This window comes from Equus asinus, chromosome 24 (assembly GCF_041296235.1).
Source record: "Equus asinus isolate D_3611 breed Donkey chromosome 24, EquAss-T2T_v2, whole genome shotgun sequence".
Classification (NCBI taxonomy): Eukaryota; Metazoa; Chordata; class Mammalia; order Perissodactyla; family Equidae; genus Equus; species Equus asinus.
The window spans coordinates 45,576,876-45,814,451 of NC_091813.1; the positions used below are offsets into that span (position 1 = coordinate 45,576,876).

At 39.0% G+C, this 237,576-nt stretch overlaps 3 protein-coding genes and 1 long non-coding RNA gene across 16 annotated transcripts; 2 read left to right on the forward strand and 2 right to left on the reverse strand.

Annotated features, from left to right (window-relative positions):
* Window positions 1–12,690: 12,690 nt before the first annotated feature.
* On the reverse strand, window positions 12,691–74,388 carry WASF1 (WASP family member 1). 5 transcript variants are annotated; one of them, XM_044757546.2, is made up of 9 exons: window positions 73,752–74,208; window positions 31,808–31,968; window positions 24,774–24,908; window positions 20,434–20,587; window positions 19,247–19,364; window positions 17,527–17,699; window positions 16,225–16,404; window positions 14,483–15,111; window positions 12,691–13,550 (listed from the first exon to the last, which is right to left on the reverse strand). In XM_044757546.2, the coding sequence occupies exons 2-9, from the start codon at window positions 31,938–31,940 to the stop codon at window positions 13,393–13,395; spliced, it is 1,680 nt and encodes a 559-aa protein (XP_044613481.1). In that variant the 5' UTR covers window positions 31,941–31,968; window positions 73,752–74,208; the 3' UTR covers window positions 12,691–13,392. The 5 variants fall into 5 exon arrangements, with proteins under 5 accessions (XP_044613481.1, XP_044613483.1, XP_070352492.1 ...); XM_044757548.2 differs by lacking the exon at window positions 73,752–74,208 and adding an exon at window positions 74,215–74,388 and having other exon boundaries at window positions 12,692–13,550; XM_070496391.1 differs by having other exon boundaries at window positions 12,692–13,550; window positions 17,527–17,696; window positions 73,752–74,114.
* Window positions 74,389–74,450: 62 nt separating this feature from the next.
* On the forward strand, window positions 74,451–122,692 carry CDC40 (cell division cycle 40). Its single transcript, XM_014862557.3, has 15 exons — window positions 74,451–74,945; window positions 87,100–87,186; window positions 94,324–94,453; window positions 100,152–100,235; window positions 101,692–101,831; window positions 102,975–103,071; window positions 104,822–104,961; window positions 105,796–105,870; window positions 108,111–108,156; window positions 110,217–110,318; window positions 111,189–111,304; window positions 111,561–111,694; window positions 117,975–118,051; window positions 119,556–119,700; window positions 120,715–122,692. The coding sequence occupies exons 1-15, from the start codon at window positions 74,616–74,618 to the stop codon at window positions 120,890–120,892; spliced, it is 1,881 nt and encodes a 626-aa protein (XP_014718043.2). The 5' UTR covers window positions 74,451–74,615; the 3' UTR covers window positions 120,893–122,692.
* Window positions 87,235–221,956, reverse strand: METTL24 (methyltransferase like 24). Of its 9 annotated transcripts, none has more exons than XR_011497875.1 (8): window positions 221,484–221,956; window positions 191,772–191,870; window positions 185,395–185,534; window positions 175,678–175,906; window positions 146,864–146,965; window positions 133,036–133,164; window positions 97,374–97,640; window positions 87,235–91,743 (listed from the first exon to the last, which is right to left on the reverse strand). XR_011497875.1 is itself a non-coding variant. In XM_070496680.1 (7 exons), exons 1-7 carry the CDS (start codon window positions 221,799–221,801, stop codon window positions 97,623–97,625), a joined length of 1,035 nt encoding a protein of 344 aa, XP_070352781.1. In that variant the 5' UTR covers window positions 221,802–221,956; the 3' UTR covers window positions 94,466–97,622. The 9 variants fall into 9 exon arrangements, 7 of the variants coding, with proteins under 7 accessions (XP_070352781.1, XP_070352780.1, XP_070352782.1 ...); XR_011497876.1 differs by lacking the exon at window positions 87,235–91,743 and adding an exon at window positions 94,478–95,150; XM_070496680.1 differs by lacking the exon at window positions 87,235–91,743 and having other exon boundaries at window positions 94,466–97,640.
* A 140-nt stretch (window positions 221,957–222,096) lies between these two features.
* Window positions 222,097–224,345, forward strand: LOC123280503 (uncharacterized). The gene is made up of 2 exons (XR_006519443.2): window positions 222,097–222,223; window positions 223,177–224,345. It is a non-coding gene; the product is annotated as an uncharacterized lncRNA (long non-coding RNA).
* Window positions 224,346–237,576: the final 13,231 nt, after the last annotated feature.

Consider the following 237,576-nt stretch of genomic DNA (forward strand, 5'->3'; position numbering starts at 1 on the left):
GCAAGAATGCTTCAAAGTAAAGTGCCACTGGGGAGTTCTGATTTATGATGATGTTTTTACAAGTTGTATAACTTCAAATAGCATCCTGTAAGTCCCCAAGCAGTAAATTGGGAACCATTTGACAGGTCTGTCACTTGCTTTTTCTCATTCTTCAGAAAACTCCCGGGATGCACTGACTCCACTTACATAAGCCTCTGTATCTATGCTTTTGAACACTTGCCTTTGTTAGTTAAAAATAACCTGGATTGTTCACAGTTCTTTTTTGTTCTGATGTGTCTTTAAATGCAGCTGCATGCAGTTTCACAGCAAACAGTTTAATTGTGAGCTTAAAGAACTGAGTTAAAATTTGGAAATTGTGCATTTTATGTAATGCAGTCTCAAGATGGAAAAATGTTTGGTTATCAATTTTTACTTCTCATAAGTACCAAAAATGGTCTTCACATTAATTTCCTTTTTATTGATAAAGGAACAAAAAAAGAGATTGGACTGGCCAATCTCTTCTGATAATGGGGTATTAGGTAATACGGATTTATCTTCTTGCTGAGGACAATTCAAAAGCTGGACAAAGTTAAAACATATATGCTTGCAACTACCTGAGAGAGAACATGATAATAAAGAATTGCCAGGCCAAGATCTGGGGGAATTTGATGGCCCAGTCACTTTCTCTTGGATGAGTTTAATGATTCCCGAGGCTATTGAGAAAATAAGCAGTACTTCTGACACCCTCCTGGTGCTAGGAGGATAGGAACCGGAGTCTGGAACTGGCCTTATGGGGAGGCCAGGTGAACCTCCTCACCTTAGGTTGGGACCCAAAGGGCTGCACCCTAGGAGTAAGGTCGAATCAGAAGTAGATGGGCTCTGCAGGGACTGCAATTCAACTGTGAGATATCTCCATTCCTGAAACCAAATTGAGGTAATTCTATATTGATTGTTGGGTCAGGAAGCAGCAAAAGTAAATCCTCTCTGGAAGAAGACATCATGAAAAAAAAAGCCTTCAAATTATTTCTATAATCACAAATAACTAGGTACATGAAGAGAGACGACAACATAAATAAGACCAACAGAAATAACAGACATTAGAAATAGGGTATATTTGATTTATCCAGATTTACTCCAGATAATAGAATTATCAGACACAGACTATAAAAAAACTAACCTTACTATTTTCAAGGAAATAAAAGACAAGATTAAAAATTCTGACAGAGATATGGAAATGTAAAAAAATTGGAAATTCCAGGAACGATAAACACCAGAACAGAAATTAGGAACCCATTCAACGGGTGTAACAGCAGATTAGACACAGATTAAGTGAATGACAAAAAATACCAGAAGAAAATATCCAAATTAAACACAGACAGACAAAGAATGGAAAATAGAGAACAAAGGTAAAGAGACAAAGAGGAGACAGTAAGAAGTCCTAATACGTAGGCAACTGGAGCTCCAGGAGGAAAAGAAAGAACACAGGCCAGAGGACTTTTTAAAGAAATAATGATGGAGAACGTTTCAAAACTGATGATAGATATCAAGCCATAGATCCAAGAAGCCCTTTGGATTCCAAGGAAGATAAATAAAAAGAAATTCATAGTATCACCACAGATTTTAAAGACATTAAAGGCACAATAAAGACACATTAGGAACAATTTTATGCCAATAAATTCAATAATTTAGATGAAATGGATACAAGTGAAAATCTGAATAACCCAATATTTATTAAAGAAGTTAAATCTCTTATAATAAACCACTCTACAAAGAAAACTCTAAGTCCAGATGGTTTCATTGGTGAATTTTATCAAACACTTAAGAGATAAATAATACCAACCTTACAGAAACTTTTTCAGAAAATAGAGAAGGGAACACTTTTATAAGTCCAGCATAATTCCTATATGACAATCTGATAAAGACATTCCCAAAAAGTAAAACCATTGGGGCTGGCCCCGTGGCCGAGTGGTTAAGTTCGCGCGCTCCGCTGCAGGCAGCCCAGTGTTTCGTCGGTTCGAATCCTGGGCGCGGACATGGCACTGCTCGTCAGACCACGCTGAGGCAGCGTCCCACATGCCACAACTAGAGGAACCCACAACGAAGAATACACAACTATGTACCGGGGGGCTTTGGGGAGAAAAAGGAAAAAATAAAATCTTTAAAAAAAAAAAAAAAAAAAGTAAAACCATTAACCCTCCTGAATAGTGATACAAAAATCTTTAATAAAACATTAGCAAATCAAATCTAACAATACATAAAAAGGACCATGATCAAGCAAAGGCTTATGCTGGCAAGGTTGATTTAATGTTTGAAAATCAATTAACGTAATCTACCACATTAATAGAACAAAGGAGAAAAATCGTATCATCAGTTCAACAGATATCGAAAAAGCATCTGACAAAATGCAACTCCAAATCAAGACAAAAACTCTCAACAAATTTGGTCTGCAAGAGAACTTCCTCAACCTAATACAACGCACCTATAAAAACCCTGCAGCTAACATCATACTTAATGGTAACACCATACTTTAGTGATGGGATCAAAGCAAGGATGCCTCTCTTCCTACTCCTACTCAGTAGTACACTGGAAGTCCTAGGCAGGGGAACAAAACAAGAAAAATTAATAAAAGGCATACAGACAGAAAAGAAATACATTGTTTCTATTCAGAGTTGATATGATGTTTACACGAAAATTTCTATGCATTCCACAAAACAACTATTAGAACTAATGAGTTTACTAAATTTGAAGGACACAAAGTCAACACATAAAAACTAATTGTACTTCTTCCTGTATACTAACAGCAAACAACTGGAAAGTGAAATTACAAAACTAAATACTGTCAAAAACCTTAAATCCTTTAAGATCAAATTTAACAGAAAACATTCAAAACCTCTATACTGAAAACTACAAAATGCTGCTGAGAAGAATCCATGAGGACTTAAATAAATAGAAAAACAGACCATGTTCATCGATGGGAAGATTCAACGCTGTTGTCAGTTCTCCTCCAAATTGAGTTATAGATTCAATGTGATTCTAGTCAAAATTCCCAGAAAAAAATTTCTGTATAAATTGACAAGCTTATTCTAAAATTCACAAAAGAATATAAAGAACCTAGAAAATCTAAAGCAATCTCGAAAAAGAACAAATTAGAGGGTTTACATTACCTGACTCCAAGATAGACAAAAGATACTAGTAATCAAAACTGTGGGGCACTGGCAGAGTACAGACAAACCAACCGATGGAATAGTAAAGCGCCTAGAAATAGACCCACACTCATACATTCATTTGATTTTGACAAAGGCACCAAAGCAATCTGTGGTGGCCATAAAAATGCACCATTCCGCTCTCCTGCTAGGGGAAGCACAGTTGATGGAGGCCCCAGCTGCTGCCCTTCTGGATCTACTATTATGTTTACACCATGACCAAGCTTATCTCATGCTGCTCCTAGCCAACGATTAAGCACAGCAGTGTTAGTAATACTGGCCCATTCTTCTAACAGGCAACTCTGGTGTGAGGACTCTCCACAGACCTGGTCAAAATTTTCTTACAATAGCACTGCAGCCTAAGACACTTTTCAACCAATCTTCCTTTTTCCCTCCTCTCCCTTCACCACCCACATGCTCTCCACATACCTTCTCTGGTCCCCTCCCCTTTGTCCTTCATAGGCATTCCCCTCAATAAATATTTTGCACATCTAATCCTGTCTTGGCATATTTATCTCAGAGGACCCAAGCTAACATAGGTGGTGGTAAGCGTGGTTTAAGAAGACAAGCGGTAGGATGGAGTTTTAGACTGACTTTTTCATTACCTGGTAGGAAGAGAAGAATGTCATCATGATTGGTATATAGGGGCATGGATAGCCCCTGGCACAGGGTAACAGCCAAATCGCTAAAGATTTCACCAATGGTGACCTGGGAAAACATCCTGGGGAGGTAACTGCCCCTGTATGTGTAATAACTCAGGCAATTAAATGAAATGGGGAGAATAATGCCTAAAAGGACAGTGGGGTTGGCTAATTATTGCCAAGTTGCCATAATACTCTGCAGAGGGATAACGACAATGTGAGGGCTATTAACCAGCAGTTAGTCTATGGGTGAGAGCTTAGTTTAGTAGCTTATAAAAAGGCCCGTATTTCTGGCTATGGAAGAGCAGATACAACCGAGTAGCTGAGTGAAGATCTGTTCTCTAGACTCACAAAGCTCTACAGATATTTAAATGCTCAGTTGATGGAGGTCTGCTATGCTAAGGCAAGGAAACCTTGCCATCAGGGCACATGAACAGAGTGGCCATGTGGCAGAAATGAAGACAATGTAATGGGCTCCCACCTACCAGGCCAGTGTAGCTACGGCTGCCTCTAAATGTCCAATCTGATAGCAGCCAATCTGAGTCGAAAATTTATACAGAAATGCCAAGGGCCAAGAATAGTAATGATAATCTTAAAGAAAAACAACAAGATGGACAGGCTTGCTTTCTTGGATATCAACACTTCCCATAAGGCTATAACCATTAAAAACTGTGATATTGGTATAAGGACACACTAGTGGAACAGAATACAGTCTATGAATAGACTCATGTATTTGTGTGTAACTGTACTGTCATCATTAGACAGTCATATCATACAATCATCTATCAACATAAATACATAAGTATATTTATTTTTTGTCTGTATTTATGTACTTTTGATAAATTGGCCCTGCAGAGCAGCGGGGAAAGGACAGTCTTTTCAATAAATGGCGCTAACCTGACTGGATACCCACATGAAAACAAAATGAAAGTTAACCCTGACCTCACATGGCACACAAAAATCAATTCCAGATGGATTATAGATCTCACTGTGAAAGGGAAAACAACAGAGTCTCCAGAAGACAATATAGGAGGACCATTTATAACCTTGGCATAGGGAAATAGTTCTTAAACAAGGCACAAAAATCACTAACCATAAAAAGACTGATAAAACGGACTCCATTAAAATTAGTAACATTTAAAAAAAAGAAAATTGTGAAGCAATATGGATAGATGTGTAAAGTATGGTATTTTTTAAATAGAGGGAATAAAACCATCATATGTGGGTGCCCAACTCTGTGAATATACTAAACCCCACTGAACTGTGCACGTTAAGAGGGTGAACTGCATGGCACGTGAAGAATATATCAATAAAGCTGTTTCTAATTAAAAAGATTACTAACTTATTTTCAAAGAGCACCATTAAAGTGAGAAAGATAAGCCACAGAGGAGAAGATACGGCTAATAAACACGTGAAAAGATGCCCTTCTTCATTAGAAATCAGGGAAAAGAAAACTTAAACCACAATGAGACACTGCCACAAACCCACTAGAATAGCTAAAATTAAACAGAATAATACCAGATGCTGACGCAGATGTGGAGCCACAGGAATTCTCAGACTGCTGGTAGAAGTATAAATTTGTACAATTTCTTTGGAAAACTGTTTGGCAGTATCTACTTGTACAGAGTTCATTGACCTCCCCACCTTCTAGAGACACTGGGATCTGGGGCCTACGTGAAAGAATGTGTCTGGGCTCAGAGCCAGAGATGGCCACGTTGACCCTGACCCCAAGGCACAAGTTAATAAGAAAACGTCCTGTGTCATGTTCCTTGTCTGGGGTGGCCACTCTGATGGGCACCTGATTGGACTATAGAAACATCCCATCCATGGGAGCAAAAAGATAAAAACATTCCATCCATGGGAACAAGAAGAAATAACTCAAAGTATCTAAATGTCTGAAACTCTGAGTCAGAACCCAGAAAACATTGGAGTAAAAGGGAGTCACAAGCACAGAACAATTGAGAGTCTCACTGAGGAGAGGACCCTTTGCCTCAGATCCAGACAATCGGCACTCCCGCCCACCATCCAAACTACTGGGAGTTCCCAGCTGATTGTGGTGTGGATGTTGTAAGTACCGATTTTTTGTTCTTTGTTTCCCTGCTCCTTGTTCTGTTCCTCTTTATCAATAAATTCTGATTACTTAAACAATCAAGTAGCCTTGGCGGTACCTGTCATTCCTTGCCCTTTGCGGCTGCGGACAACACTACTAAGTGTGAAGATAGGCATATCCTATGATTTAGCAATTCCACTTCTAGGTATACACTTAACAGAAATATCGGCACACGAACAAGAAACATGAAAAAATGTTCACACCAGTATTATTTGTAAAAGCTCCAAACTGCAAACTAAAATACCCATCAACAGCAGAATGGATAAATTGTGGTATATTTATACCATGGACTACTAAAAAGCAATGAAAATGAATAAAGCAAAGTTTACACATAACATGGTTGAATCTCACACACAAAATTTTACAGTAAGGGAAGTCAGATACAAAAAAGCACATACTAAAAAATCCCATTCATATAAAGTTCAAAGTACAGGTCTAATTAAACTACTATATTCAGAAACACATGCTTAGGTGGTAAAAGTCTAGACAGAAGTAAGGAAATGATTATCGTAAATTAGGATAGTGGTTACCCTTTGGGATTGGAGTAGAGGGAAAGAGTGGTAATTGGGAGGGGGCATGAGAGAGGCTTTCTGGAGTGACAACAATACTCTCTTTCTTAATCTGGATGGTAGTTACACTGGTATTCACACTGTGATAGATTACTGAGCTGAAAATTTTATGCACTTTTCTATATCATGTTTTACAATCAGAAAGATTAAACAATCAAACAAAAGGAATGGGTTGGTCTTTGATATCAAGATGAAAGGCTTAGCACTTCGTTAGTAGGCCCTTGAGTTATTTTATTGATAATGGTGAGCAGTTCCCATCGAATTATCTAGCATCTTTTACTGAGACCCTATGCCAGACATTTCTGAGATGGTTGGCTAAGGGTAAAGAAACAGTTTATTGCCAAAGAGTTGTGTAAAATTAACCAATCCAAGAACCAAATCTAAAAACTTGGCCTCATTTGAACATGCTCTAAAAAACAAAATTAATAGAATTAAGCATAGTATTGATTTGTTGAGCTGATCTAAGTGTCTTCAGGAGAAAATGGATTCCTGTTCACAAAGTAAATGAGGCAGATGAGATAACACAGACATGAAAGGGACAGAAAAAGGTCAAATCCCAAGGAGCTTCGCCCTGATGCTTCTTGGTTTTGAATTATATAACTTTTATGGCAGAATTGCATTTGACAGAATTCTTAGAAGAAAACTTCCAGATCTAAAAGATAACAGAATAAAGTATAGCTGAGCACACTAAAATGGGAACAGGGCAGAAATTCTGCAGGTTAACAGGATAAAAAGGAGGAACTGCATAATAAACTGAAGTAGAAAGAAAATCAGGATGATGCTGGGCCTAAGGGAGGCGGACTGTAAAGACTTTAAAAAGACAGATGATTCATCTTCACGATTTGACAGTTGAGGAGAGCCTACTAGAGTGCACTTAATGAGAAAAGGAGATCAAACTAGCATTATGGGAAACTAGATGAGACGAACTTCAACATGGGAGTTTAATTAAGGGATTAAGATATTAAGGAGACCCGGTCAACCTTCCTAGAGATAGTCCTTCCATCCCACAATAGAGTCAAAACCCAACTCTGGATGAATCCAACTGTCTCTCTCTGGCAACTGTGTTCAGACTGCTTGAAAAAAATAAAAATCACAGACTACAGACTGGTGCCATCATAAATTCACGGTCACCAATCTCAACAATGTCTTTAATTAATTGTCTGAAAATTTCTATGACCCTGGAAAGCGCTCCCATTTTTCACAATGACTACTTCAAACCTTCTCTACTTTTCCTAAAACTGTTGACACTCCTCCTGACTCCCCAGTCACCCTGAGCAGTGCTGTCATCTACTTCAAAGAGAAAACAGATGCCTTTAGAAGAAAACTTTCTCAACTTTTTGGCTCCAGACCTTTAAATCTAACTGTTTATATATCCATCCTTCCCTCCTTCCTGCAGAAGAGGTTCCCTTTCATAAATATAAGACTGACTCCTCCCTCCAACCATGCCAGTGCTACTTTCCCCGCCTTATGTCCCAAACCACATCACCCATCCTCCCAAACCCTCTCCTCCTCTAATGGTCCATCAGTAAGCTGGAACTCTGGAATTTATCCTTGACCCTTTCCTCTCTAATTACCAAGTCCAGCATATTCCACATCCTAAATCTCTCTTGAATCTATCTTGTTATCTCTCCCCTCTGTCACCACCATCCCTAATGATTATCATGTACTGTAACAGCCTGACTGGTCTCTTGACCTCCAAGCTTACTACTCTCTTAATTCATTTGCCACTTTGCAGCTGCGAATTATCTTTCCAAAATGCTATTCTGATATGTCACTTACTCAATTTTATTTTGCCCATGAAACGAAAGGCAAACTGCTTAATACGATTCCTAAAACTCTCTCATGATTTGCTCCTGTTTACCCTTCTAACTTATTTCTACTCTACTCCTTGCATGCTTTGCATCAAACATTTCCAGACATTCACACACCTATTTCCTTTGCCTGGTAGACTGTCCACCCTCACTTCAACACTTATCTGCTTGGATCCACCTCAAACTTTACATGTCATTTTATTTCGGAGGCCTTTCCTGACTTCCTAGGCTAGGTTTGGTCTCTGTGCTATGGTGCTTCCCTAACACAACATTCATTGTTCTTTGTTAATTGATCTGTACACTCAGAAAGTAGGGCTCTGTCTATTCACTGCTGTGGCCCCAATACCCAGCAAGGTAACTCTGCAGGCATCACAAATTTCTGTTGAATAAATGAAAATAAATATAATAAATATAAAATAAAAACAAATACAAAAACAAAAGTAAACCATTAGTAATAGGAGATGTGTTCCTTTATCCAGAATAATTTAGATAAATACTTGCTATAGATTTTCTTTAAAGTTAGAAGTGCAATATTTCATGGCTTTCAGGGGTAAGAATGGAAGAGATACTTTTAAGTAATACTGAAAGCTGTTACAATAGAAAACATATTGTGATTTGACAGTTCTTGTGTCTTTTATATCGTTTCCAGGCCAAAAAGGTGAATGGGAAATTTTATTATTCCTGGAGACATCAATGCCCTATATCAAAAGAGTAGTACTGAAAAAGCTAGCCTAACACACATATACAAGGAACTATTTATATAGATACTAAAAAATAATCAAAATTACCACTAAAACAAATTTATCTAGTTACAGGAAAGAGGAGAAACTATAAATATCCTGAGAAAGATGACTTCAATACATGCTCAGTTACTTAAATTTTTTTTTTCCTAAAGGAAAAAAAAGTTAGAGCAGCTGGCTGTACAATAATAAGAAAAAGGTATTGATAACTAGTCTGTAAAAAGAAGAAAGTGCTTGAAATGTTCATTCAAGGCTGGTATTCATTCTTTATTCAGAGCCTGGCTGTCAGGCTTGAAAAGCAACAGAGATTACTGATGCATTCTACAGCCAAGTCATCGAGAACATAAATAAATTTGTTCTTCATACAGCAATGAATAAAGGGAGGAAAAGACACTCTTTGTATTACAAGGGTCCTATGCATTCTCTTTGGTTTCAGCACGATGATTTCTATTAATTACAGTTCTATGACATAACTTAGAGGTACCATGATTTAATATTTCATTTTCATTAGTTCAATGGAGCAAAGCCATCTTTAAATTCTGAGATTGCATGATTAATATCTTGCATTGGTTTATGTGCATTTTTTATTAAGTAAATAATACAGAGATCATGAATTCCAAAAGGAATTTCTTCAACTATTTAGGAGCTTTAAATAATTTATTTTATGCTTGCTTCAGTTTAGGGAGATAGTTCTAAAAAAAGCTGGGGTCAAGATAAATAGAGTAGAGTGAAAATGAAAAAATTAACAGCAGCAGTACTTTACTAAGGGCAAAGTTAACACTGTATTTTAAAAGTACTTCATGAGAATTCCCATTAAATTAAAAACACGATCAATTTTGCTCTCTGCCTTAAGAAATATTAATAATTTTCACCTTTGGCCAGAAGAGTCAATCCTATGCTTTCCACTTCTTAAGTTACACACACACACAGAGTTTGATGAAATGAGGACTAGTTTTAGGTCAATCTAAATTACTGTTACTGAGATTAGTGGGGGGAAACTTTCTAAGCAGGAGCAGTACCTAGGAAGAAATGATTTTAAGAGCCCTAGTGGACAGGACAAAAAAGGAGTATTTCTGAACCTGTTTATAAGAGAGATAGTGAGTTGCCTATTTAAGACAAGGCCCCTGCTGTCTTGTGAGTAATCTACTTGGCAAGCTCGAAAAGGTAATAACTGTGATGCAAAATGGCATAAATGTGCTTAAAGAAAGCTAACAGTAAAAGAATTAAAGAAATTGAAAAGGAATATAAACTCCAGTTGTGGTGATCTGAGAAGACTTCATGAAAATATGGATGTGAGATGGCTTTTGAAGAAAGGGTAGGGCTTTCTAAAAGTAGAAATAAAGGGAAGTGTTTCATTTTATAATTTACAGAATACAATCCAAATGAATATTTTTCTTATTTATCTTTTAATAAATATTTATAACATGAAAATGCTTCAGAAGTCTTCTCATCTGCCCAAACAGGTAAGTTATGGAAAGCAGTGGTTAGACCTTAGGATGACTTATAAATCTGCAGCTTACAAATATGCCTTACTTAGGAAAAGTTATAAACACAGTCCTGTTCCCTCCACAATGACTGAATTTCATCCCAAACTCCACTGCTGCTAGGTATGTCCCTCCCCTTCTTCTGCCCCACCATTACTAGGAAGGGGAAGGAACAGTGTCATAAAAAAAGAAAGAAAAAAGCCAGAGGGATCGGCAGCTTCAAGGAGTACTAGAGTGAAAATAAAAAAATATAATACAGAAATATATTCTGTATACATTCAATATTTACAGAATAAAGATCAAATAAATTAAGCACTAAAAAGTCTTTTTGAATTTGGTAACGTGGAGGTAAATGGGTGACTTTGATCAAAACAAATGAAGCCAAGTATTTCCCCATGATAAACAATTCATTTTTTTGACTCTTACGGATGACTTAATGGAATAAACATAATTCAGTAAGAAGAAGAGTCATTACCCAGTAACTTTCATTCTTCTTAGGGTATTAAAACTGACCACTGAATGATTTGCTCCAAAATTCTCTCAGCAACTTAAGCTGAATATCTAGACTGAAAGGTTATTTTGATTTTAAAACAGATACTACATATATGGGCTCTTCAGTCTGTGCATACTTTCTTATTTTCCAGGAATGTTTTGAAAAACAAAAAAAATCTATCACAAACTATTTAACATATATACTGCCAGGCTTTACAACAGATCTACTTCTGTTATTAAGAAATCTTCAACCATTTCCTTTTGTATCACCCTTAACTACTCCAACATCAGTACCATTATGTTTTGGTTATCTGGCCACAACTGAGCTTTATAAAAACTATATACTAGGGGCTGGCCCCATGGCCGAGGGGTTAAGTTCGCACGCTCTGCTTCGGTGGCCCAGGGTTTCGCCAGTTCAAATCCTGGGCATGGACATGGCACTGTTCATCAAGCCATGCTGAGGCAGCATCCCACATGCCACAACTAGAAGGACCCACAACTAAAAATACACAACTATGTACTGGGGTACTTTGGGGAGAAAAAGGAAAAAAAAATCTTTAAAAAACAAAAAACAAAAAACCACCTTTGATCATAAGCATACTTAGGAAGACAAACTTTAAATTCTGACATATTTTCTTGAGTTAAATTCAATACTATACATTTTTGTAAGGTTAGGAAAAAACTTCAAATGGCTATCTAATCTCTTGCTCTAGGCAAAGCAAATTTTTTGTTCATTAGAGCTATTAGGAAATATTTTTTATGTCCAGAATTTAGTTCATCATTCCTATCCTACAAGACTACAGGTCATTAGTTACCTGCCCAAATAATCACCACATTAGCAAGTTACCAATGACCTCATGTATCAGCTGTCTATTGCCACAATAACGCTACGTGAAATAATCCACCTCAAAACTTAGGTGTAAGGCAACAAGTATTATTTTTTTGCTCATAAATTTATAGGTCAGCTAAACATTTTTTCTGGGCTGGGCTAATCTTAGCTAGGCTTACTCATCTATCTACAGTCAGCCAGCAGGCGAGCTTGTGCTTGGCTGGTCTAAGATAGTCTCACTTGAGACAGCTCTCTGCATGAAGTTTCTGATCAGCAGCCTAGCCTGAGCTTACTTTTGCCACATGCTATTGGCTAAAACAAGTCTCAGCGACACTCAGATTCAAGGAGGTGGGAATAAAACCCATCTGTTGATGGGAGGAGCTGGAAACCGCACTGCAAAAGGGGTAGACAGAGGCAAGGATGAAGACTGCAGTCACTTTTACAATCAAACTTCACGGTAATACTCTGATATTAATCCTGCTTCCCCTGCACCCCTAAATGTGGACTGTGCAAAGAGTAACAACTCATTTTATCATTGCAAAATATAACTTCAGCAATGTTGTTAAACTGAAGTCAAGGTGTGCTGAAATTAGACAGTAAATTGAGATTTTAATTTAAGAGTATAAGGAGTTAAAAAATACTAATTTTGTGACCTTCAGAAAAAGTGATATAAAAGCTACCTTACACACCAGACAATATGAATGTGTACAATTAAGAGGAAATTATATAGAAGTGGTTTTTTAAATTTTTGTTTAATATCTGTGTATTTAGAGCCTACTTTATATTATTTAATAAACTATCAGAAATAGTTTTATTAAAAGAGCAACACCCATGAACCTTTAAAATGAACCATTTATTAAATCAGACTTATTCTTAACAGTTATGTAAGTTACATGGATGTTTATGTCAGAGTATTTCACAGGGAAATTTTTTAAACTCTTATAGGCAAGCAAAATCGTACCACACAATATATAAGTGAGAAGAGGGTAGTGCTAAACATTCAAATAAGGCAAGTATTTAAAAACAATAAAACAATAATTAAAAAAATTCAAGCATTCCTTTAAGAGAATTCAATACTACAAGCTAAATGTACTTTCTGAGTGTATTCATATAATCAAGGCAGTGTTTCTTCTTTTAAAACATCAGGAAATGGAATAAGGCTCATTAATAGATACAGCTGCCCTCAAGATTTCAATCTCAGTTGCTTTCTTTAAATTAAAATTCACAAAGTGCACAATTAAGATATATCAAAAAACTGAATCTGCTACTCTAACAACAGCTGTCCATGCTTAATACTTAGTGGTTTATTTGCCCAAATTATGTCTTTTCAGGGAAAATAAAAAAGATAAGCCACTGTAAAACATTTAGTTTGAAATGTATGCTAATATTTTTCTTAGAAATCAAAAATCATGGAGGAAAACAGTTATCATAAGGAAAAGAAAGCAAAACACTGGAATGACCAAACATTTTCAAAGAACAAGCACCACAAAGGACATTTGCATTCAGTTTTGTAATATTTATCAATGCATTTTTCTTACTCCAACCAATCTACTTCATCAAATTCTGAATCATCTTCTGAATCACTGTACTCCACAGCAATACGGCGGGACAGGATGGTGGCAACATCATTTTCAATGCGTTCGTGTTTAGCTTCCTGTTCACGCTGCTCTTCTACTTTGCGTAGCTGGATACCTGATACGGCAAACCCAAACCATTCATTGTAAACCAAAACGCTAAATACAAGATATTATTAATCTTTCTGGAATGAGATCAAATACACATGAGAAACACTAATAGGAAACCAAAAAGCACAATGTATTAAAAAGAATTTGAAGGAATCATATTTAGAGAGACACTAAGTCTTCCATTATGTTATGTTCTTTCTGTGATGTTAGTTGGTACTTACCAGATAACCCCAGTGGCTATCTACAGTTTATTTAACTATTATGATCTATTGTGCCTCCTGACTCACCATTCCCTAAAAAGTTAACCAGGTGATACATTTCTTTTGTTATCTCTATGGTCAAAAAAATTAAACATAGTTGAGTATGTTTTCTGCGGCTTTATTCTCTCTCAGTCCATGAGGGAAAGACACTGTTATTCACTCTGTATGGTTAGTGCCTGGCCTATTCTAGGTGCTGAAGAATGTTGGCTGAATAAATGAATGAATATGAGATGTCTTTCCTTTATTACTAAGGGAGGAATCTTAATCCTTTAAAGGCATCTGGTAGAGCAAGTATCAGTGATACACGATACACCAAATGGACAGCCTTAACACTACAGAAAATACTATTTATAAAGGAGTTAACATACAATTAAACATAATATAAAGGGTTCTAACTAAATTTTCTATAACTTTAAGTCTGATACTTTTAATTTCTCATTCTTTAAATAAACATTTTACGAATCCCCATTAAATATGAAAATAAAATGATTAAATCTGATATATTTTCTGGAAAATGATTTAAAATATAAGTTGAACATAGCTTTATTTTCTAAAGACCATTTGTGCAAACACATGATCATCTAAAATTCTATAAACCAGGAAAATATTATTGTCTCAAATATTTACAAAGTTTCTAATGCTACCATAGCTATGTTCTTAATGGCCCTGAGAAAATTACCTTTTCGTATTGCTTCCAGAAGTACACTCCTGGCATCACTGATTACAGGTAGGGTTGACGGATGACGCTTTGGCTCGGAAGCAGGTATAACTTGTGATGGAGGAGATGGAGGCATTAATGGAACATGGGGACCTGGGGCAGTAGATGGAGTTGGATGTAGCCCAGAAGGAGGATGAGCAAGAGCTGCAACTGTGACAGGTGATGATGGTCGAATGCCAGGTGGAGGCAGAGGAGGCGGTGGTGGGGGTGGAGGCAGCCCCTGGACTTCACCTTGTGGGAGTGGATGAACTGGTACAGTCTCACATACTGGGGCAGCTCTAGCTACTGGTGGAGAGGGCTGTACCAGAGGAGGTGCAATTGGAGGAGGAGCTGGGTGAAGAACTCCAGGGGCAATCTGAAGAGGAGCTGGAGGTGGTGGTACTGCTGGAGCTTGCAAAGCAGTGGCTGGAGGTGGAGGTGGGGGAGGTACTGGTGGGGGAGGAGTTGAAGTCATTGAAGCTCTTAATGAAGAAGTTGACAAGGCAGATGGAAGAGGTGGTGGTGGAGGTGGGGGAGTGGGGCTCACAAACACAGGTGTCCTGCCTGTAGCTGGTGACTGAGGGCGATTTTCTATCAAACCTGTAGCAGAACTGAAATGATAAAGAGATCCTAGCAAGTTATTCAAAGAGAAAAAACTAACCACACAAAGTATAAATGACTATCAGTAATTATGTCAAGATAAATGCATCAACACATTCCTATTGAAATTAAAAATTCTACACCAGTATTTAGAGTGAAGTGAGAACTAAAAGTACAACAACAAGAAAATTAATAAGTGGTGCTTTGGTTTATAATATTCTAAATGGTCTCATCCTCCCATGCAACTTTCATATCCACTCAAGCATTTTATGCTTACTTTGATAAATAAAACGCTCAATTTTACACTGTGATATGAGTCTTTGTAAAGATCATACTTATATTTCAATATTTGTAGAAATATGTGTGGCCAATACAAAGCTCTATTTATATTGAAGCTATTAAGACTCATCATGTGTCATTTCAGTTAAATGAATGACAACTAATTACAAACCACGAAAGGAAATTTATGGCCCTCTTCCTTTCTGAGGATGGGACATCAAATGAGTCAGTGATAGAAGGTTGATTTTTTTAACTGAGAATTGTAAAGCTGATCTCTATTTATCTATTAACAAAATTTATAATTTCGATAACAATGGACAAAAACTTCAAAATTGCTTTACTGAAAGATTATTATGAACTTATCCTCTCTCAAATTCTTAGAATATTTCCCTTAATATCAAACTAACACTTATAATCACATCTTTGGTTGCCATTTTAGCCCCTTACCACATTCCAAAAATTCTTAATTTTTATTAATATACCACATATCATGTGCTTGATAACAAAGCTATAATAAAATGAAACACACTTTAATCTTTAAAGTAAATGCTCACTAGCTAAATTTTCCCCCAAAAATGTGTCCGCTCTTACCAGAGGCCGGCAAAATTACGTCCCACAGGCAAAATCTGACCTGCTCCCTGTTTATGTAAGTCAATTTTTGCTGAAACATAAACATTCATTTGTTTATGTATAGTCTATGGCTGCTTTCATGCAACAATGGCAGAGCTGAGTAGTTGTGACAGAAACCATATGCCCACAAAGGCTAAAATATTTACTCTCTGATCCTTTAAAGAAAAAGGTTACCAACCCCTGATATAAAACATCACATGCTTGTCCCAACATACCTGATACAGGTGGGTATGGGTTTTGCATCTCCTGCTCCATGCATTGGTGGAGGTGGAGGTGGTTCATGTGGTCTGACTAAGACTCTTTCCTCAGCTCTAGTCAAAAGCTCACTCATCTGACTAAATGGCAAGGCAGAAAGTGAATAAGATCCATCCATATGATCCACATACGTCTGAGGTCTAAAAAAAATATACAGTATCAGTGTATTTTTCTTGAATTATTGGTGGGATAAAGCATTCTACATGAGATATTTAAGGTTTATCCTTTGAATACCAATATTTTAACCACTTTTAAGAAACTTCTCTCAGAAATTTATTACAGTCACTCTGCTTTCAAAACAAAGAATTGACTGTAGTGCCTGCTGGGGACAAGGTTGGATTTAAAAGATGTGCACAAAGCAAGTTAGAAATTAGTGTTACACTACTGGGTCAGCTAAATACCTTAATTATTTAATAGTAGTAGAAATAAATGTGTTGACAGATTAATTTTTTAAAAAATCTCAATTCTTCAGTCTCTTTCTTTCAGTAACGCACATAAATAGTATCTTACATGTACATTACTCCTAAAATAGGCCAAGATATTTCACACTTATGGCCCAATAATTTGCATGTATTATTCACAAGAAAACCTTAAGCTCTTTTCCATTCAAAAATCAATGACTGTATACAATAACAACAACCATCAATCAACAATACACAAATAACCTTCTTCACAGAGAGATGTTACTATAATGTTAGGGTAGCATGTTACTTAGATAGGGCACCTGGCTACTGAGAAAGGGAAAGAAGCTATTCTATATTTCTACAAAAGGGGATGAGTAATTTTTTTTTGAAAGTGCTGATATATCTGAGGTGGGAGATGTAGCATAGAAAGGAAGTCAGGGGAAAGAAAAAGGAACAAAATATAGCCCTTTCTCAACCCTATTTTATATATAGTGAATCAATAATACTTAAAAAAAGTCCCAGACCCCATTCTTCTACTATGAAATTCTAGCAGACTCTGCCTGAAATGTTGAGAGGCAGTTGGGACTTCATAAGAAAGCTAAAATAACCCTAAATATCATCTACTCCAACCACCTCTTTCTACAGATGACAAAACTAAAGTCCGGGTATGAAAATGACCTGCCCAAGATCAGACTTCAGTAGGCTCACAATGGTCAGGGTTTCGAAATCATCTCTATACTTATAACAGGGTCTGCCAATTCAACAGTTCAGAACCTAAGACTTAGAGGCATAGATATTAGAAATAAAATCAGTGTTTTACCATTAATTTTGTTAAAAAACAAACAAAAGAAAAGAAACCTTGTTTCAAAATGAGAGGCTGGGCCATTAGCAACTTCAATATGCTTATGTAAGAGATTAGCATCATCTTCAGCCAGCTCTGGACCTTGGGCCAGCTTCTGCCATTCTCTCCGCCTGTCATGAGGTGCTCTTGGCACTTTTTCTGGTTCATGAGGACGATCTAGATTTTTCTGCTATAACAGATGTATTGAAACAAAGCCAAATGCTGAAGTGCTAAGTTTTTAAAAAGAGGTTAACAATCAAATTCTAACATCAATATTGAAAAAGACAATGTCATAATATGGTAAAAGTAACATAGAGACAATTCATTTGTACATTTAGAGTTAAATCTTAGCTAGTTTACTTGCGATCCCAGTTTTTTGTCATATGTCTTTAACCTCTAATGGGAATCGATGCACCAGATAAAAATAGTATGCCTAAGTAATAAAATTTGAGGTCAGAACGTCCTTTCAGATGAAAAGAGATTCACCAACTCTGCAACCACATCTATTCGTTTTTGCTATAGTGAGTGAAATTTCTACCATTAATGGCACTGGCTACCTCTAACCAAAACCGGAAAATTTACTAAGGCTATGTTATCTGGGAAGGCACGAATTAGCTAGCCAATACATCAGAAAAAATCCAATTATCCAATTAACCCATAATAACTTTGTCACTCAACAGAAAACAGGGTATTTGAAAAATAAAACAAAAAATGATTCAAACTGTGGGAGAAAGTACAGAAAGGTCTAGAGTAGGTGTGACAAAGTCAAATGCTCAAAGGGGCCAACCAGATAACATAAATGAATGAAGAGTCAGGTATCAAGCAGGTAACACACATGAATGAAGAGTCAGGTATAAGATGAGGACTGCAGTGAACTAACTATACAAGCACGTCCATTTAAGGCATTCCAATTCAAAAATCTTAACACAACTGTGCTTGGCAAACAAACTACTACTTGCAGGTGTAATCTGGGCTGCCAGTCACCAGTTTGCAAACTCTAGCTAGAACACTGGGATACTGTTTAGTGTAGAAGACAATAAAATGAAGGCATTATGGGGAAAAGGGGAGAAATCAGAGACAGCTACAGGAGAAACAGGGATGATGAACACAGACTTTGTCTCCTTCATAATTCTGTCTAAATCTAATTTTGCTTCCTCATTCTATATTTCTAGTTATCATCAACATGGAATAAAGCAAATTCAAGTGAATTTTATTAGAAAATGGAAAATGACAACACAGCAGACAGATAAAAGGAATTTAGTCATAATAGAATAACCTTTCCAAAACATTTAGGATATGCTCTGTGGTAAGAAAATATTAGCTTAATTTACTTTATCAATATCTGCACAATATTCCTTTGTTCCTTCTTACCAGAATGTCCTTCTCTTCCTTAGTCCACTTAATTCCTGTTTGTTCCTCAAGATTCATTATAAGCTTTGTTGGAAATGTTTACCAACCTTGTCCTCTGTCTAAAGCAGGTGCTATTTTGTGCTACCCAAACCTGCCATGAATACCTCTATTACAGCACTTATCACACCCTATTATAATAATCTAATTGCTCATTTGCTCCCCATTAGACTGTGATCTTTCTGTGTGGTTATAAAGGCTTTAGTATTTGACTATATATAGACCCAATAAAATAAAACTGTCAAAGTACAGGATTAATAAAGTTCCACATATGCAGCAAAGCACAAATACACAAAAACTAACTTCAATTTTTTGAATCTCTTGTAATACCTTCTGCTTCCTCTTTTCCTTCCTCTTATCCTCTGTGTCTTGCAACATTTTTTCTTTCCATAGATCAAAGAAATATGAAGGATTGGTATAAAACTTCAAACCTTCTTTACCATCATCTCTGAAATATAAAATATCAATTAAAATATACATTAGTAAGACCTAGGCAACCAGAATAGAAATAATTTTACTGAAATGTTTTTCCTCTTACATTAATAAAATATAGCATATGTAAGAATATTGGCAAAATAAATTAGACTACCGCACTAATAAAGCACTTCTCACAAATCAGACAGGCAACTAAGGAAAATGGAAAACTAGATGTTTTTCAGAGTTAGTGTTAATAATTTAAAGTACAGCTGGACAATTTTCATCCCTAACTTCTGCTAAATTCCAAGTTTTCTAAAAGTCCTTTTGGAAATTTCAGTAATTACAAACGGTTCTGCTAAAGATAAAAGCCTGAAAGGACAATAACAACACTTAGAATAGAGAAATTGTTCAGGGTTTCTGCCAAAACTCTAATTTACTTATTATCTTACTAAATCCAAAAAAAAATCACCTAATAGTCATTCTTGCAGTAAGAGTTATTTATATCCAATGACTTGCATACTGACAGTTTCAAATAACTACACCATTTTATTCAGGATATACGTCGCACACCTTAAATTACCATTTAATAAATCATGTGAAAGGACTGCAAAGAAAAGCTGATTAATTCAAGATTTTATTAAATGGTAAAAAAACATTTTTAAAGCAGATACTACATATTCACTATGTAAAAATTTAATGCCTAGAGATCAAGAGTAGACAAGAACAAGCAAAAATAATTATTTTGTTACTGTGGTGGAATTTTGAGCTCTTTATTTCTTATTTTCCACCTGATTAGAAATTAAAAAATAACTCCTTGTCCCTTCATATTAATAAGTTCGCCACTGGCTTTTCTTAATTATACTTGTCAAAACAACTCCTTTGAATAAGTCTTGTCTTTTGTATGCCAGAACCTTGGGAACTCACCTAGTTAACAAAGCAAAAGTTTTCTCAAAGTGGTAGATAGGGAGGGTTCTCTGCATTGGTCAGAAGCCCAGGGAAATAGACTGTTTGGGGATTTAGTATTTGAAGGTAGACTGCTACCTACTTGCACCTGCAGTCTGAGATAAATAACCAGCGTTCTAATTCATTAGCCTACTGACCTATACGGAGTGAGTATATTGAGAGGCGGGGGCTGTTCGCAGACGTCATATGTCTCCTGTAAGGGAACAGGCAAAGTCCTGCGGTCGAAAAGCTGCTGATCTTGAATTGTAGAACTTCGGAAAGCTTTTCTCATTGTTATATCTTGCAAAGACACTAAAACAAAAATCGAAAACATATTTTGTTTATTTTACTAAGATGATTTAACAAAAGGACAAATTCACATACTCCATTTGTTTACAACTCAGCATGGCTTAGGAGGTTGTAACTGCAGTGGCTTATGACTCAGGAACCATATTTTAAATGCTCTATCATTATATCCCACATAATTTTGCGCCATTTTCCCAGTCAGTTGGGTTTTAATGCAACCTCTGATTTCTGAGGCTCAGAAGGCTTTAATGACACCTGAAGCACGTCTATATTTCCCACCAAATATATCTTTTTCTTTTCTCTACTTGCCATCCTGAGTCCCCACCAAACTACGTTTTCTTCTTCCTTTTTTCTGTAATCTTTTGTTCTCATCGCCCTTTATTACTTTTATTTAGCTTATACCAATAATACTGAAGGAATTAGTTATCAGTGGCATTCTGAGCTAAACACACTGTTGACTTTTATGCTATATAGACTATAAATATTATACGTATACTATAAAGTTAAAATAAACTTCACTGTAAAGAAAACATTTGCAAGTATTGGGCAATCCATATTACCGTCTATTTCACTTATCTTTTATCTTGCCCTATAAGGATCTCTCCTTAACTGTAAGCTCTTGAAAACTAAGACTGTCTTGTACATTAGTATCTCCAGTAACTAACACAGCCCCATTCATACATGATGACAAAATAACTTAATTTACTCATTTTCTTTTGGACTATGTAGGATGTTAAAATAAGAAATGTACCAAAATACCATATTCTTAACTCTTAGAGTGATTTCCTGATATTAAAAAATTAGGTGATTTCTTACATATTTAACATAGCTTTAAGAATACAGAAAAATGCTTTATACCATAGCAAGTCAGTACTAAACAATCATAACAATTCTTAAATTACTCTTCCCCTTAAAATAGTATCGTTACCATCCTCACAAGTAAAACTGACTCGGACACGAACATTTGGATCTAGGGAAGAGGTGGAGGAGTGAGGCTGGCTACGCAGTGGCCACACCATGAATGCATCCTCAGCAGTCTCAACGCTGCGTGACTTGTAATACACTAAAATAATATTCAGAAAAAGAAAAAAGTTTTTTCCCCACTCTTACTAAAGAGTAGTATGAGAGATATTTAATGAGTACATACTGTATGTGCTAGATGCTTTCACTAATTTTTATTTTATTTAATCTTTACAATTCAATGGGAATTATTATTCTATTTTTAAACGTTAAGAAAATCAAGGCTAGGAAATATTATATAACTGGCCAAGGCAAAACAGTTAATAAGCAGTAAAGCCAGAACAGAAGACTCAGATCTGCCTGCCTTTGAGGCTGATCCCTTTGCCACAATAGCACATGCTGTTCCTCTGGCTCCCGTAAGAAATGCTCTCTGTTTTCTACAACCAAAATGGATCAATTTTTACCACTCTCCCATCCCACTTATTAACTGTAAGTATGTAACTAGATGGAATTGAATGTTTAATCTCCAAAAACTTTCTTAGTAAGGGATGTAAAGACCATATAAGGTAATAAGCACTTTTCTATCTTCAACTCCTCTCATTTATCATTTGTCTTATTTGTCAACAGACCACTGTGACAAAGCCCATTCCAGTTGCCAACGACATCTTTTATTATTTGAGAAGTATTATGTAGCACAGTAAAGTAGCACAATATGTTTGTAAACATAATTGAATTAGACATAATTATGCAGGTCTTTGTTTAAAAACTCATTTTTTATACACGTTCTAAATTACATTGGTAGTTCTCATCATCACTTACTATTTAGCGTAACTGAAAAACCAAAAACACTGATATTACACTCTGCAATTTAGTGTTGTACTCATAATGTTACTTTGTTTGAACTTTCACTGAGCTTAAAAATCTAGGTTAAATAACTTTGAAAATTCCATTTATTCAACATCTCCCAAACAATTTCAAATTAAGTAGTTCAGCTTTTAGATTCTGAATTCTTCCCCAATGCTCCATATAATTTTAAAGGAAACTATAAACAATTCTGATAGTTGTTGGTACATTAAGATTTTTTTAAACACTTAACCCCACCTTATTAATTTTAATTTATTTACTAGTATCTGTATTTTCCTTTTCAATTTTAATGGGAGTGCTAAGGTATTTGTTAAAATTTAACAGTGTTTTAAAACTAAATGTTTTTATTTCTGTTAATATATGAACTGCCTATGTATTTCTGTATTATTAGATGGCATATATTTATAACTTAAATATTTAAGTTATTTTAAAAAGACATTTTGGATGTAAATGATATATCTGAAAGTATGGCCATAAAATATTTTTTCACCATTAGCATTGATTTTATTTCAAGAATTTCATGAAGTATAACTAATGTACATGTACATGCTTCAGAAACCACCAAGAAAAACAACTTACAGAATAGAAGAAAATATTTGCAAATCATATATCTGATAAAGGACTTGGATCCAGAATATATCTAGTATTCTTATAATTCAACAATAAAAAGAAAAATAATCCAATTCAAAAATGAGAAAAGGATCTGAATAGACATTTCTCCAAAGAAGATACACAAACGACTGATAAGTCATTTAAACCCTAGTTTTAGATCCTAGCTCTACCACTTGCTGCTGGGTGACTTGTCTCTGAACGGCTTATAAGCCATGAAAAGATGCTTAACATTCTTAGTCATCAGGGAAATGCCAATACATCTACAACATAAACCAGTACTGAAAACACTATGCTAAGTAAAAGAAGCCAGTCACAAAAGATCATATATTGTATGATTCCATTCATACAAAATGTCCAGAATAGGCAAATCCATAGAGACAGAACATAGATTAGTGACTGCTAGAGGCTGAGGGGAAGGAAAATGGGGAGTGACTGCTCAGGGGTATACTGTTTCTTTCTGGAGTGATGAAAATGTTCTAAAGTTGATTATGGTGATAGCTGGATAACTCTGTGAATATACTAAAAACCAATTAATTGTACAATTTAACTGAAAATGGGTTAATTGTAGAGTAAATGAAACATGTCTCAATAAAGCTGATCAAGAGAAAAAAGTACTATTTTGGTTTTTTCACATCCATGCCTATGAGTTTGTATCTTCACAAGCAGTAGAAGTTCAGCATGGTATTTCTTTTTCCTTATTTAGGCTTTAAATAAGGTTATGTCAAAAGAAGTTGGTTCAATCACTAAGACACCTATCATTACACTCTTTTGCTTTTTCCAGTGATACTCTTTAATATTTTTATTGTTCAAGTTTAGATTATATAACTTGCATTTATACTAAAAATGTTATTCAACAAAAAAAATATTCTGAAGAGAGGGTTACAAGAGATTCACATTAAATAATTCTCTAGGGTGGATAAGTGAAAATTATATTCTTAGTAAAATTTTTTTTTTCTTTTTTCTTTTCATTTTTTTCTTTTGCTAAGGAAGATTCGCCCTGAGCTAACATCTGTTGCCAATCTTCCTCTTCTTTGCTTGAGGAAGATTCTCCCTAAGCTAACATCTGTGGCAACCTTCCTCTATTTTGTATGTGGGTTGCCACCACAGAATGGCCACCATTCAGTGAAGTAGGTCCATGCCTGGGAACTGTTTTACCACTAAAATTTCTACCATTATTTCAGCCTGTAATGCTTTTTTTTTTTTTCACTTGATATCCCTGGTTTGATATTTAGTACAGAAGATTTTTGTCCTTCATACTGGCAATTTGGTGTTTTTTGGAAATGTTCATTTAAAGGGAGAAATAACATGCAAATAACTATTTTAGCACTTTAGAAATATGCACACACAAAAGCATATTAAAAGGAATTACATTCTTACAGAATCAAACCTAAGATTTCTGGTAATTTTCAAATAATTTTTATTACTAAAAGTTTACAAATAAATTATAAGGGAGAAAAGAAAAAAGAAAGAGAATGGAAGAAAAGTCTGGCTAAAAATTTTTTCATGTCAAAAAATTAAGAGCTATTTAGTATACAAAAAGGAGAGGGGGAAAAAAAGAGCAGAAAAGAAAAGCCAGGAGAGTCATGCTAATGGCATTTATAGACAATTTATTGATTTATTACAACATGTACACCAAAGGTCATGGGTAAAAAAGACTTGTAATAAATTCAAGTTTAATACTTTTCTTAAATATATCACTCATCTCACCTAACCTAAAATATATATGTGAAAGAAATTATAATATGAATAAACTTACATTCTTCTTCTTTAGGGTCAAGCTGTGTAACACTAACAGATAAACGGTCCACACGTTCTTGTAATGAATTAACTCTGAAGGAAAAACTATGTGCTTCATTGAATAATTCTCCAAATATATCTTCAGCATATTTACCTAAGCAAAAGTGAAACATATACCATAAAATCTAACATGATAAAGGATAAACATCAAACAATTTAACATTTACAAGTGTCGTCCTGATGAATTTGGCATTCATAGTCATGTGTCACTTAATGGGGATACAGTCTGAGAAATGCATCATCAGGAGATTTTGTGTGTGAACATCACAGAATGTACAGAAGAACAAAATTTGCCACCTCGAAATGTGTCTCTTTAACATGAGGATTATTTTAGGCTGATTATTATTAAGAAACAAAAGACTCAGAAAGTTTTTCTTGTTACCTCCCCCTTAACTGCCTAGAAGAATTTAGATTAAAAAACCTGTCTCAGAAAGCAAGCTATCACCTTAGCATAACATGAACTGGGTGGTAGACAGGGAGGAACCTAGAAAAGCCTGTTTGTTGGGCTCTCTTCTGTGTTCTTCTGTTTCTCTGTGGCCAGACACTTGTTTTCCAAACATTTGCTCCTTTCCCTACCTGTGAATTGCCTTCCTGCCCTTTGAAGTCCCTGACTCTGCCCACATCCAGCATCTTTTGTCTGTACCTGAGGATGGTATTTAAGGTGAGGGCTTTGCCACTTTGGCGAGTCACTAGGTTTTCCTGGGTCTCTCCCATGTATACACATTATTAAACTTCTGTTTTTCTCCTGTTATATGTCTCACGTCAATTTAATTCTGAGACCAGCCACAAGAGCCCAGAAGGGTAAAGGAAAATTTCCTCCCCCCTAGAGTACTTACACAAACCTAAGAGGTATAGCCTACTACATACTAGGCTATCTCGTACCATCTTATGTGACCACCACTGTATATGCGGTCCATCATTGACCAAAATATCATTACGCAGCACATGACTGTATTCGGAACTAGTTTAAACTTTAAATCCTAGCCTAAAGCAGTCCAATGGTGACAGAGTGGGAAAACAGCACAAACTCTGAGAAATCTGGTTCAAAATGCCAGTGCTACCATTCTTGCAAGGTGACTTGTCTAAAATGGAGGTACTCTACCTGCTTTATCCATATTTACCCACCTGCTGAAGGTTAGAAAAGATTACGATGTAAAAGTACATACAAATAATATGTCTTTTAATCCTAAATCAGCATTCATAAATAGACTCTACACTAGAACTGAATTTCAGGCCAAGTGGCAGAATCCCACATTCTTCAAAAGTCCTGTCTCAGGTATGCCCAAAAAGATTCTGAAAATTCATGAGAGACTATTTTACATTCTCTTGTTCCAGTTTCTTAAAAAATCATCAGAAATCTAAAATCACTGTATTTCTCTAGTCATACAAATTTCCATTACTGAAAAGCATATGTCAAAATAATCCTATTCTAAAAGGAGAAAAAGAATAGAAATTTCTATTACTAAATAAGCCAGGGAGAAGTTTTAGACAACTTATAATGAAAAAATGTTCAAGTGCATTTAGAACATATTAAGTAATGCAAACTTAAAACATAAAAATGAGTCAATTACTATCTATACCTTTCAACAACAACACAAAGTGATGGTTTTCCTAAATCATGACATTTTTAGACCCAAACACACTGTCTAGGTTAAGTCTAGCTCAAAAGTAAGCTCTACTGAGACAGTGCTTGTGACAGAGAAGTACTAAGTATTTATTAAATGAATTCATTAATCACACCCATTTATATTTGAGTAATGCTGCAGTTTTTTCCAAAGCATTTCAATATATTATCAGTTAAACCAACAAACATTTACTAAGGACTCACTCTGTGCCAAGTAGGTAGGTGTATGGTCTACTGAAGACATCAAAAAGTAAAACATAAAACTCCTGTTCTAGAAGATTTTATAATTAAAAAAAAAAAATCAGAACTTTAATCTCTCTATAATAAATTAAGAGGAAAAGGATAGTTTATATATATACTCATTCACTCAAATACATTCTTGAAAATGAACTGACTGAAGATGTCTAATGTACCAGACACTGTATCAGGCCCTGGAGATACAGAAATCATTAGAAGGTGTCTGCCGCTGATGAGTTTTGAACAGAGGAGAAAACAGATATTTAAACAAATACGAAAAGCCATTTAATAAATAAGTCCAAATCTTTGCTCCATTTACTTTGAGATCTTGGTATCAATTTCCTCACCTGTAAAATAGGGACAAAAATACCTGCTTCAAAAAGAAGTTATAGTCATGGCCGCATAACGACGTTATGTACGATGGAAGTCCCTCAACATCAGTACCATATAGCCAAGGTGTGTAGGAGGCTGTACCATCTAGGTTTGTGTAAGTGCACTCTATGATGTTCACACAATGAAATCACCTGACACGTTTCTCAGAACATTTCCCCACTGCTGTGCAACTCATGACTGTATAGGAAAAGGTGACACAGTGAAGAAAGGGCCTGGGAGAGCAGCGATACAGGGTAGCAGCTCAACAACAGGCAGCTCTCATTGCAATATGAAATAAGAGCCACAGAGCACAGAGAAAGAAGCACAGCACCTAACTTGTGGGTGAGGGATGGTGTTTCAGACACTTCCAGAGACACCGAGTTTCTCTGGCAGATAAGGTAAGCATCCCAAGTGGAAGAAAACACAGGTATAAAGTTATTCATTTACTCAAAGAACGTTAGGGATGCAAATGCTAGGGATACAGAGATGGCAGAGAGAATCTCATCCCTAAAAGAGCTTAGTTTAAACAGGGATCCTAAACTAACAGTCTGTATACCACCTGAAATTATATGCGGATGTTTAAATGCATTTACATTTTTCTGGAGAGAGGGCTCATAGTTTTTTAACAGATTTTTTAAAAAGAGTTTGTGCTCCACCCCTGCCCCCTCGCACCGCCCTCTACCACGAGTTTAAGTGCCAAAGTACTTCAGAGGATAAGATAAACATCCTATCCTTTCTCTTTTCATATCCCCTCTTACTTTCCAAATGTACCTCCTCCTTCCCTCCTAGAGAGAGGTGAAAAGAAGAAAGCTTGCAATGTAGAATTGACTGTGTATGTATCTGAATTTCAATTAATCTTACATTATACTTCTCTCTTCAGGAACCTACAAGGTTTCATTATCTATGATGTAAAAATCTAAATCCTCTCATCTAACATTCTATGTCTTCCATAATCAGTCTCCACCATATTTATCCAGTTCACTGGTCCCTTTAATCCCCCTTATATATTTTTTTTGCCTCTATGTATCTAATTCTTTAGGCAAGTTGAAATGCCTTCCTTCCTCATCCCTCTCCATTTTCCAAATTCTTTTGTTCCTTTAAAGGCCTGATTCAATTCATAATTCATTCAGCAAGCCTCCTCTAATGACTTCACCCTATGTTTATCTCCCTTTTCTCAGTTCCTATAATCTAAAACTCATGATTTTAATTATATGCATGTTCACACTGTTCAGAATGGTTTCAATATTCACCATATTCAACTCTTCAACTAAATGGGGTATGCTCTTTTGGGACAAGAAAATGTAGCTTTATCATACAGCAAAGTATTCAGTGTTATCTGTTCATTGTCTAAGTATCTAATGTCTTATCGAGTCAATCTATTTATCCATCCTCCTACCCATCTACCTTGCTATCTATCCATTATGTTTGAGAACAAGAAGTAGACTCTATAAGCTCATCTTGGCAGCATGAACTGATTATATTCAACAAGAGAAAGGCCTTGGGAAGAGAGAACGGTAAAAGATCCCTCAGGTAATTAGAGTCCCAATGATAGTTAAGACAAAAATAAAATGGGAAAGAATCTTTGTACAGCAGAGGAAACTTATATAAGTGAATTCTAGGTTTTCAGTAGTTATCTACTATAAAACAGAATTGTGTTCTACTATGAAAAAAACTGGGATGTACATTTTTGTGAAGAGGACAGGAGATGTTCAGGCTGAAGCCATGCCATGCTGAGCCCGGCAAGTTTACCTTCACTGCCGTGTTCTCCAGCACACTGTTGGTGCCAACAATAGTACCAAAGTGAAAAGCTCAATTACCTACAACTATTTTGGAAAGCCAAGTTTTCAAAGTAATTCAGAGATTGTTTAATGCATTAATTATTATTTTAACTCTTTTGGATGGAAACTGATGTAAAATCTACTCTAAGTTTCCCTGTTTTCAGTAGAATACAAAATTAAACTTAATTTAACCTTTTCTTGAGGACTTATAGGCGTGAATTGATTATGAAAATCAACTAATGTCCCAGGCTAGAAAACAGCCTTGAAATGCAAAAGAATATCTGTTTTCACACTAAATAGCCTCTTTGCAGTTTTTATGTCACTTCTTCGTTTGTGTCAACTACTTCTTTTGGCTGGCTTCAGTAATGCCTGCTTCTATTATCTTCTCCCAAATCTCCTCTTTTAATGCTCTGAAGCATAAATGTTTGGAAACCACATCATCAAACCTGTATGAACTATCAAAGTAAAAGTAAACAGGCTCTGAGAGAGGGATCAATTGGCTCGTTTATGTGCATAGCCTTTAGTGCATGGGCTTGTTTATTCTGGCTATCTAGAGGCCTTTTAAATTTAATTCCAGGTTCTCAACTATGGCAAGTGGGAAAGCTGCCAGAGAGCTTAATTCCAGGGCCGTAAACTATTGTTACATCTTGCTACAATATTTTATGGTTTTCTCTTTGTTTCTGAATCTCTACAAACTGCTTACAAAACGCCTATGTATAGTGTTTGATTCCAAATATGAAGCAGTCAAAAACCTACTTTAGTTACATTTTTACAATGTATTTCTATTTTCGGAGTTTAGCTACAACATGACCATCTGCTTGCTGATAAACATTGCTTATATGGACTATATCAGACTTGAAAATTCCTTAAATTTTCACCTTTAGGCTATGTAAGAAAAGAGTTAGTACTGCAAATTAACACCCTTAATCATATATTAGTTCTAAATTCTACATTGGGAATATACCTAAAACAAGATGCCAGTACTAAATCCAAAATTCATTTTAAGAAATATTTTAACCAAATTTATTAATCTCATTTCTATGCTCTTAACATGTATTTTAATGTTAACATGCTGATAAACTCATGTACTTGCAGTATATATAAATTTTATATGAATTCGTTATTTTAGATTCAAATTAGTGCTAGACTACAAAAAAAGTCAGCAAATGTCTTTAAACAATAGAGTTAATCATGTTAATACAATATCTAGGACTATTTTGATTTGTCTCTCAAGTACATTCTATACTGACTTTCACAAGGAAGAAACAAGTAAACAATACGTTAGTGATTTACTGTCCGTAACTAAACTGAAAAAAAGAAGCATCAAAAAGGACAAGGAATATAGTCAAATTCAAATTAACAGCCTTTTAATTTATTCTTCAAACTATTTCATAGGCAATGTAAAAACTCTAGTACTCTCACCAAGGGCATTCAAAGCTAAATTTTTATCTTGCTCTAGCTACAAATGTGGACGTCCAAATTCTCTAACTTGAAACAGATTAACAACTTCTATCTTGTGATAAGTACTCAATTATAAAAAGAAAAGACAAAAGTTAAAAGAAAAAGAAGAGCAAATCCTATCTATAAGGACAATCTATGTGGCAGGATATGGATGAGAACATAAATCTAAGACTACTTACAGAATATATCTAAGCCAAGATCATCTTCTTTTATCTCCAGAATGAAATATAAATGTCTTACTTTTTTTACAGTGTACTTTTTGGTGAGGAAGATTGGCCCTGAGCTAACATCTGTTGCCAATCTTTTTTTTTTCCCCTCCCTAAAACCCCAGTACATAGTTGTACATCCTAGTTGTAAGTCCTTCTAGTTCTTCTATGTGGCGTGCCACCACAGCGTGGCTTGACAAGCAATGTGTAAGTCCATGCCTGGGATCCGAAACCGCAAAGCCCAGACCACCAAAGCAGAGCATGCAAACTTAACCACTACGCCACCGGGCAGGCCCCTAAATGTCTTATTAAAAAGCTACTTCTTGGGGCTGGCCCAGTGGTGTAGTGGTTAAGTTTGCGTGCTTCGCTTCGGCGGCCTGGGGTTTGCAGGTTTGGATCCCAGGCACAGACCTAGCACTACTCGTCAAGCCACACTGTGGCGGTAACCCATATAAATCATAAAATAGAGGAAGACTGGCACAGATGTTCGCTCAGGGCCAATCTTCCTCACAAAAAAAAGCTAATTCTTAATTCAAAAGATAGGCTAGATTTACTGTTTAAATTTTCTAACATTAAATTTAGAATAATGGGAAATAATTTAATTCCTTAACCTAGAGCTCTGTTTTGTAATCTTATAATGGGAACACACTGCCTGTCTCCTCCTCTCGTACCTGCGCCTTTCACTGACCTTTATTATCTGGCCAACCTGCTTGCCTTTTGTCTGTCAGAAGCCAGGTTCACTTGCCATTTTTTCACATCATGCTGCATATCAGACTCTTGACTGATACCCTAATGTCCTTCAGACAACTCACTTGACCAACCCAATCCTCCGACTAGTGACTATCCTACACTTTTCACTTTTAGGTATTTGAAAATATAAAAATATTTCCCTACACTAATAAAATATATTTAAAGAGAGAGATACCAGTGTCCCAAAACACAAATAGCTGAAGTCTCTAAAAAAGTAAACAGTGATAACAAGCAAGCAAAAGTACAACTCTAGCCCCACCTTTCATAGATCAAATCATATTTTAAAAGCAATCTCAGTAATTCTTATCCATCATGTGATTCTGTTCCTAAAGATTCTGTCCTTATTTCCCCTTCCCAGAGGAAACATGCAGGGGAAGAAGAAACAACTCTAAAACTCATAAATTTTACTTAAATTTTCAGGATAATTTTGTACTCTCCTCACCAAATATAACCCGCACCCTGCCACCTGCCTCCCCCAATTAATCACAAGAACATCTTCTTAATACTCTAAAGCATAACATTCTGCTTTAGGAGTAACGTTTTTAATTGATACAAAAATACTTACTTAGGCTACTTAGTTGTCTAATTATATTTGCCAAGGAAATATTGGTTACACATTCCAGTTCGTTCTTAATGCCTCGAGGCAGTGCTGTGTGGCACAAGTGCCTAGGATCGATGTTTCTTTTCACTAATGGCATCTTGAGATGGACCTCTGTGCCAGTTCACCTGAAGGAAATCAAACAATAAATTAACATTATTTAATTTCAACCAACACAGAGTCAGACCTTGTCCTCCATATTTAATAATGAAATATTTGCTAGCATAAGATGATGAAATGGAATCACCTGACTGAATGAGTCGAAACTGATCTCGTTAACCTTCTACAACCTCAACCGCATCAAAACTGATCAGATCTTTATTTAACTGACGGAAGAGTTCAACCTTCTTTGAATTACAGGCAGTCCTCCCATGCTAAGCTTCACATATGCACAAATAACACCAGTCCCCCAACAACATGCTTCCAATTTCACTTACCACAGTATATTAATTGTGAGTAACTGCATAAATAGGAACTTTTTTGCTAGCACGTCAGTCCACAAATCACTATGTTAACAAGAGATGCACACCATGATCAGTGACCCAACATGTCATTTCTTTTCAAAGTCAGCTGGTGACTGGTCACTCCTCAGCTGCTATTCAACTCACCTAAAGACCGCAAAGCACGTAGCTAGGTTACCTTCCAGCCTGCCAGTGATAAAGCCATGTGAAACTTTACAATTCCTTTTACAAGTTTTCTTTGAACGAAAAATGAAATGCTAAGAAACAAAAGGAATTAGTGAAGGTGAACTTATTGATATAACTGAGGAAAGTAGTTGTGACAAAAAGGAAGATGTCCCAGAGGAAGTGACACCAATGAAAAACTTCACATTAAAGGAACTCTCAAGAGACATTTCATTACATTGAAAGTGCAAAGGATAAAATGTTGAAAATGGATCCAAATTTAGTAGAGAGGAGTAAGACAACTTGCCAAGACACAGAAAGGATGCTCACTGCTAGCTCTGTTATTCTGTTAGACAAGGAGAAGGGAAAGCACAAACTATTCTTGATAAGCTTTTTACAAAGAAATGAAACACCTTAATACTGTTTCTCATGCTTTTTACTACACTGCACTAAATTAATATTAGTTCTACTATTTTTTCATTTCCCTATAAGTTTATAACGAACATAGTAGTTTTTAGCGTTTTGACAAAATTTTTTAAAGATTGTGGAACTGTAATTTTTCTCATTGATTATTAAGATTTGTTTTGCATAGTTCTGGCTCATTTGGTCACTTTTTGGGTCCCATACTACCATGCAAAGTGAGGACTGCCTATACTTACCTACTGGTAAACAATGGTTACTGAAGGAAGTAATTTATTATTTACTGAGCTTTAATGACTACCAAATAAAAAGTTTTGGATAAATATAATTGCATTGAAGTATTACTTAACAATATTCTTTAAAAACAGGGGCCGGCCCGGTGGTGTAGCGGTTAAGTTCGCACGTTCCGCTTCTCGGCGGCCCGGGGTTCGCTGGTTTGGATCCTGGGTGCGGACATGGCATTGCTTGGCAGCCATGCTGTGGTAGGCGTCCCACGTATACACTAGAGGAAGATGGGCACGGATGTTAGCTCAGAGCCAGGCTTCCTCAGCAAAAAGAGGAGGACTGGCAGTAGTTAGCTGAGGGCTAATCTTCCTCAAAAAAAAAAAAAACCACAATATTCTTTAAAAACAAACTTTCGCGTGAAATTTGTCTCCTCTGACCTATTTGTTCAGCATTCTCTTTATAATATGAAACCTTTTTTAAATTGTACAAAGTGAAACAAACAACTGACCTCAAAATAGGGAGATTATATTTCTTCTTTAATATATTGCTGGAGCTGGATTTGTTACTATGTCTAGTAATTTTTGCAACTCATAATTTTTGCATTTATGTTCATGAGAGAAATTGGTCCATTATGTTCCTTTCATGTAATGTCCTCAAGAGGTTTTTCTGTTTGTTTTGTATTGATTATGCTGACCTAATAAAACAAGTTGGGATATGCTCCCTCTTTCACTATTCTTTGGAAGAATTTGTATAAGATACGCACTATTTTTTTTTTAAATATTTGGTGCAGTTCATCTATGAAACCATTTAGCCTCAAGTTTTCTTTGTGGGAAGTTTAAAATCATGGATGGTTTAATTGTCATAGAATTTTTGAGATTCTCTACTTCTGTTAATTTTGGTAAGCTGTATTTTCTAGGAATTTACCTACTTCAACTAAAATTTTTAATTTATTGACATCAAAAATTCCTTATGGTCTTCCTATGGTTATAAGATTATAAAATATCCTTTTTCATTTATTATATTAGCTTTGCATCCTCAATTTTCTTTCTTTATCACAAAGGGTTTACCAATTTTACTAGTCTTTTCAGGGAACCAATTTTTGGCTTTAGTGAATTTCACTACTGTATGTTTACTTGCTATTTCATTACTGCTGATTTATTATTTATTTTTATCATGAATGATGTTGATTTTATCAAATGTTTGTTTTTTATAAAAGCACCACACTGCTTTGTGGTGTTTAATACGCTACTCTTTTTAAAAATTCCTTGATATACAGACGCTTAGCTCATTGATATTCAGCTTTATTTCAAGCATATGGGTTTAAAGCTATAAATTTCCCTCTAAGCATATATTAACTGTACCTCTCAAACTTTGATATGTAATAATTTTATTATTGTTCACTGCAAAACATTTTCTAATTTGCATTGTGATTTTTATTTGACTCGGTTATCTAGAAGTATATTATTTTGATTAACAAACATATGGAAATTTTCTAGTTACCTTTTTGTTACTAATTTCTAGTTTAATAGTATTGAGGTCAGAGAACACACTCTGTATGATTTCAATCCTTTAAGATGTATTTATTTATACTTACTTCATTGCCTAGCATATAGTCAATTATATTTAAAGAATGTACGTTTTGCTGTTGTTGTTTGCAATGTTCTACATATGTCCATTTGTTAGATTTGCTAATTGTGCCCAAATCTTGAATAGCCTTACTGATTTTTTGTCTTCTAGTTCTATCAGAGAGATGTGTTAAGGTCTCCCACTCTGACTACAGATTTGTCAAATTCTCCATATGACTTATATATTTTGAGACTATGTTATTAAGTACATTTATCACTGTAAAGTTTCCTCTTTACCTCTAGTAATATGTTGGGTTTTTTCGCCTGAAAGACTACTTTGTTTGATATTAATATAGCTACACCCGCTTTCCTTTCATTTCTGTTTACAAGATATAGCTTTTCCTTTCAACCTTCTTGTAGCTTTGTGTTTTAGACATGTCACTTCAGAGCATACAGTTAGGTGTTTCTTTTTCATTTATTATGTTCCTCATAGTTAGCTGAGTATCTGGTACATACCTGGCATATAAAACCATGTTAAATATATACTTGTTGAATAACTCAAAAATTCTTAACTCCAGCTCAAATCTCTCTCCTAAGCTGGAGATGCATATATGCAACTGTCTGTTGGCATCTGCACATGGAAATTCCATTAGATCCCTCAAACTCAGTATGTCCAAAACTAAACTCATAGTATTTTCTCTTCAAATCTACGCATCATCCTCAATTTTGCCCTCTGCCGCAGTTCCTATCCATATCCAATGGGAGATCAAGGCTTACTAATTCTATCTCACTAACATCTCTCACATTGCAACCTTCCTTTTCTAACTTCTACTGCTTTAACTCAAACCCTGGTCATCTCACACTTGGTTAGAGTAGACCTTCTGTCGTTAGTCTTACAGCTTCTCCCTGCCATTCCATCTGTATCACCACTCTCACCAATCCATCCCACACCACAGCTTTAAAAATATTATCAAAATTCTGAATCTGTTAATGTCATTCTCCTGCAAAGAAAACGCTTCAATGGTTCCTTGCTGTCAGGAAAAAGTCTGAACATCATATACCAAGTTCTTCAGGATTAGCCCCTCTCCTAGCCTCATTTCTCACTACACTCCTTCTACCTTATATTCTAATCACTCTAAACACACCTTACTGTTGTACAGTCTTGCCTTTTCTAACGCTGTTCTCATCTAGAATGCCTTTCCCTTTCCTATCGTCACAGAGAACGCTTAATCTTTCAAGACTAGACTAAACTATTACTTCTTTTCTGAAGCCTTACTGAATCTCCCAGGCAGATATAACCATTTACTCTTTGGCACCCATAACTCTGACCCATATATGCATTTACCTAAATACAATGATTACACACTTCTGTATTGTACTTATATGTTTACATATCTATGCTTGAATGAGAGCTCCCAGAGGGCAAAAAGTTTGCCTTACTCAACTTATGTTTCCAAAAATCAGAAAGCAGTAGCTGTTCAATAGTTGACTGATAAATACAGGGGGATAAAACAATCCATGAACTATAAGGAGGTAAAAAAAAAAATTTCCTTAGGTTATTGAGCAGAGAGGACGGACACACACACACACACACACACACACACACATGCACCCCTACCTTTCTAAAGCAACTATTTAACTGTGATCCTGAGGAGCTGCTCTTTTCTACGTGCATAGAAAAGAAATACATTTGAGAAAAATAGTATGTTACTATTTGTATTGTGGAATCATAGACTTGCTAGTTTTGTTCTCCTATGAGAAGGCATGGATCATATCTTACTCATTTCTGCATCTTCAGGGGCTAGTTCAGCGTCTGGGGTACAGCAGTCAGACAAATTTTGATCAGAGGAATGTTGTACAGCATACACAGTAGTTTCAAAATATTATCCTAATCTCAAAAGAAATGGCTTTTGTTGTGATTAAAATGGTGCCTTGAGGTAAAATACAAAGCTTTTTGGAGAGAAAAACTCTCCTCATTCTTTCCTTTTACTTTGGTTTCAATACTAGATTCTTTTTCTTATTTCTCTGTCTTATTCCTTGCTGATTATAATGATCATTTATCTAACTCAACTATCAAAGTCTTAGTGGCAAAAAGTAAAATAAAGCCTAACAACTTCATCTCCTAAATTCTGAGAAAACTGCCTGATTTCTGACTGTTTTAGAGAGGTCTCAACACCTTTAAAACAGGATCCTTTGTCAGACTGGGAAAGGATGGAAAAAAAATCCTAAATGCTAAAAGTTATAATTTATTTAGCAAGCAAAAATGAAGTCAAATTCATTTCAATATTTATAAATATTACACATGATACACTTTCTGTTTAAATGCAATAAAAAAATATTGCATATGGGGCCGGGCTGGTGGCACAGTGGTTAAGTTTGCACATTTTGCTTCAGCAGCCCGGGGTTTGAGGGTTCGGATCCCGGGTGTGGACATGGCACTGCTTGGCACGCCATGCTGTGGTAGGCGTCCCACATATAAAGTAGAGGAAGATGGGCATGGATGTTAGCTCAGGGTCAGTCTTCCTCGACAAAAAGAGGAGGATTGGCAGCAGCTAGCTCAGGGCTAATCTTCCTCAAAAAAAAAAAAAACAAACACACATATATTGCATAGCATGAACCAATTGAATATATTTTAACATCGTTTAATCCACCATTGCCTAACTTGACTATTTGAGGATAAAAATCTTTTATTTAGCAAGAAAGCTAAATTATATGTGCTAAAACATAGAATAACTACTTTATAAAATTGTTAATCTGGTCTCTCAGGTCACAACTAAAGATACTAACATAGCAAACAAAAATTTCCCAACTATTGTATATCCCATGTGGTTATAAAAGTAACTGAGTTTTGCAAAAACAGCAATGCAATAACACTAAAACAATTCCTAGGTTACTTCATATATTTTCCTGGGTTCTTAGCAATTAAACAGTCAATTATTGAAGCAAACATCAACACATTATCAGACTACGAAAACTAAAGACTACATCTCCCAAAGGGGCAGTTTTTTTTTTTTTTTAAAGATTTTATTTTTTTCCTTTTTCTTCCCAAAGCCCCCCAGTACATAGTTGTATATTCTTCGTTGTGGGTCCTTCTAGTTGTGGTATGTGGGACGCTGCCTCAGCGTGGTTTGATGAGCAGTGCCATGTCCACGCCCAGGATTCGAACCAACGAAACACTGGGCCGCCTGCAGCGGAGCGCGCGAACTTAACCACTCGGCCACGGGGCCAGCCCCCAAAAGGGGCAGATTTTTAAACTTATTTTATAAGATAAAGTAATTTAACTAAAATCTCAATAAATCTGTTTTTTAATTTAAATAACCTTTTCATGAGTGTAATTTTAAATCCATGCAGATTTTAAAATTAAAAATAAAATTAGCTACAATACTGCTTAAGACATCATAAAAATTAAATACATTAAATTTAATTTCTACATTAAATAAACCATACATTAAATTAATGTATTGAAAATAATCTTTTAGAAGAGTAACAAAAATGAAACTATTGAACACTAACCACAGGAAAATGTTTGACAGAATTCTAAATTAAAAATATACTTTGGTGACTATTAATATCAGTATGTTCTCTAAGTTATTTTCAGAATGTCTTCTGTTGATCCAAATTGAGACTTTATGTACATGTGTATGTGTATATACACACACATATTTATTTGTATAAACATATAAAGCAATATATAAAGTGTTAAAAATAACCATGGCTCAAGCATTCTAGTGATTTTATGGCTTTAGAAATCAGAAAAATAAATTACCTAAATTCTCACTTTCAGAATGCAAAAATGGTCTAAAAATCTATTTAAAATGTTTAAAGGACTCCTTTAGTTAACAATTCCGAGGAAAACTAAAGAGTTGGTTTTTAAAACCTGTCATAAAATAATTATAGTTAATAATTGCTTTATGGGTTATATAAAGAGCATAAGAATTAAAAGTATTTTATTATTTCACCAATGACAAGTGATTAATTTCTTATACTCACTCATATGTCAATGAAACTAATGTATCATCATTTAAGGGTATTTCTGAATTTTTTAAATGACACATTAAAAAAGAAAAATTTGGGGCCGGCCCAGTGGTGCAGCAGTTAAGTGTGCATGTTCTGCTTTGGCAGCCCGGGATTCACCGGTTTGGATGAATGTGGTAGGCAACCCACATATAAAGTAGAGGAAGATGGGCACAGATGTCGGCTCAGGGCCAGTCTTCCTCAGGAAAAAAAAGAGGAGGATTGGCAGCAGATGTTAGCTCAGGGCTAGTCTTCCTCAAAAAACAGAAAAGAAAAGTTTATGTTAAATTATAGAAATAGAATTTTAAACTTTCATAACAGCACTACTCAAACTAAAGGACTGTATTATGTGACCTAAGGGAACAGGTTAGAATAAAATATTCTAATAAAAACAAATTTCAATATTTTAAATACTTTAATAAGAATTTCACATTAACAAATACATCAAATTTAATTTTAAAAAATACTTATTTCAATTATGCAAAACCATAGGTCTTTAACAAAGGTAATTTAATTTTACAAATACAAATTGTTTAAAAGTATATCAAAAACAGAATTTTTAAAATTTTCCTTCCCCCTAAATCTATAATGTATATATCCCAAGTTGTTTTATTATTGTAAATAAACAACTGAAATAAAAAATAACTGAACTTACCAGTGAAACAATATAAACTTGTGCAGAACAATCTCAGGAACACAAAAAAGTAACAAATTTCCCCTTTGTTATGAGCAGTAACTTTAAAACTACTCACTACTCATGAATCTCTAAAATTCTATACACAAACTAATGACAAAGCCAAATTAGGCATTCACAGGACTAAAGAGCCATTAATCATGTGAACACTTCTAGTTATTTGATTGCTTTGAGGTGCTCTGACCCTTGGTGAAAGAATCTGCCCTAAGAACAGTGCTATCTTTACCAAAAATAAATAAATAGGTTGATAATTGTATCTTTCATCTCAAGTCACAATAGCAAAGTATTAAATTTTGATAGGCTAAGGTTGAAAAGAACACACTGCCATATGAACAAAGTAAAAAAGAAATGAAGAAATAAGCTACATATTCTGCAATTCATTATAGACATTACTATTAGATTCAAGAAGAAAACTGGATGCTAATCAAACAGTAAATATTATTAAACACCTATAGACTGGAAACAGGATTCAGTATGGTCAAGTTAGTAATAAGATCCACTAGATAGCAGTAATTATGTGACTCCATTTTATTCTCAAAGAAAATATGTGTTTCTTTTAAATTAATATAACCACTACTGAAACTTAATTGTCAAATTACACAAGCATAATATTACTCCAACGTTATTTTTAGTGGTTTAAGAATGTTTATTTGAAATTTGAGGTATGTAAACCAGAAACGGAGATTAAACTATATGAAAAACAGGACCAAGTGTTCTTTATACTATTAAAAAGTAATACCTCTAAAAACTACCTATCAAATATGTTGTACTTTATAACAAACATGGCACTTTTGACACACTGCCATCCACCCATTCATCTAGCCATCCATTTACTGAACACCAACGACTCAAGCACTGTGTTAAGTGCTGATGGTAAAGCAGTGAGCAAAAACAGTCTCCCATGGATTAATTAGCTAAACTCTAGTATATAATTATACTTATGATAAGTGCAATGAAGTAAAAGTCCTAGGCACTATAAAAACATCTATTTCCTTCAAGAAATGACATTTAAATTGAGACCAAAAGGATTATTAGGTGTTAGCTAGCTAGGTTGGGGCAGTTGGAACACGTGCGTGTGTGTGTGTTCATTCTAACTCAGAAGGTGCATCATATGCAAAGACCCTGAACTGGGAAGGGGCTTGATGCACTGGCAGATATGAGAGTAGGTCCACAGTGAGCAGAGACTGAGGCAGAAGATCAGGCCAAGTAGGATCTTGAAGGTCATACTGAAGATTTTCAATGCTATCCTAACAGGAAGCCATCAAAAGATTTTAAGCAAAAGAATGCCAAGATCAGAAATGGGTATTCATTCTAATTGCTCTATGAAGCATAACTGAGAGGGTGGGCAATGGCAGAATAAATGCAGGTGGGCTAGTTAAAAGATCCGGTTGGAATATGACTGAAGTAATAAACCAGGTGACAGAGATAGTAGTCATCTGGACTAGCTGATGGTGATATAGAAGCATACCAATTCAAGACATCCTGAAGGTAGAATCCACAGGACTAATGACGTATTAGATGTAGGGGTGAGACCCAAATTCTTGGCATGAGAAACTTTCTATGGTCAGCCAAAAACTGAAAATTATTTCTGAAGCAGATCAACTATATCAATATTTTATTCCCTATCCACAAAATCTATGGGATTAGGAAGAGATTTATGACCAAGACTATTAAGTACAACCAGGTAATTGGAAACACGGAGAGAGTAATTTAATGGTGTTTGGGGGCACAGGGTTGTGGGGTAATGATGGCTTTTAAAGCCAAAACTAATAGAGAAGGTAAGAGAGCATTTAGTGGCTTTTTTTCCCTTTCTTTTTATTTTTTCCTTGTATTTCATTATTCTCCTATATGACATATGCCTCCTTTATTTATTTCACCCCAAAGGAGAAATCTTTAATCCCCTTAACTCCTTTGGTCCCCTACATTGTTCTTATTCTCTGTACTCTGTAACTAGAGTTCACATGACTCATACAACTCAACAGCAAAAAACATTCCAATTAAAAACAGGCAGATGGCTTGAATAGACGTTTTTCTGAAGATGACACACAAATGGCCAACAGGTACATGAAAAAATGCTCAACATCACTAACCATCAGGGAAATATAAATCAAAATCACAATGAGATATCACCTCACACCTGTTAGGATGGCTATTATCAAAAAGACAAGAGTTGGTGAGGATGTGGAGGTGTACACTGTTAGCGGGAATGTAAATTCATGCAGCCACTATGGAAAACAGTGTGGAGGTTCCTCAAAAAAATTAAAAATAGAATTACCATACAATTCAGCAATCCCACTTCAGGGCATATATCTGAAGGAAATGAAATCACTCTCTTGAAGAGCTATCTGCACCCCTATGTTCACTGCAGCATTACTCACAATAGCCAAGCCATGGAAACAACCTAAGTGTCCATCAACAGATGAATGGATAAAGAAAATGTGGTGTATATATACAGTGAAGTATTATTCAGCCATAAAAAGAAGGAAATCCTGCCATTCTCGACAACATGGATGGACCTTGAGGGCATTATGCTAAGTGAAATAAGTCAGACAGAGAAAGAAAAAAACTGTATGCTCTCATTTATATGTGGAATCTAAAAGAGCCAAACTCATAGAAACAGAGAGTAAAATGGTGGTTTCCAAGGGCTGGGGGTTGAAGGAAATGGAGGAGATGTTGGTCAAACAGTACAAACTTCCAGTTATAAGATAGATAAGTCCTGGGGATCTAATGTACAGCACGATGACTATAGTTAACAATACTGTATTATATATTCAAAAGTTTTTAGAGTAGATCCTAAATGTTCTCACAACAAAAGAAGGTAATTATGTGAGGTGACGGATGTTTTAACTAACCTTATTGTGGTAATCGTTTTACAATATATATGTGTATCAAATCACGTGTACACCTTAAATTTACACAAAGTTGTATGTCAACTATCTCAATAAAGCTGGAAACAAAAGTTCCTAGCACACAGTCAGCACATAATAAATATAACTACTATTATGATTTCTCACCAACATTGCTGAGAGATAGAATTGATAGTACCTTCTGACTCATTTTAAAGTGGGGAAAAATGATATGCAAGCAGCATTAGGAAGCAAAGAAGATACTGACCCACATCTTCTCCAAACTCAATATATGTGGGATATATGGATATAGGTAGCACGCCCACAGAAGAGCATACAGATGAAACTAATTTTAGGCACCAGCCACTTATCAGTTAAGGCAAGGAGACGGAGGGTTTAAGTTTGGAGAAGAGGATGAAAATAACTATATATAAGGAAGTTTGCAGGTCACAGAGGCAGAAGCTCTTCGGAACACAGTGGAAGGATTTGGGAAATTTGGAGAAATGTGTCAGATGAGGGGCTGTTCAAAGCAGTATGAAGATGTGCGTTCAGAAGATAACAGAAAACAAAGGCATGCACTTCTGCCAGCTGACCCAGATAAACAGTGATATGAGGCATAATGGAATTATTTCTAGGTCTTTTGAAAGAGTAGGGGTACTCACTTTGGTTTATGGTATGGTCCTGAAGGTGTCAGGAGACGATGCTATGTCACACAGAAGTAAATACCCTTTGAAACTCTACCACATGTGATCATACAGCTAAATATTGGCACTGCAGAGATAACGATCTCAGTTCTGACTTCCAATTCATTGTTTCCTTCATTACAACATGTTGACACTTTCTCCTAAATCTTATTCCTGGATTTGTTAACTAATTACTTGGAATACACAATCATTTAAATATAGCTTTATTCTTCCTTAGTTGGATTCACTGTTGGCTACAAAGAAGCTCGTTTGCTATTTTCCTGTCCACTCACAGTCTCATGAGAATTTCACATAATTTTTCCTTCTTGGCATTTCACTACACAGAGGAGTGTTTTGGCATTTCAAACTGGGCATTTCAACATACTTTCTCGAACATTTTTTAAATATAAAATAAAACCAGTATCAACATTAATCTCCACTGTTAATAGTTTTCAACTCAGAAAAGCCTACCTATTTTAAGAATCTTAAGCTAGAAGAGATACTAAAAACCAACTAATTCTCCTCTCATTTTTGTAGATGAGCAAATTTATCTGAAAAAGTTAAGAAACTTGTCTAAATTCACAAAATGAACAGCAAAGCTAAGACTAGATTTTAGTTTCCAGATTTTTAATCTACTGCTTTACTCTTAATCTGTTACTATTTTTGAACTCCATTTTGTATTCTTGACAAATTAGCCTCCCAAATTTCACAATACCCTAAAAGATTTTCAATGGTATTTTGAAGCTCCCCAATTCCCAGATGATTACCTCCTTCAACAAATATTTTCAGATTATGTATTATGACCAAAACATAGGTGGTGAAAGAGATATGAAAGAAGTAAAATACCTTCACGACCCAGAAGCTTACAAGATAATCAGGAAGCAAAGATACGCCAAACACTTAAAATTAATAAAAATTAACATATGGCTAAGGTCTAAAAGTAGGGTAAGACAAATTATTAGGTATGCAGAAAGAATGAAATCAAAACAAGCTGAAGAGTTTAAGGAAGCTAATACTGATATAGACCTATGCTATCCAATACATTAACTGTTAAGCCTCATGTAGCTAAATTAAAATTAAATGAATAATTTAAAAATCAGTGCTTCAGTCACACTACCCACAGTTCAAGTGCTCAATAGCCATATGTGGCTTGTGGCTGCCATGCTGGACAACATAGTTACAGAACACTATACCATCACTGCAGAAAGTTCAACTGGACAGCACTGATGTCCATAATGGATAAAATGACAAGGAGACAAGATATTTCAAGTCAAGAATGAGAGAGAAAAAATAAGGAAAGTTGCTTGAAAGAACACAAAGGTAGAAATAAAAGACAAAGAATGCAATCAAATTGAAGATTTTGAACTTTGATATTCAATGAAGACAAGTCTTCTTAAGAAGGAGTAAGAGATCACAAACATTTGATTTTAAAGAGATTTTATTGTTTATTATGGAGTACATGTGGGATGACTGGAAACTGTAAACTGTGGGGTCATAGGGAACATATACACATGCATATGTACAGGCTTATTAAATACTGCTAAATAGTTTTCTAAAGTGCTTGAACCAATTTATATACCCACCAGGAATTTATGAGAGTTCCAGTTGTTTGACATCCTCGCTAACACTTGTACACTAATAATTTGATGATCCAAACAAAACTAACCACATTTTATTCTAAAATTTCATCTAGCCTATCCAAAATTTTAATTTTTAAAATCTTTGGCCATTAAATAATACGTAATTATAATAAAACATTAAATGAATTATTCTTGATTTAATCCTTTCTGGAAAGTAAATGATGAGTAGATAAAACCTTTTCCATGCTATAGAAACATATTCCCTGAGTTCTGTAATGTGAGAATTCTATAAACTCAAGTATTTCAAGATTGGTCTAAATAATAACAAGATCAACAAAATACAGAGCTACACTAACTCATCTATTGTACAAGTTTAAATAACAAATAGGGACTTAAAAATATTAAATTTAGATTTGTAGACACATTAAATCACAATATTCATTAATCACAATTTTGAGTCAAGAACTTGTGAAACATACAAAATCACCTCTTTTCTATTATGACTGATTCTTAGTTACATCCTCACCTTTCTACAGTTTCCTCTCATCACAGGTGGAAGAAAATACAAATGAAGAAAAGGTGTTAGATATTTTATTAATATTTTAGTTATAGTCCCTGATTTGGAAATGGAAATGCTATGCTGAATACAATCAGTAAGAAAAATCAATCTACATCTTATTTGAGTCTCACAATCAATGCCTTGCAAGCATTTATTATCACCGTTATTGTTATTATTGTGTCTTTTTGTCCTATTCCTAGAAAATATATAAACAAACTTTATTGAGGTATAATTGAAGCACAATATACTACACATGACAGGCAGAATTCTAAGATGGCCCTCGGATCTCCAGCCCCAAGTGCCACTCCTATGATTATATTACATTACTTGTTAAAAGAGATTTTGAAGATGTAATTATGGTCACTAATCAGCTGACCTTAATATACGGAGATTATATGTGTGGGCTTAACCTAACCACTGAGCCCTTTAAAAGCAGAGTGTTTTCTCCAACTGACAGCAAGAGAGGAAGTCAGAGATTCAAATCATGAGGGAGATTCACCATATTATTGCTGGCTTGAAGACAAACGGGGCCACTTGGAAAGGATCTCAGAGAAGCTTCTAGGAGCTAAGAGCAACCTTTGGCTGACAGCCAGGAATAAAACAGGAACCTCAGTTCTACAACTACAAGAAACTGGATTCTGCCAACCTAAATGAGCTTGGAAGCTGATTTTTCCCCAAAGCCTCCAGAAAGCAATGCAGCCCAGTCAACACCTTGATTTTGGCCTTGTGAGGACCCTAAGTGGACACAGACTTCTGACCTACAAAACCTTGGGATAATTAATAAGAGTTGCTTTAATCTGCTAATGCGTGGTAATTCATTAAGGAGCAACACAAAATTAATACAGTGCACATACTTAAAGCATACAGTTCGGTCAGTTTTAACACTGAAAACACCACAGTCACCCCTTACATTTTCTCTGTACCCCCTTGGCAGTTCCTCCCTCTACTGATGTCCACAAGCAACCACTGACTTGCTGTCACTATAGATTTGTTTGCTTGTTGTAGAACTGTGGACTCATAAAGTATTTACTCGTCTTTGCCTGCCTTCTTTCCATTCAGCCTAATGATTCTGTGATTCCATGTTGTTGCATACATCAATAATTTATTCATTTTTAGGGTCAAAGAGTAATATTTCATTGTATGGATATATCATAATTTATCCATTCATCCATTGATGGACATCTGACTTATTTTCAGTTTTTGCCTATTACAAATAAAGTTACTGTGAACATTCTGTACAGGTCTGTGTATGGACATATGTTTTTGTTCTTGTTGAGTAAATAATATATATGTTTGTTTTAAGGGCCCACGGCAGGGTGGGGGCAGGCAAAGAGTTAAGGGTACCTTTGGAGCAAAAAAAATGAGAGTAATTCTTTTGAGTTCCAAAAGTAAATTTTAGGAGAAGCTACGAAATCTCCTCTTCTCTAACTGGAAAAAGGTTAGTGAAAGTGGGATTCTACAAACTGTTTGACAGCAAGGAAGATGGACTGATAGACAGAGACTTAAGTCTCTTCTTTCTAAATTCTATTTTTTTCCCCAACACATCTTTCAGTGTTTTTATTTTGTTGCATATACGCCTAATAAAAGACAATATAATACAGATTGCATTTAATGCATTTTCAATGTATTATTACAAAGATGTCTGCATTCCAGATTTCTTATTTACTCAGATGAACAACATTACTTTGTCCTCTATGAACAGGCTATGTGACAGCAAGAACCATGGCCCAGCCTTAACCTGACCTCTATGGAAGGACTATATTCCAGCAAGAACCTAGCCCATAAGGGAAATCTTCTGTTAATATGTATTACACACATAAGCAAATAAAGAAAATGGGTCTAAAACAAAACACACGGGGGGACTTTGTTACCACCAACTGAACTTAATAAACGTAAAGTTTATTAAGTTTTGAAAGAGTACAAGTGGTGAAATTCAGAATTCTACCTCTCTCATTGACATAGCCGAAGCTATTATTGGGCACTTCACTAAATATATACATTAAAAATGTTTTTTAAGAGTAAAAGTAATATGAACATCAGAAATGATAACGAAAAAATTTTCTATTTTGGGGGACAGATCCTAGAACATAAGGAGATGAATTCTGCTTCACCTCCCCTATTTTTTTCATGATTACTCTTTTGTGAGAGTCTACTCCAACCTAATCACATTTTAACTTTTTCATTGTACAGTATTCTCAAAATAAGCAAGATAAAAACTAAGATGTATCAGGCAGACCGCACATTTCCTGCTTCAAAGGTCATAAAACAAAAGGTAGAGAAGAAATAGTTCCTAACTCTATAAAGCCAGCATCATACTAATACAAAAACTAGACAAAGACTTGTCAAGAAAACTACAGATCAATCTCTCATGAACATGGATGCAAAAATCCTCAACAAAAATTAGCAAAGTGAATCTAACAATGTATAAAAAAATTATATACCATGACCAAGTGGGATTCGTTCCAGTTATGGGAGGCTGGTTCAACATTCAAAAATCAATTAATGTAATCCATCATGTCAACAGGCTAAAGAATAAAAATCACATGATCATATCTATACATGTGGAAAAAACATCTGACTAAATCCAACACTCTCAGCAAACTAGGAATAGAGGGTGACTTCCTCAACTTGATTAAAAAAATCTACAAAAAACCTACAGCTAACGTCATACTTAACTGTGGGAAACAGAGCTTTCCTATCAAGATTAGAAACAAGACTAGGATGTCCCCTCTTACCACATTGTACTGAAAGTCTTAGCTAATGCAAAAAGACAAGAAAAGGAAATAAAAAGTATACAGATTGAGAAGCAATCTGTTTTTATTCACAGATGACATAATCATCTATGTAGAAAATCCAAAAGAATCAACAAAAAACTCCTAGAACTAATAAGCAATTATAGCAAGATGGCAGGATACAAGGTTAACACACAAAACTCAATTATTTTTCTATACACCAGCAATAAACAATTGGAATTTGAAGTTAAAAACACATTTACATTAGCATCTAAAAAACCAAAATATTTAGATATAAATCTAACAAAATACATACAAGATATATATGAGAAAAACTACAAAACTCTAAAAAAAAAATCAAAGAACTAAGTAAATGGAGAGATAGATCATATCAATCTGTGAGCTCCTCCCACCTTGATCTACAGATTCACTGTAATCCCAATCAAAATGACAGCAAGTTATTTTGTGGCTATCAACAAAGTGATTCTAAAATTTATATGGAAAGGCAAAAGACTCAGAATAGCCAATGCAATATTGAAGAAGAACAAAGTTGGAAGATTGACACTATCTGACCTCAAGACTTACTATAAAGCTACAGTAATCAAGACAGTGTGGTATTCGCAAAAGTACAGAAAAACAGACAAATGGAACAGAACAGAGAGCCCAGAAATACACCCACATAAATACAGTCAACTGATCTTTGACAAAGGAGTAAAGGCAATACAATGGAGCAGATAGTCTTCTCAACAAGTGGTGCTGGAACAAGTGGACATTCACGTGCCAAAAAAAAAAAAACCAAACAATCTAGACATAGATATCTTACACCCTTCACAAAAACTAACTCAAAATGGATCACAGACCTAAATGTTAAATGCAAAAACTATAAAACTCTCAGAAGATAACATAGGAGAAAATCTAGATGACCTTAAGATTGATGATTATTTTTTAGATATAAGGCCAGATCCATGAAAAAATAACTGATAAGCTGGACTTTATTAAAATTAAAACCTGTTCTGCAAAAGACACTGTCAATACAGAAGACAAGGCATAGGTGGGGGAAAATATTTGCAAAAGACTGTTATCCAAAATATATAAAGAACTAACACTCAACAGTAAGAACAACCTGATTTAAGATTAGGCAAAAGATCTAAACAGACACTTCACCAAAAAAGATATATGCAGCAGATGGTAAATAAGCATATGCAACCAAGATGTCCTTCAGCAGGTGAATGGATAAAGTACAGTACACCCAAACAATGGAGTATTAGTCTGTGCTAAAAAGAAATGGAGTACTCTCCAGCACTATCAAGTGATGGAGAACCTTAAATGCATTGTATTCAGAGAAAAAAGCCAATCTGAAAAGGCTACATATTGTATGATTCCAACCATATGACATCCTGGAAAAGGCAAAACTATGGAGACAGCAAAAAATCACTGGTTGCCAAGGGTTGTGGGGGAAAGAAGAGCTGAACAGGCAGAGCACAGAGGATTTTTAGGGGATTCTGTATGATACTGAAATGGTGGATACATGTCATCACACATTTGTCAAAATCTACAGAATATACAACACCAAGAATGAACCTAATGTAAACTATGGACTTTGAATAGTAATGGATATGTCAAGGTAGGTTCATTGATTGTAACAAATGAACCACTTTGGTGCAGGATGTTGATAGTGGGGGAGGCTGTACACGTTTGGAGTAAGGGGGTATGTGGGAACTCTGTACTTTCTGCTCAATTTTGCTGTGAACCTAAAAATGCTATAAAAAAGTCCATTAAAAAAGTTACAAAAGGGGCTGGTCCTGTGCTGTTGTGGTTAAGTTCAGCACGTTCCACTTTGGCAGCCTGAGTTTGCAGGTTCAGATGCCAGGCACGGACCTACACTACTTGTTAGCCACACTGTGGCAGCAACCCACGTTACAAGTAGAGAAAGACTGGCACAGATGTTAGCTCAGGGCTAATCTTCCTCAGCAAAAAAAGATAAAAGATGTGAATGTACTTAATGCCACAGAATTGTAACTTTCAAAATGGTTAAAATGGTAAATTTTATGTTACATATATTTTATCACAATTTTCAAAAAGTCATAAGAGGATTCTAGCAATATTAAGAATTACGAAGGTATTCTATTCAGATGTCTGTCTCCTCTCCATCTCTTCTTACTCAAACTACTGTCTTAGTCTGTTCAGGCTGCTATAATAGAATACCATAACTGGGTGGCTTATACACAACAGATATTGATTGCTCCCAGTTCTAGAGACTGGAAAGTCCAAGATCAAGGCAGATTAAGGCAGTCCAAAATCAAGATGTCTGGTGAAGGCCTGCTTCCTAGTTCATAGATGGTTGTCTTCTCGATGTGTCCTTACATTGCAGAAGCAAGGCAGCATTTATAATCACATCATCATTTAAGAATGAGTCTCCTTTAAAGTGATAATTTTTCTAACTACTTTCTTCTGGCTTAGACCTTCTATAATAGTGCTAATTCAAAGTGTAGTCCTTAAACTAGCATCAGTAGTAGCATTAGCATCACCTGGGAACATGTAAGAACCACAACATTTTGGTCCTACCCCAGAACTTCTCCTAAGAATATGCTTTTTAACAAGATGCCCAGATAATTAGGATGCACAACAAAGTCTGAGCACGGTGTTTTAGAAGACTTGGCTCTTGTGCACTCCTTCTACCTCCTCCTTTAGGTTCCTGGCAAGAGGCATGAATTCTAGGAATAAAGGAAGCAAGGTACAACCAAAGTCAAATGGATAGGCCAAGTTTTTATAAGAAGAGAAGGCGTAGGGATGCAGTAGCACAAAATTAAATTTAAAAGGGCATCAAGGGTATATTTGGAAAAAGAGAAACATTTATGAGAAAAATTGGTGGAATACCAAGCAAAATGGGATACGTTCATTATCAGGGAATAAGGAAAATGGGACAGCAGATGAATGCTTATCAAAAGAAAAAGTTTGATGGAACAGGAAACCAGGGAGAAAGACTAGAAAGAGGATTTACTAATGAGAAAAAATGACGCCCCAGAATAATTCTATTGTGAATTCTCCTCATTTTGACCAAAATATTTCTGAACTCTTTTACCCTGAACAGATTTAAGACTACAATGTTTTTAAAATACTAATGTCCTTCTCAGACTGCAACTACAGACCAAAAGTAGAGTCTTTACAGAGAATATCCAGATTAAAGAGAGAATAGTTAGCTTCCTCATTTCATGGAAAGCAAGGCTCAGAGAATGACCAGAGACACCAGAAACCCAACATAAGATGAAACCTCTTTCAGTTTGTTAAACACATTACTAAAATAATACACTAATATTGGCATTTTACACTCTAGCAATGGATGAAACATTTACCTTTTCCTCTAGCAAAAATATTGCTAGTTGTACTTAATCCGTAAAATTTAAAAGGCAGTTCCCTGTAGTGGTTAGAAGTAGAGTCTGACCACAGAGGAAATGGCTTTGAACCTGGCTCTGCCACTTATACACTGTGCTAAGGACTTTAACCTTTCTGTGCCTCTGGGGTTAATACTACCTACTTCATCTGGTTGTTTATGAGGATTAAATGAGATAAAGTGATTAGCATAAGGACTGGTACATAGCCAATAAGACTATGAAGTGCTATTATGTGTGTGAAAAAAATTTTGAATGTATTTCTTAATGAGGAATCTTCCAAAGATAAGAGGGCTACTCTAAATATAATTGGAATTACTTTCTTTCATTTTGAAAGACAATATTTGAATAAAAGGGAACAGCAGTAGTCTGGATTTCTGCCACCTTCCCTTTTACGAACTACTATTTTGCATGACCACAGAATCCGTTATGTATATTCTTGTAGAAAAGAGCTTTGTTCAATCTTCAGACAGACTGTTCTGGTCTTTAACATAATCAATAACCAAATCTGAATGTTAGTTTTTAAGACCCAGCAGAAAAGAAGTTCTGTGATCTGTTTTTACCCACACTTCACTTCTGACAACAAATGTGTGCATTTTCCACACCAAGCAATTCTCCAATTCTCTGTAGACACCATCTGGGCATCCTACAAATCAATTCAATTCTGATGTTAGCTACCCAGAGTTAGCATGACCTCACAGGTTAATGGCTCCCTCCTAAAACACTGACCCCACTTCAGAAGCCAGCTGAAAGTCCCAGGCCTCCCATATTTCTCACCAGCAGGCAATAAATTGGACATTTCCATGACCCCCTCTCTCAGGTTTGATAATTTGCTAGAATGGTTCATAGAACTCAGGAAAACACTTTACTTACTATTACTGGTTTATTATAAAGGATACAACTCAAGAACAGTCGAATGAAAGAGATACATAGGGCAAGGTATGGAGGTGGGAGGTGTCAGTGCAGAGCTTCCATGCCCTTTCTGGTCACACGTTCCTTGCACCACCTTGATGTGTTCACCAATCCAGAAGCTCTCCAAACCCCACCCCGTACATTAGGGGTTTTTATGAGGTTTCATTACATAGGCATGATTGATCAAATCACTGGCCATTGGTGATAAACTCAATCTCCAACTCCTCTTCCCTTCTTGGAGGTTGAGGGGTAAGGCTGATAGTTCCAAGCTTCCAGTCAAGGCTTGGTCTTTCTGGCCTCTATCCCACATCCTGAAGCTATTTAGGGAGCCCCAGCCAGTAGTCACCTTATTAGCATACAAAAAGACACTCACCACTATGAGATTCAAGGGTTTTAGGAGTTCTGTGCCAGGAACCAGGGACAAAGACCCACCACTATATGTTTCTTATTATACTACAGTATCACAAAAAGCAATTCTGTAAGTAAAATGCAGATCTACCTTAGTCATTTATCCTTTTGTCTATTACTCCTAATAGTCCAAAAATACATTCAATTAAATTGCCTTAGAGACTATGCACTAAGAAGGCAGTGATACACTTTCACCTTCTTTTTATACCCAAAAAATGAACAATAGAAAAAAGAGACCCAGTTTTCAGAGTTCTAAAAGTCCAGTTGCATGTAATATCCTCTAAAAAGATAAAAACTGTAAAATTCTTCCTTTGTGAGACTCCTTTCCTTGCAAATAATATTTCTCTGGGCTTTTCCATGCCATTTAAGGAAAGTAAAAACCTCAGTCAGCATCCTCTTATCACCTCCCACATTCCCCCAAGGCTATGACTCCCTTGCTTGTTCTACCAAATAACCCAAGTCAATGTTTCGTGGTAGTTTTTTAATACTTGCTCCTTGTTACCCATAAGTGTCATCCAGTTTATGCAACCTTAAGCGCCTCAAGACCTATGGTAGATCAAAAATGGCCACAAATTCTTTGCAACTCTTTACTATATTATTTCCATACTCTTTGAATATGGGTTGGTCTTGTGGCTTGTTCTGACAGTATCATTTGGTGGAAGCAAAACTTATGTGAATTTCAAGTCTAGCCCTCAAGAGACCTCACAGCTCCTATAATTGCTCTTTTAGAATTCTTCCACAAGAAGCTTGGCCACAGACAAGCTCGGCTAGCTTTCCAGAGAGACACGGCCCAGTCAATATCCACAATCAATTGCCAAACCTGGGAATGAGGTCCTCTTAAAACTATCCAGCCCCAGCTGGGCTTCCAGGTAACTACAGCCATGTGAGTGACCTTGACAAGATCAGCAGATGAACTGCCCAGCTCATCCCAGCCCAAATTGCTGGCCTACAGAATCATGAAGAAATTAAGTGGTTGTTTTAAGCCATTAAAGTTTGGGGTGATTTATTATCCCGTGAGAGAGAACAGAAACAAGCCACAACTCCCTTTTCTAAAGAAATGAAATTATTTTTGTATAGAGTAAAACTAATGAGTTACACTATTTTGCCTTCAATTAAATCAAACCTGCTAATCTGACCACAACCACTGGTTTGGTATTTCATCTAAAAGCAACCATATGACAAGACACAGGAAAGGCCTATCACCTATAAAGTGACATGGCACAAAACTGTGCCCCAATGGACAACTCCATGGAAGACAGTGACAGACAAACTCAATGCTTTATTAGGTAAAATGAATGCAATAAACACTGAAAAACTGGCCACTAAAGCTGCTATTGCATCCTGAACAACCTGATGTAAATCCTCATCCTGTAACCACTAGGACCCAGGGGCTGTATGTCTGCTCAGCCTCCCTACTTCCCTGCTCTGGAGTAAACCTCCAATACTTAAGAAAGTTTAAGCATTTCTTTTGTTTACAATCTGAAAGGACCTTATATGCCAATTTAATTTAATCTGTAGTAACGGTAATTAATTAATTTAACCACCTCTGCAAAGCCCCTTTTGCCAAGTAAGATAAATATTGACAGGTTCCAGGGATTAGGACATGGACATCTTTTGGGCTCCATTATTCTGCTCACTATAGCCACCAAATAAGTTTAAAAAAAAATTCTAGTTTTCAGAGTCTTTTGGATTTTAGAACTACAGATAAGGAATTTTGGACCTGTATAATAACCCAAAGTAGTGTAAGGCCAGTGACATAAGAAAAACAAAGGATAACTGTAGAAATATAATGAATGGAAAGACCACAACCAGCTAAATATCATGAAATAGATAGTATTTGATGAGAGCCTTCAAAGACACAAAGGATTATGACAGGCAAATATTAGTACAAAAGGTAATTTTGAGACATACTTGCTCTCAAAACATTTCACAGACATACAAAACAGCAAAGACAAATTCAGAGACAGGAAACTACAGTACATATTTGGGGAAGAAAGAGAATGCAGTGTGACTGAACTATATAGAGTAAAAGTAGAAGAACAGTGAAAGAGAAGAATGAAAAGATAAATCGAGGACAGATACAATGGGCAATGTTGCTTGTCAGGACGAAGAGTTTGTCCTTAATCCTGGAGGAAGTGAGTAGTCAGGTGGAAATAGTTTTGAACAGAGAAATGATGTGATATGATTAGTGCTACAATGGAGAAAGATTAACTTGGCAGGAGGACTGATTCAAATTGGGAAAGGCAGAAGCGTAGCAGACCAGTGACTAAAGAAGTAATAAGTACTTTAACTAGGGTGATGGGTGAAGTAGAATGATGGCAAGATATTCAGAATCCATAAGGCATTTTCATCAACATGATTTTTAATAATATAGTGCTTACTGTGTGTCAGGTACCATTCTAAATGCGCTGTATTTCAAGAAAAACTATGAAAGTGTTTAACTCCATTTTATAGATGAGAAGATTAAGGCATAGAAAGTATAAGCAATCCTACACTGAGTAAGTTGCATGGCTAGGATTTGAATCCAGGTGGATACGACTCCAAAGTCCAAATGAGTATGACCCTAAAGTGACATAATGTTAAGTCCTTAATCTGAAAGCTGAACAAATTAATTTGTCAAAAACTCACCATTCCACTTGAATGCAAACTATATAAGTTAAAGACATATATACTATAAACTCTAAAGCAAATCCTAAAATTTCCCAAGGAGTTATAGCTATTAAGCCAACAAAGGAAACAAAATGGAATCATTAAAAAAAACTACTAAATCTAAAAGATAAAAAAGGAGATAAAAGGGACAGATGAACATTAAGACAAAAAGAAAACAAATAACAAAATGGTAGATTTAAACCCTACCATATCAATAATCACATTAACTGTAAATGATCTGAATATGCCAATTAAAAGACAGAGATTGTGAGACTGAATTAAAAAAATCAAGATCCACCCACATGCTGCCTACAAGAAACCTGCTTTAAATATGAAAACAGAAATAGGCTAAAATAAAAGGATGGAAAAAGATATACCATGCTAATAAAAAAAAGCTAGAGTGACTATATTAATATCAAAGTCAATTTTAGAAAAAGAATATTACCAGAGATAAAGAGGATCATTCATAATAAGTCACTTCAGCAAGAAGACATAACAATCTAAGATGTTTGTGCACCTTATAAAAAGCTTCAAAATCAAGTAAAATCTAATAGAACTGCAAGAAAAAACAGAAAAGTACCCAGCAGTAGTCAGAAATTTTAACATCTCTCTTTACTTAACTGACAGAACCAAGAAGGCAGAAAATCAATAAAGATATAGAGCTCTTGAAGAACATCATCAACCAACTTGACCTAACTGAATTTTAAAGAACATCCTACCCTAAAACAACAGAATACACATCTTTTTAAGAGAAGTAACATTTACCAAGAAAGACCATACTCTGTGCCATAAAGCAAGTCAGAATAAACTTAAAAGGATTCAAGTCCTACAAAGTGTTTTCTGACCACAATCTAATCAGAAGTCAGTAACAGAAAGACATCTGGAAAATTCTCAAATATTTAGAAACTGGAAAACATATCTCTAAATAACCCCAAATCAAGGAAGAAATAAAAATTAAAAGTTATTTTGAACTGAGTGAAAATGAAAACAACATATCCAAATTTGAGAGAAGTGACTAAAGCAGTAGACAGAGGGAAATTTATAGCACTAAAATGTCTGTATTAGAAAAGAAGAAAAGTCTCAGATAAATGGCCTCAGCTACTCTCACCTCAAGAAACTAGAAAAGATAAAGTAAATTAAATTCAAAGTAAGCAAAAGAGAGCAAATAGTAAAGATGAGAGCAGAAATCAATGGAACAGAAAACAGAAAAATAATGGAGGAAAAAAAAATCAATGAAACCAAAAGATAGTTCTTTGAGAACATCAATAAAATTGATAAGCCACTAGCCAGACTGATCGGGGGAAAAAAGATACAAACTTCCAATATCTGGAATGACCACAGATTCTACAAATATTAAAAGAATAGTTAGGGAATATTATAAATGACATACACCAATAAAGTAAATACGTTAAATGAAATGGACAAATTCCTTAAAAGACACTACCAAAGTTCACTCAAGAGGAAACACATAGCCCTTTGAAAAAGAAAAACAATAGTAGAGGATTTATACTACCTGACTTTAGTACTTATTATAAAGCTATATTATTCAAGGTAGTGTGGTAGTGGTATGAAGAAAAACAGTCAGTCAATGGAAAAGAATACAGAGTCCAGAAATAATCCCACACATATATGGTCAAGTGATTTTTGACATAGGTGCAAAGCAAACTGAGTAGAGAAAGGATATTCTTTTTCTTTTTAATGGTGCTACAACTGGATATCTACAATTAAAAAAAAACTCCAAAAATCTCTGATCCTTACCTCACACCATGTGCAAATGGGCCATAGACCTAAATGTAGAATGTAAAACTATAAAACTTCTAGAAGAAACCAGAAATCCCTGTGGCTCTGGATTAGGCAAAGATTTCTTAGATATAATACCAAAAGCACAATCCACAAAAGAAAAAACTGTTAAGTTGGAATTTATCAAAATTAAGAACTTCTGCTTTTTGAAAGACACTGTTAAAGGAATGAAAAGAAAATCCACAGGTTGAGAGAAAATATTTGCAAATTACATATATGATAAGGTACATGTTTCTAGAATAAAGAACCCTTAAAATTCAATTAGAAAACAAATAACCTAATACATGGCCAAACATTTGAACAGATACTTCACAAAATAAAATACACAAATGGCATATGAAAAGATGATCATTAGTCTTAGACTAGTCAGACTATTAGATCAACATCATTAGTCAAATACAAATTAAAGCCACAATGATATACTACTACATACCTATTAGAATGGCTAAAACTAGAATGGCAAGGATGTGGAGCAAATGAACTTGTACTTTGATTGTAGAAATATAAAATGGCATAGCCTCTTTGAAAAGTACTTAGGCATTTTCTTATAAAGTTAAATATATGCCTACTATATGACCCAGACATTTCACTTCTAGGTATTTACTCAGAAAAAAAGAAAGCATATGTCCAAACAATGACTTGTACATGAATGCTCACAGCAGCTGTATTTGCAATAGTCAAAACCAGAAAACAACATAGACAGCATCAACAGATGAATAACAAAATTGTTATCTACTGGAATAGTATTCATACAATGGAAGAGTATTCAGCAATAAAATGAACAAATGATGGATGTGACAACATGGGTAAATTAAAATCATTATGATGAATGAAAGATGCCAAACCAAAAAAAGCATATACTATATGATTCCATTCATATAAAGTTCTAGAAAATGTAAACTAATCTATAGTGACAGAAAAGAGATTAGTGGTTGCCTCAGGTGGGAGTTGGAGTTGGAAGGAGTAGGGAGAAGTATGTAGGGATTATAAAGGAAGACTAGGAAATTTTGGGAGGTTCATTATCTTGACTGTCACGATTGTTTCAAGAGTACATCCATAGTCAAAACATCCAACTGTGGGGGCTGGCCCCGTGGCTGAGCGGTTAAGTTCGCGCACTCCGCTGCAGGCGGCCCAGTGTTTCGTTGGTTCGTTCGAATCCTCGGCGCGGACATGACACTGCTCGTCGAACCACGCTGAGGCAGCGTCCCACATGCCACAACTAGAAGAACCCACAACAAAGAATATACAACTATGTACCAGGGGGCTTTGGGGAGAAAAAGGAAAAAATAAAATCTTTAAAAAAAAACAAAAAACATCCAACTGTACAATTTATTGTATGTCAATTATATTTCAATAAAACTCTCAAAAGTCCTCTCAAAAGTCCATTTAACTAAACAGCATTAACCATTTATTCTAACATAATCAATACTCATACTATGCTATAAAATACTTATTTTCTACCACCTGTTACCAAAAAATAAATGATTTAAATTTATGACAGTAATTAGACATCAACTTCAATGTGCAAGAGGGACAGTTTTTCAAAAATCTTTCTGGAAATACACAAGCAAAAAATCTTAAAGACTGATTAAAACATGGTGCAGGGGTCGGCCCGGTGGCACAGCAGTTAAGTTCCCACGTTCCGCTTCAGGGGCCAGGGTTCGCCAGTGTGGATCCTGGGTGCGGACATGGCACCGCTTGGCAAGCCATGCTGTGGTAGGCGTCCCACGTATAAAGTAGAGGAAGATGGGCATGGATGTTAGCTCAGGGCCAGTCTTCCTCAGCAAAAAGAGGAGGATTGGCAGCAGTTAGCTCAGGGCTAATCTTCCTCAACAAAAACATGGTGCAAATTCAGACAAGCTAGAGTAGATCAGTAAGCTTTGCTATCTTCTGTCAACACATTACAATCCTACTCTTGACTTGAAAATAAATGTAGCTATCACAATGGAAAACTGGTGAGTATGGCTTTAACTATTCCCATCCCATGACTAAAAAAAATCTACGATTATAAAATAGTATGTGAGCTGGGTGACTAGGCGTTTGTAATTTGCCTATCAAAGTCAAAAATTTCTCCACAGAAACATTTTACATGGTGGCAAAGTTCCAGGACAGGCCAGTTCCCAAATCCCATTTAAGCAGTAGGGATTAATTATCCTCTCTTTCTTCTGCATCACTGTTTCTCCCTCTATTGGATCACTGTCATCAGCACAGACACACGCTATAATTTCATCCATCTTTAAAAACAAAACAATAACATCAACAAAAACAAACCTCTCTTGGTCCTACTCCTCCCTCCAGCCACTCTAACCCCTCCCCCTGATTTCTCCACTCTCCTTTATGGAGAAATTCCTTGAATGAGTTCTAATTTCTCTCCTCCAATTCTCACTTAAATCAGTCCTATGCAGGCTTTCATTTCCAGCACTGTACCAAACCATCTCACCAAGGTCAGCTCTCTGTTACATTCAGTGGTTATTTCTCAGGCATCTTCTCACTCAACCTCTTAACAGCATCTGACACAGCTGTTATTCCTTGAAACCACTTTCTTAAACTGGCTTTCAGGAGACCTCAAATTTCCCAGCTCTCCTCCTCCCTCCTTCTCCGTATCTTCTGTACCTCTAAATCTTTGAGTACTCCAAGACTTAGGCCTTGGATCTTCCTTCTTATTTTTATCGTCACTCACTCCATTAGTGAATTCATATTAAATTCTTAAAGTGACATATTTCTATAGCTAACTTAAAGAACTTGCATGCTTCACTGTCATCCTCAAATACAGTCAATTACAGATAATTCCACCATAATTTGGGAAGGCAGCTGCAGATGAAAAACAGATTCAAATAAACAAAAAAGTTAAAAAGAAAAATAAGTGACTTAATTTTCAACAAATCATCACCATCTTTATTTAAGTTCAATATTACTGGTATAGCGAATTACTTAAAAACTAAAAATAATAAAGCTGAATTGATGAATACCAAAACGAATACTTATTTTTTATTCTAGTCATTTATTACATTAAAAACATTTAAATACCACACTAAATAGTTCATAAAAAATGTAAATCATGGCCTTATTTATGGTCCTAGTCTCGTGGGCCTATAAGAGTAACATCTTATATTAATATAGACTTGCATCAAAAGCATTTTTATAATTATCTCATTTTACCCTAAAAAAGACTTCATAAGGATATTACAGTAAATACTATTTTAACCAGCAGTGTCTGCTCCTAATATCACCTCTCACATAACAGTCAGACTTCTAAGGAGCAAATTCAACGCATTTAAAATTTGTTGGAGAACTGAAAAATCCACCCCTACTACACGAAATATATATTAAAATTCATGTTCAACTGATGACAGGTCCTTAATGTCATCTTTCTGTACTTACTACAAAATTACAAAAAAGAAATTTACATTTTCCTTTTAATGCTAATCAAGGAAACTAAGTCCTTTATATATACTTCTGTTAAGTACCTGCTTTATTTCATTTACTACTTTAACTAGAGTGACAGTGAAAATGATGATTTTTATGATATTAACACTAATCTATATATGAGGTACACAGTTGTTGGCTGCCTCTATCACAAAGAAAAAGACTTAGTTTTGAAAGCAAGAAGGGGAAGACACTTATAATTGAGCATTCATGAGTAACGCATGACCCCTTTCCTCCCTCCAAGAGTCCTACCCCAAACGCGGTGGCATGTACTGCCTGCCGACCCCAGCGCAAGTGTTAGAAGCATACAGACTAAAGCAAGGCTTTTTAAAGTGCACCCCATCTCTCTTGAGGGTTCCACTGTCAGTACTTCCAATCCTGAAGACTGAAGAGTAGCACCTTCCCTTCTACCACTAAACATATCAAGTGTCTGTACAGAGCCTTCAACAGTTCTACTCCAACAACTTCATCTCTGGAGAAAGGCCCCTTTCTGACCTAAATATTCTATCTTAACCCTCCAATTCCTCGTTATAAAATTTCTTTGTCTTTACCAAGTTCCTGTAATCCTTCCATTCTTCTCTATTTTCAAAACCATCAACACACTTGTGGCTTTGCCTCCCTTCCTACCTCACTAGCATTTCAGATTCCTCTTCAAAGGAGAACTGCCCCAGACCACCAGGCCTTACTCCCTGGTCCCAAAAGAACAGTGCTATCAGAATGCAACACATTATCTTCTCTCTGATCACACCTTCAGGACCCGCTTCTGGCTCTCCTTTTAATTCCCACTCTATGAAGATTAAGTCAGGAGTCAACATTTTTGTTAGACCCTAGTTCTTTCTACACTCTCTTCTCTTCATAAATCCACCTATTTTCAGAATCTTGAACTATCAACTCTAAATTACATATACAAACAACCCTAACATCCCTGTAAATATTTACTCCTGTTCTATCAGTCTGCCAGACAGCAACACAAGAATGTCTCATTAACCCAAAACATCCAAAAATCAAATTCATCATCCATGACTCCACTCTCTCCCCAAAAAGAAAATTTACTCATTCTCTAGACTTCTCTACTTCTAGTAACAATACCAAATCACTTAAGATTTGAGATCATCTTTAAATTAAAGCAAACTAATGGATTTTCTACTAATCAATTAAAAAAACTTTTGAGTATGTGAAAATTGCTGGCAAAATGACTGCCTTCTCATCAAAAGGATATGATACAGCCATTTTCATTCAACTCCTTTGATTGCACACTATTTTTACCCTGCACACGGCTTAAATCTGGAACCAATCCCCAGCACATACCTCCAATTTTGCTACCTAACAAGTAAATCAAAATAATTCCATTTTTTCCCTATATCTAGAAGAAGCTTGCATCAGAACAAGCATAAGAGACTGGACAGTTAAATTTTGGCTGGCATTGTGAAAAATCCTGTAGCAGTCTATGCTTAAAGCTTAGTTCCACCTCATAAAAATGAGAATTATACCTCTTCACAAGGTTGTTGTGAGAGTTGCACCACATATGCCTAGTACAGTGCCTAGCACATAACAGGTCCTCAAAAAGCGGTGCTATTGTGATTACTGGTGCCACTAATAAATTAGGAGCAGTATGGCCACATGGGAAGCCATTCTGCTTCTCAGGGAACCACTTACAGCATACTTTTTTCACAGTGTTATTTTAAAGCAATCTATGTCCCAAATTTTCTACAACAATTCTAATTTTGATTACTGTATTCTATTCCACAGTTCTTTTAACCATTCAAATATTACAAAATTCAACATTCTGTCCTCTAAACCTCATCCTTCACCCTACCTTTTATCTCCAGAAATTGCATAAAAATCCTGAGATGGTATGATAGTAACCATACTTTTGGTTCTGATGTTATGCAACAAATTCAAATGCAAATGTGATGCATTCTGCAGAAATATTTAAGAGTTAGACCTTAAGTAAACACCTGAGGATTCTAGGCAAAGTAGAAGCCATAGTCTATGCGTTAAATTTATGCACTCTTCTTTTAAAAATATTATATCTCACTTACTTCATTCAGGTCTCTGCTCCCCACGCTCTCCCTTACAAACCTACTTAAAGTAGTGGCTCCTCCCATTATTTTCTGTATCTATGCCCTGCTTTATTTTTCTTCATAGCATTTATTGCCACTCATCATTATATTACATGGGTATTTGTTTACTGCCTATCTCCTCCACTAGAATGTAAGTTCCACATGATTTTGTTTTGTTCTCTACTGAATACTCCACTCTTGGCAGAGCCTGGCAGATAATAGGTGCTTAATACACACTTACTAATGAATGAGTGAATGGAGAGGCCAAGACCCTCATGTGATGTATAACTTCACATGGTTTCTTAGAATGCAGTAGATCAGAAGACACAAATTAGAGAGGGAAGTTGCTAGAAGCAGGCATATAAACACTGAAAGCTGCTAACTAAACAAAGATGGAGAAAATTCAGAATAGCAAACACAGGGCCCGGCCCCATGACCTAGTGGTTGAGTTCAGCATGCTCCACTTTGCTGGCCCAGGTTCACAGGTTCGGATACCAGGCAGAGACCTACACCACTCACTGGCCATGCTGTGGCAGCGACCCACATGTAAAAAAGGAAGACAGGTACAGATATTGGCTCAGGGCTAATCTTCCTCAGCAGGAAAAAAAAAAGCAAACACAGTAATGTAGGCCAGTGATGTAGGATCACTTGTTATATGGATAAACAATTCAACATCCTTTAATAATCAACACCTTTATTATTACAACAAATAATACTATTAGTAGGTCTTCACAATGAGTCAATTCATCAGTTTAATTGAGTATCTATATATATGTATAAAGCTTTGGTAGGTCCTAGGGGAATCTTTATCATTAAGAAAAAGTTAAATTATGTTCCACATGCTTTGTTTAAAGAAGCAGAAAACTGCATAATATTTTTAGAACTATTTCCATGTAAAGTAATTAAAATACAAATTTTACTTTTAAAGGGAGAAGTCATAATTTTTTGGAAAAGACATGTAAATGGAATCTCTTAATTCCCAATAAAGTCAGATGAAGGAACCATTACAACATTTTATAAGTTTAAAACTTAATCTAATTTTTCTTTAAAAAATAATTTCAATATCGACCTATAGATCATTAGGCTTATCAACAGCGTATCCTCATCTTTGTTAGGTAGGATTTTAAAATAGATTAGTACATTCCTCTTTTTAGCACAATTTCTATCAATACTGGTAAAGTTACACTTAACCCAATACCCATTTCTCTCTTTCAATCATAAGCCATTCAGAGACACTGTACAATCAGGTGCTGCATAATGATATTCTGGTCAATGACGGACTGCATATACAACAGTGGTCCCATAAGATTAGTACCACAGAGTCTAGGTGTGCAGCAGGCTAAATTATCTAGGTTTGTGTAAGTGCACTCTGTGATGTTCACACAATGACAAAACTGCCCTAGGACGTGTTTCTCAGAACGTGTCCAAGTCATTAAATAACACATGACCGTAGTTGAAAACCTTGAAAAAGGTCCTTCTCGACTGCCAGATTTACATACACTAAGCAAGAGCTTCTCAAACATTAATGTATATACCAGTCACCCAGGAATCTTCTCAAAATGATTCAGTAGATTCTGATCCAGTAGATATGGGGTAGACCTAATATTCTGCATTTCTAACAAGCTCTCAGATGTTGTTGACACCATTGGTCCACAGATCACGCTTTTGAGTAGTGATGAGTACTAAAGACTGTGTTACCTCAAAAATCACTAAACCACTTTAGAGAAGAATATTGAAATAAATGAAAAATCTAAATTCTATCCGATTAACAGTCTTATCAAAATGTTTCAGAACATATACTGACTGCCAAGTTGTAGAGCGACATAAAAATGGCTTTGCTTATTTTTCTTAGTTCTTACCTTCATAAAATCTAACGTATTCTATCATAAGTTTAAATATCAGCTGCTATCAACACATTATTTTCTCAATTAAGTTTTTAAGGTGTACTTATTATTTAGCTATCTCCCTCAGAATCAACTATGGCCCCTTTCTCAGAATTACCAATAATTCAAAATCTTGTACTAGGCAGCCCAGTCTCAAGCTATTTAATTTTCAAGGTGCCTGACTACTAAGCCTCATAGTTTACATCACAATTTAATATACCTAAATCATCTAACCTTTATATAGTGCTTTATAGTTTACAAATGCCTTCTAATATAACATTTAATACTTACAACTCTCCAAGATAGTTATCATTTACATTTTACAGAAAAGAAAACTGATCAAAAATAAAATGGTCCAAGATTACAAAATAAGTGAAAGCCTTAAGAATTAAATCCAGTCTTCTGATTTAAATACAGTCAATTCCTGATTAATTCCTGGGTAAATGGCTGGAAGAGATATAGATAACTGAAAATAGCCATTAAAATTAAAATTGCAGTTCACTGAAAGAGAGTTATTAGAGCACAGCCTGTCACATAAAAAGAAAGAAAGCAGCCCTAAACATCTAAGAGTGGAGAACAAGTGAAACAAATTTTAGGATATCTATACAATAGAATACCACACAGAGTTTTTTCCCCCCTAAATATGGTACTTCCAGGTTCCACTCTAACAGCATGAAAGTCACCACTCCTTCTCTCACAATAAGATAAAAGTTGAACAAATTGAAAACCAATGGACTTTTCTTAGATCCATCAGAGACTGAGGTCACAGGACAAACTGTCACCCAAACTAGAGGAATGGTGAATACATATTAACTAAAGCAGAAGCCACAGGAACCAAAATCTGGTATGAACACTTAAAAAGCAACTTCAACAAGATGCTGGAGGCTGACTGTGGACTAGTTTGAGAGTCAAAATTCCTGGGGGTCTAGTCTAAGGGGAGCTGCTACACTTTCCTAGGTTTTATGCCCCATGGGGCTCTCACAGTGAGGATCAAAGAAAAATCTCCCACTTGGTCAGGAAAGGGAAAAAGTACCCTGTTTTAAGTAAGTCCAGAGAGTTCTCCACAACAAAAGCCTATTCAGCAAAGGAAAAGACTTTACCAAAGTCTTATCCAACTTAGGGAAAGAAAAATTACCCAATTCCTGCCCATTCTAGTCTTAATGACATATCTATATGGGTGACAGGGGGTTTAGAAGCACTTGTAAAGGCCCAGGGAGACAGACCCAGCAAAAGACTGATATCTAACCACAGGATTACAGAGCACTTCCCCACCCCCTACACCTCAGCACCACATGAATAGGGCTCCTATATAATAACAGGACTATAGCTGAAAAAACTGCAAGGCTCAGACTCTGTTTAAGATGTTTCTAGGGAAACTCAAAGACAACAAGGGAAACAAAAACAACCTCAGTTCCTATTATCCTATTTATTATGTCTGGCTTTCAAGAATAAATTATAAGTCTTGCTAAAAGGAAAGAAAAAGCACAGTTAGAAGAGACAAAGTAAGCATCAGATTCAGATATGGCAGAGATTCTGTAATTATCAGACTGGGAATTTAAAATAACTATGATTACATGCTAAGGGATTTAATGAAAAAAATGGACAACATGCAAGAACAGATGGGTAATGTAAGCAGAAAAATGGAAATTCTAAGAACCAATCGAAAAGAAATATTAGAAATCAAAAACACTAACAGAAATGAAGAATGAAAATCCTTTGATAGGATCATCAGTAAATGGGATACAGCTGTGGAAAGAATCAGTGAGCTTGAAGAAGTATCAACAGAATCTTCCCAAACTAAAACATAAAGAGAAAAGAGAATGAAAAAAACAGAACTTCACCAAGAACAGCAGAACATTCTTCTCAAGCTCACACAGACCATCCACCAATACAGACCACATTCTGGGCCATTAAACACACCTCCCCAAATTTAAAGGAATAGACATCATACACTGTATGCTCTGAGACCACAATGGAATTAAACTAGAAAGCAATAGCAGAAAGATAGCTAGAAAATCCCAAAATATTTGGAGACCAAACACCACATTTCTAAGTGACACGAGTCAAAGAAGTCCCAAGAGAAATTTTTAAGTATTTTGAAGTAAATGAAAATACAACTTATCAAAATGTGTAGGATCCATCAAAAGCAGTGCGTAGAAGGAAATTTGTAGCACTAAATGCATATATTAGAAAAGAACAAAGATCTAAAATCAATAATTGCAGCTTCCACCTTAGAAAATCAGAAAAAGAAGAGGAATATAGGCCTAAAAAGCAAGCAGAAGAAAAACAAATTAGAGGAGAAATCAATGAAATTGAAAATAGGAAATCAACAGAGAAAGTCCATGAAACCAAAAGAGGGGTCTTTGAAAATATCAACAAAACTGATAAATTTCTAGCCATGTATCATGATGTATCACACAAAGTTTTTATTTTGGTTTTTAAAATAACTAAGTGCTAGTCTTCATTCTCAAGCAAAATATGAAATGATTCTCCTGTTCCTCCCTTTTTGCTTAACCTTTCCACAATTCTCTGGTATGATCTCTAGTACATGTATGTTACAAAAATTTACCCCAAAAAAGACCAACATAAGACAACAGATGTCTTATTAAAGAGTGATAAACAAAAAAGCTTATTTACTTTTGTAGCATAATGTGAAAACATGAAAGACTTCATATATTTTAGTGGAAGAATTGAATAAGTTAATCCATGGCCTGACACACAAGCCTTTTCTTTTTCTTTTCAAATGAGTTAGTCAATATAGAAGCGTTAACTTATGAGAGTAGAGCTGACTAACTGTTACTCAAGAGGACAGAATGGCAGGAAGCTCTACCATTGTCAAACAAACCCCAAATAAAGCACCGCTGCCATTATCATCCAAGAGGTATTATCACACCCCAAATCCACGTCCTTAGAATTCTTTTACAACTGTTAAAGAAGCTACCTATCTTGGTAGCATGGGGTATTAAGAACAAATGGGATATTGAAATCTGTGTTCAAATTCCACCTCTACCATTTTTATTAGCCACGTGATCTTCTACAAATTACTTAATCTATAAGAAGACTATGTAGGTTGGCTGGTTGTCAAGTACCACAAATACAAGTTCAACTAGTTTATGCAAAAAGGACAACTTATTGCAAAGATTTAGAGTGTCTCTTGGAACCCAATCTCAGGACCATGGACAAAGACATCTGAATACAGTCAGGACTCTTTGTATGTCTGCTTCTCTCCTTGGTCATTCCTCCAGATGCCACTGCTTATCTAGTTCATATGGCAAGAAACAAGGCCATTAACAGTTTCTGAGTCTTGTATCTTACAGCTGCAGCCACCAGAGAGCAAACAAATTATTCAACCCTCTGGGCACTTAGGATCCAAGAAAAGTTGAGTGGCCTGGCTTAGCACAGGTATCTAGAACTGGACCAATAAACTACAGAAATGGGCAGAATTGTGATTGACCTCCCTGGCCCCTCCAAGCCAGAATGATCTTTTTAAAAGACAGATCTGATCCAGTCATCGACCTGGTTAAAATCCTTTATGGCCTTCCCCAATACACTAAAATCCTAAGTTCCACTGAACCAAGACTTATGTGGGCCTTCAATGGTCTGGCTCCTGTTCACCTCCTGCAACCTCGTATCAAGCCACAATCCCTCTTGCTCACCTTAAAGTTGAGCTTTATCTACTCTGGCGTTTTTTTAGTTCCTTGAACCTACCAAGCTCTTTCCCATCCCAAAACTGTTTTACACATATTCTTTGCACTCTCTCCATTTTGCAACTAGTTAACTTGTACTTATCTTTCCTCAAAGAAGCCCTCCTTGACTCCCAAGGTAAATTAGGTTCCCCATTCTTTTCCTTTATAACACTCCCAAAATTTCTAATTATAAATGTGTATATTTGTTTAGAATCTGTTAACTCTAAGAGAATCAAGAGCTGTGTTGCTCTCTATTATATCCTTCTAACATCTAGTTGACCCTCAAGAATTACATGCTGAATGAATTGGCTTAGCATGAGACAGGGAGTAATCACCACTAGATCAACCAATTGCAGAAGAGGAGGAGGGTAGCAGGCAGGCAGAATTACTGTTATCAAGTTATTAAAATGGCTGCTCTAGCAGTAACTTACTGGGAAGAGAAAGTGGTTCCCAGAGAACTCGAGTTTCTGCTAAGCAGAATAAGCAACTTGTTTAATTTAGTTAAGCCCCTTCTCCCAGAAAATCCTCACAGAACTATGATATCAAGTGAATAAGATAATATATGTAACAGTACCTATACACTGACTTGCACATATACAAGCCGTCTTAGGAGACTATGTTATCTGTTATTCTTGAATATTATTAACCTTCAAATAAGAAGTTAACTAAAAACCTACAAAATACTCCACTGTATATGACAAACATAGCTGTTTTCATGACCCCTTTTCTTACAGCATCCTGATCTTTTCACCTTCCTAAGAGAATTAGGTACCTGCTATCCTGTAGTAATTGTATCCACTCAAATATACCTTTAGCTTAAACCAAAGAACAAATACTGGAAACAGAAAAATGAAGCAAAGCAAAACAAATCAACCAACCAAAACAACAACAAAACTCCTGTCCTCAAGGAGTTCATAAACTCACTTTCTCACTCTGCCTCCAACCCCACCACACCAGTACTCCTGCCGTACAAGTTCCACAGCACCCAAGGTAAGGCTGCCAGATTTAGCAAATAAAAATACAAGATATCCCACACATTATCTGCCAATCCTATCCCCAGGCCACACTCCGTCTCTTTACCTTCATACACCCATTGCATAAAATCAGTTCCAATATTTTTCCTTATAAAAACATTTCCCTGGAGATTCACTGGATATGCTTTCTCCAAAGTATAAATAAAATCTACCTTGATTTTACTTATAGGCTGCCGGTAAAAAAACTCAAAAGAGGAAAACAAAAGAAATCATCTTAATTCTGTCTCTTGGTGGTGCTGGAAGTTAAAAAAAAAAAAAGGGATAAAAACAGACAAAACAAAACAACCAGTATAACAAGAAAACTCCTTTAAAAACCTAAAACGTCTTGCTTCCAAGAATAAGCATGTGAGGAAAAGATTAAGACTATTATCTTTTCAGGGGTGGATCCAGAAAGGAGAAATTCCCTGACAGGATGTATGTAAGCAATAATATTAGAAAGGGAAAATGAACTATCAGAAAAAAGGGGGGTTACACTGAGCTTCAAAGCGCCTCTGAATTTTATTTATAACAATCTCAGAGATCATCTACTTCAACCTTCTCACTTTAGAACTGAGAAAACCAAAGACCCTGAGAGGTAAAATGACTTGCCCAGTGTTAACACAGAAGACACTAGCTCCTTTTGCTCTCATCCTCCAACCTCTTGCCCCAGATGACGTAAGGCTACACCACCCACTGAACTGAAGAAGATCCTCCTCCTCACCTCCAGTGGGTGTCAGAGGACAAGTTCCTAATATATTGTCGTGCGTAACACAAGAGAAATGTATTCCTAGCATTTCAAGGTAGATTCTGAACTGATTTTCCCAAAGATTGTTGTGCACAGTATTAGAGGTTTTTCAATATAATATTTATGCTAATTATTATTAATATAATTTCATAATTCTCTAGTATTATTAGCCTAATCCTCTAATTCAGGTATATTATGGTTTAAATTTGGTGGGTTGCCTGCAAATCTAACCACTAAGCATAGTGTTTCTGAGAGAGTAAGTTCCAAGTTCTAAACCATTTTACAAGTTTTAAAGTATAATCAATCTCATTCCAAGTTAGGAACTACCAATACACAAAGACTCAAAATTATAAACTGAATATGATAACTAAAAACACATAAAAAGCTTCATTTTATAAAAAGCTCCACCTTAGGGGTCATTTATTTATTTTTTGCTGAGGAAGATTCGCCCTGAGCTAACATCTGTGCCAATCTTCCTCCACTTTATATGTGCATCGCGGCCACAGCATGGCTGACAAGTGGTGTACGTCTGTGACCCGGATCTGAACCCACAAACCTGAGCAGCCAAAGCAGAGCACTCCAAACTTAACCACTATGCCACAGGGTCAGCCCCCAAGGGTCATTTATTTTTAAAATTAGTTATTCAGGAATGTTTAGCACAGGATATAAAAGATGTAAACATACATCTTTTTATTAATATTTCACTGGAAAACCAAAATAAGTCAAAAAGAATCAAACACATGTCTATACTAATCTAATTTAGGAAAAACATCAACAGAAAAACCTTCAATGTATATTTTCATGAAGTGAGCTATAAAAGGTAAGAAGAAAATTGTCATTTCATAAATGACAGGTTGATGATGTATATATTACAGAGTACTTAGTGCTAGTTCAAAAAATGTGTGGATACAGGAATTATATCTGAACAGGTAAATGAAGTTCAAAGAACCTCCAAATACATTTTTCTCTCTTCTCTTGAGATAAAGCTATATGTTTCACAAGTTAAAATTAATGTTTGAGAATCTATTTTTAAAAATTTCTACTCAGTACGTTAAATCAATAGATATCCTTCACTCACTCATTTAATTGTCCACCAAAAAAAATTGAGCTCCTACCATTTGCTAAACACTATGCTAGTGACTTTGGATTTACGATAGTAAGCATCAGGTCAGTTCCTATCCTCAAGGAGTCTGGAAAAACCTCAAGTTAACTGTATTTACCCAAGTGATAATGACAGCTGAATTTCAGCTGGTCATTTAAGAAAACATTAAAAAATGTAATCAAATTAATTCTCAAAAAAGAAACTATACAATAGTAATCTTCAAGACATTTCAATAGTCTTAAAATTGATAGGAAATTTTCCCACAAAGTAACAAGAAGTACTGTTTTGGTAAAAGTTCCAATAATATAATATTTTACCAGCAGTTTTTGCTATGAAAATTAACTGAGTTAATCCTCCAATGAGGAAATCAAAAACTACTATCTACTGTGATAATGAAAATCAAGCACTGGGAAATAATACCCTAAACTATTCTGAAAATAAAGCAAAATGTATAATTAAATAGAGTAGTATACAATATTAAGACATTGCCTCTGAATATATGGTTATTTACAAACCTGTATAATTTAAAAATAGCTCCATATTATACCTTACAAATGATCGCAACATGTATTTTGGATTGTGTCATGTGAGAATTTTTCAATGAAAAAGGCCTTAATGTTTTCTGAAGATCTTATTTTTCACAAACTTAATTCAATACTCTACCTGTCTATTAACAAATGGTATAACGTTTTTTATCAATATTAACTACACCTATATTTATAACTACCTATAGGTATTAACTATAATAGTATTTAATAAATTTATAATACCAAATTTAATAAAATTTAATAAAATTTAATAAAATTTGCAATTTAATAAATAAATGAATAAAATTTAATAAATAAATTAATAAAATTTAATAAAATTTGCAATTATTAAAAACACAATGTATAAGAAACATTCTTCAATTTAGAGCCCTACGTCTCCAAAGCAAAATTCATTGTAAATCAGCCATTCTAACCTGCCACGGAAAATCCTAATGACATTTTTTCATTGTATTTTACAATGAAATATTTTCAACATCCATCAGCTAAAATATTTATATTTTCCTTAAAAGCATTCTGAAAACATCTTTACTGAACTTATGCATACTAATTAGTGGCATAAATGGGCACTATCTCTATTTACATGTAAGAAAACCAAGGCACAAAGGTGTCCATTTTGTAAATTGCAAGGTCATTTCCCAACCAAGCAATTGATCCTACATCATCAAGTTATATTATATGTGCGCCACTTCCAAGTGCCATAAAACAATTACTCTACCTTAAACCAACTGCCTCTGCAATGCCTATGTGCAATTCCGTTGTATCAAGAGGGTTAGGGCAACAAGCTTAAACAAGAAAAGCTGGGAAGGAAAGACTAGGAAAAGAAAAGGAAAACACTTCCTTTTGGCAGTGAATCATTTACTTTTAAATAATGAGATGTAAACAGTTTTTAACATAATAATCAAGTAACCAACAGTTGTTTTCCATTTTCAAAAAATATTTCCTCTTTCAGATAGATCATACAAAATTGGAGCCTACTCATCCTTGTAAACAAAACTTAGAAAACTGAGAACAAATTCCACAAGTAAATACATGATACTGCAAAGAAACGAACTGAATAAAAAATAAAATTTAGATAAATTAAGGAAGGCTCGTTATGGCAGTTAAAACCCTATCTTAAATATTAAATGCTTCCTTTCATTCAACGAAGGCTATGATTAGCAATCAAACATTCTGTTACTGAAAAATAAAGAAATACAAAACTTTTCTTATTCAAAACTTCAGAAATTTTATATCAAGTTCTTTATTCAAATCTCCGACATAAATAAAAATACTTTTCCTAAAAGAAACTTAGAGCATAAAGGAAAAACTGTTCCCGAGAGTTCAGACTGAGACTGCATTTGTAATTACGGTATAGTGCTATCAACGACAAGAAAAACGAAAGTTACCTAGCATTCAAGTTAAATTTAAGAACATTAGACGGGTTGAATGACCAATAAATCAATCACATCCATTACCGGAGAGAAATAAGACTTAGCCAATACGAGAATCTAACACCAAAGAAAAAATTAAAACATCATCCAAGACACACCTTATAGAGAAGAGGATAGGAGTAGACCGAGTCGTATTAAAGTATCTAGTGCAGCTTGGGATTAATCAATTAATCGGCTATAGGACAGGTTGTGAATGTTCAGACGGGCTTTCTTTTCATCATTATTCCAGTTCATCACCCGCAAGTGCAAGAGAAGGCGTCAGAGTACCGAAGCTAGGGGGCATGCTGTAGCAAGGGGAGAAGAAAAATGGGAAAGGTGCAATGGATGCTGCATAGTTGAATAATTATCTGGGTGGCACAATGGGCGAGTCCGGCCGACATCGGAGCTGAGTGAGCGGCTCCACAACTCTGCCCGAGACACCCCCCCATTAATAGGCATCGGAGGCGACCGCCGCGCTTCGCCTCCTCTCGCAGCGAAGAAAGAGAGCTCCGCACTCGCTGGCCCGTTATGTCCGAGGACGCAAACGCGCGCGCCAGCGCGCCGGGGCTCCGCCGCCGCCCCGTGCTGCAGCCCCCCCGGAGCCACAGGCCCGGGGGCGGGCGCGGGGGCGCTCAGGCGGGGCACCTCAGGTGAGACCCGCAGTCCCCCGCCTAGAGCCGCCTCGGGCGGTCCCTGCGACCGACACCAGGCGCGCCCGCCGGCCGCCGTCGCCCTCGGCTCCCAGCCCGGCTGGCGGGTGGGCGGCCAGACTCGGGCACCTGCGAATGGGGGTGGCGGCCGCGGGGGAAGGCGCCCGTGCCCGGAACCCCTCCGGACGGGAGCTCCACGCGCACCCCTCTCCGTTCCGGCCGGCGAGGAGAGTTCCTCCCCATCACCTCGCCCCCCAGAACACGATTCCTGAGAGACGCGCGCTCACCGTGAGATCTTGGGGGCTCCTGCCTTACCCCTTCTTCATGCTTCGGCGGCGGCCACCGGTCCCCCTCAGCTCCCGGGACTCCACCTAGAGCCTCCAGGCACGTCAGGCTCCGGGATGGGACCCGCTCCGGGCAGCGGCCGAGGCGCGGGCCACGGGCAACGCCGCCTGCGGCGCCCGCCGGTTGCCGGACCCACCGTGTGCTCGACGCGCGAGCGAACAACACCGCGAGCCGCCGCCGCCCCCCACCGCCCCCTCCCCGCGCGCGACGCTCCACAACCGGGCGCGGGAACCAGAGCCTGAAGCAGGGGGGACCGCTGGACTCTCGCCACCTAAGCTCCCATCCTTCCCACCGGGAGCTATTCCCCGCCCATCAAGGTCTTCCAACTTAAGATTGTCACTTTCCTCTTCAGCCCCCAGGGCCCAGGTGCTACCGCGGTGCGAAACTCAGCCTCCGCCCACTCACCCATCCGTGGGGATGAATACCGCTCTTCCCCCCCTTTCCTGAGGCTTTGTGGTATTGCCCAATCCTCAGTTTGGGGGAGGGGGACGGGGAGAACAGTGCTTGGCCCGGGAATGAGGGAAGATGATAGCCAATTGAATGAACCATCCATTCAGGGGCGGGGTCAAAGAGAAGCCTGCCCGCCCCGCCCCGCCCCCTCGCTCCAAACTACACTTCCCATTATGCCTCTCTCACGGCCCGCCGCTCTGCACGCCGGGAGGGTAGAACCTCGCGACCTCGGGGTATTTCGGGACTCGTAGTCTTTAATCTATCTGACTAGGTCCTGAAAGTTATAAGGTATTATAATTCTCTGTATTTCGCTAGATAAGTGTTTCCAAATTCTCAGGTCTGTTTCACTTATTCTAATGCTAATTAATTGGTTGTTTAGAAATGTGATAAATTACTTGCAAGGAGGTGAAAAATGTGTTTCGTGGCAATCTGTCAGGACCTGGGAGCCGCTTCTTCTTCCGCCCGGGCCTGGTCTCCGCAGAGGATCTGTTGCCGTCATGTCGGCTGCGATTGCAGCTCTGGCAGCTTCCTATGGTTCGGGTTCAGGGTCCGAATCGGACTCGGACAGTGAGGGCGGACGGTGTCCGCTGCCAGCCGCCGACTCTCTCATGCACTTGACGAAATCGCCTTCGGCCAAGCCCTCTCTGGCGGTGGCGGTGGACTCGGCTCCGGAGGTGGCAGTTAAGGTAAGCGCTTCGGCCGCTGATGGGGTGCGGGAATTGTCGGCTTCTGCTCCAAAATCCCGCAGTCCCATTTGTTAGACCCCGGGTTACCTCTTCCTCAGTGCTGAGAGATAACTTGCTAACGCTTGGTTCACTTCTCCTTTCTACGTGCCTCTTCCTCAGGAGATGCTGAGAATTGGAAGTTCAGGACAGAGCTCCACTGCTCCCCTCTCTTGCCTCCCGCCATCAGAAAGCAAGTGGGAAGAGGGGGTGAAATTTCGAATTCATGGATAAGTATGTGGCGTGGATAGAGCAGGAGTTATCTCAGAACATAAATAAAGCTAGATCAGGACTTCCCTAACTCGAGTATGTGCCCTCGCTTGAAGTGAGCAGTGATCTGGCTTTGTTTTGTGTTTGAAGTAAGAACTGGATTCTGATCCCGGCTCCACCACTTCTGTGGACTTGGGCAAGTTATACATCTCCTCTGTTTCCTCCCCTGTGCAGTGGAGGTGATTTTAAAAGCACCTATCTATATGAGAGGATATTGTGAAGATTAAGTGAAATGATAGAAAGAAAGCCTATAGCACAGAGCCTAGTGTCTAATAAAAGTGCAATAAATGTTAGCTCTTGTGATTATATATGTCGATACATTTATAATACATGAGTAAGAGACCTTGGAGTCAAGAAACTGTGCATGATCTCAATTGAGGAAGGTGATAGAGGGAGAAAATGGGTTATATAGTTCATTTAACAAATATTTATTGAACACGTTATTTGCGAGGAACTGTTCTAAGGGCTGAAGACACAGGCCATCAAGCCAGACATTTGTGCCATCATGATGCATACATTCTAGTGGAAGAGGCAGCCAGTAAAATATGAGAAAATAAAGTGGTTACAGATTGGACTGTGCACTGTGAAGGAGAAAAATAGAGTCCCATGGTAGAGAATAAGGTAGGAGCATGACTTCCGTGGTTTGGTCAGGGATATGCTCTTTGAAAAGGCGGCTCTAAAGAACAAGCAGCAGCCAGCCATGTGCAAGCTAAGGCAAGAGTTTCCAGGCAAAGGAGGCAACAAGCCTGAGAGGGCAAAGAGCCTAGTGTGATTGAAGAACTAAGGAGAGGTCGGCGTGTCTAAAGGCCAATGAGAGCATCCACCGATTGGTAGTGTCGGCCCAGCAGAGCCTAATAGGGTGATCAGAAACTCAAGATGTGGTGAGGGGAGACAGTGTACAAAATTCCTTTGTATTTAAGATGTTCCCAAGTCTAGTGTTATAACTTAGGTCTTTTACAGGTTTGTAGTGAGCTCCTTATGAATTTTATTATTTATTAACGGGCCTCTGATATGAAAGAATGCTTAGAATACTCCTTTCTTTATAACAAAGCAAACTCCCCAAATTTATACCCCTCCAGCAACCTGCTGAATCTTCCTTCTTTCACAGCTCAGCTTTTTGGAGCTCTGTCATTTTCTCCTCCACCCAGTGCAGCCCAGCCTTACCTCTTGGGAGACTACTTACTCTCCCTGAGTGATGTGCTGGCCTTCTAGTTGTCAAGTTCTGCCATCTGACTTTAGTATTTGCATCAAGTGATGCCATTAGATAGTTCTTTCTGGAAGCTTTCTCTCCTTTTGGCTTCCATGGGGCTATCCTCAGTCTTCTGATCTCCTGTTTCTTCTTCTTCTCTCCCTTTCAATATTGGTGTTTCCTGGGACTCTGCCCTTAGTCCTCTCTACACCCCTCAAATTTTCCATGCCTTCACCCTCAGTCTGTGCTTCTGATGACTTACAGGTGAACACTGTGAAGTGGTTCACACAGGCTCTGGAATCAAGACTGCTAGGATTGAAATCCTGGCTCCAACACTTAACCAAATGGTGACCTTGAATAAGTTACTTGAGTGCTCTGTGCCTAAGGTTTTTCTCATCTGTAAAGTAGGGATTACACTGGTACCTATCTCACGGAGTTAAAGGCTTTTCTTAAAGCATATTAAGCACTTAGAACGGTACCAGGCGCACTATCCTTATTATTTCCAATTCTAAACTCCTTGCTAGCTCCAGAACTATTAAACTTCTCTCCCAGGATGACACTCGGACACTTACAATCCAATGTGCTGAAAAATTAGCACATTTTCTTTCCCTCAAAATCCGCTTCACTTGTTTTTCCCATTTTGATTAATCGTCCTGCAAACCCACCCCCCCCCCGCCCCCGTTAGTCCAGCCAAGAACAAAGGGGTCTTCCTCTTCTCTTCCTTCTTCCTCAGCCCCTGAAGGTAGTGGTTCAACTGGTTCCAACATTTCTGCTTCGTTTCTCTCAAATCAGTTCCTTCCTCTTCATCTTCGCTGACACAGCCTTACTTCCTATCTTCCTTACCACTCTCAGGCGTCATTCTTGACTTTCTTTCTCCCTTAACCTCTACTTTTGGGTAGTGGGACCTGTCCATTGTGACACAATGATATTTATCAAATCTCTCTTTCCTTTTCTGCTGCCACTGTTTAGTTCAGGTTCTTATCATTTATCTTCAAGACAATTATAATATCCTTCTAACTGATCTTTCTACTTCCTCCTTTCTTGTCTCCTGGTTCCATACCGCACTCTTTCCTTCACAGTGCACCCAGAGTGATTTTCTCAATTCCAGCGTTATCCTCTCACTTCCCTGCCCAAAGACACCAGGTTGCCTACTGGGTAATTTCTGAGTTCCTTGTGGAACCCGTGAGACCTGCCATTCTTTCATGCTGAACTCTCGACAAAGCCCCAAAAGCCTTGTTTTCTTTTTTCCTCTCAAGATTGTGCCCATACTAGTCTCTCTGCCTAGAAATCCTTTGCCCCATGCCTCCCTCCTGCCCAAAAAACCTCTGCTCTACTCAGTCTCAGCGCACGCATTTCCTCCTCTGTCTGCCTTCGCCCCCTTTTCCTACCTCAGTTGTAGCACTTGCCACATTGCTGTCATTTGTTGCCTTTTTCTTTCCCCTGGACTGTTGGGAGACCCTGGGGACCAGAGATTCTTGTGTCTTTTCCTTTTCATGTCTCCAATGGCTAGTACACAAGATTGAGGGGAATATATGAGAAAGAATGAATGAAAGATTACATGAAAAAGAAAGTCTTGAAATGGCATGTACATTGAGAATCAGTGTACATTGACTGGGTGAGAGTGAGGGTATGTCTCTAGAACTGACTTAGTTCAATCACTTCAGGTTATAAGTAAGGTACTCCAGAAGGAGAGGTTGCATAAGGTCTCAGGGGTCCATTAGAAGCAGAGCTGGGGCTAGACCCCCCAGTGATCTAGGTTCTGTGATGAGAGAGTCAGGGACATTGATCATCGCTAGTCTGTGAACCAACACCTGCTTATATGCCCAAAAAAACCCACAAAAGCCTTATACATAGTGAACGTAATGATAGAAACATGACCAACAGAGGCGATGTGAAGCATGCAAATAAGTTCATCTGTATATGACTAATTGTATTGTGACTAATAGCAAGCATTTTGGCAGAGAATAAACTTATGCAATGTTTTTAATCCATTTGCCTGAACACTAATGAGACCAAGCATCTTTTCATATATGTTATCGGTGATTTGAATTTCTTTTTTCTTATTGAAGCAACTAATGGGTTGTCTTCTTCCTTTTGATTTGTAGGAGATCTTTGTATTACTGGCTACCATCCTTTGTCAGTTATGTGTATTGCAAATATCTTTTCCAGTTTGTGGCTTGTCTTTTCACTCTCTTCACTGTCTTGATAAACAGAAGTGGTTTATTTAGTGTAGTCTTATCAAATTATTCTTTTATGGATTGTGGTTCCTGTCTCTTGTTTGAAAAATCCTTCCTTATCCCAAAGTCTTAAAAATACTCTCCCATTTTATCTTTTGAAAGAACCATGTCTTTACTTTTTTTGGGGGGGGCACTTGAGCTAACATCTGTTGCCAATCTTTTGTTCTTTTTTTCCTTCTTCTTCTCCCCAGTACGTAGTTGTATATTCTAGTTCTAGGTCCTTCTGTTTGTTCTGTATGGGACGCTGCCTCAGCATGGCTTGTAAGTGGTGCTAGGTCTGTGCCCAGGATCCAAAACGGTGAAACCCCAGGCCACCATAGCAGAGCGTGTGAACTTAACCACCCTGGCTTGGCCACAGGGCCAGCCCCTGACCATGTGTTTGTTTTTTACATTTAAGTCATAAATCCACAGGGAATTAATTTTTGTATATGAGGTGACCATTTTTAATAATTGTGGCTCACTCTTTGGTAGGGCTCTCTGCCTGCCCCTCCCCCCTTTTTGTTGTTGTTATTCCAGAATGTCTTTGCTATTCTTGGCCCCTGTAATTCTATATACAGTTTAGAATTGACTCATAAAGTTCTACTAACACCAGGTGGGATTTTGTTTGGAGTTGCATTGAATCATAGATTCAGTCGTTTGAAAACATGTTATATCTATTCATTCGTTTAGATCTTCTTTAGGTTTTTAATTTCTTCCATAGTTTATAATTTTCTCCAACAATATCTTGTACAGTTTTGTTGCAGGTATTTCTAAGTGCATCTTATTTTTATGCTATTATATTAATAAATAGCGTTATTTTTTCCATTTATGTAATTTTCTAACTTATCTTACTCCTTACATGGTCATATCAGCTGCAAATATGACCGTATCGTCTTTCTTTCAACTTTTATTTTTTTTTCTTGCTTTGCCATGCTTGCTAAGATCTCCAGAAAGAGCAAAAATAAAAAGATGGAAAAAGGATATATCAGGCAAATTCCAGCAAAAGAAGGTGGCGGCACTGGTTGTATTAAGATCAGTAAAATAAAACAGAAAAAGGGTCTCTTCATAATGATACAAGATTCGATTCACAAAGAGGTATTTAAAAATTTTCAATTCATATGCACCTAATAATGTAAGCTCAAAATATTTAAGCAAAAACTGATAGAACTACAAAGAGAAATTAGCAAATCTGTAATCACAGTGGGAGATTTTAATATACCTCTCTTAATAATTGATAGAAGAAACAAGATATATCAGTAACGATACAGAAAATTTAAATAACAAAATTAGCATACTCTATCTAAAGAGTATAAAGAATATAGAACTCAATGCAGAATATTGTTTTCAAGGACTAATAAAACACTCTTTGAAAAAATGACCATATTCTAGGCCAGGGATTGTCAAACTTCAGTACAGGGCCACATAGTAAATATTTGAGACTGTGCTGGCCACATACCATCTTTGTCACAGTGTCTTTCTGTCTGTCTTTCTTTTTAAACAACCCTTTAAAATGTAAATACCATTCTTAGCTTGGTACAGAAACAAACGTGGGCTAGATTTGGCCCACAAACTATAGTTTGCCATCCTCTGTACTAGGCCATAAAATAAATCTCAGTAAATTTTAAATCATATTATCATATTCACCGACTACAGTGCATCTAAGCTAATCAGTCACAAAAAGATAAGTATAAAATTCCCATATTTGAAAATTATGAAGTTGTGCTTCTCAGTAACCCGTGGGCCAAAGTAAAAAAAAATGATAGAAAATATTTTGAACTGAACAATAAGGAAAATAATATTCATCAGAACTTGTGAGGTGCAGCCATAGCAATACTTTTTAAGTATAGCCTTAAATACATGCAATAGGAAAGAAGAAAGGCAGAAGGTTAGTATACTAGGCATCCATTCTTTTGGATTGATTGTTTTTTTATCATTCCATTCTTTTCCTCTGCTCATTTATAAATGATGCCCTCAGTTTCTGTTAAGTGGTTCCCGCTAGAAATTGAAATGTCTGAATTAATCAATACGTATGCCTCTTAGTGAACAGCGCAAGAACCTTAGAGCACTTCCATTTTATTCACATCTCCCCACCCCTACTTTAGCTATAGTTGTCCTGTATTTTTTGTATATATTTAAACCTCAGAAGATGACGATGACTGATGTGGATTCATGCATCTCATACGCTAGATCGCTTTCTTTTGCTGTAATGCATACTTGAGAATGTCCCTTAGTAGGGGTTAACTAGTGGCAACTGCTTTCAGTTTTAGTTTGTCTTCAAAGTTTTTATTTAACCCTCTTTCTTGAATATTTTCACTGAGTTTAGTTTGCTTAGCTGAGAGCTATTTTCTCTCAGCGTATTTAAAGTAAAATATTCTACGATCTTCTGATTTTCGGTGTTACTGATAACAAGCCAGCCGTCAGTGTAGCTATTTTTCTTTTGACTGCTTTTAAGACAGTCACCGCCCCCCCCCTTTTATTGGGATATCATTTCATTCTTTATATTCATTATGGAATACACAGGTGTGGATTTCTTTTTATTTGTCCTGCTCAGAATTTGTCAGGTTTCTTTAATTGTGAATTGATTGGTTTGGAGTGTGGATCTTTCGGCATTTCTGGAAAGTTCTCAGTTCTTATCGCTTCACATATTTTAATCCTGTCCTCTCTCCTCTTATTCTAGAACTCCAATTAAACATATTTGTGTTCTTTAATGTATGACGATGGTTGAGTATTTTCTGGTTAAAAATTTATTTTAATGCAACCTTGTCAGATTTTGCACTTTGAAAATCATGTAATGAGCCCAATTGGGTTGCAAGAGTTGCTTATTAATAGACTCTAAAGTTAAAAAAATAAAAGCAGACCTGGCTTTCTCTCATTCCAGTCAGTGACTATGTTACTTTTCCCCAGTGCATTCCCTGCTTTAGCACAGCCAACTTGAGTAGAATAAAAATTCTGCCTCTAATTTTAGCATATGTTTAAATTCATTCTTCTTGGGTGATCTTTCTCATACTTGTGAGCTTCAAATTGATCGCCTTTTCCCTCTGCGTTTGTTAAGGGCCAAACTCAAAGGATGTGTTCATATGAATTTCTATTCTTTTGTCTCATCCACCTAGACTCTCATTTTAGGAAGTCTTCATTTCTACTTTCTGGGGGGAAAAAAACTACCATAAATTGATAAATAGTTTAGAATAATGATTAATATTTATGTTCTGCTTTATAGTTTACAAAGTGCTTTTACCTCTGTTTTCTTATTTGTACAACAGTAGAAATGTGAAAAGGACTGAAAAGTAAATATTATTTAGTTTTATTCTCAAATTTCTTTGAATCTATAAAAGATAAACTTTTTAAACTTATTTGACCCATAGGATGTTCTTCACTTACTGTACTTTCATTTTTATGGATAATTAAAACTGAATAGAAATCCTTGGTAATTCTGTAATAATTTCAATTGCATGCCTAATTATTATTGAACTCCTTGTGGGTGTTAAAACAAGGTTGAGGTATTGTCTAAGTTTTTCTAATTAAATATAAAATTAATAATCCTTCATTTTCTGAAGCTTCTTCAGTTTGTTCTAGAATTTTAGCAAGAGCCAGAAACTGGGATCTATCTGTATTTTCTATTAGTTGCCACCATTGCTTATATAAAGAGTAATTCGTTTTAAATTATACTTTGCATTTAAAACTTGGCATCTCATAATGCTCTGTTCAAAATAATTCAAATTTAGAATATTTAAAATACCCTTAATCAGGAAGATCTGGCAAGCCATATTATAAAGTGGTTCTAGCAACTGTATTCTATAAAATCCATTGGGGAGATATGAATGTGGCTAAGCTTCTTGTTATTTTAAGCAGTTTATCACTAGGAGTTGAATATTAAGAGAGAAAAACATGTAATTTAGTTTTTATGCAATTTAAGCAATTTGTGTATAACCTTTTAACTTTATGGTACTGGGTTTTGCTTCTGAGCCCTAGGCAAGATAGTATTTCTAATCAATGAAGATTCTAGTGTGCATTCTAGGGTAATATATATATATCATCTTTTAGGCGGCCCAGCATTTGAACCCCTTTCCTTAAGAGTCCTAATGTGAAGAACATCCCTCCCTGCCCCCACCTGTAGAAGCTGAAAGCCCCGATTTTCATTCTCCCAGCTCCCTGTCAGCAGAGGCTCAGGACCGTCACTTGGGCTCAGCCAGCCAAATGTGCCCACCTAAATCTAATCTAAAGCTGGTCCACAAAGAAGCAAGAAAATATTTTTAAGTGGTGGCGGTGGCCAACAGTGTCTAGTTTCTCGGGCCAGTAGTTTCAACAGCAACATGCAGTGGCAGCCAGAGAGATTAGTGATGGTGTTCGGAGATGGTGAACTGTTGTCCTCACTGGGCTGGTTCTGTGATATGATTGATTTTGAATTGTGATTCCGTCTGTATACTCACCCTTTATTTCTGCCTGTTTCCCCAAGCTGATTCTCCACCCTTGTCGGCAATGCTAAGAGAAACTCGAAAGGATTCAGCACAATTTAATCAGCCTGGGAGGGTTTTAGTTGGTTGCAACTAAAAATCCTGGCTAACTTTGCTGGCAATTTTTTCATTTGTTGCTAACGGAGTCTCTTTTAATATCCTTCATTATGGTTACTTTAAATTCTTGCCCTTCATATTTATTCTATTAATATTTTGGAGTAAGTGACTTAATCTTGCTAATACCTCACAGAGTTGTTGTAAGGATAATATGAGATGATATATCTATCCTGGTCTTGGCAACTACTGTTGTTTAATATTTTTGTTCATAGCACTTACGTTTTTCTAGCAAACTACATAATTCACTGTTATATTGGTTATTGTCTGTCTCCCCCACTAGACTGTAAGCTCCAGCAGGGCGGGGAATGTCGTCCATTTCTCTGGGCCTAGAACAGTGCCTGGCACATAGGTAGACCCCCCAGTCATTATTTCTGGAATGAATAAATGAAGCTGAAGTTACCATACTTGCTTTATGAAGATGCTTATGCTCCTGACGACACAAAGAAAATAAAAAGATCAACTGTGGCTCTCAACATCTCCCATCTGCTCCAAACATCTATCACCCGTCACCCATCCTCGTCTTTGTCATCTCTGTTTCAGCTCAGAGAGAGCTCTCTTTCTTTCAGAGGCTAATCTTCAACTGTGTCCTGGGTTCTCTCCCCTCCCACCTCTTCTGGGATAACCATACCTTTGATTGCCCCCTCATTCTTTTCATGTGCTTCTCCTTGCTCGCTCCTTTCCTGTAGCTTATGATTGACTAAATCTTTGACTTAGTCTTTTCTTAAGGAAGGAAAAAACAAACTTAATTTTATCCTGAAAATCCTTCAATCTGGCACCCCGTTTCTTCTTCTTTACAGCCAAATGTCTTGAAAGAGTAAAAATTATTACCGTCTTGATTTTCTAAATCCTCAGTTATATCTCTGCCCCTTGCAAGTAGCTTTCCATACTCCATGCCACAACGGAAATCACTCTGACAAAGGTTCTTTTGTGACGTCATTGCCGAATTCAGTGATCTTTGGTCTGCCTTCATCCTCTTTAGTTGTTCTATGGATTTGACTTTTCTTTCTTCCATTTGATTTAACAAATATTTATTGAACATGCGCTGAATGGCCTGCATTCTACTAGGCAGTAAGGATGTAAAATGTAAGTAAAAGTCGTGTGCAACAAATAGTGTACTATTACAGTTGCCATGAGGAGTTGCGTACAGCATTCCACAGGACTGTGGATGAAAAGCAGTTTTCTTGAACCAGGAGGAGGGAAGGTATCAGGGAAAATAAGAGGATGATAGATTATCAGATGGTAAAGGGATATGCATGAGGAACAAAGACAGTAACATTGCAAATGGTATGGAAAGCATGAAAGAGCTTCATAGTTTTAAAATCAGCAATTAGTCTAATATGGTAAAAGTTAGAGTATATTAAACCAGGTAAGGAGGTATTATAATAGACCAGGCAGGATATGATGAAGGCTACAGTAGGACAGTAGTGGCTAGAACGTGAAGGGAAGGTGGGAGTAGGGTTGCTAGAGAACCACTTCAGAGGTGGAGTCAGTAAGGCTCAGTCCTGGATTTGTGCGTGAGTAAGGATGGAGTTATGGGGATGATATCTTCTGTTTGGACATAGCAAAGTGTTTGATGCTGTGGAACCTCCATATAATGAAGTTCCATTGGCAGTTGGATATGAGGATCCAGAGACCAGAAGTGTGGTCGAGGCTGCAGATAAAAATTTGGGGTGGAAATTAAAGTCATGGGAAGGTTAAGGTAAGTTAAAGATATGGAGACTTTTGAAGGAAGTTCAGGGAGTCGTACCTGAAAGACCGTATCTTTGAGAACTGAAGAACTAAGTTGGCTGCTTTGGTGAAGGGTGTTTTAAAGGTGGTAATTTCATAAGTTTGTGTCTATGGTATTCTTTTTCTTGTCATTTTCAGGTCTTTGGTCATTAGCTGGTCTAACTCTACCAGATTGCCATTTGTCAGTCGCGGTGCTTCTTCAGTATCACTGTCAACATCATGATATCCCACCTTTTTTGCAAAATTTGCAATATTACTGTACATTGTCTTTGCTTTATGTTGACAGATATATCCTGCCATCAGCAAGAGGCCAGCAGGATACAGATGGTGATATGTTAGGGATAGTTCTAGGGGTTTAGAACACATTTGTGTATACAAAATCCAGCGTGTATAGCTTGTATTTTAGTAGAGGGAGGTAGATAATAAATATATACATCAGGTGATGATAAATATAATGGAGATAAATAAAGCGAAGTAAGGGGAAAGTAGAAAAACTGAGCAGAGACCTGAAAGAAGAGAGAACAATCATGTGAATATCCAGGGAAGGAACATTCCAAGAAGAGGGAACAGCAAGTCCAGAGACCCTAAGGCAGGATTGTCCTTTGATAAATTCCAGGAATAGCAAATGAGCCAGTGAGGCTGGAGTAAGTGAACACAGGCACAGGGCTAGATGAAGACAGAAGTTGGTGTGGGCAGAGGGCAGATCACGGAGGGTAAATTCTCAACCAGTTAGATCCAACTTCCTCATTTTGTAACAGCAATTTTGTAATTCTAGCTTTACTGAAATATAATTCATAGAGAATAGGAACTTCCTTAAAAATTTCAAAATATAACTTGAATGCCCTAATTAAATTAAAGGTATTTATAGTATGTTTAATATGTTTAATATGTAAATTAAATATGTACAAATAATGTGTTTTAATATGTAAATACTCGTGCAGGACAATACAGGAAGACAACAGTGCACTGTGAAACGACCCTAGGGAACCATACTTAATTTTTGAGAACAACTGATAATGAGTCTTGTAAGTCTTTGTCTGGCTTTTACTCTGAGTGGGAAGCTACCAGAGGGTTTAGAGCAAAGGAGTAGCATAATCTGACTAATATTTTAAAGAATCACTCTGGCCCCTGTGTGGAGTGAGGCTGTAGGTGGGCAAGGGCAGAAGCAGGGAGACGACTTCGAGGCTATTACAGTAATGCAGGGGCGAGATGGTAAGTTGGACGGCAGTGATAGGAAAAGAGGACTGGGGGAGTGGTTGAAGTCTGGATGTGTGTAGAAGGTAGAGGATTTGCTGATGGATTGGATATATAATGTGAAGAGAAGAGGAGTCAAGGATAACTCCGGCAGTATTCACCTGAGCAAATATAAGGATGGAGTTGCAATTAACTTAGATAGAGAAGGCTGGAAAAGTCATTGGGGAAGGGAGAGCAGAAGTTCCCATTTGGATATAGGGAGTTTGAGATGTCTGTTAGGCACCCTGGGAGAAAAGATGTTGAATTGGAGCTTAGATATGTAAGTCTCCAGGGTTTGGGGGACAGGGTCAGGCTCGAGGTACCAATTTGGGATTGTTCTATTTGTAAGTGATAGAGTTACACAGGAGATAGACTGCCAGTAATTCTGTAGTGGAGAAGAGATTTTTATGTTCCTTAAACTGGGGATGAATTTAGGAAGGTGGAAACGTTGACGTAGATTGTAAGTCTGTGGGTTTAGAGGGTTCGGGCCCTACTGCTTCCTTTTGTTTCCTCCACAGTCCCTAACCGAGTGCCCCCTGGTACATATCTAAGGAGGTTTGCTGAATAACGAAGGAGCGCTTCTCCTGAATTTGGAAGCAGAAGATCAGGTCGTTTGAGTTACTAAGAAAGAAGAGTTGGATTCTCTTAATTTAAGGCTTTGAGTAGTGTTAACTTAGACATTTTTAATTTGTTCAAATGGGATAAAGTCAGTGTTTTGAAAGGAAAAAATTTTTGTTATGCATTCTAACTTCTGTAACCACATACATTACTTTTATTGGTCTTTGATTATTAGAACTATTAATCACATGGCCCTAGTGTGATAATGATTAAATTGGTGTTAAAATGGCTAGCTTAATGTAGTTTCTAAAGTAGTTATTCGTCAGATCTTTAACATTCATCTGGTTTTCTTTTAGGAAGACTTGGAGACTGGAGTTCACCTTGACCCTGCTGTTAAAGAGGTTCAGTATAATCCTACCTATGAGACCATGTTTGCTCCTGAGGTAAGAAAGGACACTATATTTAAGATTCTGCCATTTGCTAAAGTATTTAAAGTATGCCTAAGTAGATAAACAATTGGTGAATTTTTCAAAGTTTTCTCACAAAAGTATACTATTTAAACTTTTAGAAAATATATCTTGTTGTATGTCAATTATATCTCAATTTGAAAAAAGAAAATATATTCCTTTAGCCTACAAAAGTTTAAATAGTATGGTCTTATGGCAGTACTTTTAAAAATCCACCAGCGGGCCAGCCCAGTGGTGTAGTGGTTAAGCAGAGTGGTTAACACTCTGCTTCGGCAGCACAGGGTTTGGAGGTTTGGATCCAGGGCACAGACCAGGCATCACTCATCAAGCCACGCTGTGGTAGCATCCCACATACAAAATACAGGAAGATTGGCACAGATGTTAGCTCAGGACCAGTCTTCCTCACACACACACACACACACACACACACACACACACGCACACAAATCCACTAGCTGTGTATCTGCATCCACACAACTATCTGATAGTATAGAACTATGTCTTTTGAAAAGGGAAATCTTAAAATATCTGATTCTTAGATGTGAACCTAATTAACATCTTCCTCTCAGTGTTGATAAAGGAATATTACAAATTAACCATAAGGGGAAAAAATATTTGGTTTATTAGCATCGTCAGTGCAGAGTATATTATGAAATGTCTAGTTACAAATGCTGCAATGCTAAACACTAAATGAGGTCCCATACTCACATGGTCAGTGCTTGGAAGTAGTTGCAGTGTTCATCGCCTGCTCTGAGTAAGACATCTTATGATGATAAATGGCGGTGGAAACATTAAAAAGATAAGGAAGGAAAAGAAAACATCAGAAACAGTGAAAATTGTCCATTTAGCAAAGTTTTATAGAAAAAATGAAATTTATAAATATTTTGCCCTTATAAAAGGAAAAGAATGCTTGATTGCCAAAATAGAGATGCTAGAAAATGGTCATTGTAAGAAAGAATAATAAGGCTTCAGTAGGAGGATCCTTAAGAGCACTAAAAGATGGAGGTGAGGAGCCGTATTTTACTGCATCTTGGTGGAGAAAGAAATACTTTTTAATATTTTTCATTGTTTAGCATATAGTCATTGGGTTTTTTTTGGTGTATCAGAACCATAAAACTATTTCATGTAATTTTCATGCTTAGGTTTCCGTAGTCACTTAAAATATGGCAATTGAAATGTGTAGCACAGGCGGTGTGTGCTAGTGTTAGACAGGGCTCTGCCTGTTCTCTGGGTAACAGTAAGCAAGGATCTCATTCTCATGCTCTGAGACTGTGACACATTTTTAATTTTATTCCATTATCTCTTAAATCCTTCTATCCTGTCAAACTATAACCCATCTTTTATCCCTTGGCACTATTTTAGCCAACACATTGGAGAGAGATGGTATGTTACATATATGCCTCATGATTTTTTTTTTAATGAAGAGTACTTCAATTAAATAGAGCCACTGAATCCAGAAAATAATAAAATTTGAAGTAAGAAATTTTGGAAGTGTGTGTGGCATTCCTGTGTCAGTGTATTTTCTATGAAGTCTATTTTTCTTAAATTTTTAGATCCTATGCATAACTAATATATTGCTGTGTAACTAGGTTTCAAAACTTTCAAGAAAAATTCAAAAAGTAAAAAATTTTTGTGGTGCTATTGGCAAGGCAGTAGGCCTGTCATCCTCTTTGTGGGGTTAGCAATCCTTTAATGTTCTGTTCTTCTTTTCCCCATGTTAGGGAGCCTTACATTAAATACATAAACTAGTTTATGTTAGGAACACTTCTATGCTTGTTGTCAACAATTTTAGAAGAAAATGATGAGACTAAAAAGTGAAGAAAAATTATGATTTTTCCTGATTGCCAAATGAATCGTCTGTGACATGACAAGTTATTAACTTTGAATTTTATGACTAGGATCTGTCTAAGTTGGAAAAGTCTAGAAAGGTGTTGTCAGGAACTTTGCTAGATGAAATTCAAGTTCCCATAGTTTGAGAATCCACTGTTAGAAACAAGATATAATCCCTCTCCTCAAACTAGATATATATCCCTCTCTTTACCAGAGAGGCTGCACTGAATTTATTTTTTAAAAAGATAGAGATAATGTCTCTAAAGTACTATTCAAGTCTAAGGAGAGATTGCATCTGGTTGTAAAGATGAGAAAAAGCTCTGTGAAAATAGTAGTATTTGAAATGAGCAATACAGTCCAGTTTAAGAACGTGAGATTTGAGGTTAAAAATACCGCTTATTAGCTCCTGTGTAACCTTGCATTATTTTAGTTTTCTCATAGGAAACATGAAGGTAGTTTCTACTTTACCAAGTTACGAGGATAAATGAGATAATGTGCTTAGGAAACTCCCTGGCACAGAGTAAGCGTTTAGTAAATGGTGGCCCTTATTTATATTTATATTAATATTGGCATTGATGGCTAAGTAGGCTTTTATGAGGAAAAATTCCAGGCAGAAGGGAACAGCATGAGCCGAATCATAAAAGGTCTAAAGAACAGGAATGTTTTAGTCATTATCAGTAGGGAGAAGAGGGTGAGACTAGAATGGTGCTTGTATAATATTGCACAGGGCTCTGGGGGCCACGGTGAAGAGTCTGGTCTTGATTTGATAGACAGATTTCTGAGGTTCTTTAGAAACCTAGAATCTCTCAATTCTGTGGGGGATTAGCATAGTCAAAGCTGAATTTTTAAGAAGGGTAATCTGGTAAGGGTTTGCATGATGGAAAAGAACGGGGAGAAAGACTAATGAAGTAAAAATACCACTTATTACTGTATGCCAGGTCCCACACTGAGGGATTTACATATTTGTGTACCTTGTTTCCTTTAGTCTTTACTACAGCCCTATGAAGTAAGTACTCTTAGCCCTATTTTGTAGCAAGGAAACCAAGTCTCAGATTAAACAGCCAGCAAGTGGTGTATTTGGGGATTTGAGTCCAGATCGCTCTTAACAATCGCTGCAACTGGAATATCAGTTTGGAGGCCATTGTGGTATGCAGGGCACACCCCTATCTATGCCTTTGACTTCGTTACTTCAGTAAATTAACTGAATTGGCTATTTTATTTTATAAAAGATTGTTTCTCCCTCCTAACCAAGGACTTTTCCTAAATGGTCTACCCAGCTAGAGATACCCAAATAAGCTTTCTGAAATTACAGATGGAACTTGAAGATGTAATAACCGTTGTTTTAGTCTAGTGATTTTCTTCATTTCACTCAATCCTTTTCAGATCTGCTTAAGGAAAAGTGTATTTGTTAGCTGCTCTAGACTCATATAAAACCCATAAGCCTCAGGGAGAATTTCAGACTCCTTAAAATAGTAGTACTTTTAGAAATTAAAAAAATACAAAAGTTGAGGGGAAAAAAATGCTAGTTACTGTTAAAAAATCTGGCTGTATGGACTGCTATAAATATAAATGTAAGAATGAACTGTAGAAATCATATAGCTCAGCTCTTTTTGTTTTATAGATGAGGAAACTGAGGCCCAAGGTCATAGAACCAACACTAATAAAATATTCTTATAATAGTAATATTTAAACTGTGCTCATATCTTACAAATTTGAGGTATTCCACCAATAAAATTGAATTCTGGTGATCTTTTCCAAATTTGTAGGAAATAATTAAGTTAGTCAATAGACTCTTCTCACTTTAAAATTTGTTGATAAATGTTTTAAACATTGATGACTGCAGTAAATATTAATGAAAAACTTACCAGCAATCTTAGTATAATATGATTATTAGTTCAGTAATGGGGTTTTTTTTTCCTGTATGTGAACTTATGGTTATGATTCCATATAGTCAGTTTTTACTAGTATAAATTTTCTTAATTCCTGTGATGTTATGACATACTGCTAAGAAATTGACCCTCAAGTACTCTACCTATTGAAGGCTTTTGAAAACCACAGCCACAGATCTCTTAGATTTATCAGCCAACGTCTTAAACTGAAAATGCTTTCTCCCAACTCTATAAATAAATGACTCCCTCGCGCAGATTAAAGATGTCAGGATCCTTACCTCTCAGGAGCATCGTACATTCTTCTGGGTGCAGTGATCTGAATTAATACAAAAGTGTGTGTGCTTTATATGGGGAGATTACAATTGTAATTGACTGGTGTACTTCAGTATTCCCTTAGCCAAAAACTGTTAAGTACTCATACCTAATTCACTCAAATATGTATTTTTTAAAATCACTTGAATACAAATTTACTCTTAAACTTATAACCAAAAGTTTAAAAGTATTTGGAAATCAGTTTGTGTGTTTTCTATATGCATTGTTTGGGGAGGTTTTTTTAGTGGTTAACCTAGAATTAAAAGAGGTGCATATTCAGGGAGAGCAGAAACATCAGAGAAATGTGTTTTGAGTATTGGGAAGAGCTGAGTTCTGCTGAATACCATTCTCTGCCTTTCTTTGTTGGCATTTAATGTCTTTGAGGTCAGCTCCAACCGCTGCCGGCAACCAGGCAGTTAAATTGAGCCAAAAGTAGATGAATCCTCTCCCCGTGCAGCTTCCTGTATCATTAGAAGATTTTTTGTTGTCTCAGCTTAAATATCTGTAAAGCATAAACACACTTAAATTTTTAGACTGCTTTAGGAATAGCACCATATATAAAATATACTTAGCTGTAATTTATACATCTGTATTCTTATAGACATCAAAGTTCTTTAAGAATGAGAATTTTTCTTTAAAAGATGGAGCTGGTTTAGGGGCCAGCCAGGTGGCGTGGTGGTTGGGTTCGACCACTACGATTCAGTGGCCCAGGGTTCACAGGTTCAGATCCCAGGTGTGAACCTACACACTTCTCATCAAGCCATACTGTGGCGGCATCCCATATACAAAAAGTGGAGGAAGATTGGCACAGCTGTTAGCTCAAGAACAATCTTCCTCAAGCAAAAAGAAGAAGATTGGCAACAGATGTTAGCTTAGGGCCAATCTTCCACACCAAAATAATAAAAAAAACAAGATGAAGCTGGTTTGATATGTATGGCCTGTAGAAGAATTGTTCTTTTTGTAAAATCTTCATAAAATAAGAGTATGGAAATTGTATTTTTCTTTTTTAACTTGGAAGGTATAAGCATTACAATGGTTAATTTATTATATGTGATAGGAGTGACAAGAAGGGCAATAGAGATTTTTATCATTTTTAGCTTTCTCCCCCCCGGAAATATCAGATGCTGTTTTGTGGATAGTTGTTGACTATAGCAAGTAGAGCATCTAGGAAACTTTTAAATCATTGTGTTATCTTTAACTTTATGAGTGTTCCTTGTTTCTATAATAAATTTTGTGTTTATTATATTATATTTTGTGAATGAAGTTAACTACAACTTCCGGCGTTCAGTAATCTAGACTTTTTTCCTACGTTTGCAGCCATCAGCACAGGAAGAACTAGTATGGGCTGCAATGGACAGTATGTACTGTCCTTTATTATAACTTAGAATAAATAGTTGTAAGAGCTTTACATATAAATCAGATATTTTAAGACTGAATCACTTTAATCATAGAAATGGAAACTGTCAGTAGAAAGGAACATTGTAGTAATTTATTCTGAAGCCAAAAAAAAAAAGTAAGGCAAATCTAACATTTAAATTCAGATTTTCATGCATAATATAACGTTGATATCTAGAGAAGGCAACATTCTGGTTAAGAGATGAATAATTTATGTTTCTGGCTCTGGAAAGGTATCATAGAAAAGAGGGTTTCTAATGGTAGTGACCTAGGATGTTCTAATGTCAAAATATTTCATCATGACCGTAGACCTTCCAGAGTTCAAATAAAAATGTTCTAATTCTACTATTTCCAAAGTTCATTTTATTCTTTATTTTAAAACAAAAAAGAAAAGAGTTAGATTTTCTCAATACCTTTTATAACAGCATTAAACTAATAGCACTTGACACAATATATTCTAGTACTTTTTTTACCCAATTTTTTAATAATTTAGAGGCTATAATTGTACATTTAAGGAATGTTATGAGGCAATAGAACATTAGATTAGGATTTGTTCTAGTCTTGTTTCTACTAATTAAAAAATCTTGGGGCTGGCTCTGTGGCCTAGTGGTTAAGTTCAGCGTGCTCCACTTCAGGGCCTGGGTTGGGTTGCGAGGTGTGGACCTACACCACTCCATGGCAGCTGTGCTGTAGCAGCAAGCCACATACAAAATAGAGGAAGATTGGCACAGGTGTTAGCTCAGGGAAAATCTTCCTCGGCAAAAAAAAAAAAATCTATTGACTCTAAGGTAGGTAAAATACATCATCTGTGGCTTTTCCTTCATTTCTAACGTGAGAGGGAAAATACCTCTTTAACTTTCCAGAGTTTTTGTGCAGATAAAATTAAATAACGTTTGAAAAGCCATTCTGGAAACTCAAAGCATTATATACAAATAGGTGATAATGGTACTATTTTGTGTAAGACTTTCATAGTGTGACTTTTCAGAGTGGAGAAATTTTATTTACATTTGTAATGTCTTTTCCTAGGGAGTTTTTCAAGCACTTGACTTTTATTGTCTGTTTTCCTGTCTTCTGCCCCCATGGGATTCTGACTAATCTTTCCCTCATTAGTGCTTTCTGTATGCCCATCACTATGGTTGGTGTGGAGGATTCTAAGTCTCCACCTTTAAGGAACTCATAGTCTAGTAGAGGAGAAACATATTTTTTTTAAATTACATCACAGTGCCATTATTCGTATAAAAGTCAACCCAAATCCCCCAAATCATGGTTTAGACAAAGTTATAGAAAGTCTGAATTATCTAGAGCAACACTGTCAAATAGAACTTCCTGATATGAGGGAAATGTAGCTGCTGGTAACCATACGTGGCTGTTGAGCTCTTGAAATGTGGGTGGTGTGACCAAGTAACTGAATATTTTATTTTAATTAACTTAAATTTAAATAGATACAGGTAGACTTGGATGAACTAGGTAGGTTCCTCTCCTTCTGTCCTAGGGGCTGACAGACAGTCCTAATCAGCCGTTGCCCAATTCTTCTGAACTATGTGAGTGAGCATGTTCCCAAATAGGGTACTCAGCCCCTGACGAGTTAGAGTTGAAAATATATTGTATGTTGTACATTATTCTGGTACTTCTAGCTTTATAGACTCAGAATTTAAGTTTGTTTGTTTGTTTTCTTATAACATTACAGTTTGGACCAGAAAATCCCTTTAGGACACAGCAAATGGCTGCCCCTAGAAATATGCTTTCTGGGTATGCTGAACCAGCTCATATCAATGATTTTATGTTTGAACAGCAAAGAAGAACTTTTGCCACATATGGTAAGGTGATAAGACTTATAGTTTTAACTTTGACTTCATTAGGAGTTATGTGTGTATGTGTGTGTGTGATAATCACCTTTATCTTCTGGCTTTTTAAATTTATTAATCTGAATTCCTTCAAAAAAGGTAGTATTTTCTTATGTACATCTATAAATATTTATACAAATGGAAAGGTGAACTACTATTTTTGGCTGTCATTCTAAATCCACTATGATTTCTGAATACTAGAAATATTCTGTGGTCTTAAGATCTACTTGATAGTGAACAGGTGTTATTGAATGCCCATTACATGCAGATTGCTGTTGAAGTTCGTAAATGGCAGAATAGAGTAAGAGGTTACATTTTTTATCTTATTATACACTAGTTGACTTTACTCTGTTTCTCACATCTTATCACAGACAAGTTTTCTCTTGATCACCGAGGGGCATCAGGAAATAGAATGGCCACAAATTCACTGTGTAAAATAATTACATCCCCTCAGTGGCAGGATATAAGAAAGTTAATATGCATGCAAGGCTGGGAATCCCCTCTAAGAGAAGAGATGGCCTTTGTAATGTCCTTGTTGGTAGTTCCACAGATCATAGGTCCTGGGCACTTACATCAGCTTTGTTCATATCTGGTGGTGCCTTTCATTTCTCTTCCTGTAATCCACGTCTGTAGATAGACAGACACACTGGTCACCTTCTGCTTTAAAGACCTTTTTGGCAGGGATGGGTGAACAAAGTAAATGAGAATGTTTTTATGCCTGTCGTAGTTGTGATCTTCTTTATGAATTAATTACTTGTGCTGGTGTTTCTTTCCCAAAAGAGTAACTGAAAAAGAAAACTTAATTGTTTTTTACAACAAATTTAATAATCACATTTTTAGACTTCAGCAATGTTGTCTCTCTTTTTTTTCTTAAGTTTTCTTTGCAGTTAGAATTCTAATATTTCCCCCTTTTATTTCTTATGGTAGAATTTTTTCGAAGTTCTAAAATTTTTCTGTCCAATCTACCATTAACTTCCATTATTATAAGATAGGATAAAAAAAAGTTAAGAAAGCAATATCGTGAAATATTATATGTTCTTTTTATATGATGCTTTTTAGTAATAGTTATTTTCATTGAAAAGTAATATAAACAAATTTAGACAGGAATGAGAGGTTACCTATAATCCCATTATACTAAAATATCTACTCTTAGCATTGTGGTCTTTATCCCTCCAAGTCTTTTTTCATATTTATATTTATATTACAGAGCTGTAATCTTTCTGAACTGAACGTTTTGCATCTCGCTTTTTTTTTTTTTTTTGGTGAGGAAGATTAGCCCTGAGCTAACATCTGTTGCCAATCTTCCTCCTTTTGCTCAAGGAAGACTGTCCCTGAGCTAACATCTGTGCCAGCTTCCTCTGTTTTATATGTGAGATGCCACCACAGCATAGTTTGATGAGTGGTGTGTAGGCCTGAGCCCAAGAACCAAGCCCACGAACCCCAGCCCACCAAAGCTCAGCACACAAACTTAACCACTCTGCCACTGGGCTGGCCCCTGCATCTCACTTTTTATTCAATATTTTATCATAAGCATTTTTCAGTGTTACTTTATAATCTGAAAGCTTTTCATTTTTAAGAGCTATATGATATCCATTGATTGGTTCTATCACAATTTACATAATCTAATGTTGGAAAGTTAATTTTTCTAATTTTTAGTGAGTGATGCAAACTGATTTACCGTAAATTAGTTTAGAGGTTTAGTACAAATAGTCTTAGTTATTTATCACAATCTATCCTTGGAAACTAGTTATGAAAAGATTATCATCTATTAGATCGTATTTCGCCCTGGCAAAGTTATAATTGACTTAACTGTGTGCCAAAAGTCACAGCCAAGATTGTGTACTCCAGAATCCCCTAAGAGACTTCAGTGACGCTTCCAGTCCAATAAAATGGTTGTAAATGCATTGTACCCATTGCTTATGTAAGGGATTTCATGTAAGTATATATGCAGAGCATAAAAATCAACTCTATTGCATCAGGAATTTATTGTGTTTTAGTCTATAATAAAACAGACTTTTAAAGACTTTGTTTTCTTTGACATTAGAAGGGCCTTTAGCAATAATTTAGATAGCTTAAATCTCCTGTAGAACAAAATGGGGGGAAAAATCCAGTTAAGCTTATACTGGTACCTACTTTCCTTTTTAAGCATTTAAAACTATTTAATTGGCTTTAGACTTGAGTTCAGAAATGGGCTTTTTTTTTGTTTTTAAATAACCAGTATCTTTGCCCGTCTGTTAGGCGGTGGTGGGCTCGGATACTGGTTGAAGTATTTAGTGAGTTAAAGACAAAAAGTGAAGGTGAGGCTGTACTGTATCAGGCAGCCTGGAATAAAGGGAGTGGCCACTTGCAAAACTAAGAAATGCTCTGTCTCCCTTATGATAATCTTAGAACTGAGAGCAATTTGTATGAATTTAAATTAATAAACTAGTTAACCAGCCTCAGGTTTAGCAGTCTCTTTTTTCTTTAACCCCAAGTACTAAGTAAGTATAGCTACTGTTAATTTAAAAGTCTTATAATTTTCTCATAGAAAGTCCTTGTCTAACTTCAGGTAGTGATCTGATTCCTTTCAGAGAATGAGCGAGTTTTCTCTGACTCTTATGCATGGAATGTAAGGCTATGAGAACTTTCTGTTACCTTCCTTCATTTGCAAAGTACCAGGGAGCAAACCTTACATCTTGCACTAGTGTTACCACGAGACATAAAGTAGATGGCACATGAATTCAGTTTTACCTAAGTCACTCATGTATCACTCTGTGACTGCTAGGTTATAGAACAAACACTGATCCTACTTTTCTTCCCCTTTTTAGGTAGTTGGAGCAATGTTATCATCCAAGTGTTATTATTTCTGGAAGATTTGTGTTGTACAGTACATTTAGTTTATCACAGAACTCACCTGTGGAGTCCTTACTGGTGAAGATAGTCACATTTGCTGTATCTTCCCATTTACTCATTGCAGAGTTTTGCTTTTAGCTCCTATTTATGGTGTTTCACCTGACTTCTCTGTCTCTCAGTGGTTTGTGTGAATTCTTTTGTCCTCTGTTCCTCCCTTGTCGTGGGTTCCTGGCCTGCTCCCTTGCTGGTCTTCCTTGGGGCTTCTCAATCAGGTTTCTTCCCTTTGTCCTACTTTCACCGAGAATTTTCTTTACACCAGTCTATGGAACTGAAAAATAGAATTTAAAGTAAACACCTTTAGTTTCACCATAGTTATTATTAACTGAGTTTTAACTTCAATATTAGAAACTCTTTATTAACCTTTTTAAATAATTTTTTAAAATATTCTCCTGAAGATGTCATCATTTATGTAAACATTTCTTACATCATTTAGATTTCAAGTTGGTTCCGGTTTTCACTATTCAAAATGTGGTGACGTATATATTAAACTGCTTTTTAAAATGTGGTGCTGAATATCTTTGTGCATAAAACTTTGTGGGTTTTTTGGTTATTTTCTTAACATGAATTCCCAGCAGCAGGCCTAAGAATGTAAATGTTTTTAAAGCTTTTGTTATGTATTCTCAAATTGCTTTCCTAAAGAACGCTCCCAACTTATACTGCTACCTCCATATATCAAAGTCCTACTCTCATTACCCAAGATCTATGATTGTTTTTCCTTTGTTTATTTGATAATCAAAATATTCTCTCTCTTTATTTTAATTTTATTCATTTGGACTACTAGTGAGTTTTGAAGGTTTTCCCATTTATTTGTGACCATGTTTTACAAATTGTTTATTTAGTCTCTCTTCATTTATATATTGGGACATTAGTATTAATAATCTTAAGGATCTAGTAATAAAATTGATATTATTAGAGCCATTTCAAATAAGACTACAAAGGAAGAAGATAACATTAACTCCATTGAAAAGATAAAATGGAGAATAAGCTGAAAAGATAAAATGGAGAATAAGCTTCAGAAAGATAGATGAGCATATTTCAGAACTAATATTCACTTATTTGAGACACAGGATAGTAGAAAACTAATTGGACTGAAATTCTGTATTCTTAGAGCTATATCTAGTTCTGCCACTGGCTGACCTCTAGTAGGACATACAGCTAAATGTTTAACTGCCCTTATATGTAAAGGGAAAATACTATTATCCCCTAATTACCTGGGGTTGGAGGAAGCAGTGGTAATGGTGATAGTGGCAGTAAAGACTTTACCATGAGGATATGGAAAAGGAGGAGAGCGTAAGTTCCTTTCCTCAGAAACAACACTGTGACCAGACGAGTTAGGGATGGGTGCTCACACAGTAACACAAGAAGGACCAGGGATTTCTCTTCACTCTCTGCCTCCTACTCCATCCCTCCAAACACATAATGCACTGCCATTTATATAGACAGGAATCTCCTTCAAGATTGAATTACATTCTAGATAAATTTTTATGGTCGAGATGGGGATTTTTAACTTAGGGTATTTTGGTCTAAATTTTATATGAGCCTTATACAGTCTCATTTAAAAAAAACATTTCCAGAAAACTATTCTGTACATCAGAGAGATGAAAGATGAAATAACTCATGGGATTTGAACCTGTGATTTCAGAGATTCTATTCCAAAGCTGCTTTTCTGCCATCAAACTCTCTCCTCTGGCTAAGAATGTATTTTAATACTGAACAAAACTAAATGCAAATAAGCTAATAGCCAAGTGGTTGGTTCTGTTCTAGCATATCACAAGGGTGAGTTGCACATCTACATCCTTAGCTTGTTTGAAAAGTACGTTTGATGACAAATCTTTTTCTGTTCCCCAAAAGAATTCCCTTTTAATCTTTAGCTAGAAAATTAAAATACCTATTTCCACTAGGATATGCCCTTTAAGAAAAAAAAACACTAGTACTTTCATGTATTCCATGATTGTTCACGTGGTTTGTGGGCCCTAGAGTGACGAGCCATCCAGCTTTCTTTTGTGAATATGCTGGATTATTATTAAAACTGATTTTACCAAACATTTATCATGCTAGCACCCCCACTTGAGAAAAAACTGATTTGAGTTAATGTACATTTTCTTAAGTTCCCATAGATCACTGAAAACCACATTTATATGTAGCTATATACTCTTTCACTAGTTGAAAGAGTGTTTCCATATGCTAGTAGATATCCATACTTACTTCTCTCACTAAGGAAATATAAATAATGATTTATGAAGTAGAAATATATTATTTTAAAATTAGGAGAGAAGACTGTCTTTGCTGAGATTGACATTTTCAAAATAATAGCTAGATTTTAGGTAGTTCTTCTTACCCTATTTTTTAAATTATTTAATGGTTTATATAATTTGATAAACTAAGTCACATATTATCTGTCAAAAAGAAAAAGAAAACAGTTTCTAAGCTTCTGAATGTATATTTTTATATGTATACGTATGTAATTTTAAGCTCTTACAAAACGTAAGACCACAGTTTGATATCTTGGCTAGAGAGGCTCTTAGTAATGTGAGGTCAGTATACTAGATTCATCCCATGATGCTTCTTATTCTGCTGAAGTCATTCATGGCCCAGCCTGAGATTTGGGTTAATTGTTCTAAATGGAAACAAAACTCAGGAGAGAAGGATTGGTCCTAAGTTAAAGAGACCATTTTCGACATCTAGGAAGAAAAACATGAAATGAGTATATTTGCATAGAGTTAAAATGAATTGTAAATGGCAAAAATTGAGTGAATAATTTGTACTTTTTTCCTTTTAGGTTATGCATTGGACCCTTCGTTAGATAATCATCAAGTGTCTACTAAATATATTGGCTCTGTAGAAGAAGCTGAAAAAAATCAAGGTAATTTATTTGAAATATTTAGTATCAAATATATATGCATATCTTTACTGTCTTTCAGTTTGACTTTAGACAGTAGGAAAAAACTAGTATTCTATTTAGCTCTTGATTTTTTTTTTTTAAGTTGAGACAATAGTGATAGAGTTTAGAGCGATATAGTTTAGAACTATCACCATTTAGAACTTGCTTTTGCCTTCTATTAGGTATGGAACCTGGTAGGGAAGATGGTTGTACCTATTTTCAGGGGTTGGAATGAGTACTTGGCATGGTGCCAATCCTGTAGAAGCCATTCAATAAATTGTAATTAATGTATAGCTAATTTTAGTAGTTTATTTCTTAACACTAATGTCAAGCTACATTTTACCAGCAGAAGAAAATTTCCTTGTGGATGTCTGTGAATATTGTCTTTGAAGGGTTGCTTTGAAGACTGAGTTTGAATCTGTGTTTTAAAATATATGTTTGTGGTCATATTCATTTTGTGCTTATAAGACAAAGTATCATACTCTAAACACTAACTTGTCACAAAGCTCATCAGCCCATTGGAATCTTCGTAAAGTGCTCATGAAAAACAGTATGCCATTTGTATGAGGACACTTAGTAGCCACAGACCCTATATGATCAAGCTGCCTTTGGTATATAAGCTAGATTGTTGTTAAAATTGAATTTTAACAAGCTTTTATTATAACACACAGCCGGAAGAAACTGATTCGAATTCATATAGGTAAACATTTTTCTTTAAATTAGACTTCTACAAGCCACATCTTTATGTAGCTAGGTTCTCAGTTAATAGTTAAATTGTTACTATGACTCCCATAGACCTTTCTTTTTCCAATTTGACAGCTGCACACAGTATGCCACCTCCTAGTGATCAAATCAAAGTCTTAACCAGAAGCATCCTCTTTCCTCTTTTCTTCTTACTGTTAAGTTTTATGATATTAGAGGTCGAGTTTAGTTTGAGATCACTTAGAAAAATTACCAGACTCTTGTGAACTGTATTTAATTTATATATTATTGCAATACAAGTAAATCAAAGATGAGCTATTACTTACTGTAATTTAATTCAGTCTTTAAATGATAAATTTTATTTTATTCCTGCTTTCAGAGGTAGCTTTATCATTATTTAGCAATATTAAATTGCTAAGTTTCTTTCAGAAAGTGGTAAAATTCACTGATATAGATCTGTGCTTCATTAAAAGGATTGTGTACCATTGCTGGGTCTTTTCTTTTCATATATTAGAACTTGCAAATATTGCATTAGTAAACTTCTTTGCCCAAAAGGTTGACTCCCTTTTGGATAGCATGAGTTGGTGTATCTGGCATATTCATATGGACTTTATGTATTTTAATAAATCTTTGGTCACGTGAACAATCACCTTTCTCTTAACCATATAAAGTAAAATTATACTGCTATTTTTTTAGAAAAATCTGTATTTGTGTCCTCTGGGTTTTTTTCATGTAGGTTTAACTGTGTTTGAAACTGGTCAGAAGAAAATAGAAAAGAGGAAAAAGTTCAAAGAAAATGATGCATCTAATATTGATGGTTTCTTGGGACCATGGGCAAAATATGTGGATGAAAAAGATGTAGCCAAACCTTCAGAAGTAAGCTTTGATGTTTTCCCTTGTCAGTTCAGGTGTATGCTGTATCTCTATGAGGGATAGCTGTGTTAATAAATTTGAGATTTCCTCAGGGAACCAAATGACTCATCAGAATTTCTCTGCTTTGGTTGACTGAGAAAATACAGTAAGATTTCTTTGTTTTTCTTTGGAATATTTTTACTTATATTTTTTCTGATTTATTTTCTTCCATACTTTTTAATTAAAATATAATATTCAACAGTTTTTAATAAAAATCACCTTGTTAATGCTATTAAGCTGCCATGGTAGCTGCTGTTCTGATACCAGATACTCAGATAGTAACTACAGAATCAGCCTGTCTATGATTTTAGAATTGATGGTGGGTTTTATTTATTTATTAATTTATTTAAAAATTTTAACAAAGTAATATATCTATATTGTTTTTTAAAAAAAATAATAATATGAAGTATATGAAGTAAGAGTATAGAACCCTACCCTGTCCATCCCCACCTCCTAATCCCACTGTCTCCATGAGCCTGTCTGTTCTAGGTCTTAGGGATGTAGCGATGGACAGGATCAAGGAGATTCTGTATTCGTGAAAGCTTATATTCTAGCTGCATCGTACATCCATATATCTCAATAATATATATAGGCTGCTACTTACTTATTTTAGACATCATCTATTAACTTCTTTTTTACTATAAATGAATATTTTCTACTACCCCACCTTCCTTCCACTGCTCCTCCCACAAAAATTGTGTCACAAATCTATAGTCGTTGCTTATATCCTTATGACCATGTAAAACATATTTACTGAAGAACAACATGATGTGCTAAAATTCAGTTTCCTTTCTGGTACTAGATTTTCTAATTGCCTCGTCTTTTTGCTTGCATAATTAGCATAACACGTTAAATTTATTTCTGGTGTTCCAGAAGGACGGGTTTTCTATAAAATGAGTTTAAAAATCTTAACCAGTTTCCATATGTGTTCAATGCCATTTTGTGATCTGTCGGAAAGTTGACATTGTTACTCCTGGGACAGCATCTGCTGACGTGAAGATGCTGCTTCACCAAAAAGTAGACCTCTTTATAAAAACTTTGTAACCAGCTTTGGCAATGATGGGGTTCTAGAACATCCGTTTTAAAGTTTACTCTTAAATTCCTCAGGAAGAACAAAAAGAATTGGACGAAATCACAGCAAAGAGGCAGAAAAAAGGCAAACAAGAAGAAGAGAAACCTGGGGAGGAAAAGACAATCTTACATGGTAACATATTTTTTATACTTCTCAATTTTTATGATCAACTTTCAGATATTTACTGTCCTCTCTTCATATAATATCAATTGCCCTTACTAATCAGCTGCTGTAATTCATTATATTAAGAATTATGTTGGACAGTTTGCATCCCAAAGAAATTATAGTAGGCCAGGCCCAGTGGTGCAGTGGTTCAGTTCACTTGCACCACTTTGGTCGCCCAGGGTTCACAGGTTCAGATCCTGGGCAAAGATCTACACACTGCTCATCAAGCCATGCTGTGGCAGTGTCCCACATGCAAAGTAGAGGAAGATTGGCATGGATGTTAGCTCAGGGCCAATCTTCCTAACCAAAAAATAAAGAAAGAAAGAAATTATAGCAAACTCTCCTATGTTCTAATAAAAGAGAAAAATCACATAATTAATGCTAGCCACAGATAATTTTTTTAGTGCTAATGAATTTTTAAAAATGATAAAGAAGAAACTTGAATGGTCCACATGTTCTTTCCTAAGATAAAGTTGACTTTTTTCGTGTGTTAGTAGTACCCTAGTCATTTTAACCTTTTGTTTTTAGCCTAAATCAAATATTTCAGCTATCCTCACAGTTTATAGCTGTTACTAAGTTATATTTTAAAAGAATAAACTTTGTTTTTCATGTGAATAGATTAGAGATTAAGACTCTCATACTTATTTTGATTTGTGGAAGGAAATGCATATTCACCAAAATAAATTATAAATATTCTAGAATGTACCTGGTTCATTAATAATTAGTTTTATTTAGGAAATTATATAGTAATTATCTGAAACTCTAAAGAATAATTCAGTTCCGATAATATTGGTTATTCTAATGTTATATCACATATCAAATATTTGGGTTTGATAAAGCCATATTTGGTTTCTTGAGCTCCAGTTTATCTTCAAGGAATCTTTGTAGTTCTGTGGTGCTTGGCAGCCATAACAACAATGACAGCCACCATTTATTGAATACCTACTCTGTGCCAGGCATGCTTTATATACACCATGTTATTTAGTTCCCACAAGTGGCTTTATTGTAAAATCTGTGTTGAAAGTAGAAAAGAGAATGGGAAAAGAACCTGGAAGGGCATAAAAGAGGAAAGCAGGGGAAAAGGGATAATTGATATTTTTTGTTTTGTTTTAACTTTCTGTTTATTCTGTTTTGCTTCTGGTTCTTTGCCAGTGACTTAGAAGGCCCAACTATTGTCTCTTCTTCTCTCACTATAATTATACTGCAGTGAAGTCTTTTTTATATAGCACTAAAGTGTGTAACTGAGTAAAAGAAGTATACATCTTATTTAAAGGTCTGATATTCTCTGGATGTTTAGGAATTCCAAAATAATATCTCTAATTGTAAATAATAGCAATGATTTCAGGCAACTAAATTTTAACTGACTCTTGGTTTTACCATCAGAGTATTATTACTTAAACTTTGATATGGAATGATATCCCTATGAATAAAATGTTAGTTATCATTTTAAGAATATAGATTTTGGGGCCAGCCCCATGGTGTAGTGGTTAAGTTCAGCGCACTCTGCTTCAGCAGCCCAGGTTTGCAGGTTCAATCTTGGGTGCGTACCTAATGCCACTCATCAGCCATGCTGTGGCAGCGACCCACACATAAAGTGAAGGAAGATTGGTACAAATGTTAGCTCAGGGCTAATCTTCCTCAGCAGAAAAAAAAAGAAGAATATAGATTTCATGACTATGGCTCGTATTCACTGCTTTCCTTTGCGTTCTTATTTCAGTTAAAGAAATGTATGACTATCAAGGCAGGTCCTATCTTCACATACCTCAGGATGTTGGTGTCAATCTGCGGTCAACTGTGCCACCTGAGAAGTGTTATCTTCCCAAAAAACAAATTCATGTGTGGTCCGGACACACAAAGGTAAGCAGTTGGTTGTTTTTGTTTGTTGTAATGCATAATAATGAAGCCAACAGAAAGTTTCAGCTGTTGATATGGAACCTTCAGTATTTCTGGTAAACATGTAGGGAAGTGAAGATGGAGCAAGGAAGCCAAATTGAAGGTAAACCTGAGTTGGCTTTGGAGGTCACCACATGTATTGGTCACAAGTACATTGGTCACTCAGTCTTCAAGGTCATCTGGGTGGGCCATGACATAAGCATTCATGATTTGGTGTCCTGGCCCCTTATGGTGGCCCAGGCCTCTCTCCACAAGTTTCTGCTACAGCCTGCGTCCTCTTGGGCACCTAGTCAGTGAATAATGGGCTGCTACTAGCACCAAAGCCTCAGTAATTTTGCCTTAGCTCTTGGGGTTATCACACTTCAGAGAAGATTAGATGCTCCCTGGTTTATAAACTATGGTAACAGTTAAACTAACGCAGAGACGAGTTACTTGAAGACTTTACATGTTGATATTCTTTGTCGTCTGCACTATTCCAACTGACAATTTTCAGCTCTTGGCAAAGAGCAAAGAGACTGAGTAAAAGAAGGATAGGAGTCGGGGCATCAGCAGCTTGGTTGACTAAGAATTCCCTTGGGCGAGGAAGTCAACATTAAAGGTTAAAAAAAACACCTTCAAAAGCTTAGTGTCAGTAAGGGCTGCTTTAAGAATACTAATGAGGGTGATTCTGTGGCATGATTTCTGGAATGAAGAAGAGTAGTAGATTAAGTTGCTTGAAAATATCCCGCCCTTTCCGTGTGTTCAATTTTAGCTGACTTTAGAGTGCTTCTGATTGACAGCTGTGATACCTTTTCATAGGGCGTCAGCGCAGTCAGACTGTTTCCTCTCTCCGGCCATTTATTGCTGTCTTGTTCCATGGACTGTAAAATTAAGGTGAGTTTTCAGTAACAGGAGGAGTGCTGCAAAGCTAGTGCTTTGGTTAAGTCTCTTTGGTTAATTATATATAAATTTGGGTTTGTTAGGCAGGCAGAGGCTAATTTTTTCTCTTAGGCCCTGTGAAGGCAGCCTTTATGAACTGCTTCCAAACATGTTGGTTGAAATATGGCTCTGTGGTCCAGTTCACTAGGCTCTTTTTTAAGCTTCCATGACTGATTACAATGTAATCAATCCCTTTGGCTTTAGACACATAAATATTTAATCACTAATAATGCATTTTTATAGAGGCTTTGCATATGTAACTGAGTTCATTTGTTCCTCAGAGCCTTTTGAGGTAGAGAGGACATGTGATAGAAATCCCATTTTTAGAGAGTAGGTAATATAATTCATCCTTTTTCTTCTAAATGCTAGTAGGCATCAAGTAGAACTCCTCCCAGACTCTTCTCCCACTTTTTCCAGTCTTGGGGAGCTCTACCTTTAGCTGATGTTCAGCCGTAGAAGGGGTGATAGAGAAAACCCAGTTGCCAGTGCATGTCAACTTGAATATGAGGAAGGCCTTTTAAAAATCTTAAATCTAGGAGAATAGTTCTTATCTCTTTTGTGTCTTCTGTGTCCAGATCATTATGATGGTCAATAAATATCAACCCTATAATGCCATTGGGGCTTGGCAAGTTGAATCGTTAAACTTTTATTCTTTGTAAATAATTCACGGATATTAACAATGTATAAATAAGGCAGCTGCTTTTGATGAGAGCAGCCGTTTAGGCATTTGTCTCTAGTAGCTTATAATGACAGATCAACAGTTTTGAGTAAAAACTCTTAATTTCCTTTAACTTTCACTTTATACAAACTATGTTAATTGAGATTATGGTCTTCTCTTTGACCCGTTAAGAAAAGCATAGAATTCAGTTTAGTTCACTTGTATAAACATATTATGTGTAAGGGGCTGAGGATAAAGAATTATTAAGACACTATCCCTGTCTGTAGGGTGATCATTTCATTATGACATAAATGATCTTTATAGAGGCAGGCACAAGGTGTTCTGGTTTCAAGGAGGAAGCCTACCTCAATAGGAAGGTAACTAAGTAAAGAGGGGGGTGCGTAGGGAGTGAAGTATGTCTGAAAAGAGTGAATAGACTGAAGCAGCATGGTTGTGCTGAGAACCAAGTTGTGTGGTTGCTGGAGTCTAAAATCTGAGAGAGACACAGAATGACTATAGTCATAGGCAAGGGATCAGCAGGTCCTGGTATGCTGCCGGAACTGAGACTTGATCCTGTTGGCACTGGGTGGCCAGGAAATGCTTTCTATCTTAGAGCACTAGCAGCATTGTTGAGCACTGGATTTGAGGCAGGCAAGAGTAAAGGTAGTTTTGAAGCTATTGTGTTGATTCTTTGTAGACATGATGAGAATTATGAGCCTATTACATCTTAGTCTACATCATCATTTTCATACAGCTTCTGTAATATTCATTACTTCAGAAAAGTTAAAAATAAAAAAAACTTTTAGTACCAAAATGTTATAAACATGGAAGGTTTTTTTGTTTTTGGGGGGTTTTTTTCTGAGGAAGATTCACCTTGAGCTAACATCTGTTGCCAATCTTCCTCTTCTTTTGCTTGAGGAAGATTAGCTCTGAGCTAACGTCTGTGCCAATCTTCCTCTATTTTGTATGTGGGTCACCATCACAGCATGGCTGACTAGTGGTATAGATCCACAGCTGGGATCCGAACCCACGAACTCAGGCCACTGAATCAGAGTGCACTGATCCTAACCACCACGCCACAGGGCCGGCCCCAACATGGCAGTTTTAATAACATTTAATTTTTTAAAAGTACTTCATAATATTGTATAAATAGAAACTTTTCATCGTAGAAAATATATCAAATTATAGAAAAGAACATGAAGGAAATGAAAATTACCTGTATTAGCTCCATCTAAGTTAAGTTCTCTAGATATTTCGATATATCTTTAAATATGAGATTTCAAAGTTTAGTCCGTATGTGTGTGTGTGTGTGTGTGTGTGTGTGTGTGTGTGTAAGTCTAATCCAAATAGAGCAACACAGACTAGCAGCACCAAGCAGTATGTTTAATGATGTGTAATGCCTTTGGTTAAATCCCTTGTACACACACAGATATGCACACATGGAGCCAACATGTGGCTATTGTTAATGATTGAAAGTTGTGATTTTATCAAAGTCTTACATTAAATGTATATTTTTTGTGTGTTGTTTTTTCCCCAGCTATGGGAGGTTTATGGAGACAGGCGCTGTCTGCGAACATTTATTGGTAATGCTTCTTTTTTCTCTGGCTATAGATCTGTTTGGAAAGACTTTTTAAACTAAGATAACATCATTGACAGCGATTTTACTACACTCATGTGAAGGAAGGTCTTCTTAGACTTGAGCTGGGTCTTGCAGGGGGAGACTTACTCATACTCCCAGGTGGCTGTGTGAATGGTGGTGCCACTCACCAAGAGAGGGAGTGTAAGAGGATCAGGAAGTTTCAGACTCATTGAATTTGAGCTGCCTTTGGGATATTGAGATGAAAATGTCCAGTAAGCAATTAGATTGCCAAATGTTAAGCTTTGAAGAAGGGTTGGGAATTGGCAACTAAAGCATGTAAAAGGATGAGATTGAGAGAACTCCTAAAGGAAAGAAGAGGCCAAAGAGAGGACAGCTTTGTGGCAGATGAGCCTTTTCGGTAGAGAATACTTTGTTGTCTTTGTCGGATTTCGTGTGAAGGCTAGTTACATTTCTGAACTTAACTGTACCACATTGGAACACTATTTGTGTGCATCGTAGTGCCTCTGTTTTTAGATTCAAGCAGGAGTCCACTCTGCAGGGCTTTGTTATGATCTTAGGACCTCACTGCACAAATAAATACTGCCCGAGACGCTGTAGCCGCCTCCAGGAAGCCTTGTGCGGAGGCTCTCAGCAGGTCCAGGGGAACAAAATGTCTGCTGCAGATGGAGTGGATTTGATTCCCATCTGTCTCCCCTGCACTGGCAGACAGTTTTTCAGTGGAAAACTGAAAATTTCCTACTTAGGAAGATGATAGCAGCTCTGACCAGGACTCCTGCTATAGAAAAGAAGGCCTCATTGCCATGGCACATACTGCCTGACTAGAGTTGAGGTGGTTCAGGGCTGCTGTGTGCGGTGGACAATTTGTGCCATGCCCATTTTCTATAATTGTACTCGGTAGTGTCAGTCATGGTGGGGCGGTAAAAAATAGAAAAGTTTTTGCTTTCATTTAACCACATTTTATATGTCCCTGTAGCTTTGAAAAGCCCACCCTGGCTGTCTAGTGGTTAAGGTTCCGTGTTCTGTCTGCCATGGCCCAAGATCATTTCCGGTCAGGGAACCACACACCACCTGTCTGTTGATTGTCATACTGTGGCACTGCGTGTTGATGTGATGCTCAAAGCTAGCATGTCAAATACCTGCAGGGTCATCCATGGTAGACAGGTTTCCGTGAAGCTCCCAGACTAAGACAGACTGGGAAGGACTTGGCCACCCACTTCCAGAAAAATTGACCATGAAAACCCTGTGAATAGCAGCAGAGCATTGTCTGATATAGTACTAGAAGGTGAGAGGATGGCGCAAAAAGAGGGGCAGTTCTGGTTCTGCTCTGCTGTACAGAGTCACAAGGAGTCAGAATCCACTCGACAGCACTAACAGCAACAAAACCTTTCAACAGAGTTGATTGGTCTGGCAAGATTGATTTCCAGGAAAAGCACCTTAAAGTTAATTTATTGTCAAAATGCCATCTTAAAACAAAATAGAAGTTAATGTTTGTTTTCAAAAAGGCTTAGTCTCTGAGATTCTAAATCCATTTCTATGAAATTTAGTAATGTAAGAAAAGAAATATGTAGTTATTGAACAAGGGCTACAATTTTCATGAACTTTAGGTTCAGGGCACCTTGTTTTCATCTCCAGCTTGGTGAGTAACCTGAGTGAACCTCCAAAATGTCACCAGTCATTTCTTTCATTGGCAGTAATTGGCCTATTATGTTTCCTTAAATTCTTGGCTGTTTAGTCATCAGTTGTATGTATTACATATTAAGAGATTGCCATGACAGACTTTCAGAAGAAGATATTAGATCTTTTCTCTTGGTCTTACCTAACGTTATGCATCGGAATCACCTGAGCAGCCTTTTGAAGGGAGTGTGGGGAAAGCACCTCCATTCCCAAGCACACACGTCACTCATTCTGAGTCAGTAAATCGGGACAGGGTTCTGGTGATTTTGACTCAGTGAGTGGCTTGAAACCATTGTTTCATGCTGTTTCTCTTCTATTTTAAGAGAAGATACTTCACCTCAACTCCCCTTCTGTTGTCTCTGCCTTTAGGTCACAGTAAAGCTGTGAGGGACATCTGCTTTAATACTGCAGGGACACAGTTCCTCAGTGCAGCTTATGACAGGTATCTGAAGCTCTGGGACACTGAGACAGGTAAGAGCTCACATACTCATATGTATTTATCTTTAAATTAGCATTTATAAATGAAACAATGTGGGTGGTCCTCTGTGGCAAAATGGTACCTTTAACTGCTGGTTCTCATACCATTGACTATCAGCTAATATCACAAAATGTAGAGTTGAAACTCAGCTATATAAGGAGGCTCTTTCACTATGAAACTTTGTTTCCACCAAATATGATTTATGAAGCGAACATGTTGATACACAAGCAAATTTGGAATCTTCCATAGACCATTTAATTGATCTTTTTGTTCCCCTACATCACCTGGCATACTGCATTGTGCTTGGTAGAAGCACAATAAATGTCTGATGAACAGAATTAAATTTGATTGCCCAAATTGATTAAACTGTAAATCTGAAGTTCCATGGGCCAATTGGTTTTCCACAGTCACAGACGTATTAATTGCATCAGTACATTGTGGCTAATATACTTTTATATAGAAAATCATCTTTCATCTTGCTGAGTTTTAAGATGAGGAAATTGAGGCTTAAAGAGGTAACTTTCCCAGGGTCACGCAACTAGTAAATAGCCAAATTGGGTTCAAACCCAGGTCACTCATGCCAAAGCCCATTCCCTCAGCCTCTTCAGCAGCGCTCCTCAGCTCTGGCTGCACACTGTAATCACGTGGAGGGCTTTATCTTTTCTGCAGGTGATGACACTGATTTACTTCTGAAAAAATTATTTTTAACCATTAAAAATCCATGAAAAGAAAACAATGTCATTTACAGTAAAGAATAAGCAGGCTGTCCTTCCTCAAAATGTGTTAAGCAGATGATCTCTGGATCTTAATCTTTAAGTGGTTAAATTTATTTTACCTACTTTGACTTGGGTCTTTGGTTTTAGGACAGTGTATATCAAGATTTACAAATCGAAAAGTACCCTACTGTGTCAAATTTAATCCTGATGAAGATAAGCAAAATCTCTTTGTGGCTGGGATGTCTGATAAAAAGATTGTGCAAGTAAGTCTTCTCACAATATTTTCATTAAGATTCCTGAGCTTTATGTTATATCAGGATGGAGCAAGGAATATTAGCTTGTTTAATGTTTGTTACTTTTAGGGACTGCTGATGCCCTATTCTTAGTAGAAAACAGTGAAGTCATGAAAACATGATGTTGGAGACCTTTTCCTTCTCCCCTTTCTGTAATTATGACTTTGTTCATTTTCTTAAATCTGCTCCACTTCTGACGTTACCTCTTCTTTTGTTTGATATACAGTGGGACATTCGAAGTGGAGAAATTGTGCAGGAATATGATCGGCATTTGGGAGCTGTCAACACCATTGTTTTTGTTGATGAGAACAGGAGATTTGTGAGCACATCTGATGATAAGAGCCTAAGAGTTTGGGAATGGTGAGTTTCTATCAGTAGAAAATCTGATTTATATAAGGCAAGCAATTTATAAATTTGTAACCGAAGGCAAAGCCTGATGATATACAACCGTTTGAATATTTTCACAACTGTGATCTCTGGCTTGCCAGTCAAACTGTCTTAACTATTTAAATACCCAGAATATGGGAATAAAAATTTAAACATGCTACCTTTCATCGTCTTTGGATAGTCTATCTAGAGGATATGTATTTTGAGTCATTTTCTTCAAGTGGTGAGAAGTTCATATTGTGTGCTGTTTTATGTTCTTTGTTAGGGATCTTACTTGTCTTTGCAAACGACTGATGAGAAGTGGGAGCCAGAAATGTATAGACTATATTGGTTACAATAGGGATTCAGCATAAGAGCCTGGCCTCAGAACCAACTCAGAGAAAATACTGAAAAATCTCTTAGTTGGTTTTTTTTGAGGAAGATTAGCCCTGAGCTAACATCTGCTGCCAATCCTCCTCTTTTTGCTGAGGAAGACTGGCCCTGAGCTAACATCCCTGCCCATCTTCCTCTGCTTTCTATGTGGGATGCCTGCCACAGCATCGCTTTGATAAGTGGTGCGTAGGTCCACACCCAGGATCCAAACTGGCAAACCCCAGGCCACTGAAGCAGAACGAGCAAACTTAACCGCTGCACCACAGGGCCAGCCCCACTCTTACTTTTTTAAATGACTGCATTAGGATTATTCAGTACTGAAAACTGCCCCATATCATGACCCCTGCGTCCTACCATTCATAGCCCGTAATGGTAGAAAACAAATGTTTTACTTGTAGAATATAATCAGAATATATTGGTTAGTTGTGCTTTCCTAGAGGAAAAAAAAAAAAACACTTTTATAAAGGGAAGAAATACTAAAGCTGGTTTCACCAAGGATCATAGATCATGTTTTATAATTTACAAAGAAATGCATAGTAATCTTTTTGTTAAAATGAATGTTTGGTTGGAACCTGTCTTGTGTTTTAGTCAGTGATGGAGCACAGCTCAACTGTGGGTGCAGCCTTGCAGGGACTAGAGAGTGTGCCTTCCCACCCCCAGCACTTGTTCTGCTCTAGGAAGTGGGAAGCCTTGAACTACAGCCAGTAGTTTCCTCCTAAAACTGAGTCCCTTTGGGGAGGTGAGCAGGTTCCTAACCATTTTTAGGGCAATTTGGATAATTGAATATTTAATGTAATTTAACTGTAGTTTCTCCCACACTCACCACCAGTACACCCCTTCAGATTACCCCCAATTAAGGAAGAGATGACTGTACTTTGTATTTAGTCTTAGCGTCATCCTTAAGGTCCATGATTGGAGACTATCTTATAACTGAGATCTTTCTTACTTCAGAAATGATGTCACATGCAGAGAATCTGACATGAACACTAAGTTTTGTATGAGCCACCTTAGATCATTTTCACGATACTCCAGAGAATAAACATACATGTCCTTGTTTTGTTTATATATTTTAACAGTTTGATTGTACTTAAACTTTCAAATGTTTCTGTCTTCAGTTGATATTTCAGCTCCATTTTAAAATATGCAGTTGTATAAAAGAAATTGGTAAATATTTAAATAATGCACCAATTACAGGGCTTTAAGAACACGTGTGTGTGTGTGTGTGTGTGTTCTAAAATAGAGCATTGGTCAGCAAAATATTTTCATTAGATTAAGGGGTGATGTTAGCATGTTTCTTTTTTTTTCCTTCTCAGAGCTTAAGAAATACTCTTAAGAGTCATAATACTGTTTTATTATAAGTGATGACATCCTTTAGATTTCAATTTAATCCTCACTTGCTATTGGAGCGTTCCCAGCCAATCCTCTCTGAGGATAGGTGCCTCTTCTCTATCATCCCCCACAGTCTTTTGCTTCCCACAGCTTTTTAGTGCTTGCTTATTTGTCCCTCTTCCCTGACAAGTTCTTAACCATGAGAGAAAGAAGTGTGTCAGTCATGCTCTCCATCTGTCCCCAGCACCAGCACAGTACCTGGCTTGTAGTGTGCACTGAATATCTAAGGAAATCATTGTTGCCATAATTATGAATGATGCTACATTTGTTGAACCCTTTCTATCTGCCAGGCATGCTAAGCATTTTGTGTGAACTATTTCATTTCATGTCATAGTTTTGTTTGTTATTCCTGTTTTATAAATAAGGAAACTAAGATAGGTTAAATAATTTGCCCGAGGTTCCACAAGACATGAAAGGCCCAAAATTCAGACTCAGATCAAACTGATTCCAAAGCTTGAGTTCTTTTTTTTCCCCCAGCTTTATTGAGGTATGATTGCCAAATAAAATTATAATATATTTAAAGTATACAACATAATGATTTGATATACATTGAGAAAAGATTCCCACCATGAGTTAACACTTTCATCAGCTCACATATTTACCTTTTGTTGTTGTTTAGTGAGAACACTTAAGTTCTACTCTCTTAGCAAATTTCAATTATATAATACAGTATTATCAACTATAGTCACTATGTTATACTTTAAATCCCCAGACCTTATTCATCATACAGCTAAATTTGTACCCTTTTACTGGCCTCGCCCTATTTCCCCACCCTCTCAGGCCCAGGCAACCATCATTCTACTCTCTGTTTCTATGAATTTGACCTTTTTTTTTCAATTGCATATGTAAGTGATACCATACAGTATTTGTCTTTCTCTGGCTTATTTCACTTAGCATAAAGCCCTCCAGGTTCATCCATGTTGTCGCAAATGTCAGCATTCCTTCTTTATTCCCTTGTGTATATAAATACCACATTTTCTTTATCCATTCATCCATCAGTGGACACTTGGTTGTTTCCATACCTTGGCTATTGTGAATAATGCTGCATTGAAAATGAGAGTACAGATATCTCTTTGAGATAGTGATTTCGTCTCCTTTGGATATAGATACAGAAGTAGGACTGATAGATCATATGGTAGATCTATTTTTAATTTCAAGAAGAACTTCCATACTTCCATAGTGGCTGCACCAGTTTACATTCCTGCAACAATGCACAAGGGTTCCTTTTTCTCCACATCCTCACCAGCATTTATCATCTCTTGTCTTTTTGATGATAGCTATCCTAACAAGTGTGAGGTGATATCTCATTGCGGTTTTGATTTGCATTTCCCTGATGATTAGTGATGTTGAGCACTTTTTCATGTACCCATTGGCCATTTTTTGTCTTCTATGGGAAAGTCTCTATTCAGGCCCTTTGCCAATTTTTTAATTGAGTTATTTGGTTTTTTGCTGGTGAGTTATATGAATTCCTTGTATATTTTGGATATTGACCCCATCGGGTATGTGGTTTGCGAATATCTTCTCCCATTCCCTAGGTTACCTTTTCATTTCATTGATGGTTTTCTTTGCTGTACAGAGCTTTTTATTTTGAGGTAGTCCCACTGGTTTATTTTTGTGTTTGTTGCCTTTGCTTAAGCTGTCAAACCCAAAAAATCATTGCCAAGCCCAATGTCCAGGAGCTTATCCCCTGTGTTTTCTTCAGGCGTTTTACAGTTTCAGGTCTTATGTTCAAGTCTTTAGTCCATTTTGAGGTGATTTCTGCGTATGGTGTAAGATAGGGGTCCACTTGCATTCTTTTGCATGTGGATATCAAGTTTTCCCAACACTGTTTATTGAAGAGACTGTCCTTTCTCCATTGTATATTCTTGGCACCTTTGTTGAAAATTAATTGACTATATATGCATGGGTTCATTTCTGGGCTCTCCATTCTCTTGCATTTGATCTATGTGTCTGTTTTTATGCCAATACCATACTGTTTTGATTACTATAGCTTTGTAATATGGTTTGAAATCAGGCAGCCTGATGCCTCCAGCTTTGTTCTTTCTCAGGATTGCTTTGGCTAGTCAGAGTCTTGTAGTTCTCTATGAATTTAAGGATTGTTTGTTCCATTTCTGTGAAAAATGCCATTGGAATTTTGGTAGGTGTTGCATTGAATCTGTAGATCACTATGGGTGGTGTGGACGTTTTAACAACAGTAAGTCTGCCAATCCCTGAACACAGAATATCTTTCCATTTATTTATGTCTTCTTTAGTTTCCTTCATTGGTGTTTCATAATTTTCAGTGTACAGATCTTTCACCTTCTTGGTTAAATTTATTCCCAGGTATTTTATTGTTTCTGATGCTATTATGAATGGACCTGTTTTCTTAATTTCTTTTTCCAGTAGTTCATTATTAGTGTATAGAAACACAACTGATTTTTGTATATTGATTTCGTATCCTGCAGCTTTACTGACTTCATTAGCTCTAACAGTTTTTTGATGGAGTCTTTTGCATTTTCAACATATAGTATAGTTTCATGTCATCTGCAAATAGGGACAGTTTTACCTTTTCCTTTGTTTGGATACTTTTTCTTTCTTTTTCTTGCCTAATTGCTCCGCCCAGGACTTCTAGTACTATGTTGACTACAAGTGGCGAATGTGGACACCCTTGTGTTGTTCCTGATCTTAAAGGAAAAGCTCTACTATACAAACTAAGACTATTATACAATTTTAAAGGAGAATAAGAGATTATAATTAGATATTCAGCAGCCTTGGGTATTCTAATCGGCTAAATTGATGAGATGTCATAGACATGTTTTCTCCCAAAGGTATTTATTTTGTTAAAATATTTTTGAAAGAAAATTTTACAGAAGTTGACACTACTATTTATCTTTTAGCTTTAAAATTTCGTAGCTTTTTGTTAGGGTTTTTTCAATGATTTCATTTCCAGACTGAAGATTGTTTGTTAGATATAAGTTACTAGCTTATTATACTGAATTACAGTTTCTAATTAGAAAACATTGTTGTGTTTATTAAATATAACTATGCCTAGCAGGCATTTTTACTAGAAATAATGAAGTTCACAGAGTGTTCAAATTCATTTCTTGTTCTAGAGCTCATTGTACCAAGAGTCCTTGAAATAAGGGATCTGTTTAAAATCTTTGGTTTACTTTTAGTAACACAGTGCTTGATATGGGCCTGAACTATGGTTAATTTAATTTAGAAAGTGTTCTTATGTTTTAATCCATGTTATAAAATTATTAGCCACTAATAATAAATAGGAGGAGGGAAAAACAGTTGAACCTTTTTCAAATTGAGACTCTTTTCAGTATATTTGCGTCACTCTGAATGTCAGTTCTCATTGGTACCTTAGAGATATAAAGGTTTGGAGATCTGATAAATGGTACTATTCCCAGGATATACCCGAAATTTTTTTCCTCTAACCAAGACCCTGATAGAAGTTTTTTCTAATCATTTGTTCCTTCTTCTGGATGGATGGATATATGGATAGAGAAAATCCTTACTTAAAGACTAATAATTATTATTATTATTACATTATTAATTAATTAGATAATAAATTGTTAATTGATTAATTTATTATTATTATTTTCCAATTGATCAAAGTACTGGACTTGAACCATAGTTTGAAATTGAAATTGCTGCTTTATATTCTGTGTTATTTATTAGATTACATTTCCCACACATTACTCTGTAAAAAACATTTCTGGTCTCTAATGAAAAGCAACAAGATCAAAATCCTTCAGAATTACTAAAGAATTTTTTATCACGAAGAATATTAAAAATGAAAAGGCACTTAGAACCTTTGATGGTTCTAGATTTAAGCGACTAGTGTTAGATTTTTGTTGTTTTTGTTTATTCCTCTGTGTCATTCACATGAGAATTTCTGTAATGCTTTTTCTCCTGCACCATACAAATTTGGAATACTTTACATGTAAACTGAAAACAGAAGATGGCCGGGTACCAAGCATTTATCTCCCTTACCCCTCCAGAAATCTCATTATTTCTAGATGGGCTCAACCTGCTTGCCAATCCCTTTACAGCTTTGCCTACCATCCACCTGCATTGCTGAAGGCTCTTTAGCACTCTCACCTGCTTGCAGAGTAACAAGATTGACTGGCAGGTAAAATAAGAATACTTCCCTGTAGGCTTGCCTCAGACATCTTGCTGCTGCCTACCATGGTACGTTTTTAGATGAGCTCATTATTAAAGAACTTCCAGTAACAGATTTTGTAACATGAAGGTCAAAGTGTAAATCAGCTAGAGCTTGAAAACTAAATCACTGACACTGTTATAATTGTCATGGAAAGTCATTTGTGAAGTAAAAGATTTATAATCAATAGAATGTCATTTTGTGATTGTCCTTCCTCTGGGAAGTTTCATGAAAAATTTATTAAATATATGATTTCAAGAGTATCTCTTTTGTTTCAGAGATAATTATTCTGAAAGTGCTTTTTAAAATTACTTACTCTGATATGCTATTTTTAACTTTTAGGGATATCCCTGTGGATTTCAAGTATATAGCAGAACCCAGTATGCACTCAATGCCCGCAGTGACTTTGTCTCCAAATGGTGAGTTAGTAGATAGCATGTGTTTCTAAATGAGCATCGAGGACACGGTGTGATTTCTGTATTCAAAGAACCTTGGCCATTCCCTCCTAGGGGAGGTCTGTCTGTGTGCCATACTTATAGAAGGAAATCTTTCCAATGTTAGAAATAATCACTGGTTTGCATATGTGAGCCACCTCACCCATTCTCTTGTTTTTGGAAAAAATAAAAATAAAAGAAACAATGATTTGCAACTAACATGACTGAGCATCTAAGGATTTCCATCTGAGAATCAGGGGGCTTTTTTGTTAATAATTCTCCTTCGAACAGAATCATGTTCAACATCTCGTTTAGTAATTTACTGGGAGCTCTTTTTCATTCAGGAGATAGAAAATTTTAGTCTGATTCCCCATAATGAGAACACCTTAGCACTTAGTATAAAAGATTTTCTCAGGCAAAAAGAAAAGAGAGAAATCTATTTAATACTGTTTTCTATTCAATAAACTGTTGCCTTTTAAGTACAAGGTAATTCATACTGCAGATATATTGACAGTATACTGATACGATTATAGCTCTGCATGAGGGTATTAAAGTGGAGGATCTCATGTTTGGGCAGTATTGTCGTCAAAGCCAATAAACTCACGTAGCTACTGTAAGGCTAGAGCAAGGAAGAGGAGGCAACAAGTAGTTGGCTCTTCCATCAGGGCATCTGCCACAGGCAAATTGGTGATCATTTGCCAAATGCCCTGATTTTTATGAGAAGAACAACCTAACTGGGTCCTATTTTGATAATCACCCTATTGTATACTTTGTCACATTTGCCGTCATGCATCTACCTTTCATGTAGTATATTTTTAAATCATCCATTACAAATACTGTGCCCATCTTGAACAAGGCCATTTACCCACTCAGACTATGAGCATTGTTAGGATCATCCCCTTGGTTAATAATGTCTGTAAGTATATAGGATGCAAGAAGATACTGTAGTTTAGGTGCTAGGGGCCATCGTGAATCCTGGGTAGATAAAGACAGTGTGGCCTTCCAGCAACACTTACTACAATTTTTTTAATCATCTCTTTTTTTCATACAGTTTTATTTAATAATCCTAGGTTTTCTCACCTAAAGTTAATCTTTTTTTCCCCATAATTAACATCGGTAAGTCTCTTTCTCCCCATGGTTCTATTGTCTATACTTAGTACAAATTAATTTCATTTCATAAAATTTTAGTTTAGTTCTATTAGTGCTAAACTCAGAATTTCCATATGTCCTTATTTAAACAACAAAAAAAAGCTTTTATATAGAGAGTACTCCATGACATATGCTTGTATGAGCAAAATTCACTACTCTATATATAATAGAGTATATATAGGGACCCATTTGTAATACTTCATAGATGGTATGGTAAATTCATTTTCCTATTATTATAAAGTAGTTGAGATCAAAATATTAATGACTGAACACATTTAAAATAAAGTCTTTTTAAAATTTTCAGTCTTTCTCTAAAATGTCTCATTTATTGAATTTACAGGGAAATGGCTAGCATGCCAATCAATGGACAACCAAATCTTAATTTTTGGAGCACAGAACAGATTTAGATTAAATAAGAAAAAAATCTTTAAGGGCCATATGGTAGCAGGCTATGCTTGTCAGGTGGACTTTTCCCCAGACATGAGGTAAGTTTAAATCTTCTCATGTACTCTCATATTCAAATATGATAATATAAACTATTGTTGTACAAATAACACCACTTTACAAATCACTTTCACATATGTAATTGTATGAGAACTGTGCAGACTGTCAAAATACCAGACAAAAAGGCAAAAACAAGTTATGAAAACTACATTTTGCGTTTTTAAGTTCTTGTATCTCCTTATATATGATTTCAAGAGACCTTGCTTGGTGCTGTGCCCTTTAACTAAATAATAAATCCCTTGCTATATAGGCAGTGCCTTATTTTCTCTCTGTTTTTCTAAGCAAGGCTAGCAGGACTGTAATCACTATGTGACTGTGATTGAATGAACACCAGAAGACTTCGTTCTGTATTGCAGGGTTGAAGTTAACAGCTTCACTATAGCTTTTCCCTGCTGACACCTCAAATCCAGCTTCAGAATATTTTTAGGTCACACTAGATTTGTGAAGCCCTGGAGTCTTTCTAAGAGTGAACTCTGCATTCATTCCCCCTTTCTAAGCTAAAACATCTAAGTAGAAGTAGTTCAGAAATTCCTGTGACCTACTAAGTTTAGCCTGTTAATTGGGCCTTAGACTCCTACCTCTGAGTCAGTCTTAGACGTATTCAAAAGATGCTGAAGCCAAAAAATTATGATGAAGGTGGTAGAGCCTAATACAGTAGTATAGATCTGAACGTGTTTGCTGGCTCTGTGTGAAATTGGTTTCTACATTGTTTCTGAGTATCTAGAGTAATTGTAATACTGTATTCATTGTGGTCCCTGGGTCTCCCAATCTTCCAAGTTAAAAATAAATTTACTCAATGGGGAGGGTTTTAGGTAGAAGTTTAAATTATAGACTACTTTATGCTCTGCCTTGTTTTTCTCACTGAGTAGTGTATATTCTCATTGATTTTTTTTTTATGTTAAGGTGAAAAAGATAAACTCTTTCTCTGTTCCTCATTCATTTTACCAGTTTAAGATGTGTGAATAATTTGAATTTATTTTTTCTTCCCATTGTAGTTATGTGATTTCAGGAGATGGAAATGGAAAATTAAATATCTGGGACTGGAAGACTACAAAACTCTACAGTCGGTTTAAAGCTCATGATAAAGTGTGTATCGGTGCAGTGTGGCATCCTCACGAAACCTCCAAAGTCATCACGTGTGGTTGGGATGGTCTCATTAAACTGTGGGATTAACCTCATTAATCCCTAAACTACCTAGGATCATTTTTGATCCAGTATCATATTTATATTTAATTATTAAATGTGTTGGATGACGACTTGATTTACAGATTATGATTTCCTTACATGGCCTTATAAAGTTGACCCACTGTTTAAAAAAATGTCCTTTGCAAATTTGGCTTATATCATTTCATTGGTAACTTCACTTTATACAGAGAGTGACTATTGACTTTCTAATTGACAAGTAGTTATTGTTGGCAGGCAGTTTGGGTTGACCCCCATGACATACTGAAAGAATCCCTAGTAGATCTGGGGATCTATCTGAAGGAGATAATATAATTAAAGACAGATAACTCAGAAGGGTACCGTGTACTTACTGCTTCAACAGAAATGGAAGTAAGGAGCAGGGATGATGTAATTAAATGTGAATCTGAAAGAAGGATAAAACCACCCACAATTTCTGTTCGCATTATTTTCAGTGGGTCGAGTTCTAATCTTTCGGATTCAGGAGTTCCACTATTTTTTACGACATGTGTTGTGTATTTTTAGTTGTAAGCCAGCAATCTTCTCTAACTGCAGCATTCCTCTAATTATTAAACGATGTAAAATAAAAATCAGTCCAGAGTTCTTTCGTTGACTTTCTTCCTGATCAGTATGACAAGACTGGTACAATCAGAGAATTATGTTATTTTTGAAGATGGAACTCAAAAGAATGAGTCAAGACTGAATTTTATTAGTATTTACTGTCAGTAAGGACCTGGCTACACTTTCAGAAATCAGGGTCTCCTAGGTCATTGCTTCACAGATGTTACTACTGAAATACTCCTCATAGGAGATAGGGTGTGAGGGCATAGTCCAAAATGTCAACTTGTCATTTCTTTGAAGTTGTATGTTTTATCTTTAAAATTATTCTGATTTTGCTTGCGAATATGTTTGACAGAACTTTTTAAGATTAGAAAGGTTTTCAACTTCTTTCCAAATCTTTGAGTAAAATTGACACTCCAGGAAGATGGTTAGGGTTCCCCGGTTTGAGAAACAGTGACTGTGGTTGGTTAAAAAAGAAAAAGTTTAAAAACTTCAAATTGTGAAATCAGGATTACTCTTGAATATAGTAGCTAATAGCACTTTAGTTTGACAAGCCATTTCTCCTGTTTTATTACAAATCTGTATTAGATGTTTGAATGTGATTTGAAACATTTTGGCACATGCTAAAAAAAAGATTGGTTCATAGTGCTCAGAATGCTGACTTGGAGACCAGAATCATGTTGAATGTTGATATCCTAAGGGCATTAGCACCGAGTCCTGTGCTATCAATAGCAGTTGCTGCTTCTTGCCCTTAGAACTTCCATTTTTAAAAATTAAAAAAAAGAAAAGCGTGATAGAGATGACCAGGCACTATAGCCACATATAAATAAATTTCAAAGAAGAAAATAGAAAAAGAATAAAAGTGATAGAGATATATTTTTGGACACACAGGCACTCAAATAAGAATACAGTGCCTAGCTGCTGCCCCTTCTGTATCTGCCAGGAAGGGTGGCTGCCACTTCCTGAAGAGGAAAGAATTCAGACAAGACCTCTTTATTTCCAACCACGGGTTTTAGTAAATGTGAATTACTGAAATGTGATGGGACAAAAAGAATTAATCATACATTTAAACTATCTTGCTCAGCACCAGTATTGTGTATGTTACAAATCATAATTTCTAAATCTCGGTTTATTTTGTTGTGTTTTTGACTGTTTCTAAACTAACTGTATATAAAAATTCTCTTTTTTTAAAAGATCATATTTTTAAATAAAGCATTTTTGTAGAAAGTATTATCAGAATTTTGGGTTCTTTAGTCTTCTTTTAAGTTTCAACTCTGTTGAGACACTAGATGAAACCATTTGCAGATTTTCAATGCGTCATTTTGATTTTATGGGGAGAAGTGATGCTTTAGAGGGGAGTATGGTGTATGAATGGGTTTATTCTAATTAAATAATAAAAATAGAGGGCATGGCCCTCAGAGCACACAGATTAAGTTTATCACATTCCATATTTTTTCACTTGGCGGTGGCACTGAGTCATGATTGTAGCCATTTTAGAATACATGAATGAGTGAGGGTTTTTTCCAGCATAAAAAAGTCTCATGGTCATGTTGTTACTGGAATTAAGTGGTTATCCTCTGTCTTCCTTTGCTTCACTGCAACCTTTTTGTCACACCCAGGACAGATTTACTTCCTAACAGAATACAAATGATGCTTTAGTGAAAGTTTTAATCAGATGAATATTTAAATGTTGAAGCACAAGCTGGGACTATTTTGTCCTTAAATAAGGAGACGGTTTTAAGATAAGGAACAGGGAGTGGCATCAAACAGGCACTTCTTTAAGTGGAAAAGTGTCGAGTGATTCTTGAGGAAGCATTGTGAGGCCAGTTGATGTCCTTAGCATGTTTATCAATTACCTGGAAGAAAACATTGGCAGTGAAATATCAAACCCTTGGATGGCAGCTGTAAGGCCTGCAACCAGCAATAATTATAGACACTCTCCTTGAAGAACAGTGTTTCTCAGAGTGTGGCCTGAGAAACAGCTGCATTAGAATCACCTGGAGATGGTGTGGCTTACTGAGATACAGAATCTAGAAGAAAGTAGAGTGTAGTTGGGGGAGCCATAATGAATTCACCTGTGGGGAAGGGAAGTGTGACGTGCCATCCAGACCAAGATACCCATCAGCAGTATTAAATTTGGGTCTCAAAGTGAGGCCTAGGGAACACTGATGCTGTATATCATCAGAGATGCTTGTTTTTCACATTCTGACATCTCTGAAATAGGGCTACATCATAAAATCAATGATGTGTCATAGTTTAATTGGCAGCATTCTTTCTTCCTTAGTGGATCATGAAATAATTGATGAAATGCAGTATAAACAAGGCAAGTACCAAGGGACCTAAGAATGAGAAGAGAAGATCCAGTGGAAAGAAGGTTCTATCACAGCACACTTGGTTCAAAGTTCATGTTATCAAATGTTTATTTGACCATTGCCTAAATAAAATGAACTAACAGAAGATTGTAATTAAAATATATATATATGTATAAAATTTTTTTTTTTCTGGATCAAAGTCGGCACTTTTAGCAAGGTCCCCAGATGATACACACACTAAGGATGAGAACCAATGAAGTAGAATTATCTTTAATGCATGTAAACTGAGAAAGTTAGCTAACCAAAAATTTATACATCTATGTGTGCATATGTGTGTTTGTGCGTATATGTGTGTATATACATTTTATGTATTTATATGTATACCTTCCATGTTCATAGTCACTTTAATAATTGTGGAAACAACTTTCTCAACCTAAACACTGCAATTTTATGTGGAACTTAAGGGGAAAGAAGTCACGACTTGCAGCCAGAATCCTTGGAGTGGCTTTATTTTTGGTGACAAAGAAGGAGATAACTCCGTTGCTTGCACAGCTTCCTGTAAGTGCAGTGGCTGTCTTCAGATGAAATTTTTAGCTCCCCTCACCCTACTCTCCAGCCTTCAGCATTTGAGATCTGAGGGACTAACTCAAGTCTCAAACATCTTTGATTTAAGTGTATGTTCTAGCATAGTGCTAATCTTCCAATTCACTTTACAGAAATATGTGAGCCATTTTGTAATTTTTAATTTTCTAATGGCCACATTAAAAGAAAACCTAGGGGATACTAATTTTAATTATATATTTTACTTAACATAATATATCCAAAGTATTATTTCTGCATTCAATTATTTTTAAAATTAATATTTTACTTTTCTCGTACTAAGTCTTTGAAATCTGGTATATATTTTGCTTAACAGCACATCTCAATTCAGACACTAAATTTTCATCGAATATTTTCTCTCTTTAATACAAAGTAGATTTACATGCCCACATTGTTCCAAACATACCTAAGAGTTTCCTAATAATTGAATCAAGTATAAAGTTTTTTAAATTTAAATTAGTTAAGAGGAAATATCATTTAAAATTCCATCCCTCAGTCACACCAGCCACATTCTAAGTGCTCAATAGCCGCATGTGGCTCATGGCTGCCATATTGCACATACAGTTCTAGTACCACTTTTTAGACAGTGGCTCAGATATTCAACTTTACTGCTTTCATCTGAAAGGCATTCTAAGGTTCAAACTACTCAGAGTATCTCATGCAAAGAATATAAATGTTCATATTTTTCTATGCTACATTTTTGGTAGTTTCCTCAGGTTTATCTTCCAATTCACTTTATAAACTCTTCAGCTGTGTCTAATCTGTTTGATCCATTAAACTTAGTCCAATGACTATTTTCCCTTTATGGAAGGTCTATTTGTACTTTTCTATATCTACCTGTTCTTCATATGTCTTATTTTCTTATGGTTTCTGTATCGTCTTTTATGCCTTTAATCATTTTAAACAATTTACATTATACTTTTTTAAGATTGTTATTTTGTGATCTCAAGTTCTTGGGCTGAAAATCCCAGTGTATATTGTGTCTGTTAACTCTGCCTCATGGGGGGCCGTTTCCTCGTCAGTTGTAATTTTTTATTAGTCTTGTTTTTTTGAGGAAATCTGTTGTTGCCTGAGTTGAAGAGTCCCTTCAGAGTGGGTATACGTTTGTTTCTGCCATGTACCCTGAGGTATCACCCCCTGGAACTGGTTTTTTAATCTTCATTTCTCAGCTTACGGTTTGCCTCCCCATGTAATTAGTATAAATTCAGTTCCCTAAATAGTCTGGAGTCTTCAAATTCTCATGGGAAACTTTTATTTCCTCCCGGAGCTGCAGCAGGGATAGGCTGCCTTGTGCTGGGGGCGGCAAGGGAGGGGGTAGATTTTTTAGGCCCCTCTTGCACTGAAGTTGTAGCCTTCCAAAGGTCTCGCTGCTGTGGGTGTCTCAGTCCCAGTCGTTTTCCCCAACCCAGACCATATCTGCAGTGCACCCACGCCATCACTGCTATCAACTCCTAGGGTTACTGCAGTGTAGGGTCCTGTCGACCTCTCAGGTGCTAGGCTCGCTCTGACCTTTTGTGTCTAAAATTTTTCTTTCTTGGGCATTCAGCCATACATATGCATGTATGTATGTGTGTGTTGTGTGTACATACAGACACACACACATAGGCTCCCTCTGAGTGTTTTGGGTGCATTTCTTAATTTTTTTATTTTAAAGCTTCAGTGCATGGTTGTGTATCCTAGTTGTTAGTTTAGTTCTCCATGTGAGCTGCCACCACAGTATGACAACTGACAGATAGTGGTGTAGTTCCACAACTGGGAAATGAACCTGGGCCATGGCAGTGAGAGTGCCAAATCTTAACCACCAGACCACCAGGGCTGGCTCCCTCAGAGTTTTTTGTCTGAAGATTTTTCTTTCTTGGGTGTTCATATATATACATACACACATATATACATAATTATATATGTATACATGCATACGTATATATTCACACACATATACATACAGAAGGATCACCGTAGATATATATGTACCTAATCTAGTATCTTCAGATATTGCCACTTTGTTAGGATAGTCTTAAAACAGAAGTATAAACAAGTGCAGTCTGAAACACTCTGGTTTTGAGAACCAGGTGAGTTTGTGTTATCCAAAAAGGTGTTTCCTAACCTTCACTTCACTTGATGACTAGAGAACCATCATAATGGTTTCATCTTTTATCTGGGCCTTTTCTTCTGAATAAGCACATTTGGACTCCTGAATTTATCCTAAGACTTCCCTTTCTAGCACACAAATCAAGAAATTATCCTACCACCATCTAAGCCTTCTCTAATCACAAAAAATCTTAGAATAATGAGATTTTCAAGCTAGAAGAAACCTTAGAAATCAAATATTCCAACCTAAGATAAGCAAATAGGCCAATAAAGGTGATGACTTGCTTGATATCACACAGCTAGTTAGCAGCAGTATCAAAATCTTCCTCCTTTTATCCTGCTATCTTGCCTCCTCTACATAATGCCACTTAACTGTGTATTTTTTAAGTTGTCAGATTTGTGTCATACTCTATGTGGCTTCTGGCTTGCTCTCTCTGAGTTAGGCAGTTTAAATGAAACACTTAGCCATTTAGATCGTGTTTATTTCATCCTTTGGTAAAACAGAACCTGTAGCTAAAGATATTCTCATGGCCTCTTCCATTAGAGTTGGGCTCCATCACCTTCTCTCTCATAGCTGTGCCCATAAGGATGTTTCTTGGTTATACTTCAAATAGTTTTGAGAACAGAATACCTTTTCTCACCTTGTTTTTATTCTTTGAACAATTGTCTTTATTATTTTGTCCTATAAAAACAATGTGGTTTTAAGCATTTTTGTCAATACCAGCCCGTATCGTTGACAGAAATAGCCTCACATCATCATACCTTCTTTCTCTCATGAACTGAAAAATACTCGCTATGCTACTATGAATTATGATTTAATACACTGACTCTAAAAAGTGGGTGTTCTGGGAACTGGCACAAAGAAAGGACAACAGAATGAGAAAGGAATACTGAGGTTAAATATACTAGGATATCTTATAATAACTGAGCCACCTGTTATTATTGTATTTATTCAATTCAATTATTATATAGTGGTCAAGTCCCCAAGGTCAAGAAAGATCTCCAGGTTAGCATCCTTTAATCAGGAATGAGGGCTACCACAAGCAGTGCAATAAACAACCATGTCAGGAAAAGGACAAATTGTGTCTAAAATTAAATTAACCAAAATGAGAGACAGTGGGCCGTCTAAATTCCAAAGATATTTTTAATGCCAGAAAAAAATCTCAATAACAAATGATGATGAAATAATTTCAACGAAAAATCCTATGTGAAATAGCTTGCTTTATTTATGTTCAACAAATGTTTGCTGAGCACCTTTTATCTAGCAGGCTCCAGGCTAGGCCCTGGGGCTACAGAGATGGCCCTCAGCCTCATGGAGCTCACAGTCTGCTGGGAAAGAGTCATTATACAAAAAGATACATTTAAGTACAAGGAGTATGAGGATGCAGAGCATAGAGGGCATCGTAGGGACACATAGCTGGGGCCTTAAGAGGGGGGGTTCCTGAGGAAATATTTGATCTAACATCAGTCCTTGAGGTATCATATTTTCTTGCACAAATAATTAATTGCTTGTTTTTATTGATACATAATTGTGGTTTCTCATTAATGTACAGAACCCACTTGGACCTTTGTTTATTATATATTCCCACCCAGGAGTGATATCAAATATCCAGTGACTGGTAAGGCAGGACATAGAGCAGTCAGAATAGAAGGTAACCACAGTGCTAGGGCAGGGACCTGGAGGCTGCCTATGGTGCTGTGCATCAATTCTTCAATCTTAGGAAGGTCTGGGGGTCCTGTGGGATGGGCTACAGTGGAGGAGAACCACTGGGGGACTCAGGACCACAGCCATGTATCAACCACTATAGCTCACAGGTACATATTGGTTGCATATCTGTCTTATGTATACTGGGCTTCTCTATTGAAATAGTCTAGATTTGAATTCAAACTTGAAAAAAAAATCTCTTACTATTTCAGACAATCTTATTGCACAAAACCAATCAGTAAGAAAAACTTAAAATCAATCAGTAAGAAAAACTTAAAATATTTTGTGAGAATATGAAGTTGCTAGTTTTACAAGGCATGAGTTTTAATGTTTTGAGAACTAGCATTTTTCTCAACAGTGCTAAACATAAAGTGTGACAACATTAAGCTTGCTTGATTTATTTTTCTTAAGGACAAACACAATAAAATTATTTAAAGAATTTCAATAATTTCTAAATTTAGAAATTTCATATGATAGGTAAATTTCAAATACCTCTTTCAGTGCAAGAAAAAGAAAGATTTTAGCATGAGGTTAAATTATTGAATTCACAAAGAACAAGCAATTGGCTAGGACAAAAAGAATTATGTTATTGCTTAAAACGGAAACATAAATTTATTTCCAGCAAAAGAGAACAATTATATTAATTGAGCTTGGAGGCACCCTTGCATTGTCAAGTATTATTATACTGTTTAAATGAGGCCTTCGTCTTTAATCCAATGAAATATGATAAGGCTGGCTCCCTGGTGCTAATCCAAGCTTTGCAAAATCCAAACATGTAATACTTAGGAAATACAAATCTTGTACTGTCTTTACTATATACCAAAATCTTATAGCCAAGGCAGAAATGCTTACATGGATAACTGATTTGGACTAAACACTGTAAATTCATGAATTTACTTTTGTTCTGCCCTGATGTAATTAGCGGGCCTTCGCTCAACTCTCTCTTCCTTTGAACAGGTCAAATAGTTACAAATATTTATATGATAACCTATTATAAGTGCATCAGATACAATCACTCTAAGAAAAGGGGACAGGGAAAATTGTTTTTCTTTGGCTTTAATCTCAAATTGTGACAGAGTTTGTGCTGAAAGGTGACCTCTGACCTCTGAATCTCTTACATCCTCCTATGTCTTTCACTTGAAAAAGAACAGGGTGTTTTGGTTTTTATCACTGGAGAAGAGCGTTGTTAAACGTGTATGTTCAGATTCATTTCTGAGCATGGCTCTGGTGAGAGTTAATTGAGAGATGTATGTCACAGATATTCACATCTGAGCTCATGTGTCTGCAGGTCAAAGACTAGTTTAAAACAAAGGAAACTCACACTGCGCTTCCAAGTGACTGTCCTTTCTAAAAGCCAGAAGGAAAGTGCCATGTATTGGGATAAGCCATGGCCAAGAGGCGCTTCCAGACCTTGCAAGAGCTTTTCTGGCAACCTGAATATATTAACAGAGAAGTTGTTGGGTCCTCGTATCTGTTTTTTTTTTTTTTAAAGATTCTATTTTTCCTTTTTCTCCCCAAAGCCCCTCGGTACATAGTTGTATATTCTTAGTTGTGGGTCCCTTCAGTTGTGGCATGTGGGACGCTGCCCCAGCATGGCCCCACCAGTAGTGCCATGTCCGTGCCCAGGATCCAAACCGGTGAAACCCTGGGCAGAGCGCGGGAACTCAACCACTCGGCCACGGGGCCGGCCCCAGGTCCTCATATCTTTTCAGTAAGACTCCATTTGGTGGGCATATTTTAATTAAGTAGCTTATTTAAATTAAACCTGCATGCTACAAAAATAATCCCAACTCTAACAGATTTGCAGGTCTTAGCATATATGTAGGCTTCCCCACCCCTCCCATGTACTGATAGGGAGGCGAAAATACGCCCTTTGGGAGGAGCCTCTTACCTTCATTCGGGGCTATTGAGGCAGCATTGTGGAGGGGACCCGCATGGACCTCGGGATCTAACAGATGGAGATGTGGACTCCTGCTCCACCATCTCCTAGTTGAATAATCTAAATAAGCTATTTACCTTCTCGGAGTTTCCTTGCCTGTATAGCTTCCTTGTAGGGTTGCTGGGAGAATTAGGAATAATCTATGCACATTCAGTGAGGGGCAAGGAGGTGCGCGGAGGAGGGGGAGACGTAAGCTCTCAATGAATAGTAGCCTTTGATTTTGTTCACTTTCCTGTTTCGTTTGTGTTGCGTGGTGGTGGTGATGGTTGCTGGTTTGCCTGCTCTTCACCAGCAGGATCTCCCCAAACACCAGTGCTGCGGTAGCCTAGACCCTTGCTCATGGCCCACACCAGTAGTTCTCCACAGGGGGTGACTTTGCCCCCTAGGGGACATTTGGCACTGTCTGGAGACATACCTGGTTGTCACAACTGAGGAGTGTGGAGGGAGAGGTGCTCCTGGCATCAGGCGCAGAGGGCCAGGGATGCTGCTAAACATCCTTCAACGTACAGGACAGCGCTCCCTCCCCCAACAAAGAATTATCCAGCCCAAAATGGCAACAGGGCTGTGGTTAAGAAACCCTGGCCTACACAATAAGCATAATACATTCTAGAGGCAAGGAAGCCATAGCAACAGTCAGAATAGTCGTCATAAATTTCAAACTATCCGTGAAGGGAGTGAAGGACAGTCTTAGAAATAAGCACAAAATAAGTACAAATAACTATTGAACAGGCTGCCTAGGAGGTGGGTGTGGGTGGGTGTGTTTGTGATTTATTTTGAGTTTGTCTTTTTTTCTTAACAGTACACCCATTCTTGCTTCAGATATATACAGTGTGATGAAGTCGATGTTCTGCACGACCAGTCTGGAATAAATGGTAACTTGCCCCGTACAAAGGGGGCTTTCGGGAATGCCGTAAATCTTCATTTCCGTGAATTAAAAGTCTTGATATGGGTGTGTACTTATCTAAAACCTGATCACATTAGGACACGTCATACTTTAGTGTATAAGAAGGTTTAAAAGGTTTAATGTATAAAAAGGTTTATTATATATACCTCAGTGTATAAAACTTTTATTAAAATATAAAAGAGAAAGAATCTGTGATATAATCCCAAACAGGAACTGGACTAATGTTAACTTTGTTTTGGAGGCTACACCATGCAAACTAACAGTATAAACCACTTCAGGGTTTTTATGGACCCTTATGACTTTTGAAATATGGATACTGAACACAGCTGATTTGCTATTTCAAATCACACTATTCAAGTTGGTCCTCCCACCTCGATGACTTTTCTTAGTTATTATAAGCTTTAAAATAAAAACTTCATTCATATTTTACAAAATCATCACCACTAATTCAGAAAGTCTTGTTCCCGTTTGAACCCAAGTTAATGAGATGGTCTAACTCTAATATATTTTGGCTTCTCACTTGAGGAATGATATTTTCAAACCACAGCAAGAAACAAAAAGCCAACCCAGGGAATGGCTGGGGTTGAAAGAGGTAAAAAACAGAGAAGAGGAATAAAATCTAGTAGTAATCAGTATTCAATTCTCTCCCCAGATTTCTTGAGCAAACAGTGTATGTATAGTTTTCCTATTCTCTCAGGATGTAAAAAATGCCAGAAAATATGCTTAATTTATAATAAGGTAATAATTTGGTTTATTTTTATACTATTTAATTAATTCATTTGAAGTAGGATTTTTGAGAATCATTCATAGGAGTAAATGGCTAATCCTGTAAATAGAAATGATGGAGATCCTTGAACCATCGAGAACCTGCATTTTCTGCTTAATTAAAAAAAGTGTAAAAAGGATTGGTACTACTGAAACACTGTTTAACCATCCCAGGAAAGAAAGAGGCTCTGGCCCTCAGGCCACCGGCTTGTAATGAATGCCAACTGGCAGTAAAGAAAAATTCACTTATTCTCTGTGATAATGTATTAAAAAAAAAAAAAGATTTGACAGCATAGGCAAGTCTGTGGTTGAGAAATCAGGTTTGAAGTCAGAAGACGCAACAGTAGAGACACCCAAATTCTGCTTTGTGCTTAGTTTCATAGGAACAGAAGAGAATTTAAGGCTGAGTAGGAAAAGAATCCTGAGTTGAAGTTCTTGGTAGTCTAGCCTTTTAAACTCAGCGACAGAATGCAGTGTGTCTGAGTTCCCAGGCACCAAGTCAGCGGCTCCTATAAAGCTGCAGCATGGCCTCAGCCTCTGCTCAGGAGGAATGATTGACATCTACAAGGTTGTAAAGTATGTTATTGACAAAGTGAACAAGAAAAACCTTGAAAGAGGTGAATTAAAGTCAAACCAGGGGCCCTATTTTAAACAGGAGAATCTCATCATCTCAATAAAAATGGAAAATTTATGTAATTTCCTTATCATGTTGGTGAATTCATGGGTTACGGATACAAAATGAATTTTAGGGAAAACTGAGATAAGTGGGAGATTGTCTTCCAAGTTAAAATGAAGGAGAACAAGCATCCGCACTCTGTCAGAGCGAAACAGGCAAAGAGCCTGCGTGTGGGCAGACGGAGGTGGACTCCTGCGTTCATCCTTTCAACAAGTGTTAACTGTGCCACTTCCTCGTGGCAGGCGCCAAGCTACAACTACTACAAAGGCAGTAACACAGTCCTGGCCTCAAGCAGGTAATAGGCTAGTGAGAGACTGGACAAGTAAACCAATAATTAGAATCATGGATATGATCTATTCTACAAATATTTCCTTGAGTTTTTGATGAGGTCCTGCATCCTACTTCCATCTTGTATTCACCCAACTCAGAATGTAACAGCTACTTGCATTGAAAATGTCTTTCTTCAGGAATAGCTGAGGTTTAGATAAATCTTTGTAACTATGAAAAAGCCTGAAATCCTTTAGTTCTAACTCTTTGAGGAGGCTGTACCAGAACCGCACAACACTGCTGTCGCTGCCACTGACCTCGAACCCTGGCCAGTGGAGATGGATCTCAAAGATGAGCTGTCCGATTTGTCCAAGGACATCTTCCAGAATAAGATTTTCCAGAACTTTCCATTCTGCACTTTCCAGATCTGCTTTGAGAACATCAATCTGTAACAGAATGATGAAACAAGTTTAGCAAAGTCAATAAAGGTTGTTAAAAATACCACCTTGATATCAGGAGCATCACTGTATAACTACCTCCCAAGAAAGCACAATTTTTCAAATTTTAGAGTTAGTGGTCTTTTTCAAATGGCTACTTATGACATGAATTTATAATCTCACTCCACACTAAATGTTAATATACAAATAATGAAATGCCAGTCAGAAATCATAACGGACCCTCTTATTTTCCGCCCAACAGGAATGGATGCCCCGGAAGGAGATGCTGGAGTGGGTATATCATGGAGCTCCATGCCCACAGCCTCTCCCCAGCAATCCACATACTGCTTAAAGGAAGCCAGCCACGTCCTGACAGAATGGTGGCCTGCAGGGAGGGACTGACGTAGGCCACTGCCTGTAGGGACCATCTCATAGACCTTACCCCCTTCCAACTTCATCAGGACTGGAAGCCAGGGAAAGAGTTCTCAGGATCTGAATACTGAACTTGTGAAAAAATTATTATTATTATTCCATGATTTCTTGAAAAAGTATATACCATCATTGCATTCTGAAAAAAAAGGCAACATCATTTTCTGTTCATTTAATGAATATAAGTTTACAAGTTCACATTCCAGATGAGATGAAATATAGGAAGAAGAGCAGGATGGGGGAGAATTCACAATTAAGTTATAAGAATCAGCTCTTTTTCTGTTGGCTTTAGCAATTAATTAAGTTAAGAGAGTCAGCTCTTCTCTGCTGGCTTTGCACAAAATCCATTAGAATAACAGAACCCCAAATACCTCCAGAAAGCAACGAAAGCTAATTACTTACCAAGTAGTTATATGGACCTGGCACCCTGCTAACTGCTTCCCCTTGCAAAATCTGCTTACTCCTCTCAACCATTCTGCAAGGATGATTCTGTTAGTATCCCTATTTAAAGCTGAGGAAACCAAACTCAGAGAGGAACCCATCCCCAGTCACACAGCCGGAGAGGCAGTGGTGAAACGTGAACTACACAGTCCATGTTCTTAACCACTACACAATGTTGACTCGCCATAAACCACCCAAGGAAAAATGGTAACTCAGAGTTCCTAAAAGGCTCTTGGTTTGGAAAATAAGGTGCTACTGGAGAACGAATAAGCGTCAGTGAGTAGAAGTGTTGTTATCAGCATCACCATTTTACATTTGCGGAGCTCTTTCCAGCCTGGAGAATTACTCTCTACATACGTAATCTCAGTAAAACAGCCACATAGGCAGACAAGGATTTGGTAAAAATGACTTTCTACTGCCAAGAAATGGAGGAGGGGGGCGGGGAGCAAAAGGGGATAATCTGACCCCAGAGGAAGGCAGACAGCATTCAGACACAAACTGGAATAATTAGGATGGAGGGAATGACTGCAGTTGAGCACAGGCTGTAGTCCCAAGATGTGACAGCAGAACCCCGAACAGCTCTTCAGGAAGCTGCCAACTGAAGTCACCAATATCCTGCCCATGAAAGCCAAGTATCTTTGCCTGTTCAGAAGGACGGATAAACACCAAGGGTAATGCTGCCCCAGCCTCGCCTCTCTCTCAGCGCATGTCTGTTTGATAAGTTTCTCATATGTGGCTGAGACGTGCCCCTCTCAGTGCAATGGTAACCTTCCTGGCATGATTTCAGAGTTGAGGGGAGGAGAAGACGCAGAGAATTTAGACACAATCACTCCAAGAAAATGGTCTTTGCCCGACGTCCTGTGATCCTGTGGGAGATGCTTTCACTCCGTTGCCTTGGAGAGTAGCTCCTGGTCTACCAGGGAAAGAGTGATGGGAACAACCCCAAGAATAGCAAGGGGACTTGGAAAAGGCTAGACCAGCCTGTTGGCTCAACGGTTATAAAATCAAAGAGAAAAAGTAAAAACAAAACAAACAAAACACCACTTTCTTTTCTGAAAGGAACTGAGCAAAGGTGGGGTCCACATGAACACACACAAGGCTGAGATATTTCTTATGAATTGGACACAATAAAATTAATGCACTCTTTTTTCATCACTGCTCCCCTGGCACTTCCTTGGCTTTGTTTCATCTTTGAAGTTTTAAGCAGATATTCCTGAATTGGGGTAATTAAGCTACCAAAAGAAATATTTAATCAAAACTTCACAAAATTCTTAATTGGTACAGAAACTATCCAAAACTCAAAATTTATTGTGTCAATTCACATAGTCAAGAATTTCTCAGGTTCCTTAAATATCCATTTTTACCATTGTTTTCTGTGAGTTTGCCTATGTTGAATGTGATCAACAAATCAAAGTATTAAAGGGACAGGGTAAAGTTAATCAGCCTTAAGTTGACCTAAAAACCATATTGGTGAAGTATAGAGGAATATAGTTTACATACTTTTTTCCAAACATATTTCTAAAATAAGCTATCAATCAGAAGTTATGAGCAACTGGAAAGGAGCCAAATTATTAGGCTGAATCATAGCAAATAATATGCTTTGTTTGGAATTCCAATTTTTATTTACAAAATGCTGTCCTATCTAAAGAGCAACAAGTATGTTCAAACATGGCAACACCCCCGCCCCCTTTTGATTCCAGGGACTGAAAATTCCCCACTTCAATCAGAATTGTACAGGCTGATCTCTATCACGCAGCCCAGGTGGTGCGGCCCTGAGGGGCACAAAAGCTCTCCTCTGCCCTCCGGCCTGCGAGCACAGACAGCCAAAATGCTGTGAATAAAACATGGTTTTCTCCTCCACTGTGCTCTTTCCATTTCTTGCATTTTAGAATGCACTATTACCACAACTATTCTGCAGATGTAATTTCCATTGTTACTGCACCATGCACCCAGTATTATTGTATTAAACATCTCTGCATAAGATAGGCCACTCTTAAGATTCTAATATCAGCTTTCAACAATTATGGCACTCAAACTCATGCAAATGATTATATGAGAGTAGTTGAGTGCCAATTCTAATAGGTTAAATCAGGTTTCTTGAGAAAACCAACCAAGTGTGAACTCCCGGTAAACTCTGGAATAACTGAAGACATATTCTTGGGTGGAAGGGTCTCAGAGAATGTAGATGAAACAACCTATTTGGTATAAGTTCAGAGACATGAAAGGGCTCCTCCTATCAAAAATTATCTCCTTTTCCTTGTGCCTGAAATTTACAATAAATCACCTTTCATAGAACTTTTTGAGGAAATGCGAATTTTAATTTTAGCTGGATTACGAAGTCAGGCCATCTGGCAGCTTCCTCATCACGGGCACAAGGTTATCCCTGTGTTCATCCACCCAGAACTGCAGAGATGAGGAGAAAGGGGGGAAGGGGACCCAGCATTTACATTACTTTGCTAGGGCTGAGGTAACAAAGTACCACAAATTGTGTGGCTTCAACAACAGAAATTTATTGTCTCAGAGTTCTGGAGGCTAGACGTCCAACATCAAGGTGTCTGACAGTGCCCCTTCCTCTTAAGGGCTATCTCTGTCTCACGCTTCTCTCCTAGCTCCTGGTGGTTTGCTTGCAATCTTTGGCACTCCTTGGCTTTGCATCACTCTGATCTCTGTCTTCATCTTTACAATGTGTTATCCCTGTGTGTCTGTGTCCAAATTTCCCCCCTTTATAAAGACACCAGTCACATTAGACTAGGGGCCATACTAGACCAGTCTGACCTCATTTAAACTAATTACATCTGCAATGACCCTATTTCCAATTAAGGTCACATCCTGAGGTATACCAGGGGTTAGTACTTCAACATATGACCGGGGGCAGGGGGGGGACAAAGTTTGCGGGGGGGAGCACAGCAGTGTTCGAGATAACTATCTCAATAAAGCTTTCAAGGAAGAATGTATGTTTGGAAGCCAATTCACAGGGCCAATGCTTAGGAAAAGTGTCCTGTACAAGAGATCCGAGGGTCAGCAACCCTCTGAGGCAATGATGGATGTCCTCCTACCAGTCCCTGCATCAGCCAACAGTGACAGCTCCAACCTTGCTGAGTGTCAAACCCAGGGCAGGTCAACCAGCCTCCAAGACCAGTTAAAACCACCACCATGAAACCCCTCTGCTTCAATCCCTGGGCTTGTTCTAGGCCACACAACCAGGCCTTAAAAGGTGATTCAGCTTCTACTTTGGTCATGGGTACACTCGCTATTGATGACTTTAGCCACCATGCAAGGTGTCTGAGTGCCCTGAGGTCACCATGCTATAAGAAAGTCCAGACTAGCCCTTGCAGAGAGACCACATGAAGAGGCCCTGAATCAACACACAGAGAGAGATGCCTGGCCAACCCCAGCTACTCCAGCCACCATCTTGAGACAGGAACCAACCTAACGAGACAGGGCATCTGCAAGGCCCCTGACCTAACAAGATAAAGTCCCTAACCAATCTAACCAATCGGCAAGCTAGGAGAATCAGATAGAGACCACCAAGATCCACCTTCTGCAGCCTCTGGACTTCCCTGGGTTTACGCATATGCCCTAGCACCCAGAAGTCCACTGAAGGTGACCCTAGCCCTATTAGCATAGTAAAAGTCGCACCCAGGGGTGGAGAGCTAGCATGCTAATGATACATGAGTCACATGTAACAGGATGGTACGAGACACTGCAGGCACAAGCACAACCCCACCTCTTCATGCCAGGACAAGACCCTCCACCCCAGCCTTTGCCTAATAAAAGCGCCCCCATCCCCCTCCCTAAGGAGCCTGTTGCTGCCCCTCCTTTCCGCACAGGCTCCCTTGTGCCTCTCCTGTGCACAAACTAATAAATTTCTACTTTTCTACTCCCATTTGTTGTCTCTCTTGATTTCCATCCTGGGGGACAGTAAGAACCCAATGTTCCAATAACAATCTGACTGCAACCACACGAGACGCCTGAACCAGCACTGCCCAGCAAAGCCCTTCCCAAACACTGACCCCCGGAAACTCTGAGAGATAACCAAATGATCAGTTGTTGTTTTAAGAACCTCAAGTTTTGGAGGTGATTCATTATGTAGATAACTAGAACAGAGACCAGTGCTATTTCTGCCAATCTTTTTAAAAATTAAAAGTTACCTGGATAGTGTCAAATACAATATATTTCAAAGCGATGATTTCTAGAAAATAATATATATTAACCAAAAAATATTTTCTTATTAAAAACCAATATATGGTCATTATTTAAAAATGAAAACTACAGATAAGCAAAAAGAAAAGGAATTAAAATGTCCATAATCCAGAGTTTAAAAACAGTTAATTCTTGAATACCTGTTGTATTTTTTGCTAAGTATTTTTCTTTGCCACAAACATACATACACACACACAATACATAGATACATTGGCATAATTACAACATACATGGGCATAATTCAAACATATGTGTTGTTTATAAAATGAGAATTACACTGCTTTCAAATCTGTTTTTTAATGTAACAGATCGTGAATATCTTTCCAAGCCAATAGATTTTCACCTAAAATGTTCTTCCAAATGATGTCCCTCAGAGCTTGCATAAGAATGTGATCGAGGCGACTGAGGGTCCCCGCAGGAGTGAGGGGGATGCAGGTGAGACCCCAGATCCTCCACCTCAGTTCAACAGGAGCAGCTCCTCTTTTCTCTTTTTTATATATTTGGAATCCCTCACAAACTTTTGCCTGAAAAAGAGCCTTCCTGCTAAAGAAAATAAGTTCAAAATCCTCCATCTATAACTTGATTTTTAATGACTTCTACATTGGTTTAATTTACTTAACCAATCCCCCTTCTGATAGACATTTAGGTTCTTTCCAGTTAGACGATATTACAGACTGATGTGATCAACAAAACTGTAGCTAAATATTGAAGTATGTTCTATCATTTTCTTAGAATAAGAAAATTCCCAGAAGTGGAGTAGCAGGTTCAAAGGACAGGCACAGTGTACAACTTTTAATAATTTTACCAACTTCTAGTCCCTTCCTGTCTCTGTTCTTGAGAAACTGAGGACAAACCAGGTTGTGCTCAGGCTGGGAGCCCTGTGCAGACCCACCACAAAAGGCTCCTCCACTGTCACCAGCCCAGTAGACATCTGCGTGTTGTCTTACCCTGAAGCCCTATGACTCTCTGGAACATTCCTAAAAACACCTCTGCCTTTAGGTCTGAACAATCCACTACATTAGACAAAAACCTGCATGCCATTTAAACAAAGAGCGAACAAGACAAATCAACTTTAAGTACATGTTAAGTTGTTTTTAGATAACTTTTATTTAAAACATTTAAAAATACTTTATCTAGTGTTCTACATGAAATCTTTAAAAGGATAGAGATTCCTTTTCCACCTGGAAAAATGTGTTGAAGCTTAAAATTGGCTATTGCCATCAATTGTAAAGGTTATTAATCAAAATCCCTGGCTAAGAGCCAGAGCTACACAAGTAACGCCAATAAAATGTCAATATTAACCATCCAACTTATCAATCAACTAACACAGAACAAGGGACTTCCCATTCAGGCTGTAACTGACCTGCAAACACAGCTGCTTGCCTCAATATCAGCTGTCTCGATTTTGAGCCAGAATCATACACTATATGGTATTTACAGCCACTTCTCACATTATGTAAAAAATAGATTCCTGAAAAGGAATGTGGAAACTGAGTTTTGTAATTAGACTCATATTTTAAATTATTATTTATTTGACTCATTTAGTTATTTATGAATATTCTTAAAAATTAAATTATCAGCTACTTACCATCCCAATAAATCAAACTGTATTCATTCTCCATATTCACTACAATTTGGGTCAATATTCAATCATAATTTTAAAATAATTGTATCAATACAACTTCTTCCTGCTTTTTCATTTAATTAAGAAAAAATTGTTATTTAATGATTAAAGTGAAGTAAATCCGGGCTTTTATATATCGTCTACTTAAAGCAAGATATATCTGCACTTACAAAACTAAAAGCTGAACACATAGGAAGAGGATCTCGGTTTTGTAAAAGTATAGAAGAAATTAATCTATCTTAAATGGACAAGAGGATTAAAAGTCTCTTTAAGAGCCTTAGACTTTAAACACACTAAATCAGTCTCCATTATCACTGTGGGCTGGCAGAAATGTAACATTACAAGACTTCTGCTACCACTGAGGCGAGAGAGATAAGCCTTGCCCTATGTATTATGAAAAATTTGAAGGTCACTCTAAGCTAACGTAGGACCAATTCTGAATAAAAGAAAATAATTTTTATGTAGTCATCAGCTCACAGAAATGACCTCTGCAGGGAGCAACACTCTGTAAATGAATTTAAATGGAAAAAAGGGAAACATTTACAAAGGCTTTCTTTTGCCAGATCTCCAGCCTATTCCAAAGAATCTAACCTGAAGATGCTGGGCGAGAATCTTCAGGGCAGGGTGAGGTGATATAATGCACAGCCCCAGAAACCCAGGTCAGGGACAGGTAGTGGGTGAGCTGGTGACAAGTCAAAAAGTCAGCAGTGCTACTGGTGACATACAACAGCAAGGAACCAAGAAGTGCAAATTTTAGCAGGACTGAGACGACCACAAGGGACCTGGCCAAGGGCAGAGTCGGGCAGGAAGGCGGTAGCAGGACCAAGGACAGTGCCACGCAGCCGCTCTAGTTTCTCTGTTTAGACCCCACTTCCCTGGGCAACTGAAAACAACCTTAGATCAGAACCCTATGCCTTAAAGCTACATCACCTGGTTAATTTATGTTTCTGGCCTTATTGTATTTATGCAAGCATTCTCAAGTATTTCTAGAAAGAGAAGGGACATGAAACACAAACATGTATAAATTATTCCTACACGAATAGATGTGTGAACAAATAAATAACCAAGTAAACACCCAAATAAAATGTTCTCCAGCCAGACGCGTTCTTGAGGTTCAATCGGAGAATATTTACCTTTAGATGTGGGACTAAGTCCATCTCAGAGCATGGTGGGGCCAGCAATGAGGCTTAGGCTACATAATACATGGTCCAAATGCAAAAAGAAAGCACCAGTGTAGAGAAACACAAAATCAACTCATTGGGTTTAGTTATTTTTTTAATATACTCATATATGAGTGAGAAAGAACACTGTCCTAGGAGTGAAAATTATGAAAGAACCAGCAGTGAGTGAAGTCAAGTGGTAGAAGACAGAACTGAGAGGAGATGAGGGAACAGCAAGAGGTCTCAGAGTGTGTGCTGTATGACAGTCACCTTGATGTCCTCCATTGCTGGACCCCGTGCAGACTTCTAGGGAAGTATATGCCATGGTTTGCACTCATTTGTTGGCGTGACTGATTCCCTTACCTTTCCTGGACTGTAAGTTCCTTCAGGGCAGGACCTAACTCCTCTCCTGGTATCAAGTTTCTATGTGACTTCCCATCTTCAGTAGATGTGCTATCCTATCAGATAACATGTCCTCTCCATTCTCCCTCTGTAACGTCTTATACCTGGGCCCTCCTTCTGTCTCTCCACGTCCACCACCGTGATCATCTTGCTTAAGACCTCACTGGTTGAAAGGGAGGAGAGAGGAGTCAAGGGTTGGAAATCAGGAATGAGGGCCGCTATGGAGTTCACCATCGCACTCTGCACAAATGGCGCCAGGGTCCTGATTTTCAAAGCTTCATGAACCCCACACTTTGGCCAAATGTAATTCTTTGCTATACCTCAAAATGCCATGAAATGTCCTGCCCTAGTTCTTTTATTCACTCTACTTCCTCCGTGTGAAATACAAAAAATTTCTGCCGGTCATCATCTCTCCCCTCTACCAACATACACAGCACAATTGTCCTTCAAGTACCAACTGAATTTCATTTTCTTTAAGCAACTTGAGTTGCTGGGGTTATTCTAAAATTCTTACCTTCAGGATCCAAAGCAGAATAATTCTCGAAGAAAGCGCTACTTACCAGAAGTTCTGATAGGACTTAGAAATACAAACAAATTGTTTTTCTCTTATGGTCTATTTCACTGGCATTAAACTGCAAGGCTCCCATCTCAAACATTTTCCAGTTAAGTGATATCCACATTGCAATAAGGAAATAGATAATATCAACACATAATTCTCTATATGGCATTCAGTTTTGTTGTTGTTGTGTTGTGTCTGATGCAGTAAATTGCTCAGATGTAAAGGCATAGGAACATTTAGGAATGCTATGGAGCTGAGCTGTGCTTTCCGAGACCTAGCCACTCACCATGTGTGGCCATTTAAACTCAAATTAGTTCATTAAAATCAAATACAATTGAAATTTCAGATCCTCTGCTACATTTCAAGTGCTCATTAGCCACCTGTGCTAGTGACTGCCCTATTGGACAATGCGGCTATAGGACATTTCCATCATCACACAAAGTTCCATTGGACAGTGGTACTCTGAATGTCACATGCATCAGAATCACCTGGAGGGCTTATGAACACAGCTTCCGGGTCAGCAGATCTGAAGTGAGGTCTGAGTATTTGCATTTCTACCAGGAGTCCAGCTGATGATGACACTGCTGGTCCAAGGACCATACTTTGAGAACCTCTGGACTCGGCTGATGACACTGGGTGAGCTTTCTATGGTGTGTATGCACAGGACTTTCAGCCTCAGTAGAGGCTGGGTTCTCTGCCTTCTTATAAGCAGAGGCAGAAACTATCAACACACTGGTAATTTTTGGCCTGGGAAGGTACAAAGTGGTTTTCCAGCACCAGCTATTTTCTTAATTAGGATACGGTTAGGTTAGAGTTTCCTAAACATATTACCAAGGTGTTGGTGAGGCTTGTATTCCCTGGAACTGTGCACAGAAATGTGTGTTTGTGCCCATGAGCACTTTTCTAAGACACTGTGGTCACTGGGACCTTGATTCTTGGGCCAATTGCCTCATCACATGGGGCTGGAGTAGGTTGTTTAGTCTCTCGGTGACTCAGGAAAACAACAGGACTCCTATCACAGGGCTATCCTGAGGTTAAAGGAGAAATGCTCAAGAGGCACCACACACAGCATCCAACGGAGAATAAGTGCCCCATCAGTGTGAGCTGTTATTTTCACCAATTCTCAAGGAGGTCCATAATCCCCCCCAAAATTAAGATGATCTTGTTTAAGCTAATATCAAAATGCGCCTTCTCTGCACCACAGCAGCTATATTTTGGGAGATAACTCAAGGGCAGAATTAAAATTTGGTACAGGAAATATGCAAAAGTATTTCCAACTTGACAGCTAAGAACCATCTCTATACAGCACACTGGCAGGTGAAATTGAAAACAGAGTTTCTTCAACTGCATTTCCATCTGACAAGAGGCAAAAGAGGTATATTCCTGGACCTTAGACTGGACTACAAACTCCATGAAGGCTGATGACGTATTTATTTTTGAATCCGAAGCCTCGAGCACACTGCTGGGCAGTCTCCAAAATAGCTGATAGGTGGATGGCTGGATGGACAAGGAAATGGAAAGACGGACAGGTGGATGGGTGGACGGGAAGATGGTTAAGCGGACATCCCAGGTCCCAGGCTATGGAAGATTAAAGTCAGCAGGGACTTGGCGAACACCTGGTTCAACTTCCTCATTTTATAGACAAGGAAAACTGAGGCTGAAATAGGCTAAATGATCTGCCCAAGATCACCAATTAATTAATTAGTGGCAGTTATGCCGCATCTCAACATCACTCCTCTGCTCTGAGTCTTAGATCCACACACATATACACACACACACACACGGTAACATTCATCACATACTAACACAGCTTTGAGGCAAGTCCACGACTCTAAGATTCATTCTCCTGGAGACTTAAGGACTAGTGAGGTATTCCGTTTAAGGATTGCTATGATATCTGAGAAAGAAGCATGAACCTTCTCCTCTCCCAGCATCCCTCTCTTCCAAGAATCTCTTTGCACCAGAAGTGCCCAGAAAAGCACAACCTAGTGTTTTCTAAATTTATCTCTGATCAATACCGGTTCACCACTAGGCACATTAGTACAAATTCAAATCCTGTAAAATGCTTGGTTCTTAAGAAGTAGAGAAAAATAGCAACGTATAACTATTGTTTAGTTTAAAGGCAAATGTAGCATGGTAGAGGTGTTGCTTTCCCACATATCCATTCTTCCTTATTCCTCAATAACAAAACCCCGATTTCTAGCTGATCACATTGATGCCCAGATAAAAGATCATATTTCCTAGTGTCTCTTATGACTGTGTGGCAATGTGACTAAAATCTGACAGATAAGATATAAGTAAGTGTCATGTGGGATTTCCAGGAAGTTTCCTTAAAGGAAAGGGCTGTACTTACTGCTTCCTCCATCCTTTTGCAGTGAAGATGTGATGGCTGGAGCTGTAGCAGCAATATTGGACCATGAGGAGAAGGATTATAGCCTTGGAATGGAAGAGAGGAAAGCTAGATGGAGCTTGGGTCTCTGATGACTATGGAGTCTCTACATAAGACTTGTACTACCTACCTCTAGACTTCTTTTATGTGAGAGAAAGAAAAATTTTCCCTTGTTTAAGCCGCTATAATTTTTTTTCACATGTAACTCAACCTGATTTGAAATACATTCAACATACTCTAGTATTCTTAGCTACTTATAAAGAGTGTTGTCCCTATTGAGAAAGTTATTCAGAGTTGAAGCTTTCTGTGAAGTAGCCAGTGGCAGTGCAATAGATCAGCAGCCCACGCCTATTGAAAGTTAAAGTCCCCACTTAAACGTTCACTGTTGCTATTCAGCACTTCCTGTATAGGTAAGCAATCTCTAATTCTGGGATCGCTACTCTTCCCCTAGATGCCCTATGTGTTTTCTTCTTGCCTCCTCGTCCTTTGCTCCAGAGCCATGGCAATTCTTCCCCTGCCAGAATTCTCATGACCACCACACTGCACCCTCCCTTCCTCTCAGCCCAGAAATTTACAATGCATTAACAAAACGGAGCTGCAAAATCACACTCGGTCCGTTCCTTTAGCCTGAAAAATCTAGGTTTGAGGCATCATATTAATGAAGTTACCTCTTATTTATCTATTCTCCCATTTGGAATCCTAGTCTATACTTAAGAAGCCAGATACTGACATTATTTTGACCACTTGATGAATTCTACCTGTCTATATATTTTTACTGAAAAGTACAGACGCTTTTTCTTGAGAAAGTAAAGCAAAATTCAGTCAGGTCTCAAGTGGAACAAGAAAATAAAGATATCTTTAGTCTCGTAATGTTCCCTTAATAACATTCACTTTAGACCATTTTAAGTTGAATGTGTCAAGTCTTTCACCTGCAAAACAAAAGTAAGTCATAAGTGGAGCAGATCCAGGTTTTGTAGAGCTTGAAGTTCATTTAATTTGAGGGCCCTCTTTAAAAAGAAGAAGATGAAATTATAAATACAGAATTAGGTAAAATCGCTTCTGCTCATAATCAAGACATATGCACAAATCCCAACCCAGGGGAAAAGAGAGGATGAAATGAAAGCAAATGATAAACAGATGTATGGCTAAAAGCCAGAAAATAAGAAAAAAAGTGACAAGAATTCTTCTTAAAAACCGGCAAGAAAAAAATATAAGCAGTACCAGTTTTGAAGCTCCTGTTAAATTGATGTAGCAATTACAATGAGGGGAGAAAAAAACCTTATCCACGAAAAGATCAGTACCAACCACCACATATAGATAGCGCCCATAAAATATTCAAAGAAATGTGCTGGATAGTCAGATAGAGATTATAGCTAAAAACCTCATCTTAGGGAAAGTGTTAAGACGATGAATTGCAGAGCTAACCATTCACTGACTCTCACTGAATATTGTTTAAAAGCACCTAACATTTGCTTTAGAGGCACCATCCCTCAGAACACAAGATCTACCTTTTTATCTTGTATCTACCAGCAATAAAAAACTAACAGCCAACCTTAATTAAGCACTTGTTGTGTGCCCAGCCAAGCAGCATGGTAAGCACTTTATGTGCAATGCCCCAATTAACCCCCAACAAACAAATGAAATCAGTGTTTTATTATCCTCATGTTACAGACAGGGAAACGGAGGCCGAGGAGGTCACACAGCCCATGAGAGATGAAGCAGTTTCCATAGAAACCTGAGATTCAGAGAAGTTAACCAACCAACCCGGGTGCCACAGCTATTAAGTGGTAGAATCAGGATTCTAACTGGGTCTGACTTCAACACAGGCGTTCTTACCACCATGTTTATACCTGCACGATAGTAAGGGATCCAGGCACAGAATACGACATTGTCAAGGGTTTCTGGATTTACAGTTCTTTTAGGAAAAAGGACAGTCATGAGAAAAGCAAATGTGGAGTAGCTATTAATTTAATACATCTTTGTGGAGCTTCCAGCATGGCCCACTGGCTGCCATTCTCGGGGGTGAAAGGCAGCAGTCAGGTCTGCCTTCCGATGGGCACACACATTTGACAGGTTGTAGCTTATCTGATCGTGGGAACGAGTGCCCTCTCTCCTTCTTTCCATGTCCTTTTTTCTAGAAAAATAACATTGTCATTTATACTCATTTCATAGCTTCCATATGACCAAAAGGCACAACTGGGGGCTGGGGCATTTAGTTTGCCACTTCATATTTTATGAAGTCCCATATATATTAGTATGAATACGTAATAAGAAGAACACCGCCATTTGCATCTGTGGAGGCTGGAACGCCTGCCACAGGCCCCCGTTCCTGCTATAAAAGGTTTCTGCCCACTAGCTCATCCCCTCTACATGAAAAATGGATTACGTATTCCCTTCACTTCCTAATTTCAGGTTCTGGTCCAATTGGAGGGGCCAGGGCTATAGCCCACACCATATCACATGTTAAATTGTCAAAAAAAATTATTTGATACCTGACATACCAGGAAACAAATATATGACATTCTGCTCCCACTCCAGGCTTCTCCTTTCCCTACAAGAAGACAACAATTTGGAATGCTGTTGGTTGGTTGGTTGGTTGGTTTCTGTTTATAAAAATAAGACATGAAATTGTTAAAAGTTGGGAAAGTACAAAAAGATACAGAGAAGAAGAAAAAAAATTGCCCAAATCCCGATCGCAAGAGGAAATGACTATTAACATTTTGGTTATATTTCTTGTAGTGTTTTATCTACCTTAGAAAATACCTGAGATCAAACAGTGTATATATTTCTGAAATCTGTTTCGAGTGGAGTTTTTTTTTTGGTTGTTTTTTACTTTAAAAGGCCATCTGCTTAATACTCATGTACGGCTCTCTTATTTTTCAGGCAAAGATGATTTCGACATCTTGACTTGAGCATTCTAGAGATGTCTGCAAACAGCCCAAGCTGCCCTTAGGCGTAATTCAGTAGGCTGTCCTGGGTCTTTTTGATTCCATAGTAATGAAGATGCGCCCACACAATTTACCCTACACAGAGCTACATGACAAGATGAAAGCTGACGTTCCTGAAAAATATGAATTGTCATTATCTTTTCATGCTAATAGGAATTTAGTGAGGTTTGTATCTTTTTCATGTTTCACAAGATCTACTGATTTACACCTGGCAATCTCTGAATTGCACAAGCAGGAAAGATTGCAAATTCAAAAGAAAGGAAGGGATGCAGGACACATGGAGGAGTCATTTAAATATTTACCACGATAAAAGTTCATTCGACGAGCTTAAAATTCATTTGACAAGGAGGAGGTGAAAGAAGAGGATGTGAAGGAGGAGGAGGAGGAAGAGGAAACCCAGCTAGTCCTCCAACCACCACGTGCCTGGCAAAGGACTTCTGGTTGAGCTTTCTCCTCTCTCACTACCCTAAAACCTCTCTGATTCCTCAGTCCCACAACAAAGATGGATGACAGTAGGATGGCTGCCCAACAGCTAAAGTTAAAAGATACCTTTACTACTTAGTTTGATACCAATTGACACATGGGTGTTTTGGCAAATAATTATCTTTGGAAATCATCCAAATCTATACAATTCTAACTGAATCAAAGAGATCAATACACATAACGGATTTTTCTGTTTTAAGTCTGTGTGTTGGCCCAGAACAGAGACAGTGGAGGTAATCATGAAACTTTAATGGGTTGTCAACCAGGGACTTCATCATCTTGCTTGATTTCAGTGGTAGCTGTTCTTATAATTTTTAAATTGAGGGTTTTTTCAGGATTCTCTATCCTCTTATTCATCTTTCATCTTTAAAAGCATTGCTGATGCTTGGGAGGCTTTAGCCACAAGGCAATGCAGTTTATTGGAGCTGGAGGAGTTTTCCAGAGGGCATTTTTTCAGTAGAAACAAAGGTAGGATGCAGCTTGCCTAACGTGCAGACACCGCGTATGGAGCTCGGCAGCCAGTCTGTTGTTAACCTGTCATCACAAAAACCTTCCTTAGAATGGATGCTCCATATTTCAGGGAGCGGTGGTTTTAGGCAGACATTTTTCAGGCACCAAGGATAGCTCTGAATTATGTTAGATAGAATGCGAACTGTTCCCTCACAGCACAACAGCTTTTTCCCTGAATAATGTCACGCCATTTGAACGTCCTGAAAAGTCAAATCTCTTACAAGACATTATCCTAGCAAGTTTAAGATACTTGAAGTTCTTTCAGTTACTAATGATCCTCATACCAGTGTTTTCCACATATGTCTCAAAGGAGACAAATGTGTTCTGTCTTGTTTCTAAGGAGGGGAAGAAAAGCAGCATTATCTTAGTTCTTCCGAGGGAATTGCCAAATTTGGTGGAGTTCCTTCATAATTGGATGTTTAACTAATGAATTCATTCTGAAAACTGCTTCTTGATATCTTTGGTTAAGAGCATGCATTTTCAATTTGTTGTTCCCAAAAAACTGAGTGTGGTGAACTAGACAGTATCGGCTGTGAGCTCCTTGATCTATGTGCTGGAAATTGTCACCTGGACACACATTTGAAATGGAAAAAAACAATTCACAGGGAGGGATCAACAAAAGAGAGCCCGTAATCCATGTAAAAAAATCTAGATAGCCTACATTTTTTTAAAAAGTCAATTCTCAGTTACCTGTGGGGTAAGTTCCAAACCCACAATCAAAAGCAGTTATAAGTGCACAGTTCATAGCTAAATATCAAATATTTATTTGGAGTTATCTACAATTTGGGTTAACTAGATCCCTGGAGGGAAATAATACATTGCTGACAGTGGAAAAACAGCTTTCATTGTTTGTGGGGAATGTGACATAGTTCTTTTCTTCATAGACAAAAACCAGTTCAAATTTGTTTAGAGCAAGCCCCGGAGGAATGTTCAAAATGTTTTAGTAGTGAATATTTCTTTTTAAGATAAATTATTAAATAGAGCTTGAAAATGTTGTGCGCTGTGGTTTTAATTTTACTGCAGTGGGATTTGACTTTTTTCAAAAATAAATTTGTTTTATTAAAAAGTTGGTTGTAAAAACGCAACTGGGAAAGAAATGTATAAAATGAAAAGTAAAAGCCCCTTATTCCTGCACACATGTTAAATTTTGATAGAGAATGATAGATGTGATGGCTATTGCTAAAATGCCAAGATGACCAATGTCACCTCCGCCAACACTGGCTCTTATCAATCTTTTTACTGCTTGTTCGCCCAATATTTCTAATGAACTCTGCTTACCCTCAAGAGATCGTAGCTTGAATTGTCCACCGTCCACAATGTTTCCAGAATTATCCGTCTAATTTAAAACCTGATTATTTAAGTCCCTTGTTTCAGGGTCTCTGCTGGCTCCCTGCATCTGAACTCCCTTACAGGGCTCACTGGGTCCCTCACAGCCTGGGCCCAACTTTCCTGTTTTGCCCCATCTCCTTGCTTCCTCCACAAATCACCTTTTGTGCCAGCCATGTTTAATTTTTCACCTTTTTGGAATTCGCAATTCTCTTCCTCACATCTACGTCCTTGAATCTACCATTTCCTCTCCCTTCTGCCTCTGATAAAATCCTACTCAACTTCCAAGAGCCAGTCAAAATAGCATGTCCTCTGTGCCGCCCCCTGACCCCCCAAGAAAAAGGAGCTACCCCTCTTCTGCTTCTCCCGCGGCAGCACTTAGTACATCACTATATCATTTTTGTGCAATGTTTGTCTGCTTCTATAGCTCATGATGTCTTTGAGGGCAAAGACCTTCATCATTGCTTCCCTGTCACTGGTTGAGTTCCTGATTTACAGGAGGCCCTCAAAAAGGGTTTACTGAATACCTAGAGAGCATTCAACAGTATCCAGCAAAAGTAAACAACAAAAATCCAGTCTCTCTTCTTCATCTGTAGCATGGAACATGAAATATTTGAAGCAGTTAGTACATAATGAGCATTAACCACCTATGGCTGACCTGCACAAGGAAAGCCTGCCATGAAATTCTGTGGGTGGCACCTCCACAGCCCCAGACAAAATAGCAAAGAAGGCAAATTATACCCTTGTTTCTCCTTCCCACCTTCCTTCTGTCATCCTCTCTCACCTCCTGCGACTTTGCCCCGACAGCCTTCCCTCTCAGATGCCCTCAGACTGACCAAAGCTCCTTACTATAGAACGTACACCAAGCCATAGGCAAAAATGGCCCCCTTTCCCCCCTCAGCCAACTTCCTCTCCCTCAGCCAACTATCATGAGACACTACTTGAGCAACAAATAAGATTAGATCACTTAAGTAGCTGATGCTCTGGCAAGAATAAGCTCAATCTTCCAGAGAGGAATACCTTTTAAAAAGATTGGCTAATTAACTCAAATGAATCTAATTTGCAGAATATACTGAAGAGATATTTTTATTTGAAGGCCTTTTAAAAGTCCCTTGGACTTTCTGGGTCACTCGATACTACCAGCTCCAAGATGGAAGAGGTAGTGTCAGCAACCAGACCCCCCATTTCTGAAAGGTTGCCCACAGCTGGCACATCGGCAGGGCTTTCCCAGTGCCCCTTCATTAGAGGGGCAGTGCTCAGAGGATCACAATCCCTCAGGGTCTACGCTTTTGACATCATGGAAAGAAATCACTAAAAAACAAATAGGGCAAGGAGAGCAAGGAGAAAAAAGGTTGAGAGAAGAGATGTGTCAAGATTAGGGTAACCACATAGAAGACGCAACACCCAAATAGATGGGCTCAGACATAAAGCCTACTGAAAGAATCAGAAATGCACCTCTCCCAGCATTTTTTTTCCATTTAAAATGTTTTCCCCCTAAGGAAGCGGAGCATCCTATAACATATTCGCTAAAAAATAAATAAATAAATTCACAAAAGATTGAGTGAGTCAGAAAACCCTGGAGCACTTTTCTTCCTGAAATTACGAGAGCCTACTGGAACGGCTGGAAATGTCTCTGCTCTACCCTCACTTCTCACGATATTAGTTTCTAGCCCCAATTTGATCTTATTTCCTGGGCGGCCGTTCCTGTTATAGCCACACACGCTGAGATCAAAGGATGGAGAGGCTGTTACACACAAGACTAATGTTACAGACAAAAGAGTAGCAAAGGGATCAGACTTCATTATATAAAAAAATAATTTTCAAGGGATAAAAACCATTTACAGAAGAAGCCGAAACCAAAAATAGTAGCAACTTTAAACTTCATTTTAGGAGCCTGAGGGATGTTCTATGGAGGGCCATGTGGTTGCCTGGGGAACAGGATTCATTTTTCCTCTGCTATCCAATAATTTCTTGGAAATTGCTACCCTAAATTATATCTATGATTGTTAAATTCACTGTAAATGGAAAAGCTCCTCAAAAAGTGCAGCTTAAGTTATACTACAAGAATCTTTGTCAGGAAAATGTGATAGAGAGCTAAAGCTCCTTTAATAGCTCTTGCTTTCCCAATACATTAACATTCTACGTGGATAGGAGATTTTCTTATCCATAATAACTTATTCTTCATTTTGATTACTGAATGTGGGGTCTTCTTATAAGTAAGTGAATTTGTCTTGATTAAACACACTGATCTTAGCATGTCAAAAATATAAATAGGAATATTCTAGTCTGAACTTAGCCGTGCAAAATTATTCTGACTTTCCCCTAAGCATTAATGAAAGAATATCCTTGATAACAGAATGTGTAGGAAGCAAAAAGAATGATAGTTGGTTTTCTGTACATGATAAATGTTCGATTTTTGCCTGTTCTAGGCCCAATCACGAAAGACAAAAGTTTGGGTAACTGTGATGTGGAGGCTTACTGAAAGTGCCATCAATGATATTAGCACATATTTGTTTTATATAAAAACAACACTTCTGGCCAAATTCCTATCCTTTCTACTTCCTGTAACTCTATCAGGCCAAAGTAATTATTTCACTGAACATGCTGAGTCTTTCGTTTCTGGTTCCCTTGTGTTGTTAATTAAATAAAGGGCACCATGAGAGCTGACACCCCAGTGGGTAGAATATTCCTTCTGTTTACATTCCTTGCTAATGCTTTTGGCTTTTCTATGCATTATCACCTTTTACCAGGAAGCTAGAAGGGCCAAGCAGCATCTCTTCACTTTCCTCTTCGAAACAGCTTGTGTTAAAATCTAGCTCAGGGGAAGAAACTGAGATCAATGGCTAAAGAAGGGGTAACATATGATTTGGTGAGTTTAATTTTCTGTTTTAAGATCCTGGCTGTCTTGTGCCTGAGAACAGAGACTTTGTACCTCAAACACATATCTTCTACAACCACCTCTGAAATGATAGAATAGTTGAATAGCAAAATCTCTATTAACTATAATTTAAGCATAGGAGAAAAATTCCTACTACTTGTCATAGAGCACTGTCTCAGGTACTGTAGAGCTTAAAAATATGCCAAAATAGGGGCCAGCTTGGTGGCGTAGTGGTTAAGTTGGTGTGCTCTGCTTCAGCGGCCCAGGGTTGGCAGGTTCAGATCCCGGGCATGGACGTAGCACTGCTCATCAAGCCATGCCACAGCGGCATCCCACATACAAAATAGAGGATGACTGGCACAGACGTTAGCTCGGGCTAATCTTCCTCAGCAAAAAGGGGAAGATTGGCAATGGATGTTATCTCAGGGCCAATCTTCCTCATTGGAAAAAAAAGCCAAAATAATTTGATTTTGCAGATCAATTTTAAGGGAGTTGAATGAGAAGAGAACAGATTCATACAAGAAATCTTGTTTTTAAAAAATGAAAACTATTTCCAGGGAAGGTCCTAAGATAAGTACATACCTAGTTCTATCTCTACCACTAATTACTCCATCATCAGAGTGAAGGCCAGAATGGCTTTACAGGATTGTCAAATGCCTCACTTTGCTCACCCTATTTTATTAATGACGGCCTATTAACGACTGTTTTAGGCTCCCGGGAAACACTGGAGGGAGGAGTTTGAACACTGAATTGGATTAATGGTGCAAACAAAGTTAATCAATACAATCTTATCAATTTTAAGTTTTAAACTGGTAATGTGCATTTGTTGTTTTATTCGAGAATATTCAATTCTGCAACAGAAAATGAGAGATCAAATGGGATAGGTGAAACTTGTAAGATGTGCTAAGTATAGATAAATAAGTAACATATGAGACATGTTAGGCATAAATAAGTAGTATATGTGTGTGCTGAACATAAGGATAAAAATGCTAAGTAAACACTAAAATTGTCACTAAAATTAAATATACATGAGGTATACAAGCCACTCAATAATTATGAGGTTTTCTATTGGCAACCCATTGGTTATACTCAACCTGGCCCCACAGATACTCTGCCCCATAAAAACCATAGCACTCATAGACTAACTGGTGAGCTTACAGTTGTGAGCAGACACACTTGTCCCTGTGTCTCTCCAATTGAGCCTCCTTGCTCCAAACCTCAACTCCATTCCTCATAACCATACCATCAGCAGGGAAGGCTGACAAGAGAGGAAGAGGGGGAGGAGGAGGAAGGGATGGAAGGGGGGTGGGAGGAGGAGAAGGAGACAGGAGAAGCAGAGGGAGACTGCCCAGCAGACTAGGACTCATGTAGTGTGGTCCTTCTACCTAGCTTGTACCCAATCCTAAGTATATAAACCGACTCCATCTCTTTCCCCTTACTTCTCACTGTGTGCTTTTAATTGATTCAATAAACCACGTGATTTAAGCATCTTAATTTGTGATTCATAACTCATGGGATAGCTTACTTGGTAGTATATTTGGAAAGTACATTGCATCAGCATAACACCCACGTGACAAAGTTCATCAGTGTTTCTTAAGCCTTCATACTGTCTGCTAATTGTCTGCCAACAAGGACCAATAGAAGAAAAATAAATGAAAGGTGGCAACCAATTATTAATGGGTAAACCTGAAGTAGTCAATTCTGCTTAGTCCTACAGCTTGGTAACATATGGTCTTTGTTGTAACTTTGTATTACATACATATAATTAGTCATGTTTTCTCCTGGTAAAATTATCCCTAGCTCAAATCACTACATTACAGATATTGGTATTTCGTGATGTTCCACAAAGAGTATAGTGGTCTAAAAGGAGGGCTATGGTCTCAGGATGCTCAGCCAGCTGAACAAGTTTCACTACCATCCTTTTAGAAAGATGCTCGCTAGCTAACATGAGAAACGAACTCATTTCACTGCACCTGGTATTTATTTACTATACATTTCACATGGGCCAGGCACGATACTGTGTGCTGCCTGTAGAGAAAAGCGAATATGACAGAGTCACTATCTCAGGAATTTCATAGTGTATCATAGAGATGCATAGGGTATCACAGAGATACACGAAGTACCCAGGTAACTATGATACAGGAAACTAGCTCCATTCCATAAAAGACATGCAAACAAACCTTTATGGAAATTCAAAGTAAGCAATCACATTCACTGGAAGAATCCCAGGAAAGTAAAATGGCACAAACTTTTTTGAGGGTAATTTAGCAGTGTAGGACAAGCCTTAAGATTGCACAGTTTTTGGTAGTTAGAAACTGGAAGTAATCTACATGTCTAACATTTTGGGAGTGGTTAAATAAACGATGATACATCCATTCACTAGAATGTATGCAGCTCTTAAAAACTACATTGCAGATAGGAATTTCATAAATTTTATGGAAAAAGTATAAAATACTCATGGTAAAAAAAAATTGAACCCTTCAAAAAAGACAATGCAGTGTCTTTCTCACACCCCAGAATCCCCAGTACCTTTGATGTGGATTAAGGCTGCCCCAGCTTGAGAAGCCCAAAGTGACCTGGCCTAATGCCAAACTATATGACCCAGTGGACTTTTTTTATGGTATGAATTAGGACCGCCCCAGGGAGAGAAGCCCAGGGCATCCTCACCTGCATGCCGATCTATATGGCCAGATTTGTATCTAAAGTTATATGACTGCACAATAACCAGACCCCATCTGCACTGAAATCATTTAATGACTTTTTACATCATCTTTTCTTTTTTCCAGTAAAAATAAGTCACGTACCCATGCCTTATAAAAATTAGCCCTAACCCTCAACTCAGGGCAGCAGCAGCAGCTCTGACTGCCTGTGGGTCTTGTCCCCATGCACCAGCTCTGCCTGCCCATGGGACCTGTCCCCATGCCAGTGGGGGCAGCAGAAGCGGCAGCAGCAGGAGCTCTGACCGCCCGTGGGTCCTGTCCCCACGCACCAGCTCTGCCTGCCCATGGGTCCTGTCCCCATGCTATTTCACACTATTCTCTAAATAAAAGAGCACTACTGCCAGATCTTGAGAGTCTAAGAAATCTTTCTTTCGACTCCTCGGCTCACCGACCCCGCATCACCTTTACCCAAAGACATCTCTGTTGTAAAGAACACACACAAATATATATTTGTATGTACACCTCTTTATTTTTATTCAAATAGTTGGTGTCATACTATACTCATTGTTTGGCACTTCGTTTTGGCCTCTTAACAATTTACCTTGGAGATCTTTCCATATCAGCAAAATACAGATCTATAGCATGTTCTCTAACAGTCACAGAGTACTCTATTGTATGGTTGTTAAATATATTTTACTTATTCAATTCCCTATTAAAGGACAATTATATTGTTTCCAGAATTTAGCTATTACAAACAATGTTGCAACATATCTAGATGAAATGTTTAATAATATGGAAAACACTCAAGACATTTTGCTAAGCAAAAATAAAGGCAGATGAATGTCTGGTTTCCAGTCCCACATGTAAGGAGCTTGGAAGTCGCTACTCCATCCTAACAAGAAGTCAAACGCTGAACACAAAGAAAAATCAATTAACTCTTAGATCCGTAAGAGAGCAGAGGACACAGGGCAAGCAGCTTCCCCCAAGACTGGAGAGACAGGAAATACAGGGAGTCTTGGCTTGAGGGAGCAGAGACTCAGGAGTGGAAACCAAGGCAGGAAGGGGTGCTGGGGCAGGAAAACTGGAACTGTAGTTGGCAAATTGCTGGAGGCTCAGTGTAAACAAGTCTGTGAGTTAAAAACCCCAGGGGGACCCAGTCACGGGGGTCCCCCACAATATTGTGAGATTTACCTTTAGGAGTTCGGCCACATTCCCACGGTAAATATCAGAGAAAAATCCCCTCAGTCTTCCAGGAGGGGGAGGGGAAAAGAAACCACTTTGAAACATACCAGAGCATGCTGCTATTCCTAACAAAGCCTGCCCTCAAGAGAAACTAGTTTACCTGGCCTTACCCTGCTGAGGTATTCTAGGACCTAATTGAACTGGGGGAAGAAAAACCTCTGCCTTTAGCCCCCTGTCCCATCTAAGGTGGGGAGCAAAAACTGAGAAACTCTTGTGAAGTTCACAGGCGGGAGGCACAGGCTCACTAAAAGACTGAGAGCTAATTATAGAACTATAGACTGCTTCCCCTCCCCCACACCTCCCCTCCACATTACTAAAGGCCTATTTGCAACAGTTTCTTTCACCCAGTACATCCTGTCCTGCCACGGAGAAAAATTACAAGGCAGACCAAAAGGCAGAAAACACAATCTGAAGAGACAGACCAAGCATCAGAACCAGACACGGCAAGGATGTTGAAATTATCAGACTGGGAATTTAAAACAACTGTTACGGCACCAGGTTCATTTTTGCCCACTGCCCGGAAAGCCAAACACCGAGACGAGGAGATTGCAGCAGAGAGAGGGTTTAATCACAAGGCAGCCATGTGAGGAAGCGATAGAATGAGTCTCAAATCCACATCCTCGAAAATAGGGACTCAGGGATGTTTACGGGGTAAGGAGACAAGGTGGTCTGAAATGTGGACAGAGGTGATTGGAGGTGAGGAGAGGTGAGGTAACTGATGATCTGCGCAAGTCTAGTCAGACTCCATGCCTCTTCACAGGACGCATGCTCACATAAAGGCAGCATTAACGTGATCTGAGGGTGGAGTTTTTAGCCTCTTGACGTTAAAATGTCGCCTATCGGACATCTGCGCAGGCCCAGTTGATGGGTTGTTGGTCTCAACGAGCCTGAAGTGGACAAGGAGTTCTAATTCCTGAAAAACAGCTCACCCACCCATTACCATGGTGACCCAGGCTTCAGGAAGATGTTATCTATAGGAGCCTAGTGGGAGTCAGACAGCATATTGCCTCAGCAGCACAGTTAACAGTGGGTGGGTTAAACAGCTAAAAGCTATAATCAGTAATTGCAAAACGGAACAAAACCTTTAGTTCCTAGCTACTTAATCATCAATGGCTAACTGTTTGCCGGTTTCACAACTATGATTAACATGCTAAGGGCTCTAATGGATTAAATAGACAGCATGCAAGAAGAGACAAATACAAAAAAAACCCACTACACCTAGGCATATCATTTTCAAACTACAGAAAATTAAAGATATAAAAAAAAAGTTCTGAAAGAAGCCAGAGGAAAAAAACACCTTACCTACAGAGGAAGAAAGATAAGAATTACATCTAACTTCTCTTCAGAAACCATGCTAGCAAGAAGAGCAGGGAGTGAAATATTTAAAGCATTGAGAGAAAATAACCACTGACCTAGAATTCTGTACTCTGCAAAATTATCCTTCAAAAGTGAAGGCAAAATAAAACTTCCTCAACCAACCAAAAATTGAGGGAATTTGTTGCCAGTAGACTTACTTTGCAAGAAATGTTAAAAGAAGTTCTTTAGAGAGAAGAAAAATAATATAGGTCAGAAACTTGGCTCTACATCAAGTAAGGAAGAGCATCAAAGAAGAGTAAGTGAAGGTAAAATAAAAACTTATTTTTCTCATTCTTAATTGATCTAACAGATCAGTTCAAGATAATAACACCAACAATGTATTTGATTACATGTGCTTTTGTGTATATAATATATACTATATAACAGTCAACAGATATATTTGTATATATACATATATGTGTATATATACACATATACTGATATATATAGATATAAACATACATATATGCTTATATATAAGTAGAATGAATGACAGCAATGATACAAAGAATAGGAGGGAGGAAGTAGGATTATTTTGTTATTATAAGGTACACACACTACCCAGGAAGTGGTATAGTACTATTTGAAAGTGGGCTTGGCTTAGCTATAATATATATTGCAAACTCTAGGGCAACCACTAAAAAAGTAAAAAAAAAAGAAGTATAATCAATATGCTAAGAAAGGAGAGAAAGTAGAATCATATAAAATGTTCAATTAAAGCCACAAAAGGCAGAAAAAGAATGGAAGACAAAAGCAGGAACAAAGAACAAAGATAGCAAGTAGAAAATATAATGAATATGGTAGATATTAATCCAAGTATATCAATAATCACTTTGAATATCAGTGGACTAAATGCATCAACTAAAAGATGGAGATTGTCAGAGTGCATCAAAACACAAGACCAAACTTTATGCTGTCTACAAGAAACCCACTTTAAATATAAAGACACATACAGATTAAAAGTAAAAACTAAAAAAGGATAGATAAAAATATACCATGCTAACAGTAATCAAAAGAAAATGGGAGTAGCTATATTAATTTCAGACAGAGCAGACTTCAAAGCAAGGAGAGTTATCAGAGATAAAGAAGGACATTACATAATGAAAAAGGGGTCAATTCTCCAAGAAGATATAACAATCTTTAATGTGCATGTGCCTAATAACAGAGTGTCAAACTATGTAAAGTAAAACTGATAGAATTGCAAAGAGAAATAGATGACTCCAAATGGACAGATCCAGCAGGCAGAAAATCAGTAAGGACATAGTTGAGCTGAACAATATATCATCAATCAACTGGATGTAATTGATATCTATAGACTACTTCATCCAACAACAGCAAATTACACATTCTTCTTAAGCTCACATGGAACATTAACTAAGATAGACCACATTCTGGGCCAAAAAACCCACTTTAACAAATTTAAAAGAATAGAAATCATACCATGTCTGCTCTCAGATCACAGTGGAATTGAACTAGAAATCAGTAACATAAAAATAGCTTAAAAATCAAAAAATAAAATCTTTAAAAAAAAAAAAGGGGGCTGGCCCCGTGGCCGAGTGGTTAAGTTCGCGCGCTCCGCTGCAGGCGGCCTAGTGTTTCGTTAGTTCGAATCCTGGGCGCGGACATGGCACTGCTCATCAGACCACGCTGAGGCAGCGTCCCACATGCCACAACTAGAAGAACCCACAGCGAAGAATACACAACTATGTACCGGGGGGCTTTGGGGAGAAAAAGGAAAAAATAAAATCTTTAAAAAAAAAAAATAGCTTAAAAATCTCCAAATACCTGAAGATTAAACCTCACACTTCCTTTTTTTTAAAAAAATCAGGCATTTATTTATTTATTTTTTGAGGAAGATTAGCCCTGAGCTAACATCCATGCCCATCTTCCTCTACTTTATATGTGGGACGCCTACCACAGCATGGCTTGCCAAGCAGTGCCATGTCCACACCACTGAAGCAGAACGTGCACACTTAACCGCTGCACCACCAGGCAGGCCCCAAACCTCACACTTCTAAATAACGCATAGATCAAAAAAGAAAACCCAAGACAAATTTTTAAATATCTTGAACTAAGTGAAAATGAAAACACAACTTATCAAAATTTTGTGGGAATGCAGTGAAAGCAATGCTTAAAGTGAAATTTATAGCATTGAATGCATATATTAGAAAAGAAAAAAGATATAATATTAATCATCCAAGTTTCCACCTTAGGAAACTAGAAAAATAATAAATTAAATCCAAAGTAAGCAGAAGAAAAGAAATAAGAATTAGAACACAGGGTCTGGCCCCATGGCTAAGTGGTTAAGTTCGGCATGCTCTGCTTCAGCAGCCTAGGTTCAAGAGTTCAGATCCCGGGCGTGGACCTACACACTGCTCATCAAGCCATGTTGTGGCGACAACCCATATACAAAATAAAGGAAGACTGACTGGCACCAATGTCAGCTCAGGGATAATCTTGTTCAAGCAAAAAGAGGAGGATTGGCAACAGATGTTAGCTCAGGGCCAATCTTCCTCACCACAAAAAAAAAGAATCTAGATGCAGACCTCACATCCTTTACAAAAAGTAACTCAAAATGGATAACAGACCTAATTGTAAAACACAAAACTATAAAATATCTACAGATAACATAGGACAAAATCTAGATGAACAACGACTTTTCAGATACAACACCAGAGGCATGATCCATGAAAGAAATAATTGATAAGCCAGACTTTATTAAAATTAAAAACTTCTGCTTTGTGAAAGACAATGTCAAGAGAATAAAGAGATAAGCCACAGCCTAGGAAAAAATATTTGCAAAAGATACATCTGATAAAGGACTGTTATCCAAAATATACAGATAATTCCTAAAATTCAACAATAAGAAAACAAACAACCAGATTAAAAATGAGCCAAAGATCTGAACAGACACCTCACCAAAGAAGATATATGGTAAGTAAGCATATGAAAAGATGCTCCAAGTCATACGTCATTGGGGAAATGCAAATTGAAACAACAATGAGATACCATTACACACCTACTAGAATGACCAAAATCTGGAACACTGACCACACCAAATGCTGGCGAGAATGTGAAGCAACAGGAGCTCTCATTCCTTGCTGGTAAGAATGCAGCAATGGTATGGTACAGCCACTTTTGAGGACAGTTTGGCAGTTTCTTACAAAACTAAACATACTCTCGTCATACAATCCAAAGGAGTTGAAACTTATGTCCACACAAAGACTTGCACGTGGATGTTTATAGTAGCTGTATTCACAACAGCCAAAACTTGCAAGTGACTAAGATGCCCTGTAGAAGGTAAATAAACTATGGTACATGTAAACAGTGGAATATTATCCAATGCTCAAAAAAAATGAGCTGTTGACCCATGAAAAGACATGGAGGAAACTTAAATGCATACAACTACATGAAGGAAGCCAATCTGAAAAGGATACACATGGTATAATTCCAACCATATGACATTCTGGAAAAGCAATCCTATGGAGACAGTAAAAAGATCAGTAGTTAACAGCAGTTTGGGGAAGGGAGAGGGAGGTAGATGAACAGGCAAAGACAGAGGAATTTTAGGGCAGTGAAAATACTCTGAATGATACCATAGTGATGGATACACATCATTATATATTCGTCCAAACCCGTAGAATGTACACCACCAAGAGTGAAGCATAACGTAAACTATGGGCTTTGGTGATTATGATGTGTCAATGCAGGTTCATCGGTTGTAACCAACATACCACTCTGATGAAGCATGTTGATAATGGAGGAGGCTCTGCATATTGGGGGCAAGGCAGGTGTCATCTGGGAAATCTCTATTACCGTCCTCTCAATTTTGCTGTGAATCTAAAACTGCTCTAGAAAAATAAAGCCAACAACAAGAGGGCAGATTATAAAACAGCATATACAGTATGATCCCATTTTAATTTCATTAAAATATATTTACCAAATAGGGGAAAGTCTGAAAGGAAACCCTATATATATTAATAGTAGTTATCTTGGTGGTAGAATTACAGATGATTTTAATTTCCATCCTTTTACTTTACATGTTCTCAAGTATCTAAATTTTCTGCAGTGAACATATGTCACTTATATAATTTAAAACATTAAAATAAATGGTTTTAAGAAAGGGTTTGTGGATGAGACAGCATTTGGAATAGAACTTAAAGAATAGGTGAAAATGGTGGAAAATAAAGAGGTTGTGAAACTGAATTTGAACCTTGCACATCAGATGCGGTGTGTACTTAACAAAGTAAGTAGTGCGGGAGACGAACAATAAAGACAGAGGTGGACAATAGCACCTCTTTCATTTAGTCCGAAAATTTAGTTATCCAGAATACTTCTGAGCACTTCGTTCTGCCAACACTTGGTATATACTTGACATGTCTCCAAAAAGGAGTCAAAATTATCTAACAGAGGGTGTCAGAGAGAGCATTCAACCTAGGGGAAATATGGCATAAAGCAAATGTAGTGAAAAGTATTAAAGAATTATTGCTATATAAAATATCTTCAAAGACATCAATACTCACCACTCAACTGAGTTCCCAACAATATACTCAATAAGCTTGTGGGTCTTTAGGTACTTATGCCCAAGAGGTGGACATGGGCAAGATGACTGAATTACAAGATTTCTACCAATGCCATGAAGCAGGTGGGCTATTTGAAATGCACACAATTATATTTATGACTGTCACTGCAGAACGATTGATCCCAAGGACATTGAAGAGGGGTCTGGACATCACATTCATACTGCTGCTGTTCTAAACACCTCCAAAATCCAAAATTTTAACACTTTCTGGAGTAAATGGTTGACCTAATGGAAATTCCCTACTTCCACTAAGAAAGCAGAAAAGCAATAAAATATACCAAATGGTCCATACCATAACACTCCGTTCCACGTACTTGAACATTGGCTAAAACAATTCCAATCAATCCAACCTAATAACTACTTAACTAAACAGCTCCCGTCTGGGAAGCAACTGGCCAGGCACTGTGCCAGCTTCTGTCTAGACCTTTTTGTCTTTAATCCCAACAGTCTTGCACAAAAGGTATTATCATCCCCATTTTACAGAAAAATAAAACATGGCTCAGAGGGCTTAATTCACCCGTGCTATTCACTCAAGTAACAGGAGGTAAAGCTACTATTTAAGACCTTTTTGCCTGAAAGCCAGCGACCCTTCCACAGGGCAACATGGCCCAATACTTGCCACTTGCCCCAAAAACAGCATTCTGAAAATATCATCAATATTGGTTTCCTGTGCCAATACCATGATCAGAACAACTGTGAGAAACCCTCAGGACACCTTTCAGACAGATATAGATCTCTCTAACTGATCAGAATAATAATGTTGTGGCAAAGAGCAAAACCAATAAAAATTTCTAAGGAACGAACTGTGCCAAATATTTTTGTGGTCAGCCTCTTTCTTTGCCTCAATTGCTAGCAAAATAAAAAATTGGACAGAATAACAGCTGTGTCTTTCATTGGTCTGGGGATCAAATAAACAGATTCTTTTTATAAAACCAGGAACAAGAAGTTTGTGTCTCCAAATATAATGCCTATATCTTTTAAATATCTGAAATTCCCTTTAAAAATCTCAAGAATGAAATTTCAATTTAAAATATCTATAAATAGCATGGAATTGAGCAAAATGTTACTGATTTAAGCCAAACGAAAAAATGAGCAAGAGGCCCTTTTGCTATCTTTATAGAACAAAATTCTTCAGGGAATAGAGGCAGTGTTCCAAGAATAGAAAGAACATTTTCTCCCTGAATACCCCACCACTCCCTAACGTCACTACACTTTCATCTTACATCCTCAGGCAGCTCTTTCTTCTCCCCCAAAGAAAAGGCAGGGACATATCTGGTGGAAATATCTCAACATCTCTGAATATTAGATGATATACACAATAAGAAGAATATTGCTGGAAAGACGTTTTCCATAATCTCACCAGAGATCAATAGAGGCAACCAAAGAAAAGCTAGTAATCTATTAACAAGTGCTCTCGCAGCCCTCCAGTGCCACCCTGTAGAACGGAGGGCAGCCGAACAGCTGGCTGGAGACAAAGGAAAAGGGCCTAATCCCCAAGGGTCCAGACGGCTCATTCACCCACCCACCAAACACTTATGGAGTCCCCACTATGGACTAGCCATCAGGAATGCAAAAATAAATGGCATGTTAGATTGGATTTCTCTATTCAACCCTTCCATAGCACATCGTACTTCTCTGTAGCACTCGTTGCAGGCTCACATTTCTGTCTTTTTAGCTACATGTTAAATCTTAAAAGAGTTGTTTATGGGAATGTAAAATGGTGCAGCCACTATGAAAAACTGCATGGCAGTTTCTCAAAAAAATTAAAAATAGAATTACCGTAGGATCCAGCAATCCCATTTCTGGGTATACAGCCAAAAGAACTGAAAGCAGAGTCTTAAAAAGATATTTGCAAACCCATACTCATAGCAGCATTACTCATAATAGACAAGAGGTGGAAGCAACCCAGTTGTCCACTGACAGATGAATGGATAAACAAAATGTGGTAAATACATAGAAGGGAATATTATTCAGGCATAAAAAGGAAGGAAATCCTGTCACGTGCTACAACATGGATGAAGCTGGAGGACATTATGCTAAGTCAAATAAGCCAGTCACAAAAAGACAAACGCTGTATGATTCCACTTATATGAGATACATAGAGCAGTCAAATTTATTGAAACAGAAAGCAGAATGGTAGTTGCCAAAGGCTGGGGGGAGGGGACAATTAGTGTTTAGTGGGTACAGAGTTTTAGTTTTGCAAGACAAAAACATTCTAGAGATTGGATGCACAATATACTTAGCATTACTGAACTACACACTTAAAAATGGTTAAGACGGTAAATTTTATGTTATACGTATTTCGACACAATTAAAAATTTTTTTAATTAAAAATAGACTTGTTTATCCCTGTCTCTGTACTATTTATGCACAAGTGCTTGCACATAGAAGATGCTTAATAAATATTTATTGGATAGGTAGATAGATGGAGGAACGGATGGGTAGATGGATGGACGACCGGACAGACGGATGGCAATGTGAACAGAAGAGAAACATATAAACCCATAATTACCATGCCATGTGAACACAGAGAAACGGGCCCTGTGAATATGAAGAAGTGCAGAGTTCTTGTTATGGTTGATTTTGACACAATATTTATCATATAGAACTACTTTTTTTTACCCCCTAACACCACAAAAATTTTTAATGTAGATTTAGTTGTATCTAGTTGAATAATTCTTATTTTTTCTCTTATTTCTCTTCACTACAGTATAATCTGTCTTCTGACCTAAATATTATTAAAACAGAGAAAAATCCATTTTCTGTCACCTTTGCTCTTTCCAGCACCTCTCTTAATCCAGAAGGGTGATGTTAAATAAAGCTTACACTCAACACGGCAGCAGACGAAAGCAGGTGATAAGTTGGCTTGCCCAGAGGTTATTAATCAGCTGTCCTCTGGGGCATCATGTTATGAAGCTGTGTCATGTAATAAACAGCAGGCAAAAAGAATAATCTCCATTTTCTAACTCTGAAGTGCAGGCATGTGCTATAAAACTAAATTGACATCTGTTAGCAGGCTTGTCACATGGACGGTTTTTTCCTGCAGAATCTGGAATAAATTAAATCTTAAAATAAAACTTGGAACAGAGAGGCTGCTTTACATAATTCCTTTTAATGGTGTGCTGTGAACCCATCGCACTGATTTTAAAGAGAAGTTCTTATAAGAAATGTTTCATTATCATTTTAATTGCAAAACCGCTGAATGCCACTCCATGCGAGGAAATTTGTGTTTTTTGAAAAGTCCTTATGTTTTTAACTAAAGCGGCAAATGAAACCTTCCTTTCCTGATATTTTCACTGGCTGGAAAATAAATCCCGTTTTACCACCAAAGGAAACCATGACCACCTTTTCTCAAGCACCTGCAGCCATTTCATGGGCCGTTTGTTATGCGTGGGCACCTCAGAGAACTGGCATGACCAAGGCAGTAACTGGCCGGCCGGCCAGGGTGTGACCTCACAGGATTTGCTCAGGAACACACTCTCTCAGAAGATTCACTAATACGATAATGAGTTCTGGGGGCTCTTACTGTCAAAAGGCATTAAGCATTTTTTAAACACATAAAAAGGAACTTGCAGAGCTGCGTGACCCAGCAAATCTGAGCTGCGCATCACTAAACATAACATTCCTCCATCGACCCATCGTCTCCTTTAGGAAAGGAAGTCCTACAACGACAAACCTTTACGCACACCTGGAGCAAACAGCCCCTCTGCGCCCTCAGGATTCACTTGGCTCTCATTCTCAAAACTTTGTCAAAATGGCAAGATTCTCAGACAAATACGCCCACTCCTGGTACACAGCAACGAAGAAAAACAAACGCCAGCTCCCTGGAGGCTATTTCCTCCGTATGTGAAATCTTCCTCTTTTGTAATAATACTGGGCGCCTTTGAAAATCTCGAAGAAGCAACAGTCGGTCAAAAGGCTTTGTTTTATATAAAATCACCATTCTGGTCTCACGAAAACTCCTCATTCATTTCTCTCACTAACATGAGTTTATTTGCCTGCACGACCTTCTCCAGCGGCAGGGGTTTGTATCACATACCTTGCAAGAGGGAAAACTGAGGCACAGAGGACACAGTGACTTGGTGAGGAGACAAGGAGCGAGGCTGCAGAAGCCTTTCTTGTTTAAAGGGTTTTATGCATAGCAAGGCATGGGGGATTTGCAAATGGAAGTCTGGGCCACTAAAGTCCTCTCTACACACTGAAGCTCCTCAAAGGCTGATCTTCACATCACTCGGGTTAGAGGGGGTGGGGTGGGTTAAAAATGTAGGTTCCTGGGCTCCATGCCAGGCCAGTGGAATCAGGATCTCGGTCCTGGGTTTGACATCTTAATCAAGCTCCCTAGGTGACTGGATTCTTTGCCTGTGGCATGTTGTTGTTATTTTTGGTTTGTTTTCCGGTGTTCCGAGTTCTAACACTGAAATCTGATGACCACTCAGCTGCACAGGTGGCAGTGGGTCTCTGGATTCCAGAGCCCCTTTCACACACAACCTTGCCAGTCATGGCTTCTGTCAAAGGAAAACAGAGGGGGGAACACATCAAAGAAAACAAAAACTAGAGCTAAACCCAGATGCGCCTCGTTCTTCCTTCAAATGGGCTTTATAATCTGCTGTGGCTCCCTGCTAGTTAAATGCCGAATGGTTTGAAAATCATTAAGAGCCAAAACATTTTGCTTCATAGCATTATAGATGAGCGAATAGGGAAAAAGCCAAAACTCACTTCCTAAATGTGGAGTGCGCAAGTTCTCGACTCACGTTCTGAAGACGGCTCGTCCTTAGGGTCCACTACAGATGGATGGGGACCGAAAGATGTCTCTGCATTTTAAATTGCAATTCAGGACCGTGAATGACTCATTACTCCCAAATTGCCACTAGCTGATTTCACAGAAACACAGCACCGTCATGATTAAACAGCAATTCTGCAAGATGAAGTTGCCTTCAAATATGCAGAAAGATACATACCCCTCTTTGAAAAAGGAATATAAATAAGTGTAAATAGAAGATTGCACTGGGCCCTGAAAGAATCACCTGGACTTCTAACTTTACTGCAGCATATCTTGTTTCCATGGAGCTTTCCACCCAAATGTTCTTCTGAAATAGCAGTGACTAAGGCCTCTGGATGCTCAAGCAGATGCTTATTAATTCTGCAGCAGGTTGTATGAAAAGATAAAGTATTCAAACTTTGATACCCTGGGCAGGTACTGGGGAGAAAGTCAGGTCGACAAGTGTCACATATTTCCTCAGCACTGCACTAGGTAGTCTGGATGGGATTCCATTCAATAAAAGGTCTCTGGCCTTGAGCCACACGCAGCTAAGTTAGGAACACACAGCTGAGAAGCAGGGGTCTAGCAGGAGGGTCAAGCCTTTACTCAGCTAGGACTCAGGCATGTCTGGGTATGTGGCAGACCACCAGGGAACATTTTTATAAATGAGCTTCCTTACTGAGAAAAAATTTGTCCCAGGAAAACAGCAAGTCTAGGACAGAAATCTGGTGCAATAGGCTGGCACAGGAACGGAAAAATGACCCGGAGCACAGCACAGCATCTGGGCCTCACACCACCCTTGGTAGGGACTCAGGCTAAGGGTGGACGACATCAACAGAGCACAAACTGGCCTAGTGCTGGGCCTCTGGGAGACACCACCCAGGTTCAAGTCCCAGCATTGCCAATTACTACTAATATCCTCTGCTCCTGTGTTTCTCAGACTGTGGCACAGACCTTGCTGCTCAGTGTGTGGTTCCCCAACCAGCAGCAGTAGCATCACCTGAGAGCCTGCTAGAAATGCAGAAATCTCAGGCCCTACCCAAAACCTCCTAAATCAATATCTACATTTTAATTAAATTCTGCAAGTGGTTCACATACACATTAGATATGAGCAATACTGGTATAGAATATGATTTGGAGCAATATAAATACGCATTTTAAAATTCCTCATTTCTTATATATTTTTAATACTATTAGAAACTATAACTAGGACAGTTGACTCATGAGTCCATGGATATTATCTCTCCAGATAATTCTAAGTAAGAAAAGTAAATCAATTTAAAGTTGATTTAAAGAAAAGTATGAAGGCAAGATGCATCCCCCTCATGCCAAACACAAAGCAAAGAGAAAGAATGATGAAAAAAAGAGAGAGAGAGAGGAACAAAAAGGAGAAAGCAGGGCTCAAAAACAAGATGAACATCTCCATGGACCGGAACACAGAGCATCGAGCAGTACTAAAGCCAGGACGTGCTGGGCTCCCATTCTAAAGCAGATGGCAGTGGTCCTGGGGGTGCATCTCCTACAGGGAACAGGAATTAAAAGTGCTCCCATGAGAGAGCAGCCAAGCTACATTCATTGATTAAAGCCAAGGGCTGGATGGAGTTCTCTGGGTCCAGAAAGGAGCCCGAAATAAACTGCTGACAACCGCTGGCTGGGGCTATTGCTTAAAACCAGCCACTGGCCTGGGAGATGGGAGGAGAAAGACCCTCCCTCACAAGTCGTAAATGAGCCAGACCCCAGATGGTTCAGTAACTGAATATTTCCAATATCACTGGGAGGAACAGGAGCCCCCAAATGCTTATATAAGACTAGGCCCTGCAGGCTACTATTAAATCACTAGGCAGAGAAGAGTGAACCAAAAAGGAAAGAAAAAAGCAAAATCAAACCAAAAACCTCCCACTGAAAATGAGTAAGCAAGCAAAATTCTGAAATGCACACATAAATCAAATGATGAGAAACAGCCAGCCAAAGCAATAATTGGAACATTACTTCGTTCCGAGATTAAATTATTTTTGTTGAACAGTCTGACAAAAGTTTAAAATAAGTATGTTTAGGATGCTCAGAGCAATCAATAAGAATAATATCTATTTTCACAAACACACATGCAGTGGCAATACATTTTGAAATAAAAACATGCAGCCCTAAAAAAGAACAGACAGACAGGGAAAATACCAATTAAAAATCTTGGAAGTGAAAATCATAATTTTTTAAAAGTATCTATAAATGGTATAAACTTAATAAAGTTTTATCATGATATTGCAGCAATTCAGTCACATCTTCAGGCTCCACTTCTAATTCTAGTTCTCTTGTTATTTCCACCACATCTGCAGCTACTTCCTGAAATACTGAACCCCTCAAAGTCATCCATGAGGATTGGAATCAACTTCTTCCAAACTCTTGTTAATGTTGCTATTTTGACCTCTTCCCATGAATCACAAATGTTTTTAATGGCTTCTAGAATGGTGAATCCTTTCCAGAAGATTTTCAATTTACTTTGCCCAGATCCATCAGAGGAATCATAATCTACGGCAGCAACAGCCTTACAAAATGTATTTCTTAAATATTAAGTCTTGAAAGTCAAAATTACTCCTTGATCCATGTGCTGCAGAATGAAAATTATGGTAGCAGGCATGAAAACAACATGGATGTTATTGTGCGTCTCCATCAGAGCTCTTGGGTGACCAGGTACACTGTCAAAGTGCAGTAATATTTCGAAAGGAATCTTTTTTTCTGAGCAGTAGTTCTCAACACTGGACTTAAAATATTCAGCAAACCATGCTGTAAATAGATGTGCTGTCATCCAGGCTTTGTCGTTCCATTTATAGAGCACAGGTAGAGTAGATTTAGCATAACTCTTAAGAGTCCTAGGGTTTTCGGAATGCTAAATGAGCATTGGCTTCATCCTACAGCCACCAGCTGCATCAGCCCATAACCAGAGAGTCAGCCTAACCTTTGGAGATTTGACACCAGGAGTTGACTTCTCCTCTGTAGCTATGAAAGTCCTAGGTGGCATCATCTTCCAACATAAGTCTGTTTCATCTACACTAAAAATCACTAAGCTTAATCATTTCTAGCTTTTGATTAAAAGTGAGAGACGTGTGACTGTTCCTTTCACTTGAGCACTTAGGAGCCACTGCAGGGTTATTAACTGGCCTCATTTCAATATTGTTGTATCTCAGGGAATAGGGAGGCAAGAGGAGAGGGAGAGAGATGAGGGAACAGCCAGTGGGTAGAACAGTCAGAACACACACAACATTTATCAATTGAGTTGGCCACCTCATATGCGTGTGGTTCATAGTGCCCAAAACAATGACAACAGTAACATTGAAGATCACTGATTACAGATCGCCATAACAAATATAGTAATGATGAAAAAGTTTGAAATATTGTAAGAATTACCAAAACGACATAGAGACATGAAGTGAGCAAATGCTGTTGGAAAAACGGTGCTGACAGACTTGCTCAATGCAGGGTTGCCACAAACTTTCAATTTATTAAAAAAATGCAATATGTGTGAATCACAATAAAGCCAAGTGCAATAAAACAAGGTATGCCTATAAACGGATTATACCCCCATATATAGATAGATGTATTATGGAAGTATCCATCCATTCCTTTCCATCGAGAATTTTTTAAAATTTGCAGAGACAGTAGTTCAATATAAATATATATATTTGTATAAATCAGAGAGAAAGAGGGCAAATATGGAAAAATATTGACAAGAGATGAGAGTTCATTGTATTATCCTTGCAACTTGCAACTTCTGCATTTAAAATTTTTTTCAAAAGAAAATGTAAAAAAAAAAAGGTAAAACTAAAGCTCCAGATGATAACAATGCCAGGGGCCCATGTCTGATGGGTAGTTAACTAGCTATGATCCTGGTAGTGTTTAGGAGGAATATAGAAATACTGAATAATTTCACATATTGTTTTAAAATTTTGTAGTTAATTATATACATCTAAAATTTAAGAGTAACCATGAAGAGTAATAATACAAGCTTTGGCAAGAAGAGAAAAAGTACAGAATACCAAAAAAGCCCAATTTAAAAGAGTAGAAATTAGTCCAAATATGCCAGTAATCGCAATAAATATAAACATAAATGAATTAAATACATCCCTTTAAAGACATATTATCAGACTGGATTTAAAAACACAATCCAAGCATGTACTGAATATGTTGCTCTTACAGGCTACACATAAACTAAAACTATATCCAAAAAAAAAGGAAATTAAAGAAATCTAGAATGGCATTTCATAGAAATACTTATTTTTTTAAAAGCTGGTATGGCAGAACTAATATCACACAAAACAGCATTTAAGGCAAAAAAGAATTCCAGAAATAAAAATTGACATCACACGGACGAATTCTCTCCCTGAGGGAGTCTATCATTTTCCATTTCCAGCAGCGAAGCATGCGTATCATTCCCAACAATCATTCCAATGTAAGGCACTATCAATATCTCGTTTATATTTGCCAATTTGATAAGCAAAAAGGAAAAGGACTTTCTCTGTACTCGAATTTCAAAGCCTACATTCTGTCAAACAGAGCAGCAACCACCCAACAGAACTGATGTTTTGTGAACAGCGGCGAGCGCCCCCCCAGAGAAGCAGCAACTGCCGGTCCTCCGAGGGGCCACTCGGACTCTCAGCCACGAGGGCAGCATCTGGGTAAGGATGGCAGGAAGTCTAGCTCCACCCCGGGGCGTCTGACCAGCAGCCCCCGCCCCGCGGTCTCTGTATTAATTCCCGGCAGCTTATTTAATTTGTGTACAGCACAGTAGCACAGTATTTACTTTCTATACAATCGCGGGCAAAGCTGTCGAGTGCCCCCAGGCAGCGAACAAGAGCCAATTGCCCTTCAGTTTCACACAAAGCTTTCATGAAAAACTCTTGACTGGAACTAGGTGCATTTAGCAATTTCCAGAGAAATCTCTGAGCTATTTTCCCTGAAAACAAAGAAAGAAAAAGAAGAAAATGTTTTCTGTAAAATTTAGTAAAAGCTAACTGAAATTATTAATAAAAAATTTTTGAATTTGCAATCGAATGACTAACTCCTGCCAGGCTATGCTGGAGCCTCTCACACAGTGTTCTCGCATCTAATGCTCAAAAACAATCCATTTAGGTAGAATCATTGTCCCCATTTTACTGACCATCAAACTGAGCGCCAGAGAGGTGAAATGACTTGCCCCACACCAGAAACTGACAAGAAGACCCACGCCCCAAACCCAGATTAGTGATCTTATGCAGGTAAACCCTAACGCAGTCCTGTTCTTCATATTATCATCAGCATGGTTGACTAAAAATAATAATTTCCCATCAACCAGCCTGGATCATGTAGGATCCTCTGTGTAACGAAGACTTCAGAAAAAAAAGCATACATTATGATTGATTCATATGAGCAGAAATTTCAGATTCGATATTTCTAGTCACTTTCTGGAAAAATTCTTATGGGCCGTTACAGCAACAAGCACTTCAGCAAAGAGAGGACAGTTAATCATTTCAAATAATGGTGGATCCAGGTGATTTCATTCCTGACAGCCCGGGCTTCTGGTTCACAGGCTTTTTTGCTGACGCAGCCGCTCTCATTGGACGCTTTAGAAAGGCTTTGTGATTTACAGTTTGAAGTTAAAATTACCAAAGAGTTTTAAAAGCAGTACGAAAGCCATATGCATCTTTCTGTCGCCCTCTCAGAAGACTGCCTTTCACTTTTGCTTACATTTTTGCCTGAGTGGCTGGAATCCAGGCATGGATAAAGAGAAGAAGAAAAATCACAGCTTAACGTGGAAAACATCACAAAACTATACGAGATATTTTAAAGTCATGAAGGGAAAATGAAACAACTAAAACCCCTCTGGTTTCTACAGGCACTTTCAGAAAAAATGAGTGAAGAAGGCCAGGCAAAGGCACTGACATTTTTGGTGTATATTTCTTTCTATTTGCTTTCCCTGCCAGAGCCACATCCTATTTACCCATGTCTGTACACATGCAGGAAAGTGAAAACAGACCTTGCTTGCTACAGGCCGGAAATGAGGTTTCCTTTTATCTGGCACCCCATAGCTCCTAGAAGCATGTTTGTAATGGAAGCAATCACGCACCAGAGGGTTTAGTTTTTGTTTTAAAGTATTCACCAAGAAAACGTCTATGAAAGGCATATCAGTATCTTTTAAATTTTTCAACAGGGGCTTTTTTTTTTTAATGTTTATTTTTATTTATTTTTTTTTTGAGGAAGATTAGTCCTGAACTAACATCTGCTGCCACTCCTCCTCTTTTTGTTTTGCTGAGGAAGACTGGCCCTCAGTTAACATCTATGCCCATCTTCTTCTACTTTACATGTGGGACACCTGCCACAGCATGGAGTGACAAGTGGTGCATAGGTCTGCACCCGGGATCTGAACCAGGAACCCTGGGCCACCAAAGCGGAATGTGTGTGAACTTAACCACTGCGCCACTAGGCCAGCCCCTCCACAGGGGATTTTTTTTAAAGCAGCAAATACATACCTGGCTATTCTGAACCAGATCATTTTCGTTATTAATGGGTTTTTTCCAATTTTTTTTATTGTGGTAAAATACATATAACATAAAATTACCATCTTTTTAAAGTATCATTATTAATGTTTTCAATAAAAATAAGTAGCCCTGGTAGTATAAGAAATCTTTTAAAACATTTCTCCTTTCTAGGTATCCCTATAAATGTTTCTGCAGTCTCAGGAGAAGTGTTGTAAGGGGCTTCAAGCCCTCCTCAGCAGTGAGTTTTGCCCACTGCAGCTCCCCCTGCAGTGAAACAAGCACGGTTCAGGTCCATACCTGGTTATCCAAAAACACATTTTCCATATGACATGTGGCTTAGATAAGTTATGTCCACAGATCATGTTCCAAACTCTTATTTTATCCTCACATTTACCAAATCTTTTGCTAAAATATTATTTTAAAAAAGCAAAATGGCTTTGAGTTCCATCTCTTTTCTCTACTCAGTCTTGTCTTTGAAGAGTGGAGCTGGATAGGGCCAGGGTGTAAAGAGCATTAAGTAGCAGCAAGACTCCTAAGTGAACACAAAGATTCTGTAGTTACCTCTTTGAATGATCTAGAGTCAACATATTAGAGAATCAAGCCTGTAATTTTCAGCTGTAAAAAAACAGATCTAGGAAGCTAACAAGTGGCAAAACAAAGTTCTGAAAAATGCTCCCACTTCTTCGGGTTCTGTTCAGAGATTTTACCCCCAAAATCCTATATGTGTTTCATTAAGGCTCCTATTAAATGCGAGTTATTCTCAATGGCAAAGCAAAATATAAATCAAGAGTTAACCACATGTTAAAAGAGCAGCAAATTCTTTGAAGTTGTTCTCGAAGAAACTCCTGCTGTCCAATTAAAAGGAGTTTTTGGGGGGTTTTTTTGAGGAAGATTAGCCCTGAGCTAACATCTGCTGCCAATCCTCCCCTTTTTGCCGAGGAAGACTGGCAACGAGCCAACATCCATGCCCATCTTCCCCTACCTTACATGTGGGACGCCTACCACAGTATGGCTTGCCAAGCAGTGCCATGTCTGCACCTGGGATCTGAACCAGCGAACCCTGGGCTGCTGAAGCAGAATGTGCACACTTAACCACTGCGCCACCAGGCCGGCCCTTAAGAGGAGTTTTAAAAAAAGAAGAGGAGGAGGAAGAGGGGGAGAGGGAGGAAGAGGAGGGAAAGGAAGAGGAGGAAGAAGAAGAATGCAGAAGAAAAGCTCTTTTATTAAAGATCAAGCCACCAACTCAAGTTTAAAATTGAGTGCCACATACACTGTTTCTCAGAAACATCCATCCTGGCACGTTCTAAATTACATGCCATCTCTGGCTGGGAGTGTTAAGCCAAGATAGGCCATGCCCAAGAAGACTTGGCAATCAAATGCAAGCCAACCACACTCAGGAGACTTTCTCTAGTATCTGCCTATGGGATGCAATTAGCTCAGGTCTACGCTAAAAATTGCTTTCAAGGAACACAGGTCAAAGCTTGAGTTTCCTTTATGCTATCTGTTCACAAGAGAATATTTGCAGAGATTTGACATCATTATATCAGTTGCGACACATAATGTCCATTCAATTTTACAAAGTACATTTTAATCAAAGCTACACATATTTTCTGACCTTTAAGAGCCTGGAGACTCAAAATAGTTGTTACAACAGGGAGAAATATGATAGACGAGCAATCTCTTATCAAACATAAACCCAGCTCCAATTACTTTTTGTATCTGAGGCTGACATAAGTAGTTTGCTCTGTCTGGGCATTTTAAATCAATTGCCAGACGGAAATGGTACTCTTGAATCTATGCCAGAAGTAGGTTTCTTACTCTCCTTGCTCAGTCTTGGCCAAAACCTTAGCACTACTCAACAGCAACTAAAATCTCCAAATCAATTTAAATATCTCTATCCTTGCCAAACTTTACATCCACAGAGCTGACTCTATAAATAATTATGGGCGATCAGTTAGGTTAAAATTGGATCTTCAACTATCCACCTCTTAGTTTGCATTTAAAAAAACTGTTTATGAGTTTGTTCACTTTATGTAATCATGTGAAATCAAGTGAAAAATCTCACCTTGTGATGCCCAAATTCATTCAAAATGGTTCCCAGTTTTCTGGCATTGCTATGCAGTTTTTGGGCTGCAACAGCTGGATGGGGGTCCCGCCAGTCGACAGACAAGCGGTGGAACCAGAGGCGCTGGCTCTCCAGAACATGAGCTGAGTTAACGCTGGGATCAAAGCGATGTACTTCACATCCTTCATCGGCCATGCGAACCTCAAAATGAGTGTCATCACTTCCCAGCCTGTAAAGCAAGAGGATAGAAACCAACAACGATAAAATAGAAGGAAGGAAAAGTGGTAGACTGACAAAATGACAATTCCAAGGCCAATTTTCTTACTCATATCAAGCCGCCTCCTGTTTAATACATGGCTAACTGTACACATTCAATAAACCTTTCACCAAAAGTATTATAGCTAAAAGCTGCTGGATAAAAAAAGTAGAGAAACTATCTGCTAAATGGAGACCAGAGATCACATGTTCGAACATGTAGAAGCATATCAAATTAATTTTTTAAAAAGTTGTAAACCACAGTAGCAATGAAACAAAGATCATCCAGTAGTCTTAAGAGGTCTTCTCAGAATATGTCAGAAATATAAGCGCCAGGATCAGTTCCCTTAGGAAGAGGTATATTCCACTAATGAGGTAATTTGTCTCCATTCTAATGACCACGATGCTGTGCATGCAGTTTGACTTAAAGACAATAGCTGTCTCCTTAGAAATGGGATGTATCTTAAAATAGTACAGTTAAATAAAAAAGGCAAATGTGTGTGGCCCTACTGGATCTAGCGCTGGAGAAGCAGAAGTGGGACCTCACCTAAATTCACATCAACAGGAGGAAGAAATTATGAATTGATGGTACTTAAGGACCCAGTAGGTAGCCCATCATATGGAAGCTTCATATATTTACACATTTTTAAGTTACTTAGAAATATTGCTTATTTAGTGGTGTAAGATTCATCACTTTGATTAAAGCATCAATTTGAATGAAAAACGAAATTAACCAAGAGGATGATTTTTCAGAATGGTGATTATAGCTTGTCTGCCCAAAATACTATAATTAGATGAGATTTAAGATAGCAAAATGTCACAGAGTATCTATAATACATTGGCCAAACTTGAACTCAGTGCAGAAATGCTTCACTCTCTTAGACTGTACTATTCCAGGCTATTTCATGATGTGGAAATATACAAGCTCATTGGATGACAATTATGTATCTGGTTTTAGTTAACTAAAATAAGTCTTCAGCATCGATATCCTCCACCTAGACATTCTTAATAGGCTTATTTGCCTTGTTCTTGCCCTGCACTCCCACGACATTGCTCTTTCCTCACTGGACGCACGGCGTGTCAACCCTCTGCTGTCCTTCATGCGTAATTCTGTCAACTCTTTTGGCTAAAAAGATTCAGCACTCCTCTCACAAACCCTCCCTTCCTTCTACCCAGAGATCCTGTTTCCTATTTTCTGCCTCCTGTTGAACCCACATAACCACAGACCAGTCTAATCTCTATTCTAGTTTTCCCCCCAATTTTCCATGATCTAATCTGGTGCGGCAGATTGACTCGCTGGCCCTAATTCTTCACCCTTTCATGCACACTACTTCCATGCTCATCGTGGGTGGAGTGTCTGTTCCTGTCCCTGGATATTTTGGCTTCGCTGTGTGACTTGCTCTTTAGAAGGAAGGGACAGTATGCCAGTCCTGATCCTAGGCTTTAAGTGCTTCTGTTCACTCTCTTGTACCATCCTCATGATAAACACCTACCCTGGATAGCTTGCTGGTCTCAGGAAAACAAGAGACATGAGGAGCAGAGGTGCCCCAGCCAATCCACCAGCTTCTGTGAAAAACAGAGCTGCCCTTAGCCATCCGAGCCTGGAGTAAAGTCTCCTAGCTGAGCCCAGCCTGGATCGACTGAAGCCCAGCAGATCAGTAGACATGTAAGCAGTATTAATGGTTTTAAGCTACTGAGTTTTAGAGTGATTTGTTACACAGCAATAGCCAACTGATAAACCTGGCATTAAATATAAACTCAAGAGATGCAGTAGAAACTACAAAGCATTTTTCAGTAGACAGATTTGTTTCTATATAGATCACAATGTTGTAGAATTCACCTGCCTCAAGGGATTTTTCACTTAACTGAATTTATTGAAACTCAGATGAGCAAACCAATGTTATCATGGGTCATCCAATGGAAAATGGCAGTCTTGTAGCTTTACTAAGAGAACACCATGCCAAAAAAGTACTCACTAAATATAATTTGTATATAAACTTTCTAGAGTAAAGAAGTGTGAATAATTTCTTTCTCTATGAATTTTCAGAATACTGTTTTCAAAATAACTCTTTAAAACATAAGTATTTTAATCAAGACCTCAAAAAATTTAAGAATTAAATTAACCACAGAGTTCTGTAACTAATTTTTTTACTACTGCTCTTTATTATATACTGATATGTTTTCAACTTAAACTAGTTTCTTATAATTAAAAAATAACAAGCACACATAGAAACAGTTCAAATTGTAAGACGCATATAAAATGAAAAGTAAAAGTTTTCTTCCACTAGAAGTTTTAGCCGCTAATTTCCAGAGATAATCACAGTTAGCAGTTTTTTGTGTATCCTTCCAGAAATTCTACACATGTTCAAGTGTTCTCTATTAGAAATATCATAAGTATATACATAAATATGTAAGTTAATTGTTAAATAGTGAAGAACTATTTTGTATGATATACTAAATAACATGAAACTATTGAAATTTGTAAAGTTTTTGGTTAACATGTTACTTTTACAAATAAAATCCACTTAATCTTAATACATGATATGTATTATATTGGAAAGTAATAAACTGCATTCATTTAACCAGTGTCTGTAATTCTTACTTTCGTTTATTCAAAGTAAGCTTAATTTAAACTAATCAAGTTCGTGGTAGATGTCAAAGGCAAGAGGAAGAGCAATTGTCATGTACAGAGATGGTGCAAAACATGGCCCAAAAGGTTAAAACCGGAGTCAAATCCAATCCAGGTATTTTCAAAGCATGTGCCCTTCACACTCTAGCTCACTGCAAAGGAGCACAGGACACAGGATCCTGGAAGGAATATTTGTGACCTCGAGGATCCAGGAAATTGTCAATTACTGGTCAGTAAAGCTCCATGAAGAATAGGGCCTTGTCAATCTTGCTTATTTCTGAATCCCTCGTGCCAAGTAGATAAATGAATGATGACAGACAAATCTACAAAATGCTCCCCTAAATGAAAGAAAACTATTATGTAGGGTCTGGAATCCCCAGAATATACATCAACATGGCATGGATGGGCTACATTTCACTGACTTAGTCATGTATATAAACAGATACCTACAGAGCACTTTGGGCAAGACACTATACTAGACACCAGAGACAAATAGATAAAGTAAACATGATCCTTTATGTGAAGAGCCTCACAGGAGTACTGAAGAAAGATTTTGAACAGATAACTATCGTGAAATAACTAACCAAATTTAAACTATTACTTATAACAAAAATGTATTTAGTCTATAAGGAAACCATGTTCTGCTCTTATTTAACTGGAAAGAGAATTCACTGTAGGAAATTTTACTTTATGCAAACGTTCTATTTAATGTTTATTCCATGAAGCAAGAAATATAGATCATAAGGCTTCTATCCCATGATCTAAGATAGTTGTTTCATTCCCTGCCGTTGCGTCTGCATTCCAGCCATCAGGAAAAGTAACAGTGGAAGCGAAAGTCACATCCTTTCCTTTCAAGGGCCTGCCTGGAAGCTGTACACATCACTTGTACTCATATCTCATTGCTCAAAGCTGGTCATATGGCTGCTTGCAGCTGCAAGGAAGGCTAGGATGCGCAGTCGTCAGCAAGGCGACCACGTGCCCTGCTAAACTCAAGAGTTCTGATGCCCAAGGAAGGAGAGAATGGATACTGGGGGGCAACTAGCAGTTCCAGTGACAGCCCCTTTCTGAAATAGTTAAGCAGTTAATATGTATACTCAAAGGTGTAAGCCTTCATGAAAGCTATAACCAATGCCTCCATATGGGAGAGAGAGAAAATTACATAACTCATGCTTATGAATATTATTCTGCATATGTTAACGCAGAGGCTTGAGATTGCGACAAACTCTTCAGCATAGAAGGGCCACCAAATCTGAAAGAGTTGTTGAAGAAACAGAAAGAGGGAGAATCACAGGGCTAAACTTTGAAAGGTAATAGAATAACAGAATAACCATCTTGGCCCTCCTCCTCTGCAGTCTCAAAGAGCAACAACCAGGATCCCTAAGTGTGGTTGTGTGGGTTGTGCACTAAACAACTCTAGAGGGCACTGCTCACATTATAGTCACCATAACGATGATTTTCTAGCAGATGGCAGTAATGGTTCTTGATGGAAGGGGTCTTTCCAAGTTATATAGAGGTATCCTTTGGATTAGCCAGAGTGCTGACAATTGCATGCCCTTTAGTGCCAGCGAGGGGTGGAAGGGATGGATGTGGCACTGTTTCAGGTCCTTGGTTATTCTTTTAAAAATATTCCTGAAAGTATTAAGGTGAGAGTCTTTTATGTTCTCCAGGAATCAAAAACTCAGGGTATAAACACAGGAAAAAATATTCAAGATCATTAGCCAATAGAGAGAAGCATTTCAAAACTATAATGAGATACCACTTCACGTTCACTAGGATGGCTATAAACAAAAAGGCCAATAGTAAGTGTTGATGACAATGTGGAGAAATTGGAACCCTCACACATTGCTGGTGAGAGTGTAAAATGATATATATCCAAGAGAAATGGAAAACTATGTCCACACAAAAATTTGTACATCAACACCCATAGGAACATTATTAATAGACAAAAAGTGGAAACAACCCAAATGTCCATCAACTGATGAGTGGATAAATAAAATGTGGTCTATCCATTCCAATGGAATATTACTTGGCAATAAAAAGGAATGAAGTACTGATGCCTGTTACTACATGGATGAACCTTGAAAACATTACACTAAAGGAAAAAAGCCAGGCATGAAAAAAGCCAGCCACATATTATATGCCTCCATTTATATGAAATGGCCAGAGTAGGTGAATGTATTGAGACAGAAGTAGATTAGTGGTTGCCTAGGCCTAGAGGGTGACGGGGAAAAGAGGGTTGAAGGGAAATTGGGAGTGACTGCTACTGGGTACAGGGCTTCATTTTGGGGTGATGAAAATGTTCTAAAATTGACTGTGGTGACCAAAAACCATTGAACTACACGCTGTAAATGGGTGAATTGTGTGGTATGTGAATTATATCTCAACAAACTCGAGTTTCTTGTTAGTTGTTAAAAAACTAAAAAAATAAAATAAAATCAGAGCAGATACAAGGAAAGTTTTCAACCTCACCATTGAAGGTAGGGGGTTGGAAAAACTAAGACATTAGTGTTTTCACCAGGAGTTTCAGCAGTTCATTCTTCATCTCAGCAGGAAAGAGAATTAAGCCAAATGATTATCAATTATGCTAATAGAAAATTAGATTAGTTATTGAATTATTAATTTGATGAAATTATTATTTATGATTATTATGATTAAAAATAACTGTAAATGACACTGAATAGTGGATAAAATATTTCATAATTATTAATTTTTATTAAATAACATTGCATGAACTGTCAATATATCATCTAAAACATAACATTCTCAACAGGGATAATATCATCCTAAGGGGGCGAAAATTGATTCTAGGAGGCAAAAAAACCTTCCTCTTTTTACATAGAAAGCACAAATACATACATTATATAAACAGATAGACAGCATCTCTATGGTATTAAAATTTCATGGGGGAGTGATTGGAAAAAATTATCTAAAAAGGGTCCTTGGGTCCATGATTTTCTGATTCCTCACCCATCCATGTACACTATGAGCTTCTGCTCGGTTCATTAAACTCTCATAAGATGAACATTTTTGGCTCTGGAGCTCATTTATACATCTTGAAACACTATAGCAACCAGAAGTCTCAGATTTTCTGGAGAAGATATTGGCTCTTAGTGCTTAACCATGTGTCATCTGCAAAATTTTCTTCTCTCTATGATGAGAATTTATGTCTTAAAATCAAATGGTGCAAGCTACCAGACAACTAAAGAAGAGATGAAAAATATTTACCTACATATCATCCCTTCTCAAGTTTTCTCTTCCACTCTCGTTTCTACCCCTGAAATACAATCTTTGACGTGAAAGATAAAATAGGTGATTTTTCCCGGTTCACTTTAGCTGCCACCGTTTCCCCACAATCTCCCCACCATCTCCCCACCACCACCCCACCATCTCCCCACCATCACCCCACCATCTCCCCACCATCTCCCCACCATCACCCCACCATCACCCCACCACCACCCCACCATCTCCCCACCATCTCCCCACCATCACCCCACCATCTCCCCACCATCTCCCCACCATCACCCCACCATCACCCCACCATCTCCCCACCATCTCCCCACCACCACCCCACCATCACCCCAACATCTCCCCACCATCACCCCACCATCTCCCCACCATCTCCCCACCATCACCCCACCATCTCCCCACCATCTCCCCACCATCACCCCACCATCTCCCCACCACCACCCCACCACCACCCCACCATCTCCCCACCATCTCCCCACCATCACCCCACCATCACCCCACCATCTCCCCACCACCCCCCCACCATCTCCCCACCACCACCCCACCATCTCCCCACCATCACCCCACCATCTCCCCACCATCTCCCCACCATCACCCCACCATCACCCCACCATCTCCCCACCATCGCCCCACCATCTCCCCACCATCACCCCACCATCTCCCCACCACCACCCCACCATCTCCCCACCATCACCCCACCATCTCTCCACCATCACCCCTCCACTCTACACACGAGAAGACTTCCAGGGCAGGCCCCACCTGAAGTTGTAAGGTAGACTCTCACAGCCTCTGCTTTCTCTTCTCTTTCCCTTCTCTATAACACAGCCTTCCTTTTGGTACCCTCCCCACCTTACCTGGTCTATTCTACCCCATTACAAAAGTGAAAAGGATCTGATTTTAATTTTCAACTGAACTTCTCCCAGAAAAATGTCTTTCACATTAAATGTAGAATAAAAAGCTTGGACTCCTAGTAAAGAAGTTTCAGACATCAGAGAGAAGGGGGAGGTGACACCTGCTTTCGTTCTCGGGGGAGGAGGGAAGCTAGGAAACAGATCAGAAGACAGGGCATTCAGCCTTTGTCTTCTGATCCTTACGTCCTCAGCTCCCTTCCTCCCTCTCATTCCAGGACAGTTACCCCCAGTTGCAGCTTTTTCCATCATCCTCAGTTTGCCTGGGAATGACTGGGCACAGCAGCGGCTGGTCTTGTTGCTGCCCCAGCTCCAAGTCCTGGGGCTTGGAGCACATACTGTCTGGGTGCAGGGGCCCCAGGACCCTGCCATCTGCCCTCCTTGCCTATGTCACAACTATCCCAACGCTTGCAAACGCTGGGAATCCAGGGCCCACATTCCCTGGTCTTGTGCCTCTTTTTGGGACCACCACTTCTGGCCTGGGTCTCTTTCTTCCCTTAGCATCAATTGAGATGTTGTCAGCCGGCTATTTACCTGCCCCAGAGGCAAGCAATTCACCTGAGAATAAAGGATGTTTGTCCAGATCTTCAATCCTGAGTAACAATGCAATTAACATGTACATCCAAAATCCAAAGCATCCTTTTTTTAGCTGTAAGAGATATTTTCTTTAGTTCCCAGTTTTCAATTAATCATTTTCAGGTTTTTAATCAAATGTTGGCCCTTATAGTGTATTCATTTCTATTCCCAGTGGAATTCAACTGTCCTTATCTGCTCTTTACAAAGTCGATTTTGAATAGTGAACATTTAAATGAAAATAAGAAACTACCCTTTTACATGTCATAATCTGAAATCTTACAGCACAACTATCTTATATAATGACTCAGAAGTATAAGGAAAGCAAAAAAAGAATTTTTAAAATGTCCCCAAAAACAACTTCCCAGTTTCATTTTACTCAGTTATATCCTTTAAATGAAATTATTCCAGGGTGTAAAATATTACAGAAAATATAAAGACAGTTCAGAGCCAGAAAATAGGGCAAAGCTGAGATCTCCAATTTGCATGTGGTACTATGCAATTATTTTTATGACCCACTTTCATGCATTTTTAATATAATACAAAACAAACTCCACTGTCACAACTTCCCATTCTTCCTATAATCTTAAAGCATAGCTGGTGGGCTCCCAGAAAGAGAGCTCTGTTCTAATCAACTGGCTGAGCAACTATTTCCTAATCCTCAGCCTCCTAGTTTAAATCATAGCATCATCCATTTCCCTCCCTAGTCTCCTTTCCTCGAGCAATCGTTTATGTAGCAAATATATACTGAGTGCCTACTGTATACCAAACTCCACGGATAGATTCCATCGCTCTTCATTGAACCCACAGAAGACTGTTTTCACTATCCTGAAACTCTTATTTGAATCTTTTGTTTTTACAAAAAATCCACCATGACTATAACCAAGAATTCTTGTTTGGTAAAGCTTGACAGTGATGGTGATCACAGCACCTTTGCGTAGGCTTCCACATCACCCCAATGTCTGCCGCGAACCCTTGCCATCTAGGATTCTGGCTGGCAGTGGTCACTCATGGGCCTGAGCGTAAATCGGAGAGGTGATGAAACCTATCAGTGAGGAACAAGCATATGACACTTGTTAGGGTCCCCAGTACTTGAGGCATCTTGCCTGAGAACCTAACCGCACAGCTTCTACAAAGAACCTATGGAACAGAAAGGTAACTCTCTCCTGCCTTTTTTCAAGTATATATCATTTGTATGTTCAAGACTGTTTATATGAGTACTGGTATACGGGGCGAAATAGTCTCACTACTTTATAGTCACCCTTTTACTAAAAGCTCTCTAAATCCGTGTGCACATTTAGGTCATTTTCAGCCCGAATAACTGAATATCAATATTTCCCACCGTTTTGATAAAATCACATGGTTTTCATAAGATCTGCCTTTTGTTTCTTTCTTCTTTAAATGTAAAAGTAGCGGACAGCCTGGGGTGTAGTGGTTAAGTTTGCACGCATGGATTTGGCCACCCAGGGTTCACAGGTTTGTATCCCAGGTGCAGACCTACACATCGCTCATCAAGCCACACTGTGGTGGCATCCCACATAAAATAGAAGAAGATTGGCACAAATCTCAGCTCACTGACAACATTCCTCAAGCAAAAAGTGGAAGATTGGCAACAGATCTTAGCTCAGGGCCAATCTTCCTCACCAAAATAAATCCCCCCAAAAATATTCACAGATTTACCTTTGGCACAAAACATAAAAATCTAACAGTGGCCATTTGTCTTGGGTCACTCATCATAGCAGTGTAAAATTTCTAATATGCTCATTGGTTTTTTTCTGGGTACATTCTTAATATTCTCTCTTTATAATAAAGATGCTCTAAGTCTAGCTGGAAATCATTGGCTTCACCAAGCAGAATATCATCACACTGAAAACTGAAGTTGCCAACTTACTACTAGCAGAATGGGAGAAGAAGTGGCCCTGGCCACTTTTGGTGGTCTACATGTGCCCACAGTTACATAACAGACAGATGAGTCTGAAATGATGGCAGGAGGCAAAGTATAGCACCTGTTACACATGCTGCAACCATTCATAACTTTGTGTTGCTGAAAAGGCCTTGGCTGCATGCAAGAGTGTTGTGTTTTCTTCTGCTGTAAAATGTACTTACCCCAAAGAGTAGAGACGGCACTGCTTATTTCGGATTTGATGAGCTAAGCCAAACCTGTCATCAAGACAGACTGACCAGGGCTTCTTTGCAGGGCTGGAGTCGGTAGCCAGGCTGTCTGTGCTTATGTGATTGCATGCAATCTGCAGGGATTGGAAATCAATGTGAATAATTTAAAGCGCTGGATGATTAATGGCAGGTAGGGACTTACTGCTTCCCCGGTCCCTGAAAACCATAACAGGAGAGTTACGTCCTTCTCCACTGCTAACTACTCCCCTCCCCAGGGAAACACAGGACTGCTGTAAAACGTTCGGAGGAATTCCAAATACCAGATTGTAAGTAACCTCGCGCAGACTATAGGGAGGTTTGAGGGAAAGTTAAGAGCTGCTATAGCCCTTTGCACTGAGTATGCAGCGGAGAGCAAGTCAGGAGCAACGATGGCAGGAGGAGGGGTCAGGAAAGGCTTTGCAGAGGTGTGTTAGTCTTGGAGGATAAACAGAAGTCGACCAAGAGGCTGAGAGCAAGAAGACGTGCCAGACGTGGAGAACGGTACTGACACAATGGAGGTCTGTTACCCACAGCATTCCTACTAGGAGCTGGGAGATGCGATGTGGGGGCATCGATCTCGGAAGGATACGAGATTTTCTATTCCTTACCTCAGGCAGATAAGGTGGGGCCACCATGGTCTGGAAAGGTGGCATGTGTTAACCAAGTAAACAGCTGACAAGGGGTCAAGTGAAATTAATTTGTAGTCCCTGCTAACTAGACAGTCCTCTTTGTGATACACTGTTCTAATGAGCTTCCTCCCAGGGGAGAAGGGCAAGAGCCCCAGGCAGGAAGGAGGCCCTTCCTGAGCTACCAAAGCACTTCTTTTAACTCATCCATCAAAATCAGATCAGAAAACCAAAGGGCACATGTATCTAAATCAAGCCGAATCAAGTCTCTAATTTCAAATGCACATTAAGTAAATATACTTTGTAAGGAATTCTGACTTGTGTTTGAGGCTGGCACAATGTGCCTGGCTGAGGCTGTTGGAACCACAGAACACAAGTTCTGTGGCCAAGGTATTTACCTTACTAAGCACCAGTCTTTCCCCCTAACCCCTCAAAACTCTCATAGTCATGACGCTGCTCCACGAATCACGCAGCAGCTCCTGATGTCACATCACAGATAACAGACGTCTCCAGATGCAAAGGGTGTTTGGAGGTTTGTTGCTTTAATTCGTTGGAAAACGTAACAGTAAATAATTTTCTTCTTAAGGAGACATTCTGCGCTTGCCCAATCCTGTTATTTAACCAATTTTCCAAAGTTTTAATCTGAAAAGAGGGTACTATGTGGAGCCTATTCAACTAATACAGCATCTCCCTCACTCCTGCTGTAATCTAGGGCTGGCCTGGCAAACCATCCTAGCACTATTTATCGGTGACTATGAGAGAGTCTTCTGCTAGGATATGGACATTTTAGAGGGAAGCTTAAAAAGTGAAACCCTATATATCTATTCTTTTCTTTCAACCCAATATCTTTCTACCTCTCTATCCACAACCACTGTTTAAAGGACAAAATATATATGGAATCAAATCTTCTCTCAAGCAACTCATTTATTAACTGGGTGCGTCAACATGTTTATTTGTAGAATTCATTTCCTACTATTCTCCCACAGATAAATGGAAATTATGCCTCTGCCTGCCCACCGCCTAGCCCCCACTCATCCACCGAGGGAGAAGCTGCTAATCCAACTAGTCAAAGCTCCTTGTGTCTGTTGGGCCTGTTTTACTAGCAGGCAGGTTACTGTGCCTTGCACGTCGGCACCTTCATTGGTGCTCTGTTCCATGCCCTGCCTCCTGCAGCCAGCGAGCTAAGCCAGGGCAGTTCTGTGGGTCCCAAAGCAAGCGTGGCCCTCCTAAGCCTGAGCCGTTTGCTCTAGGCCAGCTTCCTGGAGTGTCTTTATTAAAGTGGGACGACGATTCCCATTTGCTACTGTTCTTTGTGTGTCCCTCTCCCCAAGAACCTCCATAATGACAGATCAGGATATGGACGTTCACAGGTGCTTGTTCATAATTCCCTTCTAATGCCATTAAAATCTAACTCTCATCTCTCTCACTGTGTATCTCCAGGTGTGGTCCACCTACATTGTGATGGACCTGGGAGGCTCTTAAAAATACAGATTCTTGAGTCCCACTCCATATCTGTAAAATCAGAATCTCTGAGGCTGATGCCCCGGAACATGCATTTTAATAAGCTCCCCCAGGGGCTGGCCCAGTGGCTCAGTGGTTAAGTTCACATGTTCGGCTTCGGCTGCCCGGGGTCAGATCCCTGGTGCGGACCTACACACCGCTTGTCAAGCCACGCTGTGGCAGGCGTCCCACGTATAAGGTAGAGGAAGATGGGTACACATGTTAGGTCAGGGCCAGCCTTCCTCAGCAAAAAAGAGGAGGATTGGTGGCAGATGTTAGGTCAGGGCTAATCTTCCTGAAAAAAAAATAAAAAGACTCAGAGCTTTGAGGTTCAGCTGCTCCTCCTCTGCCAACAGTGGGGGGTAGGGTTTTCTTCTATTAAAGATGACACTTTAAGCATTTCTTCTTCTTCCACAGATTTCATCTTGCACAGATATATCCCTACCAGAAAGACACTCTTTTCCATTTGATCTCTCTGCTAATGTTCCTCTTTCCTCTTCTAGCTCAAAAATAAATACAGCTCAGGCATTTTTTCACTTTAACCATTTATTAACCATCTCATTGATAGACTTCAGCTTTTGAAAACAACTAGGAGTACTCAGTAAACTTCAGCTCCTAAAAATTAATTAAATATTGATTTTTCAAACTTTCTTGTTAAGATTTATGGCCAAGGCCTCAATAAACTCTCTTGCAAGCAAAATAAGTGAGGGCGGTAACTGCTAGCTAAGCTCCCTCTCTGGTAATGATGTTCTCTCTCTCTCTAATTCTCCTTGTAATGTTAGCCATATAAAGGGAAACAGGCCTGGACAAAGGAAAATAGACTCCAGGAAGAAAGTGTTTTCTGCAATGCTTTTGAGTTATTTAACTTAAAGGAATCTAACTTATTTTCACTTCATTTTATATCCCAAAAACTTAAATAGCATTTCTGCCAACCCATAAGTAGAATCTGGAAAAGAGAGCCCTTAAAATTTTGGGACTGTTGGCAAGAATCACTTCAATGATCAACTGTATATTTCTGTAATACCATTATTTTGAAAGGTAAAATCTCAAGGAAGGAGCTGTATTTTTGTTGCTTTTATCCCAATTTGTGTGTGTGAGTAACAGTAAATACAAGAGATACTATTGTTATAAAGTTGTAAAGTCTGCATGTCCAGAACCCGGGTTTCTTGTGTTATTCTTAAAAATAGATAGATGGGTAGATGATTAGATAGATAGATAGATAGATTTTAAAATATACTTTTCTTTTTTAAAACAGCAACTGTTGCTTAGATTAATTTTATCCTGCCGCACATGCTTCCTGGAGGCATATGGTTTGGGGGTTGCCATACAAAGCTGTTCTGGAGCTTTCCCTGAGAACAGAGCACTGTGTTTGTGATTTAACCGTTTCTTGTTAGCAGCAGACAGTGTATCATCGACTCTGGAACTCTGAGATGTAATCATGGTCTTTCACGTTAGAAAACAATACCTAATTAAACTGAGCTTGCAGTTCTGCACTCTCTACCCAAACACTGTCTCCTCTGGTGTTTCATTAAAAAGTGCAGGGCTCCAGCCATGCCCTCAGGGCCTCCACAGTGCACAAGTCCAGGGGCGCCAGCTCCATTGCAGTCTAATGCCACATTGTCCCATGCTCTGTGCTTCTGTTCCCGAGCTCCCTCGGCCTGGGGGAGCTTCCCCACCCATCTGTCCACCCTGTTAGAGAACGTATAACTTTCTTGCACCCTAGCTGTTTACCAGCGTGTGTGGGTATTTAATTCAGATTTCATATCCCAGTCAGTGGCCAGCACAGTGCCAGCCACAAAGCAGGTACTCCACAAATGCCCAGTGAATGAGGAATGAATACATCGATGATGAGCATGTTGAATGCTGGGCCTTGCTGTACAAGCTTGAACACAGATTTAAGGGAGATAATTTTTTCTTTTTTAATTTTAAGCAGCAGCATAAGAGGATGGGGGTGGAATTTGCTTTAGTACCTTTAGAGGTTTTATTTTTTTTCCTTACCCATTATGACTCAGTACTGCTAACTGTGAAAATTTGAGGTAATAGTGACTCTAATATTCTGCCAGCTTTGTAGGCTTTCATCTCAAGATGAGTTCTAAATGAAGTACAAGCCCCAAAGCAGCCAGAAAGCTCTGCATTACATAGAGAGCAGGAGGGAGCCCTGCTTAGTAAGATTCTGATTAATCACCACTTAGTGTCATCTCTGATGAGCTCCCACCTGTTGGCCTCCTAGTGACCTGGAAGTACATAAAAGCACAGGACTTTACTGGGATAAAATGACCCCTGATTGTGAGGTCTGGAACTTTATCTCCTCCTTTCTGGAGGACAAAAATTCTTCTGGTGAACTTCAACAACGAAATCTCTGTTACTGCACTCATCAAGCTGAATAATAATTTTATGTCCATTTCTCCGCCTTTCCAACCAATTTGTTAGGCTCTTGAGGGCAGAAACTGTCTCCCTAGGACCTAGCACAGTTCCTGGCACGTAGTAGGTACTCAACAAGACTTGGTTAATAACAGTCCTGCACTGCTCTCAGCACAGTACAAGCTCACAGAACTGGGAGGGACTGCAGAAAGAATTTATACAATCTCTTCCTTTTCAAGATCAGATCAGTGAGAGCCAGAGAAGCAAAATAAATTGCCCATGGTGACAACATCAGACTACATCATAGGATGCTTTTTTTTTTTTTTTTTTTTGCTGTTTTTGGAATTTTTATCCTCTTAGCCCATACCTCATAGGAAAGCTCCAAGAGGGGCTTGAAATGACCCTCTCACCCCTCAAAAGCTTCTTCTAAATAAATACGCCTTTTATAAATTTCAGAACATTAACCTGAAATACGTATAAAATAGAATTTGGAGGTTCTCACTGGGTGAATTTATTTTGGGGGGGTGGAGCCCATAGTTCTCAAATTCAACTCACAGATTCAACATCTCTCATTTTTCTCTGGGGCCTTTCAGGTCTTAAGTCACAGTTAAGAGGTCCAGCTTCTTATCCTTCATGTAAAACCAAACTATAAAATTAAAATTTCAGTATCTTAATTAAGTCTGTGTAAGTCCACCAAATTAATCTGCAGCAGCAAGCAAAATAAGATGAAATTATAAAGCACAGGACCAGTTTATTATCCCATACTCATGATTAATTCAATAAGCTTTTACTTGCATGTCTAGGTGACAAATATTAAAATCTCCAATTGTCTGTCTGCATTGTGTGAGAAATGGGACTTTCTTTTACCCCTCAACTAGCCTTCTAAAAATCTGGAAATATATTCTCTCCCACGGATGAAAAGTGGGCTTTGCTGCCAGCAAAGTTTGGGAGGAGAAGTGGGCGGCCAAGAGCCAGTGGGCTGAAAGGAGATCAAAAGAACCCAGGATCCCCAGTGTCACACCAGCTCCACAGAGCAGTGTCCTAAGTGGGGCTGTGTGCACGTCACTGGCAGTCTGAGCTGTTAATTTCCTAGCACCTCTCAGTTTAGGGCAAAGTTTCCCTCAGGCCTTGATTTCCTCTTCTGGCTCTCTTTCCCCAGGATCAGGCTGCTGGAGAATGGAACCTCCTGATTAATGTGTCAAGAGTCATAGACTCTCCTTAATGGACGGTCTCTCTGCTTGCTCCGGGCACTGACTCAGCCTGCTGGAGCTGCCACAATGCGTTAAGTTACTAATGAAGGCCGGTGCTCAGGAATGATTTAAGAGCGCCCCAAGAAGAGAGAGCCTTCGGATTCGTTAGCTTCTCCTCAGACTGCCTGCAACCTCTCCCCTGCTCTCTGGCCCAGCGTGTCCCAGTCTGCTAAGCATCTGTGGCCGAAAAGGGAAAAGGCAGATTCCTCCAAATACAAAATGGAGCTTGAACTTCCAGATGAGGCTTTTGTTTTGTGACACGCTTGGCGGACTATTCACGGGCACGAATCTGTCGCTTTGAATGGTTTTCCAAAGCAATTTTCTAAAGTGGATCTTTAAAACACATCGGGATGAATCATTAAAACATTTCAGGATGATGATACTCCTGGAAGGGAGCAGATGCTGAAGCAAATGGAAGGCATCTTATCTGCCTCTAAGTGAGGGGATAAATTTAAGCAGCAAGGCCTCAGAAACCACATCCCTATCAAGGCCCCATCAGGAACCTCTCCACCCGCTCACAGACACATCCTTCTCTAAAAGGCGTCATTGGAATCTTTTACATCATCTCCAAACCCTCTTGAGCCTGAAACACAACCTGGGTGGTGCTGATATATCTCAGGAACCTCAAGGCTTCTTCATCCAGGGACTGAGCAGGGCCCGCCCAAGGCTGGAGATCTATATGCCACCGGGGACCCTGTGAGAGACAGAAAACAGAGGTCGGTGTGGAGGAGGACGAGCTTGGGAGGGGGCGGGAAGGACACAGAGTCATCAGACAGGCCGCCTGCAAAACAAACCTGTCTGCACACGGGCGGCAGGGAGCTGATTTGGAGCTGCTGCCATTAAGGCCACATCAGTCACAGGGAGACAAATGAGGCCTGAGGAAGCCCCGCTACCAGGTTAAGCAGGAGATTGCAAAGGCTCGGGGATGTCTGACTGGAGCTTCTGATCAAAGGCAAACTCAGCTTGACCCCATCAGGCTCTCAATTGCAGCTTGGTATTACACGGTGCCGCTTCCCAACTCTCCTGTCTGCTATGGTTTCCAGAACTTACAGCTTCAGAAATATGGGCCTCCCTAAGGCCAGTTTTAGGCACCATCGTGCCTGAAATCCTTGGAGTGCTTGGGCACCTTCCCTAGCATGGGGAAGCTGGCACCACCAGGGCTGGCAAGGGTGGCCTCCTAGCACTATGAGGCAGCCCCCGCCTTTCAGCAGAGGCCATGAGAAGCTGCCACGAGCAGAGTGGTTAGAGATGAGCCCTAAGCCTTCTTGTGTAGCAAGGGTGGTGGGGTGGATGAAGAGTTGGGGGAAGGCCGTGGTTTGGAAGAATCCAAAATAGGGATCCCTCTAAGTCAAAAGGAAGCGCTAGTCATGAAGTCCTTGCTAGAGCTCAAAGGCTACCACCTGGAACCCTCCTGGAGGCTCACCGTGATCCCAAGGGGAGAGGACTGCTCAGGGTGTAGATGACGGAAGGGTTGGGGCCTGGGAGAAGCCCCAGCATCTGGCAGGGTGAATGTCTCTTGTCAGGAAAGACTTTGGGTGTCCTGGCACAGGGGCTCCCCCAGAAGGGTTGGGATGGGCTTCTAAACCCCCTTTTATGGTGAGGAAGGGAGCGGGGGAGGGTTCTGGGGACAAGAAAAAGGGACCATTCATATAATATATACATTGTTCTTCAGTTAGGTATTGCTATGGTCTGAATGTTTGTGTCCCCCCAAGTTCATATATTGAAATCCTAATGCCCAATGTGTTCATATAAGAGGTGGGGCCTCTGGGAGGTGCTTAGGTCATGAGGGTGGAGCCCTCAGAAGGGGATTAGTGCTCTTGCAAAAGAGACCCCACAGAGCTCCCTAGCCCCTTCCACCATATGAGGACACAGCCAGAAGAAGGCAATTGACAACCCAGAACTTAACCATGCTGGCTCCCCGATCTGGGACTTCCAGCCTCCAGAACTGTGAGAAACAAATTTCTGCAGTTTATAAGCCACCAAGGCTGTGATGTTTTGTGTGGCAGCCCAAATGGACCGATACTGGTATCTTAGTGGGACTGTCTGTCATCCAAAAACGAGCCATGTGAGCAGGCTAGCCCTGAGATGCTTCAGTACAAACGTGGTGTGTTGCTCCTGGAGGGGGTGGCCTAGGTGACTTGGGGCTGAACTGAAAGCCAGGAGGTGCGGGGAGCAAGCAGGTCAGTCAGTGTGAAGCCAGGTATGTGGGCTTGGGGAGGAGGAGCGCGCTCTGGCGTGAGGGTCTGAGGTAAATGCAAACTCTCTAAGTGACGGAGCATTCTTCCAGGCGAGGCGTTACCAGACTCATCGCTGCAGAGTCCTGACAGCCCACAGTCTTAGCGTCCAGACGTGTCTGTCCTGCCTGGCAGTCCTCTAGACTTGGAGAACGCTTCCTGACTCCCCACCCACTGCCTTCTTCTCAGGAACCCTCAAGACAGGGCTGGTTTCACAGGCATGCAAGCTGTGAGGTCTTAGAAGGGCCCGTGCTTGGCCTAATGCTCTGTTGACGCTGTCTTGAAAATCTTCACAATTTTTGAACAAGGGCCCCGCGTTTTCATTTTGGTCTGTGCCCTGCAAATTATGTAGTCAGTCTGCCCTGAGGGGCCCCTTTTCTGGGAAAACAGCCTTTTCATATAGCTGCTCCCATTCTGTGAAGGGTGAACAGACAGAGACTCTAGTCAGGGAGAGCCTGAGACCATTAACTCATGCGTCTTCCCAGTTAACGCTTTCCAGCCCCTATTTCCTTCTTCCTTCTCTGAAGCAGCTGTTGATTACCATTTGGCCAAACCATATTCATGGAGCATCAGGCACTCTGTGCCAGGCACTGGTCAACATGGATATGAGTAAACCCTGGACTCTCCCCAGAGGCACTCACAGCGAGGAGACAGATACTACAGAATAACTTTGATAGAGAAATGCTGAAAGGTGAGGGAGGGCCATTCTTTTCAGGAAACTATTTAGTTATGAGCTCATAAATTATAAGCACATTTAAAGGCAAATGCCTCCTCCCTTCTCCTGGTCACATTCTTGTTGCTTCTTCGTGCAAGCTTATCTAGGCCTAAGATTGAAAGCTCCCCACGTCACTGTCGGGGAACCACTCACAAGTGCCCCAGCATCTGGCCCGGGAGCCTCTTGATGGAAACAATAAAGTTCCATCGTTACGGTTTTCTTCTAAATCAAGGATCAGCAAACTTTTTCTATAATGGGTCAAATAGCTAGTATTTTAGGCTTTGCAGGCTGTACAGTTCCTGTTGTAACTCTTCACCTCCTGCTGTAGCTCAAAAGCAGCCACAGACAATAAGTAAACAAACGGTCATGGCCGTGTGCCAGTGAAACGCCATTTACGAAAACAGGCCGCAGGCTGGATTTGGCCTGCCAGGCGGTAGTTTGCTGACCCCTGCTCCATTTGATTCTAATCTGAAGTAGACCAGCCCAGAAGAGAGTGTTTACTTGAAATAATGCAAGAGAGACAGATTATGATATCTAGATTATAAACGACTTTGTCATCCAGGTGACTTGGGTAAATATCAGTCCAGGGTCCCAGCAGGATCCAGTGGGCTCCTTCCAATCGGCTAATTTGGGAAGCATTTAATAGAGAGGCTATTTACAAAGGTGTGGGCGGGGTTTAAGGAAACCTATAAGGAATAATGCAATACCTGTGGCTGGAACACCAGAGAGCCCTCTGAAACCCCAAGCCTGAAGGAGCAAGGAGGGGGAGGAATTCGTGAAACCCAAGAGGGTAACCGTATGGAGAAGGCCTTTAACAGAGGAACACAGCCAATCCCATCACATCCAGTCCTATTGCATACCCGCCCTAACTGTCACACCCAACAGGAAGGCAGAGAAAAGGGAGGCTGTGGTTGGTCCAGGCAGGTGAGCCTCCTGGGGTGCAGAGCAGAAGGAGCAGGGTGGAGGGTGGATCTGGAGGGGCAAATGGAAGGTCTCCTGCACAGCATCCTTTGGAAAGAGGCCGTGAGACTTGACCAGGGAGTGATTCATTCATTCAGCGGGCACTGTACCTCGTGCCACACTCTGTAAAGCAGTAAAAGCAATGAAGTGTTGCAGGGGCTCTAACAGAAATCTCTAGAGGGCATGATGGGGTCTGTCTGTCCCCAGCAGGCTTCAGCTGAAATGTCAAGGAGATGGAGGACCCAAGTAGTAATAAATAAATGCCAGAAAATACAAATGCAGATTGTGGGAAGCAGTCTCCACTGTGAGAAGCCCAAAAGCTTCATTAAAGACACACCTTAAGCACAGTCGAAGCACTTAACCTGGGCTAACGGGCAAAAGTAACCTTCCAGATCAATAACGGTGAATCCATATGGGAATCAATATAGTGAAACTACAGAGTTATCTTAAGGGTCCACAAATAATATCTTTCTTGCAATCTGATATTTCTCATTTCCAACTCGGTGCTGACCACAAAGAAGCTAACCACAGCAGCTGGAATAGTGAATAGTACAAGTTGAGGGGTCTCCGATGGGGACATAGAGAAACACACGGCAAAGAGGCGCCCTCAGAAGCGCTCTGGCTAAATGCTTTGGATGAGCTCTTTAAGAAACATTTCACATAAAGCAATGTTCTTATTGGAATCCATCTGACAGCAGTTCGTGGTTATTTCCCCAAGGAAACCACTAGCTTTTATCATCTCTTTCAATTATCATTTGTCTTAATTCTCTAGTGCACACATCAATGCTTGTCCTTCCAAAACTCCCACAAACAGAATTCTCGGAGTACCTGAAAACACCAATGGCCAGTGTTTAATAATAGAACAAGGCAAAAAAGACATCTTTTACTTAAAAAAAAATTATCATTATGATTTTACCCCAAACAATTCCCTAAATGCCAGGGTACACTATTATCCATGTGCTCCAAACATCAAGTGGCCAGAACGATGCTACCCCTACCAGTCCCAGGGGAGGTGGGAGTGTGGATTCCTAGTCCTGTCTGCCGCCCCCACTTCCTCTTCAGATGGGTAAAGGAGCAGCTTAAGCAGAAGGTGGTGGAGGTACCATCACTGGGGGCCAGTCTGTCTGTCCCCAACAGGCTTGAGCTGAAATGTCAAATTGAGCATACACAATGAGCTGCAGCCACGTTCCTGAGCCTCTGCAGGGACAGGGTCCTTCTAGTCCTTTGCAGCCTGTGGTCCTGCCTGCTAAACCACCAGGCCACTCAAACAATGAGCCCCTCCCCCAGCACGGATGAGCATCTCAGGGAAGCCAGGGTCCCAGATTTCTCAGGAAAGAAAGCAGCCCCCCTTTTGTTTGTGAAGGCTTCATCTGGCACTTTCTCCAGGAAATGTGTGTTGAAAAATGAGCTGGCTTCTTCTAGTGAGGGGCAAAGGTTTTGATCACATAGAGAAAATTTCCGAAAATTAAGATTAAGGACAGCAGAAGATTCTATACACAACTAACTCATGTTGTTTGCGGGATATTTTGCAGACATCTCAGATTCTGCTTCCCAAAGGGTAAAAAAGGGCTTCCTGAGCCAGTCCAATGGGGTGCACAGAGATGATGGATCCGGCTCAGAAAGACTGCAGCAAACACAGCCATGGGGCTTTTGGATATTTTTATAATTTATGATTTCAGCATTAAATTTGTTTCTTGAAAAAAGAAAATGATTCTTTCAAGCCAAAGAAAGTAAATTCCAAAATTTTACTATTGAAAGATAATGCACCAGGCCGGCCTGGTGGTGCAGCGGTTAAGTTCACACGTTCCACTTCAGCGGCCTGGGGTTCACTGGTTCAGATCTCGGGTGAGGACCTATGCACCACTTGATAAGCCATGCTGTGGCAGGCGTCCCACATATAAAGTGGAGGAAGATGGGCACTGATGTTAGGTCAGGGCCAGTCTTCCTCAGCAAAAAGAGGAGGATTGGCAGCAGATATTAGCTCAGCACTAATCTTCCTCAAAAAAAAGATAATGCAAAAAATAAAGCAATCTTTTAAAATACTCTTTTGCCTACCAGCCTCCGCTTATGCACATAATAGAAATATATCAATTCAAGATGATAAGCCCCAAGCAAAAGTGGTTATGTTAAAAGAAAAAATTATAGAAAAAACCAGACCCACCCATGACCTAGAAAAGAGTGACATCGATTCTGCCTTGTGCAAAAGCTTTCTTTGTCTTGAAATTTGGAATAACAGCTTCCTTCTTCACAGGCAGTTTCCCCCACATCCATGAATGACCTCACGTAGCCCACATAGAAACTGTCAAATTAAGAACAGTGCCACCATGAGTTGTACAAGCAAGTTTTGTACAAGCCTTTTTTTACTTTTTTGGAGGGGTATAAAAACCAAATATAAAATAAGCCAAAAGAAGGAGTCAAATGGTCCATTCTTCTGCGTTTCAATGCTCCAGTTCTTTGGCGATGAAATTGTATGATGAGTGATTTAAATGATCAGTTTCTTTATTTTGATGGATAATTGGTAGAGTTTTGGGATATTTTTATAAAGTTTCAGTACTCCCAAATGTACATTCCCACAGCTAGCAACCTCCCGAAAGCTTTTAGAACCAGCAATTTTCTGCTGGGAGAGACGGCTAACAATTGATTCTCTGCGTTATGGTTGTGCCCATGGAAAAGAACGAGGTTGTGAGTCCTTGACCCAAACTGAACAATACGCTGAGCATGTGTTGATATGTTGATGTTGGGGAAGCCTAAGCTTTCAGGGAGAAACAAACCCCAAACAAGCAAAATATATTTATTTAGCAATTTTGCTGCAATTTTGTGCTAATTAAGAGCATCTGTTAGTGGGCAGGAAACAATGATTGAAGGAAATTGTTTATTCCTTTTTAGAAGGAGAGGGGGGTTTGTGGAAGTGGATGGGGAAGGAGGAGGCACGAAATGGCTCCCCGTGCAAAACATGAATCCGGGCAGAGCTGAGAGGTGAGATCAGCCACTAGCTTTCTGTAATGCCCTTGGATAATAGTGGATTTAGGTCTTTGCTTGCGAGTGACTAGGGCTCTGAGAGGCCCTGGGGCGGCAGCTGACATGCTTTCCCTCAGCGTGCTCCTGTGACCGGCCTTTTTCTCAGGGTCAGCTCTGCTTCAAAACAAGCAGGGTCAATTACACATTTTGTGGCGATCTGCAAAATTCAGGTACTGCGTGAAAAAATTGCTTAAAAAAAAACCAGAATCTGGGTTTCAGTTCTGGGTAGGATGGATAAGCACAGGCCCAGCCCGTGTCTTGCACTGAATGCAGCAAGACAACCGGGACGGAAGGCATGGAGCAGTTAGTTATTTGAGGAATCTGAAAAGTAAATACTAGCAGGCAGACGTGAGGAAGACTAGAATTCAAAGTACCACTGAACCACAGTGGAGTCACCATTGGTTTGTCTTCCGGCATCCCCCTCCTGCCCCCGAGTCAGGCAGCCTCGCACTGGAAGTGGCCGTTGGCGTCAGGAGAAGCCCTCTAGTCCAGGCTCAAGGAGGGAAGGGGTCTCCGACCGCTCAGAGAGAGCAGGGAAATCCCGCATTTTCCCCCTCTCCTTTTTGCTTTTTCCTTTTCTCCTTTCTTGCATCCCAACTCCCAGGCAATCCAGCTGGGGTGGTGGAAGATACAGCCAGGCCGCAAGGACCAAAAACTCTGAGGTAAGGGGAGCTTCCTCTCTGATCTGAGGCTGTGGCCCCAAGAGGATGGAGTGAACCCCTCGATGAGTGTTTCCCGTCTCTCTTCTCCTGATCTTGGCTGGGGACTCAGGCACCGTCACAGGAAGTGAGCAGCGAAGCATGGGCAGAGCAGGGGTGACTAAAGCCCAACCTTTATGGCCAGAGGTTCAGACACGTCAGCGAACTGGATACTGGGAAAATCACGGAGAAGGAAAGCAAGGCCATCGAGTAGTTTATGAAGTCCTGGGCTCACACCTGTACTGCACGGAAATGGACCTGATCCTGGTTAGCTTATCCAAGACTTTGAGAACTGAGCTAACAGACACACCTCCGCCCGGGTCCCAGAGCGGCCACTGGGTGGCGTGTATGTGGGACAGATCTGAAAAACACTGCGAAGTCTTTGAAAACAGAACTGATATTGAATCACAATCTTCAGAAGCTGGCTGGAAGTTGAGGCCTGAACCCAACCGAGTCAATCGCCTGTGAAAACAAATATATCAACATTATGTGTAGTATTTAAACACAACTCAGAGTCTCGTAATAAAATACACAAGATGTCCAGATACAGTCCAAAACAACTCAGCATATGAAGAATCAGGAAAATCCCAATTAGTGTGGGGAAAAGGCAATCAACAAATGCTAATGTAGACATGACGCAGTTGTTGGAATTATTCAAGAAAAACTTAAAAGCAACTATTACTCCAAGAAGTAAGGGTGTACACTCTTGAAACCAATGGAAAGATGGAAAGTCCCAGCAAAGAAACAGGAGTTACAAAGAGCCAAATGGAAATTTTAGAACTGAAAAATTCAATAACCAAAATAAAAATTCCAGTGGATGGACTCAATAGCAAAATGAATATGACACAAGAAAGAGTCAACGAACTTGAAGCTAGATCAACAGAGACTATCTGATCTGAACAACAGAGAGGAAAAATCATTAAAAAAAAAAAAAAAAAGAAAGCCTCAGGGGCCTGTGGGACAATATCAAAAAGTCTAACATGCAGTCATTGGAATCCAAGGGAAGGAAGAGAAAGAATGCAGTGCATAAAAAAATATTTACAGAGATAATGGCTGAAAGATTCCCAAATTTCACAACAGACATAAACCTAAAGATGCAAGAGGCTCAGTAAAGTCCTAACAGAAAGACTCAAAGAAATTCAAAAAAGCTGAGTCTCTATTAATCTTGGGATAGACTCAATAGTGGGCCAGGGTCGAAATGGCTAGTTGGAAAAGGCACGGCCAGCCCAGCCCATAGGGCGCCTCTTACTCTGAAGCCCTCTCTCTCTCACGGCCCAGGCCCCCTCTCCAAGTCCATCTGCTAAATGTCTCTGGCAGCAGACAGCATGCATGCTGAAACCCCAATCCAGAGCAGCATTTTGAACGCCTCCCCCATCAATCTGCCGCCTCTGCATCATTACACATAGCGTAGGCTGGGAGGCAAGGGAACCAGAAATCAAATCAACTCTGACAAGAAAAAAATGCACCATCATTCAAGCAGGCCCTGATAACTTTTAGGAAGGAAGTGAAAAAGGAGAAAACAAAGGACAAGGAGGAATAAGCACTCAGCTCTAGATTTATTGTCTAAGTTATCCTGGTAAGTTGGAAAGAAAGGCCAAACAATTTTGAGTTGGTTTTTGTTCTTAAACGGACATCTCTAAATTCACCACGTTTTCTGTGTGTATCAAAATTGCTCAAGCCTGGGTGAGATTGAAACACACAAGGGGATGGCGAAGAGAATAAGACATAATGTATTTTAGGTTTTTATCATACACAGTAAAAAGAGAAGCCGAATTCCTGGAATAGATCCCGTGAAATGTGGAGGCTTTCATGATGGAGAAACAGACAGCGTCTGTGTACACAGTAGGCACTCAAATGTCAAATCACAGATCTCACTGAGGTAACATCATCCAGGAAAGGAGAGAGGAGTTTCATTTGTCTCATGAAATTAAGAGTATATAAGAATGTCTGCATAAGAAAGCAAATAGGAATTTAGAAACAGCATTAACCACATTTCTAAGGACTCTCTCTCTCTCACACACACACACACACACACACACACACACACACACCACTCCACATATATGCACATCCTATTCAAAACATATAAGGTGCCCAGACTTTCTGGGGCTCAGAATCCACATCAATCTTCTGTGAGTTCATGTTTAGTTAGAAAACTTCAGCCAGTTAACATGCCCCAAACATTTACCGGCTCCCAAAACATCAGCCTCTTGGGATCGAAGGCCTACAGCACCCCCATAAACCATTTCAGGGATCCTTGGATCCTAAGTCACTGCCGAAGCCAAAGGAGAAGTGGAGTCAGCAGGTGGGGAGAGCAGAAAAACCACCATGAGGGAGGGAGTGGAATGGAAAAAGGAAAGAGTATAAAAGGGGAGCATGAGAGGAAAGTGGGGGCTGCTCCCCCAATACCTGCATAGCCATCTATATCCTCCCCACAAGTTCACCTGGGACCCAGGTTTGTCCATAATGGGTACCAGGGCCTCTTTGGTGGCTCTCAGCCCACCTCAGTCCCCAAACCTCATGCCAAACCACAAGACTCCCCAAGAGTTCCGTCACTGTGATCCTGAAGCTGCCAGGCCCATCCATGCAGCCGCCCCATTATCCTCCCAGTCTTACAGCCTCTAATGAGGTTCTGTGGTGCAATGTTGAATAGAAAGCCTGTCAGTGGTAAAGCTCAGTGCTGCCGAGCAGTTTTACAGGGAAAGTATTTCAGTTCTAGAAATGGTTGCACACAACTATGTATGTGTGTATTTCTCAGTTTTGAGGACACATTCACTCATTATTAACTAACTCTTTTGTCATTTGCATATTGTCCATATTGCCAGGTCTCTGGCCCTTTTGATTGGGATAAAGCATTTGGCTGCCTGAGTGAATCCTACTGACAATTAGAGATAAGACTCTGGTTCTGGGACATTCCTCACATGATTTTATATTTATAGAACATTCTTCTGTCTGAATGCACTATAAGTTATAGTGCCTGACACGTAGGAGCAGCCCAATAAATTTTTTTTTTCCTTCTGTGGGAAGCTGCCAGCAGCGTAAAACCAGGCAGAGAGAGCTGGCTGGAGAACTCAGGAAACAAAAGCACTTAAGCCTCAAACCTAAATGGAAGGAAAGATCTACAATCTTTATCTCTAAGTGGCCCTTTTCAGGGACATGAAGAATTGCTGAAGGACGCAGACCTTTGCCAAGGTCAATTCTTAGTGGGTTTGCTGCTGTGTAACTCTCTGGATTCAGGGTTCTTTGGTGAATGAGCATGAGAACCTCCAAGGTTAGAAGCAGAGCTGTCAGAGTGGCAGCTGACCTTGGCCCAGTCCTCTTTCCCCAGTTGAGACTGGAAATAACGAGAGGAAAGGGGACAAATTACAAATAAATATAGCTGATCCAAGCTGATGAAACTTTTGACCATATTTCTTAATTATATGAGAAAGGAGGACTAACATTCCTTGCATTAAAGAAAAACAAACTTCCATGACGAAGAGCTTAAAGGTTATAGAATCCAGAAGACAGAAACTATTTCTAGCTTTAAATTTTACTTGTTTTGTACTTGTAGAGAATCATTATATTCAAAGAGAGCTTAAGGATAATCTAGACCAACTCCTTGACACGATAATTAAAGAAAATGAAGCTCAGAGAGGTGAAATGACATGCGAAAGTCACATAGGTGGGAGGAGGCAGGGGCATGACTCAGACCCAGTCCTCCAGGCTGCTAGTCCCATACTTGCTCTGCTGTATCATGCTGTCTCCATCCCAGGTCTCAGAGTTTTATCTTCTCCATACCTAGTTTTCCTGTTAATATAGCCATTACATGCCCAATATAGCAACTGCAGAAGAGACCCCCTGGTAAAAACCACAATGGCCGTTTTTCACTGACACACTCATCGATGCAATGGAAACAAATTTATGAAATTTCTGTTTGTTCCATAAGATGTGGAACACACTAAAAAGTTCACCAGCGGCTCTGAAAATGTCATAGATGACAAATCCTCAGTGAGTTAAAACGGAGGATTAGAATGTGTCAGGGGAAAGGATTCAGGCCTGTCTGACAAAGGCAGTGGTATATCTAAGTTGAGGCAGGGTCAGCCTGAGTCCCTGAATGAGAGCAAGAAGCTGAGATCTTGACTCTCAGCCCCACCAACTCACATTGGACATGTAGCATGAGTGAGAAATAAAAGTTTATTATTTTAATACACTGAAACTTGGGGATGTTTGTTACTGCAGCATAACTTAGCCTATCCTGACTGGTACAGGTACCTAAAAGGCACTGGGTAAATATGGTTATCGTTATTATAAATGCATCCTCACAGAACCTTCCCAATGTCCCACCACCAGAGATTGAATGGTAGGCTAGAACAGACCTTTGGTCTTATGAAGGCTCTCACATGGGGAAAGAAAAGAAGTCTAACCAAAGATAATTCACTGCCAAGATAAGACTCAGAGAAGTTAGAGAAGTGCTCAGATAAAGACCATAAGGACATTCTGATTACAAAACAAATCCTACTCTCTGGTCTGTTTCCTACGTACCTCCTGCCCCTAACATTTTGTGCCAGTCATTTTCCTCCTTCCAAGAATTCTCTCCCTTATTCATTAGTCAGTTCAAATTCCACTTATTCTTCAGGGTCCAGTTTTAGCCCCACAGCCTTCCCCCAAATCTCCTAATCACTCAAGCCTCTACTATGCACAAAATAAACTACACAAAGCAGATGTTTCAGCACGTATTGCTTGTACTTTTCATTTTATACTTAATCAAACGTTTGGAATAACATGTTTCAGATGCGCCAATCTTATCTCACCAGACTACAAGCCTTCTGAGGACACCTGTGTTTCACTTCTTCCACAGTCCCCCACAGAGATGATTCAAGGCACATTTTTACATGGATTTAAATGCCAGGGAGAAAAGAACATGATCAAATTCTTGGGATTGAGAACAATTTTTTTATTACTTTGGAAGGAAGTAGGGAAATTCACTAGCTGAGCTGTATAGTAATACCTTAATCTAGCTAAATATAAATACTATTTATTTAGGTGGAAATAAATTATTATAAACCTTAAATGTCTTTGATCCAGGTTTATTCAAATTAAAGTAAAACCAGAGATAAGTAGTTTAGCAGGAACCCTGAGAGAAACTGTATGAAAGCACTGTTGAGAATTTAAAACATTTCATTAAAAATTAACATTGGTTTTGATAGATTAAAAGGTTAATAAATATCTACATACCAGTTATAAAATTTAAGCTGAACCTGAACATATTCTATACCTGAAAATCATAAAGTTAGGTTTTATCCAAACCCATTTGTTAAGAAGAGCACAGAGCTTTTCAGGAACATTGAAAGTTTGTTTTCATAACTCCAAAGACTGTTGGCATGTAACATTGAAACTATAAATATTTGTTACTCTAACTTTAACTTATTAAATGCAGAAATATGGACTGTTCAGGTAAAGGTGGAGCTGTGTTTGCCATGGAAGGTGGATCCCACAATGCCTTGCAGAGATGGACTTTCTGATCATAATCCCTCTGACCTAGTTCGACTCATTCCACCTCTACAACATTGCTGTGCAGATTCTCTTAAAGGTAAGCATATGCATTCCTCCTTGTTGGAATTTATTTTACAAATAAAATAAAGTAACTCCAACATACGTTAAAACATGGTGCACAATTTTGATTTTCTTTGACATGTATTACAGTAGAAGCACTCTTAACCTGTCTCTACAAAACCAACTTGTCACATTAGCGGACACTCAGCATCTTCTCGTCCTGTGCCTTCCTGCTGCTACCAGTTCAGTCGTGTTTTCACCAAGAGATGTTTGGTTTGTTCCCAAACCAGTTTATATCAGTTGTATGAGTTATTGAAATTTTATAATTTAATTAAAATTTAGGTGAACTGATGAAATCTGTGCACAGAAAAAAGCAGGTTCCCTTTCCTATAAAAGCCAGGCCAATTAAAAGCTAGGTGCTATTTCGGAATACTGTTGTGTTAGGTATTGGTGAAGTCACTGTAAAAGAGAATCGCAAAATCACTAAAATCTGGAGGTGTTCTGCACTCGGACTGCTTCTCAGTGTCAAGTTCTTGCTCCACTTTGAAGAACCCCAAACTGCAAATGGCGAGTGCTGAAGTTCAGATGGGTTTTTGCAAGAAAGACCAGAACTCCAGCCAGCAGCCATACTCACAACAGAAGATTAACAAACAAATGTGCACGCATATGTTTTAAGTTAAAATAGACTGTGCGTATACTCTTTGCAATTTGCTATTTTAACTGCCTCTATATAACTGACCAATTACCAGGAATTGGTGATTTTGGATAAGAGGCTTCTACTCAGCTTGCTAAAGACACGGTTGTAGAGATTCCACAAGAGCATAGCCACAGACAGGGCAAAGTTATTAATCCACTGAGATGCTGACTAATGTTGGTGTGTAGCTGGAGAAATATTAACATAAAGCAGGACTGTGGACAAGGCGAGAGACTGGAAGAGATGACCTATAACTTCCTTTATGTTTATTTGCACAAGAATCTATGAATTTCTCCACCTGTAGAGTTTTTTTCTTAGCATTCAACATTTTCATAGCATATAACAAGCACTTATTTACAAATGAAATATAAAAATGAATAGCATGGAGGAACCATTGGCTACTATTCTGAAAACAACATGCTGTTCCTCAACATGTAGCTTAAGGGGACCATGGAGAGCAGAACTGGCCATCAGAAGGATTGCACATCTCGGCACCACATCTCAGCACCGGGCCAGGCCTGGGGTGGTCCTGACTCTACAAGCTGTCGGCCAAGATTCTGGGCTCCGCCACCTGAGGGCTCCCAGTGAACAGTGAGGTGACTCTGGGAGAGAAAAGTCCACCACACTGGGGCAGCTCTCCGTTAAAGGTGGACACTAGCTATTGAAGCATCTACCCCAACTTTAGGAATCAACCGTCCTAGTCACACTGATGTGTCTTAACCTGGCACGCAGGCCTCCCTGAGTGGTCCTTCACAGGGGACCTGTGGTGGGGGAGGCTGAGGTATCTGTGTGCTGAAAACTCCTTTGAGTGACTCTGAGCCACTTCTGGACTAAGAATTCAGGGCTTCATGAGGGCCACAGACCTCCTGAAATCACGCACAAATGAATGTGTGTGCAAACAGATGTTCCGTGTTCTGGAACGCTTGTCTATAGCTTCCATCAATTGCTTTCATCAAATTTTTGTAACTCAAACAATCACTGTTCTGAAATCAGTGCAAGTCTTCACCGCCCTGCTTGTCTACACAGTCCAGAGGGAATCTGAGAAGAAGCTGAACATCAACTTTCCCCCTACAGAGCCTTCCTGGTGTATTTCTCTCTTTCTCGCTCTGATTTTTTTTCCTCCAAACGCCAATCTGTTCCTATTTCTTCACTTCTATTTTTACATTTAAAAATTTTGGTTTCAAAATAACTATAATCTAAGAACTTCTCAGATAAAAGACACAGAAAATTAAATTTGCAATTTCCCTTACCCCCTTCTCCCATTCGTATGGTTTTACTGTTAAAACATTTTTTTAAAAGATTTTTTATTTTTTTCCTTTTTCTCCCCAAAGCCCCCCAGTACATAGTTGTATATTCTTCGTTGTGGGTCCTTCTAGTTGTGGCATGTGGGACGCCGCCTCAGCGTGGTTTGATGAGCCGTGCCATGTCCGCGCCCAGGATTCGAACCAACGAAACACTGGGCCGCCTGCAGCAGAGTGCACGAACTTAACCACTCGGCCACGGGGCCAGCCCCAAAACATTTTTTTAAAAGAAACCTTACAAGTACTTTTGATCTGTTTTTCCTATTAAGTTAATGACTTGACCAAACATACAGGCCTTTATTTTAATTATCAGCATCCTGGTTTGCCTATATTTTTAAAATAACAAATTATATAGTATTTTTTTTTCCTGTTCCTTGTCTCAACACGTCACCATTACAAGGAAGGATACAATGCTGTATGTGTTAAACAGGCTCCAATCTGTGCTGGTGGTTTGGTTTTATAAATAAGAACATGCCTTCTGCAGGAGTAAGGCCCAGGCATTCAGATTTTCCAAAACAGTTCTCTGTATCCAGGGTATCCAAATAAATTCAAGCACTTCGATTTCAAAACTGATGTAGCTATCTGATTGAGGTGAATGTCCTCTAAGTGCACATTAGCTAAATAAGCCATTTTTTACTGTTTCTGTACAAAATGAATATTCACTATTCAAAAGAACATTCTCTATCATAATTATATAATCAGTTCAAATTTGTTCTTAAGCAATGTAAGGCATGCTTGAAATTCCAACTTGACAAAATAGCTATAATTAAGCTTTAAATGTATTAGTTGACTTGGAAAATATCTAAGATGCCTTAATAGCAAACCTAAAATCTATAGTAATCAGCATATTTTCCTGAGATCTAGATTTCAGCATGGAGATGGCCATAGTATAGAATAGAAACAATACGAAATACGACCTCAGCCGACCTGGGTTATAATCTTTATTTACCTTGAACCAGTTATTTAATAGATTCTCTCTTGGTGGAATGGAAATAACATCCAATTCACTCATAAGGCTATTATAAGAACCACTTGGGATAACAACAGAGGAAGCCTTTGTACGCTGGGAAGAGTTGTATAAAAGCAAGGTATTGGTTATAATTACTGTTCCCTTTAACACGAATGCCCTCCAAAATGTATAGGATGCTCCCTCCACACAAGTCATTAGGAATGAGGTGACAAAGGTCATGCGAATGAGAATGAAGGCAAAAAGATGAACCAAGGTAGCTGAAGTCCTAAGCAGAAGAAAAACTCACTCTTATAAGAGGTGCAATGGGCTGACAGGTGCTTGGCCACATCTTTTCACAAACCCTTGGAGCTCTGTGTCAGTGCTTTATGCTACAAGCTGATGCCCTAGGAGGCCAGCAAGCTCCCAGTGATTGCAGCTTGGAGTTCTCCCGTATCTGGCAAACAGCAAGTTCCTGGGTTCCTAATGCAGCGTTGCATGTCTGACCAGTAGCCAGGGGACCACTCCTGAGAGGCCAAGCCAAGGGCTTTCTAGAGAAGCACACACACGGCCTCCACTCTTATGCTGGACATGCCCATGCCCATTATCCAGCACCATCGGGGGGATCCCAGGGCTCTCTCACAGTTAATTTGTCTTATCTGAACAGAGCAAAGCCTGTAGTTTGACACCTGTCATTCATTCCATGGGTTTCTAGGAATTTTTTTCAACGGAGATATAATTCACATACTAGAAAAGTTACCATTTTAAAGTGAACAATTGAGTGGCTTTTTATTTATACATAGATTGTGCAACCATCACTCTTATTTAATTCCAAAGTATTTTCATCACTTCAAAAAGAAACTCCATTCCCAGTAGTGCTCACTTCCCATTCTCCCCTCTCCCCAGGCCCTGGAAACCACTAATCTCCTTCCTGTCTCTATAGATTTGCCTCTTCTGTTTATTTCATTAAAACGGATTGATGCAATATATCACATTTTGTGACTGTTTTCTTTCATTTAGCATAATGTTTTCAAGGTTCATTCACGTTAGCATGTATCAGGACTTAATTCTTTTTTATAGCTGAATAATATTCCATCATATGGATATACCACATTTTGTGTCTCCATTCATCAGTCGATGCACATTTGGGTTGTTTCCAACTTCTGGCTGTTATGAATAGCGCTGGTATAAACATTCATGTACAAGTTTTGTATGAACATATGTTTTCAGTTCTCTTGGGTATATACCTAGAAGTGCAATCGCTGGGTCATTTCCAGGCACTCTTTTTTTTTTTTAAGATTGGCACCTGAGCTAACATCTGTTGCCAATCTTCTTTTTTTTTTCTTCCTTTTCTTCTTCTTCTCCTCAAAGCCCCCCAGTACATAGTTGTATATTTTAGTTGTGGGTCCTTCTAGTTGTGGCATGTGGCATGCCACCTCAGCATGGCTTGATGAGCAGTGCCATGTCTGCGCCCAGGATCCAAACTGGCGAAACCCTAGGCTGCCAACACAGAGCGTGTGAACTTAACCACTCGGCCATGGGGCCGGCCCCCTCCAGGCAGCTTGAATCCTACTGTTCATGTCAGCACCCTCAGTGTGAACACATTTCCATGGCAGACAGAAGGAAATATAGCTCCCCAGGGATCTCAAAAGTCAAAGGAGGAAATGAAGACATGTATGAAGGAAAAAGGGATTCTGCATGAAGCAATATATTGCTGCTCCCAAAATGCTCTAATAATGTATTTCCCCTACACCATAAGACAGCAGGAACCATAGCTAGGATGAGGGACCAGCACTGGACCTAAGGTGGCACGATCCTCCTCATAACAAGAACAATGAACACGTAATGAGTGTTTACTATCCCCGAGGCCCCGTGCTGAGCACATTACATGTATTGTCCAACAGTGGAGAGGATGAGGGAAACGTGACTTTTGAAAATAAACACTGATTGCAGCCAATCGTGCCTTCCTGTCACAGCGTCATAACTCATCTCCAGGCCAGACCTGGAAGGAGAGAGGCGAACAGAGGAAGCCAAATTGCCTGAGCAAGAAAATGACATGTATTTGGGATTTGCTGGATGTAAGCTCAAGAGAGCGGGTGGGCAGTGGGGGTTTGAAGGCTTGAAAATGGAAGAAAGGGATTGATGGGTAGAGAAGAGAAGGCAAGAGTCTAAGAAGAAAATACAGCCAGTAAGAAAACCCCAAAGGGCAAGAAAACTTTAAGTAATCAATTTTAAGTTGATTTCTGTTTTGAACTGCATTGATATCTCCCTCTATTACCCTAAGACCTTCAGTAAGGCCTGTGTTGGTGTCACTCTGGGAGATAAAAGAAGCGGGCAATACAGGGCAGAGAGGAGAAAGCAGTGGCTAGAGGTGAAACTCTGAGCCAGGAGGAGGAATTCACAGAGAGTGACCAGAAAACGGAAGCCCTGGACATTGTCAGAATATTTGAGGGGAGGAAAGGTACCGGACCTCTCATAGCACATGGCTCAAGACATTTCAACTTAAGTATTAAGGGAAAGGGTGACCCCAGACGCTGGAAAAGATGGGGTCATCTGACTGTCATAATATAATCTGCCCAACAATCTGATACAGTTGTGCGTCACTTAACTACGGGGACACATTCTGAGAAATGCATCATTAGGCCATTTCGTCATTGTTTGAACATGATAGAGTGCACTTACACAAGCCTAGATGGTATAGCCTACTACACACCTAGGCTATATGGTACTAATCTTTTGAGACCACCATTGTATATGCGGTCCATCGTTGACCAAAACGTTGTTATGCAGCGCATTACTGCACATGTGTTAGAAAAGGTGAGTCACAGGCAGTAGTAAGCAAACACCAAGATTTAAACCACTTTAGCATTCATTCTGTGGCAATGGCCTCAAAACAAAGACCTTGAAGGCTTTATGATGACATCTCCATGAATGGTTAGAGAGGACCCAATCATTTTCTGTGTCCCTGTTGGAAGTCTAGGACTATTCTTCTTAAGCTGCAGGAAAACTCTAGCACAAGAGTCTTGTGGATTCGATTGTGTCCACCTCCACCTGGAAAAGTCACAGTTAAGTGGCCTTGAAGCCACTTCCACAGCAGGGGTTGGCAAAGGTTTTCTGTAAAGAGCCACATGGATAGCCAACTGGCATGGCCACTTCGCATGATGTTTGTGAGCCAGGAAGAAAATCAAAGATATAAGTAGGTACTTATAAGAGAGAGAAGACAAATTTCCACGACATTTTCGTTGATGAAATTCAAAATATAATAATTATTGTGCACAATTTTTTGTACTATAGATCTACCAATGAGAAGAATGGAACTTTGGAGGAGCAAAATGAAGCATTTTGCTTCACTGGTGTTCAAAGTTAGTGTTTCCTAACATGAAATCAACTGCAAGTGTTCATCTATGAAAACCACTGTCATCAGCCATACAAAAATAGGTATGGGCCAGATGTGGCTCACGACCTCTGCAGTGTAGTCACCATTGTCTGAAGCAAAGTCAATGGTGGGTGCTCTGTTCCAAGAGCCTGTAGTGGAAAACCCTGATTCAGAAATTGGAGGCCAGGAATGGACTTGCAAGTAGCTCTTCAAAGATTCAGATGTTCGTCAAACACAACGGTCAAGTACCCCAGTGATTGAAATATCCACTTTTCCAACCAGTATTTACTGAGCACCTACTATGTGCTGGTGCTATCATGGTCACTGGGGATACAATGGGGAGCAGGACAGATGAACTCCCTACCTGCATAGGGGGTGAAACTGCAAAAAGAGTTAAAGAAAGAAAAGAAGCTCAGAGAGTGGGAGTGCCACGGAGAAAATAAGAGAAGGTGTTAGAAAGGCGACTGGGACAGTGAGCTACTTTGGATGAAGCAGTTCAGTCAGGAGTTCCTTTTTCTCAGCATTCTTATGAATCCAAATGCAAAAAGGTGGTATTTTTTCCAATATGATGGGGTGAAATTAAATCCCATTGTGTTTGATGTTCCTACCCGCTCATTGGTAGGACTGATCATCTCTCTGCACGCTCTCTCTCTCTCTCCATACATATATATATTTGGTCTTTCAGGTTTCTTCTTCTGTTAATTCCTGGTGAATTCCCTGTTTATTTTTCTGCTGGGTTGTCTGTCTTTTCTTATTGTTTTGTTGGTGTCCTTTTAAAATTTTGGATATTAATCCTTTATTGATGATACGCATTGCAAATATCCTCTCCCAGGCTATGACTTGTCTTTCAACTTTGTGGTGTCTTTTGTTTCCAAGAGGATTTTTATCTTTAGCTCGCAAATATCTCCGTAAGTAATCTACTTTATGTGAAAAAGGGTTGTTAGCTGTCCATCTCAGTGGGAAAATTGGAAAGTCATGGATTTTGAGTTTAAACCTTCATTCCATTCCTTACAGCTATGGCTTGCCCAAACGGATTAATGTCTCTGAGCCTTGGCTTCCTTATCTGTCAAATGAAGACAATCCTGCCTCACAGGTTTGTTGTGAGAATTAAATGAAAGAATATATGCAACTCCTCTAGCACAGCGGCCCTTCCCACCCCTCTCTTAAATTGTAAGCTTCCTGAAAGCCTTAAGGTCTCCTTAATACCATGTCCAGGGTCAGTACTTAGATTTTGTTTATTGTGTTGATTAAACTGAGTTTATCTTTAAAATGCATATAAAGTACCAAGTATAATAATACACACTTAATTGACTAAAATGTGGAAAACAAGACCCAAAAAACAACTTAGCTATTAGCTTTTTGACCCACCATTACACCACTGGCCTCCCCTGAACTAAAGAAGTAACAGAGTTATAGTAAGTGGCAAAGTCAACAGGAGTTTTGTAAACACTCTTTTGAGGAAAAAGCATATTTTGAAAGCTTAGAAACACATTTATACGGTCAACCCTAACAAGGACCAAAATTATTTTACAGCATGTTGTAAAAGATATTTGTAATTAGTTTTGAGGGAAAAAAGAAATACAAATCGATGTGAACAGGTAGGCCGTAACAATTTTATAATAAATGAGTTATATGGTGAATAAATTTATAATAAAAAATGCTAACAAAAATTTACTGCTAGCTTTTATTTAAGATTCAAAAAAAATATTCCAGCACCTTTGATGGCTAAGCATATTATATATGCTTTAAATTTCAAGAAAAATAAAAGAAATATTAAATTTCCAATGAATATTGGGCTTTGCACCCCACAGATGCACATGCCTAGACCTTTTGGATGCTCAGGGGCCAGCACCCCAGCCGGCAACACAAGGTTGAACAGAGACGATCTTCATTTAGGAAACTCTTCTCATAGGCCAGGTGTTTTCGCCGACACACTTTTGATTAATTTTCACAACATCCCTGGGAGTTAAGTCCTACTACTTTTTTATAGAGGGGGAGACTGAAGTTCAGATAGGGTACAACACTTGTCCGCATCCAGTGAGTAGAGAAGCAGAATTTAAACTTCTGACCTCAAGTGTAAAAACATGAGCCCAGCGTATATAATGCGTCATGATGAAGTATTCTCATGACATTTGTAAAGAGGTCTCCAAGGAGCTCATGTGTTACCTCCGCTGGCTTTTCCCATATTGTTCCCTGCAAACTGGGGAACGATAGAGTCTCTCTCCACATATGATCTCATCACCCTGTGCTCAATGGGCATGTATTTTGCTAATTAGAATTTTTAAGCGATTTGTTGTGCTCCACTCCAAGTAGATGAAAAATAAACTAAAAATACTTGCTGTCATATTGTGCACAATAGCAAACACTATACAACATGAATATTGCCTCTGATTTGCAGCCAGATTCTGCAAACACGTTTGGAAGTCTTTCAACTTGCTCCAACTAAAAATGAGTAAGCGATCACCATGAAGATGGATTTAAACATGGGAGTCTGATTCATTTTACCAGAGGCCTTTGGCTCATTTACACTCATGGCTTTATTTATTCAAATGACTTGCTTTTTTTTTTCCCAGGAAAAAAAGACTTGCAGACCATCATCCCATCACTGCTCTGTGCAAAGAATCTAACATAAGCAACGTCAGAGAGAATCATTGAATTTAACAAACCCCATGACACGCCACAGCACTGTTTATGAGACGTAAATCGAGCCTTGTTTAATTTCACTGTTCTGCTAAATTCGGATGTCTGCTTCATTTTAGATCTAGGCCCCCAGAAAAAAGCTTCCCCTGCTTTATTCAATTCTGTTGAATGTGCATATTCATCTAGGCATTCAAAACAGCAAACGTGACCCATGACCTAGATGATGCCCATTTAGATACGGATGATTGAAGGGTTACCATACTGTGGTGGCCGTAAGTGTTGCTCACCAAACATTTCCAGCTGTCTGACTTCTGAGCACATGGCCAGCCTCTGGCCTCCTGCATTCTGTAGGGTCCAGCAACCAGCTCTGGCCATTGAGCAGGAGTGCTGTGTGTGGCTTCCAGCCAGGGCATTGAATAACGTCATGCAAGACCCTGCAGAACACTCACTCCTCTGCCAAGGTGACAGGCAACATTCGAGGTAGTGGGTGCGCTGCCAGCCTGGGGTCCAGAGAGATAATGAGGATAGCACAGAGCAGCACCCCACCCCCTGCCAAACAGCAGTGGATACACAGCAGAACAAGACATAAACCTTTGTCAGCATGAGCCCTGAGATTTGAGGGTTGTTTGTGATCACAACACAAACCGGCCCCTCCTGCCCTATACCCCAGACAAATGGTGCCATGAAAAAGGGCTTGGTGTCTCTAGCGATAAGTTAACAGATTTGTATAATTTAGTATTTGAAGCCAAATGTTATTATCTTGTCAGGAAAAGATCCTTCAGCTCACAGTCCACTTGGACCCCGATCATCATGTTCCAAAATCTGAATTAAACAGACCAAGCAAAATTGAAGCGGAAAGTTACAGTTGTAACCTTCTGAACTGCCAGTTCTAATTTATTGATCTGCCAGCGTTCTTAGCTGTAAACAATAGAAACCACTCTGGTTAGTTAAGTAGAAAAGGAATTGATTAAAGATTTATTAGCTGACAGAATCTCAAGGGCAGGAACACCACCAGGTGGACCAGTGTAGACTGCACTGTTCCACCGCTGGGCACAGACAACACGGATCATTTCACCATCCTGGGCACGGGATGCCTCCGCTAGAACCTTAGCTAATGTGCCACTCTACAGTCCTTGTACCAATTGCTTCTCCAAATCTCTAAGGTACAATTCAAACTCTCATGCAGGTATCTCTGAGTGGCAAAGCCTAGGTCACACGAACGCACTTTAGGTGCAAGGGAAATTATTTTTCAGCTTTTTTCTTAGAAAGGTAGAAGTTCCTCAAACAGAGGAAGAAAATTCAAAGGTGTGGTCAAAAAGCATGATAAATACCCACCACATCTGTGATGATGGGTGATATGGATGAAGAAGTTCTTCAATGCTCCTTTGAGTCCACAGAGAAGTTCCCAGAGCCCCCTGGTTTCTGAAGCTACTCCTTCATTCACCCGAGTGCCCTTCCAATGAATGCCTGTTCTTACAAGTTTCACTTGGATTCTGTCACTTGCAACCCAGAGAGTCCTGATCAAGAAGTAACCATATATTAAACAATCCCAGACTCGCCAGTTGCAAATGGAACAGTAAATATTCAGATGCTCTGAAGAATTTTTCAGATCTTTTTTTGCAAAGTAACTCTGCATTGACAGAAAAACATCAAACAAAGAACGTAAGACTCTGACTTTGGTTTGAGAACCCTAATTGGGATCATGGGCTGAATACTGATTATATTTACCTTCTTTCCCAAACGTCCTCACAAATAACTTCTTACTTGAAAAAAAAAAGAAAAGAATCGGGGGCTGGCCCCATGGCCGAGTGGTTAAGTTCGTGCGATCTGCTTCGGCAGCCCAGGGTTTTGCCGATTCAGATCCTGGGCGTGGACGTGGCACCGCTCATCAGGCCATGCTGAGGTGGCGTCCCACACAGCACAACCAGAAGGACCTACAAAGAATACACTACTATGTACTGTGAGCTTTGGGGAGAAGAAGAAGAAAAAAAAAGAAAAGAAGATTGGCAACAGATATTAGCTCAGATGCCAATCTTTAAAAAAAAAGTTCTGAAAGAAAAAAAAAGAAAAATATTGCATATACATAGGTCCTGTGGGCATATACCAAACTGAATAAAAAAAATCAGAAGTATGCACAAGGTGCCAACTTATTGCCAAATGCTACTTGGAAATAAGGTTATATCTAATACATCTAGAGAGAGAAATAGTTAACCAATAGAGAAATACATACACACAGAGGCATAGATGCCAGCCTATGCTCAGGTCCAAAATCCCTGAAATGGGCTAGTTGACATAATAGAATACATATTATTTTATTTATTTATTTTTATTTGCCCAAAAACCTAAGGGCAAAACTGCACAAAAATTATACTGGATAGTTAAGGACCGCCAAGGACTTGAATTCTTGGGGTAACTTGGACAAAGTTCCCCTTTCTCTAAGAACTGCTTCTGGGATGGGGAGAGGGGCCTTTGGGCTATGTCTGTGGCCTGTGGCTAGAGCCGGCCGACTCAGGGTGAACATCTAAGAAGCTGAGCCCAGGAGTTGAGGGAGCTAAGTCTTGCAATGGTAGCCCTTGAGGGAGAAGCCAAGAAGCTCCGAAAGCTGGATTTCCAGAGTAGCCCTATGCCTTGTCTCCTCCACGTGACATGGGCTTCCTCCAATTCAGCGAGAAATCCAAAGTTTTCCCAATAAAATTCTTTAAATCTTTTTTTGTTTTGTTTTTTCTTTCTTAAGCTAGGCCAGAGTCCATCTCTCTTGTTTACAACCAAACGGACATTACATGAACTAAGTCTGCTCCCCTGGAATCTTACTCTCCACAATACCCAACTCCAGCCTCAGATGGCTCATCTTTCTTTGCTGGGAATGGCTTCAAAGAATCCTAAGCTTCTGTGTAGCTGGTATTTATGTGCCATGCTGCCATGGAGCTTAGCAGCATTAACCTTGTTTGTCACGTTTTAGGAAAACCAACTGTTAATTTTGACACCTGGCTCAGAGGTTGCAACTTCAAATGTCTTCAGAGATCAGAAAGGTGACATAAGGGGAGAAAGTACTGAGCTGGACTCCACTGGATACTGTATGCCCGAGCTAAAGAGATCTATGTTCCAAATACTTAAAACACTGTGTGGCTCAAACAAAATTCTTCATGGGCCAAATTTACTTCCTGAGCCATCAACTAACAACCCAGCCTGCTATTAGTTTAAATTACATATGGTCCTAGACTGTAAGGCTCATAAAACTCAATTTTGTTTCGGTCATTTGAGCAGGATAAAAATGCTTCTTGGGCAGCAAATTTTCCCACCCTCTTTTAGCAGAAAACTCCATAAGCCATTAATGGGGCCAATGTGAGATATCTAGAGAACTCAAGGGCTGCTTTTAAAAGAAGCTTATCTCTGCCGGTAGATTCCTGCCTTAGCGTGTGTCTTGTGGTAAATGAATCAGGCTCCTGTTACTTTCTATGAATCACAGAATAAAGAGACAAACTCCTTATAAGCACAAGGACTCCTAAGGTGTCATAGCACAAATGGGAAAATTCAAATAGCCCCCACCCTGAACAGTCTCCAGTCTAACCACACAGCTCTGATCCTCTACACAGACTAAAAAGGAAATCCAATTCGAGAAAACTGATAAGGGTTTCTTTTCCTTGGAGAAAATGGACTGGACAAATTGCACATAAAAACCTAAAATCTCCACCACCGACTGTTGAAAAACAATGGAGCTCCATCAGCGGTTCTTTTGCCCAGAGAATGCTCTCTGAGGACTGCGGGGTTTGGAAGGAGTACACAGGCCTATTCCTCATCTAAGGCACATCAAAGTTTTAATCAAAACCTGCTTTTCTTTGTGAAACCAAGCAACTGCTATTTCACACCCACATATTGCTGGAGCACATTCAATTACCCTCCAGGACTTTGTTTAAAATGAAAACGCTTTGCCTCCTGAGGACAGTGAGAGAGGGCTGATTAATGTTGTTCCCTGACGGACAGAAGTGTAGGTACCCAGCAAAACCCTAAGTAGCTGGAAACGACTGCTGGGCTATATTTTACAAGCAATTCAACCCGACCTGCAAGTATTTTGTAAAGAATAAGGACTTTTAAGGCAGATGGATATATAGCAAGGGGCATACTATGCCATTTTTCCTCTTTCTTCCTGATGACAATCACAGAACTAGAAAACTAAGAGTTCTATGAGAAGTGATGAAGAACGACCAAATTTTGCCATATGGTTTTTCAGGAGAGGAAACAGCTTTTTTTTTTTTTTTCCTGACACATTGTTCCAAAGGATCTGTAATTAACAAACCAAGCCAGCACATGGCTGGGTTCTGTGGCTCTATGACTCAGAAGTCACTTTTCTATCCAACACATTAAATGTCAAGTAAAATATCTCCGAAAAGAGAGAAGAAAGTTCTTCAGGAAGCTTGGCTCCTGTATGAGTGCCTCTCCCGTGCAAATGAGCCAAATATTTTGCTGCTGTCTTTTAGGTGGATCGCCCACCTGTAAGAGAAACATCTACCCAAGGCTACATAAAGAAGCACAAATCATGGAGACCATATCTTAGTCCTCTATTAATGCTCCCCAAAAGAATTTTACCCATGTAAACATAGTAAATGCCTGTTTAAGAAAAACAAAAAACAGAAAGAAACAGAAAACAGAGAGAGGAGTAAGGAAAAGAATTACAGTGATATTTTTATGCGTGTGTAGTATGCAGAATTTGGAGACTAAGCTCTGATGGAACACTTAAGACTCTGTAACGTACCAAAATGTATGGGTTCCAGGGTAATCCTCATCAAAAAGGGCAGTATTTATCCATCATATATCATCTGCCCTCATTTCACCATGCTCTAAGACTAGAATCCCTGATGTGAAAGATTTAACATTTAGAGCTAGTTCCTGCACGGTTCAGTGAAAGAAGGGGATGAAGAAAGGGGGAAAGAATCATATGAAGACTACACTTCTCTTTTTTATAGTACATTATTTTCTTCAAGAGGAGCATAAGCTGTGATTAAAGTGGCAATATAATTGCTGAATTTTGGTGCCTCTAACACCTGCAGAGGAAGCACGTTGACAAGAAACACTCGGCACCCCAATTATTTCATGCAGGTTTCCATCCACCCAGAAAGCCATCCTCAAAATAGAACGGAACTTTCTCTCCTTCACCAATCTGGTAGGTGCCTATGGCAAAGTATTCAAGAACCTAAATAACATTGTTTACCATGATTCCCAACAAACAAATTTAAATAAAATAAGATCCAAGGAGTTTAACACATAACTTCCAAACTTTAATTATATCAATTATTTAACCAGGCGTTTTCACCATATCTTGATAGGAAGCTAAAAAGGAATAAGGCTTGTTCCCAGAGAGATAAGGGCATAGAGCTCTGTTCCCAGAAGTGGGAGAACAGACTAGATAACTGGTCTTTCCGGTTTTGAGGAACATTTTAATTCAGCTGTGAAATAATGGGAAAATGAAACAAATTCAAGATTCCCACTATCTAGCAATTTGGGCAAGTTAGACTACACATCCTGAAAATAAGTAAATAAATAACTAATAGCTAGGGAGAAGGAAATACAGGGAAATTTTTTCCTTAGGAGGCTAAAAACAATATTTTAAAAAATAGCAATAAACTCACTCCTTTCTTTCTTGTATATTTTTAACCAAAGACATTTAGAATTACACATAATAAGCTGAAATAGTAAGATTCTTATATTTTTTACATATTGGTGTCTCAGGAGTAAGCGTTTACCAGGGGTCACTTTGAGAAATGCAATCTTTTCCATCAAGAACAACTGTGGGGAAAAGCATTCAATCTGAAACAGATTACCGGGTCGCAACTTGTACAAAGCAACTCACAAATCAGAAGGCATTTCTGTTGTCACCCCAAACTGGGGAAAAATCAGCACGAAGTAGGATTGATATGGGAAGGTTTCCAGGCGATGATCCTTGACCTGAACGTCCGAGGATGGAAAGCACATGAATCACAAGCAAGCAGGATGGGGCCTCGAAGGCAAAAGAACCAACATAAGCCAAATGGAAACGGGTGATAACAAACTACATCTGGGGAATGGCTGACACTAAAGACTTGGGACAGATCAGTGAAAATCAAAGCTACCATTACTGAGTGCTTACATCCTGCCAGACTCTACGCAGATATTTCCTTCTGTTTTTTCTGATTCAGTTTTAATGAAACCCGGCTCTCTTGTCTTTGTCGGCCACCCTCCCTCCCAAGTGATCTCCTACAGTCTCAGGGCTCTCCTGCCACTTGGACAATGATAACTCGCACGTCTCTATCTTCAGCCTGGACGTTTCCTCCAACTCCACACTCATGTTTGACATTTCCACCTGGACGTCTAAAGGACATCTCAAACTCAACATGGTGAAAACCAAACTCCTGATTTCCAGGCATTCCCTCCCAAAGAGAAAACTAAACAACAACAAAGCTACTCATCTTCCTTCAAAATATATCCAGACTCGGACCACTCCTCACACCTCCACGTCTGCCACCCTCTCTAAGCCACCACCATCCCCAGCGCTAATCACTGCAACAGCCTCCCAAGGGGGTGCATGTGAACTTCCCCTCCAGTGACCCCTGAGTCTAGGCGTTCCTAACTTTCCACTTGTAGGACAGGCTCCAGTTATCAATACTATTGTCCATAGTGGAGACTAACATTTAAGAGTAATTCTTGGACAGGTGACAACAGAAACAACGGAGGCTGAGAGCGGATGTGAAAGGAAAAGTGCAGGGTGGGGTTGAGGGTATCAAGGAGGCGGCATTTGAGGACATGTAGAGAGACAAAAGAGCCTGAACTCTTAAGCAACATCAAATCCTAGGTCAAATGTCTCCTCTCAGTTAGCCTTTCTCATTCCCCAGGCAGAGTTCAAGGCCTTAATTACAGCCTGGGTCACATTACTGGAGGCCTGTGCTGAGTGCCGCCCCCACAGATCCTGTGCCCCCCAGCACCTGACGCAGCATCTGGGACCTGGTAAGGTCTTGGTGAGAGCGTGTTGGATGCATGACAGGATATTCTGGAAAGTGCATCAGCAGCATGGAGAAGGAAGTGGCCGCATTCTTCTGGGAGAGCCAATTAAGACTTTACATGGGAAGTAAGGGTTCAGAGATAGGAAAAACTATTTGAGTTTATTGAGGAAGATAACCCTGATGGCCTAGACAGGGACGGCAGTGGTGTGAAAAGACAGAGCAAGGCTCAAAGAGAAAGTAGAGGGAAGGAAAGCTGGGGAAGAAATGCTGGGGCATGACACTGAAAAGGAGGGTAAAACTGGGAAGCCAAAGAAAGCGGCAGAGTCCAAGAAGAGTTTTCCTCTATCCCCAAGAGGTGGGGTAGTGGGCAAGAAGGAGAAAGAAAAGCCAGGCAACAGAAATAAATTGCCCCAGAGGATGCGGTTAGGGTTGAGGGGTATAAGAGCCAGGCAAGCTTAATCTTTTCTCTCCCAACTACCAAGTAAATTACTGAGCTCTAAAAGGAGGGTAGGAGGCCAGAGGCTTAACAATCAGAGGTTAAAATGGGACTACTCAGTGAGGGGTGAGCCAAGACGTTAATGAGCTAGGAAGAGCAACGCTGTCGAGGGTTTTAAGACAAACCCAGGTGATTACTTCAGTCCTCGAAGTTCCAATTAACTTCCCATTAAGCGGTGCTGGGGGCTCGACTTCTCACCCTGCGCCCCCCAGCCACCCTGCCAAGGTCTGCGATGGAATGCAACCGAAATGGGCTGGAAAGTGGGTCTTAATCACCGCGACGAAGGTAGCGGAAAAGCAATTCACAGTGGATACCCACCCAGCTTTGTCCAGGCCTCGAGGGAAAACTGGGAGAAGCACAGAAGAGAAGAGAAGCAAAACCACCACTCGTTTCTCTTCCCTTTCCCTGCCCATCACTCATACGGTCCCCTCCCTAGATATATTAGCCCCGTGGGAGCAGGGCTTTGCCCTCCACTGCTGGATGCCCGCAGAGCAAGGGGCCTGGCACACAGTGAACGCTCAGCATATACTGGTTAATGTTGAATGAACTCTGCTCAGCCCCACTTCATTTTATCTGGGCACTGAAGGATGCGTCCCGTGGAGCCGCCCAAGAGAGGGCAGGGGGAAGAGAAGCAGAAGACTGTTGGAAAGCCCCAGCGGGGTGGCCGCAGTCGGGGAGGAGGATTCGGGTCAGAGGCCCCAGACTGCACCGTTTGCAACTGACCTTCCGTCGGGGAGGCCCGCGCGGGGCGCAGCAGCCGGGCTCCGGGGGCCCGCTCCCACGGCCCCCCGGCGGCGCTCGGCGCCCGCTGCGCACGTAGGTCACCCGCCTCCTGCTGGCGCCGCGCGGCGGGCCGGGCGCGGGCGGCAGGTGCGGCGCGGGCGGCCGGGGGGCTGTGCCCGGCGGGGCGCTGCGGGCCGGGGGCCGGGGCCCGGCGCGCCGCAGCTCCGCGCAGAGCCGCAGGCTGAGCAGCAGCGCGGCGCCGAGCAGACAGCGGCGCAGGGCCCCGCAGCCCCTTGCGGGCAGCCTCTCCCGCGCCATGGCGGGGCCGGCCCGGGGCTGCGCTCGGCGGCCGGCAGCAGGGAGGCGGCCCCGCCGGGCCGAGCTGCCAGCTGTGCGAAGTCCCCGTGGGCCGGGGCGCGCGTCGGGCCCGCCTCCCTCCTCCCGTCCAAGCAGGCCTCGGCGTAACCTTATCCTGCCCGGCCGCGGGATGGGGCGAGGGGCGGCGGGCCCGGCCGGGGCCCAGTTGTGCAGGCGGCTCGCTTGGGCCAGAACCCGAGCTCAGCCCCAGCCCGGGGGTCCCGGAGCAGCGCCCTCCACCCCGGCCCCCCCCCCCCCCCCCGCCCCGAGCCCGGCGGAGATGAAATCTACAAGGCCAGAAAAAGCGCATTGCTAACGAGATGCTGGGCCGTAACTTCATTTTCTCGTATTAGTATTGTTGAAGAAACACAGGAGGAGAAGAGGTGAGCTGCCAGATTTTGCTACAAGGAACAAGTTCTGATTGTTGAGCAGTTTGTGCCATTAAACGCGATATAAAAATGCATCGCCCTGGTGCTCGGGTTTACAACTTCTCTCCCTCAAGAAAGAAGGGGGAGGGGAGGAGAGACTAGCACTCAGTGCAGAATAATCAAATGAGAGTTATTCCATTTCTAAATTCTGCCCGAAGCCAATCCGTGCTTTCTCTCCGTGTTGGGAAATGTGTGGGGGTGAAGGAGGAGGGGGAAAAAGCCGGCGAAGACATCTGACAGCGGGGAGAGGGAACAGAAGTTACCATGGCGTGATGTAAATCAAATTAATTTAGCTCCAAACACACACCTCCCTGCTGTCTTGCAGAGATACAGAGGGACAAATTTATCTCTCGGCAAAATGCTCCCCAGCTGGTATTTCCATCACCACCTTGACCTTAATTAATCAGGCTGAACGCTCACAGCCTGAAGTCCAGTTAGCTGTTCCCTTTTCAATTGTTAGTAGAATTCTTTCCCACAACCCGTTTGAGGTTTGGGCGGGGGTTTGAGGTTGGGCTTGAGTTTGGGTTTGTTTTCTTTAGCTGTGGCCACATTTTTTTCATGCTCTACGCTTGGCATTTTCCACGCTTCAGTGTGAGACTGCTGGTGCTGACCTATCCTCTCCCCTTAAAGGTCTGCAGCATGGACAACAGAGACCAAATGTGGAGCCCCCCCCCCCCCCCCCCCCCCCGTCAGCCCCCTTGAATTTCGAGAATTTTCCATAACAAGTCCTCCTCTCTAAGATCCCCCTGGCTTAAGAAAGGTCCAATTTATTCTTTGTCACTATACAAAGCACTTGGGCTATTTGTCTACACGTAAGAAAACTCAACCCAGTCCAGTCCCTTCCCTGGGCACACTGGGTCCTCGTTCCTCGGTGTTTTCTTCTGACTGACTTCTGCTTTTCTTCTTAGATACAGCCCTCAGGCTGTTGCAGACGGGCTGTTTTGAAGAGTCCAAGCAAGTACATTTTTCCTAACACAAGCACTTAAGAGAAAAATCTCACATCCTGTAACCATTTAGACAACATGAGCTGTAGTGTCAGACTTGAACTGTGTGTTGAATCGGGATCCTGCCTTGCAGAAGCTGTAAGACTTTGGATAACGTGCGTAACCTATGTGAGGCTTGGTTTTCTCACGTGCCATAGACCCATAATAGCTGAAATAACAGAAGGTACTCCGTTAATAATACAGTCGAGTGTCCCTTTGCAACGAAGATTCATTCTGAGAAATGTGTCCTTAGGCGATTTCATCACTGTGTGAACATCACAGAGCGCACTCACACAAACCTGGATGGTACAGCCCACCACACACCTCGGCTGTATGGTACCGCTCTTATGGGCCCATTGTCGTATACGTGGTCTGCTGTTGCCCCATACGTTATGTGGCACGTGACTATAATTATTTTTCTTATTTACCGTTAAAGAAAATCCTGGATGTTATCATGAAAAACAAACTTTAAGCATTGATTCCAAGGTTGGTAAACATGAGAAAGTGGAAGGAGATTTATAAATATCTTCTACAGTGTGCTCTAGAATTAGGATACCCAGCAGTTGCAGGAAACAATCATTAGTACTCAAGATCCCACAGATGCACTCTATGAAGTTGTATAATTGTGTGAAGATATTTAAGACATGATTTGTGTTGTGCTTGAGCAAGCTGGACCACAGATGTCTGATGTAGACTTTGCTAGAAGTTTTATTTTCTATGCAACCAACACAGTGCCACTAACTAAAGAAGTAAACTTTGGAAGATTATGATACCACTGACTTATGTCCTCTGCTCATCTATTGAGTTACTCTCCAGGGGGTAAACATGAGGAATATCATATATTATTAAAATAGGAATATTTAGTAAGACTCTGGACTGGATGTTGGGGGTGGGGGGGCACACAGAACAGTGTAGCCCTTGAAGAGAATGGCTAAGATGACCTCATATTTTCCCTTATCTCATTTCTATGGTTCTCTAATAATGTTTCCATTATGAGGGGAAAAATCCAAATAAAATGCAATATGTAAATACCCTTTTATGTTCTGTAACTGACTCTATGTGTTTATTACTAATAAAAAGGAACTTTATATATATGTAGCATTGTTAATTTTCTAGGAAGAAATCTCCCATTTTTAACTTCCACACAATATTTCCCTGAGTGGTGCATGATAATAAATAGTGAACTGGGTCAGTTGGTAGGCTGGCAAGGCAAATCTAACTGATCACTATGGTAGCTGACAAGCAATCTTTCATTCGCGACCTTTGCTTTTCTCGTAGAGTTGAACTTGTCTGGGTTGTTTCTGGATATGTTTCAAAAATGCAGATAATCATTAACCGCTGAGTCATAGGTTGGTTAATTAAACGTGCAGGTCAGTAAACCACAAAAGCAGCTTTCATCAGATCACAAATTACATTCTCCTTGAGGTTTCAGCCAGCAAGATGAGTGAAAGAGAACATTTTTACTGCTAATCTCCTAGGCACCGTAATTTGCACACATGTTGTAGTGCAGTGGTTCTCAAACAGGGTAATTTTGCGATTTTGCAAACAGGGGGACATTTGGTAATTTCTGGATGTTTTTCATTGTTGCAACAGGTGAGGGTGGGCGGAGTATGCTACCTGGCATCTAATGGGTAAAGAACAGGGATGCTGCAAAACCTCCTCCAATAGGAACAATGGCTTTCCACGACAAAGAATTATCCAGCCCAAAATGTCAATAGAGCTGAAGTTGAGAAACCCTGCTATAACCATAGACGTTAATTGGCAACTTTTAATTACGGACTGTCCAAAGAAAAAACAGGCTGACAGTCAATGATCCTCACCTCCACGAAGTGGTTATTTCTGTTTCACAATGTGAAGTACCCAGCCTGAATTAAAGGAATCAAATTTAGAAAAAGAATAGACCTAGAATGTCTGGCATCAACATCTTCTCCCACCCCCCAACATCTTTTCTCCACTTAATACATGTTCATCGTGGAAAACATACACAAGCAAAAGAAGATATCAGTAATCATTCATATATTATGATTCAGAGATAGCTGTCCTGTCAGACTTTTTCCTATGCATACATATATTTTACGAAATGAAATCATAAAGCATATTTCTTTATAATCTGCTTTTGTAACATAATATGTTATGTAATTTGCATATTAAATAATATGATATCTGGGATTTGCTTAAAAACAATCCCATGGGGGAGGAGGCAGAGAACTAGCAGTATCAATTAAGCAAGAATGGTCATGAGTTTAGAATTGTTGTAGCTGAGTGATGGGGTTCAGAGCTCTCTACTATTGAGTATGTTTGACATTTTTCATTATACAGTAACCTATTAACCTGCAACATTGCTTTTATTGGCTACATGTCCTGTGATTTAACCAGTCTTCCCCTGCTGAACAATTAGATCATCTCCAAGTTTTCATTTTATAAACAACGCTGTGATGGACATCTTTGTAGCTAAATCTGATATATCAGATGTGGACTGCAAGAGAAAGAAAGAAGTCAAAGATGATTCCAAGGTTTTTCCTGAGTAGTTGGAAGAATGAAATTGCCGTTAACTGAGAAGGGAAAGACTCAAGTAAGAGTAGTTTGGAGTGGAAAATCAAGAGTTTGATTTTGGTGGTCATGTTAAGTTTGAGAAGCCAGCCAAGTGGAGATGTCAAGTAGGCAATTGGATTTAAAAGACTGGAATTCAGGGGAGCAGCAAAGGCTGGAAATATAAATTTGGATCATCAGCATATTGCTGTTGAGTGAAGGAGGGAACTTTTTGAAGGCTCAGCTCTGGGGTCCACCAATTTAAAGTCAGGAAGATGAGGATCCAATGAAGGATACCAAGATAGACAGGCAGGAAAGTAAGAAAATGTGGAGTCCCAGAAAAAAATAAGTGAAGAAACTATTTCCAGAAGGAAGAGACTGAGAGGTCTAATAAAATGTGGGCTGAAAACTGCCCATGAGATTGGTAGTACTATGACTTGTTTATGGTCTGTCTCTCCCAACTAGAATGTAAGCTCCATGAGGTCAGGGACTCTGTCTGCTTTGATTATTGCTGTAATTTCAGTTCCTAGAACAGTCTCTGGCATGTAGTACATACTCAAGAAATGACTGTTGAATTGGAGAGTGAAGAATGAATCAAATCTGTGTGCATCTGTAATTATTTCATCATGTTAAATTCTTAAGAGTAGAATTGCTGAGTTAAGGCAAAATTGTAGGTCTTTCGATGTAAAGTGCTAGTATTAATTTCTCAGTCCACCAAAAAAGGCTCTATTAATCCCATTTAAAGCTCATCAAATCCTCCTTTGTTATCAGTGGGAACCCTCAAAGGATGGCTTGAGCCAGCCTCTGACAGGCAGATGAACCAAGCAGTTTATTTTCAGTTCCCTTCTACCCCTTCTGTCACTACACTTGAACCCACACTTGATTTCCCCTCCACTGCTCATCTGAAGCCGCATCCTAGACGGGATTGTGTTCACTGGACTGTCAATTCGTTCCCTCCGCCCCACTTAAGGATGTAGCTAAATATTAAGATACTAGCTCAACGTGATTTAAGGCCCCATCAGAAGTATCCGCGTTAAAAGAAGACCTTACCAAGAGGAGAGCTTTCAAGACCTAGGAGAACAAAGTTACGATAGAACCACAGACACTGGAACTGCTATTTGGGGCTGGGAGCCCTGCCTAAAATCACACCACTGCCTCGTCCACAACCTAGTAAAGCTGGCTCTGGGCTAGTCTTATGGAAAATGCCTGGGCAATGTCTTCATACCCTGGCCTGCTGGGGAGAGCGCAGGAGCTTTTCCTGCCTCTTTTGAATCCCCTAACACTATGTTCTCCATTCTTGGTGTTTCTCTTACACTAACATTTGTGGACTTGCTTTGTCCCTCCTCTAATGGGTTGTTTCTCAAGCTTAGGGATGAGGTCTTACTCATCTCTGTATCCCCTGCAATGCCTTGCATGGGCAGGGTGTCAATCATGTCTCTGGAACTGCTGAAACGACAGACATCACACCCAACCCTCTGAAGTCAGACCCAAGTTAGCACGTTTCTTCCAGCAGATCAGGTTGCTTATCCATCTTAACCAAAAAAAAAGTCATACTCCAACCTGTATTGGATGGCTCATGGGTAATTTCTCCAACCTGGCACCTTTTTTCCCCTCGAGGAACTTGGGAAGAATCAGAGAATGCTTCACACAAGCCACTGGGAAAAAAGAATTAAGGTAAAAGATGCAGGTGTGGGAAGAGCTGTACATAGGGTGAAAATTATGGTGGCTGGTAGCTTTTAGGTAAACCTTAGGTCTGGACAGGAAGTTCATAAAAGGTGCCACACACACACACACACTTTCCTGGATTCTGAAAACATATCTGAGGCATTGTTAGATAGGTTTATTTACAGACATTAACTCCCACGATGAGACATTCCTGGATTCTATGACAATAAAGCAGCTTAGATTACGAATGATCAAAACGTTGTCTGTTTCACAGGACCACCTATGGAGCATCCCCCCTCCCTCAGCTTCGACTCATCATTATGACACATGCCAGAAATAATCTCCCAGCTATAGATCACTTTGAAGTCAAAAATATTCCTGGTTGAAACTTTGCCAAAGTCAAGGGCTTAAAAAAACCTTTTAAGGTCAGAAAAGATCACCAGGGAACTGACAGGATGAAGGGAAGCACAGCATGCCCAAAGGCACAAATCTCAGGGCTCTGTCATTTCGATTTAGCTCGTGAATATATTAAAAATCCTGAGGTCAAAAGCCACTTTGCTTTCTCATCACATTACTGCTCTAGCGCCAGGGGAAGCATAAGAACTGTATTATTTTCAGATCACAATTCGGGGGCTCTCAAACTTAAGTGTGCATAAGAATCAGCTGGGGAGTTGTTTAAATGCAGATTCAGAAGCCCCACCTCCAGAGATTGTCAGAGGTGAGGCCCCAAAATCTTTGACAAGTTTCAGGTGGTCCTGGATCAAACTTTTAGAAGCCTTGGCGTAGAGGTTCCCCAGCCATGATTGTTAGGGGGAAGGGGGATGTAAGAAGCAGTTATTACAAGGTGTCCAAGTACCCATGGGTGCAAATGTTCTCTCTCAATCCTCTAAATGCACTTACTAACAAAGTTTTAGGCGTTAACAAGGGGTCTTCATATTCAAAAGTTCATGAGCCCCCTTAGAGGCCATTCTCTTCTTCCCCTGACACTTGACAGGAAGGTGAAGGGAATACAAAGAGGAGAGCATCCTTTCACCCTCCCTCCCTCCCTCCCTCTCTCCCTCTCCTCCTTCCCTCCCTCCTTCCACCCTTCTTCTATTTGCTCTGGGAATTTCCCAGAGCTCTGCAATGGAAGGGGAAGGGTGTGGGGTTACCCACAGGTATATCGCATGGCCAGAGCTGCTCCTTGCTTCCTCTAAGTAAGGCAGTACCATCTGGAAATCTGCAGCGCTCCCCGGGAGGCAGTGCCCTTCGGCTCACTAAAGGACCCCAGGATGTTAAGGAGACTGGACTTGGAAAGGCAGATTGAGGAAACAGAGCCAAAAGGTCAGGTGAAGCAGAAGAGCCTCATCTAAGCCTGGCTTCTCTTAAACTGCTCACTGGCAGGGTAGCCTTGCACAAGTGACCTTACGTCTCTGTGCCTCAGTTTCCTCATCTGTAAAATAGAGATAATAGTAGTCACTTCCTCAAGAGTTGTTGTGATGATTAAACATGTTAATGTATTTAAAGAACTCAGAGTAGCGTGCCGGGCCCATAGGACGTGCTATCAGGTGTAATGTGTCCTTGTTGTTCACTGTAAGTCAGAAAGGACATTTGTTTCAGTTTTGCTCTAGTTCGGTTCCTCTTGCCTTCAGGCTGAGCTGTTTGTTTGGGAGTTGGGCTTACTAGGTCTTGACTCACTGACCTTAGAGGGGAAATGGAAACCATGTCTCGGCTCCTGGTGTGACTCCAGAGCCCACACTCTTTTTCCTTTCGTGTCATCACACATCAGGACACAGCCTCCTGAGGTTTCCATTATTTCTAGGACAGCACACGGATCAGCTCTTTCCATCCCCCTTTGACCTGCAGCGTTCTGAACCATATCCTGTCTCCCTTGTATTTCTGATTTCTCTGGGGTTTGTGTGTCATGTAGCCACACGGCTTTTCTCTCCTTTCCCATTCTCTTTTTGTTTGCTGTGCTCCCTCTTACACTTTCTCTTTGAAGCATGTTCTTCCTGCCATGCCAGCTCCATCACCTCCGATTCCTTTCCACCCAGCTCTTAGGATAGCCACAGCCCTGACCGCTTGACTGTGAGTTTGCACGATCAGAATTAGGTACAAACCCAGTCGCAGGGCACACACCCCTAACATCTCCTTCGGGAATATTCATGGTGCAGAAGACTGCTGAGAATCTCCAGAGAGCGGCTCCCTGCCAGGGGGGCGCCGGGGGTCCGGAGCTGCTCGCCTTCCGCCGCCCCCCCTCCACCTTCCCCACTGACTTAGACGGGGTTGCTCACAGAGCTCTGGAGACAGACGCTGTCTGAAAGAACGCTGCTGTTGCTAGGAGAGAAAGCAGGAGAAGTAGCTCGCTGTCACGAAGGGCGGCCTGGAGAAGAGCGGCTCTAGGCTGGACCACAAAGAAGAGCGCGGGACGAGCTTCTGTGTCTTGCTAACGCGGCGGGTGTGTAGCTGCCATTAGCGGCTTCAACCGCGAAGTATGAGATCACCGGAATAGGTTTTTAATAGCTGAAGTTCTTACTTTAATGTCTTGGTGGGTTTTTAATTCCGCCTTTAATGTGGGGAAACCGTATGTAAAACTCAGGAAACAAATTCCCATTATTGCCATAGCTTCAGCTCCTCAGGTATCACAGCACTTAACTGCCTCTGTGTGACTGTTTACCAGCCTACGTCCTGCAGCAGATGCGGGGATGCGGGGATGGGGACCTGGATGTGAATTATTCATGTTTGCCTGCTGTGGTAACCAGCCTTTTGTGCAGAGAGAAGCTCAATAAAATGTGTCCAGCTAAGGAGTTCAAGACCTCTGTGATGCTGGACTTGCTATATATGGACCTAACCTTCAGGCACCCCACGTTACAGTCAGGCGCCCCCAGTGGCTGTACCCCAAACACCCACTGTGCTTTCCTGCCTCTGGACCTTTGCTCATGCCATTCCCTGCCTGAAAGGAACACTATCGCCCTGTCCTGGGCATGGAATGGTCCTGGGCAGGTTTGAAAAAGAGCAAGCTGAGCAGTTTAGATTTTAATTAATGGGCAATGAGGAGTCACTGATGGTTTTTTGAGCAGAAGACACTGATATAATTCAAGGGAGAGCCTGATGAAGACCTCTACAGACCCTAAGAATGCAGATGTGGCACACCCAAGGCCCCACCCTCTATATTTCAAAATAAAAACACTACCAAACGGTAAAACACAAAACATCAGATACATTAACATTGAAAAGGCTTGATTCTACATCTTCTCAATGTAAAATTCTGAGTGCAAAAAGGCCCTTTTCCGAGCCTTTCTCCACTTCTCCTGATCCCCCCCCAAGACTGAAATAGATCTCTTTCTTTACTGCAGAACATGCTCCCAGAAATCTATAGAATTTTAAAAGGTTTGAACACAGAGATTGAACAAAATAAAGTGGTCGTTGTCCGACTATGCATCTTCTTTGCACAAAATTACCTAATGGTAAGCATGATTATTTCAGAATAAACTCTCACTTTTTCTGCAACCTCACAGAAGGCACTCGCAGCTCTGCTAAAATACATCTAACAGGTCTTTGTTGAAGCTCTTAAAAGCTGCACTGCTGAAATTTTAGGGGAATCTTAATTTTGTCTGTTTATTGCATTAGAGAAGAGCCTTCCTAAGTTTGGTGGACAATAATGAAAATAGTTTGCCAGTCACACAATCATCTCCCAGCATTTAATTCCAGAATAAGGGGGAAACTGGAGAGCAGTGGGCATTTATATGACCAATAAAATCCTTCATTTTTCCCAATTCTGGTTTAAAAGCAGAAGAGCATGGATTTCATAAGGGTCCTCCAGCCTTAAGCTTTTTTAACAGCAAAATTAAAGATGAAAAGGAGATACCTTAAGGTTTCATTGATAAGAAATAAAAATCAAAACTAAAGTCACAATCTGTCACAATCAGATCTCTTTAAAACAGAGAAACTCTCTTTAACTCAAAGGTCTTTATCTTCTTTACCATCATGCTTTAATGAAATACAACTGTTTCTATGTAGCCTGTTTCAAACCCCATGTTAAACAAAGGGGAGAAGTTCATTATCTTTCAGGCTTTAACATCCCAGGATAAATTGGCTGCTCATCTGTTATTCACCCACCGTTGTTAGAAACTGTCTTTGTTACTGGCAGGGGTAAAACTTAGCTGGGCAGATCAACCGAGTTATTTCTCTCCTCAGACAATAGATGGTAGGAAGGTAATGATTAGCAATGTCCTTTTTTAAGAAAATTCTGCCTTTCATTAGTGGTTCATGTTCCAGGAAAGGCTTTTTGGGCTCCTGAACAGAAGCAGCTCCTAAATTCAATAGCTTCATGTATCAGGGAAATTTCCTGCAACTCTGAAACCTCTCTAAGTGCTTAGCAAAAAAAAAAAAAAAAAAAGCATATTCTAAGCACAGTCCACTCTCAGAACCATAGAAAAGCCTTCATAATTAACACTCTCATGAGTCCGTTACAGGTCAGTGCTAAGCCCTGTATCACTACACTGAAGGCCATCAATAGCCATCAGATCAGAATATAAAGAAGAGACACACTAAAAATGCTTCAGCAATAAGAATAACAGCTCTGCTCTCGGAAGACAGACTGCTCTGACTGGCTTCACACTTTGGTTCCACGTGGTTTCTTTAGAAATTACTTGTCATGAAATTTTATGACCTGTTAAAAAAAAGTGTAAGAATATTTCTTACCTACCTCATCAGGATGTTGGAAAGATTAAAATTAGATAGTTGTGAAAGTGTTTCTAATTCTCCTAGGAAAGACTGGAGAAATGCTTTGTGGATAAACTTGTTCATTGGAACTTGAAAATAGTTGTAATGACCCCATCTCCCAGCCTTTTCCCCTTAAAAGCCCAGGATTCTGCTGAGCCAACAGTCAGCTCCCTTGTCTCTGAATTGCTCTTTAAAATCATTCTACTTGAAGTCCAAAAGCATTTAATACATGACCAACCAAAAAGAAAAGATTTGCACCACCCCTCCAAACGCTTCCTGGATTAGTCAGAAGAGAAATTCCAGCAGCCCTGCCTTATCTAGGAGTGAAAATATTCCTGTTACCCTCTCCCTTCTTATCCTCTAAATGCATTTTCCTTTGTCTCCTTCCAAATATAAAAACTAGCAATGCATTGCCCACTGTTGACACACCCTCTTCACATCTGTACATATTAGCATGCAGTCACACACCATGTAACATTTCAGTCAACGACAGACTGCATATACGACGGTGGTCCCATAAGATTAGTACAATACAAACTAGGTGTGTAGTAGGCTACACCATCTACGTTTCTGTAAGTGCACTCTATGATGTTCGCACAGTGATGAAATCACCTAAAGATGCATATCTCAGAAGGTATCGCCATTGTTAAGTGACATGTGACTGTGTTCCATTCTTTCACTTAAGCTCTAACAGGTAAAGGCATGACCAACCCTCAGCAAAACGTATCTTCAATACCTCCCTGCTCTGCACTCCACCACCCTTGGCAACAAACACTTCCAACTCCAGCAGACACGCAAAATATGTGGATTTCCCAAACATTTCCACCTGTTACTCCACAACCCTCCAAACCCCCAATTCTAAATTATCAAAAGCAACTCTCAACTGAGACCTGCAACACATTCACATTAAGGTGTAAATCACTAGTGTCTCCTTAAGCAGCTACACCTTGATAAATATTTTTACTTTATACACCTCTCCCTCAGACTGTGATATACCTTCCCTCCACACCCTTCATGTGTATTCTCTCCCACAACCTAGCCCCAGTGAGCAGAGCAGAGGAGAAATTCCATTACTGTTAAAAATCACTGTGTATAACAAGAGATGGTCCAACAGGGGTGTGATGCACCTAGGAACAGTTTGGAGGAGGGAGCAAAAGGCCTTGAAGAGCTGAAATATCAAGAGTGGAATTTCAAGTGAAATTTGAGGGTGGTAAGCTCAGCGAACATAGAGCATCTTCTGAAGTCACTCTACTTGAGTGCTACCTATTCTACTTAACCCAACCTGATTATGGGGCTGCATAGTACCAGGCACTGATAACTGAGTGGTGGAGATGATGGTGAGGGCATCTCAGGCACCTAACATCGTTGGTATATAGCATTCAGTTGCAGACAACAGATACTACGCTTGAGTTAATGTAGGGAGAAAGGTATTTATTTCCGAGTATTATGTGGTTTCCTAAATCATGGAAAACTAGAGGAACAGGAGCTGACTGAGCTACTGAGAACAACTCCCAACTGCCTCTGCCATTGTTGGGTTTGCAGCTGTCATTGATAGTGGATGCAGCAGAATCAGGAACTGGCTGATGTTGAACCATGATGCCTCTGCCACCATCTGCTCCAGCAGGAGTGGATGTTTCTGGCCCTGCCTCTTTTCACACTCTACTCAGTTCCCAATCTAAGTTTCATGCAAATGCATCAGTCCAAAGGAACCTAAATTACATACGGAACCCTAGCTGTAAGAGAGTCTAGGAAATGTAGTTTTTAGCTTTCAAGACTCTACAGTACAAAAAGGCACATTATAAGGAGGTTGGAATAAGTGTTGACCAATTCTCAGAATCTATGACATGGTCTTCCTATCGAGGAAGTTCCAGTAAAACTGAAGACCAAATTTGAAGTATTAAAACACTTTTCTTTTAACTATTTTCTGTGAAACATTTTTTCAAGTGCTTTCCACTGTTCCAAGCCTCAGTTAAAAAAAAAAAAAGGACTAAATGCAATTTATTTTTTCTCAATGACCCAAAATCATAAACATTAATTACTGTGCTGCAAATAGCACATAACGTATTCAAAACGAAATAAGGAGAAATACTCATGACAATTGTAGTACTAATTTCTGTAACTGGTCACATGGTGAAAGCTGAAATGTATTACTCCCTTCTTCCACTACCCATTCTGAACTCCCTTTGCCTTCAGCAAGAAACTCAGCTGGTCATGGTTCTTTACGTGGTGGGGTGAAATCTTCATTCCTGAAGGATCTAGGCCATCAGTAGTCCTGCTTGGATTGGGTTGTTGTTGTTTTCCATTGACCTTGATCACAGGACATGGTAATACTAGGAGATACCCTAAGGGACCTCCCGTATTCCAGACATACTCTTCCTTACCTCCTTTGTGAAGCAGTAGTTCAAGTTCCCCTTGATAGTCAGGATCAATCACCCCAGCCAACACTGTAACTCCCTTCTTTGCCTATTTTCAGAAGCCTGAGGAACCCAAAGTGGTCGAGGGGTAGTCATTACTTTTAGTTCAAAGAGATCATTGTTGTGTCTCTTAGGGGAAGCATTTTCCTTCTGGAACCAAGACCTCTAGGTCAGCAGAGCACAAGGTCATGGAAACAGGAAGCAAGAATTTTGCTAGTGGGTCACTAGGGGTAATAGTGAGCGGCGCCACTCCCATTTCCACCCCTTGATTCTCGGACCCATGAATTCTGGCTATTGGAGAAACAGTGCCACATATCGGATGCTGCTTTAGAACATACACAGCCTTCTGGAGAACCTTGCCCCAGCTCTGCGAGGTAGGGCCACCTTGATGGCACTGTAACTGAGTCTTCAAAAGGCCATTCTACTGTTTTATCAAACCAGCCGCTTCAGGATGGTGGGCAACATCATAAGAGTAGTGAGCTCCGTGAGCATGGGCACATTGCTGTACTTCTTCTGCTGAGAAATGAGTTCCTTGATCAGAAGAATGCTATGTGGAATACCGTGACAGTGGATAAAGCATTCTGTGAGTCCACAGATGGTAGTTTTGGCAGAAGCATTGTGTGCAGGGAAGGCAAATCCTTATCCAGAGTAAGTGTCTATTACGGTAAGAACAAAACATGCGCCTTCCATGATGGAAGTGGTCCAATGTAATCAACCTGCCACCAGGTGGCTGGCTGATCACCCCAGGCAGTGTGCCGTGTCAGGGACTCAAGGTTGGTCTCTGCTACTGGCAGATTGGGCACTCAGCAGTGGCCATATTCAGGTTGGCCTTGGTGAGTGGAATTACATGATGCTGAGCCCATGTATAACCTCCATCCCTGCCACCATGGCCACTTTGTTCATGAGCCCATTGGGCGATGACAGTGCTGGGGAAAGAGGCTGACTGGTATCCACAGAAGGGGTCATCCTATCAACTCAATTATTAAAAACCTCCTCTGCTGAGGTCTCATGGGACACAAATATCTTTCTGTTTTTTTCCCATTCAGAGAGATCTATCCACATACCTCTTCCCCATATTTCTTTACTGCCAATTTTCCATCATGTTCTTTCCAAGTCCCTGGCCATCCAGCCAAACCATTAGCCATAGCCCATGAATCAGTATATAATTGCACATCTGGCCATTTCTCCTTCCAAGCAAAGTCAACAACCAGGTGCACTGCTCGAAGTTCTGCCCACTAGGAGGATTTCTCTTCACCACTGTCCTTCAGGGATGTTCCAGGAAGGGGCTGTAGTGCTGCAGCTGTCCACTTTAGGGTGGTGCCAGCATATTGGGCAGAACCATATATGAGCCAGGCCTGAATCTTCTCTTCCACTGATTGCAGGGAACTCTCTATGAGTCCATAGGTGCAGGCTGGGAGAGAGAAGGCAGTGTAGCAGGAGTGGAATCGTACGCATTTGGGCCATTTCTTCAGGTAACTTGTGTCTTCAGGGCCTGCTTGGACCCAATCTCATATACACCTCTTCCACTTGATGATGGAGTGCTGCTATGCATGCTCAACTTTATGGCTCAGTGGGTCAGAGAATACCCAGTTCATGTTGGGCAGCTTAGGTCATGTGGTAACTTAGTGGCCCACAGTTGAGCCTTCATTCTCTACTAAGGCTGAGTAGCCAGCCAAGAGCTGTTTCTCCAAAAAAGAGTAGCTGTCTACAAAGGATGGCAGGGCTTTGGGCCCAAATCCTAAGGGCCAATGCTGTGATTCACTAACAGGGGCCTGGCGAAGCTTCCAAACGGCATCCCTATGAGCCTCTGCTCCTTCAAGTACCATTGGATCTGCTGGATGCCATGGCCCAAGTGGCAGAGCAACTTGCACAACAGGCTGGACCTGTTGCAGAGCCTTCTCTTGTTCTGGGACCCACTCAAAAATAGCAGCTTTTTGGGTCACCCAGTAAATGGGCCAGAGTAACACACCAAGATGAGGAATATGTTGCTTCCAAAATCCAAAGAGGCCCACTAGGCATGGTGCCTCTTTTTTGGCTGTGAGAGGGGCCAAATGCAACACGTATCCTTCACCTAGAAGAGATATCTCGACATGACTCACACTGCTGGACTACTACAAATTTCACTAAAGGAGAAGACCCCTGAATTTTCATCAGATTTATCCCACCCTCTGACATGCAAATGTCTTTCCAATAAATCTGTAGTAGTTGCTACTTCTTGATCACCAGGCCCAATCAGTGTAATGTCATCAATGCAGTGGACCAGCATGATATCTTGTGGAAGAAAAAGGCAATCAAGATTCCTGCAAACTAAATTATAACATAGGGCTGGAGAGTTGATATGCCCCTGAGCTAGGACAGTGAAGGTGTACTGCTGGCCTTGTCAGCTGAAAGTAGCCTGCTTGTATTAGACCTTATGGATGGAGATGGAGAAAAAGGCATTTGCCTGTTCAATAGTTGTGTACCAAGTAACAGGGGATGTGCCAATTTTCTCAAGCATTGAAACCACCTCTGGTACAGCAGCTGCAATTGGAGTCACCATCTGGTTATGCTTACAAAAACCCACTGTCATTCTCTAAGATCCATCTGTCTTCTGCACGGGCCAGTCAGGCAAGTTGAGTCAGGATGTGGTGGGAATCACCACCTCTGCATCTTTCAAGTCCTTGACGGTGGCGCTAATCTTTGCAATCCCTCCAAGAATGTGGTATTGCTTTTGGTTTACTATTTTCCTAGAAGCAGGCAGTTCTATTGGCTTCCACTTGACCTGTCCTGCAGTAATAGCTGTCACTCCACAGATCAGCAAACCAGTGTGGGGATTCTGCCAGCTGCTGAGTATATCTATTCCAATTTTGCGTTCCAGAACTGGGGAGAAAATCACAGGTTGGGTTCGGGACCCACTGGGCCCACCATGAGACAGACCTGAGCAAATATTCCATTGATCACCTGACCTCCTTAAGACCCTACTCTGACTGGTGGTCCACATGATTATGGAAAAGTCCCATGATCTGCATTCTGC

Excerpts from the sequence above, each read along its gene's own strand:
- CDC40 (XM_014862557.3), top strand. The coding sequence starts at position 74,616 with ATGCTAATTAATTGGTTGTTTAGAAATGTGATAAATTACTTGCAAGGA. Across the intron at positions 94,454-100,151 it reads AAGAACTTTTGCCACATATG|GTTATGCATTGGACCCTTCG; the intron begins GTAAGGTGATAA and ends TTTTCCTTTTAG. Across the intron at positions 105,871-108,110 it reads CCATGGACTGTAAAATTAAG|CTATGGGAGGTTTATGGAGA; the intron begins GTGAGTTTTCAG and ends TTTTTTCCCCAG.
- WASF1 (XM_044757546.2), bottom strand. The coding sequence starts at position 31,940 with ATGCCATTAGTGAAAAGAAACATCGATCCTAGGCACTTGTGCCACACA. Across the intron at positions 24,909-31,807 it reads TAGACAACTAAGTAGCCTAA|GTAAATATGCTGAAGATATA; the intron begins GTAAGTATTTTT and ends ACTTTTGCTTAG. Across the intron at positions 19,365-20,433 it reads AATATACTCACTCCGTATAG|AGATGATGGTAAAGAAGGTT; the intron begins GTCAGTAGGCTA and ends TTTATATTTCAG.
- METTL24 (XM_070496677.1), bottom strand. The coding sequence starts at position 221,801 with ATGGCGCGGGAGAGGCTGCCCGCAAGGGGCTGCGGGGCCCTGCGCCGC. Across the intron at positions 175,907-185,394 it reads TGCCGTCTCTACTCTTTGGG|GCTGGGAAGTGATGACACTC; the intron begins GTAAGTACATTT and ends CTTGCTTTACAG. Across the intron at positions 146,966-175,677 it reads ATGAATTTGGGCATCACAAG|AAACCAACCAACCAACCAAC; the intron begins GTGAGATTTTTC and ends TTTTATAAACAG.